This window comes from Leptodactylus fuscus, chromosome 3 (assembly GCF_031893055.1).
Source record: "Leptodactylus fuscus isolate aLepFus1 chromosome 3, aLepFus1.hap2, whole genome shotgun sequence".
Taxonomy (NCBI): domain Eukaryota; kingdom Metazoa; phylum Chordata; class Amphibia; order Anura; family Leptodactylidae; genus Leptodactylus; species Leptodactylus fuscus.
Window position 1 is genome coordinate 147049876 of NC_134267.1, and position 257988 is coordinate 147307863.

At 40.6% G+C, this 257988-nt stretch overlaps 1 protein-coding gene and 1 long non-coding RNA gene across 2 annotated transcripts; one reads left to right on the forward strand and one right to left on the reverse strand.

Annotated features, from left to right (window-relative positions):
* Window positions 1-96774: 96774 nt before the first annotated feature.
* Window positions 96775-240665, reverse strand: LOC142196904 (uncharacterized). Its single transcript, XM_075266885.1, is given in 89 exon segments — window positions 96775-96879; window positions 98752-98861; window positions 100574-100617; window positions 101085-101270; window positions 107023-107176; window positions 111010-111182; window positions 112638-112769; window positions 112861-112940; window positions 114253-114326; window positions 114543-114719; window positions 123371-123490; window positions 123617-123736; window positions 123863-123982; window positions 124849-124968; window positions 125095-125214; window positions 126047-126166; window positions 128142-128261; window positions 129123-129242; window positions 130190-130309; window positions 130957-131076; window positions 131213-131329; window positions 135652-135775; window positions 135902-136017; window positions 136887-137006; window positions 139279-139398; window positions 139525-139644; window positions 139771-139890; window positions 142444-142563; window positions 144904-145023; window positions 145429-145552; window positions 145920-145977; window positions 146401-146459; window positions 146645-146695; window positions 147919-148064; window positions 148203-148319; window positions 149386-149505; window positions 150564-150659; window positions 150772-150931; window positions 151660-151844; window positions 161924-162064; window positions 163004-163240; window positions 165595-165696; window positions 165864-166040; window positions 168327-168405; window positions 168685-168890; window positions 170192-170319; window positions 170407-170548; window positions 173797-173976; window positions 174503-174585; window positions 175729-175856; window positions 176362-176508; window positions 177127-177291; window positions 178438-178571; window positions 179419-182697; window positions 184006-184131; window positions 184298-184423; window positions 187537-187659; window positions 188810-188932; window positions 189517-189750; window positions 190741-190857; window positions 192036-192164; window positions 194088-194213; window positions 195037-195217; window positions 195323-195504; window positions 195661-195807; window positions 197887-198150; window positions 213069-213182; window positions 213361-213528; window positions 214327-214396; window positions 214516-214721; window positions 214805-214924; window positions 216329-216565; window positions 217222-217443; window positions 217981-218093; window positions 222074-222207; window positions 225222-225395; window positions 225746-225913; window positions 227268-227392; window positions 227508-227630; window positions 228085-228198; window positions 228280-228393; window positions 228731-228841; window positions 229146-229262; window positions 229393-229503; window positions 231402-231521; window positions 234632-234760; window positions 236183-239857; window positions 239958-240030; window positions 240648-240665. Coding segments are annotated over 89 exon segments (18333 nt in total). The 3' UTR covers window positions 96775-96831.
* Window positions 233522-233753, forward strand: LOC142196713 (uncharacterized). The gene is made up of 3 exons (XR_012715280.1): window positions 233522-233537; window positions 233598-233622; window positions 233729-233753. It is a non-coding gene; the product is annotated as an uncharacterized LOC142196713 (long non-coding RNA).
* Window positions 240666-257988: the final 17323 nt, after the last annotated feature.

A 257988-nucleotide genomic window follows, 5' to 3' on the forward strand; every position in this document is an offset into this window, starting at 1 on the left:
CTCTGCAGGCAGTCAGGAGAATCTTCAAAATAAAGATGCAAATGTTTACGCCACGTTTGCCCCTGCCCTAATGCATTAAAGAGTTATGATCGGTGTTAACACCAACCGTGGCTGTTGCAGCAGGAGCCCCAGTGTCCGTTACCATCAGTCTCCAGCTGTGACCATATGGGCATACTTTCTGCACCCATGTGATTAGAATTAAGATAAGATAATCCTTTAATAGTCCCACAGTGGGGAAATTATGTACATGTTTGCATTCTGTGTTAACTAAACCTTTCTTATGATAGAGTATATATGTATATCACTTTGAGCGAAGGGGTTAACAATATTAACAGCATAGGTTTCTTTTCTAATGAAACACTTCCTTCAGAAATATGAATAGAGTCTGAGATACAATGAAATTGTGTTTTGGAAACTCCCCTAGTCCTTTCCTCACATCTTCAGTTACAATCTATCAAGCGTGCATAGCATCAGTCCCATTGTGTGGTATACCTCCACATGCGGACACCTGACTGCTTTTGTAGAGTTATTCTTTTAATCTACTTCAGTGAAATAGTTGTAGTTGGTTACCAGACAAGTTTCTCAAATGAAGGAAAAACATAAATCATCTGCATTTTGGCTTCTGGTATCATCTATTTGGGCAATAACCTTGATACAATCTACAGCTCAAGGTAAGACTGAATAATTCGGGATATGGGATCTCTATTTCTGTCACAGCCAGGGAAATGATTTCCTGGTATATGTAAGCATGCAAACTAATCTATGTACTAACTGTATTTAGTATTTAGGCAGATTTCTGGAAATCATTGTGTCTTATACAGATAGAAAGGCAGACAGAAAAATATTTCTGTATATCTATCATCTGTCATCTCTTTAAGATGACAGATGATAGATAAATAGGTTCTTTACATAATTCTAAGGTGTATGCATAGTGCTGGTACATATTATATGGATATGTGGTTTAACTTTTAAAATATGTAAATAGATACAGATGAAGAGGGGTATAAGAAGATGTGCTGCATTTCCAGGGTGGAGACATTCCATTCAGCAATGTATAGGACAGACATGTGTTCCACTACGGACATCGGACCTCTTTACCAGTAACGTCACTGCACTGAGACTACTGCAACTGTGTAATCTTCTGCTACATGTGTACGCTACTGGTCAGGGTATCTTCACATTAGAAGTTACGGCACAAACTAGTCTTTCTGGACATTATTCTCTGGAAAAAAGGACTACCTGTGTTTCTCTGAAGATAAAATAGGGTCTTTGTAACATCTCTGCCTGTTTAGGTCTCTGCACCACCCTCTGCTTGCATGCTGCGGCGCAGGAGGCGTGTGCAGTTTGATAATTTGCTTAGAGTTTTTAGTTGCACTGTGTGAACATGGCATAGTTCTGTAATTGAATTTGCACCACACCCGTCTTCTGCCCTTGTTGCCTCTGTCCGTTAAGTGGTTAAATTTTGTCTTGCCCTGTGATTGCGAGCCTGCCTTCCTGTCAGGTCCAGGGCGGTTTCATCTCCCCTATTTAGTCTTGGCTCACATTCACACTGGTGCCTGTTATTGCCTCGTGCTTGCTGGCTTCTCTTGCTGTTAATTTACTTGTATTCTTATCCTTGACCTCTAGCTTTCCTTCCTGACTATTCTTTTGGACTTCAATTTGGCACTGCATTGCTCGACTGTTACCGAACCCTGGCTAGCTGACCTTCCTTTGTTGTTGTTCGTCTTGTCTGCGTTTTGTGTATCACATATATAAGAAGGGATCATCTTCGAGTTGCCAACTATTACGTAGAATAGGGCCTGGCAATAGCAAGGGACAGTGGAGGGGCTTCAGCTTAGGGCTCACTGTCCCTTGTGCCCCTTCCTCCAGGATTCTCCAGCAGCTTCTGGGGAATTGTCATCTAGCAATTCCCTAACAGTCTTATATTATTTTTTTCTAGGGTTAATTTTTGGGGTAGGTCACAATTTTCAGGCATTAGAGTCAATCAGAATTTTAGGATTAGAGTTAGTAATCCTAACCCTAATTTACATACACAATTGATGGTGCAGTTTCAGTGGGTCTTAAACAAACTAAGGGGGCAGTGCTGTAGTGGAGTGGCTGAGACTGTGGAAGATAGGTAGCTATGCCCAGGATGGCTGGGAGCTTCAGTATGCCTATTCTCCATCACTGTGGCGTCACGTTACATGACCTAGCTCTTGAAGTGCTGACTATAACTAAGGCTTATTTTTGGAGTAGGATTTATATTTGAACTCTACTCCAAAAACCCTGAAATGTAAGCTAGGGCTTGTTTTTGGAGAAACAGTAGTAGTAGTAATAGTAAATTATTTTCTCTTAAAAAGGACTGACGGTATGCTAATTTAGGCCCCTACAGGAATATAGTTGAAATGAACAATGTGGCTACCCTACCTTTGGTTTGGACTCAATTCCAACCACAATAACCTGCTTTTCTCTATTATTTGTGATCTCAGTCAGTGATGGTTTGTAAAAACTGATGGTAAGAAGTGTCAAAAGTGGTGCAAGGGTAAAGTTGAGCAGTTCCTCACAGCATACAATCACATTCCAAGGGGTCTTTTTTTCAGAGGCCTTTTGGAATATTAAAACATTTCACTGGTTGCTATAAGCAATCCCTTCACTTTTCAACTGCATCCGTTTTGAAAAATGTCTTAAGTATTTTTTACATCTATTTGGATCAGTTACAAAAAGAAAAGTATATTTGTAGGCTGTCGATGCACCATGCATCATAAATTGTATTTATACTAAACTTATAATTATTATATAAATTAAGTTTCAAATATAAAACATTTTTTTTGTATTGATTATATGTAATATTATTAGCATTTCCTGTTCTCCTTTTTCCATTGTTTCTACATATGTAAACTTCCCATTTAACAACAATGGAAGATTAGTGAAGAATATTAGATTTCAGGTAATTGGCAGGTTTGTGTTTATGTTATAGAATTCTAGTATTTGACGTAGTTACTTTGTACTATAGAATTCTGTTTTACAGTCACTATAATAATACTTTGGCATTCTAACTTTTCTGTTGTCTCATGAATGACTGCATACTGGGGCATTGGTAGAGGTTTAGTGTCAATCATGGCATTGTCACACTCACAATAGTTTGGCTTTGTTCCCTACAACTACTAGGATTGAGTACATTATTTGTTGGTAGCTGAGATACCTGTAAACATAATGTGCCATGGTTTAGATATTTCTAGCAAAAGTATCATATCTAGTAACCTGGAGTGTCACTGGAAGCTAAATTTAGACTGAACATATTTGTAAAATTCCCTGTGGATTCTTGAACTAGCGGGTATGCTTTTTTCCCATTAAATACAATGTGCTGCTGCCATCTATGATATTGATACATTTAATAACACATTTTATTTATACAATGGAAACATATTCCACAACAATTTACAGACAAAAAGATTCATTACAGAGTAATTAGCAATTCACACAATGGGACTGAGGACCCTGCTTGCATGAGCTTACAATCTATGAGGTAGAGGGGGTGACACAAGGGGTATCAGGGGCGGCATAGGAAGTAGCATTGCTTATACAATGGTCCAGCTATTTTTTGTGATAGACGTTACTGTTACTTTAATTACACATAAATAAAGCTGTATGCTATGACATTATATTATGTAGGGTATTGAGGTAGCGTGAACAGAGGAGGGGTCGTTTTAGGGATTCTAACTGCGGAAGGGTTTAGATTAGGAATTGTGATAGGTCTGTCTGAAGTGATGTGTCTTTAGTTTGTGCTTGAAGCTGTAGAAATTGGGAGTTCATTTGATTGCCCGAGGTAGAGCATTCCAGAGAAGTGGTGCAATTCGGGAGAAGTCTTGGAAATGGGAGTGGGAGGTTCTGATAAGCAAAGATATTAGTCTTAGATCATTAACTGAATTGAGAGCACAGATTGGGCGACAGAAATGAGGGAGGAAATGTAGGGGTTGCAGTATTATGGAGAACCTTGTGGATGAGGGTGATAAGTTTATATTGTATACTGTATTGAACAGGCAACCAATGTAGTGACTGACACAGACTGGACTCACTGCCATCTGTTCTTTTTATATATAAACAGTCCATAAACTGGACTTTAGAAGAGGCAGGCTGCTGCATTCAGAATAGATTGCTCAGGTGAGAGTTTAGTGAGGGGAAGACAGATTAGTAAGGAGTTACAGTAGTCAAGGTGAGAGTGAATCAGGGCAACAGTAAGGGTCTTTAAGAGATCTGTGTGAACTTGACAGAAACTTCAAAACCCTGTGTCTTTCCACGTAAAGTAGTGGTCCACAGCAAAAAAGCTCTTTGGAAAAAAACGCCCTGGAAATGCATCACGGTTTTTCCCACAATACTTTTTCACAGAAAGAAAACTTCTGCAGACTTTCTATTTCCATTATACCTATAGAAAAAACAATTTCTGCGATTTCCAAGATTGTAATGGTTCTGGAAAGCTCAATGTGTCCACTGTGTGTATTTTTGGCAGTGTGTGGATAGGATTCGCCAAAATCCCATCCATTTTGCAGAGACTGTAAAATATTGCATTTTTTTCTATCACATGGGGGCCCCAGCTTTGAATAGGACCTTTTATCACATGCAACAAGTCAATTAATAGATGCTACTCCACTAATTCCGGCACAGTTGCAATTTTATTTCTAGCCCTCACCTTTCCTGACAATCAATGGTGTCAATAGCAACTTTGTCAACCAAGAAAGGGAGACCCCTCCAGTTCGGTGTGAGAACAACCAATTAAGGCACCGCGTTTACTCCGACTGTGTATCAACACCGAAAGCTTTATTAGAAGCACACCAGAAACACACAATGCTTACAACAGCGTTTCGGGGTAAAACACCCCTTTCTCAAGTGATCATGGGTTAGAACCTTATTCAAGCACGTGCAGTAGTATGTCTCTGTGTTCAGAATTCCATCTTGAAATCAGAATATTTGATTCCTATGGTTACCCTCAGTTAGTAAACACAGGACACTATTTCAAGGATTAATTTGACTCCAGTTTCTGGACTTAGGGTGTGAACAACAGCCAGCTAGGACAACCATTTGGTCATGCGGGGCTTTTTGTTTACAATAATTCTTTCCCTTATTTTAGTCTGCTTACAACAATTTGTAAACATGTATTGTCATAATTATTGTCATTACTATTTTTTGTTGTTTTGTTGTTATATTGTTAGTGTATTTATAGTGCATATAGAGACCTTATATTTATGTTATATGGAAATGTCTATAATTCCTTTAGTATTTATAAAGTACATGAGATTATGCAACAATAAAGAGTTAAAAACATTTGCTACGCCACTTGATAAACCCCTTGAGCAGGTGCAGTTTTCAGAATGGATTCACCTTTACTGCCAATTTAGAAGCTCTGCAAAAGTGGCATGCAGTCCAAAAACCAAACTGTGCTTCAGAAACCAAATAGCGCTTATTCCTTTTTACGCTCGACTGTGCCCAAATATCAGTTTATACTGACAAAGTACAAAGTACATTATCCTCAATATACTAGTGTTATACATGTGAGCATAAACTGCTTTTTGGGTACACAGCAGGGCGTAGATGTGAATGAGCACTAAGTGGACTAAGCACTAAGACCATAAAATGGTCCCTATAAAACAGGGTTACATCTTGGGGAATTCCAAATTACTGGCACCTCTGGGGCTCTGCAAAAGCAATATGGCATCCAGAAACCAGTCCCTCTAAATCTATACACCATATAAACAACTTTTTATACCTGGGATAACTCACTTCAAAGTTGTAGAAGTGTGTGTCTCTGTTGACACAAAAAGAGAACACCATATTGGACACATATATGGCAAATTTCTTCAAAAATTAACATTTTCAATTTGTACATTCATTTTTGAGCAGCTCTTTTTGGTACAACATGATAATAATGTCCATTAATAAATTTGATTCCTATTTTCAATTTGAAATAAATTCCTCTATATTAAATAGCACCCCTTTTACATCTACAGAGGATCCAACATTCTTAACTACAAGGGAAACAGCTGAGATCCATTCAACAACAAATAACCCAACAACTACACCATCAGAACCATACAAGTCCGAAAAGCTTACACAACCGACGTCTTCGGTTTCAGTAACATACGATTTTTCTTCCAGTGATTCAAGACCAACCAAAGAATTTGCTTCGACACATTCCTCACAGTTACACAGTACACCTGTGGAAATTTCAATCACAACTTCCAATGCAGTATCCACTGAAACGTTTGTTGAATCAAAACCAATATCTACAGAGCACATGGCAGAACAATCATTTAAATCTTCCTTTATAATATCTGGAACCCCACAAAAGTCGGAAACATCAACATACAATGAACTATCAACAATAGAGTCATCTGTCAGTTCCAAAATCTCAACTATTGAACATTCTAATGTATTTGAAATCAATACCACCGTACTTACCAGCACACCAGTTTCTTCTTTGGAGAATGCAACTATGTTAAATGCATGGGGAACAACTGAGATTCAATCTACAACGAATATCCACACAACTACAACAGAAGAAGTATTCAAAACAGAGACTATAACACTATCCAGTTCCAGTCATATTGATAATCCCTCAGTCTTTTCAACAACTTCTAAGCCAAACCCCACCAATGACTTGACTACCACCCAACAATCACAGACACAAAGCACACCTGTGGGATTCACAGCCACAACTTCCAATAATATAGCAACTGGAAATACCATTGAATCCCAACAATCAACTGTAGGAAAGTCAACTGAGCAGACATCTGAATCCATTTTGCTTACAGGAAGAACATCAGACAAATCAGAAACGTCTCAATATGTTGAACGCTCCACATCAGAAACCTTCAAGAGTTTCAAAATTTCAACAAATGAACATTCGACAACATATGAAATAAATTCCTCTATATTAAATAGTACCCCTTTTAAATCTACAGAGGAAACAACTTTCTTAACTACAAGGGAAACAGCTGAGATCCATTCAACAACAAATAACCCAACAACTACACCATCAGAATCATACAAGTCCGAAATGCTTACAGAACCGACGTCTTCAGATTCAGTAACATACGATTCTTCTTCCAATGATTCAAGACCAACCAAAGAAGTTGCTTTGACACATTCTTCACAGTTACACAGTACACCTGTGGAAATTTCAACCACAACTTCCAATGCAGTATCCACTGAAACTTTTGTTAAATCACAACCAATATCTACAGAACAAAAAGCAGAACAATCATCTAAATCTTCCTTCATAACACCTGGAACCACACGAAAGTTGGAAACTTCAACATACAATGAACTATCAACAATAGAGTCATCTGTCAGTTCCAAAATCTCAACTATTGAACATTCTAATATATTTGAAATCAATACCACCGTACTTACCAGCACACCAGTTTCTTCTTTGGAGAATGCAACTATGTTAAATGCATGGGGAACAACTGAGATTCAATCTACAACGAATATCCCAACAACTACAACAGAAGAAGTATTCAAAACAGAGACTATAACACTACTCAGTTCCAGCCATATTGATAATCCCTCAGCCTTTTCAACAACTTCTAAGCCAAACCCCACCAATGACTTGACTACCACCCAACTATCACAGACACAAAACACACCTGTGGGACTCACAGACACAACTTCAAATAATATAGCAACTGGAAATACCGTTGAATCCCAACAATCAACTGTAGAACAGTCAACTGAGCAGACATCTGAATCCATTTTGCTTACAGGAGGAAAATCAGACAAATCTGAAACATCTCAATTCGTTGAACGCTCCACATCAGAAACCTTCAAGAGTTCCAAAATTTCCAGAAATGAACATTCGACAACATATGAAATAAATTCCTCTATATTAAATAGTACCCCATTTATATCTACAGAGGAAACAACTTTCTTAACTACAAGGGAAACAGCTGAGATCCATTCAACAACAAATAACCCAACAACTACACCATCAGAATCATACAAGTCCGAAATGCTTACACAACCGACGTCTTCGGTTTCAATAACTTATGATTCTTCTTCCAGTGATTCAAGACCAACCAAAGAATTTGCTTCGACACATTCTTCACAGTTACACAGTACACCTGTGGAAATTTCAACCACAACTTCCAATGCAGTATCCACTGAAACTTTTGTTGAATTACAACCAATATCTACCGAACACATAGCAGAACAATCATCTAAATCTTCCTTCATAACATCTGGAACCCCACAAAAGTTGGAAACTTCAACATACAATGAACCATCAACAATAGAGTCATCTGTCAGTTCCAAAATCTCAACTATTGAACATTCTAATATATTTGAAATCAATACCACCGTACTTACCAGCACACCAGTTTCTTCTTTGAAGAATACAACTATGTTAAATGCATGGGGAACAACTGAGATTCAATCTACAACGAATATCCCAACAACTACAACAGAAGAAGTATTCAAAACAGAGACTATAACACTACCCAGTTCCAGCCATATTGATAATGCCTCAGTCTTTTCAACAACTTCTAAACCAAACCCCACCAATGACTTGACTTCTACCCAACTATCACAGACACAAAGCACACCTGTGGGACTCACAGACACAACTTCCAATAATATAGCAACTGGAAATACCATTGAATCCCAACAATCAACTGTAGAACAGTCAACTGAGCAGACATCTGAATCCATTTTGCTTACAGGAGGAAAATCAGACAAATCTGAAACATCTCAATACATTCAACGCTCCACATCACAAACCTTCCAGAGTTCCAAAATTTCAACAAATGAACATTTGACAACATATGAAATAAATTCCTCTATATTAAATAGCACCCCTTTTACATCTACAGAGGAACCAACTTTCTTAACTACAAGGCAAACAGGTGATATCCATTCAACAACAATTAACCCAACAACTACACCATTAGATCCATACAAGTCCGTAACGCTTGCACAACCAACGTCTTCAGTTTCAATAACATATGATTCTTCTTCCAGTGATTCAACACCAACCAAAGAATTTGCTTCAACACATTCTTCACAGTTACATAGTACATCTGTGGAAATGTCAATCACAACTTCCAATGCAGTATCCACTGAAACGTTTGTTGAATCACAACCAATAGCTACAGAACACATAGCAGAACAATCATCTAAATCTTCCTTTATAACATCTGGAACCCCACAAAAGTTGGAAACATCAACATACAATGAACCATCAACAATAGAGTCATCTGTCAGTTCCAAAATCTCAACTATTGAACATTCTAATATATTTGAAATCAATACCACCGTACTTACCAGCACACCAGATTCTTCTTTGGAGAATACAACTATGTTAAATGCATGGGGAACAACTGAGATACAATCTACAACTAATAGCCCAACAACTACAACAGAAGAAGTATTAAAAACAGAGACTATAACACTACCCAGTTCCAGCCATATTGATAATGCCTCAGTCTTTTCAACAACTTCTAAACCAAACCCCACCAATGACTTGACTTCTACCCAACTATCACAGACACAAAGCACACCTGTGGGACTCACAGACACAACTTCCAATAATATAGCAACTGGAAATAACATTGAATCCCAACAATCAACTGTAGAACAGTCAACTGAGCAGACTTCTGAATCCATTTTGCTTACAGGAGGAAAATCAGACAAATCTGAAACATCTCAATTCGTTGAACGCTCCACATCAGAAACCTTCAAGAGTTCCAAAATTTCAACAAATGAACATTTGACAATATATCAAATAAATTCCTCTATATTAAATAGTACCCAATTTATATCTACAGAGGAAACAACTTTCTTAACTACAAAGGAAACAGCTGAGATCCATTCAACAACAAATAACCCAACAACTACACCATCAGAATCATACAAGTCCGAAATTCTTACACAACCGACGTCTTTGGTTTCAATAACATATGATTCTTCTTCCAGTGATTCAACACCAACCAAAGAATTTGCTTCGACACATTCTTCACAGTTACACAGTACACCTGTGGAAATTTCAACCACAACTTCCAATGCAGTATCCACTGAAACTTTTGTTGAATTACAACCAATATCTACCGAACACATAGCAGAACAATCATCTAAATCTTCCTTCATAACATCTGGAACCCCACAAAAGTTGGAAACTTCAACATGCAATGAACCATCAACAATAGAGTCATCTGTCAGTTCCAAAATCTCAACTATTGAACATTCTAATATATTTGAAATCAATACCACCGTACTTACCAGCACACCAGTTTCTTCTTTGAAGAATACAACTATGTTAAATGCATGGGAAACAACTGAGTTTCAATCTACAACGAATATCCCAACAAGTACAACAGAAGAAGTATTCAAAACAGAGACTATAACACTACCCAGTTCCAGGCATATTGATAATGCCTCAGTCTTTTCAACAACTTCTAAACCAAACCCCACCAATGACTTGACTTCTACCCAACTATCACAGACACAAAGCACACCTGTGGGACTCACAGACACAATTTCCAATAATATAGCAACTGGAAATACCATTGAATCCCAACAATCAACTGTAGAACAGTCAACTGAGCAGACTTCTGAATCCATTTTGCTTACAGGAGGAAAATCAGACAAATCTGAAACATCTCAATACATTCAACGCTCCACATCACAAACCTTCCAGAGTTCCAAAATTTCAACAAATGAACATTGGACAACATATAAAATAAATTCCTCTATATTAAATAGCACCCCTTTTACATCTACAGAGGAACCAACTTTCTTAACTACAAGGAAAACAGCTGAGATGCATTCAACAACAAATAAACCAACAACTACACCATTAGAACCATACAAGTCCAAAACGCTTACACAACCGACGTCTTCGGTTTCAGTAACATACGATTCTTCTTCCAATGATTCAAGACCAACCAAAGAATTTGCTTCAACACATTCTTCACAATTACATAGTACACCTTTGGAAATGGCAATCACAACTTCCAATGCAGTATCCACTGAAACTTTTGTTGAATCACAACCAATGTCTACCGAACACATAGCAGAACAATCATCTAAATCTTCCTTCATAGCATCTGGAACCCCACAAAAGTTGGAAACTTCAACATACAATGAACCATCAACAATAGAGTCATCTGTCAGTTCCAAAATCTCAACTATTGAACATTCTAATATATTTAAAATCAATACCACCGTACTTACCAGCACACCAGTTTCTTCTTTGAAGAATACAACTATGTTAAATGCATGGGGAACAACTGAGATACAATCTACAACTAATAGCCCAACAACTGCAATAGAAGAAGTATTCAAAACAGAGACTATAACGCTACCCAGTTCCAGTCATATAGATAATCCATCAGGCCTTTCAACAACTTCTAAGCCAAACCCCACCAATGACTTGACTAACACCCAACTATCACAGACACAAAGCATACCTGTGGGACTCACAGACACAACTTCCAATAATATAGCAACTGGAAATACCATTGAATCCCAACAATCAACTGTAGAACAGTCAACTGAGCAGACATCTGAATCCATTTTGCTTACAGGAGGAAAATCAGACAAATCTGAAACATCTCAATACATTCAACGCTCCACATCACAAACCTTCCAGAGTTCCAAAATTTCAACAAATGAACATTTGACAACATATGAAATAAATTCCTCTATATTAAATAGCACCCCTTTTACATCTACAGAGGAACCAACTTTCTTAACTACAAGGCAAACAGGTGATATCCATTCAACAACAATTAACCCAACAACTACACCATTAGATCCATACAAGTCCGAAACGCTTCCACAACCAACGTCTTCGGTTTCAATAACATATGATTCTTTTTCCAGTGATTCAACACCAACCAAAGAATTTGCTTTGACACATTCTTCACAGTTACACAGTACACCTGTGGAAATTTCAACCACAACTTCCAATGCAGTATCCACTGAAACTTTTGTTGAATCACAACCAATATCTACCGAACACATAGCAGAACAATCATCTAAATCTTCCTTCATAACATCTGGAACCCCACAAAAGTTGGAAACTTCAAAATACAATGAACCATCAACAATAGAGTCATCTGTCAGTTCCAAAATCTCAACTATTGAACATTCTAATATATTTAAAATCAATTCCACCGTACTTACCAGCACACCAGTTTCTTCTTTGAAGAATACAACTATGTTAAATGCATGGGGAACAACTGAGATTCAATCTACAACAATTATCCCAACAAGTACAACAGAAGAAGTATTTAAAACAGAGACTATAACACTACCCAGTTCCAGCCATATTGATAATGCCTCAGTCTTTTCAACAACTTCTAAACCAAACCCCACCAATGACTTGACTTCTACCCAACTATCACAGACACAAAGCACACCTGTGGGACTCACAGACACAACTTCCAATAATATAGCAACTGGAAATAACATTGAATCCCAACAATCAACTGTAGAACAGTCAACTGAGCAGACATCTGAATCCATTTTGCTTACAGGAGGAAAATCAGACAAATCTGAAACATCTCAATACATTCAACGCTCCACATCACAAACCTTCCAGAGTTCCAAAATTTCAACAAATGAACATTCGACAACATATGAAATAAATTCCTCTATATTAAATAGAACCCCTTTTACATCTACAGAGGAACCAACTTTCTTAACTACAAGGAAAACAGCTGAGATCCATTCAACAACAAATAACCCAACAACTACACCATTAGAACCATACAAGTCCGAAACGCTTACACAACCGACGTCTTCAGTTTCAGTAACATACAATTCTTCTTCCAATGATTCAAGACCAACCAAAGAATTTGCTTCAACACATTCTTCACAGTTACATAGTACACCTGTGGAAATATCAATCACAACTTCCAATGCAGTATCCACTGAAACTTTTGTTGAATCACAACCAATAGCTACAGAACATATAGCAGAACAATCATCTAACTCTTCCTTTATAACATCTGGAACCCCACAAAAGTCGGAAACATCGACAAACAATGAACCATCAACAATAGAGTCATCTGTCAGTTCCAAAATCTCAACTATTCAACATTCTAATATATTTGAAATCAATACCACCGTACTTACCAGCACACCAGATTCTTCTTTGGAGAATACAACTATGTTAAATGCATGGGGAACAACTGAGATACAATCTACAACTAATAGCCCAACAACTACAACAGAAGAAGTATTCAAAACAGAGACTATAACGCTACCCAGTTCCAGTCATATAGATAATCCCTCAGGCCTTTCAACAACTTCTAAGCCAAACCCCACCAATGACTTGACTAACACCCAACTATCACAGACACAAAGCACACCTGTGGGACTCACAGACACAACTTCCAATAATATAGCAACTGGAAATACCATTGAATCCCAACAATCAACTGTAGAACAGTCAACTGAGCAGACATCTGAATCCATTTTGCTTACAGGAGGAAAATCAGACAAATCTGAAACATCTCAATTCGTTGAACGCTCCACATCAGAAACCTTCAAGAGTTCCAAAATTTCAACAAATGAACATTCGACAATATATCAAATAAATTCCTCTATATTAAATAGTACCCCATTTATATCTACAGAGGAAACAACTTTCTTAACTACAAGGGAAACAGCTGAGATCCATTCAACAACAAATAACCCAACAACTACACCATCAGAATCATACAAGTCCGAAACGCTTACACAACCGACGTCTTCGGTTTCAGTAACATACGATTCTTCTTCCAATGATTCAAGACCAACCAAAGAATTTGCTTCAACACATTCTTCACAATTACATAGTACACCTTTGGAAATGGCAATCACAACTTCCAATGCAGTATCCACTGAAACTTTTGTTGAATCACAACCAATGTCTACCGAACACATAGCAGAACAATCATCTAAATCTTCCTTCATAACATCTGGAACCCCACAAAAGTTGGAAACTTCAACATACAATGAACCATCAACAATAGAGTCATCTGTCAGTTCCAAAATCTCAACTATTGAACATTCTAATATATTTGAAATCAATACCACCGTACTTACCAGCACACCAGTTTCTTCTTTGGAGAATACAACTATGTTAAATGCATGGGGAACAACTGAGATACAATCTACAACTAATAGCCCAACAACTACAACAGAAGAAGTATTCAAAACAGAGACTATAACGCTACCCAGTTCCAGTCATATAGATAATCCCTCAGGCCTTTCAACAACTTCTAAGCCAAACCCCACCAATGACTTGACTAACACCCAACTATCACAGACACAAAGCACACCTGTGGGACTCACAGACACAACTTCCAATAATATAGCAACTGGAAATAACATTGAATCCCAACAATCAACTGTAGAACAGTCAACTGAGCAGACTTCTGAATCCATTTTGCTTACAGGAGGAAAATCAGACAAATCTGAAACATCTCAATACGTTAAACGCTCCACATCACAAACCTTCCAGAGTTCCAAAATTTCAACAAATGAACATTCGACAACATATGAAATAAATTCCTCTATATTAAATAGCACCCCTTTTACATCTACAGAGGAACCAACTTTCTTAACTACAAGGCAAACAGGTGATATCCATTCAACAAAAATTAACCCAACAACTATACCATTAGAACCATACAAGTCCGAAACGCTTCCACAACCAACGTCTTCGGTTTCAATAACATATGATTCTTCTTCCAGTGATTCAACACCAACCAAAGAATTTGCTTCGACACATTCTTCACAGTTACACAGTACACCTGTGGAAATTTCAACCACAACTTCCAATGCAGTATCCACTGAAACTTTTGTTGAATCACAACCAATAGCTACAGAACACATAGCAGAACAATCATCTAAATCTTCCTTTATAACATCTGGAACCCCACAAAAGTTGGAAACTTCAACATATAATGAACCATCAACAATAGAGTCATCTGTCAGTTCCAAAATCTCAACTATTGAACATTCTAATATATTTGAAACCAATACCACCGTACTTACCAGCACACCAGTTTCTTCTTTGGAGAATACAACTATGTTAAATGCATGGGGAACAACTGAGATTCAATCTACAGCAAATATCCCATCAACTACAACAGAAGAAGTATTCAAAACAGAGACTATAAAACTACCCAGTTCCAGTCATATTGATAATCCCTCAGTCTTTTCAACAACTTCTAAACCAAACCCCACCAATGACATGACTACCACCCAGCTATCACAGACACAAAGCACACCTGTGGGACTCACAGACACAACTTCCAATAATATAGAAACTGGAAATACCATTGAATCCCAACAATCAACTGTAGAACAGTCAACTGAGCAGACATCTGAATCCATTTTGCTTACAGGAGGAAAATCAGACAAATCTGAAACATCTCAATACGTTGAACGCTCCACATCACAAACCTTCCAGAGTTCCAAAATTTCAACAAATGAACATTCGACAACATATGAAATAAATTCCTCTATATTAAATAGCACCCCTTTTACATCTACAGAGGAACCAACTTTCTTAACTACAAGGAAAACAGCTGAGATCCATTCAACAACAAATAACCCAACAACTACACCATTAGAACCATACAAGTCCGAAACGCTTACACAACCGACGTCTTCGGTTGCAGTAACATACGATTCTTCTTCCAATGATTCAAGACCAACCAAAGAATTTGCTTCAACACATTCTTCACAGTTACACAGTACACCTGTGGAAATTTCAATCACAACTTCCAATGCAGTATCCACTGAAACTTTTGTTGAATCACAACCAATAGCTACAGAACACATAGCAGAACAATCATCTAAATCTTCCTTTATAACATCTGGAACCCCACAAAAGTCGGAAACATCAACAAACAATGAACCAACAACAATAGAATCATCCGTCAGTTCCAAAATCTCAACTATTGAACATTCCAATATATTTGAAATCAATACCACCGTACTTACCAGCACACCAGATTCTTCTTTGGAGAATACAACTATGTTAAATGCATGGGGAACAACTGAGATACAATCTACAACTAATAGCCCAACAACTACAACAGAAGAAGTATTAAAAACAGAGACTATAACACTACTCAGTTCCAGCCATATTGATAATCCCTCAGCCTTTTCAACAACTTCTAAGCCAAACCCCACCAATGACTTGACTACCACCCAACTATCACAGACACAAAACACACCTGTGGGACTCACAGACACAACTTCCAATAATATAGCAACTGGAAATACCATTGAATTCCAACAATCAACTGTAGAACAGTCAATTGAGCAGACATCTGAATCCATTTTGCTTACAGGAGGAAAATCAGACAAATCTGAAACATCTCAATTCGTTGAACGCTCCACATCAGAAACCTTCAAGAGTTCCAAAATTTCAACAAATGAACATTCGACAATATATCAAATAAATTCCTCTATATTAAATAGTACCCCATTTATATCTACAGAGGAAACAACTTTCTTAAATACAAGGGAAACAGCTGAGATCCATTCAACAACAAATAACCCAACAACTACACCATCAGAATCATACAAGTCCGAAATTCTTACACAAACGACGTCTTCGGTTTCAATAACATATGATTCTTCTTCCAGTGATTCAACACCAACCAAAGAATTTGCTTCGACACATTCTTCACAGTTACACAGTACACCTGTGGAAATTTCAACCACAACTTCCAATGCAGTATCCACTGAAACTTTTGTTGAATCACAACCAATATCTACCGAACACATAGCAGAACAATCATCTAAATCTTCCTTCATAACATCTGGAACCCCACAAAAGTTGGAAACTTCAACATACAATGAACCATCAACAATAGAGTCATCTGTCAGTTCCAAAATCTCAACTATTGAACATTCTAATATATTTGAAATCAATACCACCGTACTTACCAGTACACCAGTTTCTTCTTTGAAGAATACAACTATGTTAAATGCATGGGGAACAACTGAGATTCAATCTACAACAAATATCCCAACAAGTACAACAGAAGAAGTATTCAAAACAGAGACTATAACACTACCCAGTTCCAGCCATATTGATAATGCCTCAGTCTTTTCAACAACTTCTAAACCAAACCCCACCAATGACTTGACTTCTACCCAACTATCACAGACACAAAGCACACCTGTGGGACTCACAGACACAACTTCCAATAATATAGCAACTGGAAATAACATTGAATCCCAACAATCAACTGTAGAACAGTCAACTGAGCAGACATCTGAATCCATTTTGCTTACAGGAGGAAAATCAGACAAATCTGAAACATCTCAATACATTCAACGCTCCACATCACAAACCTTCCAGAGTTCCAAAATTTCAACAAATGAACATTCGACAACATATGAAATAAATTCCTCTATATTAAATAGCACCCCTTTTACATCTACAGAGGAACCAACTTTCTTAACTACAAGGAAAACAGCTGAGATCCATTCAACAACAAATAACCCAACAACTACACCATTAGAACCATACAAGTCCAAAACGCTTACACAACCGACGTCTTCAGTTTCAGTAACATACAATTCTTCTTCCAATGATTCAAGACCAACCAAAGAATTTGCTTCAACACATTCTTCACAGTTACATAGTACACCTGTGGAAATATCAATCACAACTTCCAATGCAGTATCCACTGAAACTTTTGTTGAATCACAACCAATAGCTACAGAACACATAGCAGAACAATCATCTAAATCTTCCTTTATAACATCTGGAACCCCACAAAAGTCGGAAACATCGACAAACAATGAACCATCAACAATAGAGTCATCTGTCAGTTCCAAAATCTCAACTATTGAACATTCTAATATATTTGAAACCAATACCACCGTACTTACCAGCACACCAGTTTCTTCTTTGGAGAATACAACTATGTTAAATGCATGGGGAACAACTGAGATTCAATCTACAGCAAATATCCCATCAACTACAACAGAAGAAGTATTCAAAACAGAAACTATAAAACTACCCAGTTCCAGTCATATTGATAATCCCTCAGTCTTTTCAACAACTTCTAAACCAAACCCCACCAATGACTTGACTACCACCCAGCTATCACAGACACAAAGCACACCTGTGGGACTCAAAGACACAACTTCCAATAATATAGAAACTGGAAATACCATTGAATCCCAACAATCAACTGTAGAACAGTCAACTGAGCAGACATCTGAATCCATTTTGCTTACAGGAGGAAAATCAGACAAATCTGAAACATCTCAATACGTTCAACGCTCCACATCACAAACCTTCCAGAGTTCCAAAATTTCAACAAATGAACATTCGACAACATATGAAATAAATTCCTCTATATTAAATAGCACCCCTTTTACATCTACAGAGGAACCAACTTTCTTAACTACAAGGAAAACAGCTGAGATCCATTCAACAACAAATAACCCAACAACTACACCATTAGAACCATACAAGTCCGAAACGCTTACACAACCGACGTCTTCGGTTGCAGTAACATACGATTCTTCTTCCAATGATTCAAGACCAACCAAAGAATTTGCTTCAACACATTCTTCACAGTTACAAAGTACACCTGTGGAAATTTCAATCACAACTTCCAATGCAGTATCCACTGAAACTTTTGTTGAATCACAACCAATAGCTACAGAACACATAGCAGAACAATCATCTAAATCTTCCTTTATAACATCTGGAACCCCACAAAAGTCGGAAACATCAACAAACAATGAACCAACAACAATAGAATCATCCGTCAGTTCCAAAATCTCAACTATTGAACATTCCAATATATTTGAAATCAATACCACCGTACTTACCAGCACACCAGATTCTTCTTTGGAGAATACAACTATGTTAAATGCATGGGGAACAACTGAGATACAATCTACAACTAATAGCCCAACAACTACAACAGAAGAAGTATTAAAAACAGAGACTATAACACTACCCAGTTCCTGCCATATTGATAATCCCTCAGCCTTTTCAACAACTTCTAAGCCAAACCCCACCAATGACTTGACTACCACCCAACTATCACAGACACAAAACACACCTGTGGGACTCACAGACACAACTTCCAATAATATAGCAACTGGAAATACCATTGAATCCCAACAATCAACTGTAGAACAGTCAACTGAGCAGACTTCTGAATCCATTTTGCTTACAGGAGGAAAATCAGACAAATCTGAAACATCTCAATTCGTTGAACGCTCCACATCAGAAACCTTCAAGAGTTCCAAAATTTCAACAAATGAACATTCGACAATATATCAAATAAATTCCTCTATATTAAATAGTACCCCATTTATATCTACAGAGGAAACAACTTTCTTAACTACAAGGGAAACAGCTGAGATCCATTCAACAAGAAATAACCCAACAACTACACCATCAGAATCATACAAGTCCGAAATTCTTACACAACCGACGTCTTCGGTTTCAATAACATATGATTCTTCTTCCAGTGATTCAAGACCAACCAAAGAATTTGCTTCGACACATTCTTCACAGTTACACAGTACACCTGTGGAAATTTCAACCACAGCTTCCAATGCAGTATCCACTGAAACTTTTGTTGAATCACAACCAATATCTACCGAACACATAGCAGAACAATCATCTAAATCTTCCTTCATAACATCTGGAATCCCACAAAAGTCGGAAACTTCAACATACAATGAACCATCAACAATAGAGTCATCTGTCAGTTCCAAAATCTCAACCATTGAACATTCTAATATATTTGAAATCAATACCACCGTACTTACCAGCACACCAGTTTCTTCTTTGAAGAATACAACTATGTTAAATGCATGGGGAACAACTGAGATTCAATCTACAACAAATATCCCAACAAGTACAACAGAAGAAGTATTCAAAACAGAGACTATAACACTACCCAGTTCCAGTCATATAGATAATCCCTCAGGCCTTTCAACAACTTCTAAGCCAAACCCCACCAATGACTTGACTAACACCCAACTATCACAGACACAAAGCACACCTGTGGGACTCACAGACACAACTTCCAATAATATAGCAACTGGAAATACCATTGAATCCCAACAATCAACTGTAGAACAGTCAACTGAGCAGACATCTGAATCCATTTTGCTTACAGGAGGAAAATCAGACAAATCTGAAACATCTCAATACGTTGAACGCTCCACATTAGAAACCTTCAAGGGTTCCAAAATTCCAACAAATGAACATTTGACAATATTTGAAATAAATTCCTCTATATTAAATAGCACCCCTTTTACATCTACAGAGGAACCAACTTTCTTTACTACAAGGGACACAGCTGAGATCCATTCAACAACAAATAACCCAACAACTACGCCATTTGATCCATACATGTCCGAAACGCTTACACAACCGACGTCTTCGGTTTCAATAACATACGATTCTTCTTCCAGTGCTTTAACTCCAACCAAAGAATTTGCTTTGACACATTCATCACAGTTACACAGTACACCTGTGGAAATTTCAAGCACAACTTCCAATGCAGTATCCACTAAAACTTTTGTTGAATCACAACCAATATCTACCGAACACATAGCAGAACAACCATCTAAATCTTCCTTCATAACATCTGGAACCCCACAAAAGTTGGAAACTTCAACATACAATGAACCATCAACAATAGAGTCATCTGTCAGTTCCAAAATCTCAACTATTGAACATTCTAATATATTTGAAATCAATACCACCGTACTTACCAGCACACCAGTTTCTTCTTTGGAGAATACAACTAACTTAAATGCATGGGGAACAACTGAGATTCAATCTACAACGAATATCCCAACAACTACAACAGAAGAAGTATTCAAAACAGAGACTATAACACTACCCAGTTCCTGCCATATTGATAATGCCTCAGTCTTTTCAACAACTTCTAAACCAAACCCCACTAATGACTTGACTTCTACCCAACTATCACAGACACAAAGCACACCTGTGGGACTCACAGACACAACTTCCAATAATATAGCAACTGGAAATAACATTGAATCCCAACAATCAACTGTAGAACAGTCAACTGAGCAGACTTCTGAATCCATTTTGCTTACAGGAGGAAAATCAGACAAATCTGAAACATCTCAATACGTTGAACGCTCCACATCACAAACCTTCCAGAGTTCCAAAATTTCAACAAATGAACATTCGACAACATATGAAATAAATTCCTCTATATTAAATAGCACCCCTTTTACATCTACAGAGGAACCAACTTTCTTAACTACAAGGCAAACAGGTGATATCCATTCAACAACAATTAACCCAACAACTACACCATTAGATCCATACAAGTCTGAAACGCTTCCACAACCAACGTCTTCGGTTTCAATAACATATGATTCTTCTTCCAGTGATTCAACACCAACCAAAGAATTTGCTTCGACACATTCTTCACAGTTACACAGTACACCTGTGGAAATTTTAACCACAACTTCCAATGCAGTATCCACTGAAAATTTTGTTGAATCACAACCAATATCTACCAAACACATAGCAGAACAATCATCTAAATCTTCCTTCATAACATCTGGAACCCCACAAAAGTTGGAAACTTCAACATACAATGAACCATCAACAATAGAGTCATCTGTCAGTTCCAAAATCTCAACTATTCAACATTCTAATATATTTGAAATCAATACCACCGTACATACCAGCACACCAGTTTCTTCTTTGGAGAATACAACTATGTTAAATGCATGGGGAACAACTGAGATTCAATCTACAACTAATAGCCCAACATGTAGAACAGAAGAAGTATTCAAAACAGAGACTATAAAACTACCCAGTTCCAGTCATATTGATAATCCCTCATTCTTTTCAACAACTTCTAAACCAAAACCCACCAATGACTTGACTACCACCCAGCTATCACAGCCACAAAGCACACCTGTGGGACTCACAGACACAACTTCCAACAATATAGCGACTGGAAATCACATTGAATTCCAACAATCAACTGTAGAACAGTCAACTGAGCAGACTTCTGAATCCATTTTCCTTACAGGAGGAAAATCAGACAAATCTGAAACATCTCAATACGTTGAACGTTCCACATCAGAAACTTTCAAGAGTTCCAAAATTTCAACAAATGAACATTCGACAATATTTGAAATAAATTCCTCTATATTAAATAGCACCCCTTTTACATCTACAAAGGAACCAACTTTCTTTACTACAAGGGACACAGCTGAGATCCATTCAACAACAAATAACCCAACAACTACACCATTTGATCCATACATGTCCGAAACGCTTACACAACCGACGTCTTCGGTTGCAATAACATACGATTCTTCTTCCAGTGCTTTAACTCCAACCAAAGAATTTGCTTCAACACATTCTTCACAGTTACACAGTACACCTGTGGAAATTTCAACCACAACTTCCAATGCAGTATCCACTGAAACTTTTGTTGAATCACAACCAATATCTACAGAACACATAACAGAACAATCATCCAAATCTTACTTTATAACATCTGGAACCTCACAAATGTCGGATACTTTCACATACAATGAACTATCAACAATGGAATCTTCCGTCAGTTCCAAAATCTCAACTATTGAACATTCTAATATATTTGAAATCAATACCACCATACTTACCAGCACACCAGTTTCTTCTTTGGAGAATACAACTATGTTAATTGCATGGGGAACAACTGAGATACAATTTACAACTAATAGCCCAACAACTACAACAGAAGAAGTATTCAAAACAGAGACTATAACGCTACCCAGTTCCAGTCATATTGATAATCCCTCAGTCTTTTCAACAACTTCTAAGCCAAACCCCACCAATGACTTGACTTCCACCCAAGAATCACAGACACAAAGCACACCTGTGGGACTCACAGACACAACTTCCAATAATATAGCAACTGGAAATACCATTGAATCCCAACAATCAACTGTAGAACAGTCAACTGAGCAGACATCTGAATCCATTTTGCTTACAGGAAGAACATCAGACAAATCAGAAACGTCTCAATACGTTGAACGCTCCACATCACAAACCTTTCAGAGTTCCAAAATGTCAACAAATGAACATTCAACAATATTTGAAATAAATTCCTCTATATTAAATAGCACCCCTTTTACATCTACAGAGGAACCAACTTTCTTAACTACAAGGGAAACAGCTGAGATCCATTCAACAACAAATAACCCAACAACTACACCATTAGATCCATACAAGTCCGAAACGCTTACACAACCGATGTCTTCAGTTGCAATAACTTTAGCTTCTTCTTCCAGTGATTCAACACCAACCAAAGAATTTTTTTCTACCCATTTTTCGCAGTTACACAGTACACCTGTGGAAATTTCAAACACAAAGTCCACTGAAATGTTTGTAGAATCACAACCAATATTTACAGAACACATAACAGAAAAATCTTCAGATTTAACCTCAGGATCACTTCAAAAATCTCTCAGGACGACCACAGCAACAGGTGTTTAAATTTTCCAGTATATAATGTACATTTATCAAATGCACATAAATTGAATATTCTTCCTATGTTAACAGTTACTTTCTATATGTTCTCTTTTTAAATCCTTGACAGAGTAAATTTTAGGTTATATTCACATTCACATTACATCTTACCTGTCTATTTAACATATGCCGTGGGAAATTACACTGCACATACATTACCTGGATATACTATATAGAAGACTAAAAACGCCTTTTCTTGGGTTGTAACCATTTGTTTGCCGAATAGACCAGTCATGGTGTCCTGTAAGAAAATGTACACCACATGTTACACACAATTTTTTTACATGTGTGATTGTGGGAAACAGATGGCACTTCGTGCCATCTGTGTTATGTGTCCTGTGCATACATTAACCTGACCCATAAGATGCAATGTGAAAGTATCCATGAGATTAATGCCCCATGTTGCAGCAAAACTACTTTTTTTTTGTTGCAGAGCCAAACAGGAATGGCTACAAAAGAATGTGGAAATTAAACAGAAGGCATTTATATTTTTCCCTTCTGATCAATCCACTCCTGACTTCGGCTCGAGAAAAAAAAAAAACTAGAAAATCAGATACAAAGAAAAAGCTGTCCACAACATGGTTCCTTAGCCTAAAGGGATTTTCTCATGCAAGACATTGATGGAATTTCCGCAGGACATGCAATAAAGGCCTAATAGATGTGGTTTCCATCTCTGGAAAGTAAGCAGACTCGCAGCTATGGTCAGGCCGTAACCCCTCGTTCACATCTGCGTTTGGTAATCCATTTGGGGAGTCTACATGGGGACCCCCCGAATGTACTACCGAACGCAATTGCAAGCGGTGTGAAGTGAAAGCACACGGACCCCATAAACTATAATGGGGTCAGTGTGCTTGCTGCAAGATCTCCATACGAATAATGCGGACAGAAAAGTAGATTGTGAAGTACTCTCCTGTCCACATGTTCCCTGAGGAGATCTCTCGGCAAGCACACGGACCCCATTATAGTCTATGGGGTAGTGTGCTTTCACTGGCACACCATTGCCAGTGCGTTCGGTATTCCGTTCAGGGGGCTCCCCATGCAGACTCCCCCGAACGGAATACCAACGCAGATGTGAACGAGACCTTAAGGCACGGTTTTGAGTTACGCTCTTTCCATCATTCCCATAGAAGTTGTGTTCTTTCCACAACTTTCATTCAATTCTATGGAAACAGAGTAGCTCAGAGCCATGTAGTAAAAAATAAATAAATGAAATGCATACTCACCTGTCCCAAGCAGCCCATTAGCTAGTATCCATTACATATCTCTAGCCTTCTTGCTGAGAGTCCTACACCTCGTGTGACAGCTAAGACCAATTATATACAGGCACCACCATGAGACTGAACAAACACAGGTGGGGAATAAGTGAGTATGTTTTTCTTTATTTTTATACCTACCTGGCCACCACAGGAGTGGCCCTTTAAAAAGGTTGTCTGGGCCAAATTATTTTATGGTCACTTCACTGATTCTCCCTATATTGGGCAGAGGCAGTGATAGAGGATAACATCCTGTGGGGGAGGGGCGGATAATAAACTTTGTGGGGCATATTAAAGGGGTTGTCCAGGTTTAATTTTAATATGAACTATCCTCAGAATAGGTTATACATACCTCTTTGGTAAGAAAGCAGAAAGCTCCAATAGCGTCCAGACTCCGTTACTGCAGTTCAGTTCCCATTGACTTCAGTAAGAGAGATGCAGTGAAGGTGCCCGGCCAATATACAGTGGACAGAGCTTTCTGCCTCCGAACCTGTATTGTGCACAGGACAGATGCCCGAAGAGGCTCCATGAAGTTGATTATTTTCTCATCATTTATTTATCATTTATTGTCTTCCTTTACAGATGTTGACAACTGTGCTTCTAGTCCATGTAAAAATGAAGGCACCTGCATTGATAGAGTTCATAGTTTCTCTTGCCTTTGTCCAAGTAACTGGCAGGGTAGCATATGCAGCGATGGTAAGAAATTACTTGCCTAATATAATATTCTACAAGTAGAATCAGTAGATCTGAATTTTACTAGTCAGGTTTTCCTTTGAAATCATTTTGTATAAATGTATAGGTTTCTATACAGTAATTGAAGCATGATTGGCCTTTGTTTGTCACAGTGTATTATACTTTCATGCATGGATAACCATATTTCAATTTCAGATGTGGACGAATGTTCCCAGGGATCTGCAAAATGTGACTCAAATGCTACATGCACTAATACTAAAGGCTCTTATACCTGCACATGCAAAGAAGGCTATAGCGGAGATGGATTCAGTTGTGAATGTAAGTGTAGACTGTACTTTTGAAATTTCAGAAGAGCTTCTAAGGCTACGTTCACACAGAGTTTTTTGCTCCGGAATTTGGTCAGGAAACTGACTCAAATTCTTCCTCCTAAAAACACCTCACGATAGGTCTTCACACGGAGATTTTTGGACTGGAACCTGAGGCGGGGGCCGCCTCAGGTTCTGGTCCAAAAACCAGGTACCCGCGACTGAAAGCTGTTGCACTGCATACGGCCTCAAAATCCTGACCAAAAAACTACATGTGAACTTACCCTTATTTCCCTTACCATTACCCTAATTATTTTTTTAAAAAAATTTTCATTTTTATTGTTTTTTAATTCTCATCCTAATTCTTATCACCACCAGACAAAACTAAATTAAGGCTGGCGGAGGCACCTGGCCAAAAAATGGCTGGGAACCCCCATTTTTACTTTTCGTTAAATGGATTGCCCAATGTCAGACATTTATGGCATACTAGCTGTTACCCGCGACTTCGTCTGCGGTGATTGTAGAAGTGGGTATATACAGGCACGGGTAAGGTTTTCGTAGTGTGTATAAGGGATGGGATATGAAATGTAACTTTGTATCTTGTTGTTTCTGTAATTCAGAGAATACGTGAGACTTTTGTGTTGAAGTTAATTTGTATTTGAGCTGCTATATATACGGTGTTGTGAGAAACTTTACATAGTGACTTTGGGACAGAAGTATTTGAAGTTAACCCTTTCCCGCCGATGGCATTTTTTGATTTTCGTTTTTGACTCCCCTCCTTCTAAACCCCATAACTTTTTTATTTCTCCGCTCCCAGAGCCATATGAGGTCTTAATTTTTCCTGGGACAAATTTTTCTTCATGATGCCACCATTATTTATTCTATATAATGTACTGGGAAGCAGGGGAAAAATTCTGAATGGGGTGGATTTGAAGAAAAAATGCAGTTCTGCGACTTTCTTACGGGCTTTGGTTTTACGGCGTTCACTGTGCAACCAAAATGACATGTCCCCTGTATTCTGTGTTTCGTTACGACTCCGGGGATACCAAATTTATATGGTTTTATTTACATTTTGACCCCTTAAAAAAATCTCAAACTGTGTTAAAAAATTATTTTTTGCAAAGTCGCCATATTCTGACAGCCGTAACTTTTTTATACGTTCGTGTACGGGGATACATAGGGCGTCTTTTTTTGCGCGATCGGGTGTACTTTGTAGTTCTACCATTTTCGGGAAATGTTATTGCTTTGATCACTTTTTATTCAATTTTTTATCAGAATCAAAACAGTGAAAAAATGGCGGTTTGGCACTTTTGACCATTTTTCCCGCTACGGCGTTTACCGAACAGGAAAAATATTTGTATATCTTTGTAGAGCGGGCGATTTCGGACGCGGGGATACCTAACATGTATGTGTTTCACAGTATTTAACTACTTTTATATGTGTTCTAGGGAAAGGGGGGTGATTTGAATTTTTAATCCTTTTTATTTATTTTTTTATATTTTTTTTACTTTTTGTAAACTTTTTTTTTGCATTTATTAGACCGCCTAGGGGTATTGAAATGGGTGGGCGGTGTTGCGGATTGTCAGAGCGGTGGGGGTTGGCAAACATGGCTGCTCCGGAGCGTTAAAGAGAGCCTCCTGGAGTATCGTTAAGGTGAGGGGCAAAGTGGTAAAGTATATGTATATGTGATTGTGTGGGGTTAGGGGAGAGGCTGAAGAGGGCAATATGAATTTTGTGGCTTGCTATGGTCCAAAGTGTGTGAGATTGCAGAGATGGTGGTGTGAGTTTGGGTTTTGTGGGGGTCCTGGCACAAACGTATGTGCGCTATTGTGACAAAAAGTAGCCTATTGCGCAATCGGGTGTATTAACTATGTTTGTGGAAAATTTCAGCCAAATCGGTGGAGCGGTTTTTCCGTGATTGAGGAACAAACATCCGAACATCCAAACTCACAAACCCACAAACTTTCACATTTATAATATTAATAGGATCTACATGATATGTCATAAATATGTAATAGATGTGGGTCCCACCTATGTGTCCTGCAACTTTCTCTAGTATGCCCCTCCCAAACTCTGTCCTGCTTCACCTGAACTCAGCAGCCGCAGCAGGAGCTCCCAGAAAGAAGGCAGGGAAGGTTTATTACCTTCCCTGCCTTCTCGATCGCTATGTATACAGCGCGCAATGATTGCTGTATAGACAGCTATGAGTGCCGCCATGATGCGGGCGCCCTCTGACCCGGCGGACACATGATCCGTGATCCTATAGGACCCATATCAGCTGTATTAATCTTAAGATGACGTGCAGGGGCTGTAACATTTAGCCCCAGTTGCAGGGGAAATCAGCCTCCAACACAAAAGAAACAGTGATCAGAGGTCCCCAAAGTTCTATTATTACCTTATGGGGGCACAATGTAAAAGAAAAAAGAAAAACCAATTAATAGAAACGTTTAAAAAAACAGTAAATAAAGTAATTAAAAAATAAATAAAATAATACGCCAATAAAACGCTGTTGTTAAAGGTTATAGCCCCACCCCCAACGTCCATTCACACAGAGTGAACGCGTGCTCATTTTGGCAAAATACACATGTAAAGAATACACGTCTAAAAATAAGACTCCCATTGACTTCAATGACATTTCTTTCACGTGTAAAAAACGCACCAAAAAACGCTACGCATTTTTGACGCATTTGTTACACGTGTAAGGGTGGTTTCACATGGATTTACGCTCCGCTCATTCAGACACGTAAACACGTGTCAAAGTGACCGCTGTAAAACAGAATCCCATAGACTTCAATGTATGCCGGTCTTACGCGTGCTACACATTGAAATCAATGGGAGGCTTTTAAACCCATTGATTTCAATGTGTAGCGCGCGTAAGACACATGTATTTTTCCAAAATGAGCGCGTGTTTACTCCATGTGATTGGACCCTAACGGAGAGGAAAAACTATTTTATAAAGTTTTTCAGTAGCACTTTGTGTTATTAAATTTTAAAAAAGTGAAAACCAGACACGATTTCCCTCCTATTTTATTTATATTTTCCCAGATATTAAAAAAAACTAAAACAGATACAAAAATAAAAGCCAAGAAAAAAAATAAAGCCCTATGTGTCCCCGTAAAAAAGACGCAGAAATCAGTTGAATAACATATGGTAAAAATGTAACTGCACATACAAAAAAAACCTAAAATGCGTCTGGTCCTGGACCACAAATTGGCCCGGTAATGAAGTGGTTAATATATCTTGATGATACCATATTTGGAATTTATTAATTAACACATGATGGCCCCTGAATAACAATCTGAAGTACAAGTTAAGAAGCTTCACCATGCACGGGTTAATGCCTGTGGTAAGATGGCTGCTGCTATTTGATAGAGCTAATAAGAACATGCTCCATGAGTGCCTGTCTGATTCACATTCAGACTATGGGCACCAAGACATTAGTTCTAACCTCTACATATGTGCACTGGAGTGCAATGGACACTGGAATAGTGTGATTTAAGTTCAAAGCATGACTAAACTTTCCCAAAAAAACCCTCAAAAACCTGTTGTTATGTCACTCTATATGGAAGTATTACTCTCAGCAATGTGCTTTCACTTCTAAGTACCATTTTTGTAGTAATTCTCCTTGTGCATCCTCCTGATCTTCTCTCATGCACTTCCTGCTTCCAGCTGGTTTCTAGGGGTGGGTATTTCTGTGTGTGATGTCTGCCAGTACTGTATGCAATATCTCTGCCCATAGTTCCCATCATGCACCTAAACAGACAGCCATTTAAGAAAAAAACAGAGCAGGACCCTGCAGTTGTCTCTAGCACTTGATATCTAGGACTTACTACATTGCACTAACTACACATCTGTGCTGCAGTATATAAAAGGCAGATCCCAACGATGGAGAACTGTGCGCACATGTGAACCTCAGACAACTTTTCTAATCTACCAGTGGATAAAATAGTAGCGTGAATAATTAAAAATCCCTCCACCACTCTTTCACCAATGCCATGTTCCATATATACCCCTCGTACGCCACCTGATGCTTGTCTAAGCAAAACCCGTATTTGACATAGCATGTAGCGTACAAATACAGTATATAGCACATGTACACACCTCCCAACTTTCAAAGTACAAAAAGAGGGATAAAATGTGAGGTGCGCTATACACGCTGTGGCAAATTTAGCCCCACCCACTTCTAAATTGGCTCCATTCTCACCCATTTTTCTTTCTGTTCCCACACAGTATAATGTTCCTACAGTCACCCAAACATTATATGCCCCCACATTATAATGTTCCCTCCAATTGCACCACAGTATGAAGTCCCTCTCCTTGTGCACCATTTTAAACTGGGGCCAACTGGAGGAGGACATTAAACTGGGGTAGCTTGAGGGGAACATTAAACCTTGGGGGTAGCTGGAGGGGAGATATTAGTCTGGGGGCAACTAGAGGCAAGCATGTCCCCCTCCAGCTACCCTCATGGTTTAATGCCCCCTCCATCTGCCCAGGTTTAATGTCACCCTCCATCTGTCCCCCCAATTTAAAGTCAACTCCTCCATATGTCCCCAGTTTAATGTCCATTCCTCCATCTGTCTCCAATTTAAATTCCCCCTCTATGTGTCCCCAGTTTAATGTCCCCCTTCAACTGCTACCAGTTGAATGTCCCCCTTCATTTGCCTCCAGTTTAATGCCCACCCTTCATCTGCCATTAGTTTAATGTCCCTCACTCCATCTGCGACCAGCTTATTGCCCCCTTCATCTGCCCTCAGTTTAATTGCCCCCTCATCTTCTGCCAGTTTAATTGCCCCCTCCATCAGTCCCCAGTTTAATTCCCCCCCTTCATCTGCCACTAGCTTAAAGCCCCTTCATCTGCCCCCAGTTTAATATCCCCTTAATCTATCTCCAGTGTAACACCCGCACCCCACCCAAAGTTTAACACAATAAAATTACTGATAGTCACCTCTCCTTGCTCCCCTGCTGTCTCTTCTCCTGGAACTGTTTAGAGAGCTGTAGGCTCAATGTGAGTGAGATCAACACATCACATCTACAGTTCTTGGGGACGGAGCATGTAGACAGTGGTGAAGCAAGAGCTGTTTGCAGATGGCTCCTTCTTCATCATTGTATTCAGCTCATCTGCATCTTCTTCAGACATAGATGAGTTGAATCCGGTACATTCTTCCCACCGACCAAGACAGCAGGAAAGGACCCACAATCCGGCACTGTCCCACAGAATCCAGGACAGTTAGGAGGTATGCATGTATATGTTTTATATGATTTAAAAGTGTATATATTGCACATATACTATACTATACTATACTATACTGTATCTCTGCAAAGACAGAAACAGCATTATTTGTTTATTTTAATGCAATATATCAGCCCAAGTAATGCTGTTTAGTTATACACACATGCCACATAGGTTATGCTATATATATATATATATATATATATATATATATATATATATATATATATATATATTGTAAGCCGATGGCTGGTCAGGTAATGGAGGGGGTGTACATCTCACCCAGACTACTCAGGTGGGTGAGATGAGAAAACTCCAGGAATGTTTGTTCTCAACAGATAACTTTCTACCGTCTACTGAGCATTTTGGTAAATGCTCAGTATTGGGCTGGATTTTTTGGAAAGACAGGTAGGTTGGTAGTGGTACCTGTCATTCCACCCCCCTCCAGTCCACGCTTTGGGGATGATCTGGCAGCAACTCAGCTGCAGAGAGTCTCCTCGTCAAGGAGGCTTAAAGGGGTTGTCCCATCACAAGGATCCTATCTATACAGCTTGTTAATGTGGATGTAAGACTTTTCCTAAATACATTGCTACAGCAAAACTGCTTTGTTTCTCCACTATCTTACTTTATTCAATTATTTGTGGCCACAGCCCTGACTTAGCTGCTCATGAGTCAAGTGATGTATCTGCTGCTCTCAGGGGGAGGGAGGAGGGGCTAAGTGCAGGGAGCGAGCCTGTGTTTCTAGCTATTCCTGTGTCTACACCATGTGACCTAGCTTCCTGCTATCAGATAGAGGAGAGGAGCTGCTTTCATTTCTTCTGTTCTCCCAGTTATCAGGCTAGCTAATTCAATGGTGTTCATTATGGCAGAGAGAGGCAGTCTCTGTATGTAACACAGAATGGAGTTGCTGCTGCCTGTACTTCTTAGTCGAATGTGGGTGGGAAGAGCTAAACAGCAGGTTGCATGTAAAACCCCGCCCACCAAATGATGCAAGAAACCAGGAAGAAAGAAGATTTTACAGCAGTAAAGACTGATGAGTATGTGAGGTGGGAATACCCCTTTAAGAAGTCAGCTCCAGCAGCAACACTTTGGCAGAACTTGGCTGAAGAGCTGACAGAGAGGTCATATTTTTGGGAGCTGTGTTCTGAATGATTCCACTGGCTTTTTGGATTTCTGTTATTCTAGGTGAGATAACCTATTCTATGTTTAGTTAGAGCCTAGCCGGGCAGGGATTTATTTTTGTGTTGTTTCCTTTGTTCCTGCACTGCCTTTTTTGAGTGAAAATAAACTCTACCTTTGTTTTGGACTAAAAGAAATTGGACTTGTGTGTCTATGCCACCCCACCTAGCAACCCCAGACCCTGACAATATACTGTGTGTATATATATATATATATATATATATATATATATATATATATATATATATATGTGTGTGTGTGTATCTCCCAACATATGTTGCCAATGACCAGCTTGATTGCTATTTACTGTAGAAGGAAGATCTCATAAACTGCAGCCATGAGAGCCTTATAAGAGCCCACTGATACCTTCAGAAAAAGAATGCATGCTCTTAGGTCTAAGCTAGGTTCACAACTAAAAAGCTAATACAATTTAAAAAGTGGTTACCCAGGTTTCCATCTTAAAAGGGCAGAAAAATGAGGAGAGAGAGAAAAGTCTTGTTTGTAGGAATTTTCTCTCCACATCTTTAAAGCAGAATGCGGAACAATATCCCCGAGTGGAAACCAAGAGACTGAGCGCTAGTGTGAACCTAACCTTACTCACACATCTGCTGGCCCTCACCTCTTTCACCTGCAGGAAGTTCAGAAGTAGCAGCAGAGCACAGGGAGTAGAGAATGTCCCCTGCTCTCCTTGCTGCATGTCGTCAAGCAGGGGGCGTGTGCACTGTACAAGCACAGCCCTCCTGTACTCATAGTAAGCAAAACCATATACCCAGTGGAGCCCATCTGAAATGATTCTGTGTGTAGAGGCTTTATGTGACATTATACTGTGCGGAGGGACCATTATGGAACATTATACTGCGTGCAGGGACTGTTATGGGAAATTATACTGTGTGGAATGGCCACTTTGGAACGTTAATCTGATTGTCTGGGGTAGAGTATTCCAGAGAAGTAGTGCAACTCAGGAGAGGTCATGGATATGGGAATGGGAGGTTCTGATAATAGGTGATGTTAATGTTAGGTCATTGACTAGACAGAGAGCACAGGTTGGGTGATAGAGTGATAGAGATGAGGTTAAAAAAAAAATGTAGGGACCAATGTAGTGACTGGCACAGACTCGACTCTCTGCCATCTGTTTTTTGTTTTTTTTTTATAAAGAAACAGTACATAAACTGGACTTTACAGGTACAGCACTGCTTCCTCTGGCAGATTTTAGACTAGGCAGCTCCCTCCTTTTATGTTTCTGCTTCTGTATAGCCAGGCTAATAATCATATTTGCTTCTAAAATCTAAATATTAGGGGCTTATTCACAGAACAGGCGCTCAGCCATCAGCTAGCCATTTTTTTAAAATGGACAGGATTGAAAATATCTAAAAAAAAAAAATAGATTAGATTAGATACTGTATGCATGTTACACATTGACTTCTCAGATTTCTTACTATTATTACAATCAAACATTTAATCGTAAAATATTAATAAAATGTTTGCTTTACAGACATCAACCAATGCCTCAGTAGCCCTTGTCGAAATGGTGCATCCTGTATAAGCTCTTTAAATACATTTTCTTGTTCATGCAATGTTGGATACAGTGGGAGAGTATGTGAAATTGGTGAGTCATTACTTGTTATATCCCAAATATTCCATAGAATATGAATTGGAAATTTATTTAACATTCTGATATATTTTATTGATATTGTTTTCAATGCAGCTTCATGTTCTTTTTCTGACTTTGTTATATTTACATAGATACTATTACTTTTTCATATAACATTGCTTATATTGTTTACCTAGCAATGTTTCTTTGTTTATCCACGCATGTGTGAAATAATGTGCGCCTCAATTGTATCAAAATTTCACTATAAAATTCAGACTCAAAAAAGTGGTGATATAAACACCAGCTCCTGTACTAAATCTGTTGTTATATAGTAACTTCAAGGCTTTGACTGTTTGAGACAATTACAGGCTAAAGTCAGCCATGTCATCTCCACCATAAACATTCACACTCAGTTTGGCCAAGTGATCAGGGGTGTAACTACCATAGAGGCAGCGGAGGCAGCTGCCACAGGGCCCGGACCATTAGGGGACCTGGTGACAGCTGCTACCGCTGCGTTTTTGTTTTATTTGTTTTTTTAATAGGCTGTTATGGGCCCTATTCACTTGCCGATCCTGGCTGGGCCGGGATCGGCAAGTGACACCGCAGACCCCCGAGTATAATGATCGGAGGCCCGGGAGAGGTAAGGGAACGTAACAAACACTGTTACTTACCTCTCCACGATCCTGCCAGGCCTCCTTTCTGACGTTTCTGACGTCACACGAACCCGGCCTGCGTCCCGGGTCATGTGACGTCTGACGTCATTTCAGAAGGACGGCAGCGGAGAAGACAGGGTAGGAGCCAGGGACAGGTAAGAAACAGTAATTTTTTATGTTTTAATTCCCCCAGGTCTACGATTAATATACTCTGGGGTCTGAAAAGACCCCATAGTATAATAATTGTTTATGGGTGTCCACTATGGGGTATAATACTGTGTGCAGGGGACACTATTGGGGATGATACTGTGTGCAGGGGCCAGTAAGGGACAAAATACTGTGTGCAGGGGCCAGTAAGGGACAAAATACTGTGTGCAGGGGCCAGTAAGGGACATAATACTGTGCGCAGGGGCCAGTAAGGGATATAATACTGTGTGCAGGGGCCACTATGGGGTATAATACTGTGTGCAGGGGACACTATTGGGGATGATACTGTGTGCAGGGGCCAGTAAGGGACAAAATACTGTGTGCAGGGGCCAGTAAGGGACATAATACTGTGCGCAGGGGCCAGTAAGGGATATAATACTGTGTGCAGGGGCCACTATGGGGTATAATACTGTGTGCAGGGGCCACTATGGGGTATAATACTGTGTGCAGGGGACACTATTGGGGATGATACTGTGTGCAGGGGCCAGTAAGGGAAAAATACTGTGTGCAGCGGCCAGTAAGGGACATAATACTGTGTGCAGGGGCCAGTAAGAGATATAATACTGTGTGCAGGGGCCACTATGGGGCATAATACTGTGTGCAGGGGCCACTAAGGGACATAATAGAGTGCGGAGGAGGGGGCCGGTCGAGGTCTTCGACGTCGGTGTCGGTTGGGGGGAGGGCCATGTCAAAAGTTCGCCACGGGGCCCCACCATTCCTAGTTACGCCACTGTAAGTGATGTGTGTGTACCTAACCTTCAGACTCCCAAGAACCAAAGGATCAGGCAGATAAAATCCAAGTGCCTGATCTTCTTCTGTCTTCACCTTGTACTCTCAGTCAAACACAGTGAACCATCGAGAATTAGGCCTCCCAAAAAGGTCATATTTTTGTAATATTACTAGTAACTGAATATTTTATTGCAGATAAGATCACTGCAACATCATGGCCGTATTATAAAAACAAACATTTATTAAGTCCTACTTGTTTCCTTAGATATTGATGACTGTGCAAGTGGTCCCTGTAAGAATGGAGCAGTGTGTTTAGACATGGTAAATGCTTACATCTGCAAATGTCAAAAAGGCTGGCAAGGAATGAACTGCAGCACAGGTAAGCAAGTTAGAATAAATATCTATAGAAAGCATTGGTTGAAGAAAAATATATGCTGTATTTCAAGGGATTCGCTAAGGCTAGCATAATTTAACGAAAGGCATTCTTAATTCATCATTTGTTAAGCACTTCCCTCTCGTGCACTTCTGCCTAGGTACGTACTTATGGCAGGCCTAGGGCTGCAATGGATTCTGATGACATTTACTCCTCTCTTGTGGTATAAATATTAAAGAATATGAAGTGGGTGGTAGCCCTGCTCACACCACACCCCCACCTCACCTACTTTTGGACAAGCTGCAAATCAGCCCCCCCTACTGCTTGTATTGTATAGATATTTCCGTATAATACTTGTATATATTGGTTTTAGATGTGGATGAATGTACCCAAGGTCTCAGCAGATGTGATTCAAATGCACTTTGTCATAATACAGTGGGCTCTTACACATGTACCTGTGCCAGTGGGTATAAAGGAGACGGCTTCAATTGCAACGGTAAGTATATTAGAAGGAAAAAGTAGGCTTTATTTAACCTTTAAACAAATGCTTTATTCTTTATTAACATCACCATATAAGTTTAATGCATATAAGGTGTTATGTACTGTGCTATATGCACAAAGGCTGAATTAGACTCACATAACTCCTGCAGCTCCATATGAAACTGTAGGCATTGTTTGTGCTTCTATCTGATGTCCCCATGATGTTGTATTATGGATATATTCTACTATAGAAACTCTAGGAGGGAACAATGAAGGCAGACACAGGAACAGTAGGGCTCAATTTTGATTTTACTGATTTTGTCCTTATCTTATTCTCGATTTTAGAGATTCGTCTGTTCAGTTATGGTCCTTCAGCTGGAGACCAAAAAGCTACAAAGCGAGCTGTGGACTTTGTGTCTCCATTGATCAACATTCCTTTAAGCTTTCCATTTGACTCAGCATTCTACAATAATCTGTATGTAAGTATGCTTAGGAGGATTTCTATTAACATTCAGTTCTGTAATAGACCTTGGTGTCCACTACATTTGGAGGGTCTTCAGGGTTAATCATCTCTCTTACTTTCTTCCTCAGTTCACAGATAATGGCGTGATTGTGTTCCTGCGTAACATACATGATCCAGTGTACGTGCTCAGCTATCCATACACTACTTTTCAGAGCAATGATCCTTTCACACCTCCACTCATAGCTGCCTTCTGGGCGGATGCTGACTTATCAGGTGGCATCGGGGATATTTATTACCAGGTACTGAAAAGCATGATGATGGATTGTTTATTTTTGTGGCGAGTTGGGTGCAATTTGATAAAAAATAATATGGGGACTGACTTGCTATTCCCTCTGCAGCAGGAAATTGGCATAGATCGGAATATTTGTGGCACATTTTTTGCACCAAAGATGTGACAATTTCCTTTGCGTTAAGTGGGTGAAGCTGAAGTGTAGTTGGGGTGACGCCTCCCCCTAATAAATTTACTATTAAAGATGAGCGCGTACTGTTTGGATCAGCCAATCCGAACAGCACGCACGCATTGAAATGAATGGAAGCACCTGGTACTTCCGCTTTGATGCCGGCCGCTTAACCCCCCGCGTGCCGGCTACGTCCATTCATTTCAATGTGTGCGTGCTGTTCGGATCGGCTGATCCGAACAGTACTCGCTCATCTCTATTTACTATAACTCATTCCAGAAAAGTAGCATGAGCTGTATAGGGGAAATATACCAGTCAGGAACTCCATTCTGGTGCACAAGAGTAGGTATTCATCAGCTTTTGTCTGCAAGTCATCCATAGACTCAAACTATGCATGTATACAGTATGTATGTATCCATATTTTATTCACAGTAGAACATAGAACACATATCGGAACGTTGAATGTTAGACATTTTTCCATTTCATTTGATCTAATTAACTAATTTAGAAATCAATGGCAGCGATATGTCTTTAGAAAAGTTGGGATATGGCCATATCTACTGTTGTGTAGCATTTCCTCTTCACTGTATAACAGGCTGTAAACATCTGCAAAGTGAGTAGACCAACTGATGGAGTGGTGGAAGAGGAATGGAGTAGATTTCTATTATAACAGGCAGGAGTTTTAATAAATATATTAAGCCGAAGTGTCCTTGTCCTGGCACACCCTGCACCCCACCTCACTTTGCTCACATTTGCACAAAACGACGAACGAAAGCGCAAAATGGGGGTTGTAGTGCACACTTAGCCAAGAAAGGGACTTGATTAATTGTGTATTTTATTTTTGCCTTTCTGTTTTTAATGTGATTTGTGTTTTATGTAGGTGTATGACTTCCAGTCAGCCAATGCAGATACCATTTTCAGGACATCACTAGAGAACTCATTTAATGGATATTTCAGTTCATCTAACTTTAATGTTCTTTGGGCTATTAAAATAACATGGGACAATGTTCCACCTTTCATGTCTGCAAAGTATAAGTTAGAAACATATTGGAAAACACAAATCAATAATGTAAGTACTTTAGTTTATAGACCATACAGGCTATTGAGCTAACAAAGTGCTAAAACTGTGCACCCAATAAGGCTGGTTACTGGTTTCCCTGATTAAATATCATATTGTGTAAAAAGAAGATTTATCACGGGGCCACACGGTGTCTCAGTGGTTAGCACTGCAGCCTTGCAGAGCTGGGCCCTGGTGTTCAAATCCCGCCAAGGGCAAAAAACCATCTGCAAGGAGTTTGTATGTTCTCCCCATGTTTGCATGGATTTCCATCCCATATTCCAAAAAAACATACTGATAGGGAAAAATGTACATTGTGAGCTCTATGTGGGGCTCACAATCTACACAAAAAAAAAAAAAAGAAGATTTATCATAAGACAATTACATTGTTTAAACCAGGTTCTTATTTTAAACATATTTTTTAAGAATTTTGTTGATTTTTCTTTTCACTATAAAAAAAATGAAATTTTGCATTTTTACCCTAACCAACATCTCATTATCACAGGCAGGATTACAATAAAAGGCTATAGGATCACTCGCCCCTTCCCAAACTATTTTTGTTACCGTTATCTATTTCTGTTACACAGGACTGCCTGCTTTATACAGTGCCTACAAGTAGTATTCAACCCCCTGCCGATTTAGCAGGTTTGATAAGATGCAAATAAGTTAGAGCCTTCAAACTTCAAACAAGAGCAGGATTTATTAACAGATGCATAAATCTTACAAACCAAAAAGTTATGTTGCTCAGTTAAATTTTAATAAATTTTAAACATAAAAGTGTGGGTCAATTATTATTCAACCCCTAGGTTTAATATTTTGTGGAATAACCCTTGTTTGCAATTACAGCTAATAATCGTCTTTTATAAGACCTGATCAAGCCGGCACAGGTCCCTGGAGTTATCTTGGCCCACTCCTCCATGCAGATCTTCTCCAAGTTATCTAGGTTCTTTGGGTGTCTCATGTGGACTTTAATCTTGAGCTCCTTCCACAAGTTTTCAATTGGGTTAAGGTCAGGAGACTGACTAGGCCACTGCAACACCTTGATTTTTTCCCTCTTGAACCAGGCCTTGGTTTTCTTGGCTGTGTGCTTTGGGTCGTTGTCTTGTTGGAAGATGAAATGATGACCCATCTTAAGATCCTTGATGGAGGAGCGGAGGTTCTTGGCCAAAATCTCCAGGTAGGCCGTGCTATCCATCTTCCTATGGATGCGGACCAGATGGCCAGGCCCCTTGGCTGAGAAGCAGCCCCACAGCATGATGCTGCCACCACCATGCTTGACTGTAGGGATGGTATTCTTGGGATCGTATGCAGTGCCATCCAGTCTCCAAACGTCACGTGTGTGGTTGGCACCAAAGATCTCGATCTTGGTCTCATCAGACCAGAGAACCTTGAACCAGTCTGTCTCAGAGTCCTCCAAGTGCTCATGAGCAAACTGTAGACGAGCCTTGACATGACGCTTTGAAAGTAAAGGTACCTTACAGGCTCGTCTGGAACGGAGACCATTGCGGTGGAGTGCGTTACTTATGGTATTGACTGAAACCAATGGCCCCACTGCCATGAGATCTTCCCGGAGCTCCTTCCTTGTTGTCCTTGGGTTAGCCTTGACTCTTCGGACAAGCCTGGCCTCGGCACGGGAGGAAACTTTCAAAGGCTGTCCAGGTCGTGGAAGGCTAACAGTAGTTCCATAAGCCTTCCACTTCCGGATGATGCTCCCAACAGTGGAGACAGGTAGGCCCAACTCCTTGGAAAGGGTTTTGTACCCCTTGCCAGTCTTGTGACCCTCCATGATCTTGTCTCTGATGGCCTTGGAATTTTCCTTTGTCTTTCCCATATTGACCATGTATGAGTGCTGTTCACAAGTTTGGGGAGGGTCTTAAATAGTCAGAAAAGGCTGGAAAAAGAGATAATTAATCCAAACATGTGAAGCTCATTGTTCTTTGTGCCTGAACTACTTCTTAATACTTTAGGGGAACCAAACAGAATTCTGGTGGTTTGAGGGGTTGAATAATAAATGACCCTCTGAATAAACTTTTCACAATTTAAAAAAAATTAAACAAAGAAATAACATTCTTTTTTGCTGCAGTGCATTTCACACTTCCAGGCTGATCTACAGTCCAAATGTCACAATGCCAAGTTAATTCCGAATGTGTAAACCTGCTAAATCTGCAGGGGGTTGAATACTACTTGTAGGCACTGTAGGTAAAGGCAGCAGTCCTATGTAAGTAAAGTTATTGGCAGTGGGGTCAGGATGGCAATTAAATTGTAGGTGCAGCAGCCGCCATCACACTGACAATCCACTGACTCCTCAATCTACAAACTCTCTGGATTTTGTCAAAATCCAGAGAGGCTGGGAGCAGGTGTAAGATAAAAAAGAAAAATATACTCCCTAGCGCTTGGTGTCCACTGCTGCTGCATGTTCAGTAGGCACTGTGCTTCGATCTCCAGAACCTATGCACCCTAAATGACCACCAATCAACAGCCTCAGTGGTATCTGTGGAGGGAAGATAGGATATGTCCAAAGAAGGACAAAAAAACTTATATAAAACTTCACCTTTAATAAATAAATTTAAAAAGAGGACAAAGAACAGACAAAGAACCATCGATCAGCTGTGTCTGAGTCTGGGGTAAGATAAAGATGGTTCAAAATTAAGAAAATAGTGTCCAGCCCTGTCAGATTGACTGTACTATATGTGGAATTGTTTATCCAAAAGCAAAATATAATCCCTGAATGGTCTAGCATGTGAATTGTGTTACTTACTGTATAATATGTGTAGGATCCCTCCAATAGGAGCTGGGATGTGCACACTCTTTTCTGGAGTACATAAATATCATGAGCCACGTTCATGCCTTTAATAACCTTTAACTAGGCTCTGTGCCTTAGCTGATGAGTCACCTCGATGTTTAAGTAAACCCCCCCAAAAATAATCTAAACAAATTAAGGACAGGTAGCATTTGACATCCTATATGCTCCCTTGGTAGACATACAGGGCAGTCATGCAGCCAGCTGTCCTCGCATGATCCCAGTCTCCATCTGCACATTCAGCTACACAAGTTTCACCATATATTTTGGTGCTCTCTTAAAAGAACATTTGCTCCATTATACTCCATACACACATTCACATCACCTCAGTCTGATAGCTATCAGGCAATGTAAATCTGACTCTCAGACTGCAGAGTTAAAAGAAAAAAAAAAAAGGTCCCTATTAGAGATGAGCGAGTAGTATTTGAGCGAGTAGTATTTGATCAAATATTACGGTATTCGATCAAATACTACGGTATTCTAAATACTCATGTGGTAACCAGGGGTAACACTGTTTAGGCTGGCTGGGTATGTAAGGTCACTTGGCAGCATATATATGGCCCTAGTGTTTCTGGTGCCCCACAAACCTAGATTCTTCCGGAATACCCGTGTGCAATGTGCAGGCAACTGACTTCTGGACACAAGGTTGGAGTAAACCAGGTAACAGTTCTTTACTGAAGGATCGTGCATAAAACAACTGTAATCCAGACATAGATGTGCAGAGGAAAAGTCACTTCAGATGTAAGTACAGTCAGTGGTACAGAGATGGAGGGTACGTGCAATAGTCTGTTCACACTCTCCTATAGTAACTTTTGCTTGGAGCAGGCAATATACTTGGTTGCTAGAGGGATGACTTAAGGAGGACACATTCCAAGTAACAATCCTTCTGCCTATGAAGAGCATTCACGCCTTGGCTCAGCATGGAAATGTAGCTACACACGTGGATTTAGACTGTATAGTGCCCATTCTGACAGAACCATTAAAGGCCTGGAGCATGCAAAGGGGCACTGGACATAGGATTATCCCCTCTGGCTCTGAAATACCAGTAGGAAGATACTTTTCTGACGTGGACTGGGTGACAGGAGAGAAGCTTGTTCAAGTCTTAGGGCTAGTTCACACGGGGACATGGAGGAGGATTTTGACAGCGGAATCCACGTCATAATCCTCCACCATACAATGTTAGTCTATGTAGACTGCTAGCTTTTTTTTCTGCTAGCAGATTTTTCTGCTAGCAGAGAAAAAGAAGCGACATGACCTTTCTTCAGGCGTTTTCCGCCTGAAGAAAGCAAAAGAAGTGAATGGGAAGCGTTTTTTACCGCAAGTTTTTTTGCAAAAAACACGTCATATTTTTTTTTTTACAAAAAAACACGCGGTAAAAAATGCGATACGTTTTTTTGCGGCCCGTTCTCTTAAAGGATGGGAAAACTGCCTGGAAGCAGTTTTTACAAAAAAACGCTCCACAAAAAGCATGCCAAGGTAAAAAAAACGCTTCCTAATTAGGAAGTGTTTTTTTCTGGTGCCAAAATAAGCCACACATTATTTACGTGTGAACTAAGCCTTACAAGGAATCACAAGGGATTTCTGTACACAGCAGCAATCCAGCACAGGTTGTGTTCAGGATCAGGGGTTAGCAGATTTGGCTAGGCTTGGCCTTTGGATACAACCTCTTCATAAACACCTCAGCTGGGGCTACTGGAGAAGACTTGGCAGCTGGTGGTGCAGAGTAGAAGTCTGCGGGGCTCATCTCTTGATAGGAGACATAAGGAGGTGATGCTGCTCTGTCTTATCACAGGCCCCAACTCCCTACTGAATTAACCACACACTCTCCCTAGGAGGGAGGGGTGAACATGTAGCAGATTCTAGAACTTTCAGAGGCATCAGCAGATGCCATTGGCTGAAAGGATCATGTGATAGACTTTTGGCACGTACCATTACCAGTAAGGAATAAACCAATATTCATGCAAACAGATCAATGTGTCATTTTGGTCATTAGGTGGCAGCAACACAATAAACCTAATGTAAGCTAATGTAGTATAATGTAATACCTATAGGAAGCCATTGCACACTATTATTTAAGGTGACAGCACTGATCAATATCCCTATGCAGAGCATTGGCCAGTGGCACACGAAGGCCCAATGTACACAGAAATAATGACCATAATGGGACATTACACTCGCACTCGGTCAAATACTACGTGGTAAACACCTTTTACAAGTATTTCAAATACCGTAGTATTTGATCGAATACCGTAGTATTCGATCAAATACCTACTTGATTGAATACTACTTGCTCATCTCTAGTCCCTATATGTATTTCACCAGTACTCTGTTTAGTACCACTAAAAGGCCACCACTCACACTGAAAGGTGTAAGCCAATGGCTGGTTAGGTAATATATATATATATATATATATATATATATATATATATATTGTAAGCCGATGGCTGGTCAGGTAATGGAGGGGGTGTACATCTCACCCAGACTACTCAGGTGGGTGAGATGAGAAAACTCCAGGAATGTTTGTTCTCAGCAGACAACTTTTGTCTGCTGAGCATTTTGGTAAATGCTCAGTATTGGGCTGGATTTTTAGGAATGGCAGGTAGGTTGGTAGTGGGACCTGTCAATCCACCCCCCCCTCCAGTCCACACTTGGGGATGTTTCGGCAGCGACTCAGAGCTGCAGAGAGTCTGCTCATCAAAGAGGCTTAAGAAGCCAGATCCAGCAGCAACACTTTGGCACAGTTTGGCTGGAGAGCCAAACAGAGTGGTCATATTTTTGGAACTGTGTCCTGAATGATTCTACTGGCTTTTGGCTTTCTGTTATTCTAGGTGAGGTAACCTATTCTATGTTTAGTTAGAGCCTAGCCGGGCAGGGATTTATTTTTGTATTGTTTCCTTTTGTTGCTGTACTACCTTTTTGAGTGAAAATAAACTCTACCTTTGTTTTGGACTAAAGAAACTGGACTTTTGTGTCTATGCCACCCCACCTAGCAACCCCAGACCCTGACAATGGTTATTATGCTTCTCCCGTGATGATCCAGTACTCTACAACTGTTATATATGACCCTAATTTCTGATGTAATGTATGTTTATTTTCCTCTGCACCATAGACAAATACTTACCAGGTTGTTCTGGCTACAGATGGTATCTATTCCTTTGCTCTAATCCTGTTTGAGGATGGTGGCATGAAATGGAAATATAATTCACTCACTGGCTTCCATCTACCAAAAATGGGATACTACAGGTAAAATTTTTATTTAGGCAGCTTGGGACTACATTCCAAATTTTGTCTATTTTAGAAATCTCACTAGAATACTGATTCCAAGCAAGAAGTTTTACCTTCTCACTAGGTATAATATGAAACATTTCTTCCATAAGGAAGGAAAATACCAGGTGCCATTTAAATTACTAGATTGAAAGCCAATGTCTTATCCCAGAGGGAGTCTGGAAGAGAATTAGTAATATACTGTCTTAGGCCGGGGCCCCACGGACCGGAAACACCGCAATTTGCCCGCAGCGGAGATGCAGCGGGAAAAATTGCGCCATTGTACAGTGCAGGCAAAGTGGATGGGATTCCTGCGAATCCCATCCCCACTTTGCGGAAAAGATCGCAGCACGGACACGCTGCGATTTGCAAAGCTGTTACGGCTTTGCAAATCGCAGCATGTCAATTATATCTACGGAAACGCCGGCGGCTTTCCTGTAGATATAATGTTAAGAGAAAGTCTGCAGAGGAAAACTGAGAACTTTCTCTTAAAAGCGCTGTGGAAAGAACCGCAAAGCGTACACGCGTACGGATAGGCCAAATTCACATCTGTGCTTGAGTTTCCAACACAGAAACCACCAGAAATTTGCAAAAAGAAAAGTCCTGCAGAAAAAGACAAGAGGCAGACACCTGGCGGACCTCATTATAGTCTATAGAGTCCACTAGTGACCACGTGTAACTGCTGTTTTAGCGGGCTAGCTCTCCATTGTACAGGTCCCACAGCAGACTGAAAGGATGGAGAGCTGTGTGCATATGTGAACCTAGCCTTACATATTATTGCCTTTCTTTGCATGCTCAGTTAAATGGATATTGCCACAACAACGATATTTCATATAAAAGTACTTCACAACATATCACTGTCACCCATTGAAAGCAATTAGCAATACTGTATATATCACTAGAAAAAACCCAATGAAAACCCCCTTTTTCCCTACCACTGTTTGCCAATGGATATGACCTGTAGCCCATCTTCATTCAGGAAGAGCAGGCTCAGTTTGTCTTTGACTTTCCTATAGCTGCTTATTAGATCAGGGCTACATAACTACCGGTATGTAGCTGCTGTCCTAACAGATTTAGCATCTGCAGTGTATAAATGATTTCTGTTAGGAAGGATTTCCATTTAGAAGCACACAGAGCAAGATGCACTTGGGAATGTAGGTTTCTCTAGTGAGCATACAGTACCATTCCCCATAATAAGGAATGACCATTCTGACCATTGCAAGCTGAAAATGTATTGGGGTGTAGATCTTGAAAAAGAGGGCACATGGGAGGTGGCTGCAGATACAAGTACAGTGCAGAGGGGTTATCTGCATAGTTCAAGTTTTTTAAAAAGTTGAATATTGAGGACAACCCCTTTAAGTGATACAGTAAGTGCATTTTTATCTTTTGTCTATCCTATTCTTTCCCTAGTGGTATTGCTAGAGCTAGCAATGTCAACGATTTCCCAGCTTTTAATGATCCTCAAACAGAGCCTTCAGTCAGCATTCAGCAAAGATACTCTCCTGATCAATACCCCGGCTTCAATACTGGTAAAATATCAATTAGATTGTTATAAGTTGAACACAATATGGTTTATTTGCCAATTATCAAATTTGCTTAAATATTTTAATAGGGAAAAAAGGACAATGGGCTTATCGTCTTGACAGCAACAGCCAAAGAACTGTAAACTCACGACTCCAGTGCCTGAACTGGTATTACAGTGAAACAGCAGCCACTTGGCCATCTTCATGCCCCTGTACGTATAACCAGGCACTAATGGACCCTTCCTTTATTGATGGACTCAGCCCTTTATATTATGGTTTTGATGTGAAGACTACATCAGGTAACATTCATGGATATTTAAATATGTGAAATTACTTTTGTAATTGTTTTCATATATGAAATGAAGAAAGAGTGTTAGTTAGATGTGCCACGGTATCAACAATAAACTATGTTTTTCTGTTACAGAACAATACTGGTCTGTACAAAACATGTTCCCCTCCAGAGATGGTGCTGGGAGTAGATGTTACTACAGCTGGTCTGGAGCCCTCATTTATGGTGAAAGGGAACGATATCTCCCAACACCATGGGCATCATTTAACTTTTTCCAATTTTATACAAACCAAAGAGCATACGCAAATTATTTTTGGAACACAGTTCTACCTCCTCACCGAAAACAGTACAAAGGTAATGATTGAACAATAACAATGTTATATGGTGTTCTCCAATGAACTACCTATTTACTTATTACTTATAAATATACCTGATTTTTTTTCAGATGGAGAGATTGATCCCTTCAATTTTTGCTGCAAGTATTCTGGATCCAATTATCTTTGCAATCTTTACAGGGAAAAAAGACCTCTTGACCACTGCGAAAACTATGTCCCACCACATTTGGGTATGTAAAGAGAAAGGCCAGAGAAAGTTACTTACATGACATACATATGGACCTTTAGTGATAGACCTAGGATATAGAGATGTTCCATTATCTCAGCTGTACAATATACTGAAAATAAGTAAAATGTTCTTGATCGCTTAGATCTAGGTTTGTGAAAAAACAAGAAAGTGTAGGGTGATAGAAGGATATACTAACTAATTAAGCATATTATAGAATAATACCTAGTTTAAAAAAAAAAAAAAAAAAAAAAAACCCTACATAATCTGAGAATAGTTAACAAGCCAATCCATATAAATCTCTGTACCAGTCTCTGCCTAATAAGAGACAATTACTTCTTCTATCCCATATGTGTTGTGGGGAAGCTAGCTTGGTAGAATCAGTGGTGCAGACTCAAACAGTCAAGACGGGGACACAAAATATGCAGCAAACAGGTTTATTTAGAAAAAAAAACAGGAAAATAAATAAACCTTGACTTCAGGCACAAAAATAGCAAAACAAAAATACAGCCTTAACTTCAGGCAAAAGCAAAACAAAACCCTGCTCGTCTGAGCAACTAACTAAACAGTAAGACATATTTGTTTTTATCAAAAGGTTTTTTTTATGGTGACCCTCACATTAACACTCTGGATGGTGCCTCTTACACATTTAATGGCCTGGGCGAATTTATTTTGGCTATTGTCAAGGATGAAAATGACACCATTGTCTTCAGACTTCAGGGACGCACAGCCCTTTCTATGAATGGAAGTAGTACTGCAACTAACTTTGTGGGGCTGGCAGCAATCACATCGTCTGGCGACCAGGTAGTATAATTATAGAAAACACTGACATACCATGCTTAGAGGACAGCAGTTTATAGATTATTTTTCTACATTTCAGGTTCAATGGACCTTAAAGAATGATAATGAAATTGAAGTAAGCTACAATGGAACAAACATTCCACTATCTGGTATATATTTATTTCTTATTTATATTTTTATATCCCGTAATCCATGAGTAATAAGATTGAAATATTTCTTATGTCTATCCGCTATCATGTATAATAAAAATATTCAATTACTTAATGCTTGCTTTTAAAAAAAATATATTAATATAAATAAATGCAGTTAAAAGCACTTTAATTTTTAATGAACTACATGGGGAACTGTTGCATTTACTGCATAACTATGAATGCACAGGGGGCCAGATATCTACATTCTCTGCTCCTTCTGCTTCCCCACCTAACTGTGCAAATGCCCAGCTTCATCTCCTCTCCCAGTTATATCCTATCTATCTATCTATCTATCTATCTATCTATCTATCTATCATGTAATACTATATCATTTTACCTCTTTTTAGATAATTTAACCTATGTCGAGCATGTGGCATTTGGTAAGACAGCCACTGGAGAAGCAAATGTTTTGTTTGATCTGGGTATTTCTATCTTGTCATCTGCTGAACTGGGAATTTTAAACTTTGTATTGACGTTACAACCAAAATTTCAAAATCGGACTACAGGACTCCTCGGTCAGTAACTCTTCGCAATTTGATAATAAAAATTAATATGTTACTGTTTTAAACTGTTATGTCAATCAGGGATGAACGTAGCCCCCCCAAAAAAAAGATACTCACCCTGCTATCTCTAGGGATGGGGCCAAATAAGACAAACCCTCCTCCATAGGCAGATCAAAAAATCCTCTTATTTGGCTCCCACATAGTATCACACCCATTTTTTTTGGCCTACCACACAATACATAAACCTCCTTTTTTTTGGCCCACAACATGGTATATGACCCCATTTTTCTGGCTCCTCACATGGCATATGGCCCACTTTTTCTGGACCAACACATGGTATATGACCCCTTTTTTTTAACTCTCCACTCGGTATATGACCCCCCCTATTTTAGCCACCCAGAGTACATAACCCCCACCACCACCACCACCACCACCATTGTATGGTCTTCTTTTCCTGGCCTATCACACAGTATATGATTAGAGATGAGCGAACACTAAAGTGTTCGAGGTTCGAAATTCGATTCGAACAGCCGCTCACTGTTCGAGTGTTCGAATGGGTTTCGAACCCCATTATAGTCTATGGGGAACATATACTCGTTAAGGGGGAAACCCAAATCCGTGTCTGGAGGGTCACCAAGTCCACTATGACACCCCAGGAAATGATACCAACACCCTGGAATGACACTGGGACAGCAGGGGAAGCATGTCTGGGGGCATAAAAGTCACTTTATTTCATGGAAATCCCTGTCAGCTTGCGATTTTCGCAAGCTAACTTTTCCCCATAGAAATGCATTGGCCAGTGCTGATTAGCCAGAGTACGGAACTCGACCAATCAGCGCTGGCTCTGCTGGAGGAGGCGGAGTCTAAGATCGCTCCACACCAGTCTCCATTCAGGTCCGACCTTAGACTCCGCCTCCTCCGGCAGAGCCAGCGCTGATTGGCCGAAGGCTGGCCAATGCATTCCTATGAGAATGCAGAGACTTAGCAGTGCTGAGCCAGTTCTGCTCAACTACACATCTGATGCACACTCGGCACTGCTACATCAGATGTAGCAATCTGATGTAGCAGAGCCGAGGGTGCACTAGAACCCCTGTGCAAACTCAGTTCACGCTAATAGAATGCATTGGCCAGCGCTGATTGGCCAGAGTACGGAACTCGACCAATCAGCGCTGGCTCTGCTGGAGGAGGCGGAGTCTAAGATCGCTCCACACCAGTCTCCATTCTGGTCCGACCTTAGACTCCGCCTCCTCCAGCAGAGCCAGCGCTGATTGGCCAAAGTACGGAATTCGGCCAATCAGCGCTGGCCAATGCATCCCTATGGGAAAAAGTTTATCTCACAAAAATCACAATTACACACCCGATAGAGCCCCAAAAAGTTATTTTTAATAACATTCCCCCCTAAATAAAGGTTATCCCTAGCTATCCCTGCCTGTACAGCTATCCCTGTCTCATAGTCACAAAGTTCACATTCTCATATGACCCGGATTTGAAATCCACTATTCGTCTAAAATGGAGGTCACCTGATTTCGGCAGCCAATGACTTTTTCCAATTTTTTTCAATTCCCCCGGTGTCGTAGTTCCTGTCCCACCTCCCCTGCGCTGTTATTGATGCAAAAAAGGCGCCAGGGAAGGTGGAAGGGGAATCGAATTTTGGCGCACTTTACCACGCGGTGTTCGATTCGATTCGAACATGGCGAACACCCTGATATCCGATCGAACATGTGTTCGATAGAACACTGTTCGCTCATCTCTATATATGATCACTCTTTTTTAACCCCCCACACAGTATATGGCCTGGTTTTTTTTAGACCCCACAGTATATGACCACTTTATTATAGCCTCCCACAATATTTGCCCCTTTTTTCACCCCACACAGTATCTGACCCCTTTTTATGGCTCTCACAAAGTATATGACTCTTTTTTACCCTCATACAGAGTTGCTTCCGATAATCTCTACTCACCTTTCCACGCTCCTGTCCTGGCTGCTCTCTGCTTCCACCTCCAGGATGCTGCATACAGCGTCCTGGGTTTCTTCAGCATTATGATGTAAGTTGTCATGGATAGTACCACCCTCACCTTCACCTCATAATAGATTCACCCCTGATGCCAATATATTCCAGTGAATCCATTTTATTTTAAAATGCCTGTCACTAGAACACTAGGTTTCAAAGTCTACTTATAGAGTCTATAAGATTCTGCATTTTTTTTATTGTTTCATCTTAGGTGTATACAATGGGAATCCAAATGATGACTTCCTGACTGCAGATGGTTATACTTTACCATACAATGAGAGTACAAAGCTAAAGGACTCACAGATCTACATCTTTGGAATGACATGTAAGAGATTGTTGTTGTTCGTGCTTTTAACTTACAGTAGGTTTGTGGATACAATGCAAACCAATATTTAAAGGGATTCAATCATTAAAAGTACATATTTTGTCTCTAGCATGTAGGAATAGCCTTAAGAAAGGCTATTCTTCTCCTACCTTTTGATGTCTTCTCCGTGCTGCCATTCACTAGAAAACCCGTTTTTCTTTTGTATGCAAATAAGTTTTCTTGCAGCACTGGGGGCTGTCTACAGCGTTCAAGCAGAACTGGGGGTGTCCCCAAGGCTGCGAGAGAACTCTCCAGCGCTGCCTCTATCTTCGCTTGGAACGACCTTTCCCTGCATCTTCTTCTAGCGCTGGCTTCAAACTTCTAGGCATGTGCAGTCGGCACTGCCATCGGGCCTCAGGCAGAGCCAACTGCGCATGCCCGCAGCCATTTTCCTGTGGCTGCTTACACAGTAAACCAGTGTAAGTGGCCATTTTCTTATGGCTGCTTACACAGTAAGCTGGGGTAAGCGGCCACAGGAAAATTGCCGAGGGCATGCGCAGTCGGCTCTACCCGAGGGAGGGTTATTCATTCTCACAGAACCATCATAGACATGTCTATTGACAGATGAAAATGGTCCATGAAATAGCATGTTATATTTTTCTTGGATCATACACACACACACACACACACTCACACACACGCACACACACACACACACACACACACACACACACACACACACACACACACCATTAAATGGGTTGTGCAGTATTAAAAAACATCCATTATTATCTGTTGGTCACATGTCCATGTTTGCATTCATTTTAATGGAACTGAGTTTTAGCAGTGACTCAATGGTTTGCACTAGGTTCAAATACAACCAAAAACAACATCTGCAAGGAGCTTGTATGTTCTCCCCATGTTTTCCTGGGTTTGCTCCCACAGTCCAAAGACATACTTAGGGAATGTAGATTGTGACCCCTATATAGAACAGTGACTGACAATGTCTGTAAAGCGCTGCAGAATATGATGGTGCTATACAAGTAAGTTATAGAACAACAAAAAATGTAGGATTTAAATGCACACTAAAATGTAACTTTTATTTGTATAAATTAAAAGCTTGATTTGTCACAGTTACAACACGAAAAACATTCCTAACTGTGTGTGTGGTATTGTCAATTAACCCTTGCGACTAGATACCAAGCCTTTCCCCTAATATAGACACTAAGTGATCTGCATGTAGCTTTCAAGTAGGTATTCAGGTATCTGAACTACCACTAACGTGCAGCTTTGGCTACAGGTAGATATTCAGGTGTCTAAACTGCCACTAGGTTTCCATTTAGAGATGAAGATAAGACTGCAAATAGAATTGAATACAAACACCAGATCCTATCGTACACCATCTTAGTTCCAGATAGAAGACTTCTGGTTCTAATGAGTCAAATCATGCAGTAATCCCAGAACCCCGGCTATACAAGAAAGCAAATACATAAATCATAATTGCCATGTGATCAATGGATATGAGTTCACTTCCTGAGATAAAAAGCAGCTATGTTCTCTAATCCTGCACAACCTCCACAGACTTTGCAGTCTATTCCTTCCGTCCACATGACTATAGAGTTGCTCTGAAATTTGCACAGTAAATACCAACTTGTTTGCATAAAGTACTTTGCAAATAAACTAGTAGGACTTTAGTAAAAATGAAAACCATACAATTCTGTGGTGTTTATGACTATTAAGTTAGTTTTTAGTGTGTTCACATAAAACATTTCCTTTTTACAGGGAAAACAACCCCCGAAAATAGCATTTTCCTGTACAACTCTACAGATGGAGAGTCCTGGTATACCTACAACAATAACAGCTTCATTCCTATGTTCTATGATGAGTTGATTTCTTCAAGTGACCCTAACATCATCAAAAAGGCAAACATTACTTGCAATGGAGATCAGAACTGTTTATTTGATATTCTAAGTACTGGAAACTTTGATGTGGGATCTGCAACAATGACTACTAATAAATTGTACACTGAATGGAGAGTTAAGCTGGGTAAGTTTTGTATTTCAACAAAAATAATCAAATTAAAATAAAATGTAAAAAATTGCAGTTTGTATTTCAACAATTTTAATATAAACTATTAATTGGATAATAGATAAAAATTAAATGTGTTTTCTAACCCCCTACCATCACCCTAACCCTTACCATCCACAGGTTAGGGCAACAATTGGTGGGGTTAGATATCTGGATCCAGCAGCAATCTGCTAATACAGATGCCTCTGGGCACTGGAAGATATAGGTTGGCTGACACCAGAAGTAACTCTTCTCCTATTCAAGTAATAGAACCAGAGAAAGACAATCAAGTTCACTGTATAGATGTGGTGACAGGGTAGTGCTGATAAGGTCAGAGGCTGTATTGATGGCCAATTGACCAGTAATCCTGCGAAATTGTCATTGTCCTAATTAGTAAGGCAGAGTGTCAGGCAGTAAGGAAATGATACCAGACACACTATGTTGGTATGAGTTCCTCTCTCAGCCTAGAGGATGTACACTGACACAGTTTATTTAAAGCAAGTGGGGTTAAATAGTAGCAGAAAAAGGAAGAGAGATAAGAACAGTGTATTCTAATTATAGTACGGAAGGGTTTACATTAAAAATTGTGATAGACCTGTCTGAAAAGATGTGTCTTTAGTTTGCTTTTGAAACTGTAGAAATTGGAAGTTAATCTGATTGTCTGGCATAGAGCATTCCAGAGAAGTGGTGCAGCTCGGGAGAAGTCTTGTATACGACCGTGGGAGGTTCTGATAATAGAGGATGTAAGTGTTAGGTCATTGAGTGAACGGAGAGTACGGGTTGGGCGGTAGACAGAGATGAGGGAGGAAATGTAGGAAGGTGCGGCATTATGGAGAGCCTTGTGGATGAGGGTGATAACTTTATATTTTATTCTATTATAAATAGGCAGCCAATGTAGCGACTGGGACAGACCCGAGGCATCGCTGTAGTGTCTAGACTGATAGATGAGCCTGGCCTCTGCATTCAGAATAGATTGTAGAGGGGAGAGTTTAGTAAGGGGAAGACCGATTAGTAAGGAGTTACAGTAGTCAAGGCAAGAATGAATCAGAGAGACAATAAGTGTCTTTAATGTACCTCTGGTTAGGAAAGGGCGTATTCTGGAGATGTTTTTGAGGTGGAGGTGACTTGAACGTGCAAGTGATTCAATATGGGGAGTGAAGGAAAGGTCTGCATCAAACACAACCCTGAGGCAGCGGGCATGCTGCCTAGGAGTTATAGTACGGCCTGAGACTGTAATGGATATATCAGGGAGAAACAGTAGTAGTTCAGTCTTAAAGAGATTTAGTTTCAGATAGAGCAAGGACATGATATTAGAGACAGCAGAAAGACAGTCACTGGTGTTCTGTATTAGTACAGGGGTGATGTCATGGGAAGATGTGTATAATTGGGTGTCATCAGCACAAAGATGGTACCGGAAGCCAAATCTGGCGATGGTTTGTCCAATGGGGACAATGTGTAGAGAGAAAAGAGCAGGGGAGCTACGACCGAGCCCTGAGGAACCACAACAGCAAGGGAAAGAGGAGAATAAACAGAGCCCGCAAATGATACACTGAAAGTGCGGTCTGAGAGATAAGAGGAGAACCAGGAGAGTGCAGTGTCGTTGAGGCTGACTGAGCGGAGCATAATGAGGAAAAGTTGATGGTCAGCAGTGTCAAAAGCTGCAGAGAGGCCCAGAAGAATAAGAAGAGAGAAGTCACCATTGGATTTAGCCATTAGGAGATCATTGGAGACTTTTGTGAGAGCCGTTTCAGTAGAGTGCAGAGCGCGGAAACCAGATTGTAAGGGGTCAAGCAGAGAGTTAGCAGAGAGATAGCAGATTAAACGAGAATAGACCAGGCGTTCCAAGGGTTTAGAGATGAAGGGAAGGTTAGAGACTGGTTGATAGTTAGCAGCACAGGATGGGTCCAGGGAGGGTTTTTTCAATAGGAAGATTCCAGAAGAGAGAGAGAGGTTAAATATTTTAGTAAGGTAAGTCGTGACAGCAGGCGACAGAGATTGGAGAAGGTGTGAAGGGAAGGGGTCACTACTGCAGGTTGTAGGGTGAGATGAAGAAAGTAGCTGGGAGACTTCCTCTTCTGTAACAGTTTCAAAAGATGAGAATGGACAGTCTGAAGTGCAGTTGGTGAGTGGGTCCGTACTATGGTAGGTGAGGGAATCAATGCCACCTGGGGCTTGGGCAGTTATTTCCTGATGGATCTTATCAATTTTATCATGGAAATAAGTGGCCAGGTCATCAGCAATAAGGTCTGTGAATAGGGTCTGTACTTTGGGTGTGAGTAAGGAATGAAAAGTTTCAAAAAGCCTTTTAGGGTTACTGGAGAGAGAAGATGAGGGCAGTGAAATCGTCTTGTTTGGCAAGGTTAAGGGCAGAACTATATGTTTTAAGCATAAATTTGAAGTGGAGGAGATCTGCAGGTGAACGTGATTTTCTCCAGAGACGTTTGGCACACCTAGAGCACCGCTGAAGAAATCGTGTCTGTGGCATGTGCCAGGGTTGCTGCCTCCTATGTGGGACTTTACAAGTGGAGGGGGGAGCTACCTCCATATAACATCATACTCCAGCCTCAAGCATAAGCAACCACATCTATCATTTAGCTCTTAAGGATAACAATGTTTTTCAAACATTACATGATTATAACCTTCACACTGCCACACTACAGTGTTGAAGAAAGCCCAGGGACTTGGAGTAGTAGTATTGAACTTGTCACAGTGGCTATGAACTTGATTACTCCAGCTCTCCTCCTGGGCTGGTGCCGGTAGTTTTTCTCCCAGAGCATGTTCTAGAGGTTACCACTCTTAGGGTGCATTCACACTGAGTAAACGCTAGCTTATTCTGAACGTAAAACACGTTCAGAATAAGCGGCGTCTAAAGCAGCTCCATTCATTTCTATGGGAGCGGGGATACGAGCGCTCCCCATAGAAATGAATGGGCTGCTTCTTTCACTCCGTGCAGTCCCATTGAAGTGAATGGGGAGTGCCGGCGTATACGGCAAGCTCTGCTCATGCCGGAGCGTACACGCCGGCACTCCCCATTCACTTCAATGGGACTGCACGGAGTGAAAGAAGCAGCCCATTCATTTCTATGGGGAGCGCTCGTATCCCCGTTCCCATAGAAATGAATGGAGCTGCTTTAGACGCCGCTTATTCTGAACGTGTTTTACGTTCAGAATAAGCTAGCGTTTACTCAGTGTGAATGCACCCTTACTGAGTCTGATAGGAGTAGGAATGCCCATGATGTAGTGCCATACTCCACTCCAACAAATCTATCTCCACACTTCATCCTCCTCTAGCAGCAGATACTGGGGGCTGTGCTCCAAGGTAGTCCTGGCAGGGGTCTGGTTATCTTTTATCAGGTCACAAATAACATCTCCTAGCACAGGGCTCCTTTACTCCTTTACCCTGACACAATGTCCTAATGATGGACAGCTCATCTTCCTGTCTCAGGGCTGTCTTAAATTGAGTGTTGAGCCCCAAGGGCTGGATAGAATCTGTTTTCTGATTATGGACTACAAATATCATAATCTTGTTACCTCTATCTCTATGTGCGTAATATTTAAAATAGGAGCATTGCAAAAGTTTAGCAGATTGTATATTCAATAGATCCTTAAAATGATTACAAAGAGATGTAAGTTCAGCTAGGATTAACTCAGCCCTGTAATGTTTGTACACTGCCTCCAATCTAGACATGTGGGTAAAGAGTAAGTTCATTTGGGCAATTCTGTTTTTTTTACCTTTAGGTAGCAAGCACCATATTATTACGGCACAGCTATCTTGGTTTTGACAACATGCTGTAATAGTACAGTACAACCGACAAGGGTCATTTGGCCCCCAGACTTGGTGGCTGCTAAAATATTTCTGCTATCACCATGTCTGAGGGAACTGTGATCACCACTATTGGCCAATCAATTCAAGTTACTCGAAAACCTTTAGTAATTGGTGCTATACATAGCACTAATTACTGCCGAGGATTAGGAGAGAATATAGTTGTGCCACCCCTCCCCCACTCTGATTGCTGCAATTGTTAGGTCTGCGCTAATTGCCCAGTTTAAGCCAAGGTGGGCACTTTGTGAGCAGGACAGTGCCAGTGTTGCTACTGTGAGCAGTATTCTGTGAGATTGCTTTGTAGTTCCTCTAGGCAGTTTGATTTGTACCTCCAGGCATCTTCCTCTATCCCTTCTTCCACCTTCTCTGAACTTCTAATTTTATTTGTTACTGTTTTTTTTTTCTCTTTTTTTTTTAACTCTTTTTTGTGTACTTATTTTTTGTTACATCCCTGTACTGCGCGGGTCCTAATAATCTAAATTTTAATTGTGTTTAGTTAGAATTGCTATGAATATAATTAGAAGGCTCTATCTATATCTATAGAAAATTTTAGAAAGCTTTTACGACAGCGTCTTTTTTACTTTTCTACACACACACACACGCGCTGTCTTCTTGTGCGTGTCCTGCGCAGGGCCGCCGATAGGCCAGTACTACTGCTACTGGCTTCAGGGGCCCGGCCAAATTTAAAAATGGGGGGGGCAGAGCTGTGGAGACATGAATCTGGGGGCAGAGATGGGGGGCATGGATTAAATGGATCAGTTAAAAAAACGGACACATTAACATCAGTAAGGGAGCGTTCACACTACCGTCGGTGTCTGACAGGTAGTGTCCGCTGCTAATGTCCGTTCAAAATCTTGCACGGACATTAGGAGCGGACACTAGCTGTGTCCGTGACATTTTTCATTCATTTAAATGGCAATCGGGTGCGTTGTTTTGCACTCTGTGCCTGTCCTTAACTGTCCGTTCACAAAGATGTCCGACTTCTCAAGAGGACAGCAAAACCCGACATGTAGGTTTTTGCTGTCCACTTGAAAAGTCAGACATCTTTGGGAACGGACAGTTAAGGACAGGCACGGACTGTAAGAGAACGCACTCGATCGCCATTTAAAAGAATGAAAAATGTCACGGACACAGCTAGTGTCCGCTGCTAATGTCTGTGCAAGATTTTAAATGGACATTAGCAGCGGACACTACCTGTCGGACACCAATGGTAGTGTGAACGCTCCCTTAGTGTCCATTAATGTCTGTTATAATAGGTGTCCATTTTTGTTTTTTAACAGACATCTTCATAACGGAATCCAGCGATAGTGTGAACCCTGCCTAAGAAGTGTAGCTATTCTAGAGACATGAGTGGGTCCAACAGGAATGTAACATTGAGCTTTCAGCTCAACTGACCCTTTGGGAGGATGGCCAGGACTTGATAAAATAATAATATATGTTCTATATCAGCTGAAAAGACCATAGGGGTGTACACGTGGGAAACAAAGACATAATCAAGTCTATGATAAGTCCCATGGGTTGCTGAGTAAAAGGTGACCTTCTTGTATCCCGGGTGTACCAGTCACCAGAGATCTGACAAGATGAGTGTAGAGTGAGTGTAGAGATATGGAGATCAAAGATAGTCCTTAAAGGACAAGTGAATGGCCCCTGTCGAATCCAGCAATGGATTGAGGTAGACATTGAAGTCACCCCCTATCATAATTGACCCTTCAGCCACAGCTACCAACACTGCCACCACTAAACCAGAAGTCCTCCAGCCTGGTTCATCATATGAATCCATGCTTTACTGCCAGCCACTCATGCTGCCACAACTATCAATACTGCCACAACTCAGCAATATATCTGCATACAAACTTTAGTCTTTCTTCCCACCTTTATATAAACAGAGGATATACAGCCTTGTGATGGATGTAGAGATGAATACTGTGTCTTTAAGAAGTGTGCACTTGCTATTGAAAGTAATGACCCCAGGGAGAGAAGTATACTGTGGGCAAGATGCAGCAGTACTCACTGTTGATGAGGTAGTGATGCAATCCGTTTTTATTGATATGCTAATGAGCTTCCAGCCAGCTCAGGAAGTTCCCAGCAGCCTCCTCTCTCCCATTATCTTCTATGTGTGAATGTGTATGAAGCAAACAGGAAGCTGAGTCATCAGCAGCAGCCTCCCATAGAAAACAGCAGAGAGAGGTGTGCACCTTCTATCGTGCACTAGTCTAATTAGCATATGAATATAAACGGACTTATTCAGAAACCACTGAGGCAATCTACATACAAAAGGTAGGTGTGAAATAGACTTTCTAAGGGCTATGCAAAGGTGTGATTAGTTAAAAATGACTTTTCCTAGTGATAGAGCCCCTTTAAAGTAGATCAGATGCAGGTTTCAAACATTCTGAATATACGGTTGAGCTGAGGAGTGATAGATTAGGCAGACCTCTTCAAACATAGTCAGGCTCCATGCACACAGTCTTTACTTTTCAGTTTTCCACATTATCTTTAAGAAAACTCTCGAAGAGTCTGTACCAGCACCCACTGGGAGGTGTAGATTAACGGGGTGGCCAACCTGTATTTTGTATTTTGTGTCATTGCTCTGAGACCCCTAAAATACTAATCCTTAGATTTCAGGCTGGCACAAACTCCCCAGTCTCATCGGCCAAAAAGCAGAGTAGTCTTCTTCCTCCTGTATGTCACACGTGCAGTCTGGGCTGGCTGGATGTCTCTAGGTCAGTTAGGGGTCTACCTCAGTCTATGCTCTCTGCATTTCCTAACTCCTCCAAGGAATAGAGAAGACTTTTGGCAGATTAAATGGATCACGTTGTCTTTTTATGCTGAGTTTTTATCCATCTGTGTCTATCAAATGACCAGGAAAGATTTATATTTACTGGAAGTAAATGTCGAAGAAAACTTGAAAACTACCAGAAAGTAAATCAGTAAATTGTATTATTTTTCAAGATAGACAATAGACTTTATTTTCATGAACAGTAATATCCCTTTGTGTGTATATCACTATTCCATTATTATTCATTAATATCAAATTTTCTTTTTCAGATACTTTTCCTCCAAACATTTCTGGTCCTCAGACAGTGATGAGCTCCCTGAATGTCCCAGTGCTTATCAATTACACTGCTGCAGATTCCATCTTCAGTTTAGAAACTATGTCCAGTGATGTAATAATAACAGGTATTAAAAAGTAATGTCCATGAATAATACAAAGATAAAGTTTTACTTTACTTTTCTACAGCATGTATAAAATAACAATGTATTATTCAGTTATTCAGGTAATATAAACAACTAGCAACTAAGCAACTAATGTGGGCTGATTGGAGCTCGAATATGGGTTGCTGACGGATGCTCAATATTTTAATGCTTATAATTGAGTGTTTCTATATCAAGATTCTGTGTGGCTACAATAAGTCACATGGGATAATAATTTGCTATATTAATTCCTCCACTCTCAGACCGACATCTAGTTTTGACTGAGTCTAATCATCAGGAGGAGCTAATTCTTTCACGTGTGTAATCACTATATATATGTTTTTAAAGGATCTCAATAAAGTATTGTAAGTTTTATTAAATATTCCCGTGCCAGTTTAAAGTTTCAAATATAAGCAACTAGACCTAGATACAACAACTATGCGTAAACCCACCTGTGCACTGGGGCACAGGACCTTCAAGTTATGCCTCTGGGCATCCAGTCACATGGCAGAAAGAACAAGCCCTTCATGATACAACTATCATATTCTAGTCCAGGGGTGCCCAATACGTTGATCACGATCTACCGGTCGATCGCAATGGATGTATGGGTCGATCGTGGGATGCAGACAGGGATCTCCGGTGTCTGCTTGTTCACAGTGCAGGCTGAGAGTCGACTCAGCCTGCGCTGTGAATAAGCACTCCGGCCACTTGCAGGCCGGGCAGCAGCAGCTCCGGGGGATGACGCGCTCCCCGCTCTTAGGGATGGAGGGGGCCGGGGTGCTGCTTGTTCATAGCGCAGGCTGAGAGTCATCTACGGACACTGGCAGGCGGGGCTGCCACAGCCCCAGCCTGCCAGTGTCCAGAGATAACTCTCAGCCTGCGCTGTGAACATGTAGACAGTGGGGATCCCTGGGCGATCACAGAATGCAGCTGTCTCCTGCTCGCACGCTCCGCCCAACCCCGCCCACATAACCAGTCCCACCCACAGGCCCACCCCGGCCCCACCCACAAGAAGTGGGTAGTAGATCTTTGGACTTGGTCATGTTATAAAGTAGCTCACATGCTGAAAAAGTGTGAGCACCCCTGTTCTAGACTAACACCAACCACCAATCCCTATCAGAAATTATGAGTTTCTTACATTGTTAATAGCTGTCAGCATATGACATAAGTTAAGATGTCAGCCAGTAGGACACAAAATCAAAAATAAGCCATAGATATCAATGTAAAAGAGTAGTCCTAGCAGATGCTGTATCAATACTGTAGAGCCCATAATAATCGCATAAGGGTAGGAGAGAAGAGAAGTGGAGGAGCATTGCTGTACATTGTCTCCTCTGCTCACTGGGCACAGTACTGGCAGAGATAGGCACTGTACCAGTACGCCACAGGGCAGCAATATAGTGATGCTTGAAGAGAGCAGGACAAAGCAGTGACCTGCCTCCTTTCTCCCTATGAGAGCAGGCATGGCCAACTTTTGAATGGACCTTGTGGAGTGGAAGATGGGGAAAGCGCATTGCTTTCTTCTAAGGTAATAAAGAGTAGCGGCGCTGCCACAGTTAAGTGCTAAAGTTTAATTTCTAATACATAGAACTGGGTCCGTGCACTGTTATTAATTTATATAGTGGCATAGCTCAATATATTGTGTCCCTTAATACAATTAGATTAATTTAGTATGGTTTCAACCAATGTAATTTTTCATATTATAGCAATGTTGAACCAAGGGAAGGCAGAAAATCTAGAATGCTGGGGTTTGACTGCAGTGTTTTACAGTTTTACAGTTCCTTCAAGTGGATGGGATTCTAGCATCTAAGGGTGAATTCACACTGAGTAAACGCTAGCTTATTCTGAACGTAAAACACGTTCAGAATAAGCGGCGTCTAAAGCAGCTCCATTCATTTCTATGGGAGCGGGGATACGAGCGCTCCCCATAGAAATGAATGGGCTGCTTCTTTCACTCCGTGCAGTCCCATTGAAGTGAATGGGGAGTGCCGGCGTGTACGCTCCGGCATGAGCAGAGCTTGCCGTATACGCCGGCACTCCCCATTCACTTCAATGGGACTGCACGGAGTGAAAGAAGCAGCCCATTCATTTCTATGGGGAGCGCTCGTATCCCCGCTCCCATAGAAATGAATGGAGCTGCTTTAGACGCCGCTTATTCTGAACGTGTTTTACGTTCAGAATAAGCTAGCGTTTACTCAGTGTGAATTCACCCTAAGGGTGCATTCACACTGAGTAAACGCTAGCTTATTTTGTAGAGTAAAATTACACTTGTAAATTTTGCTATCCCATTGACTTCAATGATATTTTTTTACAAGTGTAAAAATACGCCTGTAAAAAATACGCTTGTAAAAAATACGCCTGTAAAAATACGCCTGTAAAATGTCATTGAAGTCAATGGGATAGCAAAATTTACAAGTGTAATTTTACTCTACAAAATAAGCTAGCGTTTACTCAGTGTGAATGCACCCTTATTAGGGTGCATTCAGACTACGTAACGCCGGGCGTGTATGAGAGCCGTACACGCCGGCATTACGGCAGACTGCCGAACACTTCCCATTCACTTCAATGGGAGCGCTCGTAACAGCGGCGTTTACGAGCGCTCCCATTGAAGTGAATGGGAAGTGTTCGGCAGTCTGCCGTAATGCCGGCGTGTACGGCTCTCATACACGCCCGGCGTTACGTAGTCTGAATGTACCCTTACATTGCAGAAAAATACGAGCAGTGGAAATACATGTCAGTTATATCTACAGAATTGGCAGAATCGGCACAAAAACACAATTTAGGCCCCTAAATTGTCTTTACCAACTAAGTAACCTCAAGTTTGTGAAGGCTGTTTCTTACCTACCTTTATAAAAATAACGTTGCAAACTTTTTACTGGATTAGATTTCCTTATCTATAAGGGCTCGTTCACACGGTATAATGTGCAGCGTGATGTGGCACGTGTACGCCGCGTGACCCTTTGCGTGCCGTACACGCTCCCATTCATTTCAATGGGAGCGGGGATCGTATGCGCCGCGCTAGTTTGCGGCCGTGAATAAATGCATGCGGCGTACACGTGCCACATCACGCGGCACGTTACACCGTGTGAACGAGCCCTAATACATAGAAATAAAAGACATTGCAAATTTTAGATTACATGATGTAAAATAATAATAATAAAAAAAAGCTTTCATTATATATTTTTTTTTCCAATACAGAAAGTGGAACTCTAAGCTGGTTGCCTTCATCTTCAGTTCCAGTTTTTGCAACTCTAATAGCTAACAACACAAAAGCTACAGCAGAGCTCGGTCTAACATTTATACTCTGCAACTGTAGCAACAATGCAACATGTGATTATGAAAATACAATTTTGAGGGGTGAGAGGAACAATTCCAAATTCATGGTAAGTTGTTTTTGTTGTTGTTTTTTTTAGGTTAACGCTTACTTCCCATTATAAAACAACATTTCATAAATTAATAATATAGGTAAATATGGGAATATTGCAATATATTATTGCATTGTATATTGTAAAACATATCATTACAGAAAACTGCTGCTTTCTCCACTTATTAGGCTATTTTCCTCCCTCTTCCCATTCAGTTTTATCACTAATAGATTTAGTCATCCTCACACACAGAAGTCTATGGATATGGAAGGGGGGACAAAGGAGGCTACTGCTGGAAAGTACCTGATTTATTGCCTTAGTACAGACCTGGGCAATGTGCGGCCCGCGGGCCACATCCGGCCCTCTGACTGCTTCTAACTGGCCTGCATAGCTAGTGGAAGGTTTCTGAAGGACCTGTGATGATGTCATTACAGGCTATCACCAGGATAGGCTATGACTCTTTAGTGTGCTTCCTGCATGATGCCGGCTATGGGGGCTGCTGGATGATAAAGAGAGAAGAGACAGCATGTGTGAGCAAGAGGGGGGAGACTAGGGGCAGATGTAGGGGGGCAGTTAAACTTAATGCACATGTAGGGGGCACATTAAACTAGGGGGCAGATGAAGGAGGATATTAAACCATGGGGGTAGCTGGAGGGGGACATGTCTGCCTCTAGTTGCCCCCAGTTTAATGTCCCCCTCCAGCTGCCCCAGTTTAATGTCCCCTCTAGTTTCTACTGGTTTATACTGGGGCACCAGGAGAGGGACTTAATACTGTGGGACATTTGGAAGAAAACGTTATAATGTGGGGGTGTATAATGTTAGGGTGACTGTAGGAGGATTTTACTTTGTGGGGCACATGGAAAAATGATTGAGAATGGGCGGAGTCAGCAGAGAAGTGGGTGGAGCTAAATTTGCTACGATGCGCATGGCCCTCTAGAACCGTTACAATTTCTCATGTGGCCCCATGGGAAAATTAATTGACCACCCCTGCCTTAGTAAGATAACTCAATGTCACTGTACAGAATAAGTATTGTAACGCCAGAAGAGCTATCTCACTCAGTAAGTGCAGCAGAACTTAGCAGCAGCAATATGTAAGCAGCCTCCTTCTCCTCTCTACATAGACTTCTAGTTTATAAGTAACTCTGAGGAGAGCAGCCTGATAAGTACAGAAAAAAACATCAACTGTTTGGTGTACAGTGTAGCCAGAAGTAGATGGCTCCATAGTCATGGCTCTCAGAGCTGATCTGTGAAGTTAACCAGTTGAAAGGTCATTAACATCAGTCTTAGAGAACCTTTTTAACCCCTTCCCGACATGCGCCGTAATAGTACGGCGCGTGTCGGGTCTGTAACTATGGCGACCGCCCGGGAGCCGGGCGGCCATCATAGCCGCCGGGTGTCTACTGCTTTAAGCAGTAGACAATCGGCTCTAATGCCTCCGATCGGTCCCCGGACCGATCGGAGGCATTAACCCCTCCGGCGCTGCTGTCAAAGGCCTTGGAGGCCCTTTCCCGGCGGCGCATGGGCGCCGCCATTTTGGCAGGGATCGCCGGCTCCTGGAGCATGCTCCAGGGCCGACCCCCCGTTGCCATGACAGCCGGGAGCCTTGTTAAAGGCTCCCAGCCGGTCTGCAAATTCTCTCTTTTGCAGGCTGGTGTATACAGCCTGCAAAAGAGATGATGCTTTTTTGCAATGCATTGCAATGCATTAGCATTGTAATGCATTACATTAGTGATCAGACCCCCTGGGGTTCAACACCCCTAGGGGGTCTAATAAATGCAAAAAAAAAATTTAAAAAAAAGTAAAAAAAAATATAAAAAAATATAAAAATTATTAAAAGTTCAAATCACCCCCCTTTCCCTAGAACAGATATAAAAGTAGTTAAAAACTGTGAAACATATACATGTTAGGTATCCCCGCGTCCGAAATCGCCCGCTCTACAAATCTATACAAATATTTTTCCTGTTCGGTACACGCCGTAGCAGGAAAAATAGTCAAAAGTGCCAAACCGCCGTTTTTTCACTGTTTTAATTCTGATAAAAATTTGAATAAAAAGTGATCAAAGCAATAACATTTCCTGAAAATGGTAGAACTAAAAAGTACACCCGGCCCCGCAAAAAAAGACACCCTATGCATCCCCGTACACCTATGTATAAAAAAGTTACGGCCGTCGGAATATGGCGACTTTTAGAAAAAAATATTTTTAACACCGTTTTGGAATTTTTTTTAGGGGTCAAAATGTAAATAAAACCATATAAATTTGGTATCCCTGGAACCGTACCAAAACACAGAATATAGGGGACATGTCATTTTGGCTGCACAGTGAATGCCGTAAAACCAAAGCCCGTAAGAAAGTCGCAGAAATGCATTTTTTCTTCAAATCCACCCCATTCTGAATTTTTTTCCTGCTTCCCAGTACATTATATAGAATAATTAATGGTGGCATCATGAAGAAAAAATTGTCCCGCAAAAATTAAGATCTCATATGACTCTGGGAGCGGAGAAATAAAAAAGTTATGGGGTTTAGAAGGAGGGGAGTCAAAAACGAAAAACGAAAATCAAAAAATGCCATCGGCAGGAAGGGGTTAAAGGGTTGCTCACCAAAAGCATTTCTGCCTACAAGCTGAACTTCTCTTACACCCTGTTCTATTTCACATGTATGTAGCTGTATATGTAGCTGTATACTGTAACTGCACATAACTGGATAAAGGAGTTTACAGGGGTATTATATTGAGGCAAGTCTCTTTACAATTGACTCTATTGGGTGATTTGATGAAGGTTAATATCAAGAAAGATAAACATTTAGCTTTTGTGACTTAGGGTGAATTCACACTGAGTAAACGCTAGCTTATTCTGAACGTAAAACACGTTCAGAATAAGCGGCGTCTAAAGCAGCTCCATTCATTTCTATGGGAGCGGGGATACGAGCGCTCCCCATAGAAATGAATGGGCTGCTTCTTTCACTCCGTGCAGTCCCATTGAAGTGAATGGGGAGTGCCGGCGTGTACGCTCCGGCATGAGCAGAGCTTGCCGTATACGCCGGCACTCCCCATTCACTTCAATGGGACTGCACGGAGTGAAAGAAGCAGCCCATTCATTTCTATGGGGAGCGCTCGTATCCCCGCTCCCATAGAAATGAATGGAGCTGCTTTAGACGCCGCTTATTCTGAACGTGTTTTACGTTCAGAATAAGCTAGCGTTTACTCAGTGTGAATGCACCCTAAATGTCACAAAAGCACATGAATCAAACTACACAGCGAGTATAAAGAGTCGCTTCTCATAAGTCTATATCACACAAACTTTCTTGGCTTAAAATAGTCCTTTGCTCTCTCATCCCTGTTGTATATTAGACAGCAACCTGTAAGTGTCCATCAGCCTGGACAGGGGAGTTTTGCACTGAGGATTATGATTCTTGTCTGGAGAATAGATGTTTCAATACATCATCTTGTGTGGACAACAAAGCACCTTTGGTTGGTTACCAGTGCTCAGATTGTCCTTCAGGACTGTCTGGAGATGGAAGCAAGTGTTTTGGTGAGTTTGATAAAAGATGTCATGACATACAGTATATCCATTAAATAAACCTGATCTTTATAGCTTGATATAGTTAGCAGAGGGGGCAGTTTAGGTCTAAAATTTACTGGTGATAAAAATTGACTTATAGGACATAGCAAAATGTTTCCTACAGAGGATTGTTAACATAACAAGCGTATACTAGTATACTGGGAATGAGCACAGAAATAAGACAGTAGGGTTTGGTTTATTCAGAAAGCTTGAGAAGGCAATGACTCTATACTACAGACACATGGCAGTTTTTAGTCAGTATTTTTCATCAGCATGCATATATACATACATAGCAACTACCATCTTTACAAATGGTGAACAATTATATTTTGTGTCACAACACATACATTAAAGCAAGGTGTTGATCTAAAAACAGCATAGGTTCACATATTTCCAATATAGTTTTTGTCTGTATATGCACCACTCCTGGTTTTGGTTCACGAATACTGATGCAAAATACCAACGAAAAGCTGCAGATAAAATAATAGCCTTTAAAAAAATAAATAAATAAATTTGCATGAGTATTACTGAAGTATACTTAGTTATTCCTTCTTAGTTTTTCAATGTTACTATGTAAATTACTGTATATACTCGAGTATAAGCCGAATTTTCAAGCACAGTTTTTGTGCTGAAAAATCCCACCTTGGCTTATACTCGAGTCGAAATTTTATTTTATTTTATTTTTTTTTTTTGGCGGGGGGGGTCTATGACCAGCTGCAGTAGTAATGTTTAGAATCTCCCATAAAATAGTGAAAAAAAAGAAGCTTTAAAAAATATAATAATAAAATAAATAAAAGTTCTAAATCCCTCCTTTCCCTAGAATACATAAAAAATAGAAAATTACTGTGAAACACATACACTTTAGGTTTCCCTGTGTCTGAAAGTGCCCGGTCTACTGAATATAGGGTATCTGCAGTACTCCTGTTCCATCAGGAAGGGGTTAATAGGAGCACTGCAGATACCCTATATTCAGCCAGACTGAATTCCACATGGGGGAAAAAAAACTCAGTCCTCAAGCTCAGGGAAGGGGCAGACAGACAACCAAAACACCCCCTCCCCTTCCCCAGCACCCAGCAACTACTGCACCCAAAAACCATTTTAATTTTTGAAATTTTCCAGTAGCTGCTGCATTTCCCCCTAGGCTTATACTCGAGTCAATACGTTTTCCCAGTTTTTTGTGGTAAAATTAGGGGAGTCGGCTTATACTCGAGTATATATGGTAACTTTTTTAAAGTCAGAAGCTGTGGTGGGAGTCTACATTAAAGAGGACCTTTCACCGCCTCCACCAATTCTTGTTCTTAGCATCTGTTAATAGCCGCAGCTCCACTTATTCTGGTGTAACTGAAATTTTCTCTCTAGTTTTCACTGTGCCCAATGTACTATTTAAGCTCTGTAATGTCAGAAGGGCAGTGCCAGGCAGGAGTGTGTGATTTAGAGCTCCAATCATAAATAGTGCTCTGAATGTTCAGGAATGGTGGCAGCTAGTGAAAAAATTCCGACTGTGCCAGAATCAACAGAGCAGCACCTATTAATTGATATAAAAACCTGGACTTTTTTGATGTGGTGAAAGTCCTCTTTAAGATTAAGGCCCCACATTGCGGAAATGCAGCTTTTTTTGTTGCACATTCTGTTGAGTTTTTTTGAGCCAAAGTCAAATCATTGTGCCCTTCATTTCTTTGAGAGCCTTCGACTTACACTGATCAAAACTTCTAACGTTACTCCTTAAATTCTTATTGATTTTACAATAGTTAATATGTATATTCATCATTTCTGATGTTATCTATATTTTTCAAGACACTGATGAGTGTTATGAAGGAATTTCAGACTGTGACCAGATTTGCATCAAAACTCTGGCCCGATATACATGTGACTGTTTCACAGGCTATCATATTTCTACAAACAATACCCATAGGTGTGAAGGTCAGTGATTTGTCATGAATGCATGTTATTTTAAGTATGGAAAATATATGTATAAAATAAGGAATCTTGTTTTTATATCCATTATGCATTTTATTATATATGTAATGTTTCTTTTTAATGACATGTATATCTTCTTACAAAGAGTCCTGTATGTTTAAGGTTAGTTTCCACACCTTTACCATATTTGAGATGTTACTTAAGGCTAAGGCCCCACGTAGTGGGCCAAAGCAAAAAAGCGTTAGGTAAAAACCGCAGCAACAAAGCATCACAGTTTATCCTGCCGTGCTTTTCAAAGAAGGGTTTATAAGGAGGTATAAAATCAATTCCCAATCTGATAAACCACAATTTGAGGGAAGGATTAGTGTGTATTAATATGTATTTTGAATATAAGATGTGCTGCACTTTTAACACCTGTCATCTTCTATTCCAGATATTGATGAGTGTAAGAACTCAACAAGTTGTGCAGAGAATGCTATTTGTAGCAATTGGCCCGGAAATTTTTCTTGTCATTGTGCTTCTGGTTATGATGGCGATCCGTATATTTTCTGTACAGGTCAGTATGTATTTTATCTTAATTACATTTACTGTGTTAATTACATGTTTCTATTATAATTAATGTTCAGGAAATTATATTTAAAAGGGTTTTCTCACAAAGTAAACTGATAAGGACCTTTTGCATATTCCACATTCAACCTGACCGCAGCCAGGCTGAACGTGCATGGAACTGCGACGGTCAGCTCTCCCATTAATTTTGATGGGTTTTGCCAGAGATAGCCGAAGTACTATACTTTCCTATCTCTGGCGCTCCCTTCAAACTGAATGAGAGTGTTGGTCATCATCAGTCTCGCCTCATCCCCCCCCAAATTCAGCCAGGCTTGGAGGGGTATGGAGCACATCAAAGGTCCTTGTCTCTTTACTTTGCAGGACAACCCCTTTAATTCTGCTTGAACATGACCATAACAAGGGTGCATTTTGCGATCCAGTTTAAATCTACAGTGCCTAGACTTCCTAAAATTGTACTGAACCCACCATAGTCATCTGCATCCATTTGATTAGGACGACAGTAGGTTTTTCTACCTTAATATAAACACTTAAATGAAACTGTAGATGTATTGCAGCCATCTTAAAGTGGCCTAAGGGTCAATCTCAGTTTTCAAAACCTTGCAGCATTTTAAGGCATCAGTGGTGGTAGGGTTTTACTGAAGCAGAATAGCTCTCAGGGTTATACTGTCGCCATAACTCCTATAGAAGTAAGAGGAAGTTATATAAACTGAAGTGAGGAACAGAGCCAGGGAAGAGGGGGTCCTTTTAGAGATAGGTGTTGGCCATGGAGATGGCATTTATGACATATCCTATGATTATGCCATACATGTCCTATGTGGTAAACCTCTTTAAGGGAAATGGTAGAATGTACTACAGTATGTATACACTTCCTCATTCAGAGGTTTCATAAATACCTATGTATTTTTAAACTATCCTGCTGTGTTTACAGATATCAATGAATGTGCTAGCCCTTCAGCCAATAACTGCACTAGTACTGCTATATGCATAAACACTAATGGCTCTTATGACTGTGAATGTCTGCCGGGATATTCAGGACCCAACTGTCAAGGTAAAAAAAACAAAAACAAAAAAAAACCTTATTCATGGATGCATTTGCACAGTTAAATGTAGAAAACTTTTAACTGTGCAATAATGCCGTATGTCAAATCTTTGCTTTAGATTTAGCAATGTTTTCCATGTTTCAATTCCTTGGAACATATGTTTTTCATTGTTTTACATGCAAAACAGTATGTAATATTAGTGACATTTTAACAAGTGGTTTAAATTTTTTTAAATTATTTTAGAATGCTAATTCATTTTTTTAAAAATATTTTTGAAACCCTATAGATGATTCTTATGAAAAATACTCCTAAAGCTCTAGAGCTGAAAAATGACAACATTCAAAACCACTGTGTATGCAGGAATTTTAATACTAAGCTACAAACTTTTGTCCACAAAAAAATAATTAAAGAAACCACCAGAAGTAGTAAAATACTGTGGGGAGAATGCAGCAATTCATCATTATGATTATGCCATTTTTGTGGGTAAAATTGTGGTAAATTGGTGAATTGAAAATAAACAATGCCACTTTTCCAAAAGTGGGGGTGGATGAAGGCAAGCCGTGGCTGGTGCCATCACCAGTGCCATATTCATCATTGTTTTTGGATACCCTTTTTTTCTGACTAACACATAGTCTAGGCATGTGCAGTCGGCTCTGCCATCAGACCTTGGGCAGAGCTGATGGCGCATGCCCGCTTACACCAGCTTACCCTGTAAGCAGCCATTTTTTTGTGGCCACTTACACAGTAAGCTGGTGTAAGTGGCCATTTTCTTGTGGCCGCAGGCAAGCCCGATGCCTGATGGCAGAGCCGATTGCACATGCCTAGAAGATTGAAACCTAGGACGGAAGAAGACACAGGGAGAAGGTGTTCCAGAAGAAGATTGAGCCGTTGCTGGAGATTTTTCTTGCAGCATTGGGGATTCACTCAGTGCTATTTGAGCGCTGGAGACCGCCCCCAGTGCTGCAAGAGAACTCATTTGCACACCGAAGAACACCCAGATTTCTACGGCAGCACAGAGAAGACTAAAGACTAAAGGTAGGAGAAGAATAGCCTTTCTTAAGGCTATTCCTACGTCTCAGTCAGCAAAATAGGGTATCCAATGATAGGATTCCTTTAAGGCAAAATCTGTATCACTGTGGAACAAGGATATCGGGAAAATTAAGACTGGTGTAAAATATTCATTCTTGTTGAGGTACCCCGTGTGTATAAATCCAGCCAAAATAGTTAAACTAATCCATACTAAGAGCTCTCCTCCTACCCTGTTTCCTCGAAAATAAGACCCCCCCCCCCCTTCACCTTCTGGATCACATACAACCGGCAGTAATGCCTGCGCTCCGCTAAGGAAGCATCAGCATGACTGCCGATTGTTCCCCGCTCCAGCCGCTGCATAAGACATCCCCCGAAAATAAGAAAGGTCATATATTTTGTTAGATAATTAATTATAAGAAACTGTCTTATTTTCGGGGAAACAGGGTATACAGTATTCACAATAAGCATAAGCGGGCATTCACACGGAGTAACGCCGGGCGTGTATCACAGCCGGACACGCCGGCGTTACGGCAGACTGCCGAACACTTCCCATTCACTTCAATGGGAGCGCTCGTAACAGCGGCGTTTACGAGCACTCCCATTGAAGTGAATGGGAAGTGTTCGGCAGTCTGCCGTAACGCCGGCGTGTACGGCTGTGATACATGCCCGGCGTTACTCTGTGTGAATGCCCCCTTAGGAGTCTGTATTGTGAGCAGCTGTCAGTTACTAGGAGTCTATCAAAAATCCAAACATCATGATCAGCGCTCTTCTCACTATGCTATTGTTTCCACTGAATGCCAGGTTCACTATACAGCCCTCCAAATCCATAACTCTCTTTCTGTAGTTTCCTCTGTATAAAATGCCTCTCCAGGAAGATAAAACATCACACTGTTCATCACACGTATTTTGCTTTTGCAGATATTGATGAGTGTTTTGCTGGAACTGCAACCTGTGAACAAGTTTGTGTTACTACATTAGATGGATACGTCTGCTCCTGTAACAAAGGTTACAAAATTAGTGAAAGTAATACTCATCGCTGTGACGGTAATTGTCTTATTACAATACTAGTAAGGCAATTAGAACCCTAGATCTCAATACGAATTACTTTTCAGTTTCTATGCTGTTATTACACTACTGTATGTTATCATGTGTTTGATAGGATAGCAATGCATCTATCTTTGAAATTGTGAGAACACATGTGTATTAAACATCTGACCCTTTGTTCCAGATATTAATGAATGTATGAACTCAACAAGTTGTGCACAGAATGCAGTTTGTACCAATCTACCTGGATCTTATTCCTGCCAGTGCGCCCCTGGATATGAAGGGGATCCATATACTTCTTGCACAAGTAAGTGAAGCTATAAATTGATAACTGTCTCAGTATTAGTGTTTTATGTTAATATATGTGTCTTATAAACACTAAAAATACAGCTATATTTAACTGCAGTATTAGGAACAATGCTTCCCCTTTGTGGATAGGATTATAGTGTCATATTATATTGTCATTATATGGTTACAATCTGTTTACTCAAATAGGCAAAACTAACAGAGATAGCAAATTCTGGAAGTATTTTTGGAACTTACTGTCCACCCTATGCCAGGTATCTGGTGTAAAAAAATTTAGACATTTTCATACAAACTGACTTTTTTCAAAAATAGTGCTTTTATACAGTTTTCAAAGGAAAAGATTTGTGTCAATCAGTCCTGTTGTTCTCATCCCCAATAAGCCAAGCTGTTACAATGAATCAGTATAACTATTTTTCAGGAGAACATACTAAACTTTGTAAAAGCAGACGATTCTCTTGAAGCATATTGCAATGGTTGTTCCCTTCACCTGCACTATTAATTTATACAAACAATAAGTAAAAGTTTACTTACACTTTAAATTGTAGCTGTCATTGAATGACCGATGGGTAGAAGTGCTTAGCTTAGCATTGGTCTACTTTGGTTCTGTTGGCACTGCTCGGCTCTTCTCAGTAGAGCAATTGGTGTAGGCCCAAGTAAATATAAAAGTTTGTACCCTGCTCAGGCTGGGTTCCCATCTGCATCGAAGTCTCTGGTTTCAGTTTAAAAGAGGAGACACCTGGCAAACCCCATTATAGTAAACGGAAGGAACACAATTCTTAGCTGAGCGCTTCTGCCCCCTTTTTATAGCAATTGTTCAGAGTACTGAGATGCCTGCTGACTAAAAATGATGACACATCTCTATGGTATACAGTAAGAATTGGTGGCAGTACCTTCCAGATCATGTGTATAGGTGCAGGATCCTCCTTTATAAATCATTCTTGAAGTTGCAGATAAACTAGCATTGTGTTACTTTGAGACAATGAAAGTTCTATTAGACATTCTTAACCTGCATTAGATTTTCCAAAATATCTGTGGCCAGGGATCCACATTGCAAAAATGCAGTCTTTTTGCTGCAGCAGATAGACTATGGTAAAAAATGCTGAGTTTTACAGTACCCCCAAAATGGATGGGATTCTGGCTAATCCCAACCACACATTGCAGAAAAATATCCGCAGCGGAAAAGCAGAAAATCACAGCATGTCAATTATATCTGCAGAAACGCCAGCGTTTTCCATATAGTTATAATAGGGGCAGTAAGTCTGTAGCGGAAAACTCTGTGAAATAACAGAGAAAAATGCTGCGTACAAAAATGCGATGTGTTTCTGTTGCAATTTTTTTCCGCATTGGCTTTTGCTGCACTTAGCCGTTTTGCTGCTACGAATTTGTGCATTATCCTTGGGCTGTCTGTTCTCATTAACTTATTATATACACAGTGTATTTCTATGGTTATATTAATTGTATATATTAGGAATTTTCATCTTTGTATTTCTATTTAGAGTTCATGAATTAATGTATGCCGTTGATATTGACACTCTTCAATTCTGTGAATGGCTTTTGTTGCTTATTTTTAATCCAATGTGGTGCTATAATTTGTTTGCTACCTTTTGTTATACACTGTCTACCAAAAAGTATTTGGACACCCAGTAAAGTTCCGCAGAGGTGGAGTTATGGTTTGGGGGTGTTTCTCCTGATATAGACGGGAACTCTTGGCCCCAGTGCATGGTAAACACAACGCTGACACCTATTGCACTATTTTAGATAACAGTGGGCTTCCTACATTATGGTGGTTCTATGGGTCGGACTAATGTTACTTCCAGGATGACAACGCCAGTTGTCATGTAGTGAGGTCTACCATGGCTTGGTACAGTGACAAGCAGGTTAACCGACTGGACTGGCCTGCCCAGAGCCTAGACTTGAACCCTATCGAGCACCTCTGGGACGAAAATGATGGCCAAACTAAGGGGTGCAGCATCTGTCCAAAATTGGTGAAAGAACTTACCTTTCATCTCCAAGCCAAATAAAATACCACTAGCCATCATATAAGGACTTGTGGAAAGCATGCCCCGGAGGGTTGAGGCTGTGATTGCCGCTCGTGCCACTTGGACTACAGGTGTCCAAATACCTATTGATAGACAGTGTACACCCCCCCCCCCCCTGCCCCCAGTATAATTTTGGCCATGATGTCTCATTCAATGTTCGGTAAAGCTACACTCACAGTGTATTTTGTTGGATCTACTTATAGATAGAGGTCTCCATTGGACTGAAATGTCATCTGTGCTAAGCATTCTTTATTGTTGTATTTAGATTGCTGGATTTTATTTTCTAATATGTTAGTCTGACACGTCTGGTAGTTTCTGCTATGATATACACCCTTTATATTTTACATGATCAATAAATATCCATTTTTTATAGATATTTTAAACATCACCAGTGATGGAACAACAAGAAGATATAGTACTATGGACGCAACAACTTCAGTCTCCAATACTACCATAATTGGAAGTGACACCTCAAATATAGCATCTAACAGTACCAAGGGACCAGACACGTCATATATAAGCAACTATATGATAACAAAGCTACAACCTGACAATACTGGTAATAATACTGGTAATAGTTACTTGACTGAGACCTCAGTTTCTAATACTATAGTAACTGGAAGCACCCCTTTAGCTGTAACATCTCCTTTAAATAGTGATCCAGACTCATTCAATCGAAGAAGCTCTGCAACAACAAAGGTACAACCTAATAATACTGGTAATGACTACTCAACTCTGACTTCAAACCCTATTACTGCGGTAACTAGAAGAAGCAACTCAAGTTTTTCTATCAGTACCAAAGAACCAGACACAAGTTCACCAACTGTTCCAACCTCAAGTACTGGACAACCAGAAACATTCTATACAAATAAAACTGCAACAATGATAAGTCTCCCGCCTAATGTTACTGTAACAGTCTACCCGACCTCTCATACTAAATTCACAGAATTGAACACTTCCAGTTCAACGCAAAATACTAGTACCGTATCACTTATACATAATACAAAGGCGTTAAACCTTACAGAGACGGTGTACTCCAGCCTTAATTCAACTTCAAGCACTAGCACAATCACAAACTCAGCTTCTGTGACTTCAGCAAAGTCTTCATCTCTGACCGTTACTCCTTCTCCAATGAATATCTCTGTACCCATCAATGTAACAAGCTCTGGAGCATTAAGCTCTTCTACAGGTAAACAGATTCTTCTAGAATTTTAATTGTAGTTCTAAATCCATCAATATTTCACATCCAAAGCCCATGCTTTTCTATTTTGTCATTGTTACAGGAGGATTGCAAACAAATACAAGAACTTCTAGCTGTTATCTGGAATCTTGCCCTGTTGGATACTGCATCAATGGAGGAATATGTAACGTTAATCTATCTACCTGTAGCTTGCAATGTAATTGTCCTACCCCTTTTACTGGAGAGAAATGTGCTTCAACTTTATATATATTTGTACCGCAGGCTTATAATGGTATGTATCAGAATGACATGTTTAATAAAAAGCCAAACAATGCAATTAACGTAGTAGTAGTAGTAGTAGTAGTAGTAGTAGTAGTAGTAGTAGTAGTCTCTTACTAAGTCACACAGACTCCAGAATGGCAATATATGCCATATGTCACTCTATGTAACTCATGCCAATTTTCTAGTGTCCATTGTAATAAATTTATCCAGCCGAATCACCATCTCCGGCTCTGTTCTCTGCTGTTCTCTACCCAGTTTGCAAGTGACAAGCAAAACATAAAATTATGGATATGGTGAATCTATGGCACCACATCAACACTCATCTAGAACACTGGGTGGTTGAGTTAATAAATTCCTCTCTAAAACTCTCAGTTAATAGTGTTGTAGATTGTTTGCTTATCCATCTAATTAATTTAGTTTATTTTAGATACTTAGTAGCTTTGTAACTTATTTTGATATTGAATACTAAAACAAAAGTACCTGCAGACCTGCAATACAAATCACAAAAGAGGACTTGTTTGGGAGAAGCTAAAACATGTTGCAAACCCCAGAATAAAGCAGAAAACTTTGTTCTGCTGGATTCTGCCATTTTTTGTTAGTCTCCAGCTGATTGTATATTCCCAATTGATATTTCCAATGGGAATGAGTCATTCCATGTATTCCCCTCTTTCCAAATGATCATATTCATATTATTCTACATTCCAACATCCATTTTCCTCAGCACAGCAGTCTTCAATTAATTCCTCCACCTCAAATGTCCTGTAATTTACGCCCAACTACATCAATAATAGATTAACTAAAATACCCCAAAATAAATCCTTTCATTTTAAGTTCATGTAAAAAAATATAACTAAAATAATTCAACTATAGAACTATATGACAGCAACGTTCACAATGGCAATGATTTCATTAGGAATGAAACCAAAATAATTTTATGAAATGAGTCAAGAGAATCCAGGCTAGCCAACTGTATACTCAGCCAAATTGCCAGTAACGTCACTTGAGTGAATGGAGGTTGTATATACTAAACCGCCAGCATTTGGATAAACAGGTATACAATAGAGATGAGTGATACTGTTGCTACTGTGGGGTCCAACTGTTTTACATTAGCATTGGGTGTCCATTGTTCTGTTTTGTTGGAGGATCCATACAACAGATAGGCAGACCACTATAATGGCGGTTCCCAGGGGTGAACCATTTGTTTCTGCCGCCTGAAGCAGACGTCGGAAAGCCGCCGACTTGTCCTGGACTAGCTTAGGTAAGCAAAAAATGCCGCCCTCCATGGGGCACTGGCATAGCGCCGCCTGAAGCAGTCGCTTCAGGTCGCCTCATGGGAGGTGCGGCACTGGCGGTTCCATATGGAGCCAGACAGGAACCCATTGACTACAATGGAGTCCATCAGATGTCCATTGTTTTAAAGCAGAAAGCGGTTAATGAAGAAGTCATGCATGCAGGACTTTTATGTCCACCAATTTCAGGAGGACATTGCAACACAGTCTCCAAGGGAGTTTTTGCTGCAAATCTGAGAGTAGCCTTATTTAGCTTTGATCTTATGAATATACGAGTGGTTGGAGAAGGTTTAGTTTATTGCCCCTTTTGTTGTTTTGCTTTATCCACGTACATTTTCAGTCGCAGTGTGTATTCTCTTCAGTGCGCTAACATAGTACAGTATTGTTTTTCATATACTTTTCTAGAAATTATTAAAAGGCAAGTGGAAATTAGTGCTTGGATAAAAGGAGAAAATGTTTCAGGACTTAACACCTCTTCTGAGAAATATTCTCTTCTTCAGCAGGCTGTGAACAACACAGTAAGTACTGATAAGGATATACCATAGTACGATACCCTGTTTTTTTTATCATTTAGAAATATTTATATACTAGCTTACTGTTTGTCTTGTTTTGGCAATTAGATGTAGCTTGTAATGCAGAACTGAGCCACCGACACAGATAGTATTCATCTGTGCATATCCTTTAGTAACAATTATATGATTAGGGTAAGAAATTCAGACTATCCTCCCACTCACATGCAAACCTAAATGTTTCTAGGCTTCAAGATACCTACAAGAAATCATGGCTTTTTATAGGAACAGCAAAGTTTTGCTCAGGTTTGTATGGTTTTGCATCTATTTTTTAGCAAAATGTATGTATTTCTGTATGGTATACTACATAACTAGTTACTAAAGTTTTCAGTTCAAAAACACTTGGAACTCTTTTTCCCCATGTGTGTGCATGGCAGGATAAAAATGGTAGAATATCACAAATGAAAAGTTCAGCACTGATCTGTAGGTAATAGAGATGAGCGAGTAGTATTCGATCGAGTAGGTATTCGATCGAATACTACGGTATTCGAAATACTCGTACTCAATCGAGTACCACTCGCTATTCGAATGGAAAAGTTCGATGCAGAACCAGCATTGATTGGCCGAATGCTATACAGTCGGCCAATCAACACTGGTTCTTCTCCTACCTTTAGAAGTCTTCTCCCTGCAGCTTCCCCGCGGCGTCTTCCGGCTCTGAATTCACTCTGCCAGGCATCGGGCCTGGGCAGAGCCGACTGCGCATGCCCGCTTGTAGTGCGGGCATGCACAGTCGGCTCTGCCCAGGCCCGATGCCTGGCAGATTGAATTCAGAGCCGGAATATGCTGCAGGGACGCTGCACGGAGAAGACTTCTCGGAGGATCCAGCCCGACCTTCACTCGTGGACTTGGTAAGTATAATTTGATCGAATGTTGCCTACCCCTGAAATGAGCATTTTCCCCCCATAGAGTATAATAGAGTTCGATATTCGATTCGAGTAGTCGAATATTGAGGGGCTACTCGAAACGAATATCGAATCTTGAACATTTTACTGTTCGCTCATCTCTAGTAGATAATTAAATTGATTTCTCTTTATTGTAGATCACATGGATTAAAGCAATTATTTCCCCAGAAGGTAGTTGAGTGGTGTAAAATTGGGAAAAAAATTAGCAATATCATGCAACATTTTGATAAATTGAAAAGAGAGACTTTGCCTCCAGTCCTCTAGTATTTGCCCTTTCTGGGTACTTATTGAATAAAACTTCTTTATCGGGAAGAAAAATACACCACAACTTTTTTACTCCCAGTAATCATCTCAAGGTTTTCATGTTAGTAACCTAAAGTAACTGAAATATACCAAACTATCTTCTTAATAATTTTTTTTATTTAATGTAGATTGTCAGCCCCATATAGGGATCACAATGTACTTTTTTTTCTATTTTCCTATCAGTATGTCTTTATAGAATGGTATGATATCCACACAAACAGGGAGAACATATAGGCTCCTTGCAGATGTTGTTCCTGGCGGGATTCGAACCCAGGACTCTAATACTGCGAGGCTGCAGTGCTAACCACTGAGCCACCGTGTTGCCCCATCTTCTTATTAATTGTAATACTTAGTGTACTTATTTTTTTTTAATCTTTTCTCAGCAATGTGAACGGGAGAGCTCAAATTCATATCACATCAGATTTTTCATACAGCAACAATGCGACAATAATCAAACTCCTGAATGGAAACCTTAGACAGACCATAATCTCTGTGTTCAACTCTAAATATAGTAACCGGAGGAAGAGAGATCTTTCTACAGTTTCATTTGGCTTATTGACTATGGACAACATCACTGATGTAGCTAAAGGTAATATTTTCATGTGTGTCATCCCTAAATGGTTGTACTTTCAGTGGTCTGCAACTTGTGACATGACTTTTTCAGAGTTGAAGGGGATTTCTGGTAAAAACAACTGTATAGTGGGAAAAAGGAACTTCTCAGTTATTTACCCTCTCTTAAGGAGCGTTCACACTACCGTCGGTGTCCGACATGTAGTGTCCGCTCCTAGTGTCCGCTCAAAATCTGTCACGGACACTAGGAGCGGACACTAGATGTGTCCGTGACACCTGTCATTCACTTGAATGGGCATCGGGTGCGTTCTTTTGCACTCCGTGCCCGTCCTTCCCTGTCCGCAAGAGAAGATGTCCGACTTCTCAAGCGGACAGAGGAACCCTGTATACTGCTCCCCTTTACTGGCCCCACATACCGTATTTTACGGACTATAAGGCGCACTGGACTATAAGCCGCATTGCCCATGAGCGCCTTATAGTCCGTCTCGGTTCATATATAAGGCGCACCAGACTATAAGCCGCAGTCCGGTGCGCATTATATGTTATTGAAAGCGGCGGCAGGCAGACTTTGCCAGCGGCCGCTTAACCCCCCGCGTGCCAGCCGCTTCTATTGGAAGCGCTCGGCAGGCGAGGAGGGGCTCTATCAGCAAAATCATGCTGATAGAGCCCAACCGTAAAAGTTAGATTAAACTACCCCCCCCACCCCCCACCCCCGTTTTAAAATAAAAGCCTGAAACAGAATGTGAAACTTACCGAGCGGTGCAGGGTGGGCGGGCATTCAGGACTCCTCTTCCTCCGATGTTCCGTCCTCCTCCTCCACCGCTCGCAACTGATAATGGCCTGGGCGCATGCGCAGTAGTAGAAGCATTATGATATTGCGCATGCGCCCAGGCCATTAGTTCGCGAGCGCCGGAGGAAGTGGTCAGGACATCGGAGGAAGAGGAGGCCTGAATGCCCGCCCGCACTACACCGCTCGGTAAGTTTCACGTTCGGTTTCAGGCCGGCGTGACAGCACGGCTGCCGGACACTTCCCATTCATTTCTATGGGAGCCGGCATGCGAGCGCTCCCCATAGAAATGAATGGACTGCTTTTTTCCATTCATTTCTATAGGGAGCGCTCGCATGCCGGCTCCCATAGAAATGAATGGGAAGTGTCTGTCCATTCATTTCTATGGGGAGCGCTCGCATGCCGGCTCCCATAGAAATGAATGGGAAGTGTCTGTCCATTCATTTCTATGGGGAGCGCTCGCATGCCGGCTCCCATAGAAATGAATGGGAAGTGTCCGGCAGCCCTGCTGTAACTCCGGCGTGTACGGCTGTGATACACGCCGGCGTTCTGTAGTGTGAATGCACCCTTACGGTGCCTTTTATGTATGTATGGAAGCGGCACGCAGACTTTGCCGCCGCTTCCATCCATATATAAGGCGCACCGGACTATAAGCCGCACTTACGATTTCTGAGGAAATCGTAGGTTTTTATGTGCGCCTTATAGTCCGGAAAATACGGTACTAAAATTCTGCCTTTACTGGACCATATATGGTAAAAAGTCCTATTTACTGGCCCGCGCATAATATACTGTCCCCTTTTCTGGCTCCACATGATATAAAGCCCCCCACACATTATACTGCCCTTTTATTGGCCCCTGTGCAGTAAGTGTCCCCTTTGCAGTCTAGTAAATGCTTGTGAATTAAGGCTTCCATCTAACCTAGATATTTCTGGAGTCTGCACAGTTCTTGAACAACCCTTTTAACCACTTCCAGATCGCCTATAGGCTATATACATCCGAGGGTTCCTCTCTTGTTCTGTAAGGATAATGTCTCATAGTGCACACAGTATAATGTCCCAAAATGGCTCCACCAAACTGTATAATGTGCCATAGTGTCCTCCATACCGTATAATGACCCATACTAGCTCCTTCACACAATATAGTATCTCATAGTTCCTCTCCATACAATATAATGCCCTTAGTGGCTCCTACAATGTTTATTTGGGGGGTTTGTCTCCCATTAACTGTGATTATTCCCTGGGGTCTCTTCAGCCCCAGAGTATAATGAGCGGAGGCCTAGAGAAGGTGATTAGACATAACTAACAGTATTACTCACCTCACCTGGGCTGCGGCGTGGGTCTTTGAGCTTCTGACTGCTGAGGCATATAATTGGGCCTCATCGGTCACGTGAGTTACACCAGTATGATTTTTCATTGTGATGTCATTTAAGAGGCATGAAGATCTATGCAGAAGCTGAACAAAGGTGAGTAACACTGTTAGTTTATTTTCCTTACCTCCCCTAGACCTCAATTTAAATAATTTTGTGTTAATATGAAGATATAATATTATATAATATAACAATGAACTGGTCTTTATATACCTTTTGTTAGGTTTTGCTGCCCACTTTATATAAGTTGATTGATAGTATAAATCATTGTCAATAACCTCATAAAATTACATTTGTGTTTTTAGCTTCTATGAGTCAGTTGGAAGAGTACTTCAACTGTAATACTACTGGATTCTTGGGCTATGTCTTAAATTTTTCTGATAATGGATTTACCTGCGTGTCTCCTTGTCTTTTGGGATACTGCCACAATAATGCAACATGTGAGCAAACACCATCTGGGCCCATCTGCAGGTACTGAGAACTAAAATATAGGGCCAAGTTATCATTGCTTTTGTGCCCGAATTCTGGTTTATTTTTTTCTAATTTATTAAAGCGTCACTAAATTTTTGGACAACTTCTGAATTTCTGACAGTATTTGTGTCATTAATACGTTTTGCAATATGACATATATATTGCATATATGATTATATTATATTATAATATATATATATATATATATATATATATATATATATATATATATATATATAATCTTGAGGACCCCCCCTGAACAGAATACTAAATGCATTGATCTGTGGTAAGCAATGAAAGCACATGGATCCCATAGACTACAATGGTCCATGTGTTTTCCATGCAGTGTCCGCACGAGTCATGCGGAGCGGAAAGTAGTTCTGTAATTGCTTTTCTCTCCTCTTTCCACTGCGCGGAAAACACATGTACCCCATTATAGTCTATGTGTGGGTCTGTGTGCTTTCATAAGTTCACCACTTTTCAATGCGTTTGGTACTCCGTATGGGTCCCCAAGTGGATTCCCCAAACGGAATACTGAATGCGGATGTGAACCAGACCTAATCCATCTAAAAAAATGGATTCAGGTATCAGGTATGTAACCGTTTGGAATCCTTTTTGTACCAAACCGTTTTTCTCTTAAAACTGTTTGCAAGTGAATGGATATCAGACAAAGATGCAAAAACTCTTCTCATGTTAAAATAATTGTGGATAGAATATATTTGTCATTTTTGTGTTGCATTTATTTTTTCATGGTTTTTATATTCATTCATGATATTTTAATCTTTCTAGATGTGCTTCATTCTCCATTTATACTACATATGGTGATACATGTGAAAACCTTGCAATAAACCTTACCACTTTCTTCGAGATACTGTTTGGATCTCTTGTCTTCGTTCTTCTTGTTATTACAATTATCATTTTGATAGTTTTCTACTACAGAAAGAGAAAACGTTCTAAAGAAAGGTATGGACATTGTCATAAGCAGCCTAATAGCAGCTCCATCCAATAGAATACATGTGGCTCTAGATAAAAGTTGATTGTGCTTTTCTGATATTGAAATAAGGACTTATTAAAATATGGACACTTGTAGAAACTCTAGGTAGATAGCCTTTGGAAAAAAAACCCACAAAATGTCCTTAAAGAGGACCTTAACATACAGGCGCCAGAATTAACGATGCTCAGAGCTCCAAAACGAGGGGGGCTACAGACGTAATTGAAAATACACCAGAGTCTCTGCAGCTGCATCTATAACATGGGGCAGAAAGCTGCACAGACGTGGAGTGGAGAAAGGTCCTCTTTAAGGCTAAGGCCCCATGTACTGTTGCAGGCCACAGCAAAAAAGCACTGTTGGAAAACTATTTCAGGCTGCATTCACACGGAGTAAACGCTGGCGTTTTTTGTGTGTTTTTTGCACATAGCGCCGCGTTTACGCCGCGTAGCGTCGCGTTAACGCCGCGTATACGCCGCGTTAACGCCGGGCAACGCCACCGCTAAATAGCGCGGCGTATACGCGGCATTAACGCGACGCTACGCGGCGTAAACGCGGCGCTATGTGCAAAAAACACACAAAAAACGCCAGCGTTTACTCCGTGTGAATGCAGCCTCACATTGCGTTTTTTCCCACAGGGCTTTTTACAGAAAGTTTTCCAAGGTTTCCTTCTGCTTCCATTATACCTGACATGCTGCGCTTTGCAAAATGGTCTTGTTTTAAAGACTATTGCCTATAAAATATGACAAAGACCATGCCTGGATCCCCAGTAGATCCCAAGATGTTACTGGTTAAAATGGAGCTGCATATACTGAACCAGTGTGCAGGGAAACATGTGCAGCTGCACACTGCTGAACACTGACTGCAGCACCTAAATGGTTTTACAGTAAAAAAGTAAAGAAAACAATAAAAAAGAAACCCATACAAATGGTATTTCCACATCTGCTAAGAAAAAAACCCTAAGATAAAAATAGTCCATTATTTATTCATTAATTGTCATAAACCTTAACATTTAGAATCCAGAATTGAGGTTATCTGTTCATCTCACCTTTCAAAAAAAAAAAAAATTATATATTTATATTTTATAATATATTTATTTATTATATATATTTTGTAAAGTTACAAAAAGCTACTAAAGTAGAATGTAAACAGTTGTGAAAGTCGGAGTGCAGAGAGGGATAAAATGTTACTGGTTAAAATGCACATAAGGTAGCTGAGTTACCTGCCAAGTACTTGAACCATAAATTGTAAATCTGTAAATAAAAAAATTCAATTTTCAGGAGGGCTTTCCAATGTTAATGTGACTCTTAAGGAGCCGTTTTTGACCAATTTTATCTTCCATAGGGATGTGACATTTTTCTGGGGATCAAAACCCATCACCAGTAAGTTCTAATAATATATAAAATTCATGTTTTCACTGCTCATATCCTCCTTTACATGAATTCAGAGTAACTGCCTGGCAGCTTGTTCTGCAATCCTAAGGAGTCGCAAATAATCATTTAGCTTGAATTCTTTTCAGTTAAATGAGTTTCAATGCTGCTTTCAATGTTGTTCAAGGTTGTTCTGCTTTTATTGCAAATAATAATTAGGTTTAATCTCTATATACAGATAAGCTTTCTATGAGAACCAAGGCTCCTTAAGGCTAAGGCCCCACATAGCTTAGATATTGGAAGAAATATATTATTTAATGATATTTGAGCCCCAAGCTTTTAAATTGTGCATGGACTGAAAATATTGTTTTCCTTAAAGGGTTGGCCCAATATCAGAAAATAAATGTTATACAATTTTCCAATATACTTTCTGTATCAATTTCTCACAGTTTTTTTTTTTATCTCTGCTTACCGACATATGATATACAGTCCATAGTCATGTGATATACGGTCTATGGTCATGTGATGTACAGTCCATGGCCATGTGATGGACACACAGGTGCACAGCTCGTTACTAGACAGATGTCTGATTGCTGTGCTGTGAGAGCCTCAGCATCGGTGTGCCATTCACATGGCCATGGTCTGGTTTTTATCCACTGGAAACAGAATGAATGACAGCAAGCAGAGATCTAGAAAACTGTGAGGAATTGATGCAGAAAGTATATTGGTAAATTATGCAAGTTTTCATAACACAAACAAATAACATTTATTTGCTAAAACAGAACAACCCCTTTAAGTTTATTTTTCTTAATTTCATGTCTCACACAGTATGTCAAATAAGATTTATAAACTAACCATACACTTTAGATGATTGTCAGCTGACTCTACCAATTTCAGTAGGCCTCACTAACCATATGGGTTGAGGCCCCACATTGTGGAAAAGTTCCCTTTTCGTTGCAGATTTTGCTGCTGTTTTTAGAGCCAAACTTAAGAGCTTGAAAAGGAATGGGAAATATATAAAACTCTCATTTTCCCCCCTTATGTTAAATTCATTCTTGATTTTAGCTTAAAAAAAAAGTAGCCAAATCTGTAGCAACGTAGGGATTTAGCCAAAATGTTTATGGGCGCCTCACAACTGTCTGATCCTTAACTCCCCTGAAATCTGCCAGTGGGGAGGTAAGAACCAGGTAGTTGGATTTCAATTGCGTAAACCATTTGCCCTCTGGAAGATAAACTGCCACAGGGATCAGCTATCAACTTTCACCCCGCTCTCTATTGAAAGCACATACATGCTTAGCCGAACTGATCATTCACACTTTTGAAGGGATTGCTAGATATATATTATGTGTTTGTTTTTCCATGAAATAACCAATTAATTTATCTATACAACATAATATCAACTTTTACGAATTTATCATTCATAGACTCAGTTTCCGATTTGGTACCTTTAACATGTATATCTTGTAGCTTTTAGCAAATTGAGTGAAACAGATCCTATCGGCAACCCTAAGCTGGAGAAGTTTACTCCTTCTATGAATAATGTTCCATTTGCACCCCAGGTAAAACATTTACTGAGTTTTCAAAGTCTCAAACTGTATATTTATTGTAGTTGCTATCTTATGTTCTTTATTACTTGATAGTTTGAGATATATATATATTTATTGTGGAGAAGGTAGCTTGGTAGAAGCAGTGTTGTGGACCCAAACAGTCAAAGACAGGGACACAAAATGTGCAGCAAACTGGTTTATTTAGAAATAAAAAAACAACCAAAAACAAAAAAAAAAAAACAGGAAAATAAATAAACCTTCAGTTCAAGCAAAATGAACAAAACAAAATACAGCCTTAACTTCAGGCAAAAACAAAATAAAAACCTGCTTGTCTGAGCAATTAACTAAACAGAACTGGTAACCTAACTATACGTGTGGCTTACTTCCAGCCACACAAACAAAACAAGCACAATATTGTCTCACCGGAATCAGGGTTACAGGACAGTCCCAGACACCTTCTTTCACTCCCTGGATCTGCACTAGAATACAGGATCTGCAGCCTTTTCTGGCCCAGTAATGAGCCTATGACCCTGGAGCTGAGGCCTACTCAAGACTCGCACTGGACCACACATAAGTTAAAATCCTGGTGGAGATATGGCGAGATTCCAGCACCCTGCCTATCAACTTCTCATATATATATATATATATATATATATATATATATATATATATCAACATTTATACCCCTATGTTGAAAACAGAAGTCTGGAGTCTCCCAGTATGAATGAAAAGATGGGCTTGTTTGTTGTGACTTCATCTCCAAGTGACTGCTGAGGATATCCGAGCCATTTGCCAGCAGAGCCAGAGAGATGAGTGGAACACAACAGACATGCATGGAGACTCTGGACTCCGTGTTTTCAAGATCAGGGGTGGTAAGGGTGCATTCACACGGAGTAAAATGGAGTGTAATTTGGAGTGTAATTTTTACACGTGTAAAAAATTTACGCGCATATTTTGGAGCGTTTTTTTTTACACGTGGCGTTTACGGAGCGTTTTTTTGAGCGTTTATGGAGCGTGTTTTTCTACACGCGTAAACGCTCCAAAAAACGTTCCGTAAACGCCACATGTAAAAAAAACGCTCCAAAATACACGTGTACATTTTTTACACGTGTAAAAATTACACTCCAAATTACACTCCATTTTAATCCGTATGAATGCACCCTAAGAAGGATTTCAAAGTTTACAGTACCTCCTCCTTTTTCAGATAAGTTTGACATTCTTTCTGCTCAAGTTTATTTGGTAGCTTATCTTTTATCTTCACTTCATTTTTTGAGTCCAGATCTCCTGCATCCCTTCACAAAACTATAAAGTTATTCATAAAATTCTGTCTGTCTAATGCAACCAACTGGGGAGCAAAGGAGCCTACTAAACATGGATTCATTATAGATATCGATGGGGGATGTGTAAAGATTAGAGATGAGCGAACAGTAAAGTGTTCGAGATTCGATATTCGTTTTGAGTAGCCCCTCAATATTCGACTACTCGAATCGAATATCGAATCCTATTATACTCTATGGAGAGAAAATGCTCGTTTCAGGGGTAGGAAACGTTCGATCAAATTACACTTACCAAGTCCACGAGTGAGGGTCAGGCTGGATCCTCCGAGAAGTCTTCTCCGTGCAGCGTCCCCGCAGCATATTCCGGCTCTGAATTCACTCTGCCAGGCATCGGGCCTGGGCAGAGCCGACTGCGCATGCCCGCACTACAAGCGGGCATGCGCAGTCGGCTCTGCCCAGGCCCGATGCCTGGCAGAGTATATTCAGAGCCGGAAGACGCCGTGGGGAAGCTGCACGGAGAAGACTTCTAAAGGTAGGAGAAGAACCAGCGTTGATTGGCCGACTGTTTAGCATTCGGCCAATCAATGCTGGTTCTGCATTGAACTTTTCCATTCGAATAGCGAGTGGTACTCGATTGAGTACGAGTATTTCGAATACCGTAGTATTCGATCGAATACCTACTCGATCGAGTACTACTCGCTCATCTCTAGTAAAGATGCCTTTTACCATTCTCTGCTAGCAAATATACATTGCATCTTTACTGTTTATTATTCTTTTTCAGTTGAAAATCCAGCGACCATCTCTTGAGAAGAAGGGCCAGTCCAGTACTGATCAATGAGGATGCAGCAAAAGCTTTCACATAAGATGAAAAATCTAACCCTCAAAACAGCACATGAACAAATAAGACTTTCTTGTTAAGACTATATTTACTTTCTTATGTTAGGTTCACACTTGTGTTGGGGTTTCTGTTTTTGGATCTGTGTGGGTACCCAAAAAGGAAAACCCAACCAGTTACCCACAGAAAACCATGGACCCCATAGACTATAATGGGTCCACCCAGGTTTTTGCCCAAAAAATGCAGAGAGAAAAGTCCTGCTTGCATTTTTCAATCAAAATGGGGAACAGAATTCCAGAACAGCCACCAAACGCAGGTGTGACCCTAGCTTGATAAATATGTTTTTAAAGCAAAAGTCTGACTATTGATGTTGTTACATTTTTGGGATTTGCACTAATATTTTTTGTTGCTGATGTACCAGGGGAGTTCTAGGTTCCAATTTATCCAGTGGTCTGGCTTTATTTGATCCTCCAAGAGAGAATCAATTTTTAGTTTCTTTCCCTATGTAAAATCCAGTTTGTATATACTCTCATTCCAACTTTTGCTCTTGTTAAAGAGGTACAGGGACCTGGAAACAGGTAATGTATTTGTATTTGGTTTCGGAATAAAATTTACTTTTGGAAGAATACTGGGTAAGCGCAGTTTTCAATATTGGAATTGGTGGCACTATTGCAATTACTTTGACGCTTCTCATAGGCAGTGTGGATGCTGCAGCTATTCTATGCCCAATAACAAGGATTTAAGTGATTATGTGTATCAAGTAGGATGTGACCTAGATCACAACCTGCTAATCTATTTTGCCATCCCTGTCTAGCTGGTTTCTAGAGTTAACGATATAATGAAAATGGAAAGCCTAACCATGTATATAAAGGATAACTATGGTAGGTGTATTAACGTTTGGCAGCCATGGATGGCTTGTCAACGGTATTCTTTCTTTTTTTCTTTCTTTCTTTCTCAAATCCAAAATAAAACTAAAACATAACTTTTATTGATATTATAAAAATTTGGCTCAATTAAATAGATCAAAGTTCATGCAAGGGCCAAAGACAGGGGGTCCGTTAGATCTGCTGTAAATAGGTCAATATCAGCAGTTAGAGAACACCCATTAGGATATACAGATACTCAGTGTAAATACCAAACGTTTTCCTCAGGTTTATCCGCAACTGATAGGGCGGACACTGAGAGTATATGCAAAAAATCCCAGCTGTAGCATGAGGGAAAAATAGCTGAAACACCTGACAGATGACTAGCAGGGAATATCAGTAGGGAGACAGGTACTGCTAGAGAAAAAATTATCTTGATTTTCAGACTCCCTCAATAATAATTCTGGGGTTGAGAAACTAAAATCTTGTCCAAAAGGGTGTCTATGCAAGTCACAATATTGGAACGCCCCTCAGAAAACTGTAGTTATCACCACAATGCTTTGTGGAGTAACAAAGGGCAGGACTGCATTAAATCACCCTTATACCAGTGTACCAGGCAGAAGCTATTAGCCCATACATCAAATACCGCAATATTTCAAAGAGAGAGCAAAAAGTGGGGGAATCAAAATATTCTATAAGACAATTCCTATTTTCTCAGTAACCTCTCATAATGGGTAGCCACTAGAGATGAGCGAACACTAAAATGTTCGAGGTTCGAAATTCGATTCGAACAGCCGCTCACTGTTCGTGTGTTCGAACGGGTTTCGAACCCCATTATAGTCTATGGGGAACATATACTCGTTAAGGGGGAAACCCAAATCCGTGTCTGGAGGGTCACCAAGTCCACTATGACACCCCAGGAAATGATGCCAACACCTCTGGAATGACACTGGGACAGCAGGGGAGCATGTCTGGGGGCATCTAACACACCAAAGACCCTCTATTACTCCACTATCACAGCCTAACAACTACACACTTTACACATTCAAAAAAACCTCTATCAAAGTGGCAAAATACCTGGAAACCTTCTTTACTCCCCAAATGGATGGACACAAACCCCAATTTAAGCTCAACAAACAGTAACAACCACCCCTTTAAATCACGTTCCCCATGACAACCACGGATGGAATAGACAATGGGAAATCCAAAAGCCCTCACCCTTAACTGTCATTTTGAGTGTGTGTGTGTGTGTGTGTGTGTGTGTGTGTGTGTGTGTGTGTGTGTGATGTGGTAAGACCTTCCAAAATTCACTTTTCTAGCCCTTAACATGAGCCCTTCCAAACAAAGTTACAGGACCTTAAGCTGAGCTACCAGCAGAGATTGAGGCCCTTGGCATGAGTACAGCCTTGCACCAGCAGTGTTTTTGGCACTTAGGGTGAGTTGAGCCTTGTACCAGCGTGTGTCCCTTAACATCAGGCAGGCCCTAAGTTCTGCGCTTTGCACAAAAGTTCCACATTAACTAGGCTGAATGGTACAAACCTTAGTAGGCCCGAGAACCAGGAACAGGTCTTGCAATGGCTGTCGGATAACGCTTAAAGTACATTGTCCACCAGCCAGTCAGCCTCTACCTCCTCTTACCCAACAGTCTTGTCCTCCTTCCACCCAAAATTCCCAATCTTCCCAGAACAATAACCCCCAACTGTCCCTGCTCCCCAGAGCTGTTCTCCCTTCCTTTGACTGTACCGCAACCTGCCCCTCCATTTCGCGATTCCACGGACCTAACAGACGAGTATCTGTGTCCAGATGCTCAAACACTAGAGTCTCCTCCATCTCCGGTCGATATGGTGGTGGATGACCAGCAACCCACCCTCATCGACGACGATGAGACGCAGTTGCTGTCAGGGCAGCCAGTTGACATGCGCATTGTGCAGGAGGAGGAGGCGAGACAGGAGTTGGAAGAGGAGGTGGTGGACGACGAGGACACCGACCCCACCTGGACAAGGCGGATGTCAAGCTGGGAAAGTAGTGTGGATGTTGAGGCAGGTGCAGCACCAAAAAGGGTAGCTAGAGGCAGAGACATGTCCAGAGGCAGAGGTCAGCTGCTTTTGCCGAAGCCAGGCCAGACCCGGAATGTCCGAAGATGTTCCCTTTTGTACCCAACCCAGAAAAACTCCCCCATCGAGGGCACGTTTCTCAAAGGTGTAGAGTTTTTTCAAGGAATGCGCCGAGGACAGATATAGTGTCGTCTACACAATTTGCCTCTCGAAATCGAGTAGGGGCCCTGAGAAGAGCAACCTGTCCACCACTTCAATGCACCGTCATTTGGAATCCAAGCACTGGAATCAGTGGCAGGCAGCAACGGCAGGACAAACGTCGCCCGCCATTCATGCCACTGCCTCTGCTCACAGTGCTGGCGATGCACTCCAGAGGACGAGCCAGGACATCACTTCATCTGCCTCTGCCACTTTGTTGACTTCTCCCTCATCCTCCCCTTTTCCTGCCACTTCTCCTTTTGCCCGCACCATCATGCGCCTTTTCCCAGCAACTCCCCATCTCCCAGGCCTTTCATTTCATGCTAAAGTACAGCGCAACCCACCCACATGCCCAAGGCTTCAACGGCCTCATCTCCAAAAATCTGGCCCAGGAGATGTTGGAGTCCCGGCTGGGGGACACTCTGCCCTTTTTGGGAAGAGTGTCTACTGCGCCACCTCACTGTGCCGTCCACACCAGCACTTTCCCCCAAACATGAGGCGGTCCCTAAATTCAGCGCTTAGCTTAGCTGGGAAGAGGCGCATTATGGTGCAGGCCAAAAGGGCGGATGAGGGTGAACTCCCCAATGTGTCACAGACGGATATGTAGGTGTCCTTGCATCATATCCTTGCACCATACTTGGCTGGATTGGACTTTCATTTTGTGCCAAAAAGTGGTCAAGACAGCGATCCCTCAGCTAATCCCATTACACCATCCATTGCCAACTGCAGCGCTGAAATTACCATCTCTGGAACTGGTCCAAAATCTTTCTCTGCATTTAGCCAGGCTTGATGCTATGGTAGGCTCCAGGGTTCTCTTAATGCATATTGCATGGGGGACTCAGATGTGTTTCTCAGCACTGAGACCACCACTTCTGAGATCCCAAAGGAAGTAGGCAAGAGATGTGCAGTGCAGAAAAAAAGATGAGAAAATAAGTGTAGGCTGTAGAGCACAGAGGGATCGGAGAGGGCAGAGCTGGTGTCGGCCAGGTATTCCCAGTCAGAAACTGGCACTATATGTCAGTGGCAGGACTTGAGTGTATTTGTAACCCCAATATATTCTTTGCATTCCCAGTCAGACAATGGCACTATATGGCAGTGGCAGGACTTGAAGGTATTTGTAACCCCAATATATTCTTTGAATTCCCAGTCAGACAATGGCACTATATGGCAGTAGCAAAAATAGTGGGTGTATATAGCCACAATTATATTGCTAGGGGACTTGCAAGGTATTTCTGGGGTGAAGGTGGGGGGGCACACCGTTGGAACGGGGATTTGGGGTGTATATATGGGGTATACGGGAATACACTGTCAGTGTATTCCATTCAGGATGCTGGGAAAGCTGGGTTGCGGCGATTGAGCCCGTCAGTGCCACGTTACACTGACAAGCTTCTCCCTGGAATTGAAGTTATATGTAACCCCAATATATTCTTTGAATTCCCAGTCAGACAATGGCACTATATGGCAGTAGCAAAAATAGTGGGTGTATATAGCCCCAATTCTATTGCTAGGGGACTTGCAGGGTATTTCTGGGGTGAAGGTGGGGGGGGGCACACCGTTGGAACGGGGATTTGGGGTGTATATATGGGGTATACAGGAATACACTGTCAGTGTATTCCATTCAGGATGCTGGGAAAGCTGGGTTGCGGCGATTGAGCCCGTCAGTGCCACGTTACACTGACAAGCTTCTCCCTGGAATTTAGCTCTTACAAGAGCTGTTGGTTGTCTTCTCCTTCCTATCCTAGCCTGTCCCTGCCTACCCAGAATCTAAGCCCTAGCTAAATGGACGGAAACCTCCGTCCCCGGTGAATTGCAAGCTCAGAATGACGCGAACCTGGGCGGCGCTGTTCTTTTAAATTAGAGGTCACATGTTTTCGGCAGCCAATGGGTTTTTCCTACTTTTTTCAACGTCACCGGTGTCGTAGTTCCTGTCCGACTTACCCTGCGCTGTTATTGGAGCAAAAAAGGCGCCAGGGAAGGTGGGAGGGGAATCGAGTAATGGCGCACTTTACCACGCGGTGTTCGATTCGATTCGAACATGCCGAACAGCCTAATATCCGATCGAACATGAGTTCGATAGAACACTGTTCGCTCATCTCTAGTAGCCACTTGAGCCACTGGTTTTATACAGTATATATTATATATATACTCACACACCCACGCACTGACAAGCAAAAGGTAATGATGTCTTGAACTTTTGACTTTCAGGCTCCATATCTCACCACCCACTACATCTTGGAACATAAGACTACCATCATTTTATAGACAATTGTCTTGGCTATCTCATACATAAATTTGACTTGCAGCTATTTAGCATATGATTAGTTAAGCAGATTCTTGTCATGTAATTGCATTGTTACTGTTTTCTTTGTAAAAATCTGAATTAAATGTTTTATTACTTTGTTAGTATTTTGTAAATCTACAGTACCTTTGTCTTTAAACACTGCCTGAATCCTTCAGGGCAGGTTCTTGATCAGATTCAAGCATATCTCAACCATAATCGGATCCCAGGTTTCTTCTACACGTTCCCAATATTGGTGCATACAGGTTGACTTACTTGGGTACAAATACAGCTTTTTCTTCAACTCTAACCAGTGTTCGATTAAGTTGAGGTTTAGGGAATGTGACGGCCAATCCAGCAACTCTACTGCATTGTCATTAAACCATTTTTTTCTCATCTTGACGTATGCGTCTGGTCATTGTCCTACTGAACTTTGTCATCTTTTTCGTACCTAAGTAACTTGTCTTGTAGGAAACTCGCATATAGCTCACCATTGAGACCACCATCTATCCTGGCCAAGTATCAATACCTTTGGCTGTGAAACAATCCAATACCATCAGGCCTCCTCTACCAAACTTGACAGTTCCTTCAATATCTTGATACTCCAGACCCATTTGCAGCCATCACAGGCCAGTCTATGAACTTTCATCTCATAAAATCATCCAATTCCAATCTTCTACTGTCCACTTTTCGTACTTGAGCTGACACTTCTTATGGCAATATTGAAGTCAAGGCCTCTTCACTTTTTTTCGGGCCACCATTTCAGACTTATGTAACATGCATTACCTGCATGGACATGTATGATCTCACTATTATGAAGCATATGAGCCAGCTCCACTGCCATGTTTGTTGTGCCAACCGATAGACCTTGTGATGAGCCGACTTCCTGACTCCAATATTTTGCCTCAGTATGCACCTCTTGGCTTTTGAATGGATGGAAGAACTTTAATTCATATTCTTCCAACTGTCATGGCACTCACATGATGCAGTTTGGCAATTTTCTTAACTGAGAGATCGCTATCGATGAGCTGGATGATGCTGTTCTCTTTTCTTGGAAGATCTTCTTCATGGTTCCTTAAAGGGGTTGGCCACTTTCAGACCAATATTGACAAACAAATGTACAATAAAAAAAATATACAATTTTCCAATATACTTTCTGTATCAATTCCTCTCGGTTTTCTAGATTTCGGCTTCCTGTCATTCATTCTGTTACTTCTAGAGGATAAAACTGTGACCATGGTCATGTGATTTACGGTCCATGGTCATGTGATGAATTGATACAGAAAGTATACTGGAAAATTGTATATCTTTCTAGCTTACATTTGTTTGTCAATATTGGTCTGAAAGTGGTCAACCCCTTTAATTTTAACCAGTGACCTTTCGCTAAGCAATCCTGCCACTAGTGGGAAATAATATCAGCTGGTTCAACTCACGGCCTTTAAAATAGTGTTTCTTTACTAAGGTGCCACACAAGAAACATCTCATGATGGAGACCTTCACACTCTTAATGTTGCAAAACATACTGATGGCAATGGTCTGCTGCAGTTTCTCAGCTTACATAGGGACAGAAGGGCCCTTTGTATGGATAACGATGAGAGATGAAATGGGTTGTTCAGGATTCTTTATGGCCTATCCCCAATGAGCTGATTAATGCATGGTTGACACCCTACCTATCTGATAGGTATGGCCTATTGTAAGGATAAGACACAAACAATTGTGGACAATCCCTTTACCACGCTTCAGTCACTTTCACCAAGGTATTGTGATAGGTCGCTGTCTACTATTAAAGGGGTTCCTTACTGTATCCCCTGCTCACAGGAGGGGGAATAAGTGTCTGATTTCAGGAGGTCTGATCAGTTGGACTCCCAGCATCCTGGAGAATAGGGATCCACAGCTACCAATATGTGTTCCATGTGAATATAAGAGACTGTGAATGCAGTAGAGGTTTGCATGCAAATCCTTTAAAAGAGAATGGACCACCACTCTATTAATGTAGAGAACTCAGGGGAACTTGTCTATAGAGGGAAATCCCTTTTAAGCTGAGGTCCCACGTTGCGGAAACGCAGGTTTTTTGTTGCACATTTTGTTGGGTTTATTGAGCCAAAGCTCAAAAAGGACAGGACATTTATCTTCTTTTTCATAGAAGTGAAAACATTTTTCCTGTACCATATACTATGTAAATAAATGTAAAGAAAAAAAAATATATATATAACAATTTGCAAGGCAAAGTGAAATTAATGTTCATATTTTATTACAATTATATATAAATAAGGAATTCAACAATTTAAATTAAAATCACATATTTCAAGCCTCTAACTCATTTACAGATCATAAGCACTAGTGCATTGTTTCATAAAGAATTTAGAAGTTAAAATATAATATTTCTTAAATCAATACTTATAAAAAATCTGATACAAAAATAGATTTTTATTTATAAATGCAGCAATGAGACAGTGCATCATAAAATTGAAAAGTCATGCTATTTTGTTCTGGTTTTTAACAATATTTAACAGAATCGGACATTAGAGATGAGCAAGTAGTATTCGATCGAGTAGGTATTTGATCAAATACTACTTACTCGATCGAATACCATGCGGTAAACGCAGTAAAAATTGATTCCCCTCCCACGGCATTTTTTTTTACACCACTAAATATGCAGGGGAGGTGGGATATGTATACAGTCATTGGCTTGCTTAATCAGTAGCAGCAGCAGTGTTGGCATCATTTCCTGAGGTGTCATTGTGGACTTGGTGACTCCAATTGGTCGAATTTTGATTTCCCTGAAACAAGCATTTTTTTCCCATAGACTATAATGGGATTCAATATTCGATCGAATAGTCGAATATTGAGGTCTACTCGAATCGAATTTCGAATATTTTACTACTCGCTCATCTCTGTTGGACATATTACTGAACAGCAAATAAAAGAAATAAAAAATTAATGCTGTGCCTATTTACCGACTGATCACTACAACCCAGTGATTTAAGCTATAGTGTTCAGGACTTGCAGTTACTAGCTTGTAAACATTAGGAATTCAGTAAAATAAGAAAATAATCGGTGGTACTTGCTCAGTTATGCAAGTATATGCAATTTTACCAATAATTTAAAACACAACAGTTTCAATAATGCAGCAATGTAACCTCTAAGGATTGGCTTACTCATTTCAATATATTTCATATTCTGTGGGCAGTTATGCCTTGTTAAGTTAAGCAAAGTTTATTCTTTGCTTATTAAATACATCTCCATTTTAGGTATATACCTAAAACATCATAGAAATATATTCGTTTTGTTTGGATTTCTATTATTTCTTGATTGAGCCATTTTGCACTTCTGGTCGCTTTATCTTGACCTAAAATAAAACATACAGAGATATGATAGTGGAAATGTTTGGTTGGAAGGGCCTAACAAACTACCAGGGAATCCTATGGCAGAAACTGGCTTTGACATACTAATGGGATTTAACCCTGTTCCGCCAGTGACATTTTTCAATTTTCGTTTTTGACTCCCTGCCTCCCAAACCACATAACTTTTTTATTTTTCCGTTCACAGAGCCATATGAGGGCTTAATGTAGAACAAAAAGCTCAAAAAAAATTCAGAATGGAGGTGAATTGGAGAAAAGTGCATTTGTGTGACTTTCTTGCAGGCTTCGTTTTTACGGGATTCACGTTGCAGCTAAAATGACATGTCACAGACAAAAATCTAAAACTTGGAAAAACATTTTTTTTTTCTAAAAGTTGCCATATTCTGACACCCATAACTTTTTTTTAGATTTCCGTGTAAGGGGATGCATAGGGCATTTTTTTGTGGGGCCAAGTGTACTTTTTAATTATACCAGTTTGGGAAATGTCTATTGTACTTTTGAAAAAAAAAAAAAATTCAAAAATGAAAAAACAGTAGCTTGCCAATTTTTTTTTTCCGCTACGGCGTTCACTATAGAGCAACAGGGGTCTGATGATTATTCATTAATGATCAGACCCCTGTTGCTCTATAGTGAACGCTGTAGCGGAAAAAAAAATTGGCAAGCTACTGTTTGCATTGCAAAATAACAGTACTTCTATTGCAGGCTGCATAAAACAGCCTGCAATAGAAGATAATGTCAGACAGCCAGGAGCCTTTTGAAGGCTCCCAGGTCTGTCATTGTAAGGATACACCAGCCCTGGAGCTCACTCTGGGTTTCGATTCTCCACGGCAATATGGTGGTGCCCGTGCACGGCCAGGCAAATGACATCTTGGTCTTCTTTGACCATGGACCTGGGGGTTAATGCTCGCAATCAGTGCCCACAGTAATACAGTGCCCAGGTAATACAGCAGATACCTGGCAGCTTTGACAGCTGCTCAGCTCTTGAGCAGCCACTATATTTAAATACCTGACATTTGCTGTACTCTTACAGCAGATGTCAGGAAAGGGTTAAAGCGTAACTAAACTTTCAGACAACTATTGATTTTCTGGCACCTTATGTGTCATTAATACATTTTGTAATATAATTTCCAGTGATATCTCTGGAAATTATACAGGTTGACCTGTATATTCGGCCATCGTATGATATGAAAGATGATGTCCTCTTTCATACGACACCAAAATCAAATTTCTAGGGGCCACACGGTGGCTCAGTGGTTAGCACTGCAGCCTTGCAGCACTGGAGTCCTGGTGTTCAAATCCCACCAAGGGCAAAAAACCAGCTGCAAGGAGTTTGTATGTTCTCCCCGTGTTTGCATGGATTTCCATCCCATATTCCAAAGACATACTGATAGGGAAAAATGTACATTGTGAGCTCTATGTGGGGCTCACAATCTACATAAAAAAAAAAAAAAAATCAAATTTCTATGCTTTATAATGCCTGCGATAAAGTCGCTTGAAGTGACCCTCCCCTTCATATTCTCTTCATTTCAAGAGAAAGAGGGATGAAATGCAGGATTTCACAGAGAGGAGAAAAAAATTGTTAAAAAAAGTATGTAACAAAATTTATTAATGAAACAAATACTGTCAGAAAATCAAATGTTGTCCACAACTTTAGCTAAGATTTAAAGATTTTGCACAACACAACCCCTATTTGGACATTGAGGCCTGGATTAAACTATACACAGGGCATGCTGGAAGTCTGTTATACTGATGCATATATATAGGCAGCAAGAGAACCCAAACATGATCCTAATGATACCGGGCTGTACCAAAGTAGAAATGAGGATGTACTTTGAATGATGTAATATAAATGATCATACCTCTACTAAACTATCGACTTTCTCAAGGTGAGGTTTCCAGCTGACCAAATGTGGAACTTTATTGTCTTCTTCTAAGTTTGGTATTTCCGCTTCTTTAAGTCTTGTGAAGGCTAAAAATGTTATCAGCATAGAGTTAAGATAAGCTAACATTAACACCAAATTAAATTTGTCACTTTGAAAATGCCGTCCAATCGTTGGGCAAAATACTGTAGACTGATACTGTATATAGTTTTCTTACAGCTGCTAATATCTGGTAGTTTATTCATTTTACTCCCTGCTTATTCTGGCCTTAGGAGTCTAGTTATATTGAATTTTTCTCTCACATATATTTCTTTATATATTGTATCAGTCTGATCAGCTTTTCCTGCTTTATCATGGTTGTACTCAATTGGTGGATCACAGTAACAAATCAGGTCACAACACAAGCTGTCCTGACCCATGCCTCCTTGCTGGTACATAATGATAGTAGTCAGAAAAAAGACTGATTCCCAATGCTCCAATTCCCTTTGCACTGATGTAACACAGTAGCAGCAAGGAGTGTAACCTGTCCTTGCTGCATACACAGGAGAAGCACAATTATGGCTGACCGTGAGGATTGTCGATCTCTGCTGCCACAGCTGTGTTGCATGAGTGCTAAAGAAGCATTAGTCCAGAGAAAAGTCTTTCAGTGTCATTATGCTGAAGCAAGGAAAACATTTCCTGGTAGCAACCTACCAAGGGGTATATGAGGGGGCACTATGGTGACAGTTATTCTGTGTGGGAGCACTAAAGAGGTAATATACTATGTGAACGAGACACAAATTTGGCCTCATATTGTTTGAGGGTGTGCTAGGAGCATTACACTGCGTGAGGGCACTGCAGAGGCATTATACTGTGTGGGGGCACCAATAGGATATTTATACAATGTGGAAGCCACTTAGGGAGAATTATACTGTGGGGGAGAAATAAGGGAACATTTTACTGTATGGGGGAACCAATAGTGCATTATGCCATGTGCCGGCCATTAAGGAGCATTATGCTGTGTGGAGACACTAAAGTGGCATTATACTGTCTATGGGCACTAAGGGAGCATTATAATATATGGGGGCACTAAGGAGACTTCACCATGTACGTTACACACTGGGTGTGGTTAGAGGCATGCCTTAAAGAGGACCTTTCATCAGATTGGGCACAGGCAATTCCATATACTGCTGGAAAGCTGACAGTGCGCTGAATGCAGCGCACTATCGGCTTTCCCGATCTGTGCCCCGGGTAAAGAGCTATTGGTCCCGGTACCGTAGCGCTTTACAGTCAGTAGGGCATTTCTGACAGTCTGTCAGGAACGTCCTTCTCCACAGCAGCGCCTATCGCGCTGTACTGTGTGAGTGGGGAGGAATGCTTACACTGTGTAGCGCGATAGGCGCTGCTGTGGAGAAGGATGTTTCTGGCTGACTGTCAGAAATGCCCTACTGACTGTAAAGCGATACGGTACCGGGACCGAAAGCTCTTTACCCGGGGCACAGATCGGGAAAGCCGATAGTACGCTGAATTCAGCGTACTGTCGGCTTTCCAGCAGTATATAGAACTGCCTGTGCCCAATCTGATGAAAGGTCCTCTTTGAATGAGTCATATACTTACATATTTAGTCACTATTCAGATAGCATTTCAACCTGATGGCAGACACTGGTCAGTGGGCATTTACAAAATCTTGTTGAGTTATTCTACTCTAAAACATGCTGCCTCCAGACTGGACTGCATTTTATTGTGTATAGCTTGACTTAAGCAAAATAGATATTACTACATGGAAATGTATAAAAATGGTAAAACATAGTTCTGTACTTACATGAAAATGGTGAGGTTCTCCAGCTAAACTGTGTAGTATACATTCTGATTAAAAAAAAAAAAAAGAAAAAAAAAAAAAAGGTATTAAACAGCATTAGAAGGTGGTGAGAGAAAACATGCAACTTATAAAATGCTCTTAAAACGGTAAGTATAACTGTTCCTATAGGCATTGCATAAGCTCCTAGTGCAAGCACTGAATGTATCACTTCATTCACCAGCTATATGCCAAAAGGATTGCAGTTTGCAATATGCAAGATTGGTACAGTATTATGAATTTCCTACTCTACATTTCCTTGTTAATAAATATGGCGGCTGCTCCACTAACATAGACCACCAGTATTAATAAATCTCTTACAGTATGTTTTGTAAGTGATAGAATAGCTGATGGACTTCATTGTTCATGGAGTTTGATAATGTCACTGGTTCCCTTTTCAAAAAAATTCATTCAGAATTCTTGTTGTTTTTCTTGAAATGATACATTTGATATAAAGTATACAGTAGCTGTCACTTACCCATCATCGGCTTCATTTTGTTTTTGTTTTCTTTTTCGATACAAGTATACCCCAAACCCAATTCCCAGGAGGAGCAGAAGAATAAAGGCCAAAGTTCCAAACAGTATGCCAAAGAACGCATTTAGGTTCATAGACAAATTTTCACATTGAAGTCCAGATGTGACATATATAGAGAAGGATTTACAACTAAAATAAGAAAAAAAAAATCGCAAAATATAAATTATTGTGGATTTGTTGTGTTGTGCATATAAGAATTAAGCTGATCACAAAAAGAGCTTCACATAATATAACTGCCTGTCTGAACACTTGTTAAAATGTAGATGTGTATTATAAATAAGCAAGGGCGAGCTACCTAAAACACTGCAGTCGCTAATACAGGCTTCAGCACAGATATAGTAGCAATAGGATTATGCAGCCCTTTGCATCGACCTTTGATAGTTTAGTGAACTCTATATTTGACCATCCATTCATGTATGCTACAAACATATGTGAGGCTGATTGGCAGGGTGCCCAAAATAGAAATAGTGAACTACAAATGTAGTCTTTAACTCATTCTCTCTGAACCATATATGTAGCATTCATAGGGCCACATCACTTTTCTATTCTGAGTGTATCGCCCCAGGGCTACACCAGTTTCTGTTCTCCACCCTCCCCCATTTAGACATTAAGTATTATCAGATCCACTGACACTCATCAGATCCAATAACACCTAACTAGAGATGAGCGAACAGTGTTCTATCGAACACATGTTCGATCGGATATCAGGCTGTTCGATGTGTTCGATTCGAATCGAACATCACGTGGCAAACTCCAAAAAAAATTTGATTCCCCTCCCACCTTCCCTGGCGCTTTTTTTGCACCAATAACAGCGCAGAGGAGGTGGGACAGGACCTACGACACCGGAGGCATCGAAAAAAATCGGAAAAAGTCATTGGCTGCCGAAATCAGGTGACCTCCATTTTAGACGAATAGTGGATTTCAAATCCGGGTCATATGAGAATGTGAACTTTGTGACTAAGAGACAGGGATAGCTGTACAGGCAGGGATAGCTAGGGATAGCCTTTATTTAGGTAGGAATGTTATTCAAAATAACTTTTTGGGGCTCTATCGGGTGTGTAATTGTGATTTTTGTGACATAAACTTTTTCCAATAGGAATGCATTGGCCAGCGCTGATTGGCCAGAGTACGGAACTCGACCAATCAGCGCTGGCTCTGCTGGAGGAGGCGGAGTCTAAGATCGCTCCACACCAGTCTCCATTCAGGTCCGACCTTAGACTCCGCCTCCTCCGGCAGAGCCAGCGCTGATTGGCCGAAGGCTGGCCAATGCATTCCTATGCGAATGCAGAGACTTAGCAGTGCTGAGCCAGTTCTGCTCAACTACACATCTGATGCACACTCGGCTCTGCTACATCTGATGCACACTCGGCACTGCTACATCAGATGTAGCAATCTGATGTAGCAGAGCCGAGGGTGCACTAGAACCCCTGTGCAAACTCAGTTCACGCTAATAGAATGCATTGGCCAGCGCTGATTGGCCAGCGCTGATTGGCCAGAGTACGGAACTCGACCAATCAGCGCTGGCTCTGCTGGAGGAGGCGGAGTCTAAGATCGCTCCACACCAGTCTCCATTCAGGTCCGACCTTAGACTCTGCCTCCTCCGGCAGAGCCAGCGCTGATTGGCCGAAGGCTGGCCAATGCATTCCTATGCGAATGCAGAGACTTAGCAGTGCTGAGCCAGTTCTGCTCAACTACACATCTGATGTAGCAGAGCCGAGTGTGCATCAGATGTGTAGTTGAGCAGAACTGGCTCAGCACTGCTAAGTCTCTGCATTCGCATAGGAATGCATTGGCCAGCCTTCGGCCAATCAGCGCTGGCTCTGCCGGAGGAGGCGGAGTCTAAGGTCGGACCTGAATGGAGACTGGTGTGGAGCGATCTTAGACTCCGCCTCCTCCAGCAGAGCCAGCGCTGATTGGTCGCGTTCCGTACTCTGGCCAATCAGCGCTGGCCAATGCATTCTATTAGCCTGATGAAGTAGAGCTGAATGTGTGTGCTTAGCACACACATTCAGCTCTACTTCATCGGGCTAATAGAATGTATTGGCCAATCAGCGCTGGCCAATGCATTCTATTAGCATGAACTGAGTTTGTACAGGGGTTCTAGTGCACCCTCGGCTCTGCTACATCAGATGTACATCATCTGATGTAGCAGAGCCGAGTTTGCATCAGATGTAGCAGAGCCGAGTGTGCATCAGATGTGTAGTTGAGCAGAACTGGCTCAGCACTGCTAAGTCTCTGCATTCGCATAGGAATGCATTGGCCAGCCTTCGGCCAATCAGCGCTGGCTCTGCCGGAGGAGGCGGAGTCTAAGGTCGGACCTGAATGGAGACTGGTGTGGAGCGATCTTAGACTCCACCTCCTCCAGCAGAGCCAGCGCTGATTGGTCGAGTTCCGTACTCTGGCCAATCAGCGCTGGCCAATGCATTCTATTAGCCCGATGAAGTAGAGCTGAATGTGTGTGCTTAGCATTCTATTAGCGTGAACTGAGTTTGTACAGGGGTTCTAGTGCACCCTCGGCTCTGCTACATCAGATGTACATAATCTGATGTAGCAGAGCCGAGTTTGCATCAGATGTAGCAGAGCCGAGTGTGCATCAGATGTGTAGTTGAGCAGAACTGGCTCAGCACTGCTAAGTCTCTGCATTCGCATAGGAATGCATTGGCCAGCCTTCGGCCAATCAGCGCTGGCTCTGCCGGAGGAGGCGGAGTCTAAGGTCGGACCTGAATGGAGACTGGTGTGGAGCGATCTTAGACTCCGCCTCCTCCAGCAGAGCCAGCGCTGATTGGTCGAATTCCGTACTCTGTCCAATCAGCACTGGCCAATGCATTTCTATGGGGAAAAGTTAGCTTGCGAAAATCGCAAACTGACAGGGATTTCCATGAAATAAAGTGACTTTTATGCCCCCAGACATGCTTCCCCTGCTGTCCCAGTGTCATTCCAGGGTGTTGGTATCATTTCCTGGGGTGTCATAGTGGACTTGGTGACCCTCCAGACACGGATTTGGGTTTCCCCCTTAACGAGTATATGTTCCCCATAGACTATAATGGGGTTCGAAACCCATTCGAACACTCGAACAGTGAGCGGCTGTTCGAATCGAATTTCGAACCTCGAACATTTTAGTGTTCGCTCATCTCTACACCTAACCATTGCGCCATAGTGTGTAGATGTATATTTGAGGACTGTCGTGATTGCTGTCAATGGAGGTGACACAAGTGTTCTCTTCCTGTGTCGGGCACAGGTTAAAATCACTGCATGTGAATGAGGCTTTGAAAATCTAATTTACATATATTGTATTGCCCTTTCTTGTTTGTGGAATCTGAAACTGCCACAAATCCATAGTATCCTTGAGATTCATATAATACATGGGTTTTTGCTACAGCAACACAACTGTGGAGGTTATTGCGTAATGAAGGTAAATCCACAGTGAAAATATGTATTTGCTTGCATCTGTGTTTAAGACTAGTTATGCTACAGTATAACATCTTTGAAGTACAGCAATGAATGCTAATGCATGAGGAAAACTCTGTTGACCTTTATGCGTTTCCGCCACAGTTTTTCCAAAAGCGCTTTTTTTGGCTACAGCCCGCTATATCCTGAAGGAAGAAAAAGTGGTGCATGCAGGATTTTTGCTTCCGTTACAAGATAGAGTCTATCATGTTTTTTTTACATTAGAATCAATGAGAACGGACACAGTGGTGTCTCCATCTGCATCCGTCACTCTACTACAGTTAATGTTGCCTGTAGTGTGTAAGCTTGTATTTTTGTAAAAGTAAACAAATGCAGAAGAACCACTTTAAGGTTGGATACATTTTCTACAAATATATAATGCAGTTTGTTTTGGCAATGTGTTTTATATGCTTACATTATGTGTTTCAATTACGGGCAGGATTTTAGAACTGGTGGGGATGGGGTTATTGATATAAAGGTTGCAGTTTTTTTCTCTCCACATTCATACCATGACTAAGAACTCATGAGGGGGTTCGAAGTGCATAGGTTTTATTGAGATGGATTTCTTTTTCCTGTTTCTATTGATAGATTTTTATTTTTTTGATGGTGCTAGAGTTTTTTTTCACTTCTTTTCACTTTTTGGAACACATGATGCACAAGTTGCCTGACATGTCTTTCCCTTTTCCCATCAAGGGATCATTACCTTTTAATGCCAAACAAGTAATAGCCCAGTATACACTCAAGCAAGGGATGATGTGGAGAAAATTGTTAGGACGGATTCACACATGCGCCCGTGTCCGCTTTAGGCAATTCTGCTGGGTTTCCGTCTTCTACCCTGAGATACTGCACAGGCGACAGAAACCCGGCAGTAAGTTTTCAAACCCATTCAAAGTGACTGTCCCTGAGCGTTTTGTGCCTGTCTGCAGCTAAACCGTTTTTTTTTTAACCGGACACAAAGTGCTGCGTGTCCGACACAGTGGGGAGAGACCAATGCTAGTGTGAACCTAGCATAAGCTAAAGATTTTTCTCCATTTCCCCTGCTACAATCAAAGAAGAAGTTACAAGATGTAAGTACTCACTTCTCATTATGTAGATATGCAATCTAAATAAATTTATTTGACCAGAGATGTGTCGCTGTGTCAAAGCCTGCTATATTAGAAAAGTTGTGTTGTAGAAATGCTGTCTCCAATCAGTACATTTTTGGGCAGACAATATTTTTAGAAGACCTTTGCAGCTAGTGCTGAATCCAGGAGCGCATCTTCCATGAGGTGACCTAAGGCGATGGCCTCAGGCAGCACCTCATGGAATAAACTGGGGGTTGCATTTTAATCATAACTTGTGTTATTGCAATAGGTAGCGGCCAACAACCTGTCCATGCTCCTGTCCAGACACTGCACTTACATCATGACGCTGAAAAACATAGTGTCCTGGCATTATTCAACATTGGCTACAGCACACCCTGTAGGCAGCATCGAAGGGCAGCCTGGATAGGAGTGTGCACAGGAGAGTAAAAATTATTGGCTGCTACGTATTGCAATAATACAATAGGTAGCGGCTTAACATATGCTAGGGGGAGGATCATATAGTCTGTTTGTGTGGAGTCTATAAGCCTAGTGGAGTGGGGTTGCAAAAAAAGGGGGTCATATACTGCTTGTGGGCTATTAAAAGGGTCATATACATTGTGAGAGGTACGAAAGGGGGTTAAGCTGTCTGGGAGCCATAAAAAGGGGGCCATACACTGTGTGGGAACATAAGAAGAGGGTCTTAAACTGTGCAGTGGGCAAAAAAAGGGCGGTCACATAACGTGTTGTGGGCCAGAAAAAGGGGGGTTATATACCATGTGTGGAGCCAGAAAATGGAGGTCATGTATCATATGGTGGGCCAAAAAAAAGAGGGTTGTATATTGTGTAGAGGTCAAATACAAGGAGGTGTTATACTATTTAAGGGCCAAAATAAGGGGATTTTTTGATCTGCCAAGGGGGTGTGTGTATACTAATTAGGGAGACCCAATCATATAACAAAAAATAGCTGGGTTGGATCTCTTGTAAGGATGGGTAGTGGCTCGCAGTTATGGGGAAAAGCTGTGCGGAGGACCACAGCTGAATTTTAGCACTAGTGCTCAACACTTTAAAAAGATGGAATGGGTATCTCACCTAGAATCATATTAATTGCAGTCTACAATATGTTGAGATCCACCTTTCTCCCTTCATTCCTTCTGAAACCTTTTGTCCCTTTTTTTCATGGATTCTAAGTTCTTAATACCATTTTTCTACATGTTACTTATCTGAATAAAGGTAAGGAAGGACATGTTTCCACCTATACACTTGTTCTAATGTAAAACTGATGTTTTGTGCCACTACTATTTCTGTCAATTCTGTTATATCAATAAAGATTTACGTATATAAGACATACAAATGACAGAATAACTACATACCTGCAATTAACATTTCCATTAACTAGAAGACAGATACCATCATTCTTACAGTAGGAACTGTTGAGGCACTTGTAGATACATGTCAGATCATTAAGATTCACTTCATATCCAGCATACTTACAGCTGGCACTCTTTGCCAGGTCTTGCACACTCACTGAGGAAAGAAAACAACAACTGTCTTGAGTAGTGTGAGAGGCTTGTTATATGAAAATCTCAGCCTAAGGTGCTCACATTGCCAACCATAACCAATCCCACACCAATATCCTATAAAATTCTCTAAAATATTGTACTGCCAACAAACAAGTGCAACTTAAAAGATGTTGATGGACAAGCCAAGCTCGACTAACTGTCCATCTACCTGTCCTAGTACTGTTATATAGATGTCTATGTTATGCTGATATGTACTATACAGATATACTATATAAAGCACACTGCGGAGCAACACGGTGGCTCAGTGGTTAGCACTGCAACCTTGCAGTACTGGAGTCCTGGGTTCGAATCTCGCCAGGAACAACATCTTCAAGGAGTTTGTATGTTCTACCTGTGTTTGTGTAGATTTCCTCCCATTCTACAAAGACATACTGATAGGGAAAAAAAGTACATTGTAATTGCTATATGGGGCTCACAATCTACATGAAAAATTAATAATAAAGCACACTGTTTAGAGTAAGCATTGTCAGCTCCATTTACCGCTGTGCTGAGAACCCAGTGTTATCAGTGAATCAGGGGCTATAAGGGGGCAGTATAACATAGTTGCTCTTATTTATTAAAGTCATCACCCACACATCACATTCTGTCTTCATTTATACCACTTTCAGTTAATAATATATTATAATATACATTTTACTTATACAGCGCCAAAATATTCCCCAGTACTTTACAAATTGACGGTTAAGATGTATACGCATACAGTAACATTGAAAAACGAACATGTGGTAGCCGATTTTGCAAGGTCCATCACACGACCCTTTCGAAAACACATTGAATCTAATGTGTCTATTCACATGTCCATTTTTTTGGGGGGGGGGGAGGGGGGGTTGACTGTTTTTCACAGGCACACTGACTCCCCCCAAAAAAATCAATGGATCCTTATTTAACTAATGTAAAACAGATTGATGGCCAATTTACATCCATTAAACACACAGATCATTGAGTTGGGTTACTGACCGATACAAAACAGATGACACTCAGCCTTCAAAAACATAATGGATGCAAAACAGTAGTTAAAAATAGGCTTTAATGGCTGTTAGCTCTGTCAAAAACATCACTGACATGTGAGTAAGGCCTTAAGCTATATTTATACAACCGTGAATATTGTTTGTGAGAAGACCTTTTTTTTTAACAATTATATGGCTACATTGAATTCTTTGCAAATTAATGGAGTTTATTGACATGACTGATATTTTGAAGTTCCATTTTAATGGACCATCAATATATAGGTCATACTCTAATTTTCTAAGAGGGATCCGTAGAAATGGTTGCCCTTTGGGTGCAAAATGGACATTTTTCATTACTGTTTTGAACCTTGATCGTGTAAATTTAGCTTATAGGGGCTCTATCACTAGGAAAAGTCATTTTTAACTAATCACATCCTTGCATAGGCTTTAAAAATGCTACTTCACACCTACCTTTAGTATGTAAATTGCCTCAGTGGTTTCTGAATAAGTCCATTTTTATTCATATGCTAATTAGTCTGGTGCATGATACATCGTGCACTCCTCTCCTGTTGTTTTCTATGGGAGGCTGCTGCTGCTGATGATGACTTCTTGCTTCCTGTTTGCCTCACACACATAGGAGATAATAGAACAGAGGAGGTTTCTGGGAACTTCCTGAGCTGGCTGGAAGCTCATTAGCATATGAATAAAAATGGACTTATTCAGAAACCACTGAGGCAATTTACATACTAAAGGTAGGTGTGAAATAACATTTCTAAAGCCTATGCAAGGATGTGATTAGTTAAAAATGACTTTTCCCAGTGATAGAGCCCCTTTAAATTTACATTCATATGTCATTGAAAATCAGCTGTGTGACGACCGCTTTTTTATTGGATGTTTTTTACTGCTGTTTCACTCTTCTCTTGTTTGGATGTAGGCTTGGACTAGGCAAATTGCTTTCAGTGGGTCTCTAACTTTCTGCTATTGGTTGCCTATCTTTATGTATACAGAAGATAATGTAGCAAATGCAGCATTTTTCTGTTACATATGTGAAAGGGATGTATGGCTGAAATTATTTGATGTTATGTGGTGCTCACTAAAATATATTAGTGTCACCACGCACCATCACCACCACATAAGTGTATACAACCAAGAAGCTGAATAGACATATAATATCATCAATGGTGTAACTACTGCGGTAGCAGTGGTAGCGTCTGCCACAGGGCCCAGGACATTAGAGGAGCCCAACAGGCCCCTGATGTTTTGGGTTTTTTTATAGGCCGTTACCTGCTAAAGTAACCCCAGCAGGTAACGGGCCTTATTTACTTACCGATCCCCACTCCTGCTCACGGCTGCCTGTACTTCCCCTTTTGTGGATGCGGCTGTGAGCAGGAGCGGGGTCCAGTAAGTGAGGCCACAGGCCTGCGAACCCCAAAAACATTGCTATCATTATACTCCGGGATATTTTCCGACCTTGGAGTGCAATGATCGGAGGTCCAGGGGAGGTGAGAAACATAAAAAAAACACTGTTACTTACTAGAGATGAGCGAACACTAAAATGTCCGAGGTTCGAAATCCGATTCGAACAGCCGCACACTGTTCGATTGTTCGAATGGATTTCGAACCCCATTATAGTCTATGGGGGGAAATGCTCGTTTCAGGGGTATGCAAAATTCGATAAAATTATACTTACCAAGTCCACGAGTGACGGTCGGGCTGGATTCTCCTTGAAGTCTTCTCCGTGCAGCATCCCCGCGTCTTCTTCCGGCTGGAATTCACTCTGCCTAGGCATCGGGGCCTAGGCAGAGCCGACTGCGCATGCGCGGTCATGCGCAGACATGCGCAGTTGGCTCTGCCCGGGTCAGCGCCTGAGCAGAGCCAACTGCGCATGCAAGGGCATGCAAGGGCATGCCCGCGCATGCGCAGTCAGCTCTGCCTAGGCCGGATGCCTAGGCAGAGTGAATTCACGCCAGAAGACGCCGCAGGGACGCTGCACGGAGAAGACTTCTAAAGGTAAGAGAAGAACCAGCGTTGATTGGCAGAATGTATAGCATTCTGCCAATCAACGCTGGTTCTGCATCGAACCTTAAACTTCGAACAGCTAGTAGTGTTCGATCGAGTACGAGTATTTCGAATACCGTAGTATTCGATCGAACACCTACTCGATCAAACACTCCTCGCTCATCTCTATTACTTACCTGTCCTATTTAGGGACATCACGTGGACCTGTGCCATTATATGTCACAATGCAGGCCTGGCTCACGTGACATATGTACTAACATTGAAGATGGCTGAAATCAGCAGGGATTGCACCGGAGTCAGGGAGAGGAAAGTAACATTGGAGACCCAGGGGAGGATACAAACATAAAAAACAATCATTGTGCTATGGGGTCTAAAAAACCCCAGAGTATAATAATTGTTCATGAGTGGTCCACTATGGGGCATAATACTGTGTGCAGGGGCCACTATGAGGCATAATAGTGTGTGCAGGGGCTACTATGGGGCATAACAGTGTGTGCAGTAATGCGGTTTGTGTGCGGAGGGTGGGGGTAGGTTGGGATTGGGGCCCATGTCAAATGTTCGCCTTTGGTCCAGCCATTCCTAGTTACGCCAATGAATATAATCTAGACATGTATAGAGTCTGATGAGTATTTGCCAACCAGCAACTGTACCATTAAATTTTTAAAGGACGCAGGATACAATAACTCTTATGCAAGTCCTACATTATTCCTTTTCCTGCTTAGTCTTTGTCCTCTCCCATAAAATAGAGAAAGAGCATTTTAGATAACATCAGGATTGGTCTTCTGGTTTACAGATAATGAAAAGCACTTACCTTTGTCACCCTCTGTCACATTGACAATTTTAATTTGATCTGCTGAACGTATATTTCGATTACTTGATTTAAGAACAGTTACCAATTTATCATTTAGAAATGTAACTATATTTATATCTGCCACATAAGAAAATCTTGCAGTGTATGTTGCTGTGAAATTGCCTAATGTATTCCTGGAAACGTAAAATATAAAACTTTAGATGGTATTCAGTACGGAAGCTCATAACATGATATGTTCTAGTTTTTACAAAACTCAAGCAGTAAACAGTTGAGATCAGTACTTGACCGAGCAAAAGTAGCCATGTTGGAGATTATCATACTATTAACTGTACAGTATGACCCCATCACATGAACTGTGATGGGGTCATACAGTAATAATAATAATAATAAAAATAATAATAATGATAATTAGAGATGAGCGAGTAGTACTCGATTGAGTAGGTGTTCGACCGAATACTACGGTATTCGAAATACTCGTACTCGATCGAATACTACTAGCTGTTCGAAGTTAAGATTCGATGCAGAACCAGCGTTGATTGGCAGAATGCTATACATTGCCAATCAATGCTGGTTCTTCTCTTACCTTTAGAAGTCTTCTCCCTGCGCAGCGTCCCCGCGTCCTCTTCCGGCTCTGCATTTATTCTGCTTAGGCATCAGACCTGGGCAGAGCCGACTGCGCATGTCCGCGCGGGCGCGGGCATGCGCAATCGGCTCTGCCTAGGCCCGATGCCTAGCAGAGTGAATTCAAAGCTGGAAGAGGATGCGGGGACGCTGCGCAGGGAGAAGAATCCAGCCCGACCCTCACTCATGGACTTGGTAAGTAGAATTTGATCGAATGTTGCGTACCCCTGAAACGAGCATTTCCCCCCTAGACTATAATGGGGTTCGAAACTCGTTCGAACAGTCGAACAGCGTGCGGCTGTTCGAATCGGATTTTGAACCTCGAACATTTTAGTGTTCGCTCATCTCTAATGATAATGTATGCAGCAGCATTAAGGTTTCCATAGCAAACTCAGAATGAGATCCACATGAGCAGATACTGAGTATTTCACTCAAAATACAGGACAAGAAATGTGGTACTGTGTAGTGTCCATATATACAAAATAAGAACAGATACTGAGTATAACCCTGCACACAAGACTAAGGAAGTGATACAGAATAAGATCAGATACTGTGAATTATATCTAATATACAGGACTTGAGAAGTCATGCTGTGTATTGTTCGTATATACAGAATAAGAGCAGATACTGAGAATTACACACACATAACACATTTATGCCACAAATAGGATTTAGTTAATTAAACCCATTGAATATAGTGAACAGATACTGAGAATTACACCCAGAATAAATGACTAGAAAAGTTGCACTGTGCACCATCCATGTATGAAGAATTAGAGCAGATACTGAGAATTACCTCCAGAATACAGAACTAAAGAAGTAGTACTGTGCAGTATCCATAGATAGAAATAGAGAAATACAGCAGGTACTGAAAGTTATGCCCATTAAAGGGGTTGTCCGGGATAACTGGCAATCCCTACATTAATTGAAACACCCTCCCCCTCCTACTTTCTAAATAACATAATTAATCAAAATTGTGTGTTTACCCATATCCCTAGGCTTCGTGCCTGTTTGGTGACATCACGTGGGCCAGGCCAGCACCATTATGTGTCGCGATGCCAGCCTGGCTCACGTCACGTCTGGTCCAACTATATGTTGTTTCTTCCTGTCTGATGAACACAACTAGATTCTCAAATGGTCTGTATGGGCATAACTTAAAAACATTAAACGGAATATAGATCTAAGAAGGAAAAAACATAAAAGTTCTGTTAAAGTAAAAATAAAACTCACGTTGTTGAATTCATTGCATCGATCTCCTTTTCAAACAAACTTGCCACATTAGGTTGAGCTTTACTAAGTTGTTGTGTAATCTGCACAAAATAAAACAATATTGCCTTATTTAAATTTTGTGTAAAGTGAGCCATGTGGATATAAAAATTACCTAAAGTCTAACCGTATTCAGATTTATCCCTCCACTTCTGCTGCAAGGCCAATTATACCAGGGTCACTAGGTCATTTATAACCTTAATGGGTCCTGCTCTGAATATGTGGTCTCTAATCAAACTTCACCAAATATCTAAATATATATTTTTATTTATTTTTATGGTATAATGTTGTATGGTGACCATACATATTACTCTAAAGTTAACAAAAATTAAAATTCTAAACAAATCAGTAATTCACTGGTTAAAATTTAACAATGAACAATCATTTTAGACAATAAACAATAAATAGACAATAAATAACGTTCTCAGAAAAATCATTTATCCTTTGGCTATTGTCATTAACCATGCATGGCTAAATCTGTTCAATAGATGATCATTGTTCAACAGTTCTTCAGCTATCAAACTACTTTTCTCTAACACTATTTTAGGCCTTTCACATATACTCTGCTTCTCCAAAAATAAGCCCTAGCTTGATTTTTCAGGGTTTTTAGAGTAAGTTTGAAATATAAGCCATACTTCAAAAATCCTGTTTACAATCAATGCCTCCAGCGCCAGGTTCTGTCATGTGACATCATAGAGACGGAGAATAGACATAGCGAAGCTCCCAAATGTCCTGGACAAGTGCCCTGCTACCTCGCTATGGCAGGGCAAAATTGGCTCACACACACCGGAGTACCGCCTCTTGGGTTCTGCCTCCTGAACGCTAACGTGCTGTGGGATTTGCTACCTACATGACTAGACGTCAGGTGCCACCCCTGCTCGTTCCCACAGATGTAGCCACTCAACTATAGCACTTCCCCCTTATCATAAAGGTAAGTGCAAATGAGAGGAGATAGAGAGGGCATGGTACCACTGCCAAAACAAAATCTTTAGAGGGAGAGAGTGCCAGTAAGTTTGTTTAAGACCCTGCACCATCATTTGTGAATGTAAGTTAGGATTATTAAACTTAACTATTTTACAAGATTCATCTGGAGTGAATCAGAAAAATTCTTATATTCTTCAGTGCCTTTAAAATATGACCTACCCTGAAAAAAAGCCCTAGCCCTTTTTTGAGAGAAAAAAAAAACTAATATAAGACCCAGTCTTATTTTCAGAGAAACACAGTATATAACAAGTAAATCTAGCAATGATCTAGAACAAAGATTGTTAAAACTAATACAATTGCTTAGTATATAGTCAAGTTCATCACAAAGTGGATTTAAGAAGACATATGTTGAATATATTGACATATACATACCCGATCAAAACCATCGTCAGATGTGAAATTACTGTTAGAGTATAAATTCACATACACAGACCTCTTTTTTATATCTAAAAAAAACCCAAAAACATGGCACATTATAGCATAGATAATAAAGCATTGCTGCAGCGCAGACATACAAGCACTCAATGTGATAGTTATGGAGGTATACCATATGTTCACGTCACACATTACATGATGATTTATTTATTATGACTATTACAATTAATGAAGCATAGTGTATAATAAGAGAAATGCCTATATACAGCCTGAGCATGTTTACTCACTTTGGCCGAGGTCTGCCGGATACAAGTCTATCATATCTGTACACGTTTTACCAGAGAATGGTAGAGGGCAGCTGCACTGAACAGTACAATTCTGTCCCTCATTAATTGTACATGCCCCACCATTACTGCAGTAGTTTGTTGAACACTGTGCAATACAGGAACAGGACTTGCCATCACCTGCAGATATCAATGAGAATAAACCAGTTGTAAGCATATACGCACATATTTTTCTAGTAAAGAACAAAATAATATGCCGCAAATTCAATACTGTATTTATGTTAGGAGAGTGTATATATACTGTATCTATGAATCAGATCAGAGATTACATGCTTGTATTACATAGCCAAGCCATTGATTTAATATAAACTAAGTAATGATTTATTTCATTTGTGGTAATGCAGCAGATAAACTTCCATCATATTACTACCCCCTCCCCCCCCACACACACACACGCACCTGACTGTCTATGGCACTCTAGCCTTGTTTTATGTACAGTGCACTTACTTCTCTACAGTTCATCCTCCTGTCTGCTTCTGATCAGACCTCATATTGAATTTTAGAAGACAGAGTAACTATCCTGCTCTCTGTATTCTCCTAAATAAGCCAAGGCACCATGAGCGGGGCTGCACTGTCATATTCTTTATTATAACGTTGATGGCTTGTATCTCCTGTGAAGAGGCTGTGTTCATCCTGTAGTAACTCTGGTACTTGTATGAGTGACATATCCCATTTACACTAAAGTCTCCCACTCAGTGGCGTAACTAGGAATGGTGGGGCCCCGTGGCGAACTTTTGACATGGGCCACCCCCCACCCCCCCGACCAACACCAACGCCGAAGACCTTGACCGACCCTCTGAACCTCCTACGCAATCCTGCGCGCTCTATTATGCCCCATAGTGGCCCCTGCACACAGTATTATGCCCCATAGTGGCCCCTGCACACAGTATTATGTCCCTTAGTGGCCTCTGCACACAGTATTATGTCCCTTAGTGGACCCTGCACACACTATTATGTCCCTCAGTGGCTTCTACACACAGTATTATCCCCCATAGTGGCCCCTGCACACAGTATTATGCCCCACTGTGGACAACCATAAACAATTATTATACTCTGGGGTCTTTTCAGACCCCAGACTATAATAATCAGAGACCCAGGAGGAAAAAAACATAAAAAACACTGTTACTCACCTATCTCCCGGCTCCGCTGCAGTCCTCTGCTGTCGGCCTTCGCTGTAGTCGATCTTCAATGACGTCAGACGTCATATGACCCGGGACGCAAGAGACGTCAGACGACTAGGCCTGAAGCCTGCCCAGATCGTGGAGAGGTAAGTAACAGTGTTTTTTATGTTTCTTACCTCTCCCGGGCCTCCGTTCATTATACTCGGGGGTCTGAAAAGACCCCGAGTATAATGACAGTGTTTGTGGGGCCCGCGGTGTCACTTACCGATCCCGACCCTGCCATGATCGGTAAGTAAATAGGGCCCGTTACTCCAGCCGGTAACGGCCTATTAAGAAAAAAAAAAACACAGCGGTAGTGGCTGTCACCAGACCCCTAATGTCCTGGGCCCTGTGGCAGCTGCCTGTGCTGCTACAGCAGTAGTTACTAGAGATGAGCGAACAGCGTTCGATCGAGTACATGTTCGACTGGATATAAGGCTGTTCGAGATGTTAGATTCCAGTCGAACACCAGGTGGCAAACTCGCTAAAAATTCGATTCCCTCCCACCTTCCCTGGCACTTTTTTTGCACCAATAACTGCGCAGGGGAGGTGGGACAGGAACTACGACAACGGAGGCATCTAAAAAAAATTGGAAAAAGTAATTGGCTGGCTAATTCAGGTGACCTCCAATTTATACAAACAGTGGATTTAATATCCGGTTCATATGAGACTGTGAACTATGTGACTGTGAGACAGGGATAGATGTACAGGCAGGGTTAGCTAGGGATTACCTTTATATAGGTGGGAATGTCACTCACCCAGCCCTTTGGGGCTCTATCTGGTCAGGATCCCTGTCAGCTTGCGATATGCGCGAGATGACTTTTTCCCATAGGAATGCATTGACCAGCGTTGATTGGCCGAATGCCATACAAAGTACAGCATTCGGCCAATCAACGCTGGTTCTGCTGGAGACTCGTCTGTGAGGAGGCGGAGTCTAAGATCAGACCAGAATGGAGACTGCTGTGGACCGATCTTAGACTCCGCCTCCTCCGACAGAACCAGTGTTGATTGGCCGAATGCTGTACTCTGTATGGCATTTGGCCAATCAATGCTGGTCAATGCATTCCTATGCAGAGATGTAGCAGTGCTGGCCGTGCGCTCAGCACTGCTACACCGGAGATGAAGCAGTGCTGAGTGTGCGCTGAACCCTGCTGCACACTCAGCTCTGCTGAGAAGCAGCACAGCTGAGTGTCCAGCAGGGTTCAGCGCACACAGCTCTGCTACATCTCTGATGCAGCAGAGCTGAGTGTGCAAGCGGGGTTCAGTGCAGTGCTGGCCCTGCGCTCAGTTCAGCTGTATCTACAGTGTAGACAAGCTGAGCGCATGGCCAGCACTGCTACATCTCGGCATAGGAATGTATTGACCAGTGTTGATTGGCCGAATGCCATACAGAGTACGCTGGCTCTGCCGGAGGAGGCAGAGTCTAAGATCGGTCCACAGCAGTCTCCATTCTGGTACGATCTTAGAGTCCGCCTCCTCACAGATGAGCCTCCAGCAGAACCAGCGTTGATTGGCCGAATGCTGTACTCTGTATGGCATTTGGCCAATCAACGCTGGTCAATGCACTCCTATAGGAAAAAGTCAGCTCCCACATATCGCAAGCTGACAGGGATCCCAACGTAATACAGTGACTTGGGCATGTTAGATGCCCCCAGACATGCTTCCCCTGCTGTCCCAGTTGCATTCCAGGGTGTTGGCATCATTTCCTGGGGTGTCATAGTGGACTTGGTGACCCTCCTGAGTCGAATAGTGGTTTTCCCCCTAAACGAGTATTTATTCCCCATAGACTATAATGAGGTTCGATGTTCGATCGAACAGTCTAGTATTGAGCGGCTACTCGAATCGAACTTCGAACATTTCACTGTTCACTCATCTCTAGTAGTTATGCCACTGCTCCCACTGTAGCCTTACTCAGACTTTTGTTATGCAATGATCCCAGTGTAATATATAGAGATAGAAATACAGATATTGACATATGACAATGGAATTTCCTAAAGTAACACACAGAAACATTAGTTTTAGTTGAAGATTGCCTTTAAAGGCTTCTGCTCTAAGACCACTTTTAAGTAATTTTATTGTCAGTTTTGAAGTGTCTAGGGTGTATTATCGATGTCACTGCTACCGAAACTGCATTTTTGTACTTTTCAATATTTACTGTACTTTTAACTATGCAATAGCCCTATTTGTATGGCTGTAAGGGTGGGGGCACCCATTTATACAAATTAAGCTTTATGTGTGTGACTGACAAAGGTTTCAGGATAAGCTAGTGTGCTGTCATGTGCGTGCACATGGTGTAGGCATCTTCCACAGTGTACATCTGTTTGGCTATTTTACTTGTACCACAAAACAGCCTATAACAACATATAACCTACCTATCTACCTCAAGCCGGGGCCCCATGGGAAGTAAACACCACGATTTGCCCACAGCAGAGACGCTGTGGGAAAAATCGTGACATTTTACAGTGCAAGCAAAGGGGATGGGATTCATTCAAATCCCATGCCCACTCTGCGGAAGAAATCACAGCGTGGACACGCTGTGATTTGCAAAGCCATTGTGGCAAATCATGCCTTTGCAAATCACAGCATGTCAATTATATCTACGGAAACGCCAGCGGCTTTCCCGTAGATATAATGTTAAGAGAAAGTCCGCAGAGGAAAACTCTGTGAACTTTCTCTTAAAAGCGCTGAGGAAAGAACCGCAATGCGATCACGCCGCGGTTCTTTCCGCAGCGCTTTAGTGCTGCGATTACGGCCCGTGGGGCCTTAGCCTTAAATGGACTTTTTCCCAGGCTTTTTGGGGATGTTTGTCATGCCTGTCCAGCATTTTGTTGCATCCAATCTAGCCACCTATCTATGTGGAATTTGCCAGGTCTGTCAGTACTAGATTTCTGTGCATTACACAAAAGCTAGCAGAGCGAGTCAAAAGCGAGTGCACGTAGTATCAGAACCCATGTAAGGTGATCACTACTAGAGATGAGCGAACAGTGTTCTATCGAACACATGTTCGATCGGATATCAGGGTGTTCGCCATGTTCGAATCGAATCGAACACCACGTGGTAAAGTGCGCCAAAATTCGATTCCCCTCCCACCTTCCCTGGCGCCTTTTTTGCACCAATAACAGCGCAGGGGAGGTGGGACAGGAACTACGACACTGGGGGCATTGAAAAAAATTGGAAAAAGTCATTGGCTGCCGAAATCAGGTGACCTCCATTTTAGACGAATAGTGGATTTCAAATCCGGGTCATATGAGAATGTGAACTTTGTGACTATGAGACAGGGATAGCTGTACAGGCAGGGATAGCTAGGGATAACCTTTATTTAGGGGGGAATGTTATTAAAAATAACTTTTTGGGGCTCTATCGGGTGTGTAATTGTGATTTTTGTGAGATAAACTTTTTCCCATAGGGATGCATTGGCCAGCGCTGATTGGCCGAATTCCGTACTCTGGCCAATCAGTGCTGGCCAATGCATTCTATTAGCTTGATGAAGCAGAGTGTGCACAAGGGTTCAAGCGCACCCTCGGCTCTGATGTAGGAGAGCCGAGGGTGCACTTGAACCCTTGTGCACCCTCAGCTCTGCTACATCAGAGCCGAGGGTGCGCTTGAACCCTTGTGCACACTCTGCTTCATCAAGCTAATAGAATGCATTGGCCAGCGCTGATTGGCCAATGTATTCTATTAGCCTGATGAAGTAGAGCTGAATGTGTGTGCTAAGCACACACATTCAGCTCTACTTCATCGGGCTAATAGAATGCATTGGCCAGCGCTGATTGGCCAGAGTACGGAACTCGACCAATCAGCGCTGGCTCTGCTGGAGGAGGCGGAGTCTAAGATCGCTCCACACCAGTCTCCATTCAGGTCCGACCTTAGACTCCGCCTCCTCCGGCAGAGCCAGCGCTGATTGGCCGAAGGCTGGCCAATGCATTCCTATGCGAATGCAGAGACTTAGCAGTGCTGAGTCAGTTTTGCTCAACTACACATCTGATGCACACTCGGCACTGCTACATCAGATGTAGCAATCTGATGTAGCAGAGCCGAGGGTGCACTAGAACCCCTGTGCAAACTCAGTTCACGCTAATAGAATGCATTGGCCAGCGCTGATTGGCCAATGCATTCTATTAGCCCGATGAAGTAGAGCTGAATGTGTGTGCTAAGCACACACATTCAGCACTGCTTCATCACGCCAATACAATGCATTAGCCAGTGCTGATTGGCCAGAGTACGGAATTCGGCCAATCAGCGCTGGCTCTGCTGGAGGAGGCGGAGTCTAAGATCGCTCCACACCAGTCTCCATTCAGGTCCGACCTTAGACTCCGCCTCCTCCAGCAGAGCCAGCGCTGATTGGCCGAATTCCGTACTCTGGCCAATCAGCACTGGCTAATGCATTGTATTGGCTTGATGAAGCAGTGCTGAATGTGTGTGCTTAGCACACACATTCAGCTCTACTTCATCGGGCTAATAGAATGCATTGGCCAGCGCTGATTGGCCGAATTCCGTACTCTGGCCAATCAGCACTGGCTAATGCATTGTATTGGCTTGATGAAGCAGTGCTGAATGTGTGTGCTTAGCACACACATTCAGCTCTACTTCATCGGGCTAATAGAATGCATTGGCCAGCGCTGATTGGCTGAATTCCGTACTCTGGCCAATCAGCACTGGCTAATGCATTGTATTGGCGTGATGAAGCAGTGCTGAATGAGTGTGCTTAGCACACACATTCAGCTCTACTTCATCGGGCTAATAGAATGCATTGGCCAATCAGCGCTGGCCAATGCATTCTATTAGCGTGAACTGAGTTTGCACAGGGGTTCTAGTGCACCCTCGGCTCTGCTACATCAGATTGCTACATCTGATGTAGCAGTGCCGAGTGTGCATCAGATGTATAGTTGAGCAAAACTGACTCAGCACTGCTAAGTCTGCATTCGCATAGGAATGCATTGGCCAGCCTTTGGCCAATCAGCGCTGGCTCTGCCGGAGGAGGCGGAGTCTAAGGTCGGACCTGAATGGAGACTGGTGTGGAGCGATCTTAGACTCCGCCTCCTCCAGCAGAGCCAGCGCTGATTGGCCGAATTCCGTACTCTGGCCAATCAGCACTGGCTAATGCATTGTATTGGCTTGATGAAGCAGTGCTGAATGTGTGTGCTTAGCACACACATTCAGCTCTACTTCATCGGGCTAATAGAATGCATTGGCCAGCGCTGATTGGCCGAATTCCGTACTCTGGCCAATCAGCACTGGCTAATGCATTGTATTGGCTTGATGAAGCAGTGCTGAATGTGTGTGCTTAGCACACACATTCAGCTCTACTTCATCGGGCTAATAGAATGCATTGGCCAGCGCTGATTGGCCGAATTCCGTACTCTGGCCAATCAGCACTGGCTAATGCATTGTATTGGCTTGATGAAGCAGTGCTGAATGTGTGTGCTTAGCACACACATTCAGCTCTACTTCATCGGGCTAATAGAATGCATTGGCCAATCAGCGCTGGCCAATGCATTCTATTAGCGTGAACTGAGTTTGCACAGGGGTTCTAGTGCACCCTCGGCTCTGCTACATCAGATTGCTACATCTGATGTAGCAGTGCCGAGTGTGCATCAGATGTGTAGTTGAGCAAAACTGACTCAGCACTGCTAAGTCTGCATTCGCATAGGAATGCATTGGCCAGCCTTCGGCCAATCAGCGCTGGCTCTGCCGGAGGAGGCGGAGTCTAAGGTCGGACCTGAATGGAGACTGGTGTGGAGCTATCTTAGACTCCGCCTCCTCCAGCAGAGCCAGCGCTGATTGGTCGAGTTCCGTACTCTGGCCAATCAGCACTGGCCAATGCATTTCTATGGGGAAAAGTTAGCTTGCGAAAATCGCAAACTGACAGGGATTTCCATGAAATAAAGTGACTTTTATGCCCCCAGACATGCTTCCCCTGCTGTCCCAGTGTCATTCCAGGGTGTTGGTATCATTTCCTGGGGTGTCATAGTGGACTTGGTGACCCTCCAGACACGAATTTGGGTTTCCCCCTTAACGAGTTTATGTTCCCCATAGACTATAATGGGGTTCGAAACCCATTCGAACACTCGAACAGTGAGCGGCTGTTCGAATCGAATTTCGAACCTCGAACATTTTAGTGTTCGCTCATCTCTAATCACTACCCGTGTGCAAGCTGTGTGCTGCCTTGGCCCTGAGACTCCAAATGCAGTCTGAGAAATTTAACTGTGCACTGTGAACTGCAGTACCAGGTAACCTGCAACTACCTCAGAAAACTGCCCAGTAAGAACTGTGTTTCTTTGCCATGATTCCTGCAAGCACAGGAGGAGTTGTGTGCCAATTGCTCTGATATCCCTCCATAAACACTAGACCTAACAGCCTGTGACTTCTTTCTATAGGTCTAAATCAAGGACTCAGAGTATCTGCCAACCCCCACCCCCAACCCACAGGATCTGTATGACCTTAGGTGACACATCAATGAAACAGTGTAAAGGCCATATCTAAGGATATGAACTTTTGCATCTGTGCAGAAAAGAACGAATGCCCAGACATCTGCCGTGTACAGATAAAACTTTGATAGTGTCTTTTCATGTTAATAAATTTTGCATGATATTCTCTCATTTATGAATACCAAGGCTATATATTTGAATCAATTCTAGATCACCATGTAAAATACATCCAGATAAAAAAATTTACTAGAGGGGGATTTCTATTTCAATGATCCTATCTATACTGCTAGCTTATGTAAATTCATGAGTATTCCTAGACATATTGCTTTAGCAATGCTATTTCATTTGCTTGCTATGTGAGATTATTCCTCCCATTTTTTACACAGTATTACCATGGAGCCTTGCCTGTATTTGATAACACAGGTTGGAGAATGACTAACTGCTCTCTGGGAGGGCTGAGTTCTCCAGACTGTGTTCGCTTTCAGAACTGTTATCTAAAGCTTAGTCAGTAGGACAATCAGTTCAGCTGATTGCAGTTTGCTCTCATATAGTGTCTGTTATAGCTCTATGGAAATACAGAGATAACATTGAGATTGCTGCAAGTCCATTCTCTCCTCTGCAGTAAGTTTGTGCAATGTAATAGTCACTTTCAGTGCATATTATTTGATCTGCATTTATAATACATTCCTAGTAATGATAATAAATAATCTTTCATTGTAAAGTTAATGTCTATATCCAGTGAGATACTTCGTAGCGTCTTGTTCATCAGTCAAAGCTGCACACCAGCTTGTGGAAGAATACAGGAAGCAAGGAGAAGAGACAGCAGGCAAAGCTGCTGAGAGAGGAGGTTGGGAAAACCCCTTTAATAATGAAGAACAAATTATTATACTTGAGTGGTACAGAAGTAAATTCATAGTGACCATTGATAACCCAGAGGGCAGACTCCACGAGAACAAAGAAGAAATAAATATCTACATTTTTTGAACAAGTGAAGTGGCTGTCCTTTATTCATCTCCTGGATTTTTCTCTCTGGGTTATCATTGATGAATCTCCAACATCTAGGTTTACTGGTGACATAAACAGGCCTGCAGAAGTTTCTATGTGTACAGATTACTTGACACTAATGCGATCTAAAATGAGAAAGTTCAGGTTGCTGAGATGGTAAAAGAATTTATTCACTAACCTGTGAATCCATTTTTGCAATTGCAGCTGTAACTTCCTACTGTATTAGTGCAGATTGCATTAGGTGAACATGAATTGTTGGTAGTACACTCATTAATATCATCACATTGACCTCCATTACCTGATCAATAGAAAATGTTAGTAATATTGTATTGAAAGCAGATGTCCACAGGTTATTATACCCTAATGTGATCTAAAATGAGGAAGTCCTGGTTGCTGAAGTGCTAAAAAGAATTTATTCACTAACCTGTGAATCCATTTTTGCAAGTGCAGATGTAACTTCCTACTGTATTAGCGCAGATTGCATTAGGTGAACATGAATTGTTGGTAGTACACTCATTAATATCATCACATTGACCTCCATTACCTGATCAATAGAAAATGTTAGTAATATTATATTGGAAGCAGATGTCCACGGGTTATTATACCCTAATGTGATCTAAAATGAGGAAGTCCTGGTTGCTGAAGTGCTAAAAAGAATTTATTCACTAACCTGTGAATCCATTTTTGCAAGTGCAGATGTAACTTCCTACTGTATTAGTGCAGGTTGCATTAGGTGAACATGAATTGTTGGTATTACATTCATTAATATCTTCACAAAGACTTCCATTACCTGATCAATAAAAAAATGTTAGCAATATTATATTGGAAGTAGATTTGAAGATGAAAGCTTATTCATAGATATATTACTTTTATTATTGTTATTATGGTATATTGAAAATATATTATGTTCTCCAGATTGTGCTGGCTTCCAGTACTGTTATCTACAGCTCTGTCAGCAGAACAATCAGTTCAGCTTATTGCAGTTTTTTCATAAAAGCTCAGGCAGTGCCTGCTATCTTTCTATGTAAACACCGATATAACTTTGAGTTTACTGCTAGTCCATTCTCTCCTCTGAAGCATGTACGCTTTTTTCTCTCCAAACCTATGCAATGTAATAAACATTTACTGGGCATATTATTTCAACTGCATTTATATTAGATATCTAGTAATGATAATAATCTTTTATGGTAAAAGCAATATCTATATCTACTGAAGTACTTCAGAGTGATTTGTTTGTTAAACACTCAAAGCCCACCCACCATCTTGTTGAGGAATACAGGAAGTGAAAAGAAGCACCAGCAGGCAAAGCTGCTGAAAGAGATACATGGGAAGACCTCTAATAATAATAAAAAAAATAAATCTTGAATGGTACAGAAGTAAATTCATATTGACCATTGATAACACAGAGGGCAGACTCCACGAGAACAAAAGAAGAAATAAATATCTGCATTTCTTGGACAAGTGAGGTGGCTGTCCTCTTGTCATCTCCTGGATTCTTCCCTCTGGGTTATGATTGATGAATCTCCAAGATCTTGGTGTACTGGTGATGTGAGCAAGTCTGCACAAGTTTCTATGTCCACAAGTTATTATACACTAATGCAATCTAAAATGAGAAAGCTTAGGTTGCTTAGGTGCTAAAATAATTTATTCACTAACCTGTGAATCCAATTTTGCAATTGCAAGTGTAACTTCCCATTGTATTAGTGCAGGTTGCATTAGGTGAACAGGAATTGTTGGTATTGCATTCATTAATATCTTCACAAAGACTTCCATTACCTGATCAATAGAAAATGTTAGTAATAATACATTGGAAGTAGATGTCTGTGCATTTTTCTAACCTAATGCGATCTAAAATTAGAAAGTCCTGGTAGCTAATGTGCTAAAAAGAATTTATTCACTAACCTGTGAATCCATTTTTGCAAGTGCAAGTATAACTTCCCATTGTATTAGTGCAGGTTGCATTAGGTGAACAGGAATTGTTGGTATTGCATTCATTAATATCTTCACAAAGACTTCCATTACCTAATCAATAGCAAATGTTAGTAATATTATATTGGAAGTACATCTGAAAATAAAAACGTATTCATAGAAATATTATTGTTATTGTTATGGTATATTGAACATATATTGTGTTTTCCAAATTGTTCTTGTTTCCATTACTGTCATCTACAGAGCTGTCAGCAGGACAATCAGTTCTGCTGATTGTAGTTTGCTAATAAAAGCTTGGACTGTGTCTGCTATCTCTCTATGTAAACACATAGATAACTTTGAGTTTACTGCAAGTCCATTCTCTCCTGTGGAGCATGTACATTTTTTTTTCTCTCCAAATGTAATAAACATTTACTGGGCATATTATTTAAACTGCATTTATATTAGATATCTAGTAATGATAATAATCCTTTTATGTTAAAAGCAATGTCTATATCTACTGATGTACTTCAGAGTGATTTGTTTGTTAAAAATTCTAAGTCTGCCCACCAACTTGTTGAGGAATACAGGAAGTGAAAAGAAGAGACAGCAGGTAAAGCTGCTAAAAGAGGGAGATGGGAAAACCTCTTTAATAATGAAAGAATAAATTATTACTCTTGAAGGGTACAGAAGTAAATTCATATTGCCCATTGACAAAAGAAGAAATAAATAATTGCATTTTTTTGACAAGTGATGTGACTGTCCTTTATTCATCTCCTAGATTCTTCCCTCTGGGTTATCATTGATGAATCTCCACCATCTAGATTTTACTGGTGACATGAGCAGGCCTGCATAAGTTTCTATGTCCACAGGTTCCTTTACCCTAATGCAATCTAAAATGAGAAAGTTCTGGTTGCTGAGGTACTAAAATAATTTATTCACTAACCTGCAAATCCATTTTTGCAAGTGCAGATGTAACTTCCTACTGTATTAGTGCAGGTTGCATTAGGTGAACAGGGATTGTTGATATTGCATTCATTAATATCTTCACAAAGACTTCCATTACCTGATCAATAGAAAATGTTTTATAGTTAATAATATTAGATCACAGTAATATTAAATTGCAGTGTTTTCACAACATGAGGCCTTAAATGGATTTTTTCCCACACTTTTTTGGGAAGTTTGTCAGTCTTATTGTTGCATCCATTTGCCAGGTCCATCAGTACTGGATTTCTGTGCATTACACAAAAACTAGCAGAGCAAGTCAAGAGCAAGAGCATGTGTAGCTCCATTCACATGTTACAAGACACCACTAGTGACAGCTCATAAAGTTTTGTTTGTGTACTGACAGTCACCTCTATTACAAAATTGTCTGAATACTGTATAAGCAATGCCGCCCCTGCTACCTCTTGTGTCACCTCATAGATTGTAAGCTCTTGCGAGCAGGGCCCTCAGTCCCATTGTGTGAAATGACGTTCTTTGTAATGTATCTGTCTGTATTTGAACCCTACAAATTGTACAGCGCTACGGAATATGTTGGCGCTATATAAATAAAATGTATTATTATTAGTAGTAGTAGTATTAGAACCCATGTGCCCTGAGACTCCAAATGCTATTTGAGAAGTTTGTTAACTGTGCCCTGTGAACTGCAGTACCAGGTAACCTGCAACTACCTCAGTAAACTGCCTGGTAAAAACTGTGGTTCTTCCCCATGATTCCTGTAAGCACAGGAGGAGTTGTGAGCCAACTGCCCTGATATCCCTCCATAAATACTAGACCTAACAGTCTGTGACTTCTTTCTGTGAGGCTAAATCAAGGATTATCTGCCTCCCCCAAACCACAGGATCTGAATGACCTTAGATGACACATCAATGAAACAGTGTTGAGTCCATATCTAAGGATATGAAAGTATGTATCTGTGTAGAACAGAACTAATTCCCAGACATCTGCCGTGTACAGATAAAACTTTGATAGATTGTGTCTTTTCATGTTAATAAATGTTTGTTATTCCTCCCGTTTTTTACACAATTTCCATGGTGCCTGGCCTGCATCTGATAACACAGATCAGAGGATGACTGACAGCTCTCTGGATGGGCTGAGTTCTCCACATTGTGCTCGCTTCCAGAATTGTTAGCTACAGCTCTTTCAGCAGGGTAATTGGTTCAGCTAATTGCAGTTTGCTAATAAAAGCTCAGACAGTGTCTGCTATCTCTCTATGTAACCACAGAGATAACTTTGAGTTTACTGCAAGTCCACTCTCTCCTCTGAAGCATGTAAGTTTTTTTCTCTCCAAACCTATGCAATGTAATAATCATTTACTGTGCATATTATTTAAACTACATTTATATTAGATATCTATCCAACTAATTGCAGTTTGCTAATAAAAGTTCGGATAGTGTCTGTTATCTCTTTTTGTAAACACAGTGATAACATTGAAATTTCTGCAAGTTCATTCTCTTCAATGTAGTAAGTTTGTTTTTTTCCTCTCCAAACCTGTGTAATGTAATAGACATTTATGGTGCATATTATCTGATCTTGTTTTATATTAGATACCTAGTAGTGATAATAAATAATCTTTCATTTTAAAGTTAATGTCTATATCCACTGAGATACTTCATAGTTTCCTGTTCATCAAACAGTCAAAGCCCGCCAACTTGTGAAAGAATACAGTAAGTGAGCAGAGACAGTAGCTAAAGCTGCTGAGACAGGGAGTTGTGAAAACCCCTTTAAAGAACAAATTATTAATCTTGAATGGTACAGAAGTAAATTCATATTGACCATTGATAACCCAGAGGGCAGACTACATGAGAACAAAGAAGAAATAAATATCTGCATTTTTTGAACAAGTGAAGTGGCTGTCCTTTATTCATCTCCTGGATTTTTCTCTCTGGGTTATCATTGATGAATCTCCAACATCTAGGTTTACTGGTGACATAAACAGGCCTGCAGAAGTTTCTATGTGTACAGATTACTTGACACTAATGCGATCTAAAATGAGAAAGTTCAGGTTGCTGAGATGGTAAAAGAATTTATTCACTAACCTGTATATCCATTTTTGCAAGTGCAGGTGTAATTTCCTACTGTATTAGTGCAGGTTGCACTAGATGAACAGGAATTGTTGGTCTTGCATTCATCAATATCATCACATTGACTCCCGTTACCTGATTAATAGAAAATGTTTCACATGTAGTAATATTACAGTATATTGGAGGTAGATATGAAAAGAAAACATATTCATCTACATATTGCTGTTTTGTATTATTAATTACAGAGGACATGGATATTTGATCAGTTATTGAAAGATAGGAATATGCATTCACGTGACATGTTTTAAAATATTTTAATACAGATTCTCAATTGTTATGGGCAGACTACAGAAAACCTATTTAAAGTCTCATACATTTTGTATGGAACCATTATAGGACTGCCATAGAGATGGATTAGTCATCTATTGACCTCCATATGCCTTTAATTTCATATAGGGGTACGTTCAAGTGCTGTCTTCTAATTTGTGGCAAAACTCCTATGTATATAGATACCTAGATCTGTAACTTACTGATAAATATCCCTATGCCACTGCTTACAACTCTCTGCCATTGCCTCTCACTGATATTCAGAATAACATGGCAATACTACTATTATAATCAGCAGTTAATATAAGGAGTGACTTTTTTAATGTAGATTGTGAGCTCCATATAGGGCTAACAATGTACATTTTTCCCTATCAGTAGGTCTTTTGAGTATGGGAAGAAATCCATGCAAACATGGGATGAACATACAAACTCCTTGCAGATGCTGCTCCTGGCAGTATTCGAACCCAGGACTCCAGTGCTGCAAAGCTAACCACTAAGCCACAGTGTTGCCCATATAAGGTGTAACTCAAAGCTCCTGGGCTTTATTGCAAAAGTTGCAATGGGGCCCTTTCTTCCCATGTGCTAACTATTAAACTGATGTATTCTTAAATTACTACCTTGGCACCCCCTATAACTACTCCCCTTCATGTGAACAATTTAATTGCTTACCTGTAAATCCCTTGTTACAAGTGCAGGTGTAACTTCCTACTGTATTAACGCAGGTTGCATTAGGTGAACAGGAATTGTTGGTATTGCATTCATTAATATCATCACAATGGCTTCCATTACCTGATCAATAGAAAATTTTTCACAGTAACAGAGGATATAACGATGGAGGTAAATGTGATAAGGAAATATTTGACTGAAAGTCTTGGTTTCAAATTGCAAGCAAATGATAAGCAAAAACTTGATGGCAAAAAAAACCCCCAAATGTTGTTATTGAAAACACAGGTTTATCTGCAATGTGTGGTTGTAATGCGCAGAATCCTATTCACTTTGCAGGTATTGTAAAACGCTGTGGGGTTTTTTTTTTCCCATTGGCGTTTCCACTGCCCCAAGAATGCTGTGTTTTGCAAAGTGGGATTTCAGCCTTAAAGGGTTTTTCCCATGAACTTAATCATATTTACATTTTTAGTAATTAAAAGTTAAACTTTTTTGTAAATCTATATTAATATTTTGTAGTATTTCGATTAGAGAAAATCTTTTGTCTTGATTGGTAGTGATAGTCTTACCTCTCCACACAATAAAAAAAATCATGGCTGGGTTTCTGACAATTCCAGCCCATATAAAGTTGCATTCGTGGTTGTTACCTTTGGCAAGTGGCAGGGGGTAGCTATAGAGGACGCAGCGTTAACAGTCCACATAAAAATGACACAAGTAAGTAGGGACCCCATTAAAAATTTTACATTGTGTCAAGTTGAGCCTCTGGCAACTTATTAACCAACAGACTGTCACCACTAAGATGATGAGAGAAAATCTTTGAAACTCTGCAAAATGTATATTTGCCAAAAAGTTTCAATTCTGATTGTTTACAAACTTAAATATGGTTATTTCTTGGGGAAACCTCTTTAATGTATTATTTATGAAAGAACTAGTGCAATAATAGAAGCTATAGATTTGTTTGCTTTTTTTCTGAACGTTCCCTACAGCTATATGACTAGAAAGTAGTATATGCCTGTTATTGACGTCAGTTCAAAAAAAAGTATATATTGTTTTACTAACTGGCAGGACAGAGCTTGCACATGCAGTGTTACAAGTACAAGTGTAACATCCTAATGTATTAGTGCAGGTCACATAAGATGAAAAGGAATCGCAAGTATTACATTCATTAATGTTATCGCAATGGTTTCCATTACCTGATCAATATAGAAAATGTTTTAGAATTAACTTGGGAAACAACATTAGAGGTATATCTGAAAGTGTAAACACATTCATCTTAATTTTTTATATAATCACTTGGCTGTAGGAGCCAACTCTAGAACCCACACCTATCTGGAAAATAGAGATCCCCGATGCCCCTCTGAGGGCTACTATAAGTGGAGAGGTGGTCATACATCTGCAGCTCTCTCCATGTACTTTATGGTCTGTATGGTTATTCACAAAACTCCCACATATATGAATGAAGAATGTCACAGATATGAGACCATCTCACCACTAACAGCGGGAGCAAGATGGAGAATCTGCATTCTCAAGAAAGGTGCAGTCCTAGAGGTGAAACCTATACCTACAAGAAAATGATGGCATATCTTGTATATACTGGATTGACACTTCCAGTTGTGTTATGACATAGCGAAATATGACCCAATGTCTAAAGAAAATCCAGAAATTATTAATTATTGTTCAAAATTATTATTAAGGGCTCATACACACTTGCATTTCCTCATGCACTCTCTACTTCATCAGTTTGTGATCATACAGATATAATTCTCTATATAGGCTTTTGCGCTGCACTATTATTGGTTTGGGAAGCGTTTTACACCTAACAGACTCTTCAAGCAATTACCTTTGTATCCACTATTGCAAGTACAGATGTAGCTTCCGGTTTTATTACTACATGTTCCATTAGATGAACAATCACTGTTGTTACTGCATGCAATAATTGCCTCACAGACGATCCCGTCACCTATACAGAGAGCATAAGAAATCAATTACAGTGTGACATCATTGAAATTAAGGCTTCATTAAAAATATTCATATTTGAAACAAACTTACACAAAACTTGTATATGGCAATAAGCGTAAAACAATATATTTACTTACCCATGAATCCATCTTTACAAGTACAGCGGAAACTCCCTATTGAGTTACTACAGTTTGCATTAGGTGAACAGATATTGGTCTGGCATTCATCAATATCAACACATGAGGATCCATTCCCTGTGCAAATGATAATGTGCAGTAATGAGAAAATATTGTAGCAGCCATATATGAATTATTAAGATTAATCATGCTTACATAAACTATAGCATAAGGTACATTAAAGGGTTTTCCAAGATAACCAAAAATTTGTCAAAAGGCAAGGATTGTCTGTAGTAAAATAATAGAACAAGAAAAGGCCCCATGTTGTGTTTTACAATACCAGAAATGTGAATAAGATTTCATGATTTCACACACTGCAGAAAACAATGGCTGCAGAAAATCTGCACTTTCAAAAACAAATTTTCTCTTAAAAAAGGCAGCGTGTTCAATTTTTTCTATAGATTTCATAGGGGATGAAAAAATGCTTTCTGCCCTATACGGAAAAACACATTTTTGTACTCTCTATAAAATTCTTTTCTCATTGAGTTCATTGGAGGACACAACAGGATGCGGTATAGACCTGGTCACTAGGAGTTTGACACTAGAAATATCAAAAGATGTCATCTCTGCCTGTATGCTATACCCTCTCCACAGACATTGTGCTAGCCAGTTTGTTCCAAACCAAAACAGCCTGGGGCAGGAACAAGAAACCCATATAACCCATGGTGCTGTGTCCCTCAATGAAATAAGTGAGAAATACCAGCGTTCCCATAGGTATAATTGACATGTCGCTATTTACAAAAAAAATACTTTAGTTTTTGAAATTGCAACATTTCAGCTGCAGATTTTTTTTTTGCTTTCAACTTAAAGTCTAAGTTCTGTAAAGATATTGGTCTGTAGCTGCTACAGAGAGTGGGATCTTTTCCTTCTTTAGCTATTAGTGTAACATATGTTTCTTGGTAGTACGTTGAGTGATTGTTGAAAGTATGTAGGAGGATAGACAAGGGTTTTCCAAAATAACCAAAAATTTGTCAAAAGGCATGGACTGTCTGTAGTAAAATAATAAACCAAGAAAAGGCCTCATGTTGTGTTTTACAATACCAGAAATGTGAATGATTTCATGAATCCACACACTGCAGAAAACAATGGTTGCAGAAAATCCGCACTTTCAAATTTGCTCTTAAAAAAGGCAGCATGTTAATTTTTCCTATAGATTGCATATGGCGAGAAAAAAACACAAAAAAGCTGCAAAAACTCAATGCAAAATACTGAAGAAAAAAAGCTTTTCTGCTTTGTTTTTTTTCCCTCAGTGTTTTTAGCTGCATTTCACTAAATGGGGCCTTAGCCTAAAACTCATTTGTTTAATCCTAGTACAGTGTATTCTGCTGATATTTATTTACTTGGCTACAATGATGGAATGCTCATATACCTGAGGCTAGTGAATGTCTATAGCAGTGAAATGGGTATATGGGCATGTTATTGCTTCAGCCAAGTAAACAAAGACCTAGGGGAACTGGAGCAGCAGTACCAGAAAAATAGGGTATTCAAATGGTGAGTTTTGATTTTATTTTGTTATATTATTACATTCCCTGCTTTCCTGAATGTTTGGATATATCTAAAAAAAATATCCTCTATTGTTCTGCAAGGCATACTGCTATGTCCTGCAGAATATGCTCCACTGCGTCCATAGACAGCAGAGACCTCGGAGCTTTTCCTGAAGACTATCCTGTGTGATCTTAATGAAGTTTGTCACATGGTGACAACTCCCTCTCCTCAGCCTGTCAGATTAACATGTCTGCTTCTACCCCCAGCACTACTCATTGGTCAGTCATTAGGGAGACCACCCAGATTGGTGACAGCCTGTCACAGGGCTCATATAGAGCTTATATAGATTCTCAAATCAAGGGTGAATTTATTCCATGACTGCAGACATGATTTGAGAAACTATTTGGTGGTGTTGCCTTTTCTCTTTTGAATATCTATCCATCCATCCATCCATCCATCCATCCATCCATCCATCTATCTATCTTTCTATCTATCTTTCTATCGTATATATATATTTGCTTAAATTCATATTTTTGCGACCCATACATAAAGATTATTGTTACACTTTTAGGATGCAGACACGCAGCTTCTGGACGCATTGAATACAGTAAAGAGATGTACTGAATTATTGTCTACAACCTGTTACTGGCCCTGCAGCGTGTGGTCAGAAAAACTGCATGTATGCCCACCCTAAAGTACTTGCGTCATTTAGGCAATCAACTTTAGGGTCCATTCACACGAAGGAAAATGGTGTGGAATTTTCCACGCTGAAAAAACAAAGCCTCCCATTGATTTCAATGGGTTCTGCTAGCGGAAAATTCCACTACTGGAAAAAAAGCCAGCAGAACCCACTGAAATCAATGGGAGGCTTTTTTTACAGCGTGGAAAATTCCACACCATTTTCCTCTGTGTGAATGGACCCTTAGTTATAGATTTTGTAGAGAGTGTATTGGATGTCTGGTTGGCAGCACTGAGCAGTGTACGACTGGCACCAGTACACACATGCCAGGTACCCCTACCACCCAATTTAGCGCAGCTACTGAGATTACTAGTGAGAGGTTGGGCAGACAGTAAAATCAAACACCCTAGGCTCCGCCTGTAAAATGTCATTGAAGTCAATGGGAGTCTTATTTTTACACATGTATTTTGCAAAAATACACACGCGTTTACTCCGTGTGAAGTCTCCCTAAGTTGCTAAATATATCAGGTGCATTTCTCAAGTAGCATTCACCAGATTTTAAAAACAGTCACTTGAATTCACATATTTAGGAGAAAAATGTTGTTTTCAATGCTTATACACCAAATTAATTAAAAAGTGAATTGCTTTAGAACTGTAAGGGTTATCAATAAGAATTTATATCATTTGAAACAAGAGGTTCTCTTCTTTAAAATGAATCTTAAACCATCAAGATAGCCACATTCAATCCTGAGATATCGGCACTAGTAGTATGAACGTATTAGCTACACCCTTGGCTACAGAAGTGCCACCCTGGGAAGGCATAGAGCTACGTCCTCAGCAGGAAAAAGGTTAAAGCAACTGGACATTCTACTATGTCTGATTCTAGCCATCCAATCAGTGTGTGAGCAGGTGACTTCTGGAGCAGGTGTTACTCTAGGATTTCACTAGCATTTGTTGTTCTATTCTTTGTCTGCTTGGAGACCCGAAAAAACTGAAAGCCAACCCACTTAAAGCTAAGACTCCACGTTGCGGAAACGCAGCTTTTTTTGTTGCAGATTTTGCTGCGTTTTTTTAAGCCAAAGCCAAGGGTGGCTACAAAAAGAATGGGAAATGTATAGTAATTCTTATACTCCTAATATCTGCTCAATCCACTCCTGGCTTTGGCTCAAAAAACCGCAGCAAAATCTGCAACAAAAAAAGCTGTGTATCCGCAACATGGTGCCTCAGCCTATAAAGCGATTATACATATATATATATGGAAAGAAAAGTCCTGCTTGCATTTTCAAGTGGATTTGGGGACGGAAAATTACAAAACACCATAGCGTTCCTTTAGGCTCAGATTCCTTTAGGCTCAGGCTCCATGTTCCTTTTTTGTTGTAGATTTAGCTGCAGGGTTTTTTTTAGCTAAAGCCAAGAGTGGCTACAAAAGGAATGGGAAATATATTGGATATACTTATACTTCTACTTTCTGCTTAATCCACTCCAGGTTTTGACTCAAAAAACCACAACAAAATCTGAAACAAAAAAGCTGATTTTCCACAATATGGCGCTTTAGCTTTAAAGGGATTTTCCCATTTTAAGGATCTAATCTACTGTATACCATTAGCTTATATAATTCAAGAGTTTTCCCACGAAAGCCCCGCTAAGCCCCGCCCATCACTGCCAGGATGAACAGCAGCACCAGCACTGCTAGGAAGATGGGAAAGGTAAGTATGATATCTTCCCCCACCCTCTCCTACACTACCTACAACTGGCAGTCATGCTGATGCTCCGCTAAGGAAGTGCCGGCATGACTGCCAGTTGTAATAAGACACCCCCCGAAAATAAAACAGGTCATATATTTAGGACGGTAATTTAATACAAAAAACTGTCTTATTTTCAGGGAAACACGGTAGTAATAAAAATAAATAATCTTTTATGGTAAAAAAAAATATTGATCTTGAATGGTACAGAAGAAAATTCATATTGACCATTGATAACCCAGAGGGTAGACTCCATGAGAGCATAAAAAGGAATAAATATCTGCATTTCTAGGACAAGTGATGTGTCTGTCCTTCTTGTCATCTCATGGTTTCATCCCTCTGGGTCGTGATTGATGAATCTCCAATATCTTGGTGTACTGGTGATGTGAGCAAGTCTGCACAAGCTTCTATATCTACGGGTTATTATACCCTAATACGATCTACAATGAGAAAGTCCTGGTAGCTGAAGTGCTAAAAAGAATTTATTCACTAACCTGTGAATCCATTTTTGCAAGTGCAAGTGTAACCTCCTACTGTATTAGCGCAGGTTGCATTAGGTGAACAGGAAATGTTGGTATTGCATTCATTAATATCTTCACAAAGACTTCCCTTACCCGATGAATAGAAAATGTTAGTAATAATACATTGGAAGTAGATGTCTGCGCGTTTTTCTAACCTAATGCGATCTAAAATGAGAAAGTCCTGGTAGCTGATGTGCTAGAAAGAATTTATTCACTAACCTGTGAATCCATTTTTGCAAGTGCAGATGTAACTTCCTACTGTATTAGTGCAGGTTGCATTAGGTGAACAGGAATTGTTGGTATTACATTCATTAATATCTTCACAAAGACTTCCATTACCTGATCAATAGAAAATGTTAATAATATTATATTGGAAGTAGATGTGAAAATGAAAACTTATTCATAGACATATTATTGCTGTTGTTGGTATTATGGTATATTGAACAAATATTAAGATCTCCAAATTGTGCTTGATTCCGGTACTGTTATCTACAGCTCTACCAGCAGGACAATCAGTTCAGCTTATTGCAGTTTGCACATAAAAGCTTGGACAGTGTCATTACTTTTCTATGTAAACACAAAGATAACACTGAAATTATTGCAAGTCCATTTTCTCCTCTGAAGCATGTAAGTTTTTTTCTCTCCAAACCTGTGCAATGTAATAAACATTTACTATGCATATTACTTAAACTGCATTTATATTAGATATCTAGTAATGATAATAAACCTTTAATGGTAAAAGCAATGTCTATATTTACTGAAGTACTTCTGAGTTATCTGTTTGTCAAACACTCAAAGGCCGCCCACCAAGTTTTTGAGGAATACAGGAAGTGAAAAGAAGAGACAGCAGGCAAAGCTGCTGAGAGAGGGAGTTGGGAAAACCTCTTTAATAATGGAAAAAAATATTAATCTTGAATAGTACAGAAGTAAATTCATATTGACCATTGATAACCCAGAGGGTAGACTCCATGAGAGCATAAAAAGGAATAAATATCTGCATTTCTTGGAGAAGGGACATGCCTGTCCTTCTTGTCATCTCATGGTTTCTTCCCTCTGGGTTATTATTGATGAATCTCCAATATCTTGGTGTACTGGTGACGTGAGCAAGTCTGCACAAGCTTCTATATCTATGGGTTATTATACCCTAATATGATCTACAATGAGAAAGTCCTGGTAGCTGATGTGCTAAAAAGAATTTATTCACTAACCTGTGAATCCATTTTTGCAAGTGCAAGTGTAACTTCCTACTGTATTAGTGCAGTTTGCATTAGGTGAACAGGAATTGTTGGTATTGCATTCATTAATATCTACACAAAGACTTCCATTACCTGATCAATAGAAAATGTTAATAATATTATATTGGAAGTAAATGTGAAAATGAAAACTTATTCATAGACATATTATTGCTGTTGTTGGTATTATGGTATATTGAACAAATATTAAGATCTCCAAATTGTGCTTGATTCCGGTACTGTTATCTACAGCTCTACCAACAGGACAATCAGTTCAGCATATTGCAGTTTGCTCATAAAAGCTTGGACAGTGTCATTACTTCTCTATGTAAACACAGAGATAACACTGAAATTACTGCAAGTCCATTTTCTCCTCTGAAGCATGTAAGTTTTTTTCTCTCCAAACCTGTGCAATGTAATAAACATTTACTATGCATATTACTTAAACTGCATTGATATTAGATATCTAGTAATGATAATAAACCTTTAATGGTAAAAGCAATGTCTATATTTACTGAAGAACTTCTGAGTTATCTGTTTGTCAAACACTCAAAGACCACCCACCAAGTTTTTGAGGAATACAGGAAGTGAAAAGAAGAGACAGCAGGCAAAGCTGCTGAAAGAAGGAGTTGGGAAAACCTCTTTAATAATGAAAAAAAATATTAGTCTTGAATAGAGATGAGCGAACAGTGTTCTATCGAACACATGTTCGATCGGATATCAGGGTGTTCGCCATGTTCGAATCGAATCGAACACCACGTGGTAAAGTGCGCCAAAATTCGATTCCCCTCCCACCTTCCCTGGCGCCTTTTTTGCACCAATAACAGCGCAGGGGAGGTGGGACAGGAACTACGACGCCGGGGGCATTGAAAAAAATTGGAAAAAGTCATTGGCTGCCGAAATCAGGTGACCTCCATTTTAGACGAATAGTGGATTTCAAATCCGGGTCATATGAGAATGTGAACTTTGTGACTATGAGACAGGGATAGCTGTACAGGCAGGGATAGCTAGGGATAACCTTTATTTAGGGGGGAATGTTATTAAAAATAACTTTTTGGGGCTCTATCGGGTGTGTAATTGTGATTTTTGTGAGATAAACTTTTTCCCATAGGGATGCATTGGCCAGCGCTGATTGGCCAATGTATTCTATTAGCCTGATGAAGTAGAGCTGAATGTGTGTGCTAAGCACACACATTCAGCTCTACTTCATCGGGCTAATAGAATGCATTGGCCAGCGCTGATTGGCCAGAGTACGGAACTCGACCAATCAGCGCTGGCTCTGCTGGAGGAGGCGGAGTCTAAGATCGCTCCACACCAGTCTCCATTCAGGTCCGACCTTAGACTCCGCCTCCTCCAGCAGAGCCAGCGCTGATTGGCCGAAGGCTGGCCAATGCATTCCTATGCGAATGCAGACTTAGCAGTGCTGAGTCAGTTTTGCTCAACTACACATCTGATGCACACTCGGCACTGCTACATCAGATGTAGCAATCTGATGTAGCAGAGCCGAGGGTGCACTAGAACCCCTGTGCAAACTCAGTTCACGCTAATAGAATGCATTGGCCAGCGCTGATTGGCCAATGCATTCTATTAGCCCGATGAAGTAGAGCTGAATGTGTGTGCTAAGCACACACATTCAGCACTGCTTCATCACGCCAATACAATGCATTAGCCAGTGCTGATTGGCCAGAGTACGGAATTCGGCCAATCAGCGCTGGCTCTGCTGGAGGAGGCGGAGTCTAATGTCGGACCTGAATGGAGACTGGTGTGGAGCGATCTTAGACTCCGCCTCCTCCAGCAGAGCCAGCGCTGATTGGTCGAGTTCCGTACTCTGGCCAATCAGCGCTGGCCAATGCATTCTATTAGCCCGATGAAGTAGAGCTGAATGTGTGTGCTTAGCACACACATTCAGCTCTACTTCATCAGGCTAATAGAATACATTGGCCAATCAGCGCTGGCCAATGCATTCTATTAGCTTGATGAAGCAGAGTGTGCACAAGGGTTCAAGCGCACCCTCGGCTCTGATGTAGCAGAGCTGAGGGTGCACAAGGGTTCAAGTGCACCCTCGGCTCTCCTACATCAGAGCCGAGGGTGCGCTTGAACCCTTGTGCAGCCTCGGCTCTGCTACATCAGAGCCGAGGGTGCGCTTGAACCCTTGTGCACACTCTGCTTCATCAAGCTAATAGAATGCATTGGCCAGCGCTGATTGGCCAGAGTACGGAATTCGGCCAATCAGCGCTGGCTCTGCTGGAGGAGGCGGAGTCTAAGATCGCTCCACACCAGTCTATATCTACGGGTTATTATACCCTAATATGATCTACAATGAGAAAGTCCTGGTTGCTGATGTGCTAAAAAGAATTTATTCACTAACCTGTGAATCCATTTTTGCAAATGCAAGTGTAACTTCCTACTGTATTAGCGCAGGTTGCATTAGGTGAACAGGAATTGTTGGTATTGCATTCATTAATATCTTCACAAAGACTTCCATTACCTGATGAACAGAAAATGTTAGTAATAATACATTGGAAGTAGATGTCTGCGCGTTTTTCTAACCTAATGTGATCTAAGATGAGAAAGTCCTGGTTGCTGATGTGCTAAAAAGAATTTATTCACTAACCTGTGAATCCATTTTTGCAAGTGCAGATGTAACTTCCCATTGTATTAGTGCAGGTTGCATTAGGTGAACAGGAATTGTTGGTATTGCATTCATTAATATCTTCACAAAGACTTCCATTACCTGATCAATAGAAAATGTTAGTAATAATACATTGAAAGAAGATATCTGCGCATTTTTCTAAACATAATGTGATCTAAAATGAGAAGTCCTGGTAGCTAATGTGCTAAAAAGAATTTATTCACTAACCTGTGAATCCATTTTTGCAAGTGCAGATGTAACTCCCTACTGTATTAGTGCAGGTTGCATTAGGTGAACAGGAATTGTTGGTATTACATTCATTAATATCTTCACAAAGACTTCCATTACCTGATCAATAGAAAATGTTAATAATATTATATTGGAAGTAGATGTGAAAATGAAAACTTATTCATAGACATATTATTGCTGTTATTGGTATTATGGTATATTGAACAAATATTAAGATCTCCAAATTGTGCTTGATTCCGGTACTGTTATCTACAGCTCTACCAGCAGGACAATCAGTTCAGCTTATTGCATTTTGCTCATAAAAGCTTGGAAAGTGTCTGTTACTTCTCAATGTAAACAAAGAGATAACATTGAAATTACTGCAAGTCCATTTTCTCCTCTGAAGCATGTAAGTTTTTTTCTCTCCAAACCTGTGCAATATAATAAACATTTACTATGCATATTACTTAAACTGCATTGATATTAGATATCTAGTAATGATAATAAACCTTTAATGGTAAAAGCAATGTCTATATTTCTTTAAAAACAAGAAGTGCAGGGAGGGAATAAAGCATATATAGGCAAGTAGGCAACAGCCGTTTCGCGCAGCTATGTGCGCTTTCTCAAGCCTCAGAATGCATTCTGAGGATTGAGAAAGCGCACATAGCTGCGCGAAACGGCTGTTGCCTACTTGCCTATATATGCTTTATTCCCTCCCTGCACTTCTTGTTTTTAAAGAAATATGTTACCTTAATAAAAGAAGTATTTTATGAAGACGAGCGTGGATGTGGGTGAGTGCCCTTCCTCATTTTTTCTACATTTGCTCTATTTTGCTTAACTGCCTTTTTTGGTCGCTGAGCACCCCCACAGCTCTCTGTGTATAAAAAGGTATACTCCTCATATTTACCCTCAATCTGTTGGGACTTTTGTCTGTATATCCAGCAGTGCCATCCTATATCTCTTTTTTTTCCCTGGTTTTTCATAATGTCTATATTTACTGAAGTACTTCTGAGTTATTTGTTTGTCAAACACTCGAACACTGCCCACCAAGTTTTTGAGGAATACAGGAAGTGAAAAGAAGAGACAGCAGGCAAAGCTGCTGAGAGAGGGAGTTGGGAAAACCTCTTTAATAATGGAAAAAAAATATTAATCTTGAATAGTACAGAAGTAAATTCATATTGACCATTGATAACCCAGAGGGTAGACTCCATGAGAGCATAAAAAGGAATAAATATCTGCATTTCTTGGACAAGTGATGTTTGGCTGTCCTTCTTGTCATCTCATGGTTTCTTCCCTCTGGGTTATTATTGATGAATCTCCAATATCTTGGTGTACTGGTGACGTGAGCAAGTCTGCACAAGCTTATTCTTTCTTATTCTTATTCTTATGGTAGAGTTGGAAGGGACCTCAAGGGCCATCGGGTCCAACCCCCTGCGAGTGCAGGTTTTCCTACATCATCCCAGCTATATGTTTATCCAGATTCCGCTTGAAGATTTCCATTGATGGAGCGCCCACCACCTCCCGTGGCAGCCTATTCCACTCTCTCACTACCCTAACTGTCAGAAAGTTTTTCCTAATGTCTAATCTGTATCTCTTTCCCTTTAGTTTCATTCCATTGCTTCTTGTACTTCCTTGTGCTAATGAGAATAGGGTAGATCCCTCTGCACTGTGACTACCTTTCAGATATTTGTAGACTGCTATTAAATCTCCCCTCAGCCTTCTCTTCTGCAAACTAAACAATCCCAGTTCTTTTAGCCGCTCCTCATAGGACATGGTTTGCAGACCTTCCACCATTTTGGTTGCTCTTCTCTGGACTTGCTCCAATATATCGGTCTTTCTTGAACTGAGGCGCCCAGAACTGTACACAGTATTCCAGGTGTGGTCTGACCAGGGAAGAGTACAGCGGAATAATGACCTCTCTTGATCTAGATTCAATGCTTGTCTTAATACATCCCAGAATTTTATTAGCCTTTTTTGCAGCAGCACCGCACTGTTGGCTCATGTTGAATTTGTGATCTACTATTATGCCCAAGTCCTTTTCCCCTATGCTATCACTTAGTTCTATTCCTCCCATACTATATATGTTTTTTACATTTCTGTTACCCAGATGTAGAACTTTGCATTTGTCCCTGTTAAATACCATTTTGTTCGCCTCAGCCCATTGTTCCAGTGTGTCTAAGTCCTTTTGAATACACTCTCTCTCCTCTCTAGTGTTGGCTATTCCTCCTATCTTCGTATCATCTGCAAATTTTATGAGTTCCCCAATAATTCCATCGTCCAGATCATTTGTAAAGATATTAAAAAGTACTGGGCCCAGAACAGAGCCCTGCGGCACCCCGCTTTTGACTTTCTTCCAGTTCGATGTGTAGCCATTTAGTATTACTCGTTGTGCCCGATCATTAAGCCAGTTGTGAATCCACCTAACTGATTTTTTGTCAAAGCCATACTTAATCATTTTTTCAATAAGAAGGTTATGTGATACTTTATCAAATGCCTTACTGAAGCCAAGATATACTATGTCCACGGCATTCCCTTGGTCCAACCATTCATTTTGTTGTAGAAGGAAATCAGGTTAGTCTGAGACTTCTATATCTACGGGTTATTATACCCTAATACGATCTACAATGAGAAAGTCCTGGTTGCTGATGTGCTAAAAAGAATTTATTCACTAACCTGTGAATCCATTTTTGCAAGTGCAAGTGTAACCTCCTACTGTATTAACGCAGGTTGCATTAGGTGAACAGGAATTGTTGGTATTGCACTCATTAATATCTACACAAACACTTCCATTACCTAATCAACAGAAAATATTAGTAATAATACATTGGAAATAGATGTGAAGATAAAACCTTATGCATAGATATATTCTTGTTGTTGTTATTATTATGCTATATTGAACAAATGTTGCGTTCTCCAGATTGTGCTGGCTTCCAGAATTGTTATCTACAGCTCTGTTAGCAGAACAATTAGTTCAGCTTATCGCAGTTTGCTCATAAAAGCTTGGACAGTGGCAATTATCTCTCTATGTAAACACAGAGATAACATTGAGATTACTGCAAGTCCATTAATAATAATAATAATAATAATAATAATAATACATTTTATTTATATAGTGCCAACATATTCCGCAGCGCTGTACAATTTGTAGGGTTCAAATACAGACAGAAAAATGCATTACAAAGAAAGTAATTTCACACAATGGGACTGAGGGCCCTGCTCACAAGAGTTTACAATCTATGAGGTAGAGGGGGTGACACAAGAGGTAGCAAGGGCGGCATTGCTTATGCAGAGGTCAGACACTTTTGTAATAGAGGTTACTGTCATTACACAAACTTAAAACTTTATGAGCCATCACTAGTGGTGTCCTTTAACATGTGGATGGAGCTTGGACCTATAAAGTTAGCCTGAGATGGCATCATATCATGTGGGGAAATGTGGGAGCGGGGACAGAGGAGGGTTAAAGTTTGGGGATTCTAATTATAGTATGGAAGGGTTTACATTAGAAATTGTGATAGGCTTGTCTGAAAAGATGTGTCTTTAGTTTGCATTTGAAACTGTAGAAATTGGGAGTTAATCTGATTGTCCAGGGTAGAGCATTCCAAAGGAGTGGTGCAGCTCGGGAGAAGTCTTGTATACGAGCGTGGGAGGTTCTGATAATAGAGGATGTAAGTGTTAGGTCATTGAGTGAACAGAGAACACGGTTGGGCGGTAGACAGAGATGAGGGAGGAAATGTATGGAGGTGCGGCATTATGGAGAGCCTTGTGGATGAGAGTAATAACTTTATATTTTATTCTATAATGAATAGGCAGCCAATGTAGTGACTGGCACAGACAGGAGGCATCGCTGTAGCGTCTAGCCTGATAGATGAGCCTGGCCGCTGCATTCAGAATAGATTGTAGAGGGGAGAGTTTAGTGAGGGGAAGACCGATTAGTAAGGAGATACAGTAGTCAAGGCGAGAATGAATCAGAGAGACAATAAGTGTCTTTAGTGTATCTCTGGTAAGGAAAGGGTGTATTCTGGATGTTTTTGAGGTGGAGGTGACATGAACATGCGAGTGATTCAACATGAGGGGTAAAGGAAAGGTCTGCGTCAAACATGACCCCGAGGCAGCGCGGCTGCCACCTAGGAGTTATAGTAAGGCCTGAGACTACAATGGATATATCAGGGACAGATCTATTAGATGGTGGAAACAATAGTAGTTCAGTCTTGGAGAGATTTAGTTTCAGATAGAGCGAGGACATGATATTTGAGACAGCAGAAAGACATTCTCTCCTCTGAAGCATGTAAGGTTTTTCTCTCCAAACTTGTGTAATGTATTAAACATTTACTGGGCACATGGCAAACTGCATTTATTAAACTGCAAAACTTATTTTTGTACCACACTTCCTGCTCAAAGGTCATAAAATCCAGGCAAAATAGAGTAGTCTGTTACACTATTTTGTCCGGTACAATTCCAAGATCCCTATGTTGCAGCTTTAGGATGTAGGAGTGATTTATTACCTGGCCAGATATGCAGGGGAGAGCATTACTACATGGACTAATGAAGAAATGTGACACAGCATAGACACAAGGGAGGCAGTTTGCACTCAGGCAGTGTGCATTATTGAAAGATAGGAATATGCATACACATGATATGTTTTAAAGTATTGTAATACAGATTGTCTTTTGTTATGGACAGACTATAGAAAATCTACTGAAAGCCTAAGGCCTCATACATTTTCTATGGAGGCATGATAGGACTGCCATAGAGACTGATTAGCTATCTACTGACCTCCATATGCCATTGATTTCATATAGGGGGTGTGTTAATGTGTGGTCTTCTGATTTGTGACAAAACTGCTACGTAAATAGATACCTAGGTCTGTAAATGACTGATAAATATACCTATGCCAATGCTTATAACTCGCTGCCATTAACTCTCATTGATATTCAGAATAACATAGCAATACTATTATAATAAGCAGTTAATATAATGTGACCCAGAGGTGTAATTTAAAGCTCTTGAGCCCTAGTGAAAAATCTGTAATGGGGCCCTTACCATGTTCTAACTAATATAATGGTGTATTCTTAAATTACTATCTCTGTACCCCCTATAACTACTCCCCTTTATGTCAACAATTTATTGGCTTACCTGTAAATCCCTTGTTACAAGTGCAAGTGTAACTTCCTAATGTATTAGCACAGGTTGCATTAGGTGAACAGAGATTGTTGGTATTGCATTCATTAATATCATCACATTGACTCCCGTTGCCTGATCAATAGAAAATGTTGCACAGTAACTAAGGATATAATGTTGGAAGTAGGCGTGATAAAGAAATATACCTGAAATCATTATTCGTTTCAAATTGCAAGTAGATAATAAGCCAAAAATTGATGTTAATTGGTAGGCTAAGATGTACCAAAATGCAGCAAAAAACGCTGTGGAAAAAAGCACGGTGGAAACGCAGCATTTTTCATTGTGTTTTCGCAGAGTTTTCCTCTGCAGACCTTCTTCCCTTATTATACCAATATGGAAAATGTCAGCATTTCTGCAGGTATAATTGACATGCTGTCATTTTCAAAAACACAAGCATTTTGAAAACGTAGCTTTTCAATTGCAGATTTTTTTTCTGCAATGTATGGATTTTGCAAACCTAAATAACTGGCAGGACAGAGCTTGCAAATCCATTGTTACAAGTACAGGTTTAACATCCTAATGTATTAGTGCAGGTCACATAAGGTGAACAGGAATCGCAAGTATTGCATTCATTAATGTTATCGCAATGGTTTCCATTACCTGATCAATATAGAAAATGTTTGAGAGTTAACTTGGGATACAACATTAGAGGTATATCTGAAAGTGTAAACACATTCATCTTAATTTTTTATTTAATTACTTATTAAAAATGGTTGTAGGATCCAACTCTAGAACCCACACCTATCTGGAAAATAGAGATCCCCTCTGAGGGCTACTATAAGTGGAGAGGTGGTCCTACATCTGCAGCTCTCTCCATGTACTTTATGGTTTGAGAATTTTGAAGTCTATATGGTTATTCACAGAACTCCCACATATGTGAATGAAGAGTGCCCTGGCTGTATGATCACCTCTTCATTCACAGCGGGACCAGGTGAAACCTGCATCTACAAGTCAATGATGGCATATCCTGTGTATCCTGCACTGCAAGTACAATTATAACTTTCAATTGTGTTAAAAGTGTTGGCATCCCTGAAATTTTTCCAGAAAATGAAGTATAATTTTCTCCCAGAAAATTATTTCAATTACTCGTTTCGTTATACATATGTTTATTTCCTTTGTGTATATTGCAACAACACAAAAAAACAGGAAAAAAGCCAGAAATAATATAATTTCACACAAAACTCCAAAAATGGACACCTTTTCAAAATTATGGGTAAATAACTTTGTTTCAAACATGTGATGCTCATTCAAATTCACCTGTGGTAAGTAACAGGTGTGGGCAATATAAAAATAACATCTGAAACCAGATAAAAAGGAAAGAAGTTGACTTAATCTTTGCATTGTGTGTCTGTGTGTGCCACACTAAGCATGGAGAACAGAAAGAGGAGAAGTGGACAGAAAGAGGACTTGAGAACCAAAATCATGAGAAAATATCAACTATCTCAAAGTTACAAGTCATAACCTAAAATAACATAATCAGGAGGTTTACAACCCATGGCACTGTAGCTAATCTGAAGAGGACAGCAATGAGTATGGATCTAAATCTAAATGTCCAATTGACCTTTTTTCTCAGTTTTTTTGTGTTGTTCCCCCACACACAAATAAACATGTGTATAACAAAACATGTGCAATTGCAATAATTTTCTGGGAGAAATATTTAATTTTCTGGAAAAATTGCAGGGATGCCAACACTTACAGCCATAACTTTATAACAATCATCAATATTATCACAATACGTGACTATTGCCTAAAAAGAATCCAGAAATTATTAATTATTGTCGGAAATTATTATTAATGGCTCATCCACACGTGCATTTTTTTTACTGTATGATTTTGTTAAAACAACTGATCTTAAAGGATCAGTGGATTGTACTGAATTCAATGGGACAAAATACTGCCATAATAAATCAGTCTAATCAAAAGCTAACCTAGTACAAATGACAAGTTAAAAAACTATAGTTCCTATAATTTAATATGTGTAAAGTTAATATTGTATATAACAATTTCCTTGATGGTTAATATACAAAATTTGGCAGCCTGGTCAGGCAGATGGTACCATATTACCAGCTATGTTATTTGCTTTTTTGTTATGCTTATTTAATAATAATGTCTTCCATTTAAATTGGTTGCCCAGGCATATTTTTCTATGGCCTATCCTCAGGATAGGGCATAAAAATCTGAACGAGAGGGGGCTGACCCCCAGCCCCTGGACAGATCTTCTGTATAGATCTACCTCCAGCGCCTGTCCTGTAAACATTATGAGGCTAGAAGCAGAAAGTTCCTCCCGGCTCTCACAGCACAGTGCGATTGGCTGTGCTGTGAAGAAGGACGTCTCTGGCTGACTGTCAGAAACACCCTTCTGACCATAGAAGAGCTACGGTACCGGGACCGTAAGCTCTTCACACCGGGCCCACATCTGGAAAGTCGACAGTGTGCTGAACTCAGCGCACTGTCAGCTTTCCGGCAGTATATAGAACTGCCTATGGGCAAAATGGTGAAAGGTCCTCTTTAAGCTGCAGTGAAGGCATCTGGCCACTAGACAACAAATGGAGCTTTCTACTTCTGGCCCCATATTGCGTACAGCATAGGAGCCAGAAGCTGGTCCATACAGATGATTGGTTTGGAGGCTGGATGTCAACCGCCTGTCAATCTGGTTTATCAGAGACCCAGGCTGATTTAGGAGAATTGCCTGCAGTCAGGCATGATGCACACAGAGATTTAAAATGCCATCCATAGCTACAGGGGTACCATTGAGCTGCAAATCTAGAGGAGAAAAAACAAAACATTTGCAGCTACCTGCAGATAAATTTGGCAAGTCTGGTCTGTCCTGAGGCTTTTACAGGCTGATTTACAATAACTATGAAAGGATGGCTCTCTCTGCTTCATCAATTTGTGACCATACAGATACATTTCTACTCTTATTAAAGGCCTCTATTATAGGCATTATTATTAGTTTGGGAAGCATTTTACACCTAACACACTCTTTAAGCAATTACCTTTGTATCCACTATTGCAAGTACAGATGTAGCTTCCGGTTTTATTACTACATGTTGCATTAGATGAACAATCACTGTTGCTACTGCATGCAATAATTGCCTCACAGGCGATCCCGTCACCTATACAGAGAGCATAAGAAATCAATTACAGTGTGATATATCATTGAAATTAAGGCTTCAGTAAAAATAATCATATTCGACACAAACTTACACAAAACTTGTATATGGCAATAAGCGTAAAACAATATATTTACTTACCCATGAATCCATCTTTACAAGTACAGCGGAAACTCCCTATTGAGTTACTACAGTTTGCATTAGGTGAACAGATATTGGTCTGGCATTCATCAATATCAACACATGAGGATCCATTCCCTGTGCAAATGATAATGTGCAGTAATGAGAAAATATTGTAGCAGCCATATATGAATTATTAAGATTAATCATGCTTACATAAACTATAGCATAAGGTACATTAAAGGATTTTCCAAGATAACTAAAAATTTGTCAAAAGGCAAGGATTGTCTGTAGTAAAATAATAGAACAAGAAAACGCCCCATGTTGTGTTTTAAAGTACCAGAAATGTGAATGAGATTTCATGATTTCACACACTGCAGAAAACAATGGCTGCAGAAAATCTGCACTTTCAAAAAGAAATTTGCTCTTAAAAAAGGCAGCGTGTTCAATTTTTTCCTATAGATTTCATAGGGGATGAAAAAATGCTTTCTGCCCCTATTATATCTATACGGAAAAAACTAATTTTTGTACTCTCTATAAAATCCTTTTCTCATTGTGTTCATTGGGGGACACAGCAGGATGCGGTATAGACCTGGTCACTAGGAGTTTGACACTAGGAATATCAAAAGATGTCAACTCTGCCTCTAGGCTATACCCTCTCCACAGACATTGTTCCAAACCAAAACAGCCTGGGGCAGGAACAAGAAACCCATGTTGAGCTGAAAAATCCACTATAGGGCCCGTGCACACGTAGTTTACATGCGCGCATTTTAGCATAATACAGATGTATAGAATACATGTGTAAAAACAGCAGTCCCATTGACTTCAATGGAATTTTTTACACATGTAAAAAATATGTCAAAAAACGCGTCCCATTTTTTGGCGCGTTTTTTTACACGTGTAAAAAATTCCATTGCAGTCAATGGGACTGCTATTTTTACACATGTATTCTATACACCTGTATTATGCTAAAATAAATATAAATGCGCGCACGTAAACTCCGTGTGCACAGGCCCTCAGATTCAAACCCTATGTTGCTAAAACACAGTATTTTTTTTACTGTTGAATTGCTGCAGCAAAGAATGCTGCATTTTACAGCACCTGCAAAGTGAATAAGATTCTGACGAATGCCATTTACACATAGCAGTTAAAAAATCAGATTAATTTTCACCAGGGATTGTGCCATGTCAGTTTATTTACTTACCTGTGAATCCATTTTTGCAAGTGCAGGTGTAACTTCCTAGTGTATTGCTGCAGGTTGCATTAGGTGAACAGGAATTGTTGGTATTACATTCATTAATATCATCACATTGTTTCCCATTACCTGATCAATAGAAAATATATATTCTCACATGAAGTATGCCTGTCACCGTATAAATAATAAAATGATATATCCACCAAAAGTAAAAAAAAATGAAGCAAGTAATTGGTTTCTGTTGACAATACTTTACAGTGCTATATAGATTAGCCTTATATGTCTATACATTGACATTTCTACCATATTAATGGTAAGGCCTTTGGGAGGTGGATGGGGGTGTGGTGTTACGTGACTGCAGGGCAGGTGACCTGCCTGAGTATGGAGGGGGAGCATCTTGCATTCACCACGGCACATAGTTCGTTAGTATTGTCTGACATCACCAAGTGAATACTAATACGTGCTTTTGCCACAGTCTCTGCTAGAAGCACGGGTTTGCTAGCAGAGTTACAGAGACAGACAGAGTCAAGTCCCTTTTCTTAGCTCCTCCTGGGCTGATGGGTCATGATGACAAACCAGTGGGGTGTACACTGGCATCAGCCTCTGGACCCCTTTTAGTGACAGGGTCCCTGATGGCAGTACCGTCCTGATGGCGCTGTATCTATTTATCTGCCTTTCTATGATAATGACTCGACTAACACACTGATTACATAAATGTATGTACTAGTCTGGCAGACTGATCAAGACAAGCAGTTTCCATGCAGGTCTTGATGTTCTCTGCCTCAGCAGATGATGCATTTGATTTATGATGAAACACACATCATGTTATAAAGCAGGTACATCATTTGGCAAGACATACACCTGCAAAATTATTGCAAAAGAGAATACATTTATTGTGGGGCCTTCAGCCCTATCACCACACTCCCTTTCAGGAGACCCTAATAATCACGATCTCAAACCCACCTAAAAAGATCGTGTTTGGAATTCCGATCGCGATCGTGAAATTTTCTCAATCGCCGATCGGAATCCAATCTTTTCCGAACACAATCGTTCAACCCTAAGGGCAATCTAAAAACTTCACTTGTGACAAATATTGTCACAAGTGGCATTTAAAAAGTCACTAACTGTAGGTCTATAATAAATGTGCCCTATTGCATCCTATTATAAATCATCCAGGGAAAACTCACCTGTAAATCCATTTTTGCAGGTACACATAAAACTTCCTGGTGTATTGACACATGAAGCATTTGGTGAACATGGCTGACTTGTACATTCATCTATATCTGTTGATCCATGGAAGATAATACAAGGTCAGTATTAGTACACTGATGAGATATTAGAGAACTATTCACCATATAGTTTACATCGAATGAAGACATACTGCAGGTACTCTACCTGAACAATGTAGCCCATCCCCAGTGTAGCCAGTAGGACAGGCTCCACAACCAGTGGTGCTGTTACATGTTACACCAGGGTAACATCCTTGAATACACAGATCTGGTGGGTTTTCACAAAAGTCTCCAGTATAGTTATTACTGCACGTGCAGCCTGTGATCTAGAATGCAAGTCAAGATAAAGTTAGGTTCCTAAAACCTAATAAGAATCCTGTTGTGATATAACAATGGATTGTCTCTGATTTATAGGGGATACTGTTAGCATGGTCTCATATTCTATAAGATAAGGTCACATGTTGCAAAAACATAGCTAAAAAAAAGCACTGCAGAAAATACAGAGGAAATGCAGCTGAAATAAAAATGCAACAAAAACTTGCATTTCTTAATTCCCACATTCCCCAAGTATAAGTTTATGTGAAAAACATTTTTTCCCCTGTGTATCACTATGTGGGGCTATGGTTATTAGGTATAATTGACATGCTGTAATTTACAAAAATGCAAGTGTTTTTGAAATAACAGCATTATGGATGTGGATGGAATCAGCCAGAATAGCATTTTGACAATGAGGGCAATATGGGGCCCCGGCTTACAGGGGCTTTTTAGGACTAAAAATATTCCATTAAAACGAATGGGAAAACTGTTTTTACACCCCATAGATATATTCTGAAGATAGGCCATCAATTATATCCTAAGCCCTTATGAGTTTCAGAACCTAGGGCGACTATTCCAAACCTTGCTCTCACAGTGAAATAGTGACATTACAGAGGAGGAGAGTGCACTGTGGTGAAATGTTTATATGATACACAATAGAATACAAGACACTCATTTATATTGCTCAAAAACAGTCAAAATATTAACCAACATTTCTGAAATATTTTCCGCTACTTACAGAAAGAGAGCTTCCATTGACTTTAGATACTGTATTATAATCACACTCAGAAACAAGACGGCACCCGCACACAATAAAGGATATTGAAGGAGTTAAAGCTGATGAAAAATTATTGGAGTCGGTCGCAATTAGGTTGAAGGTAAATGATCCCATAGTTGTTGGTGTCCATGTCAATGTTCCATTTACTTTTTGAGAAATTAAAAGATAAGATTAAGTAAAACCTCAACATTTTATAAACCTATAATATATATATATATATATATATATATCAAACAAGCTTATTGTACACTATTAGAATTGTCATTACATTTTACTGCTTTTTATTAGAGATGAGCGAACACTAAAATGTTCGAGGTTCGAAATTCGAATCGAACAGCCGCTCACTGTTCGTGTGTTCGAACGGGTTTCGAACCCCATTATAGTCTATGGGGAACATATGCTCGTTAAGGGGGAAAACCAAATCCGTGTCTGGAGGGTCACCAAGTCCACTATGACACCCCAGGAAATGATGCCAACACCTCTGGAATGACACTGGGACAGCAGGGGAAGCATGTCTGGGGGCATCTAACACACCAAAGACCCTCTATTACCCCAACATCACAGCCTAACAACTACACACTTTACACACTCAACACCACCTCTCTGACAGTAGGAAAACACCTTGAAACATGTGTATTTGGCACTTGGAGTGAGGAGAGCTTGTCATCAGCAGTGAATTTGGCCCTTGTAGTAAGTTGAGGTTGGCACCAACATTTGTTTTGAAAATCAGGGTGGATTGAGCCTCTAACCAGCAGAGTTTGGGCAAATTCATGGTGGAGGGAGCCTCTAAACAGCCCAGTTTGGACCAATTCATGGTGGAGGAAGCCTCTAAACAGCCCAGTTTGGACCAATTCATGGTGGAGGGAGCCTCTAAACAGCCAAGTTTGGGAAAATTCATGGTGGAGGGAGCCTCTAAACACCCCAGTTTGGGAAAATTCATGGTGGAGGGAGCCTCTAAAAACCCCAGTTTGGACCAATTCATGGTGGAGGGAGCCTCTAAACAGCCCAGTTTGGGCAAATTCATGGTGGAGGGAGCCTCTAACCAGCCCAGTTTGGGCAAATTCATGGTGGAGGGAGCCTCTAAAAACCCCAGTTTGGACCAATTCATGGTGGAGGGAGCCTCTAAACAGCCCAGTTTGGGCAAATTCATGGTGGAGGGAGCCTCTAACCAGCCCAGTTTGGGCAAATTCATGGTGGAGGGAGCCTCTAAAAACCCCAGTTTGGACCAATTCATGGTGGAGGGAGCCTCTAAACAGCCCAGTTTGGGCAAATTCATGGTGGAGGGAGCCTCTAACCAGCCCAGTTTGGGCAAATTCATGGTGGAGGGAGCCTCTAAAAACCCCAGTTTGGACCAATTCATGGTGGAGGGAGCCTCTAAACAGCCCAGTTTGGGCAAATTCATAGTGGAGGGAGCCTCTAACCAGCCCAGTTTGGGCAAATTCATGGTGGAGGGAGCCTCTAAAAACCCCAGCTTGGACCAATTCATGGTGGAGGGAGCCTCTAAACAGCCCAGTTTGGACCAATTCATGGTGGAGGGAGCCTCTAAACAGCCCAGTTTGGGCAAATTCATGGTGGAGGGAGCCTCTAAAAACCCCAGTTTGGACCAATTCATGGTGGAGGGAGCCTCTAAAAACCCCAGTTTGGACCAATTCATGGTGGAGGGAGCCTCTAAACAGCCCAGTTTGGGCAAATTCATGGTGGAGGGAGCCTCTAACCAGCCCAGTTTGGGCAAATTCATGGTGGAGGGAGCCTCTAAAAACCCCAGTTTGGACCAATTCATGGTGGAGGGAGCCTCTAACCAGCAGAGTTGTGGGAAATCAGGGTGGAGGGAGCCTCTAACCAGCAGAGTTGTGGGAAATCAGGGTGGAGGGAGCCTCTAACCAGCAGAGTTGGGGGAAATCAGGGTGGAGGGAGCCTCTAACCAGCAGAGTTGGGGGAAATCAGGGTGGAGGGAGCCTCTAACCAGCAGAGTTGGGGGAAATCAGGGTGGAGGGAGCCTCTAACCAGCAGAGTTGGGGGAAATCAGGGTGGAGGGAGCCTAGTATTAGCAGAATTGTGCAACGCTTATGGTGGATGAGTATGAGGATGCGGAGGAACTGGAGAGGTTGAGCACAGACATGGAGTTTCATGTTGGGGTGCTTTACACAGGTGGGCACAAAAATGAAGGCTCTATCCAGTGGTGGTTCATTTTTATCAAAGTGAGCCGGTCGGCACTCTCAGCTGACAGACGGGTGCGCTTGTCAGTGATGATGCCACCGGCTGCACTGAACACCCTCTCAGATAGGACGTTGGCGGCAGGACAGGACAGCACCTCCAAGGCATATAGGGCAAGTTCAAGCCACAGGTTCAACTTTGACACCCAATACGTGTAGGGCGCAGAGGGGTCGGAGAGGACAGGGCTGTGGTCGGAAAGGTATTCCCGCAACATGCGCCTATACTTCTCACGCCTGGTGACACTAGGACCCTCCGTGGTGGCACTTTGGCGAGGGGGTGCCATCAAGGTGTCCCAGACCTTAGACAGTGTGCCCCTCGTTTGTGTGGACCGGTGAGAACTTGGTCGCCTACTGGAGGAACTGCCCTCCCTGCCGCCAACGTCACATGCTGGAAACATCTCCATCATATTCTGCACCAATTGCTTGTGGCAAGCATTGATGCGATTGGCCCTCCCCTCTACCAGAATAAAAGAGGAGATGTTGTTTTTATACCGGGGGTCAAGGATAGCAAAGATCCAGTACTGGTTGTCCTCCATGATTTTGACAATACGCTTGTCAGTTGTAAAGCACCCCAACATGAACTCAGCCATGTCTGCCACAGTGTTAGTTGGCATGACTCCTCTGGCCCCACCGGAAAGTTCAATCTCCAGTTCCTCCTCATCATCCATGTCTACCCATCCGCGCTGCAACAATGGGACGATTCGAAGTTGCCCGGAAGCCTCCTGTATCACCATCACATCATCAGACAACTCTTCTTCCTCCTCCTCCTCCTCCTCCTCCTCCTCCTCCATTAAACGCGATGAAGCGGACAGATGTGTGGACCTACTCTCCAGCTGTGACGGATCGGATGCTATCCCTGACTCCTCTGTGTGATCTGAGTTATCCCTGATGTCAATCAGGGATTCTCTCAGAACACACAAGAGCGGGATTGTAAGGCTCACCATCGCATCCTCAGAGCTCACCCTCCTTGTGGACTCCTCAAACACCCGTAGGATGTCACAAAGGTCTCTCATCCATGGCCACTCATGGATGAGAAACTGAGGCAGCTGACTTTGTGGCACCCTAGGGTTTTGTAGCTGGTATTCCATCAAAGGTCTCTGCTGCTCAACCACTCTATTCAACATCTGAAATGTTGAGTTCCAGCGTGTGGGGACGTCGCACAAAAGCCGGTGTTGTGGCACATGCAGGCGTTGCTGGAGAGATTTTAAGCTAGCAGCGGCTACTGTCGACTTGCGAAAGTGGGCGCACATGCGCCGCACTTTCACCAGTAGCTCTGGAACATTGGGGTAGCTCTTTAGGAAACGTTGCACCACTAGGTTGAAGACGTGGGCCAGGCATGGAACATGTTGGAGTCCGGCAAGCTCCAGAGCTGCTACCAGGTTCCGGCCGTTATCACAAACGACCATGCCTGGGCCCAGGTGCAGCGGCTCAAACCATATTGCTGTCTCATCGAGGAGGGCATCCCTCACCTCGGAGGCAGTGTGCTGTCTGTGCCCCCAAGCTGATCAGCTTCAGCACAGCCTGCTGACGTCTACCAACGCCAGTGCTGCAACGTTTCCAACTCGCAGCTGGGGTCAATCTAACAGCGGAGGAGGAGGCGGTGGCGGAGGAGGAGGCGGTGGAGGAGGAGGAGGAGGGGGGTGTTCTTCTCGTGTCCCTGCCAGGAATGTTAGGCGGGGAGACGAGGTACACCGGGCCAGTTTGGGAAGCAGTCCCAGCCTCAACTACATTCACCCAGTGTGCCGTCAGTGAAATGTAGCGTCCCTGTCCGCATGCACTTGTCCACGCGTCGGTGGTCAAGTGGACCTTTGTGCAAAGCGCGGAACTAAGGGCCCGCCTGATGTTGAGTGACACGTGCTGGTGCAAGGCGGGGACGGCACACCGGGAGAAGTAGTGACGGCTAGGGACGGCATAGCGAGGTGTCGCAGTTGCCATCAGGTCCAGGAAGGCGGGAGTTTCAACAAGCCGGAACGCCAACATCTCCTGGGCCAGCAGTTTAGCGATGTTGGCGTTCAAGGCTTGCGCGTGTGGGTGGTTAGCAGTGTATTTCTGCCGCCGCTCCAATGTCTGAGAGATGGTGGGTTGTTGTAAAGAAGCGCCTGATGGTGCCTTTGATGGTGCAGGAGAAGGAGATAAGACAGGAACAGGGGAGGATGAGGAAGAAGTCAACAAAGTGGCGGAGGCAGATGAAGTGGTGTCCTGGCTCGTCCTCTGGAGTGCATCGCCAGCACAGTCAGCAGTGGCAGTGGCAGAGGCAGAGGCGTGAACGGCAGGCGGCCTTTGTCCTGCTGTTGCTGCCTGCCACTGATTCCAGTGCTTGGATTCCAAATGACGGCGCATTGAAGTGGTGGACAGGTTGCTCTTCTCAGAGCCCCTAATCAATTTCGAGAGGCAAATTGTGCAAACAACACTATATCTGTCCTCGGCGCATTCCTTGAAAAAACTCCACACCTTCGAGAAACGTGCCCTCGAGGTGGGAGTTTTTCGGGGCTGGGTACGAACTGGAACATCTTGGGAGATTTCGGGTGTGGCCTGGCTTCGCCTAAGCTGCTGACCTCTGCCTCTGCCTCTAGCTACCCTTTTTGGTGCTGCACCTGCCTCAACATCCACACTACTTTCCCCGCTTGACATCCCCCCTGTCCAGGTCGGGTCAGTGTCCTCATCATCCACCACTTCCTCTTCCAACTCCTGTCTCATCTCCTCCTCCCGCACAATGCACAGGTCAACTGGATGCCCTGACGGCAACTGTGTCACATCGTCGTCGATGATGGTGGGTTGCTGGTCATCCACCACCAAATCGAATGGAGATGGAGGAGACTCTAGTGTTTGAGCATCTGGACACAGATGCTCCTCTGTTAGGTTCGTGGAATCGCGACGTGGAGGGGCAGGTTGAGGGACAATGAAAGGAGCGGAGAACAGCTCTGGGGAGCAGGGACAGTTGGGGTTATTGTTCTGTGAAGCTTGGGAATTTTGGGAGGAAGGACGACAAGACTGTTGGGTAATAGGAGGAGAGGAGGCAGAGTCTGACTGGCTGCTGGACAATGTGCTGTAAGCGTTATCCGACAGCCATTGCAAGACCTGTTCTGGTTCTCGGGCCTACTAAGGTTTGTACCCTGCAGTTTAGTTAATGTGGCAAGCAACCCTGGCACTGTGGAGTGGCGCAATGCTTGCTGCCCCACAGGAGTAGGCACGGGACGCCCTGTGGCTTCACTGCTACCTTGCTCCCCAGAACCATTCCCCCGACCTCGCCCACGGCCTCGTCCACGTCCCTTTCCGGGAGCCTTGCGCATTTTGAATTCCCAGTCAGAAACTGGCACTATATAGCAGTAGCAAGAAATGAGGGTATTTGTAAACCCAATATATTCCTGGAATTCCCAGTCAGACAATGGCACTATATGGCAGTAGCAAGAAATGAGGGTATTTGTAAACCCAATATATTCCTGGAATTCCCAGTCAGACAAAGGCACTATATAGCAGTAGCAAGAAATGAGGGTATTTGTAACCCCAATATATTCTTTGAATTCCCAGTCAGACAAAGGCACTATATAGCAGTAGCAAGAAATGAGGGTATTTGTAAACCCAATATATTCTTTGAATTCCCAGTCAGACACTGGCACTATATGGCAGTAGCAAGAAATGAGGGTATTTGTAAACCCAATATATTATTGGAATTCCCAGTCAGACAAAGGCACTATATAGCAGTAGCAAGAAATGAGGGTATTTGTAAACCCAATATATTATTGGAATTCCCAGTCAGACAAAGGCACTATATAGCAGTAGCAAGAAATGAGGGTATTTGTAACCCCAATATATTCTTTGAATTCCCAGTCAGACAAAGGCACTATATAGCAGTAGCAAGAAATGAGGGTATTTGTAAACCCAATATATTCTTTGAATTCCCAGTCAGACAATGGCACTATATGACAGTAGCAAGAAATGAGGGTATTTGTAAACCCAATCTATTATTGGAATTCCCAGTCAGACAATGGCACTATATGGCAGTAGCAAGAAATGAGGGTATTTGTAAACCCAATATATTCCTGGAATTCCCAGTCAGACAATGGCACTATATGGCAGTAGCAAGAAATGAGGGTATTTGTAACCCCAATATATTCTTTGAATTCCCAGTCAGACAATGGCACTATATAGCAGTAGCAAGAAATGAGGGTATTTGTAACCCCAATATATTCTTTGAATTCCCAGTCAGACAAAGGCACTATATAGCAGTAGCAAGAAATGAGGGTATTTGTAACCCCAATATTTTATTGGAATTCCCAGTCAGACAATGGCACTATATGGCAGTAGCAAGAAATGAGGGCATTTGTAAACCCAATATATTCTTGGAATTCCCAGTCAGACAATGGCACTCTATGGCAGTAGCAAAAATAGTGGGTGTATATAGCCCCAATTCTATTGCTAGGGGACTTGCAGGGTATTTCTGAGGTGAAGGTGGGGGGGGGGCACACCGTTGGAATGGGGATTTGGGGTGTATATATGGGGTATACGGGAATACACTGTCAGTGTATTCCATTCAGGATCCTGGGAAAGCTGGGTTGCGGCGATTGAGCCCGTCAGTGCCACGTTACACTGACAAGATTCTCCCTGGAATTTAGCTCTTATAAGAGCTGTTGGTTGTCTTCTCCTTCCTATCCTAGCCTGTCCCTGCCTACCCAGAATCTAAGCCCTAGCTAACTGGACGGAAACCTCCGTCCCCGGTGAATTGCAAGCTCAGAATGACGCGAACCTGGGCGGCGCTGTTCTTTTAAATTAGAGGTCACATGTTTTCGGCAGCCAATGGGTTTTGCCTACTTTTTTCAACGTCACCGGTGTCGTAGTTCCTGTCCCACCTACCCTGCGCTGTTATTGGAGCAAAAAAGGCGCCAGGGAAGGTGGGAGGGGAATCGAGTAATGGCGCACTTTACCACGCGGTGTTCGGTTCGATTCGATTCGAACATGCCGAACAGCCTAATATCCGATCGAACATGAGTTCGATAGAACACTGTTCGCTCATCTCTACTTTTTATATGTGGTTTGGATATTTGGGTGTTGGAGTTTGGATTGAAGACTTGAAAAAAATAATAATTGGAAGGCTTATGTGATTGGCTGGGACAGATTTTTCTTTGTTTTTATTGTGGGTTTTTACTTTATTTTGACAGTGTTAGATTGTTTTATATTACTTTTAAATGGTATTTGACATATTGTCATGTTTCATAATGTTATGATATATGAGGGGTGTTCACTAAGTTATCTACCTGAATATGAAAACAAAATTTTCTGAGAAAATTGAACTTTCTATTTTTTAATGTAATCTTTCTTGACTTTAACACTTATTCCACTAACCAACAATGAGTGGCTCCCCTTAAAACAGAGGAAGACTTCTTGCCGCTGCAGGAACTCTGTTACTGCCTCTTTGACTACATTATCATCAGGAAATTGCTTTCCACACAAAATCTTTGTCAGGTTACAAAAGAGAAAATAATAACTTGTGAGCTGGTGCATTGTCATGAAACTGCAATAGACCTGCTGATAACACACCTGCCCACAATCTATATCCTTTATTGCCTCATGTAATACCTTCATTGTTGAAGCATAGGTGTCTCCAGTAATTGTTGTCTTGCATGGCATGAATTCTAATAATAAAACATCTTCTGTATCCCAAAAAAGTGTTGCCCTGACCTCTCCAGCTGACTCCTTTCATAAACTCTTGTGCTCCCATTGCATGGACTCTTGCTTATTCCCAGGATCATTGTACTGGGCCCATGTTTAATGACCCATACCAATCTGAGAATAGAAGTCTCCTGGATTTTCTCTAAGCATGTCTAAATTCTCTGGACTAAATTGCTGGCAACATGTTTTTCGCTCAGGTGTCAATATTTGTGGAACCTACCTTGAAGTGACCTTAGATATCATAACAACATCATGAATGAGGGCCCCTTCACACGGAGTAAACGCGCGTGTATTTTGGCAAAATACACGTCAAAATACACATCAAAATGCACGTCAAAATACACATGTAAAATGTCATTGAAGTCAATGGGAGTCTTATTTTTACACGTGTATTTTGCCAAAATACACGCACGTTTACTCCGTGTGAAGGGGCCCTGATACTGAAATGTCCAATTCATAAGCTGTAACACTGACCAGACAACCTTCCAAATTCATGGCCTCCACCTTATGGCACATTTCCTCTGTAGATGCTTTGATAGGTGAATGGGGCTTATCTTCAATTGACTCCTTACCTCATTGAAACTGCTAGGCCCAAAACTTTACTTAGTAGAAAGGTGCATCATAACATACACAGCAATCATACTTTCATAGATATCTTTAGGCTTGATTTCTTTTTTGAAAGAAATTTAATTCCCAGAGCAACCCTACAAATACTTCAATTTCTTTGTAGACTCTCACTGTAAAACACTTTCCATCTTTTCACTTCCAGTGCCTTCATCAGATAACTGCTACAGTGTGTGGTGCATGTCCAGATATGTCTCAACCTGCACAGAGCAGCTCAGCTTTCTAACACTGACAAAACATACTGAAGTAAATAACTTGTTAAACACCCCTCCTATTGTCATGTTTGTTTTTATAATAAAGGGATACGGTATTGTACTAGCAAACTGGAAGCCTTAGGATTATCACCAGCACTTTATATTTCAAATGGTAAAAAAAAGTGCATCTGGTGTTTCTGGTGACTTTTCGGGATTAACTGTTATGTGTGCATAAGTAGTAACTTTATTTATGACAATTATATGACATGTATCCTCTACTTTTTACCAGCTTTCACCTTATACAGAATTTCTTAAAAAGTCTGTAACCCTGGAAATAGAGGTCCTCGTATGAGTTGTAGCCACTTCACATACCATGTTATAATACATAGAATTTACTTAAAGGGATTCTACCAAAACCTTTTTTGTGTGGATAAGACGTCGGAATAGCCTTTAGAAAGCTATTCGTCTCTTACCTTTGGACGTGGCCTCTGCTGCGCCGATCCTTAGAAATACCGGGTTTTACCGGTATGGAAATGAGTTCTCCCGCAGCAATGGGGGCTGGCCCCAGCACTCAAACAGCGATGGGGGTGTCCCCACCGCTGCCAGAGAAGTGTCTCCATGCGCCGCCTCCTTCTTCGTCGACAGCGTCATCTTCAATGTTTTCTTCCAGTGCAGGCTCGTAACTTCTAGCAGAGCAGCCTGCGCAGGCCGCTAACAATACTGTGCAAGTGGCCACTTTTCCGTGACCTGTGCGCCTGCGTAGTCTACTCTGCCCAAGGCCCGAGGCCTAGAAGTTACGAGCCTGCGCCGGAAGAAGACATTGAAGATGATGCTGCGGACGAAGAAGGAGACGGCGCTTGGAGTCACTTCTCTGGCAGTGGTGAGGATGCCCCCATCGCTGTTTGAGCGCCAGGGCTGCGAGAGAACTCTTTTGCATACCGGTAAAAACCGGTATTTCTAAGGAACGGTGCAGCGGAGACTACGTCTAAAGGTAAGAGACGAATAGCCTTTCTAAGGCTATTCCGACGTCTTAGCCACAAAAAAAAGGGTTTAATGGTAGAATCCCTTTCAAATAAATAACTTTAGGATTTTCAGCATAGCTAGGTGACAACTTCCCTCAAAAAAATATCATAGACACAGTCACATATATACAATAAGTGGGTTTGCTCTAGGATCTGCGGAGATGTTTTATGCTATAGTTTTGTTGTTTTACTTTTGCCCTTACAGTTATTATTTTTTGTTTTTTCTACCAAAGTTTTTCCCTTGTGCCCTGTCCCGCGTCCCTATTCCCTCATTCCCCTCCTCCCTACCCTTTGCTCACATGGTTTTCCCTTTTCCTACTGCTTTGTGATGGACATTAAGAGGGTTGTTTCATGCCAATTACCTTTGATCCAATGTTTGTGGGCATTGTTACCTTCCCCTTGTATTCAATGTTTTGTGATATGATTATCCTTTTGTAATGAAAAATTTCTTTCTCAATAAAAATCAAATTTAAAATAAATATATACAATAAGTGGGATGACTCACCAGTTAGTTTGATATCTGAATTTGTAGCAGGATCTGCAGAGAAAATGACTCCTGTGCTATTGGCAGTATATTGTACTGTAACAGTACTCTTTAGGAAGGTGGTAATGGTTGTATTTCCCATAATCTGTGGAGGCACAGCATCTAGAAACACAAAGAGAATGGGTCAATCAATAACCAAGGATGATACTGAATGTGTAATATTCTTACAGTTACATCACATCTAATAATTCTCAGTGGGATCATATTATATCCCCAAGCTTGACCATTCAAACCTGTAAGATATTTGATCACGGGTAGCTTTGCCATCATACACCACAAGACAACTTGCCTGCAACTGGCATGTGATCTTGTTAGTTTTTTGTTTGTTTAAAGACAATTCATAGTTCTACAATAAGTGCAGAAAGTAAAAGACAAGTTTGGCATGCAAATGTATCTTCTTGTGCTACTTGTCTCAAACTTGCTGTTGGTATGTAGCCCTAGCCTTATTCCCGAGTTCCCCTAGAACCGTAATGGCGAACCTATGGCACGGGTTCCAGAGGTGGCACTCAGAGCCCTCTCTTTGGGCACCCATCTGTGGAACAGATTATACTGTGTGGGGGCCACTGTGCAGCAGATTATACTGTGTGGAGGCCATTGTGGAGCTAATTGTACTGTGTGGGGGTAACTGTGAAGTAGTTTGGACTGTGTGGGGGTCACAGTGGAGCAGAAAGCTCTATAAAGCCCCATTCACATGACCGTATTTTACAAGTCAGTAATTGTATGCAATTGTGGATCCGTACATTATTAAGGTTAAATTCCCGTGTTTGCACTTTGTGATAAATTAGTGGTTTTCGGTTGCAATTTGAGCACTCTGTCTCTAAACGGTTCGCCATCACTGCCCTAGAACTAGCTGCTATCATGTATGAAGTGACAGTGCTTCAAATGTGAGATCAAGGCAGAACAATCGAGCATTGTTGTGGAATTATAGTACAAGAAACAATGTTCATATTGTAGTTTTTTTCTTTTCTACATTTCCTTTATATGCTAGATATCTGAATGGCAGATCTGAACAAACAAAACATGATTTGTCAAGATACTTACTTAAAGTGATTTGGGTGTTTTTCAACTGTTGTGACACATCCAGCGTTACTAGACCCAGCTGTGTATTATTGGTGCTCAAGGCATCAAATATACATTCAGTTTTACCATTACAAAGCTTCTGCAATTCCGCATACTTAGTTTGGTTTTTACTTATCAGGTCACTGAGGAAAACTGGGAAGAATGTATCTCTTGCTTGCACTTGCACATTGGTAAACAAGTTTGCTCCTTTGACTTCCCCTGCACAGTGGAAACATAGAAAATGTATTTCTCAAGATATTGTACAAAGGCAAGCTATATTAACATTTGGCACTTTAGTTAGAAATCTACCTACAACACAACCCAAAATCCTTGTCGCATTTTTATAGGTTCGCTACAGGACTGCTATATATTCAGCTTTACAGCTATATTAAACATACAGTACAGTACCTACAGTGTTGGCCAAAAGTATTGGCACCCCTGCAATTCTGTCAGATAATATTCATTTTCTTCCAGAAAATGATTGCAATCACAAACTCTTTGGTATTATTATCTTCATTTAATTTGTCTTCAATGGAAAACCACAAAAAGAATTGTCAAAAAGCCAAACTGGATATAATTCCACAGCAAACATAAAAAAGGGGGTGGACAAAAGTATTGGCACTGTTTGAAAAATCATGTGATTCTTCTCTAATTTGTGTAATTACTTACCTGAGGCACCTAACAGGTGGTGGCAATAACTAAATCACACTTGCAGCCAGTTGAAATGGATTAAAGTTGACTCAACCTCTGTCCTGTGTCCTTGTGTGTACCACATTGAGCATGGAGAAAAGAAAGAAGACCAAAGAACTGTCTGAGGACTTGAGAAGCAAAATTGTGAGGAAGCATGAGCAATCTCAAGGCTACAAGTACTTCTCCAAAGACCTGAATGTTCCTGTGTCTACCGTGCGCAGTGTCATCAAGAAGTTTAAAGTCCATGGCACTGTGGCTAACCTCCCTAGATGTGGACGGAAAAGAAAAATTGACGAGAGATTTCAACGCAAGATTGTGCGGATGGTGGATAAAGAACCTGGACTAACATCCAAACAAGTTCAAGCTGCCCTGCAGTCCGAGGGTACTACAGTGTCAACCCGTACTATCCGTCGGCGTCTGAATGAAAAGGGACTGTATGGTAGGATACCCAGGAAGACCCCACTTCTTACCCAGAGACAAAAAAAGCCAGGCTGGAGTTTGCCAAAACTTACCTGAGAAAGCCAAAAACGTTTTGGAAGAATGTTCTCTGGTCAGATGAGACAAAAGTAGAGCTTTTTGGGAAAGGGCATCAACATAGAGTTTACAGGAAAAAAAAAAAAAAAAAAAAGAGGCCTTCAAAGAAAAGAACACGGTCCCTACAGTCAAACATGGCGGAGGTTCCTCAATGTTTTGGGGTTGCTTTACTGCCTCTGGCACTGGACTGCTTGACCGTGTGCATGGCATTATGAAGTCTGAAGACTACCAACAAATTTTGCAGCATAATGTAGGGCCCAGTGTAAGAAAGCTGGGTCTTCTCAGAGGTCATGGGTCTTCCAGCAGGACAATGACCCAAAACACACTTCAAAAAGCACTAGAAAATGGTTTGAGAGGAAGCACTGGAGACGTCTAAAGTGGCCAGCAATGAGTCCAGACCTGAATCCCATAGAACACCTGTGGAGAGATCTCAAAATGGCAGTGTGGAGAAGGCACCCTTCACATCTCAGGGACCTGGAGCAGTTTGCCAAAGAAGAATGGTCTAAAATTCCAGCAGAGCATTGTAAGTAACTCATTGATGGTTACTGGAAGTGGTTGTTCGCAGTTATTTTGTCTAAAGGTTGTGCTACCAAGTATTAGGCTGAGGGGGCCAATACTTTTGTCCGGCCCATTTTTGGAGTTTTGTGTAAAATGATCAATGATTTGACTTTTTTTTCATTCTCTTTTGTGTTTTTTCATTGCAAGCAAAATAAATGAAGATATTAATACCAAAGAGTTTGTGCTTGCAATCATTTTCTGGAAGAAAATGAGAATTATCTGACAGGATTGCAGGGGTGCCAATACTTTTGGCCAACACTGTATAGAGCAGCTATGACATAGTATAAAATGAGCTGATATACATGAGTTTCTGGAGTAAATTCTAGTAAATCTGTCAGGGTGGGAAGACCACTTTGCAGAAAAGTGACCAAATGGTCACAAAATTTATATTTCAACACAAATGAGGCTTGTTACAAAATGTTAGACTTTTTGTATGCCTTTTTTATGTAATGTCAATGATTAATTCCTCCCTGTGTTCTTACAAAAAGGTATAATAGAATGTGTTAGAGAAATGGAGCTTTTTAGCTCTTAATATATTATATAGATTATATTATATGAATTATTATATTATATGCTCAGTACAACATATTAGTTTTTTTCTGTTACATATAAAACACATAAAAGTAGGTTAGATTTTGGATTAAATACATTGGGGACATTCTATTCATTTTATTCTTTTGTATATATACTCGTATATGTCAAAATTAATTTGTATAGCACAACACAATCCAAATTTTTTGGTGATTTCACACTGTAGATCTGCCCAATAGCCTGCCTAATGAATAACTTACAGTCCATTCCATAGTAGAATATCTGTTCTTCTGTGCTGTTGATAGAAATTGTTGTGCCGTTACTAAAATACAAATCATCGCTCTGGTCATTGTTCCAGGTACCTAAAATGTAGAATTAGAATTAAGCAATTGACTTATAAAAGTAATCACGTTGTATAAAAATAATTATAAGTCATGATAACATTTTTAATATTGGTGGAGAAAGAAGAGACCAAAATGATAAAAAAAAACTATGATCTGAAATCTAATATTGAAAGGTTGACACTTACCCAGCAGCCCTTTGGTATTGTATAAGAAGTCACTAGGAAGATTGGTTACTGCAGTCAGCATTTCAAACTGAGCAGACACTTCTACAGAAATGAAACCTTCAAAGGTTGCAGTGATCAATGAGCCATCAGCCTTGAGGAAGACGTCTGGATAGTTGTTATTAATATAAGCGTTCATGTCTGGAAATGAAGATTACAATATGATATGTGTTTGTTTTCTGTTCCTTACTCATCTTCATTTCATTTATTATAGTGTTTTCATATTAGAAACAAAGGCTCATATTTACTACTGTGTTTTTGACATCGTTCTGCATATTTTGAGACCAATTTGGCAAACAGTGATGTGTCACATTTAGGGTAAAAATGTAAGTAAACTTTTAATAATTTTTTCACAACTCGATAGTTTGCACTAAACTTCACTAAATAAAAGTGTGTGTGTCTTTATCACTTCTGTGTTTTTAGCTGTTTTTTTTGGTTGGATCTCCATAAACAAGCAGATAAGTTTACAATGACCTTACAATGGCCTATGGGGAGGGAGAAGGAAAAAGACAGAGATGTGAGCATTAAATAATTTATTTTGGTAGGAAAAAGGTTGGATAGTAATACCTGATAACCCATTATGGTTTAAGACAATTTTTCCAATTAGCTCAACAAAAGGTAGGACTTAAATCGGAGAGGGTCTAGATTGGCATGCGAAAACATTTGGCTTAAGAGGCAAATATGCACTTCAGAATTGCTCCAGAATTGGAGCGCAAAATTCTACTGAAAAGTAAACCAATTAATAGATGGTATGAAATTAGACTAAACAATCTAAAGATAAAACGGATTTATCATCCAGCTTTAGCCACTGTGATAAATCTGACATTTTTAAAGGGATCCTATCAATCACACACTATTTTTTCTAGGTACCACGTCAGAATAGCCTTAAGAAAGTCTATTCGTCTCCTAACTTTCGTTGTCTTCTCGGTGCCGCCGTTCGCCTACCCGGTTCTTTTCGGTATGCAAATGAGCTCTCTCGCAGCACTGGGGGTGGGCCCCAGTGCTCAAACAACACTGGGGGCATCTCCAATGCTGCGAGAGAACTCTCTCCAGCGCTGCCTCCATCTTCGCCAGGAGCGTCCTCTTCAGCCTCTTCCTCCTGCGGTGGTTTGTAACTTCTAGGCCTCGGGCCTTGGGCAGAGCAGACTGTGCATGCCCACAGGGCACGAGAAAATGGCCGCTTACAATACTGTGCATTGTAGGTGAACGGCGGTACGGAGAAGACAACGAAAGGTAGGAGACGAATAGCCTTACTTAAGGCTATTCCGACATGGTACCTAGAAAAAATAGTATGTGAATGATAGGATCCCTTTAAAGACTGTCTAGTCTAACTTTTACTATTCTGGAAGGATTTTTTTCCTCTGAAATGGGGCAATTGGCATGAGCCTCATGGGGTTTTTTGCCTTCCCCTGGATCAACACTGTAGAGGACTGTAAGGTTATAGGTTGGACTTGATGCACTGATGTCTTTATCCAACCACATCTACTATGTAACTATGTATTCCTAAAATTTAGAGTCAATATTCCCCATAGTATTTTGTATTAAGTATAATAGTTTTGAGATATGTGATTATATACTGTATATTTATTGCACTAATCTTTGGTTTAATGACACAACAGACTCTTTGTGTTTTTTTATGTGCTTCTAATTTCCAGACATAAATTTAAAGACACTTTTAGGTTATGACTACAAAAATGCAACATTTTGACGGCGGTGGAAATGCTGTGGCAAAAAAACACTGCATCTACAGTACCTTCAAGGTGGATGGGATTCTGGCTAATTCCATCCACACAATGCAGAAAACAATTTGCAGTGGAAAATCTGTGTTTTCAAAAACAATCATGCTAATTACACCTACGGAAATGCTGCATTTTCTGTATAGGTATAATAGGGACAGAAAAACAGACTTTCTGTGAAAGGCGTTGCAGAAAAAAACGCAATGCGTTTCCGCTGCATTGTTTCCTGTAGTGTTTTGTAGGGCCTTAGCCTTAGGGTATGTATACCAGACTAGACTCTGCTCAGTATTTTTCATTGGCATTGGTAAGGCAATACCAAGAAAGGAATTTACAGGGAAAAACAGTGGTGGACTGAGGCTTTGGGAGCCCACTGTATACTTTAGTGACATCACTAGATTGTGGCTGGAAAGGCCAAAGCAGAGGATCCGTGATAACTAGAGATGAGCAAGTACTGTTCGGATCAGCCGATCCGAACAGCACGCTCCATAGAAATGAATGGATGCACCTGGTACTTCCACTTTGAAAGGCGGCCGGCCGCTTAACCCCCCGCGTGCCGGCTACGTCCATTCATTTCTATGCGAGCGTGCTGTTCGGATCGGTTGATCCGAACAGCACTCGCTCATCTCTAGTGATAACCTATATCGTAGTGTATATCACATTAATAAAACTGAAAATATGTATAAAAACTTACCATCTGAAAAAGTGAATGACACACTCTGGCCATTAAGTAGAGCATTTGTATTATTAGTGCCTCTAAGATACCACTCCACCTGTGCATTGTGTGACAAAGACAATATATCATGCTCTAGAATAATTGCAGTGATCAGAACAACATATTTTCATCTTTTCTATCAAATGATTCTGTGAACAGTCATTGCTATTAATGCTTCATGCAGCTATGTGAAATTATGTATCCAAAATAGGTAGATAAACAAAAGAATTAAGTACAGATTGATATCTTTAACACCTTGGTTGGTATATAACCTGTGTCTTTACAAAACATTTTTCTCTTTACAGTAGTAAATCAGTAGTTAATCTCTAGCACTCACTTTAACATTGGTGCTGCTTGATGTGTACTGCACTGCAAATGCCTGGAAATTAGTGGCCATTGCAGTACCAGTCCGTGTTGTTCGACCTTGTAAAATGAAAGAGATGCCTGAAGCTGATGCATCAAGGAGGACGAAATCTCCAAGTCCATTGAAAGTGTAGCTGAACCCATCTAGAGTCGTAATGTGAGGATCTCCAAACATCCATCCTGTAGTAAAGAATGCAAAAATTATATATGTTTATTGCAATAACTGGATCTTAAGTTTGCCCCACATGAAGAGTGTGAATATTGCAAGTGTAACTAATAGGGTTGAGCAATCGGGATCGGAAAAGATCAGATTCTGATCGGCGATCAAGTAAATTTCACGATCACAATCGGAATTCCAATCCTTATCTTTTTAGGCGGGATCAAGGTCGGAGGTTATTTCCCACAATGCTTTGCTACTGGCCAAGCATTGTGGGAAAAGCTAACAATGTTATCTAGGTCCCACAGGAATGAATGAATGCAACCGGCACACAGCCTGTGCTGGCGTACGGCCGCTTAACCCCCTGCGTGCCGGCTGCATCCATTCATTCTAATGGGAGACTAGCTAACATCTCTAGTAGCTAATAACACTTACATGCACAGAAGCACTGCCGCTGGTCCAGTCCCCGCTGTTCTCGCTCCTCTTCTTGCCTCGCTGCCCACACCTCCCAGGTTAGTGTTACAGACCAAGGAAGAAGGCGGGGCTTGTGGTGTAGGAGAGTGTGGGCGGGTACTAGGAGGAGAGCACTCATGTCTCCCCGCCCTGTACCCGCCCACAATCTCCTAAGCCACAAGCCCCGCCTTCTTCCTAGGTCTGTAACACTAACCTGAGAGGCGGGGGCAATGAGGCGAAAAGAGGCGAGAAGAGGGGGGAGAACAGCGGGGACCGGACCAGTGGCAGTGGTTCTGTGCAGGTAAGTGGACAGCAGGGGGGACTTAAGTAGCTGGGGGATTTTTTAATCACTACACAGCATAGAGTCTAACAATTAAAGTGTTCAATTTTTAGACTCCATGCTGTGTAGTGAATAGGATCATTTTTAAAATCCAATCTTCGATTATTAAAAAAAATCCCATTGACTTGCATTGGAATTGGAATTGGGATTGGGTTTGAATGGAAAATGATCGGAAATCGGATTTTAAAAACAATCCTGAAATCTCAAGATCGACTCAACCCTAGTAACTAACCTAATACTTACAGAGGGTCTCTGCATACTTTATTTAGATTTGGACTAATCCATACCCAACTCTGTCCTGTGCAATGTCAAAAACATTATCTAAAATAAATACTTGAAGAACATTTTGAAGGTTGCCCCAAAAATAGAATGAAAAAATAGAGAATAGTTTTTATTTGTGTTTATTATGATTTATTATTTTATTGTTTATTTTACTAGCATTGACAGGCTTTTTATCTAAATTATTTTAAGTAACCTTATGTCTACTATGATGTTGTGTTTATATTAATGGTTGGTCTGTAAATAACTTACCTGAGCTTGGTGGTCTGTAATTTCTGCAGTCAATTGACGGTCTCTTTTGGGTATACATAGAGCAGAACTGAGGATCATCTACATCGTTGCAGCACCAGTTATATGCCTGAAGCTCTACATCTAGTAGGAGATAAAATATGAAACGTTATCATTTCAGTTGTTGTATGAGTAGTGTTGCAGTAGTTGTTGTAATTTTAATGAAGTTAAAACATTATTTATTACCATTACTTGATGTAATGAAATTCAGTTCCTGGAAACCTTCTAAGAATTGATTCAAGCGGTAGTATACACATCTCACACCTGCATTCTGCCTGCTCGGAGATGTGCTGCGCAGAAGGCTGATATAGTCGGATGAACCTGGGAGTAAAAAATCCAAATTGGAAATCAGCACCAAAAAAGATTAACAACTCTCATCCAAAAGCATTGGGAAGAAATTTGCACTAAATCCTATTGAAATTGCCCTGGGGTGTGTATTTTAAATCTACATGTCAATTTATGTTGCAAATTTGTCCTATAGATATCAACTTTTGCAATACATTCTGCTAAGGATACCTTTTTACAGACTTCTTTTTTGACTAGATTTGATAGAATAGTATTTTTCAGAAATCACAGATTTTGATTATATTTAGTGATGAGCTAAAAGTTAAATATTCGAGATTTGATATTCGTTTCGAGTAGAGCCTCAATATTCGACTTCTCGATCGAATATTGAATCCCATTATAGTCTATGGGAAAAAATGCTTGTTTCAGGGGAAACCACTATTCGACTAAAGGAGAGTAACCAAGTCCACGAGTAGCAGGAGGACAGTGTTTAGGAGGAGCGCTGTGCAGTTAAAGCGCACGGACCCCATTATAGTCTATGGGGTCTGTACGCTTTAACTGCACAGCACTTGCAGTTGCACTGATAAAAAGTCAGCTCACTCGTAACAGCAAGCTGCCAGCTCTCCCAACTAGCAAAGACAAGCCTGCGGCAGAATCAGCGTTGATTTGCCGCAGGCTCGTCTTTGCTAGTTGGGAGAGCTGGCAGCTTGTTGTTATGAGGGAGCTGACTTTTTCTCATAGGAATGAATTGATCAGCGTTGATTGGCCAGTGTACAGAATTCGACCAATCAACGCTGGTTCTGCCGGAGGCTCGTCTGTGAGGAGGGGGAGTCTAAGATCGGACAACAGCAGTTTCCATTGTGGTACATAGCATTATAATATTACAACTATATTGTGAATATAAATATCTAATAAAATCAATACAACCCATTTAAACCAGTACACAATATATATATTTTTAAAAATCAGATGATCTCTGAATGGCGAAACAATGACTCCCTACATTTACACGTCATAGGGCCACAGGAACTGAAGGTGACATTATACAGAATTTTTACTGTCAGATAAGTTAATCAGATATAAAAATATGTAACACATGGGGATAGAGAATGGCTTATAGACATATATGGGAACTCTGTTATGTATTGAAACAACTCAGAGCTTCTGGAGAGCCGTAATACATATGTAAGAATGAACCCATTGAACTTGAATAGAGGTATCAAATTCACATCAGCCTTGTGGTTGTCATCAAAGGGCCATTAGTAATTCTGTGACTGTATAAATGTAGCTAAACCAGTTATTCATAGTCAATTTATAAAAACCCATTAAAAGCAACCGTAAGGCTGATGTTAATATATTTTTAATACACATAGCAGAGTCCTAATTATCTCCCCCTAGAGGTGACAGTGCGCCCCACACTTAACTAATAGTGTCTTAATTATCTCCCTCCTACAGGTAAAGGTACATACACACACATAGGTAATTGTTTCTCTGCATAGATATTGGAGACCCCACAGATAATAGGTAGAGATGAGCGAGTAGTACTCGATTGAGTAGGTATTCGATCGAATACTACGGTATTTTAAATACTCGTACTTGATCGAGTACCACTCGCTATTCGAATGTAAAAGTTCAATGCAGAACCAGCATTGATTGGCCGAATGCTATACAGTTGGCCAATCAACGCTGGTTCTTCTCCTACCTTTAGAAGTCTTCTCCGTGCAGCTTGTAGTGCGGGCATGCGCAGTCAGCTCTGCCCAGGCCCGATGCCTGGCAGAGTGAATGAAGAGCCGGAAGACGCCGCAGGGACGCTGCACGGAGAAGACTTCTCGGAGAATCCAGCCCGACCCTCACTCGTGGACTTGGTAAGTATAATTTGATCGAACGTTGCCTATCCCTGAAACAAGCATTTTCCCCCCATAGACTATAATAGGGTTCGATATTCGATTCGAGTAGTCGAATATTGAGGGGCTACTCGAAACAAATATCGAACCTCAAACATTTTACTGTTCGCTCATCTCTAATAATAGGTCTTTCAACCCTACCCCAAATTACATCACATACAGTCCGTCCAAACAACTCTCACACCTGTCACTTCTACCTGCAAAGTGCTGAAGTGGTGTCCGGCTTTGCATCTTTTCTATTGTCCTCCCAGCTATCCCAAGTGATACCATAAAACAGGAGAAATCATGACTGGAAGGACATTAAATGAGGTGCACAGCCGGGCCCCACATCAGTGCTTTATAGGAGGAAGAGTAAGTATGAAATTCCCTACTCTTTGAGACAGTAGTATGGAGAGGGGGCCTATGAGGCCCGCTGGTTTAGGGGCCCAATCGCAGGGATAACTGATGTGCCCCTATAACTTTTTGTTCTGTCTTTGGCTGGAAGGTCCACAGCACTTCCCAGCTATAAAGTGCTGGGAAACTTGAGGCAGAACAAGGTGATGTTATGTGACATGGCTTATTAGCCCCCAAACATAACATGGCCCCACACCGTATATGGCCCCCTTTTTTTGTCTCCCACACAGTATATCACCCCCTTTTTTCTTGGCCCCTTCACAGTATATGACCCTTATTTCTTTTTGGCCCCCACACAGTATATCACCAACCTTTTTTCTTGGCCCCCAGACAGTATATAGACCCTACCTACCTACTGGATTATTGCAATAGGTAGCAGACAATAATTTACTCACCCAATGACACTCTTGTCCTGGCCAGCCTCCAATGGCACCGGGGCTCACTCTATCAGATACTGAAGAACATCAGGATGTGCTGTGTTCTTGAGCATTGTAACGTAACATGCAATACCATCTAGAGGTGCTAGCTTGGACATGAGCGTGGGTGAGTGAGTAAATTATCAGCTGCTACTTATTGTAATAATTCAAAAGGTAGCAGCCAATTATAAAAAACTGCTACCCTCAGTTTATGCCATGAGGCACCGCTTGAGGCTATCACCTCAGGTCGCCTTATGGCAGATCTGGACCACATAACACAAGGCAGGGGACGGATTTGAATCTCAGGTCTTGTGTTTGACACCTATGAGATAGCATATGCCTATTTTGAGTATTGCCAAGCCACTGCATTCCTCTGCCACTCAGCCATGCTAATAATTCAGACTTTAGCCGAAGATCCCATTAAGAAGGCAATTTTGTCTGTCAAAAGGGAATAACTTGCTCATCTCAAACTTTCATTGCCACTGTACTAACAGCCATTTTAGTTTTCTAAAAATACATTTGCATGGGGAACCCCCTTAATGAAGAATAGGTTTCAGGAATCCTTCTCTACCTGCTTTTGTTGCCCTGAAACGTGGATCAGCCTTTCCTTGCTGGTATAAACAGGGACATGACAACAGTCCAGAATTCCAGGTTGAAGGAGAAAGTTGAGAGTTGTACCAATTGAGACAATTCATACGACTGTTATCCACTGCTGAACTAGTCAGTTGATAAATCCAAAGTCCTCTCATATCTGCAATAGTAAGATACAATTCAGTAATAATGGAGTTAGAATAAATTATAGCCTAAACACCTGGCGGGGGAGATCAGCCAGTTGGATTTAAACAGCCCGACCGGATGGTTCACAGTGTAATAAGCCACTGCCAGAGATCCATCAGCTTTCTCCACTCTCCTATGCAGTATACATGTACTGCTCGGCCTAACCCAAGGAGTCTGGCGAGATGGTTAGAAATCAACCAAATGCTTATTCGGCTGAAATGTCATAAGTATAATCAGTTTGAGTTATTATACCATCTTGCTGAACCTCATTATTGATTCTTATTTTTTTTAAAAAAACAGCTTCCATTTCAATTAGTTGTAAATACTTACAATTGTCACTTAGTACTCATACACACATACACAAAAAAATAAAAGTAGCATATCAGCATTTTACCAAGTCAACCTTTTGCTCAAGTGCCTAGACTATTTTTATGTGAACCATACAGAAATGTTCGCAAGGATCAATAGTACTATTCAATGAAAAAAATAAGGAAAAATACCTGAATTGCTTCCAATATAGAGGTCTGGACGCAGTATATTCACAGCTATGGGATCATTCCAGAAAAACTGATCCTGGTTTCCACTAAAAATTGACAAAATACTCAGTTTGTTACAAAACTCATAATCTTAATTGCTAAGGTGAGACAGAATTATTAACAATACAGAAATTCCTTATATCTAAACAATGAAATGTAAGATTCTGCATGAGTTGAGCATTATTATTTATTGTATACCAGCATCGACCAACAGGAAATCCACTGTTATAAAACTGAACTTTTATTGATTGTGAATAAAAAAGTAACTTGAGTTACAAAGAGCAGGAGTACTGATCCATGAAAAACTTATATGTTTCAGGGAGTAAAGCCCCTTACTCCCGCTCTATGTAAATTAGATTACCTTTTTTTTATAAACAATAAATAAAAGTAAATTTTTATAACAGTGGATTTCCTGTCCATTGATGCTGGAATATATATTTTACATTGGATCCTTTCCGCAGCCAGTTTGTCCTAAGGCTAAGGGCCTATGTTGCAGAAACACAGCTTTTTTGTTGCAGATTTTGCTGTGTTTTAGCTAAAACCTATATATTTCCAATTTCTCTTGTCATTCTTGGCTTTGGCTCAAATAACCTAATGCAAATTTTACTATAAAAAATTCTGCAATGTGGGGCCTTAGCCCTAGAGTGGTTTTTTTGGCCATAAATAGTTTTTTTTCCTAATGATGGGTAGGTCATCAGTATGTGATCTATGGGGGTCTGACACCTGGATCTACACAGGTCTTCTGTTCTGTAATCCTCCAGGAGCTGGAAGCTGCTGTAGTTAATGGGATATGTGAGGGCTGCTCCTATTCAAGTAAAAGGAGTGGTGCTGAAATTCCCCAAAACCACTGCTATGCTGTGGATGGGGTTACTTGAAAAGGAACAGTCAGTGCACAGAATGGCTGAACTGTGGGAGTTCTAAGCATTGGACCTCCATAATGTCTCATTTAAAGAAGTCAGACCCCTGGGTCCTACAGTTTTCACAAGAAGGGGGAAACTTGTCTTGAGTCTAATATTGTGAGTGGAGCAGCAGAGTGCATGTGATTGAACTGCCATTCCATTCACTTCTATGGGACTGATGGTGATAGTACCAGCTGTTAAGATTTTTTATTAATGACACTTATTAGGTCTATTCATCTGTAGCCTGAGGCATTAATGGAAAAATATCAACAAATCTGTCTTAATATTTACCTGCAATAACCAATTAGAGGTCTTGGGTAACGATCTATTTGATCCCAATTCATTCCACCATCCTTAAATAGAATCAGCACATATGACTGAAACCCGTCAGTGGTAAGCACAGCCTGGAATGTGTTGGTCTTGAGATATAAAGAATATGTTATATTAGTAAACAGAAACGCACAGAGAATTGAGCTGGCTAACTTAAAGGGGTTATCCAATTTTTAAAAATATTGTGCACTAGACAGTATTCATGAATATAATAAAAACATTAATTGACATTCTGTTAAAATTTCGGCTTTGTTTTTCAGGTTTAGCATGTGGTCATGGGACCACATGAGTAACATTTTGTGAGGCATGAGAAAGAGTCAGGTTACATAGTCAGTGGGAGGGGGTGGAGTGGAAAAGGGAGGGGCACACAGAGAGCAAGGAGATGCATCATGGGAAATGTAGTTTTACAATGATTCACTGCATGTGAACAAACAGTGTTAGGGAGGGTTCACACAGAGTTACGTGCCGCGTGATGTGGCACGTAGAAGCCGCGTGAGCTTTTGCGGGCCGTTCACACTCCCATTGATAATTTTATGAAGTTGGCTACAACCCCTTTAAGTTTAAACATGAGTCTAGGCTTTCTCATCTACTAACCTGAGTATCATTTTGTTTGGCTGGATAGGCAGAAACATTCTCCCAAGTAATCTTCAATGTCCACTGAGAAGTGTATGAAATCTTTAAGTTTTTGCTAATAATCTTCTCAACTTCAGGAACGATATTGTTGTCTCGTAACATATATTCCTGATAAATATTGATTTTGACATATAAATTATTTTACTATATTCTACAATTTTATTCTTTCATACACTCAATTCTTCATTTTGTCACTTCAAGTAGGTTCTAGGCATTGCAATTGATCAACTACCCATTATCATTAGGTCATCAACTGATAAGCCTAGATAACCCTTTTAACTACTTAAAGGTGTTATCTAGGCAAAAATGGACACACAATGATATTTTTAAATTAGTTGGGGGCGGTGAAAAATGTTTTTTATAAATTCATACTCACCTTTCCCTGGTGCTCTGCTGCCTCACAGCACAGTCCAGTTTTCCTGGCCTCAGCAAAGAACCCGTGCCCAGGACATCACAGACAGTGAACAGTTCCACTTTGAGAAGACGCCAAGATCAGCAGGACAGATGAGTGTGATATTTTTTTTATTACTTTAATATTATTTTTTATTTTTTAACCTCCCCTGGCCTATTTTAAAAATAATTGTATTGTCCAAAGAACCTGTTTAATCAAGTTGATTCCATCCCTGTATTTTATTGTTGTGATTCTTCTGCTATACTTCATAAAATGTTAATAATGAATTAAAAAAAAAAAAAAAAAAAAAAAAAACAATACTGAAGTAATCATACCTGGTAGTAAGTAATTCCCACACCATTGGACAAGTCTGCATCGCTCCAAAATACAGCAATGTTGGTCGTCTTACATTTTCCACTAAATCCACCAACTGGTGGGTTAGGATATGAAAATTTTCTGTTTCTGGACGTAGGGAACACAATTTGACCATCATCTGTGTACTACAAAAAAAAACCAAAAAAAAAAAACACATTGGTTTAAAAAGGTTGCTCAGCTATGCAAAAATGCAGTTGGAATAAATAAAGTAAATATAACTTACCGTTCTGTTCCTGTGAGAGTCACCCGGTAATTGCTGATGCCGCTTTGGCATTGCTGTTGTCTTCTCACGTGTCATTTGAGGATGGGTCACTGCAACCAATCACAAGCCTTAGCAGTGGCCTCTATACAAACAGCACATCACTATCGAGATTAGTACCGAGGCCTGTGATTGGCTGCAGCAGTGACCAGTTCACAAATGACTCACGAAAACACAAGAGAACCACTGGAGCTGCATCAGTGAACACTGGGCACAATGGTGGGTAAGGTTTTTTTTTTTGGGGGGGGGGGAATTGTCTAACACATTGTTGAGTTAAATCAGAATTTTTCATGAGTTGAACAACCACTTTCTTTAATAAATCACAGAAGATGTGGGATCAAAACAATAATATATAACTTTTATTAGTTAATGTTGAAAGGTAAAAATGCATCTAAATACTAATAAGCACCTTGTCATGAATACAATTCAGAATGAAACAGTCAGGGCAGTATGAAAAGCTGCATTGTTTCTCAAATAAAAAAGAGGATACAATGTATAAATGTACACCACACCCTATCCATTCCAAACTTGTGAAGGGGTGTCAGTGATCAAAATAGTACCAACTACTTATGCATGTGGGATAAAAGTCCTTCCTCCTGTGTAGATAATACAGAGGTCTATTTTGAACTAATATTCCCCCCCTATTTAAATATAATCAGGGAACGTAAGCAGATAAATGTGGACTCCAGTTTGCACAATCCCCTGTCCACATTGCTATGCACACCATAGTTCCTATAGGCAGTGGTTTGACTATATATGTTTCCTTGGGTTCATCGGGAGAAAGAGTATCTAATGTTCAGTAAAAACTTCAATTTCTGGGAACCTGACCTTGGGTGCTGGTACCTAACTGGTCAGACATTATCTAATAAAAGTTAAGTTTTAGCTTTTTCACTCCCACATCTTCTGTGAGTGGTTAGGTGAACTGGTAGAGTCTGGCCCTCTTCTGTGAAGTAACCCCCTTTCTTTAAGGTTCATTTCTACGACTTGACTGAAGCAGTGTATCAATACTTACATAGACATAGTTCTGTAAGCTGTTTCCAAAGGGGAATCCCATTCTTGGCTGGAACATTGGAGAGGTAAAATCTGTAGATCTTGGGTTGTAAGTGAAATCACTTGCATTTGTTCCATATGGGAAAAGGGAAACTGCTACAGTAAAAAAAACAAAAAAAAACAACAACATTTATTTTGTTAACATTTAAAACTAGTCACCAGAACATTTTTGTTCTAATACAAGATATGGTTATCAAAAAAATGGAAAGAAAGTGCTCATTGTATTCTTGCAGTGGTATAAGTAAGCAAAAATATTAAAAACCACCAGTGAAATCCTAACTAGATAGACCCTTCCAAACCGCAAAATAAAGGAGCCAGTTTAGGACTGCTTCTGCTTAGGAAGCTTGAGGATAGGTTCACACAGGGTTTTTTGGACCGGAAACAGTGCAGTAGCATCCAGTGCGCACTCTGCTCTGGATTAGGCCCAAATGAATGGACCTAGTCGGGAGGGAGTGTCTTCAGGCAGATAAGCATCTCGCATCTCGGAACAAGCGGCTCCCGGAAAAAAGAACTGACTGGCTCCCATTGAAATCAATGGGAACTGCCTTTTTGGTCAAGATTTTGAGGCGGATATGGCCTTAAAATCATGACCAAAAAATTCAGTGTGAACTTACCCTAAGAATGCTTCTGGCCACCTGCTATGCAGGGAACTGCAATATAACTTGACAGGAGCTATCTTGGAGTTTGGATGGATGAGCAGCGGCACCAGAAGAAAACTCATAAGGCCTCTGAGAAGGTCGGCATGATGTTAAAGGGAGCGCCCTCTATATGTGTGTTTGACTGAGACTCTGTCTTCCTAATTACATCATGGAAGATAGACTTGCACATTCTCAGTGAGCGCCCTCTATTGGTGTGCATACTTGAGGCACTGACATCCTAATTACATCATGGAAGTCAGATTTGCATATTCTTCCCATATATCTTTTATTTGTTATATACTTACCAGCAGTGACACTTTTAGTGGTGCTTGATGGTAGAGCTGAGGTGGAACTTGTACTCGATGAAATTGTAGAGGTAGATGTTGATTTTGTGGTAATTGTAGTTGTTGTTCTAGTTAATGTAACAGGCACAGGAGTGGTAATAGTAGAATGGTTTTCAGTTACCGCTGTACTCTGATGAGAGGTGACTGATGTCTGGTTGTTAGGTACAGTTGGACTTGAAGTGGGAATTGTAGAAGGTGTAACAGGACCAACAGTGCTAATGTTAGTGACGGGAGAGGTTATAGTGGTCTGATTGTCAGACATAGTTGGAATTGAAGGGGGAATTGTAGAATGTGTAATAGGGCCAACAGTGCTAATGTTAGAAATGGGAGAGGTTCTAGCGGTCTGATTGTCAAACATAGTTGGACTTGAAGAAGGAATTGTAGAATATGTAATAGGGCCAACAGTGCTAATGTTAGAAATGGGAGAGGTTCTAGCGGTCTGATTGTCAAACATAGTTGGACTTGAAGAGGGAATTGTAGAATATGTAATAGGGCCAACAGTGCTAATGTTAGAAATGGGAGAGGTTCTAGCGGTCTGATTGTCAGACATAGTTGGAATTGAAGGGGGAATTGTAGAATGTGTAATAGGGCCAACAGTGCTAATGTTAGAAATGGGAGAGGTTCTAGCGGTCTGATTGTCAAACATAGTTGGACTTGAAGAAGGAATTGTAGAATATGTAATAGGGCCAACAGTGCTAATGTTAGAAATGGGAGAGGTTCTAGCGGTCTGATTGTCAAACATAGTTGGACTTGAAGAAGGAATTGTAGAATATGTAATAGGGCCAACAGTGCTAATGTTAGAAATGGGAGAGGTTCTAGCGGTCTGATTGTCAAACATAGTTGGAATTGAAGGGGGAATTGTAGAATGTGTAATAGGGCCAACAGTGCTAATGTTAGAAATGGGAGAGGTTCTAGCGGTCTGATTGTCAAACATAGTTGGACTTGAAGAAGGAATTGTAGAATATGTAATAGGGCCAACAGTGCTAATGTTAGAAATGGGAGAGGTTCTAGCGGTCTGATTGTCAAACATAGTTGGACTTGAAGAAGGAATTGTAGAATATGTAATAGGGCCAACAGTGCTAATGTTAGAAATGGGAGAGGTTCTAGCGGTCTGATTGTCAAACATAGTTGGACTTGAAGAGGGAATTGTAGAATATGTAATAGGGCCAACAGTGCTAATGTTAGAAATGGGAGAGGTTCTAGCAGTCTGATTGTCAGACATAGTTGGACTTGAAGGGGGAATTGTAGAATGTGTAATAGGGCCAACAGTGCTAATGTTAGTAAAGGGAGAGGTTATAGCGGTCTGATTGTCAGACACAGTTGGACTTGAAGGGGGAATTGTAGAATGTGTAACAGGACCAATAGTACTAATGTTAGAAAAGGGAGAGGTTATAGCGGTCTGATTGTCAGACATAGTTGGACTTGAAGGGGGAATTGTAGAATGTGTAATAGGGCCAACAGTGCTAATGTTAGAAATGGGAGAGGTTATAGCGGTCTGATTGTCAGACATAGTTGGGCTTGTGAAAATTGTAGGATGTGTAACAGGACCAACAGTGCTAATGTTAGAAATGGGAGAGGTTCTAGCGGTCTGATTGTCAGACATAGTTGGACTTGAAGGGGAAATTGTAGAATGTGTAATAGGGCCAACAGTGCTAATGTTAGAAATGGGAGAGGTTATAGCGGTCTGATTGTCAGACATAGTTGGGCTTGTGAAAATTGTAGGATGTGTAACAGGACCAACAGTACTAATGTTAGTAAAGGGAGAGGTTATAGCGGTCTGATTGTCAGACATAGTTGGACTTGAAGGGGGAATTGTAGAATGTGTAATAGGGCCAACAGTGCTAATGTTAGTAAAGGGAGAGGTTATAGCGGTCTGATTGTCAGACACAGTTGGACTTGAAGGGGGAATTGTAGAATGTGTAACAGGACCAATAGTACTAATGTTAGAAAAGGGAGAGGTTATAGCGGTCTGATTGTCAGACATAGTTGGACTTGAAGGGGGAATTGTAGAATGTGTAATAGGGCCAACAGTGCTAATGTTAGAAATGGGAGAGGTTCTAGCGGTCTGATTGTCAGACATAGTTGGACTTGAAGGGGAAATTGTAGAATGTGTAATAGGGCCAACAGTGCTAATGTTAGAAATGGGAGAGGTTCTAGCAGTCTGATTGTCAGACATAGTTGGGCTTGTGAAAATTGTAGGATGTGTAACAGGACCAACAGTACTAATGTTAGTAAAGGGAGAGGTTATAGCGGTCTGATTGTCAGACATAGTTGGACTTGAAGGGGGAATTGTAGAATGTGTAATAGGGCCAACAGTGCTAATGTTAGTAAAGGGAGAGGTTATAGCGGTCTGATTGTCAGACACAGTTGGACTTGAAGGGGGAATTGTAGAATGTGTAACAGGACCAATAGTACTAATGTTAGAAAAGGGAGAGGTTATAGCGGTCTGATTGTCAGACATAGTTGGACTTGAAGGGGGAATTGTAGAATGTGTAATAGGGCCAACAGTGCTAATGTTAGAAATGGGAGAGGTTATAGCGGTCTGATTGTCAAACATAGTTGGGCTTGTGAAAATTGTAGGATGTGTAACAGGACCAACAGTGCTAATGTTAGAAATGGGAGAGGTTCTAGCGGTCTGATTGTCAGACATAGTTGGACTTGAAGGGGGAATTGTAGAATGTGTAATAGGGCCAACAGTGCTAATGTTAGAAATGGGAGAGGTTCTAGCGGTCTGATTGTCAGACATAATTGGACTTGAAGGGGGAATTGTAAAATTTGTAAAAGGGCCAACAGTGCTAATGTTAGTAATGGGAGAGGTGATAGCGGTCTGATTGTCAGACACTTTTAAACTTGTAGTGGAAATAGTTGAATCTGAAACAATAGAAGTAGTGCTGATGTTTGTATAGGGAACTGGGGTTTTAGTCTCATTTTCAGGTAATGACAAGCTTGTAGCATGAGTAGTTGAATTTGTAACAAGAGTGAAGGTGCTTGTGTTAGTGACAGGAACTGCAGTGATGACGGCCGTGTCATTCTCAGCCATTGTTGCACTTGTAGTGAAAATTGGTGGAGTTTTGTCTGGACTTGTATTGGGAACTGTTGCATTATTGACAGGAATGACAGTGCTAGTGTTTGTGAAAAGAGTAGTGTTCATGGTCAGATAAACTGTGGAATCTCTTGCAAATGTTGTTGTTCCATTATTATTTGGAATTGTCGATGGGACTTCAGTTGTGGTATTGATTGCTAAAAAAAAAAACACAACAAATTCCTTAATATATAGATTCAGCATGCAGTACAAATTTAGCCATATAAAGTATTACCTAAAAGCAATGATACATAAAGCTTTCAACAAACAGCATACATCCACAGTACAGTGTATGTATATGAACGTTTGCGTATAAAGCAGATCCCATTCATTTCAATGGGAGCCGGCATATGAGCGCTCCCCTTTGAAATGAATGGGCTGCTTTTTTCTCTACAAGCGCTCCCATTGAAGTGAATGGGAGTGTTTATAAGGGCTCACATGCACGGCTCAGAATGAGCCGAGAGCTTACGCCGTGTGAAGGGGCCCATAGAGGAAAAAGCAGCCCATTCATTTCAATGGGGAGCGCTCGTATGCCGGCTCCCATTGAAATGAATGGGATCTGCTTTATACGCGCTGATTCTTGAACGTGTTTTAACGTTCAGAATCAGTCAGCGTATCCGTAGTGTGAATGCACCACTATGTTTACACTACTGTTGTTAATCTTTCATACGATGAGAGCAACGGACGTTAACTATAGCAGAGTAATGGACGCGGAGCCACATTCATCTGTGTCTGTTCCCTTAACTCTAATATAAACAACATGACGGACATTGTCTTCCATCATGTTAGTTTAGTTTTGTAACTGAGGAAAAAACCCTACATGCACAACTTTCCTTCTATGAGAAAAATAAAAAAATATGACAAACAAAAACTTGTGTCACGTTTTTTTTTAATTGGGGTGAATGCCTACAGACACCCAAGGGAGGAGGCTCCATCTGCATCTGTCATTTAATGTCTATTGCTCTGATTCTCTGGTGGATGACAGCTACGAACATGCAGGCAGGCACTATCTCTAGTTTTCAGTTTTTCCTGAGCTGGTGGGTGGAGAATAGTTGTTATATTACCTCCTGAACACTACATTGCCAAAAGTACAGGAGCATTTGCTACTAAAAACATCAGTACAATTGTATATGACATTGTAGAGAATTGTTGAACAGGATTGATGTGAGTAAAGCACTTATGGTGAGATAAAATTTAGCCCCAGTCTCTGCCTGTGCTTATATTTCTTCTTTTACTTAACTTCTGCACATTCCTCCCTCCTAAAATGGCTATCTTCCGCTATCGAGACGTAGGAAGCAGAAATTTCAGCGTGAATGTCATTTTAGGTGAGAAGGAAGGCTACGCAGGTAAAAAGCCTGATAGTTGAGAAGGAAGTATTTTTCCCAGATATAGTTCAAAGTCTCTTATTCACTACTGATTTATTCAAATTTGTTAAATTGTTAGTGACCATTTAAGTGCCAGTTTACCATCACACTTAGAGCTGTCCTGTCCATTCACTTTGTAGCCAGTGTTGCAAGTGCAAGTGTGTCCGCCCAGGAAACTAATGCAATTCTGTTCACAATATGTTGTATTTAACTTGCACTCATCCACAACTATAAAAAAAAAGATATAAATGAGATTAAAAAAAACATTACATTCTCATGGCTTAGGGTAAATCATTGTTTCTAAACTTGTATAAAAGTCCATATACTATAAATTTATATTACATCAATGATTTTTTAGAACATTAAATAAATTTAAATATATATTTTAGATTACCTGTACAGTTGATACCATCTCCTGTGTAGTTTGCTTCACAGTTGCAGTAAAAAGATCCGGCCACATTAGAACAGACGGCATATCTTGAGCAGTTATTCAACTGAGGATCCAGGCACTCATTAATATCTGACAAAATAAATCACATAATATTTTGCTGTTATTAAACTGGTGACTGATATCACTTCCCTATGTTGTCAATGATAGCAAATAATAATGTATGCACCAAGTATATTATTCCCTCTATCCCACTAGTACAACATTTATATGCATAGATGGTTGCTATATTATGGTATAATATATTCACATGTATCAGATGTGTTGCAGAAACTTCTGCAATTGAAAATTAATTTTACTCATCTGAATAACACTGTCTGTCCTGTATATCCATAAGCTTTGTCAAATGAAACAGTTGGGGACATCTCAACAAAAAATCTGCTGCATCTGAATATACCCATAAAGGCTATGTAGATGTTTGTAAATATTTTTGTATTGATTAATTGTATATGAAATAATAACTAAAACAAATGTGTAAATAGACCTTAGCAACATAAATAAATAAATCCAACCATCCTATATTCCAACTATATATATATATATATATATATATATATATATATATATATATATATTATACTAGAAAGGGTTTGCTTCTAGTTTGTTACCATGGAAACATGAAAATCTGCATAGGCGCTGTAGGCATAACATAATGGCAGATTTTTAACAAAGATTATGTACTATGATTATGCATTATGTTTTAGATAAATGCGTTACATATCATATTATATAGTGCTGTTGTATTTCTCTGAGGAAAAATATGCAAATATGTAAGTTCTTTGTAGTCTTTCTATTCCTTCCTTTAGGCTAAGGTCCAACGCAACAAACACAACTTAAAAAAAAAAAAAAACTGTGGAAAAAAACGTATGCATCTTGTTTTTTCTCCACAGCATTTTTCATTGCATTTCCACAGACTTTCTGCCCTTATGCCCTAATTTATTGTAAAGCGCAGTGTCAAAAATGATGCTCTTTTGAAATGTGTGACTTCAGCCTTAGATGGTCGGTTGAACCACTTTATTAAGTCTATTTATACATGCGCCTCAAACTTTATTTATTAGAATCACATTCTTCGACCTCAGTAGTACCTTTAACATCATCTGGTCCGATTTACTTTCAGCAACATTAAAGGGGCTCTATCAGCAAAATTATGCTGTATGAGCCCCACATATACGTGAATAGCCTTTAAAAAGGCTATTCAGGCACCGCTAATCCTATTTTAAACCTCCCCATCGTTTTAAAATAAAACTTTAAAAACATATATGTAAATCATACCTTTGCGTGCATGTTGGGCGGTCGTGCACAATCCGACATCATCTTCTGGCACGCCTTTCTCTTCTTTCTTCTTTCGGCGACGCCCTCCGGTCCTGGCTTCAACGTCATCTTGTTTCGGCGGTTCAAATCCGATTGGTTGAAATCCGGCGTGTGCGCACTGCCATTAAGAAAAATGGCACCGGAGAGTGTGCAGTAGCTCCGGAGGGAGCACTACTGTGCACATGCCAGATTTCAAACAATCGGATTTGAACCACCGGAAGAAGATGACGATGAAGCCGGGACCGGAGGGCGTCACCGAAAGAAGAAGAAAGAAGAGGAAGGCGCGCCAGAAGAAGACGTCAGATCGTGAATCACCGCGCAGCGGGCAGGCAAAGGTATGATTTACATCTATGTTTTTAAAGTTTTATTTTAAAACGATAGGGAGGTTTAAAAGAAGACTAGCGGTGCCTGAATAGCCTTTTTAAAGGCTATTGACGCATATGTGGGGCTAATACAGCAAAATTTTGCTGATAGAGCCCCTTTAAGGCCACAGTGGGACCACTAGCGAAGTTGATCAATAACTACTTCACTAATAGGCCCCCACTGAAATGTCCACTATTAAAGAATTATTTTATCTTATCTTAACTAGTCAGACTATTGAGTAGTAAAAATGGCCTCATACTCAATGTAGGTAAAACCAAGGAGTTGATTATTGAGTTTGACCAAACCCCTTCGCAAGTCTCCCCAATCATTATGGAAGGGCAAGTAATGGAATCAGTCAGCTCTCTACAGATATCTAGATCTACATATTGATAATAAACTTGGAGTCTGGAGTCTTAACATGGTCAAGATGGTCAAGAAAGTCACCAGCAGATTGTTCTTACTGATGCAGTCAAAAGCATTTAAAGTCTGTGTGGTCCTTCCTGATACTTTCTATCAGTCTGTGATCACAGGAGCCCTATTCTACAGGGTCATGGTGTGGAGAAAGAATGCAAAATCTAGAGTTGTGAATAAGATCAACAAACTTATTAATGAAGCATGTTCAGTTGTCGGATGACCAAAGGAATGATGGGAAATCAGTCTTCAAAAGAAGACCCTTAGGAAATTCAAAATTTTGAATGGCATCCCAACTCACCCTTCTATACTACCATCTCTATCCAGCATAGCACCCTCAGTGGCAGGTTCAAACAAAGGAAAGGCTCAGAAAGTCATTTATCAGGTATGGGTCCAAAACACAGACATGGTGCAAATCTTTCCATTATGTGAATTCACACTCACTGCTTTCAGCTAGGGCGGGTTGTAGTTCAATATCAACCTCCCCAGCTCATTATCATGTAGATGAATCAGGGGGCTGAGATAAAAGGCTGATCAGTATTCTCTCCCCCCCCCCCCCCCCCAAACCCTGAAGGGGTTCCAATCATCTTGCAGCTTCTGCTTCTACCTGAGGCCTGCGGCTGCGTGAGCCCATATTCCCAGGTCACAGAGGTACTGACAAGTACCCCTAAGTCAGAGATAGTCTGAGAAAAGGACTAGGCAACAAATACTGAAAAAAATATGTGTCCACTCAGTTTTTGAAAGTTGTAAATAAGTAGTCAAGTAATAGTTTTACTGAAGTATACAGTGGGCTCCTAAAGTGAATTTTGTCTCAGTCCAACAGTTTCTCTCTTTAAATTCTTTTCTTACTACTGCCTTGCTAATGCAAAATACTGAGCAGAGTACAGTAATGTGTACATACACAGTCATTATTATGAGGTTTTATATATATATATATATATATATATATATATATATATATATATATAATGCACTCAATGAAACATTATCCACATGATACATTATTGCATATTACATTTTTTCCATTCAGTCTGGCTCCATTTTATGGAGTCTGTGCAATTTGGTATATTTTGACTTTGGATCCTATTAGATGTTCTTACCAATACAGCTGTCATTGACTCCTTTGTAACCTGATTGGCAATCACATTGAAAGCTGCCAATGGTGTTTATACAGATTCTTCCTGGTCCTGTGCAATACGCTGGATTCTCACATTCTACATAATCTGGAAGAAATTATGTACATATTTTTTGTTAACCTCCATCACAATTGACAAGTTACAAATGACTTATTTATAAATGTGGGAATATCTGTGAGTTTCCTTTCTAGACATACCGTACATAAATGGTGAATTAACACCGTGCTATGGCATATTTAAAGATCCACCATCTGTCGTAATACTACTGGTGACTTTGGGTCTTTAAATTGCTATAACAACTGGGTCTCTGCTGTATTATAGGCATTAAGGACTGTAGGCATTAACCCTTCTGATGCATCAGTCAAAGGTGACAAAGTATCCATCTTAACAGCAACGCATGGGTTAAGCCATTTTGGGGAGGATTGCCTTCCTCCAGAAAAAGATCCAGGGGCAGTCATACCATAACAGTTGGGAGCCTATTTAAGACTCCCGGACTTGTCATGATATCATTTCTATTACAGGCTGCCCTAGGAAGCCTATAAAAAAAGTAATAAGATTTTACAATGCATTGCAATGCATTAGCATTGATGTGTATTATATTTGTGATCAGGCTACTTGGGGTTCAAGATCCCTATGGAGCCTAAAATAAAAGTTTTTAAAATAAGTTAAAAAAAAATATTAAAAATAATAAAAATTAAAATCATGCCGTTCCTTAGATCAGATATAAAAATAAATAATGTAAAACGCATGCAAATTTGGTATCCCTGTATCCAAAAATGCTCAGCCTACAAGCACATAAAAATATACTGTATATATACTGTATGTTACTCCACTGTATCTTATCATTATTTATAATAATAATACATTATTGTAAGTTGACTATACTAAATACTGGAGCGCACCATCAGAGCTCTGGGAACTGCAGTTTTCACTTGGGCTTCATCTGCCTTGGGTTTCATCTTAGACAGTACTGGACGGTCCGTGGTCATATGATGTACACAAAGGTGTTATAGTCACAGCACAGTAATCAGACATTTGCCTGGTAACGAGCTGTGCACCTGTGTGCTCATCACATGACCATGGAGTGTACATCACATGACCATGAACTGTACATTACATGATCATGGTCAGAATTTTTTTTAAAAAACCTGGATAACCCATTTAAGTTGTGGTATAGAACTTTATTGAAATATAAATAGAATGCATGACATTACTATACCCATTAGACTCTACATACCCACACAAGTTCCATTTACAGAGATGAATCCTGCATCACAAGAGCATTCATAGCTGCCAATTGTGTTGTTACAGGTTGCCTTTTGCCCGCAAATAGAAGCATTTACTGAACACTCATCGATATCTGCAAATTTGTATAAACAAAATGAAATTATTGCCAGATACAGTAGATAAGATTTAGAAGCCTGATGGAGGTATGCGATTGGAAAAAGATTTAATCATGAAGAGTAAGGCCCCACACAACGAAATGTTGAAAAAGAACGCTGCTGAAAATACTGTGGAAGAAACAAATTGCGCTTTTTCTGCAGAATTTTCACAGAAAGTCCACAGAGTTTTCCTCTACTTCTAATAAATAAATATATATATATATATATATATATATATATATATATATATATATATATATATATTTCCATAGGCGTAATTGACATGATGCGATTTGCAAAACAGCTCATGTTTGTTAAATCACAGCATTTCCGCTGCTGACTTTTCTCTGCAATGTGTGGATGGGATTAGCCAGCCACTTTGCAGATTATGTAAAACACAGTGTTTTCTACCAGCGGTGAAAACACTGCATTTTTGTATCATGGGCCCTCAGTCGAAGAGTAGCAGAGAGCACCCAAATGTAAAGCTGTAAATCCATACATGTGCAAGCATAGGTTTCTATTATGTAAAGTAAGAACAGTGCTAATACTTGGATATACTCACCCACGCAAATATTTCCATTACCAGTGTAACCATTTCTGCATATACAGTTGTAGGAGCCTTCAGTGTTGGTACAGTATGCCCAAAGACTGCAGTTGTTTGTTGTTAAACACTCATCAATGTCTGTGCAGTTTGCACCAGCATATCCTTCCTGACATTCACATTCATAAGAACCAGGTATGTTGGTACAGTTTGAATGCAAAGGGCATAAAGTAGTATTCAGACATTCATCTATATCTGCAGTATGAGGTAGAAAACTCAGTTAGTAAACGCCATAACAGCTGCGCGGACTTTATACTTTAGTTATAACAACTATCCTCATGAAATAACTAAGATGTTGTCACATCTTAATGTTTTCTTCCAACATAATTTAATAGAATAATAATAATAATAATAATAATAATAATAATAATAATAATGTTATGTAAACATCTCTCAAACTATAGGACGATATTCGTTAGGTAAGGAAGCAATAATTGAGCAAAAAGTTTGCCATATAGGGAGAAGTTCTAAACTGACTCCAAAACGTTGACGTTTTGGTGTCTGGTTTAGAAAGATTATTTTAAATACTGTGTTAGGTAATTCTGGGTTAATGGTCAGGATCCCTCTATGAAAGACCCTCCTGCTTTGGAGGGAACCCTTCATAATCAGCCATCCAAGACTAAGCAATCCTTAAATGGCCCTGTGATGGTGCTGTAAAGAAACTTTCCACATGTTGCAGCACTCCCAACAGATTACAGCTTATCGCTTTGGGGGGGGGGGGGAGGCGTCTCAGCACTAGTTACCCCTGTCAACAATTCCTCATCATTTAAAAGGAGGAATGTCCAAAAAAGTTTTGTTAACACTAGGTTCGCTTTAGCATTGCCTAATCATTGTTCTGCTATGTTGAAGGACCACAACAACAGATAAGCAAACAAAGTCCGACGGGCCTAATTGACTATAAAGGGGCCCATTGGCTGTCAGACCAGCAGAGCCCTCCATACAGAACTTTTTCCTTCAACAATTTTCAGGTGGACTGTGTGATGTAGTCTCCAACGGATGTAAATATAGTCTAATATTATCATCACATTTGGAGGGGAAAAAATAGGAGACTATCTAATTCTATGATTTTTCTGGGAGGATATCAGCCACATATTTCAGTACACAGATATAGTACAGTGGGTGGGCAGTCACACTCAGGAATTTCAATGATATGGCAGATTTCTTTATATATCTCATATACCTTACCTGAACAGTTTACTCCACCATATCCATTTAGACACTGACATATATATGATCCATTAGTATTTATGCAGACTGACTGCTCAGGACAGCTGGTTGTGTTGCTCGCACATTCATTGATATCTGTAGGAGAAATCATTAGCATTAGTGGAATATGGTTTATGTATTATAGAAATATAAGAAGATAAATAGAGCAAGTGATAAAAGAAAACACATTATGATGTAAAATGAACATTATACTTGACTAAATGAACTTTTCTGTTTAGGGGACATATAGGATTCCTGTTTAAAGAAAAATGAGAAACCACCTATGTCCCTTTCATGTGAAGCATGTTGGAACACAGTGCTTTTTCTTATACATGTGGGTATATTTGCTAAATTCTAGAAGATGATAATATTTTGCCATGATTGGGTTCATCACAGTGAAAAACTCCCAACTATAAAGGTCAAGAATATATGTGAATTTAACCAATTTATCTATAGGACAGAGAGATAAGTACTTTGCTAAGAAACTATTTTTGACTGATGATAATTCATAGTCTACTGAATTAAACAGTTTAATCGTAGTCACAATTCACCAAAAACTCAATTTTAATTAGGTCTTTAATTAGAATCTAATCCATTAGTGTCTCCCAATGGCTTATGGTTGTTTTGTATAAGCCTTGAGAAACCATGAATCCATTCAAAATTGCCATTGATCAGTGTAAGATGCTAATGTTCATACAGAATCTGTACTTTATTGGGAGTCTATGAAGGGGTTTATGGTTTGCCACTGACTAATTGTATGTTTTGGCTTGGCTTCATTTCATACTTCTGCTGACTCAACTGTGCACCGCAAGCGCCTTAGATGATAACCTTCTATTTTCTTGGTGCCCTCTGGACAGTAAAACTGTACGCTTCATAGTGAGGGTTGTTTATGGGCAGTGCTGATGGAGTATTTCTTTTTTGTTTTCACAATACATGTAATTTTTTTTTTTTTAATGTAGATTGTGAGCCCCACATAGAGCTCACAATGTACATTTTTCCCTATCAGTATGTCTTTTTTTTTTGGAATATGGGATGGAAATCCATGCAAACACGGGGAGAACATACAAACTCCTTGCAGATGTTTTTTTGCCCATGGCGGGATTTGAACACCAGGACTCCAGCGCTGCAAGGCTGCAGTGCTAACCACTGAGCCACCGTGTGGCCCCCCAATACATGTAATTTTTTGATGAAAATATTACAAATATTTTACTATGATGGAACTTATGATGTATTGTATATGCAGTAAAAAAATAGCATTTTTCAATTGGTCTTACCAACACATAGTAAAAATGGATTTCCTTCATATCCAGGTAAACAGTCGCAGGTATAATTTCCAAGAAGATTTGTACAGTTGCTGTTGTCAGCACACTGGTTGTTGTTATCATTGAGACACTCATCTATGTCTGAAGAAAAGCAGATAACAAAACATTTTTTATAGGATTCTCTCAGTGAAGTATTACTAATGCTTTCAGATATTTTATTTGTGTGACATAGTGATTTCTGGTTAAACTACTCATTCAACAGAACTACCTTTAACCCCCTCCTGCCACAGCCTTTTTTCAATTTTCATTTTTTATTCCCTTCCTTTCAAAAGCCAGAAACTTTATATATTTTCTGTTCCAGGAGCCATATGAGGGTTTTTTTGTGGGACAAATTGTACTTAATGGTACCATTTAATATTCTATGTACTGAGAAGTTGGAAAAAATTTCAGAATGGAGAGGAATTAAAGAAAAATGGCATTTGTGCCTCTTTCTTATGAGTTTTGTTTTTACATCCTACACTCTATGGCTAAAATGACAAGTTACCTGTACTATGTTGGCCTCTACAATTATGATGATAACAAATTGATATTGTTTTTATGTTTTGACACCCTTTAAAAAATTTAAAATTTCTTGGAATCTTCATATTCTGACACCCATAACTTTTTTATATTTCCAAATGAGCTGCAAAAGGTATATTTCTGTGGGGTCAGAACATTTATTTAGACCATTTTAAGGAATGTGTGATGTTTTTATCACTTTTAATCACATTTCTTTGAGAGGCAAAACTGTGGAAAAACACGGTTTGGCTTTTTTCTTTTTCTGTTCACTGTTTTGGAGAAATATTTTTACATGTTTGTAACTCTGCATTTTCAGACAATGTTAATGTGTAGAAGTGTATTGTAATAACCATAGAGCTGTATTACAGGTTGATTACAGAAGTCTGTAATAGACCTACACCAATGACAAACCTGGGTGCCTTCAACAGCAATGGATCACCACCCCAATCACCCCAATAACCTCTTTTTGTGCTTCTGTTAATGGCGACCAAGGCATTGAGTGGTGGTGCCATAGTGTTTGAAATTGTGGCCCCCTGGAACTCGTTCAGAGTACAGCAATCGGTTACTGTCATTAATGTACTTCTAATATGAAGTGAAAGAGTCATTCAGTATACTGATAATAAGTATTGCATTATATTGTATGGGTCCAAACTTTCTAGGGGTCTAAAAATAAAAGTAAAAATGTAAATTGTTTTTAAAACATATAAAATAATAATCATAAAAATTAAAATCACCTTGCTTTCGATAAATCACATATAAAAATAAAAACACATTAGGATGCACCATGTCCAAACATGCCCAGAATATAAAAACATTTATCCCATATGGTAAACACTATAGCAGGAAAAAGAATTCAAAATAACAAATTACCAATATTTTTCACTATTTTGCCTTCTCAAAAAAAATGTTATGAAAAGGTGGTCAAAAAGTTAGATATTCCCCCATATGGTGTTAATTAAAACTACAATTTTATCTACAAAAATTTGGAAATTGTACCATGTATTTCTCTGCACTGTGGGGATAGGATTTGCTAGAATCCCATCCGCTATACAGTGACTATAAAAATGCCGCAGTTTTTACCGCAGCATTTCTGTCACATAGGTCCTGACCTTACACAGCTCCATACACAAATATTTTAAAAAATTACAGGTGTCAGAAAATTACAATTCAAAGTTTCCAATTTTTGTAAATATATTAAAACAAAAACAATTATGACAAAAACAATATAAATCCGGTATCACTGTGATGAGATCATTGAACAGAATGTGTTATTCTCACTGCATAGTTTTGTTTTTAACTTGACCCAATTCAGTCTTTTTTCCTATCTTTCCAGTGCAAAGTATGAAATATTAAATGTTAACATTATCAAGTACAATTGTTCCAGCAAAAAATAAGCCCTAAACAGACTCTCAGAAGTTACAGTTACAACAAAACTAGTTGCAGTGGGAAGGTATTCACAACTTTGTAAATCAATGTGAAGGCACAGAATGAAGTACAGTACATTACCGACACACAGAGAGCTGTTGTTTTTATCCACTTCATAGCCAGAAAGGCAGCTGCAGCTGTATCCACCCACATAATTGTTACAAATTTGCTGACAATTTGATGTATTAAGAAAACATTCATTAATATCTAGAAAAAAAAATTATCAATAAATTAGATAATTAGAATGAAAGAAGTCCATACATTGTTAGTGAGCACTGTAATGCAAACATTATATAACCACCAGCACAGTGGCTCAGCGGTCAGTAGTGCTGGAGTCCTAGCCTCATATCCAGACAAGGTCAACATCTGAAAGGAGTTTGTATGTTCTCCCAGTGTTTGTGTGGGTTTCCTACCACACTGCAAAGACATATTGAAAAGGAATTTAGAATGAGAGCGCTAATTGGGGTGGTTTTGACAATATCTGTAAAGCGCCGTGGAATATGATGGCACTAAATAAATGAGCAGAAATAAAATAACCAGGCTGGACTAAACTCTCTTTTTAGCACTACTAATTGATTTAAGCTACTGAGCTACAGCCCTAGTTACAGTTGCATGCAATCTTGTAGGGTCAACCGTTTTTCAAAAAAACCTCAACTCTTTTATTATTGGGCTGTATGTGTTATTGCAGCTCATTCTCATTCAAGTGAATAGGGCAAGTATTCCTGGGCAAGCATGTTAACCCGCAGGGCATTTGTATAGTAAAGTATTCATCTAATGAGTCAACATTTTGTCCATTCTTGTCTCCTTAGAAAAAGGCTATAAGCTTGTTTTAGTGTAATTTACTGAGTGCACATTTGTAATATGTTACATTTTGTGGTAAATCTTAGCAAAACTGAACCTATACTTCAGAAAACTATATAAATATTGGAGATCTTAAATTTTTTTTATTACTCTCATAAATGATGATGGCTGAATTATATTACAAAAGAAATTCTATGCAGAGTAGAAATAAGGTGAAGCGTATACCTACCTGTGCAAGATATTCCATCTCCAGTTAGATTAGCAGGGCATGGACCACACGTGAATCCTGTCTGTGGGGCCTTTAAATCTATACAACTGCTGTTAACAAAACATTTATTTTCTCCACAAGCATTAAAATCCTCTTCACAGAACATTCCCGTCCATGCAGCAGAGCAGTTACATCCAGCAACCTGCATTACAAGACAGAGAATGGCTCTTATACAACTGAACATGTGATTTAATATGTATTCCACTATTGTAAAATATGATGGATATTAATAAATATGATGACTTGCCTTGAATGTCGTGGTCTCATTTCCTATACTGGTTGCACTATCATAGAGACAGCTGCCATTGTTGGTACAATTGCAGAGCACCAGAGTTAGGCTCACAGCAGTGGTGACTTTGGAATCATTAGCTGCTAAAGTGACGTTAATAGGTGTTGAACTGGTGGGAAGCCATATCAATGTTCCATCAGCTGTGATTCGGAAAGGAACAGTTACAAGAGAAATATATGAGAGGGTGAGCTTTATATTTCAGTGACGCAATAGACTCATTAATAAGCTGAATATTATATCTATTATTGTTAAATTAATAATTCTGAGAATTATAAGGACTGCTTTACGTATATTACCTGTTATATTGATGTCAGTGGAGTCAGTCTCCAGAGAGAAGATCACGGTGTCATTGTTATCATCAGAAGCTGTGTAATAAACGGTTATTGGCTCGAAAAGCTTGGTGCTGATGGTGGTCGGTCCAGTAACATTTGGAGGAAAGTTATCTGTAGAGAGATAGCTGAGTGTATAGATTTGGGTCATAATGTATTGGTTGCTCATCTAGAGCAGTGGTTCCTGAACTTTATGAAGACGTAGCACACTTTTGAATGTGAATTTTACAGGGGACCCCTCTATCATACTTAGCCGCATTTGAAAAATAAAAGTACCTGTATTGTCTCATATTCCACTGTAATATTCCCCTTATTCTGCCTTTTAGCAATGCACTCTGCCTTTTATTCTATTCTCCCATCACATAGTATTATGCTCCCCAGTGGTCCCCCTCTGGTGACCACACTACATAACACTGATCCATAGTAGCACCACACAGTATAGGGCTCCAGCAGCTGCAACTCTTCATTAGTAGAGATGAGTGAACCCCACAAGATTTGTTTAAATTAAAAGTTATTAGGGTTACCGCCCAGGTTCATTTCAGTGAATTATTGTACTCTGGGGAAAAATAACAAACACTTCTACTCAGGTTGCCGCACCTCTCCTGGGCATGCTCACGGCGTCTGACAGCATCCTGCTGTCACCCAACATCTTTTTCAGGCCTCTTTTGACACCACATACCCAGGGTGAAACTAACCTCTCTGATGCCTGAGGCAAACTATAGTAAGGCACCACTCCCCAAAAAGATACCCAACCCAGCTATCTTTGGTCATGCTATGGGGCTCCCCTAATTAGGACACGCCCCCATTGGCAGATCAAAAAATCCACTTATTTGGCCCCCACATAGTATAGCATCCACAGTTTTTTGGCCTTCATACAATATACAACCCCCTTTTTTTGGCCCACCCCAAAGTATATGACCCCTATTTTCTGGTCCTGCACATAGTATATAACCCATTTTTTCTGGCCCCCATATGGTACATAATCTCCTTTTTCTGGCCTACCACACAGTATATGACTCCCCTTTTTTAGCCCACTACACAGTATATGATTACCTTTTTTTATCCCCACAGTATATGACACCGCTTTTTATGGCCCTCACAGTATATGACCCATTTCTTGCAATAACACAATAAATAGTGGCCAATTAAAAAAATGCCACTCCCAGTTTTTTCCATGAGGTTCCACTTCAGGCCTTCAAGTCAGGTTACCTCATGGAAGTTGAGCCCCTGCACATGCCCCTGGGGTCACTGCTGAAGCCTGTGATGAGCCTTAGCAGTTATGTGAGGCATGTTGAAACAATGATATATTAACCCAGTGTTATGACGCCAGATCGCTCAACAATCAAAGGCTTCATTGATAACCTGCAGGGAATGTAACATCACAAGAGCCCTGGAGAAGACATTGAAACATAGCTGGAAGCCCAAGAAAGTTGAGTATAAGTGTTATTTTTACACTGTGCAGTGCTCTGCTACCAATATGGCAGCTTCATCAGCTGCAATATCAAGACTGCAATGCAGAGCTGCACAGCCTAACTACCACTGATGGTACCCAAGGAGTTGCGACCCACAGTTTGGGAACCACTGATTTAGATGACAGTACTTGCAAAAGTACTTGGTAAAAATGTTCAAACAGAATGGAATTTTCACCTTGCCAAACCTGCCACTACTATACTTGTTATACTGTTGTTAGAGTGGAACATAGGAACACAGAAACACAGATGACTGATGGCAGAAAAAGACCACATGGTCCAAATAGTCTGGCCTTATGTTGTTACCATTTTATATCAACGTGTTTCTCCCAGGCATGCTTACATTCACTGTAGATTTCTCAACTACATCAACAAGAAATTTGTTCCAAGTCTCAACTATTATTTCATTGCAATAATATTTCCTGACATTTATTCTGATCTTTGCCTCAACTAATTTTAGATTGTATCCCCTTATTCTTGTATTGAGTCTCTTTTACTAAAATACTCCCTTCCTGGACCTTATTTATTTAAGGTTTCAGTGATGTCCTCCATTCCCTTCTTTCCTGAAGGCTATATAGATACAGTTATATAAGCCTCTCCTGATACAGTATATATATATATATATATATATATATATATATATATACACACATATATACATATATATAGTATTACTGCAAATATATAACAAACCATAGAGAAGAGAGTAAAGAATGTTTCTTACTCATTGCGCTCTCTTGCTCATTGGCTGAGTTGATGCTGTTAAGTGTGGCCATTCCTAAAGCATCATTTCCAGTACTCAGAATGTCAAATATACACTCATCATTTCCTTGACATGTTTGATTTGCCTTCTGGATGGCTTCACTGCTACTGGTCAAGAGCAGCTCATCATAAAACTTCGGCACAAATGTGTTATTGTTGTAGGTGTACCAGGATTCCCCATCTGTCTCATTATAGATGAAGATTGTGTTCAACGGTGTAGTTTTCCCTGTGAAACGAAATAATTCATAAATAATAACTTAAACTTTCTAATCTTATTACCTAAAACCAAGCAGAAAAAGGTGGTAGTCTTTTGGACACCTGGGGTCATTTTACTTATATAGGAAAATATCTTACTTACATTGTAAGATGGAGGAACCAACATTAAAGAAGAGTTTCCCTTTAAATAGTAGCCAGATGACACCTTATTGTACTGATATTTTATTATGCATATGTGTCTACTTGTGTTCTTGTTCTATTATTTTTGCTTAACCATTAAGAACATTGATGGAAGGCGGGGCCCCACTATTCAAATATGCAGTCTTTTGGTCGCAGTGGAAACACGGAAAAATGCTATGTATTATAGTACCTGCAAAGTGGATGTGATTCTGGGTGATCCCATCCACACATTGCAGAAATATATCCGCACCAGAAATGCTTTTTTGTTTTTGCATTTTTGTATATTTCAGCATAAAAATTATACCTATGGAAATGCTGGTATTTTCCATACCACTATAATATAGGCCCAAAGTCCACAGAGAAAAACTGACTTTCTGTGAATAGTGCTGCGGAAAAAACGTGATGTATTTTCATCAAAGACTTTTCCACATCGCTTTTCGGCTGCGGCGTGCTATGTGGGGTCTTAGCCAGAAGGTATTTTGCCAGAATTGCATTTTGTTGATTTGATGTCCATTTTAATGCATGATCATCAGTAACACAGGTAAACTAAATTCACTGACCACAGATTGCTAATAACAGTATGCTGTTAAGTCATGCAGATTATATAGTTAAAGAGGTACTGGTTAAGAAACACCACTGCAGTATAGAGAACATTCACAGCTAAAAATACTGCAAGTTAGCAGTGCCTAGTATGCAAATAACACCTGGAGCTGATCTGTGGAGTCAAAAGTACGACAATAGGACTGAATAACTCCTTTAGACCAGGACCCCATGTAGCATAAAAACCACAATTTGGCTGCGTTGTAAATTCCGCGGAAAAAAAATACTGCATTTTACAGTACCTTTTAGTAGAAGCAGTTAAAGGACACTGCAGTGTTTTCCATATAGGTATAATAAAAGAGGAAAACTCTGCGGATTTCCCACGATGCGTCTCCGCTGCGGTTTTTTCCTCAGCGCTTTTTCATTGTGGCTCGCTACGTGGGGCCTTATCCTAAATATTCAGCATCATAATGGTATGGCACTGAGACGAAGCAGGCAGAGAAGCTATGTTCTGAGTTACACCTTTATTATTTAGCTGTCGGAGTTGGAGATAACATTAAATGGCATTTTAACCTCTTAGATGCTTCAATACTGAAGTGATCAAGTCTTATAAGTGAGTGGAGATCGGAGAGGCTTCTTCTATTACCTCCGTGGCCCCAAGGGGTTACCATTGCACCATGAAACCTTAACAGATTCCAGGTCTGTGTCTTCAGTAAACACAAAACAAAGACCGAAATTTAGCACCAACATAAAGTTAATTTTGTTATGAGAAAATAAATTCAGAATTACTTGAGTTAGCTATTCTCACATAAAATGACATATCAGATTTTAAAAATAGGAATTGAGGGAAGAATAGTGATTAGAGATGAGCGAACAGTGTTCTATCGAACTCATGTTCGATCGGATATTAGGCTGTTCGGCATGTTCGAATCGAATCGAACACCGCGTGGTAAAGTGCGCCATTACTCGATTCCCCTCCCACCTTCCCTGGCGCCTTTTTTGCTCCAATAACAGCGCAGGGTAGGTGGGACAGGAACTACGACACCGGTGACGTTGAAAAAAGTAGGCAAAACCCATTGGCTGCCGAAAACATGTGACCTCTAATTTAAAAGAACAGCGCCGCCCAGCTTCGCGTCATTCTGAGCTTGCAATTCACCGAGGACGGAGGTTTCCATCCAGCTAGCTAGGGCTTAGATTCTGGGTAGGCAGGGACAGGCTAGGATAGGAAGGAGAAGACAACCAACAGCTCTTGTAAGAGCTAAATTCCAGGGAGAAGCTTGTCAGTGTAACGTGGCACTGACGGGCTCAATCGCCGCAACCCAGCTTTCCCAGGATCCTGAATGGAATACACTGTCAGTGTATTCCCGTATACCCGATATATACCCCGATACCCGTTCCAACGGTGTGCCCCCCCACCTTCACCCCAGAAATACCCTGCAAGTCCCCTAGCAATAGAATTGGGGCTATATACACCCACAATTTTTACTACTGGTATACAGTGCCATTGTCTGACTGGGAATTCAAAGAATATATTGGGAATACAAATACCCTCATTTCTTGCTACTGCCATATAGTGCCAGTGTCTGACTGGGAATTCAAAGAATATATTGGGGTTACGTGCACCCACAATTTTTACTACTGGTATACAGTGCCATTGTCTGACTGGGAATTCAAAGAATATATTGGGGTTACGTGCACCCACAATTTTTACTACTGGTATACAGTGCCATTGTCTGACTGGGAATTCAAAGAATATATTGGGGTTATAAATACCCTCATTTCTTGCTACTGCCATATAGTGCCAGTTTCTGACTGGTAATTCAAAGAATATATTGGGGTTACGTGCACCCACAATTTTTACTACTGGTATACAGTGCCATTGTCTGACTGGGAATTCAAAGAGTATATTGGGAATACAAATACCCTCATTTCTTGCTACTGCCATATAGTGCCAGTTTCTGACTGGGAATTCAAAGAATATATTGGGGTTACGTGCACCCACAATTTTTACTACTGGTATACAGTGCCATTGTCTGACTGGGAATTCAAAGAGTATATTGGGAATACAAATACCCTCATTTCTTGCTACTGCCATATAGTGCCAGTTTCTGACTGGGAATTCAAAGAATATATTGGGGTTACGTGCACCCACAATTTTTACTACTGGTATACAGTGCCATTGTCTGACTGGGAATTCAAAGAGTATATTGGGAATACAAATACCCTCATTTCTTGCTACTGCCATATAGTGCCAGTTTCTGACTGGTAATTCAAAGAATATATTGGGGTTACGTGCACCCACAATTTTTACTACTGGTATACAGTGCCATTGTCTGACTGGGAATTCAAAGAATATATTGGGGTTATAAATACCCTCATTTCTTGCTACTGCCATATAGTGCCAGTTTCTGACTGGTAATTCAAAGAATATATTGGGGTTACGTGCACCCACAATTTTTACTACTGGTATACAGTGCCATTGTCTGACTGGGAATTCAAAGAATATATTGGGGTTATAAATACCCTCATTTCTTGCTACTGCCATATAGTGCCAGTTTCTGACTGGTAATTCAAAGAATATATTGGGGTTACGTGCACCCACAATTTTTACTACTGGTATACAGTGCCATTGTCTGACTGGGAATTCAAAGAGTATATTGGGAATACAAATACCCTCATTTCTTGCTACTGCCACATAGTGCCAGTTTCTGACTGGTAATTCAAAGAATATATTGGGGTTACGTGCACCCACAATTTTTACTACTGGTATACAGTGCCATTGTCTGACTGGGAATTCAAAGAATATATTGGGGTTATAAATACCCTCATTTCTTGCTACTGCCATATAGTGCCAGTTTCTGACTGGTAATTCAAAGAATATATTGGGGTTACGTGCACCCACAATTTTTACTACTGGTATACAGTGCCATTGTCTGACTGGGAATTCAAAGAATATATTGGGGTTATAAATACCCTCATTTCTTGCTACTGCCATATAGTGCCAGTTTCTGACTGGTAATTCAAAGAATATATTGGGGTTACGTGCACCCACAATTTTTACTACTGGTATACAGTGCCATTGTCTGACTGGGAATTCAAAGAATATATTGGGGTTATAAATACCCTCATTTCTTGCTACTGCCATATAGTGCCAGTTTCTGACTGGTAATTCAAAGAATATATTGGGGTTACGTGCACCCACAATTTTTACTACTGGTATACAGTGCCATTGTCTGACTGGGAATTCAAAGAATATATTGGGGTTATAAATACCCTCATTTCTTGCTACTGCCATATAGTGCCAGTTTCTGACTGGTAATTCAAAGAATATATTGGGGTTACGTGCACCCACAATTTTTACTACTGGTATACAGTGCCATTGTCTGACTGGGAATTCAAAGAGTATATTGGGAATACAAATACCCTCATTTCTTGCTACTGCCATATAGTGCCAGTTTCTGACTGGGAATTCAAAGAATATATTGGGGTTACGTGCACCCACAATTTTTACTACTGGTATACAGTGCCATTGTCTGACTGGGAATTCAAAGAGTATATTGGGAATACAAATACCCTCATTTCTTGCTACTGCCATATAGTGCCAGTTTCTGACTGGTAATTCAAAGAATATATTGGGGTTACGTGCACCCACAATTTTTACTACTGGTATACAGTGCCATTGTCTGACTGGGAATTCAAAGAATATATTGGGGTTATAAATACCCTCATTTCTTGCTACTGCCATATAGTGCCAGTTTCTGACTGGTAATTCAAAGAATATATTGGGGTTACGTGCACCCACAATTTTTACTACTGGTATACAGTGCCATTGTCTGACTGGGAATTCAAAGAATATATTGGGGTTATAAATACCCTCATTTCTTGCTACTGCCATATAGTGCCAGTTTCTGACTGGTAATTCAAAGAATATATTGGGGTTACGTGCACCCACAATTTTTACTACTGGTATACAGTGCCATTGTCTGACTGGGAATTCAAAGAGTATATTGGGAATACAAATACCCTCATTTCTTGCTACTGCCATATAGTGCCAGTTTCTGACTGGTAATTCAAAGAATATATTGGGGTTACGTGCACCCACAATTTTTACTACTGGTATACAGTGCCATTGTCTGACTGGGAATTCAAAGAATATATTGGGGTTATAAATACCCTCATTTCTTGCTACTGCCATATAGTGCCAGTTTCTGACTGGTAATTCAAAGAATATATTGGGGTTACGTGCACCCACAATTTTTACTACTGGTATACAGTGCCATTGTCTGACTGGGAATTCAAAGAATATATTGGGGTTATAAATACCCTCATTTCTTGCTACTGCCATATAGTGCCAGTTTCTGACTGGTAATTCAAAGAATATATTGGGGTTACGTGCACCCACAATTTTTACTACTGGTATACAGTGCCATTGTCTGACTGGGAATTCAAAGAATATATTGGGGTTATAAATACCCTCATTTCTTGCTACTGCCATATAGTGCCAGTTTCTGACTGGTAATTCAAAGAATATATTGGGGTTACGTGCACCCACAATTTTTACTACTGGTATACAGTGCCATTGTCTGACTGGGAATTCAAAGAATATATTGGGGTTATAAATACCCTCATTTCTTGCTACTGCCATATAGTGCCAGTTTCTGACTGGTAATTCAAAGAATATATTGGGGTTACGTGCACCCACAATTTTTACTACTGGTATACAGTGCCATTGTCTGACTGGGAATTCAAAGAATATATTGGGGTTATAAATACCCTCATTTCTTGCTACTGCCATATAGTGCCAGTTTCTGACTGGTAATTCAAAGAATATATTGGGGTTACGTGCACCCACAATTTTTACTACTGGTATACAGTGCCATTGTCTGACTGGGAATTCAAAGAGTATATTGGGAATACAAATACCCTCATTTCTTGCTACTGCCATATAGTGCCAGTTTCTGACTGGGAATTCAAAGAATATATTGGGGTTACGTGCACCCACAATTTTTACTACTGGTATACAGTGCCATTGTCTGACTGGGAATTCAAAGAGTATATTGGGAATACAAATACCCTCATTTCTTGCTACTGCCATATAGTGCCAGTTTCTGACTGGGAATTCAAAGAATATATTGGGGTTACGTGCACCCACAATTTTTACTACTGGTATACAGTGCCATTGTCTGACTGGGAATTCAAAGAGTATATTGGGAATACAAATACCCTCATTTCTTGCTACTGCCATATAGTGCCAGTTTCTGACTGGGAATTCAAAGAATATATTGGGGTTACGTGCACCCACAATTTTTACTACTGGTATACAGTGCCATTGTCTGACTGGGAATTCAAAGAATATATTGGGGTTATAAATACCCTCATTTCTTGCTACTGCCATATAGTGCCAGTTTCTGACTGGTAATTCAAAGAATATATTGGGGTTACGTGCACCCACAATTTTTACTACTGGTATACAGTGCCATTGTCTGACTGGGAATTCAAAGAGTATATTGGGAATACAAATACCCTCATTTCTTGCTACTGCCATATAGTGCCAGTTTCTGACTGGTAATTCAAAGAATATATTGGGGTTACGTGCACCCACAATTTTTACTACTGGTATACAGTGCCATTGTCTGACTGGGAATTCAAAGAGTATATTGGGAATACAAATACCCTCATTTCTTGCTACTGCCATATAGTGCCAGTTTCTGACTGGGAATTCAAAGAATATATTGGGGTTACGTGCACCCACAATTTTTACTACTGGTATACAGTGCCATTGTCTGACTGGGAATTCAAAGAGTATATTGGGAATACAAATACCCTCATTTCTTGCTACTGCCATATAGTGCCAGTTTCTGACTGGGAATTCAAAGAATATATTGGGGTTACGTGCACCCACAATTTTTACTACTGGTATACAGTGCCATTGTCTGACTGGGAATTCAAAGAATATATTGGGGTTATAAATACCCTCATTTCTTGCTACTGCCATATAGTGCCAGTTTCTGACTGGTAATTCAAAGAATATATTGGGGTTACGTGCACCCACAATTTTTACTACTGGTATACAGTGCCATTGTCTGACTGGGAATTCAAAGAGTATATTGGGAATACAAATACCCTCATTTCTTGCTACTGCCATATAGTGCCAGTTTCTGACTGGGAATTCAAAGAATATATTGGGGTTACGTGCACCCACAATTTTTACTACTGGTATACAGTGCCATTGTCTGACTGGGAATTCAAAGAGTATATTGGGAATACAAATACCCTCATTTCTTGCTACTGCCATATAGTGCCAGTTTCTGACTGGGAATTCAAAGAATATATTGGGGTTACGTGCACCCACAATTTTTACTACTGGTATACAGTGCCAATTTCTAACTAGGAATTCAAAATGCGCAAGGCTCCCGGAAAGGGACGTGGACGAGGCCGTGGGCGAGGTCGGGGGAATGGTTCTGGGGAGCAAGGTAGCAGTGAAGCCACAGGGCGTCCCGTGCCTACTCCTGTGGGGCAGCAAGCATTGCGCCACTCCACAGTGCCAGGGTTGCTTGCCACATTAACTAAACTGCAGGGTACAAACCTTAGTAGGCCCGAGAACCAGGAACAGGTCTTGCAATGGCTGTCAGAGAACGCTTACAGCACATTGTCCAGCAGCCAGTCAGACTCTGCCTCCTCTCCTCCTATTACCCAACAGTCTTGTCTTCCTTCCTCCCAAAATTCCGAAGCTTTACAGAACAATAACCCAAACTGTCCCTGCTCCCCAGAGCTGTTCTCCGCTCCTTTCATTGTCCCTCAACCTGCCTCTCCACGTCACGATTCCACGAACCTAACAGAGGAGCATCTGTGTCCAGATGCTCAAACACTAGAGTCTCCTCCATCTCCGTTCGATTTGGTGGTGGATGACCAGCAACCCACCCTCATCGACGATGATGTGACGCAGTTGCCGTCAGGGCATCCAGTTGACCGGCGCATTGTGCGGGAGGAGGAGATGAGACAGGAGTTGGAAGAGGAAGTGGTGGATGATGAGGACACTGACCCGACCTGGACAGGGGGGATGTCAAGCGGGGAAAGTAGTGTGGATGTTGAGGCAGGTGCAGCACCAAAAAGGGTAGCTAGAGGCAGAGGCAGAGGTCAGCAGCTTAGGCGAAGCCAGGCCACACCCGGAATCTCCCAAGATGTTCCAGTTCGTACCCAGCCCCGAAAAACTCCCACCTCGAGGGCACGTTTCTCGAAGGTGTGGAGTTTTTTCAAGGAATGCGCCGAGGACAGATATAGTGTTGTCTGCACAATTTGCCTCTCGAAATTGATTAGGGGCTCTGAGAAGAGCAACCTGTCCACCACTTCAATGCGCCGTCATTTGGAATCCAAGCACTGGAATCAGTGGCAGGCAGCAACGGCAGGACAAAGGCCGCCTGCCGTTCACGCCACTGCCACTGCCTCTGCCTCTGCCTCTGCCACTGCCACTGCTGACTGTGCTGGCGATGCACTCCAGAGGACGAGCCAGGACACCACTTCATCTGCCTCCGCCACTTTGTTGACTTCTACCTCATCCTCCCCTGGTCCTGTCTTATCTCCTTCTCCTGCACCATCAAAGGCACCATCAGGCGTTTCTTTACAACAACCCACCATCTCTCAGACATTGGAGCGGCGGCAGAAATACACTGCTAACCACCCACACGCGCAAGCCTTGAACGCCAACATCGCTAAACTGCTGGCCCAGGAGATGTTGGCGTTCCGGCTTGTTGAAACTCCCGCCTTCCTGGACCTGATGGCAACTGCGGCACCTCGCTATGCCGTCCCTAGCCGTCACTACTTCTCCCGGTGTGCCGTCCCCGCCTTGCACCAGCACGTGTCACTCAACATCAGGCGGGCCCTTAGTTCCGCGCTTTGCACAAAGGTCCACTTGACCACCGACGCGTGGACAAGTGCATGCGGACAGGGACGCTACATTTCACTGACGGCACACTGGGTGAATGTAGTTGAGGCTGGGACTGCTTCCCAAACTGGCCCGGTGTACCTCGTCTCCCCGCCTAACATTCCTGGCAGGGACACGAGAAGAACACCCCCCTCCTCCTCCTCCTCTACCGCCTCCTCCTCCGCCACCGCCTCCTCCTCCGCCACCGCCTCCTCCTCCGCTGTTAGATTGACCCCAGCTACGAGTTGGAAACGTTGCAGCACTGGCGTTGGTAGACGTCAGCAGGCTGTGCTGAAGCTGATCAGCTTGGGGGACAGACAGCACACTGCCTCCGAGGTGAGGGATGCCCTCCTCGATGAGACGGCAATATGGTTTGAGCCGCTGCACCTGGGCCCAGGCATGGTCGTTTGTGATAACGGCCGGAACCTGGTAGCAGCTCTGGAGCTTGCCGGACTCCAACATGTTCCATGCCTGGCCCACGTCTTCAACCTAGTGGTGCAACGTTTCCTAAAGAGCTACCCCAATGTTCCAGAGCTACTGGTGAAAGTGCGGCGCATGTGCGCCCACTTTCGCAAGTCGACAGTAGCCGCTGCTAGCTTAAAATCTCTCCAGCAACGCCTGCATGTGCCACAACACTGGCTTTTGTGCGACGTCCCCACACGCTGGAACTCAACGTTTCAGATGTTGAATAGAGTGGTTGAGCAGCAGAGACCTTTGATGGAATACCAGCTACAAAACCCTAGGGTGCCACAAAGTCAGCTGCCTCAGTTTCACATCCATGAGTGGCCATGGATGAGAGACCTTTGTGACATCCTACGGGTGTTTGAGGAGTCCACAAGGAGGGTGAGCTCTGAGGATGCGATGGTGAGCCTTACAATCCCGCTCTTGTGTGTTCTGAGAGAATCCCTGATTGACATCAGGGATAACTCAGATCACACAGAGGAGTCAGGGATAGCATCCGATCCGTCACAGCTGGAGAGTAGGTCCACACATCTGTCCGCTTCATCGCGTTTAATGGAGGAGGAGGAGGAGGAGGAGGAAGAAGAGTTGTCCGATGATGTGATGGTGATACAGGAGGCTTCCGGGCAACTTCGAATCGTCCCATTGTTGCAGTGCGGATGGGTAGACATGGAGGATGAGGAGGAAATGGAGATTGAACTTTCCGGTGGGGCCAGAGGAGTCATGCCAACTAACACTGTGGCAGACATGGCTGAGTTCATGTTGGGGTGCTTTACAACCGACAAGCGTATTGTCAAAATCATGGAGGACAACCAGTACTGGATCTTTGCTATCCTTGACCCCCGGTATAAAAACAACATCTCGTCTTTTATTCCGGTAGAGGGGAGGGCCAATCGCATCAATGCTTGCCACAGGCAATTGGTGCAGAATATGATGGAGATGTTTCCAGCATGTGACGTTGGCGGCAGGGAGGGCAGTTCCTCCAGTAGGCAACCAAGTTCTCACCGGTCCACACAAACGAGGGGCACACTGTCTAAGGTCTGGGACACCTTGATGGCACCCCCTCGCCAAAGTGCCGCCACGGAGGGTCCTAGTGTCACCAGGCGTGAGAAGTATAGGCGCATGTTGCGGGAATACCTTTCCGACCACAGCCCTGTCCTCTCCGACCCCTCTGCGCCCTACACGTATTGGGTGTCGAAGTTGGACCTGTGGCTTGAACTTGCCCTATATGCCTTGGAGGTGCTGTCCTGTCCTGCCGCCAGCGTCCTATCTGAGAGGGTGTTCAGTGCAGCCGGTGGCATCATCACTGACAAGCGCACCCGTCTGTCAGCTGAGAGTGCCGACCGGCTCACTTTGATAAAAATGAACCACCACTGGGTAGAGCCTTCATTTTTGTGCCCACCTGTGTAAAGCACCCCAACATGAAACTCCATGTCTGTACTCAACCTCTCCAATTCCTCCGCATCCTCATACTCATCCACCATAAGCGTTGCACAATTCTGCTAATACTAGGCTCCCTCCAACATGATTTCCCCCAACTCTGCTGGTTAGAGGCTCCCTCCACCCTGATTTCCACCAACTCTGCTGGTTAGAGGCTCCCTCCACCCTGCTTTCCCACAACTCTGCTGGTTAGAGGCTCCTTCCACCATGAATTTGCCCAAACTGGGCTGTTTAGAGGCTCCCTCCACCATGAATTGGTCCAAACTGGGTTTTTTAGAGGCTCCCTCCACCATGAATTGGTCCAAACTGGGCTGGTTAGAGGCTCCCTCCACCATGAATTGGTCCAAACTGGGCTGGTTAGAGGCTCCCTCCACCATGAATTGGTCCAAACTTGGCTGTTTAGAGGCTCCCTCCACCATTAATTGGTCCAAACTGGGCTGGTTAGAGGCTCCCTCCACCATGAATTTGCCCAAACTGGGCTGTTTAGAGGCTCCCTCCACCATGAATTTGCCCAAACTGGGCTGGTTAGAGGCTCCCTCCACCATGAATTTGCCCAAACTGGGCTGTTTAGAGGCTCCCTCCACCATGAATTGGTCCAAACTGGGCTGGTTAGAGGCTCCCTCCACCATGAATTTGCCCAAACTGGGCTGTTTAGAGGCTCCCTCCACCATGAATTGGTCCAAACTGGGCTGGTTAGAGGCTCCCTCCACCATGAATTTCCCAAAACTTGGCTGTTTAGAGGCTCCCTCCACCATTAATTGGTCCAAACTGGGCTGGTTAGAGGCTCCCTCCACCATTAATTGGTCCAAACTGGGCTGGTTAGAGGCTCCCTCCACCATGAATTTGCCCAAACTGGGCTGTTTAGAGGCTCCCTCCACCATGAATTTGCCCAAACTGGGCTGGTTAGAGGCTCCCTCCACCATGAATTGGTCCAAACGGGTTTTTAGAGGCTCCCTTCACCATGAATTGGTCCAAACTTGGCTGTTTAGAGGCTCCCTCCACCATGAATTGGTCCAAACTGGGGTGGTTAGAGGCTCCCTCCACCATGAATTTGCCCAAACTGGGCTGTTTAGAGGCTCCCTCCACCATGAATTGGTCCAAACTGGGCTGGTTAGAGGCTCCCTCCACCATGAATTGGTCCAAACTGGGGTTTTTAGAGGCTCCCTCCACCATGAATTGGTCCAAACTTGGCTGTTTAGAGGCTCCCTCCACCATGAATTGGTCCAAACTGGGGTGGTTAGAGGCTCCCTCCACCATTAATTGGTCCAAACTGGGCTGGTTAGAGGCTCCCTCCACCATTAATTGGTCCAAACTGGGCTGGTTAGAGGCTCCCTCCACCATGAATTTGCCCAAACTGGGCTGTTTAGAGGCTCCCTCCACCATGAATTTGCCCAAACTGGGCTGGTTAGAGGCTCCCTCCACCATGAATTGGTCCAAACGGGTTTTTAGAGGCTCCCTTCACCATGAATTGGTCCAAACTTGGCTGTTTAGAGGCTCCCTCCACCATGAATTGGTCCAAACTGGGCTGGTTAGAGGCTCCCTCCACCATGAATTTGCCCAAACTGGGCTGTTTAGAGGCTCCCTCCACCATGAATTGGTCCAAACTGGGCTGGTTAGAGGCTCCCTCCACCATGAATTTCCCAAAACTTGGCTGTTTAGAGGCTCCCTCCACCATTAATTGGTCCAAACTGGGCTGGTTAGAGGCTCCCTCCACCATGAATTGGTCCAAACTGGGGTGGTTAGAGGCTCCCTCCACCATGAATTTGCCCAAACTGGGCTGTTTAGAGGCTCCCTCCACCATGAATTGGTCCAAACTGGGCTGGTTAGAGGCTCCCTCCACCATGAATTGGTCCAAACTGGGGTTTTTAGAGGCTCCCTCCACCATGAATTGGTCCAAACTTGGCTGTTTAGAGGCTCCCTCCACCATGAATTGGTCCAAACTGGGGTGGTTAGAGGCTCCCTCCACCATTAATTGGTCCAAACTGGGCTGGTTAGAGGCTCCCTCCACCATTAATTGGTCCAAACTGGGCTGGTTAGAGGCTCCCTCCACCATGAATTTGCCCAAACTGGGCTGTTTAGAGGCTCCCTCCACCATGAATTTGCCCAAACTGGGCTGGTTAGAGGCTCCCTCCACCATGAATTGGTCCAAACGGGTTTTTAGAGGCTCTCTTCACCATGAATTGGTCCAAACTTGGCTGTTTAGAGGCTCCCTCCACCATGAATTGGTCCAAACTGGGGTGGTTAGAGGCTCCCTCCACCATGAATTTGCCCAAACTGGGCTGTTTAGAGGCTCCCTCCACCATGAATTGGTCCAAACTGGGCTGGTTAGAGGCTCCCTCCACCATGAATTGGTCCAAACTGGGGTTTTTAGAGGCTCCCTCCACCATGAATTGGTCCAAACTTGGCTGTTTAGAGGCTCCCTCCACCATGAATTGGTCCAAACTGGGGTGGTTAGAGGCTCCCTCCACCATTAATTGGTCCAAACTGGGCTGGTTAGAGGCTCCCTCCACCATTAATTGGTCCAAACTGGGCTGGTTAGAGGCTCCCTCCACCATGAATTTGCCCAAACTGGGCTGTTTAGAGGCTCCCTCCACCATGAATTTGCCCAAACTGGGCTGGTTAGAGGCTCCCTCCACCATGAATTGGTCCAAACGGGTTTTTAGAGGCTCCCTTCACCATGAATTGGTCCAAACTTGGCTGTTTAGAGGCTCCCTCCACCATGAATTGGTCCAAACTGGGGTGGTTAGAGGCTCCCTCCACCATGAATTTGCCCAAACTGGGCTGTTTAGAGGCTCCCTCCACCATGAATTGGTCCAAACTGGGCTGGTTAGAGGCTCCCTCCACCATGAATTTCCCAAAACTTGGCTGTTTAGAGGCTCCCTCCACCATTAATTGGTCCAAACTGGGCTGGTTAGAGGCTCCCTCCACCATGAATTGGTCCAAACTGGGGTTTTTAGAGGCTCCCTCCACCATGAATTGGTCCAAACTTGGCTGTTTAGAGGCTCCCTCCACCATGAATTGGTCCAAACTGGGGTGGTTAGAGGCTCCCTCCACCATGAATTGGTCCAAACTGGGGTTTTTAGAGGCTCCCTCCACCATGAATTGGTCCAAACTTGGCTGTTTAGAGGCTCCCTCCACCATGAATTGGTCCAAACTGGGGTGGTTAGAGGCTCCCTCCACCATTAATTGGTCCAAACTGGGCTGGTTAGAGGCTCCCTCCACCATGAATTTGCCCAAACTGGGCTGTTTAGAGGCTCCCTCCACCATGAATTTGCCCAAACTGGGCTGGTTAGAGGCTCCCTCCACCATGAATTGGTCCAAACGGGTTTTTAGAGGCTCCCTTCACCATGAATTGGTCCAAACTTGGCTGTTTAGAGGCTCCCTCCACCATGAATTGGTCCAAACTGGGGTGGTTAGAGGCTCCCTCCACCATGAATTTGCCCAAACTGGGCTGTTTAGAGGCTCCCTCCACCATGAATTGGTCCAAACTGGGCTGGTTAGAGGCTCCCTCCACCATGAATTTCCCAAAACTTGGCTGTTTAGAGGCTCCCTCCACCATTAATTGGTCCAAACTGGGCTGGTTAGAGGCTCCCTCCACCATTAATTGGTCCAAACTGGGGTTTTTAGAGGCTCCCTCCACCATGAATTTGCCCAAACTGGGCTGTTTAGAGGCTCCCTCCACCATGAATTTGCCCAAACTGGGCTGGTTAGAGGCTCCCTCCACCATGAATTGGTCCAAACTGGGGTTTTTAGAGGCTCCCTCCACCATGAATTGGTCCAAACTGGGGTTTTTAGAGTCTCCCTCCACCATGAATTGGTCCAAACTGGGGTTTTTAGAGGCTCCCTCCACCATGAATTTGCCCAAACTCTGCTGGTTAGAGGCTCAATCCACCCTGATTTTCAAAACAAATGTTGGTGCCAACCTCAACTTACTACAAGGGCCAAATTCACTGCTGGTGACAAGCTCTCCTCACTGCAAGTGCCAAATACACATGTTTCAAGGTGTTTTCCTACTGTCAGAGAGGTGGTATTGAGTGTGTAAAGTGTGTAGTTGTTAGGCTGTGATGTTGGGGTAATAGAGGGTCTTTGGTGTGTTAGATGCCCCCAGACATGCTTCCCCTGCTGTCCCAGTGTCATTCCAGAGGTGTTGGCATCATTTCCTGGGGTGTCATAGTGGACTTGGTGACCCTCCAGACACGGATTTGGGTTTCCCCCTTAACGAGTATCTGTTCCCCATAGACTATAATGGGGTTCGAAACCCGTTCGAACACACGAACATTGAGCGGCTGTTCGAATCGAATTTCGAACCTCGAACATTTTAGTGTTCGCTCATCTCTAATAGTGATCCTAATTTAAAAGCAACAGATTAGATTCAAGAAACCACTTACATGTCATCCCAATATCAAATATTAGGGACTCGTTGGGAAGTTTCACACCATCAAATTCCAGTTTGGTACCATTCAATGCCATCAGATCATCTGTCTTATCATCGTTGAAGATTCCTGTGAAATTATTATCAAAATTATTACACAAACTCAAATAATAACTTTAAAATAAGTGGTTAGTTTTTCATGTTTCTTAAACACTAAGGTTACTCTTATAAAGTATATATTATGACTTGTATTTATAGCAGGCATACAGCCAAGTACAAGGTCATAGAAGAATAGTCTTGTATCTTACCTAGGAGGCCTTCAGTTCTGTTCTTGTAACTAGTATCTAACATTGTGACAAAGCTCAATGCACCCTGAGCGGCAGAAACAGTTATTGAGATCCCACCGTCGAACGAGGCTTGTATTTCATTTTTGCTTGTTTTCTCCAGTGTGACTTTGCTTACGTAAGTTGAGTTGTCTTGAAATAATTAAAGTAGACTATATTAACCACGTGTATTCACAATACAAGAATCATATACCAAATGTAACATAAATCATGCAATCTACAGTATATCTAAATCTTGCTTATAACGATATATTGTAGTTTGATTCCTGCAAAACAAGTTCTTGAGTTTTGTTTTATGCTTAAGTTCACACCTGCATTTGGGAAATCTAATCCACTTAAAGGCCTACAAGTTTCACTGCCTACGCCGGAAGAAGAGACAAGAAAAGGATGATCCTGATGAAGAAGGAGGTGGCACTGAAGAGAGTTCTCTGGCAGCATTGGGAACGCCCCCAGTGCTGCGAGAGAACTAATTTGCATACTGGTAAAAAACGGTATGTCTACTGAATGGCGTCCCAGAGAAGACATCTAAAGATAGGAGACAAATAGTCTTTCTTAAGACTATTCCGATGTGTTAGGGAGAAAAAATACCTTCTAAATGATAGGATCCCTTTTAAAAAGTGGTTACCCGCAGACCCTTTGGACTATAATAAGGTGGGTCCGGTTTAAAAATGCATCGAGAACAGTTCTGCTTGCAGGACTTCTCTCTCTGCATTTTTAAAGCAGAATGGGGAACAGAATCCCCAAGCGGAGATCAGGCGCAGGTGTGAACCTAGCCTTACTCAAGTCTAAAGATATTCTTGATGTGTTTAACTCAAGAAAAGATTATGACATTTTATACTTTTTTTATTGAACAAAATTATTTTGCATTATTTAAAAAGAAAATTAATATGCACTTAAGTTAAATAAAATGTAAGTGAAATGTTATCTTACCTGGTAAAACATATTCCTTGCCATTGAGCTTTACAATAGTTGAATTGCTTCCCTGAAGTATCCACTCAACCTATACAAAAATACCAATGATCAAAATGTTGTCTGGTGATACAGTCATTGTGATATGTTAAGCGATATTTAGTTTGCAAACATTGTACATGTGAATATATATGTAAACAACAAATTTACCGTTGTCTCATTTTGAATTATCGCAGCCAGTCCCACAAAGTTGGTTGCCTGTGTGCCATTACCAGCCCTAGCCGTACGACCCTGAAGTCTGAAGATAACTGTGTCATTTTCGTTTCTGACATTGACCAAAATGAACTCTCCCAAACCATTGAAAGTATATTTTACTCCATCAAGGGTGTTTATGTGGGGATCACCAAACAGGAAGCCTAAAACGAACATTACGTATTCCATTTATTAAAACAAAGATTAAGTAATAACAGATTGACAGCGTCTTTGTACCGATGCTTACCAAAACGTGGTGGAACATATCCAATGCAAACATCATAAGGCCTTCTCTGTCGGTACAAAGAACATAGAGAAGAAGAGCCAGAGTACTTGCAGCAGTTATTGTAGGGATCAACTTCATTTTCTATATGGACAAGATGAATGAAATATTACGCTAGAAATTTCTTGTTTGACAATTTAATATACATTTCAAAGAAATAAATCTAATGTCATTATATTTCAATAATCTGCTAAAAATATAATTCTGTATCCTACTGTATGTAACATTAATTTCTTATGTAACCTCATTGACTAGTTTGTCACTATGTGGCAAAGCATCATACCTATTGAGGAAAAACGTTTATAAGTGGGTATAAAAAGTAAAAGGGGTCAATTGGGCATTATTACTATGGGTGAGATCATTTATAAATGGGGCATAGAGAATATAAGGGGTCATTGGGGGTATTCTGACTATAGGGAAAGATAGATAAGGGGGCATAGAAAAAATAAGGGTCGTTGGGGCATTTTTACTAGGAGTGAGATCATTTATATAAGAGAGCATAGAGCATATAAATGGTCATCAGTGGACATTATTACTATGAGGAGATAATGTATATAAGAGAGCATTATTTATAAAAGGGGTTGTTAGGGACATTATAAATATAAAGAATCATTAAAGGTTTTTATGAGTATAACAGGAGGCACTGGGGGTCAGTATTTATATCAGGGGACAAAATATAAGGAGGCAATTGGTCATTATTAAATTAAGGAGCACTTGGGCTTTATTACAGGGGTTTTTCATGTCTTTTATTGATGATTAGTCCTCAGTATAGTTAATTAATAAGAGATCAGTGGGGTTATTACACTTAGGACCTCCACTGATGTTTAAAGGAACCATTGCACATTTGCAGGCACATTGACCTCTTCACTGTTTACATTTCACACTGTTCTGTTTCATAGTGACTCGGTGATATAATTTCAGCTTCGTTGTATAGAAATGTATAGGACAAGGCTAGAGTTACATTGCATGGCCACTATGATATGAACAATACAATGTACAAGGGCACAGTGCTTGCACAAATGCTGTGATCTCCTTCAAACAACTTGTTAGCGGGGGCCCAAGGTGTCAAAACTCCAGTGATTTTCTATATTTTTTTTTTATTGGAAAAGGAGCCAAAGATGTTTGTGTTGGAAAGTTTACAGACACAAGTCGCAGCTGACAAGTCACATTCCTCTGTTGTCATGGCGGTCCAGTCCATATAGAGACAAAATGTGAATGTTTATAGTCATAGATGTCACTGTAAGTCATGAAATGTTTCCAGTGCTGTATTCACCTAAATTATCTGCAGATCTCTGTATTGAGCCAGTATCTACGTCTATACTGTCACCGTATAATGAAAATATACATGACCTGGCGGCCCACTTGGACATATTTGTCCCCCTGTGCTGAACCTTTTGCTATGCCTCTGTGCAGATGTGAATATAGCCTAAAATCTCTAGAGTCAAAGATCTTATTAATTCCCATGAATGACTAGAAGAATATTATTACCTTTGTATTGGGCTCTTTGTATCTGTAACTGTGATAGAAAATAGTTGTAATAATTGGAATAGTAGAAATAAGGGTTCAACCATTTCAACCAGTTGTTTTCATACTCCCAAGGTGTTGGCAAGTATCTTTCATTCTCTCCATAGGACAAACTGCCCCAATAATTGTAGTAACATCTTGTGCCTCCACCATACCATGACGAAAAAGAGGTCTGGAAAGTGAGGTAGGAACTATACAAATCTGAGAGAGCAAAACGAAGCATTCAGTTTAGTGATACATATCGCATTACTTGCTTGTCAACTATATTTGTTATAATCACTAAAACTTTAAAAGGAGATTTCAACTCTTCAAATATCTGTTTAAAAAATAAAATAAAAAATATAAAATAAAAATATAAAATAAAAATATTTTTATTCTTCAGAAAGCAACAATGTTGTAGCATGTTTTCATATAATATGGCATTGTTTCATTCCAATGCTATTCCTCTTGGAAACACATAAATAAATTGACAACTAGAGTTGTCCTGGTGCAAATGTCAGCAGTGTAGGTGACTGAAAGGTGAAGGGAAGCATCTCAAACTAAGAAAAGTACAATTTGCATAGTTGAAAAGCTAATGGCCAATGAAGTTGAATAGAAAAGGAACTGCAGAATACGTTGCAGAAGGACCTAAAAAGAGGCCACCAAGTGTTTCAACTACTGTATAGAGGCACAAAATAGTTATGAAGGCTGTAAAATTTTATTGAGATATTTTATATTTTCCTAATGTGAAGGACTTAATACTACAGAAAAAGACAAAAACGCAAGGTTTCAAACACTTGCTCAGTTCATAGTTTCAATAAGATTATTACAATACATTCACACATGATAAGAATGCACTTTGTGATCTCAGGACTAACCTGGGTTTTTCTCTTGAAAGCCATAAAACTGTAGAGAAGATGCCATTGTATAAGAAGAATCAAATACAGCCTGCCAATATGAGCAAGGGCATGGACGTGAGTAATACATCCAGTAGGGATATGAGGCAATGTCCTTATAATACCAGTTCATACACTTCTGCCTGTACGTTGTTGTAGATGCTGTGTTATATTCCAGGCGATAAGCCCAATACCCTTTTTTGTCTGCAATAAAAAGGCAAAAATATCAAAATCTATTTTTGTATAAAACTATTCATAAATACAGCTTTGAAGCAAGATATTTTGTGAATTATTACTGTAAAGCAATATACAGGAAAATATATCTTCTAAGGCCTCGTTGATATGACAATATATATATATATATATATATATATATATATATATATATATATATACATGAAGTGCACTCTGGTCCACTCTTTGGATCCAGCATGTATACTGTATTATACTATATGGCCCCTCTGTTAGGCTCCATACTCTATCATAGAAATAATATTTCCAAATAAATATACCTCCATTATATGACATGTGATGGACCATGACAAGATTTGTTTTCTCATTTATAACTTCTGCACATCCACAGAAGACTTAGTGGTAGAATATGGGCTCATAAAATTGCAGTACCTCTAAAAAAAATCCATCTGGATTTTAAAAATCCTGCATACGTAACTTTACAGGAGATAGATAGTGTATTTATTTTTGTTTTGTTTTTTTGTAGTTAAACCAATGGACAGCACTTACTTGTATTTTGTCCTATGGATTGATCTGGAGTATATCTTTGCTGAAAATTCAAACTAGATTGTGGGTCATTGTATGACGGAAAATTACCAACACGATAGCTCGTAGGTTCTCCACTAAGGCCGAAAATATAAGACACAACAATTATAGACATGAAGATGTATCCAGTACTATAACAATGAATTATAACTGCATAGTCTGTTTTTCTGATATATATAAAAACTGTCCTAATGCATGTTTTTTTTGTTTTGTTTTGGGAGGGGGGGCAGTTAGGATTCTGTGACTGCAAACATATAGTGACATTTGAGTCACTTAAACATAGTGGCAATACACTTTTATAGGTGCCTGGATACAATATAGTATTATAAGCTAAAATATTTAATACTATTAGGGTGCATTCACATGGAAGAAAATGGCGCTGAATTTTGTGTGGAATCTGCGTCATATTCAGCGCTGAAAAAAAGCCTCCCATTGACTTCAATGGGTCTCTTTTTCTGCTAGGAACCTATTGAAGTCAATAGGAGGCTTTTTTTAAGCGCCATTTTTCTCCGTGTGAACACACCCTTAGGGAGCCTTCACACGACATTTACGCTCCGCTCATTCTGAACGTAAACTCGTTCAGAGTGAGCAGCGTAAAAAACAGATCCCATTGACTTCAGTGGGTGCCGTCATATGTGTGCTACCAATTGAAATCAATGGGAGGCTTTTTTACCTATTGCTTTCAATGTGATACGCGCGAATGCCGGCACCCATTGAAGTCAATGGGATCTAGTTTTTACGCCGCTCACTCTGAACGAGTTTACATTCAGAATGAGCGGAGCGTAAACTCTGTGAAGGCTCCCTTAAGGGACTTAATCATTGAAAATCATTGATCAACTAATATCACTGATCCCATGTGTAAATGGATCCTCATAGTCATGATTGCTGGAGGTACAAGCAGTCGATCCCCTGAAATTGAGTAGAAGTTGTAGTACAAATTGTTTAATTTTTTTTTTTTATTTCTTTGTTGTCATGTTAATGACATTAAAGGGAGTCCCTGCCAGAAAAATCTGTAAACCACTAATTCTAAACCACTTATATATTGTTGAAGGAGCAGTTAGTGGCATAGTGAACATACCTTTTTTGTCAAAGTATAATCTTGCTGTTGAGAAAAATTTACTTTAATCCAAATGCAAATTGATTGTTTGTGTTCTCAGTATTGCCCTCTGAGGGTATGTTCACATGTAGAAATCTGTGGCAGATCCCCCCCCCCCCCCCATATGCCTCCCACTATTTCAATGGGAGGCAGACATTGCAACAGGATGATGAAAAAAATCAGTATTCTGCTAGATCTTGATACGGATTTCAGGACTCTCCATTCATCTGGGCCTAATCAGCAGCTAAAAATTAAGAGGAATTTCTTTCCATTTTCTTTCGTGTGAACAACAACTGAAGGTAGACAGGCTACTTAGAGTGACAGAAATAAGCTAACTGAAGTTTAGAAAATACCGCAAATAACAATAGTCCACCCAAAAAAAAAAATGCAATGTGTCTAAAATTTTCAGCCATCAGTCAGTCGAAAATAAAAGTATTCAACATGATTGAGTGCTAAAATTTGCTTGAAATTGTCTTGCAAATAAAGCCGCCATTGAATGAGCAACTGCATTATGGAAGATTGTTAGTCACGAGCGAACAGTGAAATATTCGAGATTCGATATTCGTTTCGAGTAGAGCCTCAATATTCGACTACTCGATCGAATATTGAATCCCATTATAGTCTATGGGAAAAATGCTCGTTTCAGGGGAAACCACTATTCGACAAAAGGAGAGTCACCAAGTCCACGAATAGCAGGAATAGAGTGTTTAGGAGGAGCGCTGTGCAGTTAAAGCGCACGGACCCCATTATAGTCTATGGGGACCGTGCGCTTTAACTGCACAGCGCTTGCAGTTGCGCTGATAAAAAGTAAGCTCCTTCGTAACCGCAAGCTACCAGTTCTCCTGACTAGCAAGGACGAGCGTGCGGTAAATCAACGCTGGTTCTGCAGCAGGCTCGTCCTTGCTAGTCAGGAGAGCTGGCAGCTTGCTGTTACGAGCAAGCTTATTTTTTCTCATAGGAATTAATTGACCAGCGTTGATTGGCCAGTGTACAGCATTCGGCCAATCAACGCTGGTTCTTCCGGAGGCTCGTCTGTGAGGAGGCGGAGTCTAATATTGGACCACAATAGAGACTGCTGCAGAACCAGCGTTTATTTGCAGAATGCTATACACTGTATAGCATTTGGCCAATCAACACTGGCTCTGAATCGAATCTTTACTGCGAACAGCTAGTAGTATTCGATCGAGTACGAATATTTCGAATACCGTAGTATTCGATCAAATACCTACTCGATCGAATACTACTCGCTCATCTCTATTAGTCACTGTATATAACTAACCTGACATAAAGACTAACGTGTAACAACCACAGATGGAAAAAAATGCTATTACAGACTCAAAGACACTCCAAAGGCTCTTACATGCAGATAAAAAAATTATCTTTGTGACAGCAACATTGTACATTGATAAAAATAACTTTGTTCACTGTGCTGCCCTTACAACAGAATATAATTGTTCTAAAGTGATTTTGGTAGTGGCAGGCTCCAACCAGAGTTTAATGCCCTTTTTCTATTATCTACTATCTTATTTAAACATTAAACATTGTCAGAAATTGTACTATGATTTTTTTTTCTATAACTTTCTAACCTTGGATGAATTGAAAAATGAATTCAGATCAGACATGCATTTAATAATATGCCCTTGTGCTTTTGAAGCAAAACTACACTCACTGGCCACTTTATTAGGTACACCTGTCCAACTGCTCGTTAACACTTAATTTCTAATCAGCCAATCACATGGCGGCAACTCAGTGCATTTAGGCATGTAGACATGGTCAAGACAATCTCCTGCAGTTCAAACCGAGCATCAGTATGGGGAAGAAAGGTGATTTGAGTGCCTTTGAACGTGGCATGGTTGTTGGTGCCAGAAGGGCTGGTCTGAGTATTTCAGAAACTGCTGATCTACTGGGATTTTCATGCACAACCATCTCTACGGTTTACAGAGAATGGTCCGAAAAAGAAAAAACATCCAGTGAGCGGCAGTTCTGTGGGCGGAAATGCGTTGTTGATGCCAGAGGTCAGAGGAGAATGGCCAGACTGGTTCGAGCTGATAGAAAGGCAACAGCGACTCAAATAGCCACCCGTTACAACCAAGGTAGCCAGAAGAGCATCTCTGAACGCACAGTACGTCGAACTTTGAGGCAGATGGGCTACAGCAGCAGAAGACCACACCGGGTGCCACTCCTTTCAGCTAAGAACAGGAAACTGAGGCTACAATTTGCACAAGCTCATCGAAATTGGACAATTGAAGATTGGAAAAACGTTGCCTGGTCTGATGAGTCTCGATTTCTGCTGCGACATTCGGATGGTAGGGTCAGAATTTGGCATCAACAACATGAAAGCATGGATCCATCCTGCCTTGTATCAACGGTTCAGGCTGGTGGTGTCATGGTGTGGGGAATATTTTCTTGGCACTCTTTGGGCCCCTTGGTACCAATTGAGCATCGTTGCAACGCCAAAGCCTACCTGAGTATTGTTGCTGACCATGTCCATCCCTTTATGACCACAATGTACCCAACATCTGATGGCTACTTTCAGCAGGATAATGCGCCATGTCATAAAGCTGGAATCATCTCAGACTGTTTTCTTGAACATGACAATGAGTTCACTGTACTCCAATGGCCTCCACAGTCACCAGATCTCAATCCAATAGAGCATCTTTGGGATGTGGTGGAACGGGAGATTCGCATCATGGATGTGCAGCCGACAAATCTGCGGCAACTGTGTGATGCCATCATGTCAATATGGACCAAAATCTCTGAGGAATGCTTCCAGCACCTTGTTGAATCTATGCCACGAAGAATTGAGGCAGTTCTGAAGGCAAAAGGGGGTCCAACCCGTTACTAGCATGGTGTACCTAATAAAGTGGCCGGTGAGTGTATACTATACTATACTATACTATACTATACTATACTATACTATACTATACACTATACTATACTATGAATATAAAATCAAAATACCTAAAATAGCCCATTTTTGGTAGGTAGTTATTAGGGAGTGAGTAATATCTCCAGCTCATTCCTCCATCTTGATACTGCATCAGGCAAAAAGAGAAGATGCCATCTGTAACTAACACAGCTTGGTAGGTGCTTGCCTGTAATAAAAATGTAAAAGTTAGAACAATAGTTTGTGTGCAGCAGATTATGAATATGGAACTATACACAATTACAGTAGGCAAATTGTATCATAGTAAATCTAATTTTGCAAGACCAAACAATGCTTTTAAAGGGGCTCTATCACTAGGAAAAGTCATTTTTAACTAATCACATCCTTGCATAGCCTTTAGAAAGTCTATTCCACAATGTAAATTGCCTCAGTGGTTTCTGAATAACTCATATGCTAATTAGACTGGTGCACAATAGATCGTGCACACCTCTCTCTGTTGTTTTCTATGGGAGACTGCTGCTGCTGCTGATGATGATGATGACTCAGCTTCCTGTTTGCTTCACACACACACAGAAGATAATAGGAGAGAGGAGGCTGCTGGGAACTTCCTGAGCTGGCTGGAGGCTCATTAGCATATGAATAAAAACGGACTTATTCAGAAACCACTGAGGCAATTTACATACAAAAGGTAAGTGTGGAATAGACTTTCTAAAGCCTATGCAAGCATGTGTTTAGATAAAAATGACTTTTCCCAGTGATAGAGCCCCTTTAACTAATTAATCTAAGTTTTGGCCAAGTATGATTAGTTGTCAGGAGATGTCTTCCCTTGAACAGTTATTGAACATAAAACCCAGGCTTGGTGTACCACATAATACTTGTACTTTGTGCCAGTATTAGGGTGAGTTCACACGGAGTAAAGTGCTGCGTGATGTGGCACGTATACGCCGCGTGAGATTTTGCGGGCTGTATACGCTCCCATTGATTTCAATGGGAACCTGGATCGTATATGCGGCGCTATTTTGCGGCCGTGATTTTGCACATCACGCTGCACTTTACTCCGTGTGAACTCACCCTTAATGTTACCTCTTATGTGTATAATAAGGTATTTTTAATTACATATTTATATGGGATAGACCCCCACTCACTAACATAGAGACCCAAACTATGATCCAAATAAATAGACAATTTCTTAGGAATTAAATGGCCCACAGATTTATTTAAAACCACATGACTCCAACAATCACAGTAGCAGTCAGGTAAGAATCTAGGGGAGTATGTATTGGGACTCATGGATACTTTAAGATCCCCCAACTGCCTAACGTACAGCAACTAGTAAGACAGCAATCAAGGCATTCAGTCTCAGCTAGCCGTTTTTTGGACCGGATTCTGAGGCGGCCTCCCCATCAAAATCTGGTGCAAAAAACCCTGTGTGAACCCTAAGAGCACCAATGACTCTCCTTAAGATTCTCACTCCTGTGCTTAACAGCCAAGCTGCCCCTGAATGACATTACAATTACCACATTCTTTAGGCTGGCTACCACCACCACCAATACATTTAAAGGCTTCTATTAACTCTATAAGGACACAGGGTTGTTGGTACCTTAATGTCTTAATGCCTTCCAAAATCCATAACTTTTTTACTTTTCTGAGGACATAGTAAGTGAGGGCTTATTTTATGATGAGTTATGAAAATAATTTTTAAATAACCCACAATTGTATCATAATTTTTTGCATTTTGTTTTTATGGCATTCACTCTGTATTAAAAATGACATAGTAACTTTGTCCAGTCATTACAATTCCGAAGATACCATATTTATATTGCTTTTATCATGTTTTAACGTCACTTTTTGATTTTCCTGGGAACACTGTACTCTGATGTATATAACTTTTTTACTGTTTTTACTGTTTTACTACAGCATTCAGCGTATGGGATAAATAACTCTATTTTTGGATAGTGGTGACTCGTACATGCATGGGGATACATTACATTTTTGTAAAAAAATTTTATGTTAACGTTATGTTTTTTTTGTAAAGCTGTTTTTATTTTTTACTTTTTGTTTTTTTTATATATTTTATTCTTTATTGTTAACTTTAGCCTTTTTTTTTTTATTTTTTTTTTTTTTACTTTTTTCCAGATCTCAGATCCCCTGTGCAATATATTGCAATACATAATATTGCAGTACATTGCATATAAGTTCCAATGTGTGACAGGGAACAGCAGTCAGGAGGCCATTGCTCGGCCTTCAGACTGCCATGGCAACCCCTCAGACCCTGTGATCATATTGCGGAGGATCCCAGTGTTAGCAGCGTTGGTGGGGGTGGGGGTTTGATCTTTTCCTGGACCTGGAAAAGGAAAAAACCCTGTGGAGGAAACCACTAGTGGCTGAACGACTGCACTTCCTCTTGGTTTAGAAGGATAATGCCAAAGGTATAACTCAACATGGCACTGTAGTGATGATGTCAGTGCTGCACCTATTATGTATAATGAGCAGCAGAGCAGATGACCAACCCAGTGCAGGAACTGCAGGGAGGATGCAGGTTAGTATAAAAGCATTTTTAGATTTTATACCTCCTCTGCTGCCTTGATAGGGAACAGTATTTATACAATGGGATCATAATATATGGAGCATTAGAGGGTATTTACCACTGGAGAATTGGGCAAGTATTAATTTAAGGTGGTACACTGGCATTATCAATTAAGTATCATTCATATCCAGAGGATTTTTATATTATATATTTTATAATTTGGAGGTAACAGTAGGATGGGCACATTGTGTAGAAGAGGAACATGTGGGACAGATGCCTGGAAAGGAAGGAGACAAAGATGTCTGTGCTGCTAAGTTCACAGAGACAAGTCACTGTTGGAAGAAGTGGTCATGGTGGTCCAAATGGAAGAGACAGGAAATGTGAGTGATTATAGTCACATACATCATGTGTAAGTAACTATATGTTTCCTGTCCTGTATTCAGTAAACTGTCTGCAGAGCTGTGTGTAGAACAGATATGTACCATTGTATTTATAGTGATAATATTGGTATACCCATGATGGGGTCCAACTCAGATGTGTTTGTACCCTCTGTGCTGATCCCCAAGTCCAACCTATAAAAATGTGGTTACTGTTGACTATGTCCTCTTGCAATTTGACTTGAAAAGATTTACAAAGAAATAAGGAAACATTTAAAGAAACAAGCACACACATGGTGAAGTTCCCAGTTATCTTACCTCAAAGGAGTTGAAGAAGTACCAAGGATATGGCAAAACCTGATCCCAAGTTATTTTTATTGCCCAGAGGGCTTTAAAAGTCACAGGAAGAGATGGAAAATATGTCTGTATCTGAGATTCAAGCTGTTTCTTGAAATCTGTATTTTTAGTGGGTGAAGCTTGGAAGTCGTATGTCTGCAGAAACCATGAGAAGAACAGTACAGATTTTGAAAAAGTGACCAGATCTCAACATTTTCACTTTCCTAGTCTTTGCTCCTATCTACATTTTTTTTTAGGGAAAACTTTTTCTTTAACAATAAATTATTTATAACACTGAGGACACATGGTTTTATATCTAATCTTTCACAAATTAGATTTTATAGACAATATAAAATTCACCAGTTAGCATAATTTGCAAAATTATTCAAATGAAATGCATAATAGAAACTGGGCATATACTATATTTTCTCCAATATTCTACAGTGTAGACAGCATTATAACTATTCAGCTTTGGTATACTTATGAGTCTTACAGAAATATCTCACCTGGTAGTAGAGCTCTCCCACTGAAGATAAATCTGCATCTGCCCAGAAAACGGCAATCATGGGAGGAGTAAAATAATCTTTGTCATAGAAATTATTGTAAGGGTATTTCATTGTGTAAAATGGATCATAAGAATTTCTTCGAAAAATTATAACACCATTGTCTGTGAACTGTTAAAAAGAAAAAGAAGGTACAATAAGTTCATATAGTTATTAAATAGTGAGCAGGTGTCAGTTCTCCTTGCTATTGGAGACATGAAAATTATCTTAACTCAAGGGAAGAGGCCCACACATTTCAATACACTTACATTACAAGTACATAAAGTAAATTAAGAAAAAGGTGCCCATACATGTCACACTAATGTTGAAAAAAGTTTCTAAAAACGTTTGTTGGGTGAACTATAATAATGAACTGTCGTTTTAGCTAGTTAATGACAAACTGTCATCATCTAGACTGAAGTTGGCAGTAATTGACATATTTGCCCCCAAGTTAGATGAAAGATCTTGTATTCTTAGGGTACGTTCACATATATCAGTTGTATTAGTATCACATTTTTTGTCTTTTTTGTCTCTTAAATCATTTAAACTGATGCCAAAACTGATATGAAAATGCATCACTTGTCATCAGGCTTTTTTCTTCTTTTTTTTTTTTTTTTAATTTCTACTCTGAAACCATAAGTTGTCATCATGTGTCATGATGGTCCACAAACTATGATCAGCTGCTGAGGTCAGTAGAGCAGGGATACTCAACTACTTTAAAGTATTTCAGGTTCCATCATCAAGTAAAGGTCTGAACTGAACAGCGACTGAACACATCTAGTATTTATGGTATTTTTCAGACAAAAAGATGCGTCTGACTATAAGACGCACCCCAGGTTTAGACAAGTTTATACTGTGCAGGGGGCATTAATGTGGCATTATACTGTGGATGGTGACACTAAAGAGCATTAAACTGTGGGGGAACTAGGAAGCTTTATATACTGGTGATGGGGGCACTAAGGAGCATTTTACTGTGGATGGGGACAATTATTATACAGAGCCCTCACGTGTGATCATTAACAATCCCTTCTGCCGGTAGTGCAAGAGATCAGGCTTAAAAACAGCAGGTAGGAGGTGAAGGTTTCTTCTGGCTGCACTCATGACAGAGCTGGGAGGCAGGTGTCCAGAGAGCAGACAGCCCCCTGCTCGGGTGCAGTAGTGAAGCTGGCAATTGCCTTCCGCTCCGGATTAAGCCCAAATGAATGGGCCTAATCGGGAGAGAGTGTCGTGAGGCGGACATCCGCGACTCAATCAGCAGCAGAATCCACCTAAAGAAAGGGCATCCCCGACTCCCATTGATTTCAATGGGAGGCAGTTTTTTTAGACGGATTCTGACACGGATTCCGTGTCAAAATCAGGCCCAAAAAACCCTGTGTGTACCCATCCTTAATGAGTGAAAGAGTAGCAAGGCGACCTATCGATATTCGGTCGTGCATCAGAAATCGCGTACAATGTTATGCAGCTCTAGCCTAAATCTATAACTTACATATAATGAACTGTAAAATGATGCACCAAAAGGAAAGCCTGTTGGGATGTTGATGAGAGGAGAAGCAAAGTCTTGAGTGCGCAGTGTAGCTTTTATGTCATATTGGTATTCAAACAATCTGTTCTCTGAAATAAAGAAAATATAAGTATACTGTCAATGTATGTCACTACTCAATAAGATAAAATCTTACAATAAACATGCATGCTAAATGAGTGGAAAATATTCAATTCAGTTATATACCTTTGCATGTAAATCCATCACCTATAAATCCAGTGTTGCAAGTGCATTTAAATGATCCTGGGGTGTTTGTACAATTGGCATTAGGGCTGCACGTCTGACGTCCAGTTACACACTCATCCACATCTGCAAAGCAGGAACAATCATATATCAGTTTTAATGTAGATTCTCATGAAGGCTAAAGCCCCACATAGTGAGCCACAGCCAAAAACGCAGAAAATGCCATGGCAGAAACACATTCTGTTTTTTTTTTCTGCAGCGTTTTTCAAGTGAATTCTGTTTTCCTCTGTGGACTTTCTGCCTCTAGTATACCTACTTGGAAAACATTGGTGTTTCCGTACGTATAATTGACATGCTGCAATTTACAAAAATGTGATTCTTTTAGAAATCACAGCTTTTCCACTGTGGATTTTTTCTGCAATGAGTGGCTGGGATGAGCCAGAATCCCATCTACATTACAGGTACTGTATAATGCTGTGTTTTTACAATATGGGGCTTTAGCCTCAAGGTGACCAGACACAAATATGTGAGGTCCTGGCTTTAACCAAGTCCATAACTTATCATAATAATAATACATCACCTATGCTGCAAGTTGGCCCTTGCCAGTTAGAAGGACATAAGCAGGAGAAACCATTTATTAAGTCAATACAGATGCCACCATTACTACACGATGTACTTGTACAGTCATTAATATCTGCAAGAGAAAATACAGATATTATCAGTTGTAAAGTAAATTAATATATAATGAATTGTCTTCAATATTGCAGATATTCACTTGTTTCACAGAATCTGCCGGTGAATCCAGGAGCGCAGGTGCAGGAGAAACTATTGACTAGGTTATTGCAGGTGGCTCCATTCCTACAGGGATTGCTCAGACATTCATCGATATCTGTTGGAGAAAGCATGTTTACAAAATTTTTATGGTTTTAAATATTTTTGCAACAATAAAGATAATATAAATACACAAATGACAGAAGTGATATTGAAAATACTTATATATAAAAAGGATTACAAATATACTTATTTTGCATCCTTATGTATTTTGCTCGCTTATATAGCACCAACATATTCCACAGTGCTTTACATATTTTGTCATCATTCACTCTCCTAATAAGGGCCCACAATCTCAGTTCCATATCAGTATGTCTTCTTCTTACAGTGCCTACTGTACAGTATGTGTATAAAGATTACAATTACATTATATATGATGTGAGAACATATCTTACCTTCAGTACAGTTTACACCAGTATAGCCAGGGTTACACTTGCATACATAACTTCCACGGTTGTTATGGCATACACCTTCGGGACATGGATTTTGCGAACACTCATCCACATCTGAAGAAAAAATAAGAACAGATTATTGCCATTGTCATTTCCAAAGGAGTACAGTGGTTGCAGTTGCTACCGAACCCTGGACCCTAAAGGTCCCCAGAAATCCTTTTGCCACATAAAATCTAATATAATAATATAATATTCTAAATTATATAATGTAGATAGGGACCATATTACAGATTTTGCATTGAGGCCCAGGAGCTGCATTTTTTGCATCATGTAGATGAGATTTAGTAAAATTCATTTTGCAGCTGATTTATGCTGTGATTGTGAAAAATTTTACCTATCAACTAAATTGTAGTCTTACCTTCAGTGCAAATTTTCCCTGTCCATCCTGGCCTACATAGACAATTATAAGAGCCAATGGTGTTAGTACAGGTGCCTTGAGAACTACAGGGGTTGTTTGTAGTACATTCATTAATATCTATAGGAGAAAATAAAAATTGAAATTCATGATAGTATATTATAAAACCATATATTAATCCAAGATCCAAAGTCTATGCATTTACAGACCAGTTAAATGACGGTTACCTACATTGCACAGTGATTCTTACCTGTATTACAAGTTGTTCCCTGCCATCCACTGGAGCAGACGCAGGTAAATCCATACAATCCATTCTGGCACTGACCATTATTACATGGGGAATTTCTGCAATAATCATTTCCTAATAAACAATAAAAAACAAATATCATTATTTGACATGATATTAAGGCTAAGGTTCCACATAGTCAAAAGCAGCTAAAAAATGCACTGCATTTTTTTTCTATAATGTTTTTCATTGTGATTTTGTTTAGTTTTTTTCTCCAGTTTTTCTTTCCTATTTAATGTCGGGGCCCCACGGGAGGGAAATGCCGCAATTTGCCCGCAACGGAAACACCATGGGAAAAAATGCAGTATTTTACAGTAATCTAGCGATTCCCATCCCCATGGATGTGGTAAAAACCACAGTGTGGACACGCTGCAATTTCCAAAACTAGCGCGGTTTTGGAAATCGCATCATGCCAATTATACATACAGAAACACTGGCGGTTTCCCCATAGGTATAATTGTAACAGAAACTCCGTGGAGGGAAACTCCACAAACTTTCTGTCTAAAGCTCTGCAGGAAGAACCGCGATACACTGCCGCCACAGTTTTTCTGGCAGCGCTTTATTGCTGTGGGACGTCCCATGGGTTAGCCTAAGGCTAAGGCCCTACATTGCGGAAACACAGCTTTTTTGCTGCAGTTTTTTGAGCCAAAGCCAAGAATGGCTACATAAGGAATGGGAAATATATAGGAATCTTCTTATACTTCTCCCTTCTGCTCAATCCACTCCTGGCTTTGGCTCAAAAAACTGCTGTAAAATGTGCAGCAAAAAAAGCTGTGTTTCCGCATTGTGGGCCCTCAACCTAAATCTATAGGGAAAATGCTAACATTTCTACAGGTAAAATTGACATGCTCTGTTTTTCAAAAATGCAGATACTTTGCAGGTTTTTAGGGGATTTTTATTTTCGTAATGTGTGCATGGAATGAGCTAGAATTTTCTGCAATGTGGGGCCTTAGCCTAAGGCTAGATTCACTCAACCAAGTTTCACTTAAAACTTGATCTGTGCGAGCATCGGATTTACTGATCTGAACATCATGCCAGGAGTAGGACTTCTAGCAGTATAGTAATCTACCGTATAAAGCTAGGAGTCCCTGCCTTCCAGCGACATACAGTCCCATATTGATTATAGCTCGGGTGAACCTTGGGTTACTAAAATATATATATATATATATATATATATATATTTGCCACTACATTTTAGCCTCCCAAACCACTAGCACTTTGTAGATAACATAAACATAGCTCTTTTTCTTTCTTAATGTAGATTGTGAGCCCCATATAGGGATCACAATGTACTTTTTTTTTTTTTTTCCTATCTGTATGTCTTTGCAGAGTGGGAGGAATTCCACACAGACACAGGGAGAACATACAAACTCCTTGCAAATGTTGTTCCTGGCGGGATTCGAGCACAGGACTCCAGCGCTGCAAGGCTGCAGTGCTAACCATTGAGCCACCATGTTGCCCCTATATAAACCTCTTTTTCTAGCAGTAACATAGTTGAGAATAATGTTGCATTTGGAGAGGGACTATTGAAAGCCATGACATTTCATTAGCTTGGCAACATGCAGTGGACACTTGCAAAAATGGTGCAAGATGTAATTAAAGTTATTTTTGTTAAGTGCAATATAGTTAAACTTGCTCTTATATGTCACCTACTTACGGTGTCTGAGGTTAGGGAGGCTAAAATAGCCATATATTTGTTAAGACAGGGAATCATTCTAGCTGAACCATTAAATTACTCCTGAATAATATCACCCTCTTCTACCCTCTACTAACAGCTGGTCAGCAGGGGTGTCAGATGTTAAGTCCCTACTGATCTGATACTGATGACCTGTCTTGAGAATGTCCATTTAAGCTTTAACCATATATATATATATATATATATATATATATATATATATATATATATATATATATATATATATATATATTAATAATAGTTCTACAATTAATTATTTAAAGTTATTATATCTTACTGATGCAGGTTGCAGAGTTCTTTGGATTTGAAGAGTACCCATCTTTACATGAGCATGAATATCCTCCAATAGTGTTGGAGCAAAATTGCTCACAGATATTCAGATCACATTCATCAATATCTGTAAGACACAAAAAATAAGGTGAAGATATACACACACACACACACACACACGCACACACACACACAGATATTTCTCTATATATTGTGTACTGTATTTATGTACTATATCTGCAATACATTTCACAGTGGCTTGCAAAAGTATTCATACCCCTTGAACTTTTTCACATTTTGTCAACTCACAACCACAAATGTATAAGTTTATTTTAAGTTAATTTTATTTATTGAAATTTTAAAGGGGCTCTATCACTAGGAAAAGTCATTTTTAACTAATCACATCTTTGCATAGCCTTTAGAAAGTCTATTCCACACTTACCTTTATTATGTAGATTGCCTCAGTGGTTTCTGAATAAGTCCATTTTTACAGTGTCCATATTAGGACATCCTCAGATATCAGAGTCAAACATCAGATTAATGCTAGTTTACAGCTCTGATACCTGACTTCTGACATCTGATTTGTCTGACACCTGACTCTGACACCTGACTCTGACTAGTGACAGCTAATACCTGACCCTGATACCTGACTCTGACACCTGACCCTGATACCTGACCCTGACACCTGACTCTGATACCTGACTTTGACACCTGACTCTGACACCTGACTCTGACACCTGACTCTGATACCTGACTCTGACACCTGACTCTGACAACTGACACCTGACCCTGATACCTGACTCTGACATCTGACCCTGACACCTGACTCTGATACCTGATTTTGACACCTGACTCTGACACCTGACTCTGACACCTGACTCTGATACCTGACTCTGACACCTGACTCTGACACCTGACTCTGATACCTGACTCTGACACCTGACTCTGACAACTGACACCTGACTCTGATACCTGACACCTGACTCTGATACCTGACTCTGACACCTGACTCTGATACCTGACTCTGATCTCTGACGGAGTCAGAAGTCAGGTGTCAGACTCAGGCATCACATACAAGCCAGCACATACACTATGCCTCCCAATGATTGGCCAGGATTACAGAGCCCCCTGCTGACACTCAGGAGTAGAAGATACAGTGTATATAGCAGCTGCAGGCTGAGAATCTCAGATGAGACCTGGTACCTGACTTGTGACTCTTTCAGAGATCAGACTTATCAAGTGAAATGCTCCAGAATTCTAGTATCATTTTCACCAAATACACCCTGTAACATGTTGGGCACCACATTTAGCAAGTGTTTTAAATACTTTTAAAACTTGTGAAAAAAGGGGCGTAGACTCACAGTAAAGGGGCGGGACCTACAACATTGTGCTACAAAAATTCACCAATAAGCTCCAAAGAACCTCAACTAATCTTCCATAGGAGACCCTGCTGCAGATTTTACCAAAAAATCATCAGAGAGAAAAGTCCTGCACAAAGTAGAGGAGGAGTAGAGCTGATTGGATGAGACTCTTGCAGTAATTGTCATTGACAGCATCTCCACCAATCAGAGCTTCTGAGGGAGGTAACTTTACTGTGAGTCTACGCCCCTTTTTTTCACAAGTTTTAAAAGTATTTAAAACACTTGATAAATGTGGTGCCCAACATGTTACAGGGTGTATTTGGTGAAAATGATACTAGAATTCTGGAGCATTTCACTTGATAAGTTTCCACCATTGTATGTGCTGGCTTGTATGTGATGTCTGAGTCTGACCTCTGAAAGAGTCACAAGTCAGGTATCAGGTCTCATCTGAGTTTCTCAGCCTGAAGCTCCTATATACACTGTATCTTCTACTCCTGCAGGGGGCTCTGTAATCCTGGCCAATCATTAGCAGGCATAGTGTATGTGCTGGCTTGTATGTGATGTCTGAGTCTGATCTATGAAGGAGTCACAAGTCAGGTATCAGGTCTCATTTGAGATTCTCAGCCTGCAGCTGCTATATACACTGTATCTTCTACTCCTGAGTGTCAGCAGGGGGCTCTGTAATCCTGGCCAATCATTGGGAGGCATAGTGTATGTGCTGGCTTGTATGTGATGCCTGAGTCTGACACCTGACGGAGTCAGAAGTCAGGTGTCAGAGTCAGGTGTCAGGTATCAGAGTCAGGTATCAGAGTCAGGTGTCAGTTGTCAGAGTCAGGTGTCAGAATCAGGTATCAAAGTCAGGTGTCAGTTGTCAGAGTCAGGTGTCAGAGTCAGGTGTCAGTTGTCAGGTATCAGAGTCAGGTATCAGAGTCAGGTATCAGGGTCAGGTATCAGGGTCAGGTATCAGGGTCAGGTGTCAAAGTCAGGTGTCAGGGTCAGGTGTCAGGTGTCAGAGTCAGGTATCAGAGTCAGGTATTACATGTCACTAGTCAGAGTCAGGTGTCAGACAAATCAGAAGTCAGGTATCAGAGCTGTAAACTAGCATTAATCTGATGTTTGACTCTGATATCTGAGGATGTCCTAATATGGACACTGTATGTTTTTATCCATATGCTAATTAGACTGTTGCACGATACATCGTGCACTCCTCTCCCTGTTGTTTCCTATGGGAGGCTGATGATGATGATGATGATGATGATGATGACTCAGCTTCCTGTATCTGCAGCTCCTCCAGAGTCACCATGGGCCCGTGGTATGTTTTTATAGCCTAACCCTGCTTTAAATTTCTTCACAACTCTATTTCTGACCTGTATAGTCTATTCCTTAGTCTTTGTGATGCTGTTTGTTCACTACTATTCTCTAACAAACCACTGAGGCGTTCACAGAACAGTTGAATTTATACTGAGACTAAATTATACACAGTTGGACTCTATTAACTAATCAAGTGACTTGGGAAGGCAATAGATTGCACTGGATTTTATTTGGGGGTATCAGAGTACAGGAGGGCTGAATACTTTTGCATTTCATACTTTTCAGATTTTTATTTAAAATTTTGAAAACCATGAATCATTTTCATTCCACTTCACAATTATCTGCTAATTTGTATTAGTATATCACTTAAAATCTCAATAAAATGCATTTATACTTATGGTTATAAGGTGGCAAACTGTGAAAGTGTTCAAGTGGTATAAATACTTTTACAAGCCACTGTAGTAGATAAATAGAGACACATTGAGTTGCTTTGGTGCACAGCAGCTGATAAAATTCACTTAGTAATTACTACAACTAAAGAGCAAAAATAAGTTTATAAACTTACCAATACACATTCTATCCGATTGTGCAGGATCAGGAGTAAAGCCGCTGTTGCACCGACACACAGGTGTTGTAGTTCCAGGCTTAAAATAACACTGACCATGATCACAAGGAAGACTGCAAGTGACTGGTGCTATTAGAAGCAAAGATTAATGAGACAAGCAGGTGTTTTAGTTGACAATATAAAATTTCATGTGAGTTGGTAACACACATTGATAATACACATTTACAGTGAAAGAGAGAGTAAATCTAAAGGCTAATATATATCTATAATAAGACACTGCTGTTAGTCACATGATGTGCCAAATTCATTGCAGTGCTGCACACTGTGTGATAGATTTGGCGCATCTTGCATGAGGTTAGACACACTTTTTTCAAGTTTAGTTTTTATACACTAAGTTGACTTACTTTAGACCATTTATTTGTGCCAGAAAAGGGGCATATGTTGGTAACAAATTTGGCGCATTTTAAGACTCAACGAAACCATCCACTTTGTCTTTAAAGTATCTAGCACAAGCATCAGTTATTCTTGGGAAAAAAATATTAATTTGTCTAAACCAACTTGCGCCAAATAGAAGGTGCAAACGGCTAGATTCATATCTGCATTGTAGATTGAACAGGAGACTCTGCCACAAATTACGCTTAACATCAGTGGACAGAAAAATCCTGCAAGGAGGAACCTGTTTGGAAACCCAGCTGACCCCATTATTAGCTATGGAGTCCGTGGGTAACCATTTTTTGAAGGTAAGTTCACACTGAGTTTTTTGGTCAGGGTTTTTAGGCCATAATCACCTCAAAACCCTGACCAAAAAGACGGCTCCTATTGAAATCAATGGGAGCCTCCCAGGAGCTTTTTCCGGGAGCCGTTTCTTCTGGCTCCCGGAAAAAAGAAGTGAGATGCTCACTCTTCAGGCCGAGTCGCCTCGCGATTCGTCCTGAAGAAACTCCTTCCTCCGGACTAGGCCCGTTCATTGGGCCTAATCTGGAGCGGAGCGTGCGACTGGTTGCCATTGCAGTGCTCTGGCTTTCAGTGGCAGTGACCCAGATTTTGGAGCGGAACCTGAGGTGACCTTCGCCCCAAGTTCTGATCCAAAAAACTCTGTGTGAACTTACCCTAAGCGGACAAGGTCTCTGTTGTTTGGGATCCCATGCAGACCCGAATGCTAGAGTGAACCTAGTGTTAATATTTTGTCATTTGTAAATTTAATGCGCATCAAGTAATTTCACTATTTTCAAAGAAAGGACTATCAGCAAAATGACGTATATTATAACTACAATTCATAATATACTTATGTATTTATTAATAGTCACTAACCTGAGGCTCCTTAGCTTTCATGACACTACAACTACCAGCATGACATGACGACCACATGATTTAGGGCCTAGTTAAATTATTTTTAGCTGGCTATGTTTAACTACCATATGTAATTTACAAATAGCATTCTGTTTTTACATAATAACTTGTCTAGCTATAACCTGACCCATAATTCTAATAGGAAAATATATACTTTAAACTTCTAAGCTATAGGCATTTTAGTTAAAATATAATACTTACAAGCTGTAGTTCCGATTGTGGTTGTAGAGTTAGCCAATGGTGACGTAGATCTTAAGGGCCCAAAAGTTGTTGAAATACTTGTGTATTTTGTGTCTGTTGATATCATTGCTCCAAAAGACAATGTCATAGGCGTATACGATGTTACAGTGCTATTTAAAATATTCTCAGATGGGGATAGTAATGTTGTTGGACTGAGCGTGCTAGTATTCTGTGCATTTGGATATTCTATGGTTGTTGTTGTTGTTGTTGTAGTAATGCTGGTGCTTGCTTTTGTTGTACTTGAAATGGGTGTGGTTGTAGGACTGATGAACTGTGGTGTAGTAGACTCAGTTGTCGTACTACTGACTATATTAGGAGCATTTGTTGTTATGTTAATGGAAGATGTTGATATACTTCCACCTGTATTCACATCTGGAGCAGAACTTGTACCAATGGTAGATGTTAATATACTTCCACCTGTACTCACATCTGGAACAGTACTTGTACTAATGGCAGCTGTTGAGATTCTTTCATGTGTACTCACTTCTGGAGCAGCACTTGTACTAATGGCCAATGTTGATATACTTTCATCAGTACTCACAATTATAGCAGCACTTGTACTAATAGTAGATGTTGATATACTTTCATGTGTACTCACATCACGAGCAGTACTTGTACTAATAGCAGATGTTGATATACTTTCCTCTGTACTCACATCTAGAGCAGCACTTGTACTAATAGCAGGTGTTGATATACTTTCATGTGTACTCACATCTGGAGCAGCACTTGTACTAAAGGCGGGTGTTGACATACTTTCATGTGTACTCACATCTGGAGCAGTGCTTGTACTAATGGAAGGTGTTGACATACTTTCACCTGTACTCACATCGGGAGCAGCACTTGTAGAAATGACAGAAGTTGATATGCTTCCATCTGTACTCACTTCTGGAGCAGCGCTTGTACTAATGGTAGATGTTGATATACTTTCATCTGTACTTACTTCTGTAGCAGCACTTGTACTAATGGCCAATGTTGATATACTTTCATCTGTACTCACTTCTAGAGCAGCACTTGTACTAATAGCAGATGTTGATATACTTTCCTCTGTACTCACATCTAGAGCAGCACTTGTACTAATAGCAGGTGTTGATATACTTTCATGTGTACTTACTTCTGTAGCAGCACTTGTACTAAAGGCGGGTGTTGACATACTTTCATGTGTACTCACTTCTAGAGCAGCACTTGTACTAATAGCAGATGTTGATATACTTTCCTCTGTACTCACTTCTGGAGCAGCGCTTGTACTAATGGCTGATGTTGATATACTTTCAGTTGTACTTATTTCATGAGCTGCACTTGTTATAATATCAGCTGTTGATATACTTTCATCAGTACTGACTTCTGAAGAAGCACTTGTACTAATGGCCAATGTTGATATACTTTCTTCAGTACTCACTTCTGGAGCAGCGCTTGTACTAATGGCTGATGTTGATATACTTTCCTCTGTACTCACTTCTGGAGCAGCGCTTGTACTAATGGCTGATGTTGATATACTTTCAGCTGTACTTATTTCATGAGCTGCACTTGTTATAATATCAGCTGTTGATATACTTTCATCAGTACTGACTTCTGAAGAAGCACTTGTACTAATGGCCAATGTTGATATACTTTTTTCAGTACTCACTTCTGGAGCAGCGCTTGTACTAATGGCTGATGTTGATATACGTTCAGCTGTACTTATTTCAGGAGCTGCACTTGTTATAATATCAGCTGTTGATATACTTTCATCAGTACTGACTTCTGAAGAAGCAATTGTACTAATGGCCAATGTTGATATACTTTCCTCTGTACTCACTTCTGGAGCAGCGCTTGTACTAATGGTAGATGTTGATATGCTTTCATCTGTACTTATTTCAGGAGCAGCACTTGTTATAATATCAGCTGTTGATATACTTTCATCAGTACTGACTTCTGAAGAAGCACTTGTACTAATGGCCAATGTTGATATACTTTCTTCAGTACTCACTTCTGGAGCAGCGCTTGTACTAATGGTAGATGTTGATATGCTTTCATCTGTACTTATTTCAGGAGCAGCACTTGTTATAATATCAGCTGTTGATATACTTTCATCAGTACTGACTTCTGAAGAAGCACTTGTACTAATGGCCAATGTTGATATACTTTCATCTGTACTGACTTCTGGAGCAGCGCTTGTACTAATGGCAGATGTTGATATACTTTCATCTGTACTGACTTCTGAAGCAGCGCTTGTACTAATGGCAGATGTTGATATGCTTTCATCTGTACTTATTTCAGGAGCAGCACTTGTTATAATATCAGCTGTTGATATACTTTCATCTGTACTCACTTCTGGAGCAGCGCTTGTACTAATGGCAGATGTTGATATACTTTCATCTGTACTCACTTCTGGAGCAGCGCTTGTACTAATGGCAGATGTTGATAGACTTTCATCTGTAGTCACATCGGGAGCAGCACTTGTACTAATGGCCATTGTTGATATACTTTCATCAGTACTGACTTCTGGAGCAGCGCTTGTACTAATGGCAGATGTTGATATACTTTCATCAGTACTGACTTCTGGAGCAGCGCTTGTACTAATGGCAGATGTTGATAGACTTTCATCTGTAGTCACATCGGGAGCAGCACTTGTACTAATGGCCATTGTTGATATACTTTCATCAGTACTGACTTCTGGAGCAGCGCTTGTACTAATGGCAGATGTTGATATACTTTCATCAGTACTGACTTCTGGAGCAGCGCTTGTACTAATATCAGATGTTGATATACTTTCATCAGTACTGACTTCTGGAGCAGCGCTTGTACTAATATCAGATGTTGATATACTTTCATCAGTACTGACTTCTGGAGCAGCGCTTGTACTAATGGCAGATGTTGATATACTTTCATCAGTACTGACTTCTGGAGCAGCGCTTGTACTAATGGCAGATGTTGATAGACTTTCATCTGTAGTCACATCGGGAGCAGCACTTGTACTAATGGCCATTGTTGATATACTTTCATCAGTACTGACTTCTGGAGCAGCGCTTGTACTAATGGCAGATGTTGATATACTTTCATCAGTACTGACTTCTGGAGCAGCGCTTGTACTAATATCAGATGTTGATATACTTTCATCAGTACTGACTTCTGGAGCAGCGCTTGTACTAATGGCAGATGTTGATAGACTTTCATCTGTAGTCACATCGGGAGCAGCACTTGTACTAATGGCCATTGTTGATATACTTTCATCAGTACTGACTTCTGGAGCAGCGCTTGTACTAATGGCAGATGTTGATATACTTTCATCAGTACTGACTTCTGGAGCAGCGCTTGTACTAATGGCAGATGTTGATAGACTTTCATCTGTAGTCACATCGGGAGCAGCACTTGTACTAATGGCCATTGTTGATATACTTTCATCAGTACTGACTTCTGGAGCAGCGCTTGTACTAATGGCAGATGTTGATATACTTTCATCAGTACTGACTTCTGGAGCAGCGCTTGTACTAATATCAGATGTTGATATACTTTCATCAGTACTGATTTCTGGAGCAGCGCTTGTACTAATATCAGATGTTGATATACTTTCATCTGTACTGACTTCTGGAGCAGCGCTTGTACTAATGGCTGATGTACTTTCATCTGTACTCACTTCTTGAGCAGCAGTTGTGTTGGCTGGTTGAGTTTTAGTGGAAAATAACAGAATAAATAATGTTATTCTTGTGCGTACAAGAGATCTTGAATACTTTTGTACAACTGAATATTAATTAAATACTGTCTCCTAATTCTTTCTTATGCATTTCTGGTTTATCCTGTATTGTACCAGTTATATTTGCTTGATAAACTAACTGATGTTAAAAAATGTTACTGTTATTGTTAAAAAATTATCAGTAGATTTACATAGCATAAATATAGAATATCTTTTACACACATTTTTAGCCCAAATCATAGAAGAAATGGATGATCAGCATACAAACAGAGATTGTGGTGCAGGGTTCTAGGGTTGGCAGCCTCACATTATCCCACAAAATAGAAACAGGCAGGTACTAGCTATGGGATGTAATTTATTCAGTGATTTATTGACACAAAATGTGCTTGTGATGTGTTTGTTTTAGATCAACCTCAGGGTATATTAAAATCTGCACCGAGTCTATGTTGGAAACTCCCTTACAGAGTCCATTGAGAATCGACAGAGGAAAAAGTCCTGCATGGAGGCCTAAGTGGAGGCCCAGTAGGTATGGCAGCTCTGTATGGCTCTACACCAGAGCAACCGCCATTTTTTAAGACTTGGTATCTGCTGTAATAATACTGCAGATGTTGGGAAGGGGTAAACCACAAATGAGCTGTTGTATTATAAATTTTGAATCTTATTTCAAGATTTTGTTAAATTAGGGAATCCAGACAATGGGGGGAATTTATGATGTGCAATAATATGTTGCATATTTGGCAGAAGGCCCTATCTTACCCCAAAGATGCGACACATCCCCAAATCTGTGCCTTATATACCAATTTCTGCCAATATGGGTGGAGCTGGTTAGGGAAGCCTCAGCTCACCATATTCATTCTAACTCATTCCCATGCCTTTCCCCTGTTGGACCCTGTATTAAGACTGGCATACAAAACACCAGCCTTAATAAATGTAGACCAGTAAATCATGAAAGTTCATATTAATAAATAAATGTACTATACATAAAAGTAAATAATTAAGTGATAGTCTATAATCAAGGCTTAAAATACAAGCAAACCATGCACATCCTAGATCAAGGACTTTGGAGGAATGCGTTCTTTGATTCTTGGTATATATGTATGTAGATAAATAGATAGATAGATAGATAGATAGATAGATAGATAAATAGATAGATAGATAGATAGAGCACTACATGGCAGAACACTAGCATGAAATGCCCAAATAATAAGCCTATTGTACCATGCAGATTCAAATGCCATTATGCAATGCTCAGATAATTCTACCATACATTGCTCAAAATAATACAAGTATAAAGTTTTCATATAATATCGTTATCCATTGTTCAAGTAATACCAATTTTAGTGCTCAATATATAATCAGAATTTCTGCCCACATTTAGGCTAAGGTCAAACGTTGCTTAAATGCAGTGTTTTGGGCTGCTTTGGAAACACAGCAGAAAAAAAATGCTGGATTTTAACAGGAGGGAAACATTTATGCAATGTGGGGCCTTAGCCTAAAATGCGCTGAGAACTCAAAGAAAAACATTGGGGGAATAAAAACACAGGTCTGCAAAGGTAGTGCTTATTTCCATACAACCAGAATAAGATGTACAAAAAACTTTGGAAATTTCAATGTCACTATTAACCCCTTAACAACCTCAAACATACTATTGCGTCCTGGCCAAATGGTACTTAATGAAAGTGAGTGTAATAGTGCATCCTGGTGTTAAGGGGTCTCTGCGTCTGATGACATGGGGATCTACAGAAGATTGCTGCTGTCCATGAGAGCAGACAACCTTCTCAAGTAGGTTGGGGGAAAGTTTGATCCCCCCATCCCCTATAACTCATATCACTGCTATTGGTTATCAAAACTGACTGGCCAATAACAGCTTTCTGGCACAGAAAATCGACAATGATTGGTGCTATATATACATAGCACGAATCACTACTGAGTATCGGGGGGGCATGTAGTAGCTCCACCCCCTGATCTCTGCAATTGGTTGGTCTGTACAAACCGTCCAATTGCAGTAGAGCGCAGACAAGAGCAAACTAACGGTCACTGCTCTGCTCACATCACTCCTACTGAGATTGCGAGCAGAGTAGTCACCGTGCTGACCTGTGTGACTTAGAGTGTATTACTGCTGTGATTTGTACCTGCCTACCTCTATCCTCCTCTGCCACTGTCCATCTTCCTCTCTTCATCCTCCTCTGCCACCCTCCTTTCATCAATCCATCTCTTCCCTCTGTGCAGAATCCCCCACCTTCCTGGCTGCTGGGGATTTCTTTTCAACCCCTCACCAACAGCCCTTTTTTGGGGAAACCTTTTTTGTTCTTTTCCCACTTTCATATTTTTATACTCTGTGCCTGTGACTGTCACAGAGTGCTGGTCAGTGACATATATGTACATTACTGATCTTATGTGTTAGTATCTGTGATTCTATCTATCTATCTATCTATCTATCTATCTATCTATCTATCGAAGTCTCTCTCTACATATATACAGTGCCTTGAGAAAGTGTTCTGCCCCCTTAAACTTTTCAACCTTCTGCCACATTTCAGGCTTCAAACATAAAGGTATAAAATTTTATTTTTGGGGGAAGAATCAACAAGTGGGACACAAATGTGAAGTGAAACTAAATATATTGGCTATTTTAAACTTTTTAACAGAAAAAACTGCAAAATTATTTGGCCCCCTTGCGTTAATACTTTATAGCTCCATCTTTTGCTGCGATTACAGCTGCAGGTTGCTTGGGGTATGTCTCTATCAGTTTTGCTCATCGACTGAAATTCTTGCCCATTCTTCCTTGCAAAACAGCTCGAGCTCAGTGAGGTTGGATGGAGAGCGTTTGTGAACAGCAGTTTTCAGCTCTTCCCACAGATTCTCGATTGGATTCAGGTCTGGAATTTGACTTGGCCATTCTAACACCTGGATACGTTTATTTGTGAACCATTCCATTGTAGATTTTGCTTTATGTTTTAGATCATTGTCTTGTTGGAAGATAAATCTCCGTCCCAGTTTCAGGTCTTTTGCAGACTCCAATGTTTTTTCTTCCAGAATGGTCCTGTATTTGGCTCCATCCATCTTCCCATCAATTTTAACCATTTTTCCTGTCCTTGCTGAAGAAAAGCAGGCCCAAACCATGATGCTGCCACCACCATGTTTGACAGTGGGGATAGTGTGTTCAGGGTGATGAGCTGTGTTGCTTTTTCGCAAAACATAAAATTTTGCATTGTGGCCAAAAAGTTTGATTTTGGTTTCATCTGACCAAAGCACCTTCTTCCACATGTTTGGTTTGTCTCCCAGGTGGCTTGTGGCAAACTTTAAACAAGACATTTTATGGATATCTTTGAGAAATGGCTTTCTTCTTGCCACTTTTCCTTAAAGGCCAGATTTGTGCAGTGTACGACAGATTGTTGTCCTATGGACAGACTCTCCCACCTCAACTGTAGATCTCTGCAGGTCATCCAGAGTGATCATGGGCCTCTTGGCTGCATCTCTGATCAGACTTCTCCTTGTTTGAGATGAAGGTTTAGAGGGATGGCCGGGTCTTGGTAGATTTGCAGCGGTCTGATACTCCTTGCATTTCAATATGATTGCTTGCACAGTGTTCCTTGAGATGTTTAAAGCTTAGGAAAACTTTTTGTATCCAAATCTGGCTTTAAACTTCTCCACAACAGTATCTCGGACCTGTTTGGTGTGTTCCTTGGTCTTCATGATGCTCTCTGCACTTTAAACAGAACCCTGAGCCACAGAGCAGGTGCATTTATACGGAGAGTTGATTACACACAGGTGGATTCTATTTATCATCATCAGTCATTTAGGACAACATTGGATCATTCAGAGATCCTCACTGAACTGAACGGAGTGAGTTTGCTGCACGGAAAGTAAAGGGGACGAATAATTTTGCACGCCCCACTTTTCAGTTTTTTATTTGTTAAAAAAGTTTAAAATATCCAATAAATTTCATTCCACTTCACAATTGTGTCCCACTTATTGTTGATTCTTCCCCCCAAAATTAAAATTTTATATCTTTATCTTTGGAGCTTGAAATGAGGCAAAAGGTTGAAAAGTTCAAGGGGGCCAAATACTTTCGCAAGGCACTGTATATATAGTTAGGTGGAATCAGCACAACCTTTTTATCTTTTCTTGTCTAATAATAATAAGATTAGTTGCTGTATAAATATATGTCACAGAGAAATGATTAAACTAGAGATATCATCAAATGCCAAAGATGTTAAAATAACAACTCTGTGGGGTCATTTCCCTAAAGAAAATAAGTGATTTCTTCACTTTTAGTGAAATGATGAAATAACACACGTCAGGACTCGCACAGCTATATATTTCACTTGTTATCATTCTCCCTTTACCCCACCGCTCTCTTCCGGCGTCCATGCCAGCCAGCATGCTAAATGGCTATGATGTGATGAATGTAGAAAACAAAAGTCAACTCATTTATCCTGTTAACCCCTTCTCACCGATGGCATTTTTTGTTTTTCATTTTTGACTCCCCTCCTTCTAAACCCCATAACTTTTTTATTTCTCTGCTCCCAGAGCCATATGAGGTCATAATCTTTGCGGGACAATTTTTTTTTTCATGATGCCACCATTAATTATTCTGTATAATGTACTGGGAAGCTGGAAACAAATTCAGAATGGGGTGAATTTGAAGAAAAAATGCATTTCTGCGACTTTCTTGCGGGCTTCGGTTTTATGGCGTTCACTGTGCAGCCAAAATGACATGTCCCCTGTATTCTGTGTTTCGTTATGATTCTGGGGATATCAAATTTATATGGTTCTATTTACATTTTAACCCCTTAAAAAAATGCAAAACTGTGTTAAAAAAATTTTTTTCTAAAAGTCGCCATATTCTGACAGCCGTAACTTTTTTATACGTCAGTGTACGGGGATGCATAGGGCGTCTTTTTTTGCGGGGCAGAGTGTACTTTTTAGTTCTATCATTTTGGGGAATTTCTTTTGCTTTGATCACTTTTTATTCAAATTTTTATCAGAATCAAAACAGTGAAAAAACGGTGGTTTTGGCACTTTTGACTATTTTTCCCGCTACGGCATTTACCATACAGGAAAAATATTATTATCAATTTGTAGAGTGAGGGATTTCGGACACAGGGATACCCAACATGTATGTTTTTCACAGTATTTAACCACTTTTATATGTGTTCTAGGGAAAGGTGGGTGATTTGAATTTTTAATACTTTTTAATAATTTTTTTTTTTGCATATATTAGACCCCCTAGGGGTCTTGAACCCCAGGGGTCTGATCACTAATGCAATGCATTACATAGACCAGCCTGCAAAAGAAAGAGAATGCAGACCGGCCAGGAGCCTTTACAAGGCTCCCGGCTACCGTGGAAACGTGACGTCGGCCCTGGAGAATGCTCCAGGCGCCGGCGATCACCGGCAAAATGGCGGCGCCCATGTGCCGCAGGGAAAATGGCGCCTCCGGCGCCTTTGACCACGACACCGGAGGAGTTAATGTCTCTGGGGACCGATCGTATACATTAGCACTGGTTGTCTCATGCATAAAGCCTGTAGACACCCAGCAGCTATGGCGGTCGCCATAGTTACACACCCGGCATGCCCCGTAATAGTACGGCGGATGTCGGGAAAGGGCTAAAGAAGGCGTCAGTACTAGCCAGTATTACGTCACGAAGTCTGAGTTATTATTTCACATACTTCATGAAGCTCATTTGGCTATTGGACACAGAGCCATGAAATTCCTCTCCGGGCAGTTGCAATTGCTCAGTCCAGTGGAAGCGGCCAAGGATTTGTCAAATGTATACGTAAAACAAAGTGCCAAAATATGAGATGTCTTTGAGTGAAAAATGTCATGAAATGTCATTCAAAATGTTATTCAAGCCTACTATGTTGCAACAAGTAAGTTCATTTGAATTTCTTTGTTTTTTGGTGGGTAATTTGGTTTCCTTTAATAAGAAAGACATAAATTTGGCCCTTAATAAATTTTGGGGTTTTGGTGAACTTTCATTGTATTTTAATAAATGTTTTTGGAAATGGCACTCTCATTCCAGGTTTGTTTGTTTTTTTCATACTTTGCCTAAATAGCATTTGGCATTCCATTGAATGCCTAGGTATTCTATACAATGCCTGGGCAAAGTATGTAACGATTCTCCCATTTCATACATTGCCTAAAAACTCTGGGTATTCTATACAATGCCTAAGCATTCTATAGAATGGCTGCTTTTCATACATGCCTGTAACATGTATGTATATATATATATATATATACACACTCACCGGCCACTTTATTAGGTACACCTGTCCAACTGCTCGTTAACACTTAATTTCTAATCAGCCAATCACATGGTGGCAACTCAGTGCATTTAGGCATGTAGACATGGTCAAGACAATCTCCTGCAGTTCAAACCGAGCATCAGTATGGGGAAGAAAGGTGATTTGAGTGCCTTTGAACGTGGCATGGTTGTTGGTGCCAGAAGGGCTGGTCTGAGTATTTCAGAAACTGCTGATCTACTGGGATTTTCACGCACAACCATCTCTAGGGTTTACAGAGAATGGTCCGAAAAAGAAAAAACATCCAGTGAGCGGCAGTTCTGTGGGCGGAAATGCGTTGTTGATGCCAGAGGTCAGAGGAGAATGGCCAGACTGGTTCGAGCTGATAGAAAGGCAACAGCGACTCAAATAGCCACCCGTTACAACCAAGGTAGCCAGAAGAGCATCTCTGAACGCACAGTACGTCGAACTTTGAGGCAGATGGGCTACAGCAGCAGAAGACCACACCGGGTGCCACTCCTTTCAGCTAAGAACAGGAAACTGAGGCTACAATTTGCACAAGCTCATCGAAATTGGACAATTGAAGATTGGAAAAACGTTGCCTGGTCTGATGAGTCTCGATTTCTGCTGCGACATTCGGATGGTAGGGTCAGAATTTGGCGTCAACAACATGAAAGCATGGATCCATCCTGTCTTGTATCAACGGTTCAGGCTGGTGGTGGTGGTGTCATGGTGTGGGGAATATTTTCTTGGCACTCTTTGGGCCCCTTGGTACCAATTGAGCATCGTTGCAACGCCAAAACCTACCTGAGTATTGTTGCTGACCATGTCCATCCCTTTATGACCACAATGTACCCAACATCTGATGGCTACTTTCAGCAGGATAATGCGCCATGTCCAGTGGCGTAACTAGGAATGGCGGGGCCCCGTGGCGAACTTTTGACATGGGGCCCCCCCTCCCCAAACCGATGCCGAAGACCTCGACTGACCCCCTCCTCCGCACTCTATTATGTCCCTTAGTAAGCCCTGCACACAGTATTATGTCCATTAGTGGCCCCTGCACACACAGTATTAACCCCTATAGTGTCCAATGCACACAGTATTAACCCTTATAGTGTCCCCTGCACACACAGTATTATCCCAATAGTGTCCCCTGCACACACAGTATTAACCCCTATAGTGTCCAATGCACACACAGTATTAACCCCTATAGTGTCCCCTGCACACAGTATTAACCCCTATAGTGTCCAATGGAGGCCTGGCAGGATCGCGGAGAGGTAAGTAACAGTGTGTTATGTTCCCTTACCTCTCCTGTCCGCCGATCATTATACTCGGGGGTCTGCAAAGACCCCCGAGTATAATGTTAGTCTCTGTGGGCCCCGCGGTGTCACTTGCCGATCCCGGCCCAGCCAGGATCGGAAATGGAATAGGGCCCGTATCGGACTTAAAAAAAAAAAAAAATGAAGCGGTAGCGGCTGTCACCGGGCCCCCTAATGGCCCGGGCCCTGTGGCAGCTGCTACTGCTGCTACCACGGTAGTTACGCCCCTGGCCATGTCATAAAGCTGGAATCATCTCAGACTGGTTTCTTGAACATGACAATGAGTTCACTGTACTCCAATGGCCTCCACAGTCACCAGATCTCAATCCAATAGAGCATCTTTGGGATGTGGTGGAACGGGAGATTCGCATCATGGATGTGCAGCCGACAAATCTGCGGCAACTGTGTGATGCCATCATGTCAATATGGACCAAAATCTCTGAGGAATGCTTCCAGCACCTTGTTGAATCTATGCCACGAAGAATTGAGGCAGTTCTGAAGGCAAAAGGGGGTCCAACCCGTTACTAGCATGGTGTACCTAATAAAGTGGCCGGTGAGTGTATATATATATATATATATATATATATATATATATATATATATATATATATATATATATAGCTAGAGTCAATACAACCTTTTTTTACCGCACAAGCTGGTTTTTTTTATGTCCTTTTGAGTTTCCACTTTTTTGGCTCCTTGGGGGCTCTGCAATTTGGACTTGGTATCTGAAAACTATTCCAATAAAATCTGTTGCCATGCTGCCATGTCCCTATACATCAATATACCAGTACATATGGGTTATTTTCACGTTCAGGAGAAATTATGTAACAAAATTTGGAGTGAAATTTTCCTTTAACCCCTTGTGAAGATGAAAAATTTGGGGCTAAAGTGACATTTTATTGTTAAAAAAAACCCAAACATTTTTATGTCTGAATGGTAAAAAAAAAGAGCTCACTATACACCTTTATAAATTATTTGAGGGGTCTAATTTCCAAAACGGGGTAATTTTGGGGAGGTTCCACTGTTCTGGTGCTTCAGGGGCTCTGCAAATGCAACATGGTGCCTAAAACAAATTCCACCAAAATCTGCCCTCCAAAATCCCAATAACGCTCCTTCTGTTCTGGATCCTACTATGTGCCCATGCATCAGTTTACATCCATATGTGGGATAATTTCATGCTAGGAAGAATTTGTATAGCAGTTTCCGGAATGTGTTTTCCTTCTCTTCTGAATGTGTAAATTCTAGGGCTAAATGAATATATTAGTGACAGAAATGGAAAATTGTAAATTTGACCAACATTTATTTTAGTTGCTGTGAAATGTTGAAAGGGTTAAGAAACTTCCTATGACCAGGGCCCTAAATGGCATAGAAATCACAGATATTGGTGATAGATAAATAGATAGAAGACATATTATTATTTTGACTTGCAGGACAAGACAAGGTGAAAGCTTGCACATGACCTTCACTTAAATGATACTGAATGGAGGTCTGTTTCAGTTTAACTTTCTCATCCATTAATGTCCATCAGGTAATACTGGTTTTTAGGTATTCTTGTTTCTTTCAAAGTGCTATGTAAACTTTACGGACTGTTAGACCCTTTTTTAAAGTCACAAAAGGCAACACTATACCAATACTTTAATGACCGCAGTAATCATTCTTGCTATTTTATTGTCACATTTTGCTCAGGTATGGTAGTAGTCTGTATGCTATGTATTGGTCCTTTTTCTTATCAGTTCCATGGTGATATGTTTTAGTGGGATTGCCATAGAAATATTTATACTCCATAGGTTGCCACAATATGCACAGCACAAGAACAGAAAGTATACTCATCTAATTTATTGTTAATCCCGTTGTATGTACATCACATTTTTATAGTATAGTAAAAGCACTTGGGTTTATATAGCTCTGAATGTACAAATTATGGAGCAGAATAAAAATGTGCTTCTGCTTTTATCTGGAGGTTGTAATTCTTTTTCTTTTATTTTTGAGAGCAGTTAAATCTAGAGATGAGAGAACACCGTTCAATCGAGTAGCTATTCGATCGAATATCAGGCCATTCGAGGTATTCGATTCCAATCGAATACCACGAGGCAAACGCAGTAAAAATTCGTATCCCCTCCCAGGGATAGGAACTACTACAATGGAGGCATCGAAAAAAAATCGGAAAAAGGAATTGGCGGCCGAAATCAGGTGACCTCCACTTTAGACGAATGGTGGATTTAACATTCGATTAATTTGAGACTGTGAACTATGTGACTGTGAGACACGGATAGATCTACAGGCAGGGTTAGCTAGGGATTATCTTTATTTAGGGGGGAATGTTACTCACCCAGATTTTTTGGTTGCACTGTGTGAACATGGCTCTAGTTCGGTAATTGAATTTGCACCAGACCCGTCTTCTGCCCTTGTTTGCCTCTGTCCATGAAGTAGTTAACTTTGGTCTTGCCCTGTGATTGACAGCCTGCCTTCCAGTCAAGCCCAGGGCGGGTTCTTTCTCCCCTATTTAGTCTTGGCTCTCATTCACACTGGTGTCTGTTATTGCCTCGTGTTTGCTGGCTTCCCTTGCTGTTAATTTACTTGTATTCTTATCCTTGACCTCTGGCTTTCCCTACTGACTATTCTTTGGACTCCGATTTGGCACTGCATCACTCAATTGTTTACTGACCCTTGGCTACCTGACCTCCCTTTGTTGTTGTCCGTCTTGTCAGCGTTTTGTGTGTCACATATACAGGAAGGGACCATCTTCGTCGTTGCCGCCTATTATATAGGATAGGGCCTGGCAATAGGAAGGGACAGTTGGTGGCTTCGGCTTAAGGCTCACTGTCTCTTTTGTCCCGCCCCAGGGTTTTCAACAGCTACTGGGGAATTGCTGTCCTAGCAATTCCCTAACAGTATGGGTTGCCATAATATCTTTACATACAAATAAGTAATATAAATGATATAATGAAATTACTCTACCATTGGTCCTGGTCCCGGTGGGACAGGAACTACGACAGTGGAGGCATCAAAAAAAAAAAATTGGAAAAAGGAATCAGGTGACCTCCACTTTAGACGAATGGCGGATTTAACATTCGATTAATTTGAGACTGTGAACTATGTGACTGTGAGACAGGGACAGATCTACAAGCAGGGTTAGCTAGGGATTACCTTTATTTAGGGGGGAATGTTACTCACACAGTTCTTTGGGGCTCTATCTGGTTGGGATCCCTGTCAGCTTGCGATATGCGTGAGCTGACTTTTTCCCATAGGAATGCATTGACCAGCGTTGATTGGCCGAATGCCATACAGAATACAGCATTTGGCCAATCAACGCTGGTTCTGCCGGAGGAGGCGAAGTGTAAGATCCGTCCACAGCAGTTTCCATTGAGGTGCAATCTCAGATGTAGCAGTGCTGACACAGCTCTGCTACACGGAGAAGCAGCCAAGCTCAGCACACACAGAGATGCCGCAGAGCTGAGTGTGCAGCAGGGTTCAACGCACACTCAGCACTGCTACATCAGATGCAGCAGTGCTGAGTGTGCAGCAGGGTTCTACGCACACTCAGCACTGCTACATCAGATGCAGCAGTGCTGAGTATGCAGCAGGGTTCAACGCACACTCAGCACTGCTACATCAGATGCAACAGATCTGAGTGTGCAGCAGGGTTCAACGCACACTCAGCACTGCGGAGATGTAGCAGTGCTGGCCGTGCACTCAGCTCGTCTGCATCTTCGGAGTAGCCAAGCTGAGCATGTGACCAGCACTGCTTCATCTCCCACGAAGGCTAGCAGCCAAAATGCGCGTGGGGTGATCGGCCTGTGGATACTCTGTCCAAATCATCACTAATGGGTGAGCAGTTTAAAACTATTTGGGTTTAATATGTCTCTACATTCATCTAGTATTGCTCTATAGTATTTGGCGCTAATTAGTAATAACATTGTTATGCTTTTGGTGTACACATATCGATTTAGCCATCGTATATTATGCCTAGTAATTGTACTGTTGGTGTGTTTTGACTATGCTTACATAGATTGGGGTCAGCACTTGCTAAATTTATGATAGACCCATTTCAAGTACGTTTTTTCTTACACATTCAATAGTCTAGATACATTATTAGGAGATATTTCACTGACTGCCCCCATGTGGTGAAAGAATTATTTACAATCTTTTTGATGAAGTCTTTACCAGCATTTTTCCAGATATAATCTGTATTAGTCTTTTACATTCATCTGGTTGTGATATTTTGTACTTTTCTAAATTAGCATTGCACTGGCATGTATATGTAAATTGATTGTCCACTTAGTGTCGACCTTCTGGGAAATCCTTCCTGTATTTATGTGTATGCATCTTTTCTATGTTTTTCAATAAAAATAGTTTTAGATTTTGTATATTATGTTGAGTGTTGTGTATACCTCATTTTGCTTTTTCTTGTGTGTTTAAGAAGGTAAACTATTAAAATGTATAGCTCTAGTGCCATGAAACAAAGATTGCAGGGACACACTGAATGGTTGTCTGCATTTTACACTCATTTCTATGCGTTCTAAACCAATGTGAGATCTGATGTCACATGTGACTTTTTCAAAACCCTTTTATGAATTTAAAGTGATATAGTAATGGTAATGTATGTACATTCCTGGGTTCATAAAGGGAGCTGCATACCCTGAAATGCGTCATTTGCTGAGATTTATCAATAAAATATCCACCGTGAGTTATTCTATTAAAGAATCTGCTTTTTGTTTCTGACTAAAGTTTATCTTCTGTATCCTGTAACCATCATCACTATTTGCCTACATTAAAGGCTATATTGCACAACCCTTTAAGACGAGCACCCAATGTTATCTGATAGAACGTTTATTTTTCTTCTGTGACTTATTACCCTATAAATACTTGTTTTTGTTCTGCAATATGTCCTACTATTCTACTGTATGATATAAACATACCATATATACTTATATCGCAGATTGAACAATCACATAAGGAACTGACTCTTTTTAAAATTGTATTTCCCTATTGTAAAGCACATAGTTTTAGCAGGTAAATAGGAAACATAAAAAACTTCCCAAACGGTCCATATACACAATATTGTGCTTTTGACTCATCATTTTTACTAATCTGTTCAGAGGCTGCAGTTTCACACTAAACCTACAATACATTAAAGTCAATCTTACAGGGTACAGCCCCAGGCCAAGGATATGGAAGAGTGAGAAAGTTAGCCTCTTAGCTAAATAGAAAAGTACACTATCCAAACAGCTATTGTAAAGAACTGTGCAGTAAAGACACAAGTGGTAACATTTCTCAAAAAATGTGTAAAACTGTAAATAGAAAAGAATACAATTCATTGAACTGTTTTATTATATACCCATTGAACCTATTAAATACCATGTCCTGTCTGTCATCAAACTATACAAGCTACAGTGTTGTAGATGAGCAAAAGTACATTTAATGTAGGGAATATGCAAGGCTGTCTTCAGCACCAGGCGGCAGGTGTAGCATTATTTTGGAAACTCTGCTTCTTTTATTTTTGATTGATTTTTATTTTGGTGTTACAGTGAAAAATGGGCAATTGGATCTCATCACGTGCAGAAGATTTGTTTTATAAGAAGTCATCAAAACCAACAACTTTTTTAGGAGGAGGGGTCCTAGTGTTTAGACCCACTTATCACTTATCCTGTGTATACACTTGTCATTACGTATCTGCATACAATATTCCTGCCTATTCAGGTAGATGTTTAGAGAAGCTGGCTGACATGTGTTCATGTGTGAATTGGAATGGTAAACATATTGGTCACGTTCCAGTTTTATAAAAGAAAGTTAGGGGGGTTCCACACAAAAGGGTACATTTATGAAGCTTTCTAAAATAAATACTGTCTTTGTTGCTCATAGCATCTAATCAAAACACAACTTTCATGTCTGATAGTGCTCTCAGGAAATTAAAGCCGCTCTGTGATTAGTTAATTTGGGCAACAGACAGTTTTTTTTAGATACTTTAATAATTCTCCTCCATAGTGTTTATAGAAAAATATGATGCATTTTTTTGTATAAGCTACCTAATTCCTTATAATACTGGGAGAGCTACACTACTGCAAGATCAGTTGGGCTTTGCAAGATCTGAGGCCCAAGTTATTACCACAGATGCTTAGTGTAAGACATAAATACTTCAACAATATGTAAAATCTCACAATGCAGATCAAACCAGGAGAACAAACTCAAAATAGTACATATTCTGGCCAAGGTCAAGCCGAGAATTCACAGTCAAAACAAAAATCAGAAGATGAGGGAACAAGCCAACGTCAGTATAACAGCAAACAAACAGGTATGAACAGAGATCTGGAGCCTAACTAGTACAATTAACTAATAGCAGGCACATGGGAAGTTGAAAACTAAGGGAGCGTTCACACTACTGTCGGTGTCCGACATGTAGTGTCCGCTCCTAGTGTCCACTCAAAATCTGTCACGGACATTAGGAGCGGACACTAGCTGTGTCTGTGACACCTGTCATTCATCTCAATGGGCATCGGGTGCGTTCTTTTGCACTCCGTGCCCATCCTTCCCTGTCCACAAGTGAAGATGTCCGACTTCTCAAGCGGACAGAAAAACCCTGCATGGGAAGGACGGGCACGGAGTGCAAAAGAACGCACCCGATGCCCATTGAGATAAATGACAGGTGACACGGACACAGCTAGTGTCTGCTCCTAATGTCCGTGAAAGATTTTGAGCGGACACTACATGTCGGACACCGACGGTAGTGTGAACGCCCCCTAACTTTCAATATCCCTCCACATCTGTTGATTGGTTCTGTAAATGCAATCTGCTCTAAGTATCACTGTATTGAAGTCCAAATTAGCACATTTGGTATATGATCTGGCTCAGACAAACATACGCATACCGATAGATATGGTGTGTGTGGTGGAGTGCCTTTAATGGTGGGAAAAAGGTAAAGTTTAAATACATTCTAGGTGTGGTTATACATTGTATAGATAAATAAAAAGTGGGATTAGTATAAGTAGCATATTGTCAATAAAGTTGTAACATAGTTCTGGCACATAACTATTTGATAAGGCACACTAGGAACCAAACCCCATTATGACTTCTATGGGGGAATGAGCTCTTTGGACAGAACAAAAAAATAAATTTAAGATGGCTAGAGGCATGACTTAGCAAGGTTTCTAAAATTGAGGAGAGACACAAGCTGGCATCCTCCACAGTTCAGTGTAACAGACCCATAATAGCTATGGAAAACTTCATATGTTGGCATGGCCACCTTAAGGCAACAGCAACGAGCAGCGCTGTTTACTGATATTCCTAAAAATCATATTCGGTTTGCCAGTTTGCCTATTTGGAGCCCTGAAATTCCTGATGCTGGCCCCATGTATATCCTCAGTAAAACACATAGATATACAGAAGCAGCAGGGTTAACCAAACTTCTGTAATTGAGTAAACTGTGTCAGCATGAAATCTTATCAGAAATGACAACAAAAAACAATAAAAAATAATTGAAAAAAGTTTTGTCACAGTTTTTCGTTATCTTCAGTGATAAGATATCACTCTGCAGCATTTTACCAATGGCAAAAGTTCAGGTTAACTTTGTTAAATCTGTATGCGTAGAGAGTACAGGTGAATCCTTCCTTAAAAGGGTTGCGTCATTATGGACACTTATCCACTACCCACAGGACAGGGGATAGGTGTCTGATCTAAAGACCCAATCGATGATCCTCCAGTGATCAGGAGGATCAGAGATCGAAAATCCACCTACAGTCTCCTTGGGAATGGAGCACTAGTCCACTTACATAACCGTTGCACCATTACAGTAGGTTAAAGAACTTTTAGTCCCCCCATGTTCCTGATCATCGGTGGACCTCGCTATTGGCCCTCTGCCACTTATCCCCTGTCCTGTGGGAAAGAGGGCCCTGCACACAAGGGCTTTCAATCTATGAGGAAAAAGAGCTAGAGACAGAATATGATATTGAAAGTTGTATTGAAAGTTGTAGGCTTTCATGAGGAGATGAATCTTCAAGGTGCTCTTGAAGGTTTTCATTGTGGTGGACAGTCTTATGTATTTCGGTAGTAAGTTCTAGGGTCTAGGGGATGTGCAATTGAAATCTTGGAAGCAGTTGTTTAAATTGTAAATTAGAGCAGAGCGAAGGAGGTCTTGAGAGGATCGGAGATTACATGTGAGGAGGTAGCGGGAGACTAGGTTAGAGATGTATGGAGGGGACAGGTTGTGGATGGCCTTATATATCAACATTAGCATATTATTCTCCTTGGGCAATGCGGAGCCATTGAAGGAGATGACAAAGGGGAAAGACTTATGAATAATGTAGAGAAAGATGGATAAAGGAAGCAGCAGATTTGAGGGAAGTGAGAACATTTTCTGGGAGGCCGTAGAGATGGATTTTGCAGTAGTCTAAGCAGGAGATGATGACTAACATGGACTAGCATTTTTGTATTTTCAGGGGAGAGAAAAGAGCAGATTCAATGAATGCTTTTGAGTTGGAGGAGACAGGAGGCGGAGGACATGGATATGAGGCTTGAAAACAATGGACTTGTGGGGATGCAGTATGGCGCCATTAATTTTGATAGATGGGTCAGGTAAGGGGTTGTGTTGAGTGGGGAAACATGATAAACTCTGTTTTCTCCATAATACATTTTACAAATTGTGAGAAGGAGGAGGTGGCTATGGCTGTTAGATAATGTGGACCTCTGGATAGCAGAGTGGTAAATAGACTTTAAGCAGAATAAGTTCAGGAAAAAGTTTATCTACAATAGGAGTAAGTACATCGCTAAAATAATCTCTACAAAGAAAATATACATTTATGAGTTTAGATCTTAAACTTATCTCAATTATCCCTGGTGATGAACTACAAAAGTACACATTACATAGCATCCAGACATACAAAGTAAGTGTAACTGATGCCAAGTACTTTAATAAAATGCAACTACATAACTAGAATCTAAATCTATAATAAATATAAAAAGTTGGAAAATTAAAAATCCTTACCACTGAGAGATATAAAACAGCAGATTAAATAAATCCAAATAAATAGTTTGCCCATTTTTTTCTCATTAATCCTCTTGCAATATTATCAGAATTCAGTACTGTTGTGAGAACATAGTACTGATATGCTGTCCTCTCAGGAACAGGTGTACGATTGTCTCTTCTACACAAATTCTAACTTGCTTCTCGATAAGGGGAGGGGAACAGGTACTGGTATTTGTCAAGCATCCCCTCCCAGAGCTCCAGCATATTTTATCTCTCACTGACACTTGTTTTTCAATATTTAACACATTCATTGCTAACACATGAATTATGCACAGAGAAAAAGAAAAAAGGAAAAGTGATCAGAAGGCAAAAAATAGGGTACAAAAAGATAAACAGGTGAAAATTCAATAAGGGACAGCACCTTGTAAAAATCCCTTATACAAGAGGATACAAAAATAAGATAAAGGAGTAACTCAAAAGCCACATTTCTCTCTACAGACCTCACTAACTTTCCATTAAGCTTGCAATCCTGAGCATTTTTACAATAATAAAACTGTACAACTACAGAATTACAGTAGTGATTGCACAAGTTTTTTGTTTTATACTTGCACCTCTCCATTAGAATCTGCCTCACTAAGCCACCATGAGAGAAAAAAAAAAACATTTTTTCACGTTAATATTTTATGCATCACTTTTCAAACAGCTTCAGTTAGTTGTACATACTTCAAAGAAACCAAGTGGAAATTCAGTCTGAATTAGACACAAGCGTTGTTTGTTTGTTTGTTTTCCCCAAAACACAACATACTGTAAGTACGGTAAGCTCCAGGAAAAAAACAGGAACAAAAGAAAAATGACATAGGCAAAAAAAAAAATGCTATAAGAAATTCAAAGCAATACAATTGAAAAACTATGTCTGTTGGTAGCCTAAGGCAAAGACCCCACATGCGGAAAAGCTGCTTTTTTGTCGCAGATTTTGCTGGGGGGGGTTGTGGTTTAAGCAAAAGCCAAGAGTAGACTCAGTGGTGAACCTAGCCTCTCTGCTGCCTGAGGCTGAAAACAAAACGCTAGCGGAACCCATAGAACTCTATGGGGAGGCATTTTTTCCACTTGGATTCTGACAGATTCAGCGCCAAAATACTCGCCAAAAAAACTCTGTGTGAATGCACCCTAATAAATGTGCCCTATTGAGCTGATTTATACATCAAAGCAAGTAAACTACAGAAAACAGGAAATATCCGTTTATTGTGAGAGACATACAGGTCAATGTGAATACTGCATAATCTACAGTATGATGTATGTGATTTAAAGGGTTTGTCCCATAACAAGGATCCTATCTATACTGCTAGTTTATGTGGATACAAGACTTTTCCTAAATACATTGCTTTATCAAAACTGGTTTGTTTGGCCGCTATCTTAATTTATTCACTTCATTGTTGACACTGGCCTTTGGGATTATCTGCTCATTTGTCAAGTGAGTAGCTGCCTGCTCTCAGGGGGGGGGGAGGGAGGGGCTGATAAGCAACGGAGTTCCACATATAGGGGAGGGGGAAGGTGAGAGCGCCGGGATTACT